This window comes from Muscardinus avellanarius (assembly GCF_963383645.1).
Source record: "Muscardinus avellanarius genome assembly, chromosome: 9".
In the NCBI taxonomy this organism is placed as follows: Eukaryota; Metazoa; Chordata; class Mammalia; order Rodentia; family Gliridae; genus Muscardinus; species Muscardinus avellanarius.
In genome coordinates this window covers 55,583,167-55,871,524 of record NC_137795.1, presented here as the reverse complement: position 1 = coordinate 55,871,524, position 288,358 = coordinate 55,583,167, and the positions used below count along the sequence as shown (strand labels likewise).

General features: G+C 33.8%; 1 protein-coding gene across 1 annotated transcript; it reads left to right on the top strand.

Moving 5' to 3' along the window:
* Window positions 1-50,883: 50,883 nt before the first annotated feature.
* On the top strand, window positions 50,884-262,194 carry SEMA3A (semaphorin 3A; the record flags this gene model as incomplete). The annotated part of the gene is made up of 17 exons (XM_080701418.1): window positions 50,884-51,074; window positions 107,760-107,917; window positions 112,499-112,561; window positions 134,994-135,113; window positions 173,976-174,069; window positions 182,488-182,607; window positions 215,945-216,087; window positions 218,447-218,561; window positions 218,646-218,715; window positions 222,316-222,460; window positions 225,008-225,227; window positions 228,181-228,272; window positions 238,504-238,545; window positions 243,308-243,465; window positions 246,858-246,925; window positions 259,672-259,814; window positions 261,739-262,194. The coding sequence occupies exons 1-17, from the start codon at window positions 50,960-50,962 to the stop codon at window positions 262,192-262,194; spliced, it is 2,322 nt and encodes a 773-aa protein (XP_080557544.1). The 5' UTR covers window positions 50,884-50,959.
* Between the last annotated feature and the right edge of the window lie 26,164 nt (window positions 262,195-288,358).

The window sequence follows — 288,358 nt, the reverse complement described above, 5'->3', positions numbered from 1 at the left end:
TTCTATTCCAATGGGTAAAACAATGACCATTAAATGAGAAATATCCCAACATTTTGCCACCTGATGGATTAATGCAACTGACTCATTACTAGATTTTTGAAAATTCTCTTTATGTAACTGAGGATGTTTTAGTCCTTCTGTTCAACTGGTGTTCTTAGGCTCACATTTCTCTTTCTGTCTTGGAGATCTCATGCAATTTTATTTTATTTTTCTCTCTATCTTTAACTCTTTTTCTAATAGATAATTGTTATGGTTATTTTATAACAATTATCTTCTATCTAAAGCTTTTTTTGTTGTGCATCTATCTCTCCCTCTAAGCACTATTCACCCTTTCTTCCTTTCACAGTTGAAATATTAACATATTTTGTGCAGTATATACATACATGTATTATATATGTCTTATGTAATATAAATATTCATATGTAATTTGCATGTTATAATCTATGACTAAATATGTACTGTATAAACATGTATATACTATAATATATATATATATATATATATATATATATATATATATCTTGCACATTCATCCCTATAAAACTGGTCTCATTAAAGTTGAAAGTAACTAATAACTTAGTCACTTAATCTGAGACACATTATGATTCTTAAACTTTTTATTCTTTTAGACTCTCCAACTACTCTTATACTTTAAAAACCTTTGTAGTAGGTGCTCTGTAAATATTTTCAGTGTGATTTAATGCTATAAAAAGGCATATGGGTCTTTACTAGAACTTGCATTAAGAAAAACATTAGGCTTTGTTGGCAGCATAATTCTTAGTTACTAAAGCATAAATGAAATACTAAAGCTTTTAGAGCCAAGCTGTCTTAGTCCATTTAACTTAAATTTACACTTTTAGTACTTTAATATGAATTGATGATTTTATATAATGCAATTATTTAAGTGGACAAAATGTATTTTATATTATGTCTACCCATATATTTTGATTCTTCACTTTCGTCAGATGTTCTTAATATTTACATATCATCCAGAATTACCATACAAGTGAAACCTGTTTTGGTAATTTATATAGAGAGAGAAATTTGTTTTTATGACCAATAAAGGTTCTTAAAATCTTTAGAAACATATCTCATGTAAACAGTAATTTTTCTGACAGATTTTTAATTTGTGAGACTTCACTTCCAACAATGAATCTTTCATGTGTTACGCCAAAGCCGGGATCACATCTGGGAAAAAAAAATCTTATTCCTCCTATGTTACTTGGTGGTTTTCCTTTATGTGGAGGTTAGTTATCTTCTATTTGAGTATGAATTAACTTTCCATTTTTCAGCATTGACAAGAAATTGTCAATCTTTCCCCGTATGACTGAATTCAAATTATGTGATGCTACACTTCAGCAATACCACTGAAAAGTCAGTTGTGTATCACTTTGACCTCTAGGAGAATTCCATTTTTGAGTTATAGAATTAATTATTTTAATAGCTACATTGTTCTTGTGACTTTATTTATATTAAGGCAATGTGGCATCAAATTTCTTAAGACACTAAGAAAAAAAATGTTTCCAGTCTGAATAAGTATACATTCTCTGCAATTGGTTTATTTTTATTTTGTGGGCTCTGAATTACATTCTTGAATGTATTAATCCTCATTGTCTAATCAGCAGCTCTCAGGACTGGGAAAAGAAGTTATGGGTTTCCTTGTTGTTCTTAAGTTAATCAGAGGAGAGCTCCTAATTCTTGAGAAAGAATCCTATGGATTCAATCCCCCAGGGAGTCCTGCATGCTGCTTTTAGGCCAAACAAACTGCTTTTGCTGTTCAGGGAAGCCCAGCATGTGGTGAGGCAGATGATTCACATAATAATAAGTTTTATGTAAAGAGTACCGGGCAGTCACTAAATGTCAGCATGGTTTCTGAAGGACATCCACTCCTTGGATAGACTTTCAAGCAATAAAGAAATAAAGTTTTCTTGAGTCATCCTCCTGGCTCAGTAGCAGTCTCCTTGTCTTCACATAAGCATAATGTCTTCACTTAAGGATAAATGAGAGCACACTGCTTATGCTGGAGTCAGTTCTTCTGACCATGTGTACTGGCTTCAAGTCCTCCTGTCCACTTGGAAGCAAACTCTTGGCTCCCAGTCACTGTAAGCCAGCCTGTCCTGGTTTGTAATCTGCCATTTCTCAGTCAAGAAGTCCGACCCAGCTGCTCTCCTGATCATTTCAAAAGCATAGCACCTTAGATCAGCCAATGATATTTTCCATTTTAACCAATGCCCCTGAAAATCCAAAGAGCCACAACACTAACAGAATTAAAGGTAGCCAGTAGCATGGAGTACAGAAATCAACAGTGTTACTAAGGCCATAGACACTGAAATTTGACACACATTTTTGTTGTTTAATAGATGGCTAGAAGGTGCCAGTTATATTTGAACCTATTTACACTGTAAAATTCTTAATGAAAAAGAGTAATCTCTACCAATTTTATCAATACTATCTCAGTTCCATTTATTAAAAATTATTACATTCCTCAGGAGATTATTTACATACTCATTATTGGTTCTTTCTTTCATTCTTTCTTTCCTTCCTTCCTTCCTTTCCTTCTTTCTCTTCTTCTTGCGTATCTTCCTTTCTTCTGTTCTTCCTTCATTCTCTTCTGCCAAATTGAAATTGAAAACAAAAGTAAGGTTCAGATATTCCACAATTAATAAGTATTTATTATAATAAATTTTATTGCATATGATTAAATAAAAATAAAATATTCTAACTGGAGGGTTTTTTTATCAGGCATGATTGCTTTTTTAAATAATTTATTGGTAGAGGTAACTTCTTGAACAAAGTTTCTATTACTTAGAAATAGTAAGCTGTCAACTTATATTGAATTGTGAAACAGATTAAAATGGAAATGTAATGTGCCAAGCTTGTTTTAGCAATAAAAAAAATCACATTGGCCTGTAGCCAAAATATTTGCCTCCCAAATGTCATCTTTAGAACAATTTTTTAAACCCACTGTGATTGCCTTTCCCCCTTTCAACTCCCAGCAGGCAAAAGCAGACCTCACATAGTCCCACACAGATGCAGAGAAACTGCTCATTATCAATCAACGAACACAAACAAGTTGAAGACTGCTCAGTTCCCTGTTAAAGGTAAAGAGCCTTAAAGCGCCCAAAGAGTTTATTATTCTGGGACTGAGATCGTCAAAGTCATTTGATTTTGACTTGCACAGTAGCCACAAAGGTTAAATTGAGGTTAAGTTTCCCAAACAAAATGGAAGCAATTAAACAGTTAAATAATGTTGCTATTTTTTTGCTTTTATCTCAGAGACCAAAAAAGTATTGATGTAATCAAAATATATATTTTTTATATTTCTAAGTAACGAAGTAATATATAAGAAATTGCCTTCTATACTTAATTTTATATTACAATATCCTACTTTTCCATAAAAATCCCAAGAGAATAGTTTGGATATCTCCACCAAAAACTGATAACTAGTTTTATTCCTTTGTAACATGATTTTGAAGATTTCTAAGGTCTTTTGAAGTCTATAATATTTACTAATATAGAAAGAAATCAGAATTACTATAATATGATAATAATATTACTTATATTTGATTAAATAAGTTATATTACAAAGAAAACTAGTCTTGCAGTCAAAAGGCCTAAGCATAATCATTTTCCTTTCCTTGAGGTAATGCATAAGCATAACCTACTTTATTTTATACAAATAAATTACCACACATATTATCTCATTTAATTTCTAACACAATTGTGTAAGAAATAGGACAAATTATATATAAAAAATGAAAATCAGCAAAGTATGTGGCTTGACTAAAAGACCATATTTAAGAGTTGGAGACAGACTTAATTCAGTGCTACTTAAAAACACGATATAACACAAGATATTAAATCATCTTTTCAGTGCCGTTAAGTATTTGGTTCTATAATTACAAAGTTAGGTGGATAACATTAATAACATCAAAAGAATAATATTTTGGCACTATAAACAAAATTTAAATACTATTTACCAAATCTGACATATCTAAAAAAAGAGATTAAAAACAAAACCTACCTATATAGTTACTGCTCAGAATTAACTACTATAACAAATTTAGAGTAAGTCTTTATAGTTTACTTTTTTAGATGTATATTCTCATAAAATTTTGACTGATTTGGTTTATTTTCCATAGTTTTCATGACCTATATAATTTGATATTTTACTTTTTTTAAGCATTCAAATTTTACCACCCAAATAATTTCTGATGTGATTAATTATACTTAAAAATCACAACTTATAATAAATGATCATATTTCATTATATAAATTTGAAGTAATTATAAATATATTCTATTATTAAATCTTCATTTTATAATTATTTTGGTTTTCATCACTTGCTACTATGAAAATAGCACTGTGAAAAATATCTTGTATAAATTATATTGACAACTTGGTTAAAACTAATTTTTAGGAGTTAAATCATATGGTTAAATACGCCCACTTATACTTTATGCATACAAATATATATTCACATAAATTAGACTAATATATATGTCAGACATATATATATATATATACATATATATATATATATATATATATATATATATATAATCAGACTGTTTTGTAAAAGGATATATGTTGTTCTTTTATAAGAAGAGGATGTTAAAAGCTAATTTGGCACACTCTAAACGGAGAAAAATAGAGTTTAGAATTTTGCCAATTTACAGGCAAAAATATTTAAATTTGATTGCTTGTCAAGGTTTTGCATAGAAGATAAGTGTATATTTTATTGTTTCTTAAATTTCTTGTTTTGGAAATGTCTCACTATAGGTTTGGAGGTTTCTCACTGTATGTTTAGTCTTAGTTGAATATAGAGTAAAAGTCATTTATATTTGTGGCAAAATAATATTAACACTTTATATTTTATTTGATTTCATTTTTAGTATACAAGTTTCAAATTTATGTTGTCAAGTGCTTTTTTTCATAATCATTTCTTTTTAAATTTTTTTTTATTGGTGCATTGTATTCATACATCATAGTGGGATAAAAAAAAAAAAACTTATATAGACATACATGCACTGTCAATTGCCCTTGAGTTTTGAGGTCCTTGATATTAGTTTCCTAGGCTTGTTATAACAAACTATCACAAGTATGGTGCTTTATTTATTTATTTATTTAATGGCAGTACTGGGGATGGAACCTGAGCCATTCTACCTTCAAGCTATACTCCCAGCCCTGTTTTTTATTCTTTATTTTGAAACAGGGTCTCACTGAGTTGCAAAGTAGTAGTAGCTTTCTAAGTAGTACCTTAGGCTGTCCTTGAACCACGATGCTCCTGTCTCAGTCTCCCATATCCTGTGATTACAAGCATGCACCACCATGCCCAGCCAAGTGTGGTGATTTAAAACAACAACAATAAAATATTCTTTCTCAATTCTGGAAGCCAAAGTTCTGTTCAACTTTAGTGTTACTGGGTCAATATCAATGGCAGAAGCATGCTTGTTTCTGAGACTCTTGGGGAAAATCCACTCTTTGTCTCTTCTTATTTTCTGAAGCTTTCTTCCCCAGCTCATGTAGCTTCCTCCATCTTCAGTGAGTAGTCCAACATCTCACATCTTTCTTGCTCTTTCCATCTTCACAGAAGGCTGCCTTGTGGGAATGTGTCTAATCCCCCTCTTCCTCTCACTTATAAGGACACTTGTAATGACATTTATGGCTCTCTTGGGATAACTCAAGAACTCTCTTCATCTCAAGAACCTTAGTTTAATCATATCTGCAAAAACTAGACCCTTTCGAGAGAGTAACATTTACATGTTCTAGGCAGTACCTACTGTTATCTTAAGGTAATTATTTTTATGCTTCTAAAATTCTTTGTTAAAACTCATTTATAATAAGTAAGATTTATTTCTATATTTTAATATCCTTATAGTTCTCTTTCACCATTTGACTATGCTGTATCTAGACTATTCTTGGTATTTGTTTGTAATAGTATACCAAATATTACTATTTATTTGGGGATACAGGAGATCTACCTCCTATTTGAGAATAAAATAGTTCTTTGAAGTACCTGAGAATCTAAGTGATGTTTCATTGTTATAGTTACACATATTGCTTTTAGTTAAAATACTCAACTGCCAGTATAGTGATACACACTTGTAATCCTAGTACTTGGGAAGCTAAGACATGAAGATCTCAGGTTCAGACAGCCTCAGAAACTAGTGAGACCCTGTTTCAAAATTAAAATAAAATATGTCTGGGAGTGTAATTCAGTGGTACAATGCCTCTGGATTCAATCCCCAGTACGAAAAAATAAATAGGTAAATAAAAAATTAAAATTAAAATTGAAAAATAAAATACTGAGTGTTTTAGTGTACTTTAGACTGATAACAGAAAAAACAATGTAAATTCTTCTACCTACAAAATCATAGAAGTTATTCTACCATACTATGTCAAAAATTAATATTTATTGAAGCAGATAAATTTTCTCACAGCCTCTTTTTTATCAGAATACTCTTTAGCTATATTCACAATGATGAAAATTGCAATTACTATATATATCTGCATGAAAGCCATTATGCATGCATACATACATCTGTACATATATTTGTATATATGTGTATCATTCATAAAAAACATTTCATTTAAAGATAACCTCCAAAGATGAAGGAAGTCTATAATGTGATTTTATCTTTAATACTAATTTCTTTGATTTAGTGCTTCAGATCTCATTATATTCTCTAAGAAAAGGTAAAAAATATTCTAACCCTGACTATTTTATTTTATGATGTGATTTTTAAGCTATAAAAAGCCATTACTATACACAAAATAGAATTGGTACTGCATATTTAGACAAAAAGATAAGCAGATGCTTTCTAAAAATGAATACATTATGTAAGTTTCTCAAAAACTGCTTTATGAGTAATTATGCCTTCAAGTCACAGTTCTAATATTTTTAAAGTGTTATTTATTAGCCATGTCTTCCATTTTTCTTTGATATTTGAATGTAAAATGAGTATGCCGCATGGCTACGTAAGACCGATTACTTCCAAACTGTGTAGTGAATGCAATTGCCTGTAGGCAATGGATCCAATTTATTTGCAAAATATTTAAAAAATTTAAAGAGTGCTTTAGTTTTTTAGATAAACTATCTAAAGTATTATAAATCAAAAATAATTTATGATGAGAGGCTTGTCTTGAAAATTAAACTTTTGACTAAGGAGATACTTAATATGCTGTTAGTTTAAAAAACTCTTGGTATTATCTTAAACAAATATACACAGTTGCACAACCATGGATTCTGGCAGACTACTCAGAAATTTGTTAATCTATCATTTAACTTAAACTTTTAAATTTTATTTTAGTATTACCGGTGCAATATAATTTTTTGGTCTATGTTCTTAACGTTCTTGAATTAGAGATGTGACTTTAAATTATTGTATTTCTCACAGGTAACGTTTAAAGAGAGATTCCTACATAGTTTATACTTGAAATGAAACTCTTCAAAATGTTTTTGAAAACAGAGCTTGTGTACCAAGTCTTTGCATTTATAAAATTCTATAAAATTAGGTTAGTCAATATTATGAGTGAGTTATTACTAATAACTTATTCATAAGCTACTAGTCCCCTCTTCTGACAAACCATGAGATTTGAGGCATATGATTTAAATATATAAATAAAAAATACATGCTGTAGATCTTTACTTTGGGTCTACTGTAGATTATCTACTGTCTTGTACTTCAGTTCATAATGGAATTGGCATCCTTCTTAGTCACCCTCTTCTGCTAGTCCTGAAACTGAACCATCTTCTGCAGTGCCTTCCTCAGTACCATCCAGACTAGCTTGCTATTCCTTCATTTACTTAGTGGGCTGTGATCATGCTGTTTTCTTTTTTGAGTGAATTTTGGGGTCTCCCATTAGTCAGCAGTGATTTCCATTCTCCTACACGTTCTTGTAAAATTTTTAAAGCATTCTTGAATCAGGTTTCTATTAATTGAGTATCGAGGCTGCATGTTAACTACTCTACCGCAGGGACTAAAGACATTGGACCATGATGTATCTCCTTAAATTAAAGCTCAGTGCAGATTCTTTATTGTTGGTGATCTTGGTAAAAAGTCATTTGGCTATATTATGCTTCAGTTCCCTTATTCATGTAATATAGATAATAATAATACCTATCTTGCCAATATTATAAAAGTTTACAAATGTAAATCATTCATAAAAATGAATGGTAGGTTGTAAGCATTAAATTTTATGTATGAAGTAAATTTCCTCTCCTCATCCTTATTCCAGTTGCTTTTCTTCCTTGCCCTCCTTTCTTTGTCTTTCTCTCCCTCCCTTTCTTCTTTCTTTCTCTCTTTCTTTCTCTTTCTTCCTCTCTCTTTCCTTCCTTCCTTTCTTCTTTCTTTCTTTCTTTTTTTCTTTTCTTTTCTTTTCTTTTCTTTTCTTTTCTTTTCTTTTCTTTTCTTTTCTTTTGTACTGAGGATTGAACCCAAAGGCCTTCTACCTCCAAGCTGCATTCCCAACACCACCCCCCACCTTTATTTTTTATTTTTATTTTTGAAACAGGGTCTTACTAAGTTGCTAAGGCTGGCCTGGAATCTTTGGTCTTCCTATCTTAGCTTCCCAAGTACTGAGATTACATGAGTGTGCCACCATGCCTAGATTCTACTTTTCTCAAGTATGAAATTCTTTAAGTTATTTTCCCCCAACATAATGTCACATACATGGCATTAGATCAACAAGTAATAGCTTTGAGTGAGAGAATTAATGGCTTTGTGGAATGGTAAAAGACTTTACCAGTTGTTAGAGTCCATCTCAGATCTTAGACATAAATCCCTAAATTAGGTGTCAGCTTGTCAGTAGCTGTTGCTCAGAAAATCAATTGTACCCATCTACACATTTGTCTTTTCCTTAAATGTGGGCTAAAGTGGGTACTTCTGTTTTTAGCCTAATCAGTTTCTTTATACATTTAGCTGCTAATTATGGTTCAAGTGTTAATTGCTTCAAAAATATGACCTCACTATTGGTTATTGTTTTTGCTGATTTATTTATTCTACTATTACAAGTTTAAGTACCTAAATTCACCTTCCTTGTCTTCGTTTCTAACATTGTAAAATCTGTTTTAAATAGAATATGTATACTATTGCATTAAGCATATTAGTGACTGTCATTTTTTGCTGGTGATTAATAAACTATTCATTTTAAGAAGCTTCTTCAGACAAATCTCCACAGTCATGTGAGTGTGATTCACTTATAGAGCTAACTGAAATACTAAACAGTATCATGGTGTATACAGAGAGAGGGAGAGAGAGAGAGAGAGAGAGAGAGAGAGAGAGAGAGAGAGAGAGAGAGAGAAGGGAAGGAAGATAGGAGTGAGGGAGGAAGGAAGAAAATAAGGAAGAAATGGCATTTCTCTTTTTATAGACTGAGGTAAAACAATCAAGAAAATAGGACAAAATAAATATTTACCTATATTCCAAGTGAGTTACAATTTCCTTCTCTGGATTAAATTAATTTTATGCAGTTTTTTGTGTTTGTTTATTTGTTTGTTTGTTTGTTTGTACTGGGAGTTAAACTCAATGACATTCTACCTCTGAGATAAACTCCCTGGCTTTTTAAAATTTGGAAGAGTTTTGCTAGGTTTCTGAGGGGCTCACTAAATTGCTGAGGCTGGCCTTGAACCCGCTTACTATTCTCCTGTCTTAGCCTCCCAAGTACTAGGTTTATAGGCTTGCATCACCACATCCAGATTCACAAAAGTTTTTAAAAAGCCTGTATTTTAGGATAGTGGGTTTAGTCATTTGTGGATAATAACGTGTTTAGGAGATGATAAATTGTATACGTTTCAAGGAATTGGTGAAGTGACATTTTGGAAGAAGATCCTGAAATGTCAAGCTAGCATCTTAGTAATATACTTTATCTCTTGCAAAGAAAGGCCATCATAGTAAAAACTTTAGCAACTTACTGCTGATGACTGTGGAACTAGAGGAAAAGAGAGTTAGAAAGCTCTAGCTGGAGGTTACTTTGAATGTCTAGGATAGAAGTGATTAATGTCCAAATTAGGTCAGTACAACTGGGAGCCTAAAGGAAATAACACCTCATTGGAGGCTTCGCCTCGCTTGCTCACTGACAACTATGTGATAGGCACATCATCAATACAGATGGTGACGAGCTATGAGGCATGAGGGAGGAAGTTCAAGAAGTCTGGGGTTTTAAATCCAAGCACGGGAGATGATGGTGTGGCACTTAACATTGAAAGCACAGTAGAAGGAAAGTTTGCAGGAGAAACTGTGGAATTTTCATTTGCACCCACAGAGTTTGAAAGAACTTCAGGCTTGTTTGGGGAGTAAACAGAGGCAGTTAGGTGCATACCTTTGATGTTTAGATAACAGTTTGGGAGTTATCCAGGGAGGGTGATATTTGTGTGGGAGAGAAGTAGATTACTGAAGAATGTGTAGACTGAAAAGGAATATACTTCCAGACATTAGAAATGGCTGAACTTTTTATTTTTCTTTTTATGCTAATATATATTCATCCAGATACTTCAGTTAGTATTGAAAAGTATATAGAAAATAAAGAAGAAAACAAAAGTATGCAATATTTCATTATTAGAAATTGCTAACTAAAAACAAATTAGGAAACATTTTCCTGGACTATAAATTAACACGCAGTTATTTATATACAATGCAAAACACATATAAAATACTCTATATACACAAAATTACTATATATACACATATATTATTGAATGTAAGATGTCAGATTATTATTCATTTCACTCAAAAAATAGTAAACATCTTACCATAGTAATCAATATGGATATTCAATTATTACCTTGTATGCTAGCCCACTATACTTACTTAATAAAATTATTATGTACAAGTAAAAGTATATGTATATAAACTAAATAAATTGCTAACATATGAGATTTCTGTTGGAAAGAGTGAATATATTTTAGAGTTGGGTATGGGGGCATACGCCTGTAATCTTAATACTTGGAAGGCTGAGACAGGAGGACTGCAGGTTCAAGACCAACCTCAGCAATTTAGCAAGACTTTCAATAACCTAGCAAGACCCTGTTTCTAAATTCAAAGAAAATAATAATAAAAAGAGCTGGGGTTTAGCTTTGGAGCTGATTTTACTTGAGTTCAATTACTAGTAAAAAAAAGAAAAAAGAAAGAAAGAAAAAGAGGAGAGAGAGAGAGAATAAAATTTATTTATTTTTTATATTTTGTCTTGAATCAGTCTCTTGCTAGGTTGCTGAGCCTGACTTCAGAGCTGGGACCCACCTATCTCAGTCTCCCAAGTACTGGTATTACAAGTGTGCTTCACTGCATCTAAATGAGAATGTACTGATTTTAAATGATTTTCACACCAATTAAAAAAATGCCCTTCCAGAATGTTTTAATCAATTTGAACCCTAGGCAAGTTTAATTAACATTTCTCCATATGCCAAATATCGTCTCAAAGGGCAGCAAAACAACATTACAATATTCCTAGTGGCATTTCTTCAAGTCAGTACTTGGGAAACGTGGACAGAAGGATCAAAGTTTTGAGGACAGCCTCAACAACTTACAGCAATCTGTTTCAAAATATAAAATAAAATTTAAAAAATGCTGGGGATGTAGCTCAGAGGTAGAATGCCCTTGGTTTCAATCTCTAGTATGAACAAAATAAAGTAAAAACATTGGGATAGTAACTGATATTAGTTGCATTCATTTTTAATAGCTATTACATTTTTTACTTGATCTTCAGCAGTGTTCAGCACTTGGGACAAAAAGCTGTTGTAGATCTGAAAGTTGAAAAGGCACTCATGTGCAAAGTTAAGAATAAGAAGCAAGTCAGATTATGAATTAATGACAAAAGTGCTAACTATTGAATCCAAAAGAGAAAAGGATGCAGTGAAGGCGGGGTGGGGTGGGGTGACTAGGAAAGATAAAAGCCATGAGAACAGGATGTACTTGGATAACGAAATACCAGTGTATAATAAGTGGAGGTCTCTGAAACTGACAAGGTCTAGGCCCTATATGGGCAGAGTTAAAAGGATCCTTAACTTGAATGTTAAAAACCAGAGAAGAAAAGGATAATCAAAGAATATTGTGATGAAAGTAGGTTTAAATCAGTGAGGAAAGTAGGTCAGCCCCATGAAGTTGGAGAGATAAAGACAAATAAATTGGAAAGGCTGGTGGTATAACCGAATAGACTGAATAGCTTGAATTGTCAGAGGCTGATGTCAGAGGCTGAATGGTTATGGATAAATTACAGGATAATCTCAGTGTAGCCATGAGGAGAACATGAACTCTCTGCATTCGAAAGTGTGGGTGTGCCAGGGTTTTATGATAAGTAGCATCACCAGCGTAAGGTAGAGTTTCGGTTCAAGAAGAAAAGTAGACATAGCATTCTAGAAAAGTTTAAATCATAAGGTTTTTAAATTTTCTAAAAGATCTAGAATGTAACCAGAAGCAATTCCAATTCAGAAGTGCCCAAAAAATGAAACAAAAAAGGTATGATTGATACTATGACTAAAAAAAATAAAATCAATGTATACACAATGTATATTCTGTTTTTTGTTGTTCTTTTGACTTTTCAATTGAAAATTGGTCATGAGTCACCATATAACAAACAAGGCAGATAGCTATGGTTCTATAATACTTTAAAAGAGTAGGGTTTTTTTAAGTACAGAGCATTAATTGGATTCATATAGTAATCACATTTGTGTGTGTGTGTGTGTGTGTGTGTGTGTGTGTGTGTGTGTATGTTACTGAAGATGGAACCCAGGGGCATTCTACCTCTGAACTACAAACCCAACCCTATTTTTATTCTTTCTTTATTTTTAAAACAAGTTCTCACTAAGTTGCGGACAGACTCACAAAGTAGCTAAGGCTGTAATGTGAAGCTGTGATCCTCCAATCTCAGCCTACCAAGTACTAGGGTTACAAGTGCGCACCACCATGCACAATATTTTAAATTTATTATTAATTCAATATGTTGCATGCACTGGAATAATGACATAATGTTTAGTTTATACCAGGATGGCAGAATTCAGCAGATACTCTGGATATTTAGTAAATATACCATAAATATTACTGCTAGAGTATTTTACCTTTTATTTATAACAGATAATATTAAATTTAAGTAAACCTGAGAGAAAACACAAAGAAAAAATTTACATAGTTCACTATAAGTTGTTTAGGGAATAAAAGCATTATTTGTAATGCTTATTGAAATCTCTTTTAAGAATTTTTAGATACTTTAGTTCACTTTTTTATTATCTTTTAAGCAAAAATTTCATTAAAGTTATATTCATCTTAAAACAATTTTCATATCTTGTTATGTGTAAAAACTGCATGTTTGTGAATTTGCCCGTGAAATTTTATCCCACAGGATATCCTACAATAGTCTATAGGTATTTAATTGTTATTACAACTCTATGAAATAAATATTATTTTTTATGATTTTTGTTTTTTGTGGGGTTTTTGTGAAAAAATGAGGACCAGAGAGGTTAAAAATGTAGTCTAATTACATAATAAGGTTGTGAACTGGGGTTTAAAACATGTTTTGAAGTGTTTCTTTTTCAAGAATATTTATCAGAACATAATTTTTACACAAAATAAATACTCAATAAAATGTTCTTGGCCAATAAATATAGAAACAAAAATAAAAAAGGAAAAGAAAGAAAAAGGAAACAAAAATAAGATCATACTGAAGAAATCTGAGATAACTGAGATATTCCAAGTTTCCCAACATTGTTGCTCAGATTACTTCTTTCAGTGAATAAATAAAATATGGAAAATATGGCAAAGTTACAAAGTTATTGAAATACCTAAAAAAGAACTAGAACAACTCCAAAAACCAATATTGTTAAATTTCTCTTTGGAGAACAATACAATTTTTGTGTTTTATCTTTCCAACTGTGCTTCTAGTTATAGGCAAGTTTAGATATGGTGCCTATTGAACTAAGTATTTTTTATATTTGATGAGCCTCTCATATTAATTTGAAGACTGTTTTTGTCAAATATCAATAAAACTATGCCAACTTTCTTGAATTACTATTTAGTAATTGTGTATCTAAATATTTATTTATTTATTTACAAGCATAATTATGAACATCCTTATTTTCATTCTGCCTAACTCTCTCTTTTCCTACTCTGCTAAGAATCACATTTAAAGGCCAAAAAAACTAATACTAAGCCTCTCTGCACCTCTGTGGGAGGATATTTTCTCCATTTCCCTAGGTCAGAGAGTCACTTCCCAGGTCTGGAGATGGTTCCACTCACCTAGCAGGAGTCTTGGCTTTGCCTACAAGTCCTCTCACAGTTCATTGAAACGTGTTTCTGCTGAGCAAGCACCAGCCAGTGGCCATCCTCTAGGTTCTAACTTATCTCTCAGGATTCCTGCTTTCCAGTCATTTCTAGACTCAAAGAAATGAAGCCAGAAGTCTATAACTGTGCCACATCAGAAGGCTTCCCTGAATATCTTCTGCACAGTGTTAATTGGCTCTTAAACAGTGTAATAGGTCTCTTCTTAAAAATTAAAGGGGGAGGATACAGTCTCATTTTACTTTAGAGTTTTAGGATGTTTTTACCATCTTATTTAGTTTCCATTCTCAGAAAACTTATCTTTAAAGAGCCTCTTTTCTTCCTTCTGATCTTTTCCCATTCAACAGTAATTCCACAGTCTCTGCCTGTTTAACCTCATGGACTCATATTTCTGACCTACATCGTACACTATTATGAGATTGTCATCTCTATCCCTTTCTCATTCACTTCCTGTGAGTGAACATGTGTTTGTTTGCCAGTCACCATGATTCGGGCAGTGTGCTAGGAATTGAGGAATTAAGGCGCATTCCCTGCGGTCAAGAAGGCAACAGGAGAATTTAGAACACATATGGGAACATGAAATATTTTACTACAGTGAGATATTCAGGAAAAAAATAAATGGGTGTACCGCAGTTGGTATAATTCACTATGGTTGTTAGGTTCAATAATGACTTCAGGGGAGTAGTCATCAGGTAAAGTTCTTAAGTGTGATGATTAGAGATTCTCAGTCAGAAACAGTGGCATGGCATTACAGCCCAAATGATTTGATTGTGCATGCATGCATTGTGATACTGTAAGATTTGGCATAAATTTTAAATACTGTCAGAATAATTGGGACAGACTGCTAACTAGGAGATGCTAGATGATAAAGATACTGACAGGAACTGCATGGTTAAAAGCATTTTACAACATCAAAGAAGCCATTGAAAGACTCTGAGTAACAGAACAGTATGAACAGTTTTCATTTTAATTAGGTAACTGTGCAATCAGGGTTACAAGTTTTGGCAGGATGTTGCAAAAATTCAATCAAGGGAAGTTTAAAATGCCAAACCAAGCTGATGGCAGCAGGGATGAGAACAGGACTAAGCCGTCCATGCGTAGACAAGGGGAATCAGAAAAATGGTGATTGGGTCAAAAACAAAAACAACAGCAAACAAACAAAACTAGGAGTTTCATCAGCCAAATTAAATGAAAGAACATCATTGACATTGAGATGTCATAATTATTATGCTCATTGGACAAAAGTACAAATGAAAGAGAGATGCTTTGTGTGGGATGATAATGCCTAACTTTATTCCTGCTAAGCTGAGTTCAATAGAGAATATCTACCTGGATATGACTGCAAAGAGAAAGGAATATGAGTTTGGTTATATCAATTTGGAAAATATGAAAATGAAGTAAAATGTTCTTTTAAAAAATGTTTAGACTTGAATAGAAATAGGAACAAGGAATAGTTCCTTATAAAAGACTCTATAAAGCCAGGCATGCTGGTGCATGCTTGTAATCCCAGTATTTGGGAGGCTGGGACAGGAGGATCGCGGTTCGCAGACAGCCTCAGCTACTTAGTGAGGCCCTTTGCAACTCAGTGAGACCCTGTTTCAAAATAAAAGGAAAAAAATAGTCTGGGGGTGTGGCTCAGAGGTAGAATACCCCTGGGTTCCATCCCCAGTACCACAATAAATAAATAAATAAATAAATAAATAAATAAATAAATAAATAAATACAATAATTAAATAAATACAATAATTAAATAAATACAATAATTAAATAAATACAATAATTAAATAATTAAAATAAAGTAAAAAAATAAAGATTGTATAAAAAGAAAGTGATTTAGCAAGCTTCTAGGGACAATATGAATCCAGAAAGTGGGAGAATTTGGCTAGAGCTTCATGAAGTAAAACAGAGGAGGGGGAATTTCAGAAATACCAATTGGTTAAGAGTGTCCAATGCAAGGGATTTGAAATAAGGTGATACAAAATGAATAAACTTAGGAGATTAATAATGACCAACCTGGAGCATCTTATTGATTGCAAATAACTGAGTATAGTATTAAGTGAGGGTAAGATTGGAGATAGCCCTAGTAAACTCCTTTTATGAGGTCAGGTATAAAGGGAAATGAAAATTGGTTCATAGCAAATAGTGAGGCTTATAAGAGAAAGGAAGTTGTTTCTTTCGTTTTTTCTTTTTCTTTTTTTGAGATAAAAGGTTTAATGTTTTTATTTTTGCCTTAAAAGAAAAAAATTAAGGAAAGGTGAAATAGAAGAGATATACCAGAGATAGACAGAATAAAAGAGTTACTGTAGCTTTATTATATGGTTACCTAAAGTATTAAACATTCCAAATATGGGTATAAAGATGAGTAGACAAGATGGAGAGAAAAACAAAAATCTCAGCCTATAAATAGTCTATTTTTAAAAATAAAAACATAGAATTTTATTTTAAAAACTCAGTTTCTTGGTAGTTCTAATCAATAAATAATAAAGAATATTAGTTTGATTTAGGTTTTGAACCTCCTAAGATCCTCAGTTCTTGGCTCAATATTGGTTAAAATTACTTCTATTTTCCCATTAGATGTTTGTTAAACCCCACAGTTTCCAATCTGCCTATGACTTGGGCCCCCATTTAATCTGGTTCAACACCAGATCTTTCTAGTACATTGTACCCTGGTTTTACCATTCCATTTTATTCTTTTTTTTCCTTTTTCCTTTTTTTTTTTTTTTTTTTCAGCACTGGGGATGGAAGCCAGGGGCATTCTACCTTTGAGTGATAACCCCAGCCCTATTTTTTATTCTTTATTTTGAAACAGTGTCTCACTGAGTTGTAAAGGGCTTCACTAAGTAGCTGAGGCTGGCTTCCAACCTGCGTGATCCTCTTGACTCAGGCTCCCAAATGCTGGGATTACAAGCATGCGCAACCATGCCCGGCTTACCACTTCGTGTTAGAGCACATACATAGAGCCTTGTCTGTTTCTGGCTGTGTCTTGCCCTGTGCACAGATACAGTAGTGGACCCTATCAAAGGATAAAGGCAAGTTTTATATATTAACAAAGGTGTTTTATTTTATGCCTCTAATTATGACCTCCTTTTTCCTATCAATCCTAGGTTGTCCAGTATTTTTGTCATTGCTGATGTTTCAAGATAAGGGAGCAAATAATGCTTGTTGGGTCCAAGTTAAGATCACAAATTTTGCCTACTTTGCAATTTAAAATATTCTGATGAACTTTTTAGCCTCTTGAGAGAAACACTTTGGTAGATTAACCACTGATATTTTCTCTTGTGCTGTTTAATATATATATTATAATATATATGTATATGTATATATGTGTATATAATATATATGTATATAGTATAATATATGTATATATATATATATAGAGAGAGAGAGTATTAGGTCTAAGAAATATTAATATTTTATTAGGCCTATATATATTATAGTATATATGTATATGTGTATATATATAGAGAGAGAATATTAGGCCTAATAAATATTAATATTTTTATTAGGCCTCTAAGAAGCTTGTTCTAATCCAACTAAACAGAGAAAGCTGGTTTTCAGCCAAAACCCATTAAACTGTGATCTGTGAGTTCATTCCAAAGCACTCATTTATCATTCACAAATGAACCTTCTATGGGATAGTTGTTCTCATTTCTATTGTCCCCCATCTGACAATGAATAAACCTCAGCATTAAACAAATAACCAGGGTGAAATTGGTGAGGCATACCTAATGCAAAGTGGGTTTAATGGCATCTCTACAATTATAGGCAATGATAACTGCTGTAAATCTTCATTTCCTAAATGTCATAGTCATTAGGAATAGAATGAAATGTAATTTGTAGTAAATATTTTAAAGAACTTTATGTCAAAATTACCTTACTTTCTCTTAGATTCCAATATTGGTTACTGAGGAGCAGGTATCAGTGTCTAAGGTAGAATATACCCATGGATACATTATGCAGAATGATTTAAAATGCTCAACTCTTGGGTTTTTAATTGGAACATGCCATTAACACCAGGATACTGGATGTCAATCATTGTCCAACTACTGTGTGGCATTTTTTAAGTCCCATTTATTTTAAACGGTAATAACATGTAACAATCTTGGTTACTTTAGTGGGCAACAAGCTACATTAAAATAGTTATAGGCTTTATTTTTTACTACATGAACATATACCCTTGAAAGCTATGCCTTGTAACTTTATCGTAGACAAATTTTTGAAGCTCTTCGACTTTTCTATGGAAGGTTTGCAAGCCTGGGTTCTCCCAACCTCTGTTTTTTGTAAAGCTTTATGGGTTCAGCTTGTACATTTAAAGACACTTTCTTTAAAGACTTTCTTATAGGGGAGTCCATGGCAAATGTGTGATTTCTGACACCTTTTCTGTTCCCAACAGCACCATTCTAAATTTATGTTCCCACTCCTGAATCTTGTTCTCTTGGGATAGAGACAACAGAATGTCTTATTTAATGGCTAAGTTCTGATTCTTCACTGCTTGAATATTGAACATCCTTGAATATTTGGAGATAACGTAACTTTTTCTTTAAACTTAGTGTCTAAGGTGATTTACTATCTTTCAAAATATTCTCACACAATTAAAATCTACTTTATATACAATATGCATATGGAAATTGAAAAAGAAGATACATTTTTATATGGCTTTTAGTGTTGCTCTCAGGGGAAATTTACCACATAGCCGGCTAATAAATAATAATGTTTAAACTTGGCATCCATGACTGTGTAAGTGCTTCTCACAAATTGGCCCATCAATCTTCATGCAACTGCTTGTAAAGCAGACAGCAAGTTATCATTTTCTTTCCACCTTCTCTTATTAACCCACTCCAGCAACTTAGAATTGTTCTGTAAAATTATGTTCATGTCCTACAGAAAGTTTCCTGGAGCTCTTCTCCCCAAGGCAGCACACACACACTGCTAAAGTGTCTTTGTGTCCCCTTTCCATGAGACACTCTGGAGATCTCACACTGGCACACTGGCACTCAAGGCTCTGTTTAGGTGGGAGGTGTGGTTGGTACAGGTAGGTACATTGGATATATTGCATGAGCTCCAAGATATGAAACACAGTCTCTTCAGTTAATAAACAGAACCTGCTTGATTTTTATCAAAGCCAAAAACCCTTTATGCCTTTTCTGTGTTCATTTTTTTTTAATTGTGAAAGGGATATCTTACCACTCATAACAACAAACCTTTAATAGCTCCTTCATTACATTCTTTTGGGTCACTCCAAAGGAATAATCTTGCTCTCTCCAATTAGGTCAAGTGCTTTTGGGATATTTAGTTTCTTTCTATAACTCTGAAGATTATCCTTGTTCCAAAAGAAAATCTGTGGAATCCCAAGATGAAACACAATGTGTGAAATATGAAAGAGGTATTTAACTACTTAATTACATGCTATTTTTGTTGTAAAGAGTTTTGACATCAAACGTAGATCTGTTGGCCATGGTCCATCTCTTTTCAAAATATATGCAATGCTTTTCTAGAATTATATTAAATTTGAAATTCAGCATCATGAAATATACAATAAAGTCATTGTACAATTAGAAGTCAAGCTTCTCTGTGAAGCACCATGCATACTATTTTAGTCCATTTCTTGTTAGGCCTACAAGAAGCTTGTTCTAATTCTCTATCACATGATTCATTTATTCCCGCACATTGTTTCTTTTAAAGAATTAGAGTTCTACTTCTTGTCCTTGATAGAGTATACAGCAAGCTCAACTTGTTCTCATAATAGGGGTTGGATTGCCACCTGATTACATGCAGTTTTGATGGTTGCAAGTTCCAGGGGAAACCAAAGACTCAATTAACTGCTGCTTGCATGGCCACCAGCTTTGGTGAAATGGTCTGTGTACTAAGGGAAGCATTATTCAACTGGGGAGTAACAAATGCATGCAGCATGAAATTACACCCACCTCCCCATAAGTGGTGTGACAACAAATATTGCTTATTTTGTTAGTGGTACTTAAAAGGCTGCTCAAGGTGTCCTAAATATCTATCTCTTAATATGTGGCCCAAGACAGGATGGGAATGGAATGGACTTTGTCTGATGTAATGGATTGTGTACAGTTCATGATGTATATTTTCATGGGAATGTTTTAGCTCTGTGTCAATGCTCATTCATCATGATGCTGTTTGTTTTTTTAAAAAACCTAAATAGAGCAAGAGATTAAGTGACCTTTGGCATATTTACTAGACAATTTCTTATAAATAATTAAATCTAGAAATTTTGTGCAGTTATAAAAATTACCTAAAATGGCCTTCTTAGAAAGGATAAAATAATCACTGTAATATTTTATTTCTAATTTTTTATATTTTTAGAAAGAGAAAACTTTAATCACATGTAGAATACATTTCTTTTGAGTTTAAACCATCAGATTTTTTAAAAGACATGAATTTTGATTTAGGTGACCTACTATATAAATCAGTTTTACAGTAGTCTCTATCTTTTGATATAGATTAGTCACTTTTTAAATTGATGATAAACAGAACATGAAGAATAAAAAAAGATAAAATGAACAATTGAGTAAAGATGAGAAAAATGTATGAGAAAGTGGTAATCCATTTTGCTGATACTTAATATCTAATAATGTATATTTTGGAGAAATTACTCTGTTATTTTATTTTGTGATAATATATTTCCATTAAAACTTTTAAAGCATTGAATTGATCATGCACTTCAGTACATGAATATTTGTCCCTGTTTGGGACAATAATTCATTTCTGTAATTAGCTTTATGTATACCTGCCTATTTATTTCAACTGGAGTATATAATACAAGTCTCATAGCCTTCTATTGGTGAAGCCTGCAACTGGGATCATTTAAGATAAGATTTATATTTTATTCCTAAACATTCATATCATCTTATCTTTCCTAAAGTTCCTAATAACTGAAATTCTCTGGATGGCATGTTAATTTTATTATCTTTATTCCCTATATTGGTTTCATATGTTTAAGCTTTACTTTTCCCACACTTAAAAGGTATTCCTCTTCAGAGCTTGTTACATGGTTTTAAAAATTTCCTTTATAATTGGCTAAATAGAAATACTGTGCATGTTGCAATGAACTTTAAAACATAAGTAAATAAAATTTTAGTAATTTATGTCTGCAGTTATAAGCAATCCCACCAAATGAGCCTTTTTTTCTTCTGAAATATTAAAAGAATTGTTATATTAGAAGCACATTCTTAGTAAGATTTTTTTTTTTTTTTTTTTTTTTTGCGGGTCTGGGAATGAAACCCAGAGGCATTTGACCGAGCTATACCACCTGCCCTATTTTTTATTCTTTATTTTGAAACAGGGTCTCACTAATTTGCGGAGGGCCTCACTAAGTAGCTGAGGCTGTCTGCGAACCGCGATCCTACGGTCTCAGCCTCCCGAATGCTGGGATTACAAGTATGCACCACCAAGTCCGGCTCTTAGTAAGATTTAAGATCTGCAAGTGGGAAAAACGAGCATTAATCAAAAGGCAATAATACAGACCAGTATAACACGTTGGACAAGTGTATGCATGCACACACATACACACTTGTACAGAAACATATTGCACTTACATGCATACATACACATGCATGCACACCCCTCTATATAAAAAGAAGTAGCAAACCAATTTTCATTATTCCTTATTTAAGTTGTGTGTGTGTGTGTGTGTGTGTGTGTGTGTGTGTTGTGACAACAAAATATCTAATGTTGAATATTTTATAAAGAAAAGAGGTTTACTTAACTCACAGTTCAAGACATGACACTGTGCAGGAGTGGTGACCAGTGCATGTTGAGGGAGGGTGCTTAGGTGAGGTTTGAGGCCCTTATAACCACAGGAACTATTGTACTGTGGGATATATTCAGGGGTATATTCATTGATCCCTTCTGAGTCCAGAGCCCACATGACCTAATTACCATGTACTGAACCCCATCTCCTTAAGCTACTGCCAGTGGTCAGTACTGCCACAACAGGGACCAAGATTTGAACACATACACCTTTGGGAAACATACTGAATCCTATTCAAACCAAAGCTCTACTCATGGGCTGGGGATGGAGCTCGGTGGCAGAGCACTTGCCCAGCATGTATGAGACTCTGGGTTCCATCCCCAGCACAGGAATAAAACAAAATAAAACACCATAGTACCACTCTGATGACTTTTCTTTTTATTTTATATCTTCTTTTCAAAATATTAAATATAAATCTTACTGTGACTCTGACATTGTTTCTATTAATAACATTAATTTTATCAAAGACTTTTCTTTCTTGTCATCACTCTCCAACCCTTCCTTCCTTCTTTCCTTCCTTTTTTTTTTTTGTGTGTGTGGTACTAGGGATTAAACCCAAGGGCACTCTACCACTAAGCACTGAACTATCTCACCAGCCTGTCTTATTTTATTATCTGGAGATTGAGTCTCGCTAAGTTGTCAGGCTGGCCTTGAACTTGCACTCCTCCTGCCTCGGCGTCCCAAGTAGCCAGGATCATAGGCGTGCACCAACATACCCAGCCATTCTCCAATATTTGAATGAAGATACAAGTCTCTTCTCAGTCCACACCTGTTTTCCAAGTTGAAATGATGGAGTCTGCTCTACAATATTTGTTTTATGAGGTGTTTAGAAATTATTCTGTTATGATAAGAGGATATATTCAGAAACATTCTTAATTGACTTAATGTGTGTCTCTGGCATAAAAATCATCTGAGCAACTTATTGAAAACACAGATAATTATGCCCCACACATTTGCATCCTGAATCAGAAAATTTGGAGCCATTTCTACATATTTGTATTTTGAACAAGCTTCCCCAGTGATACCAACACAGCCAATTTTGAGAACCATTGCCCTACCCCAGGTGCTGCATATGGCAGGCATATGTGCCTGAAGAATGATTTAATGGCAAATGAAAAAGGCTGACAATCTTCATTTAGGACCAACAAACCTGTCTCTTCTGAAACAAAATATAATGCACTTTGAAAATAACTATTGCTTATAGAAAACTTACACAGTATTCTTTTGGAAAATCTACACTCTGCTCACAGTTAATACTAAGGCTTAGAACAAGACAGGTTGTTTTGTCAGCAACTGTCATTTCCAAGCCCCAAACTCCTCAGTTATGCCAAATTGCCTCAGGCAATATGGGACTTTAAATGTTATTTTTTGTTGTCATTGATTTGTTTTCTTCTCACCTTGTTTGCTCATTTTATTACAACTGATGGATTGGCATGCTTTGTTCTACTCTGTGTCCAGTCTTCCATACCTTTATTTTGATGTATATGAGAAAAGTCTTGATACAGGGCATGAGGATCACTCCTGGAACCACAGTCCTTGGGAGACTGAAATAAAAGGATTGCAGGTTAGAGGCCAGCCTCAGCAACTTAGTGAGGCCCCCAGAAACTTAGCAAGATCCTATTTTAAAAAATCAAATTAAGCTGGGCGTGGTGGCGCACGCTTGTAATCTCCGCTCTTGAGAGGCAGAGACAGGAGGATTGCCCAGGTTCGAAGCCAGCCGTGCTGGCTTGAGACCCTGTTTCCAAATTTAAAAAAAGTATAAAATAGGTCTTGGAGTGTAGCCCAGAGGTAGAAGGGTTTCCAGAAACCCCAAGACCACCAAAACAAAAAAATAAAGAAAGAAAAGAAAAGAAAAGAAAAGAAAAAAGTTTCAAGATGTAGCTTGAATGTGGAATTCCCCAGGGTTCAAAAATGAGAGAGAGAGAGAGAGAGAGAGAGAGAGAGAGAGAGAGAGAGAGAGAATGAATGAATGAATATTGGTAACCTGTCATACTTTTACGCATGTACCATTAGTGACTATGCTCTTATCCTTTATTGATTATGCTCTTATCTATAATTTTAAGAAAACTCTAGAGATAGAATGTGATATTTGTAATTTGAAATTATAGTCAGTGCTGCAGATATAAAACATGAAATCTGTCTCCCTTTATTTCAGTTGTTTGTTTATTATTATATAATACATACAATCAAAGTTGATAAAACACATAAATCTTGCTCTCTCGAGAAATTTCTCAGAGATATAAAAGTGAACTTTGATAGTGACTGGACTGTATTAGTGTACAAGACTATAGAGAATCCTATAACCATGGCAGCTTGTGGTGTTGATAGGCAAAATAAAGCCGAGTTTCCATAGAAAATTACATAGTTGGTTCTAGGACTGCTTTTGTAGATGCGATGATTATCATGTTTAGAGCTTAAGCGTGTGTACACACATACATGCTTATCCGTTCAGATGAGTTTGCCCGCCACGTACCACGGTGAGGACTAGTTTGTGACCTCTTTGGTCAGATACCCAAAAGGACTTCCCATCTTTTTCAGGTTCTACAGAATGGATCTATTTCATTTGGTAGTGAAGTAAGAATATAGGCTTCTTAGAGGAAACAAATTAATAACTATTTTTATTTTTATTTTGTGTTAGTCCATTTATTTTTTGTAGTACTGGTGATAGAACTCATGGGCCTTCTACCTCTGGACTACACCCCCAGATCTATCTTATTTTTTATTTTGAAAAGGATCTTGCTAAATTGCTGAGAGCCTCACTAAGTTGTTAAGATTGGCTTTGACCCTGCAATCTCTTGTCTCAGCCTCTCAAGTACTGGGATTACAAGACTGTACCACCACACCAGCTTTTATTGGTGTTTTTTTTCTCTTTCTTTTTTTTTTTTTTTTTTTTTTTGGTGGTACTGGGGGGTGGAACCCAGAGGCTTTCTACCTCCGGGCTATACTCCCAGACCTATTTTATATTTTATTTGGAAACAAGTTCTCACTAAGTTGCTGAGAGCCTCACTAAGTAGCTGAGGCTGATTTTGAACCCATGTGATCCTCCTGTCTCAGCCTCCTAAGCGCAGGGATTACAAGTGTGCGCCACCACGCCCGGCTAATTGATGTATCTTAATTATACATCATTGTGAGGTTCTGAGTGACAGAAGCATACATGCTTTGCTGTGTTTCAGCAAAGGTCCTTTTGATTTTCATTGGATATATATATATTTATTTATTTATACTGGGGATAGAATTTAGGGGCATTCTACCTCCAAGCTATACCCCAGCCCTATTTTTTATTCTTTATTTTGAAACAGGGTCTCACTGAGTTGCAAAGGGCCTCACTAAATAGCTGAGGTGCCCATGAATCATGATCCTCTTTTCTCAGCCTCCCAACTACTGGGATTATAAGCATGTACCACTATACCCGGTTTCATTGGAGATAATCTTGATCAGATTTTTTTTTTTTTTGTACTGGAGATTGAACCCAGGAATTTCTACCTCTTTGTTACAATCCTTGCCCTCTTTTATTTTTTATTTTGAAGCAGGATCTCACTAAGTTGCCAGGGCTGGCCTTGAGCTTGTGATTCTTAGGTGTCAAGTTCTGAGATTACAGGCATGCACCCCTGCACCTGGCTTCTTAATCAGATATTACTCTTACTGGATCATCAGTCTTCTGTTAGTGATGTGGAGTCATGACTAGAATGCAAAAGGAATAAAATTATGCAGAGTCAGCAGAGTCAGCTTCCTTATGAGGGTCACTTAGGGTGTTGTGTCTTCCACACCAACATGATTTTTGTAAATATTTCTTTTGTAAATAGACCCTAATCAGATTATCCTATTATGATCAAGACTTCCTGTGGAGTCCCTGAGTAAAGCAGATAAGCATGACCTTAATATTACTATTATTTATTTCTTTCTTATTTTTTGCAGTACTAGGGATAGAACCCAGGGGCATTCTACCTCCAAGCTATACCCCTAACCCTACTTTTTATTCTTTATTTTGAAAGAGGTTCTTACTATGTTGCAGAGAGCTTCACTAAATAGCAGAGGCTAGTCTCAAACCTGAGATCCTCCTTTCTCAGCCTCCCAAATATTGGAATTACAAGTGTATACCACCATGCCCAGCTGACCTTAATAGTATTAAAGATAGATGGGCACAGAATAATATGCTAAGGAGACTAAATATAAAATATAATATACTTTCTCTACTTAGAGTACAACTAGTTCCTCTACACTATGAAAAGTCAATGGTATATGTCATAGGAATTAAGCTCATACTAATATAGCATTTATAATATCATATACAGTTGATATCCCCATATATGTCACCAATGGTTTTCTTTTTTAAAATATACTTTTATCGGTGCATTATAATTATCAATCATAGTGAGGTATACTGTGATGGGAATATACACGCACACAACAGGTGGGGTTTTCCCTCTGGATCACACTCTTCGTCCTCCCCTATGTTGTTGGGATTGGTATTGATAATATCATATATGTGCCTAGCATTATCTAAACTGTTACTTCATTATATCTCCATCCCCCTCCTCTAAACTCATTCATCTCTCCAGTAGAGTGTCTATTCCTTTATCTTTTGCTAGCCAAATTCTCTGTAGCTTCCACATAGTTTTCATATGTTTCCACATGAAAACATATGGCTATTCAGTTTCTGAGACTAGCTAATCTTATTTAGCATAATATTCTCTGATTCCATGCATTTTTGGCAAATGTCATAATTTTATTGTCCTTTATGGCTACCTATGCCTTCTTTCATTTTAGGGAGGAGGAGGCCCTTCATTTTCTTTGTTTAATGAGGGCTAGCTGATGAAACAACAACTAATCCAAGTAGTATTACTATTATCATAAAATAAGTAGCAGATTTGAAAGGTTTAATATTCAGTTTGATGTATTAAGCATATCTAGAAATTATCAAATATATAGTCTCAAAATTATCAATTGTCCCAATATTATTATATATCTCATGCACATACTTTTTTATTATGAAGCAAGAAAACCAGTGATTATTTAATAATACTCAGGCTACCAGAATGCAGAATTTACCATTATATAATTTCATGTTAATTTTACCAGGTCTAAAAACTCTAATTCTCTTCAGTTAACTGCCTTGACTGAAGTAGTAGGTACAACAATGTTGTTGGGACACAACTCTTTTATTTTTTTTAAATTTGTTATTTTTTATGGTACTGGGGATGTAACCCAGAAGCATTCTATCTCGAAGATACACCCTCAGCCCTATTTTTTTATTCTTTAATTTGAAACGGAGTCTCACTGAGTTGCAAAGGGCCTCACAAAGTAGTAGCTGAGGCATCCTTGAACCACGATCCCCCTGTCTCAGCCTCCCAAATGCTGGAATTAAAAGCTCCATGCCCAGCTGACACAACTCTTTTAATGACAGAAAATCTTAAATTTTTAATTCAATATTAATGTCAGAAACTCTCTTAAATATAGAATAAAAATATACAATCTCCAGGTCAAGAAATTGCACAAAACTTTTTTCAAATTATGAGGATTTTTACATCTAAAATATTTATAAATAAAATATACATTTTATCTGAAAGTCTATCATCCAAGTGTGACATATATTTGTTTTGTCTAGAGTAAAATTTTTATTAAATTATGCATAAAGTTATACCTGGTTATTTTATTTTAATTTTTTGGTAGTACTGAGGATGGAACCCAGGAGCCTTCTACCTCCAGGCTACACTCCCAGACCTATTTTATCTTTTATTTGGAAACAGGGTCTCACTAAGTTGCCGAGAGCCTCACTAAGTAGCTGAGGCTGCCTTCGAACCTGTAAGATCCTCCTGTCTCAGCCTCCCAAGTGCGGGGATTACAAGTGTGCGCCACCACGCCTGGCATATCTGGTTATTTTTAAATAAAGATAAAAGCCAATATTCTGTTAGGTAAATGTTTTTCTAACCTTTATGTAGGAAAAAATTTTGCCTATTTTATAGCATCATGAACTTATGTATACCTATCTAGTCTTATTTTAATGACAAACTATCCTTATGCTAATTATTAACAAATAAAAGCAGAAATCTGACATACTAGTCTTGGACATTGTACAGGGTTAGAATAGCATTGATGAAGTTTTGTTAGTAATAATAAAAGAAAGCAGAAACTTTAATAAAAAAATATATCGGTACTTCAGATATGAGATGAGGGCAAAATTCATATTAACCTTTTTTAATGTTTTTATAAAATTATCATATTTTCATCATTAAAATATGTTTAAGTTTAAAATAAATTTTTGGAGATTTTTCAGCACATTGTATAAAAATTCCAGTTTTTAGGGGTTTATCGTTATTCAAATATCTTCTCTTGTTTTTTTTTTTTTTTTTTTTTTGTGGTACTGGGGTTCCTGGAAATCCTTCTACCTCCGGGCTACACTCCCAGACCTATTTTATATTTTTGAAACATGGTCTCTTACGCCAGCGCGGCTGGTTTCGAACCTGCGTGATCCTCCTGTCTCCACCTCCCAAGCGCGGGGATTACAAGCGTGCGTCACCATGCACGGCTCTTCTCTTGTTAATCATGAGATTTTCTATGAAATTTTCAAAAAATCTCAGAAAGCACTATACAACTATTTTAAGAATATTTTGAGAGTCTTAATTTTGAACTATTTGTATAACATATGGATGGAAAATATTTCAAAGTTATTTGCATAAAATAATTGTAATTCACTGTTAGAAGTATGCAAATTAGAGGCTCTTTGTACAATTAGGTGTGTTTTATTCATAACTCTATTCGGACTGAAGAATGGGTAGATGTGATATCCCAGAGAAAAGTATTTTTAAACAAAGATATTAAATATTGAATTGACTTCTTCCTTATTTCCTTTTTCCTTCCCTTCTGTTTCCCTCCTTTACATTCCCCCACCCTCTCCCTCATCTTTTAAAAATGTAGCACATTTAAGCAATGCAGCACATGGTAGATTTAGCAAGCCATCTTATAAAATTGGAATGGAAACTGGCTTTCTTATATAGGGTCAAGTGTATTCATTAGCATAAAAATAGGCTTGCAAAGAAATGATAACTTTGTTCTTATTTAATCAGAGAAGACAGCACATCTCAGTATATCATCAATATATATGAGGCTTTATTTTTTATTTCTGATTTCTCCTAATCTGAAAATGTTTTGATATTTTTAATTTATTGGAGAGGAAGAAATTATAGTACAAATGAATTAATTGGATTTTGCGTGAAATACTTATGAATGAAATCTGAATTCCCCCCTGAGTCTATCAAAGAGAGGCATTCCTTTCTGCATTGAACATTGGTTTCAGAAAGATATGGAATACACACTGAAAACACATTACAGCTGTGCCAATCTTTTTGCAATTATTTTGAATAGTTGGCTATTTGCCCCATTTGACAGTTTGTGAACATGATGAATAATTTAGCATTCATGCTGCTGCTGTTTTGGCACAATTAACATGAATCACATATCCGCTGTTATTCAAACTGATTGCAATATGGGGGGAAAGTGAATCAATGTCTTAATGTTCAATTCTTTGTATGCTGTTTTCCCAAACTGGCTTGCTAGGCACTGCCACATCACACACAATGAGGACCACTTTGTGTGCTGACCTAAAGGCCTCAGAGCACACCCCTTTTCATTAAATTCCTGATACCAATTTAGATCGAGTGTCTAATTTTAAATTTTTCTTGGAGAGCTTGTCAACTGGATGTCCATGTATTCCAAGCATGTGCAAAATATTTATGGACCTTTGTGGAAAGCCAAAGACTCCCACATCATTCAGTAGATCATCAGCCATTTGTCATTCTGCCTAGCATGACTCAGGCACGACTGTGGCACGGTTGCTTTCTTGTTCTCAGTGGCTTGACTTGCATTTATTCTCCTGTTGTTCTGTTTTAGTCTAAACAATAAAAGCGATATTAAAACTCATGGAGGAGAAAAGAACCAGGTTGTGAAAAAATGTTTTAAAAATGTATTTTCTGTAGATTTCTTTTTTTCTTTCTCAGGGACACAGATTTATTTAGGCAAGCAAATACACACTTAAAGGAGAATGCAAGCTATTTCAAGAGAGTTGTCTTTGGGGTTATAGTAAGAAATACACATTTAAGGGAAAATGCAAGCCATCTCTAGGAGAGATATCCTACTGTAGATTTTTTGATATCTTAACACAAAGAACTTTTTCCAACTGCTCTTATATCTATAAAAAAACCTCAAAGACAGATTTTTTTTTCACTACCAGATGAGTCACTTTTAAAAGGGCAAAGAGCAATATATATTAATTAATATTTGTTCAATGAGTAAATATTAATGTTTAACTGCTCATTAATAAGTTTTATATGTATGTGTTTTTATGTAATATATACATATTTTGTATATTTATAGTTTGTTTTATATGTATCTGCATATACATATATATTAACATACATGCATATATGTTAAAAAGACACAACAAGCTGGTCTTATTACAAAAGATTGTGTATTTTTTACATGACATGTTAAAATAATATTTCAGATTCAGTCAAATGAGTACATTAATTTTCCAGCTATACTTCTGTATGTGTTATGGAGTCATTCACTCAATAAATTTTAAAAGATACTTCCAATGTATCAGGTACAATCTGAAGTGCTAGAGTTACAGAATAAAAACAGAATAAGTGTAGGAAGTACTTTCCAATAGAGGAAAATAGATTCCATATAAATAAGAAATGTAAGCCGGGCGTGGTGGCGCACACTTGTAATCCCCATGCTTGGGAGGCAGAGACAGAGGATTGCGCAGGTTCGAAGCCAGCCACACTGGCTTAAGAGACCCTTTTTCCAAAGAAAAATATAAAAAATAGGTTTGGGAGTGTAGTCCGGAGGTAGAAGGATTTCCAGGAACCCCAGTACCACCAAAATAATAAATAAATAAATAAATAAATAAATAAATAAATGTAATATATCAGGGTGTGAGAAAAACTGCAAGGAAAAGTAGAGTTAAAGACACGAAGACGTAAATAAGGGTTCTTGTTTAAATTGGGTGGGTAAGGAGAAAGCAAGCTCATTCTGAATGTCACCGTTGAGTAGGGCCACAAAGGAGGACGGCAATGATCGGTGTAGCACTCTGGGGAAAGAGTATGCCTAGCAAAGGGAAAAGAAACTCTTCGTCTTTGATTATTAATGTCTGTGAATGCAGAGCGTAGAATTTTTCTACCAGGAACTCTTCCAAGGTGAGAAGAGGGAATATATTCACCATTCCTTTGTGTGTAGGACATTGGAATAAAATGTTCTCTCGTTATTGGAGTTTTGCAAGTATACGAAACTATCATTTTAATTAATGTATTTGAAAAACGACAGTCTGGTGGCATATTAGTCTCAATTTTACAATTTGATTGAGTCTTTAAAAACATATATGTATGTGTCTGTATATACATAGAGATAATCTTTAATTAATTAATTAATTAATTTGCAGTACTGGGGATAGAATCCATTCTACCTCCTAGCCACTCCCCCAGCCCTATTTTTATTCTTTACTTTGAAACAAGGTCTCACTGAGTTGCAAAGGCCTCACTGAGCAGTAGTTGGGGCTGTCTGCAAACCATGATCCTCCTGTCTCACCCTCCCAAATGCTGGGATTACAAGCATGCCACGATGCCTACCTATAAATTGAAATTTAAACACACACACACACACACACACACACACACACACACACACATACACACACACACACATAACTAAATATGTATGTGTGTATATATGTCTACATTATATATATTATATGATGATAGTGGTATCATTTTATCTGATTATACCAATATAAGTCTAATTGAATTGTAACAATTTAGAAGAGATATTTAAAATTATAATACAAGTGTCCTGGCATGGTGCCACATGCCTGCCATCCCCAATAGTTGGGAGGTTGAGGCAGGAGGATCACAGGTTTGAGAACAGCCTCAGCAACTTATTAAGACTCTCAGCAACCTAGGGAGATCCTGTTTCAAAATAAGACAATAAAAGGCTGAGGATGTAGCATGGAAGTCTAATGCCTCCAGGTTCAAACCCCATTATGTAATCAAACCAAATAACAACAAACAAAAACAACAACAACAAACCCTCTAGTAGGAGCTTTATCAGCAGATATAAAATTACTTAAATTGCTCAAGCCTCAGTTTAATCACTGGCATTATGGGAGAAAACATTCTTGTATTGAAGGGTACTGTTGTGAGGGTTTAAGTTTTTAAGTTACTATATAAAATAGTATCTAGCCCAGTGTCTGGTGTATCATGGGAACTGACAATTGGTACATGTTATTATTGTGTGATAAATTAGAATATTTATTGTTCCTGGGCATGGTGGTGCACATCTGTAACCCCAGTACATTAGATACTGAGACAGGAGGATCACAGGTTTAAATTCAGACTCAGCAACTTAGTGAGGCTCTCAGCGACTTACTGAGACCCTATTTCCAAATAAAAAATAAAATAGGACTGGGGGAGTAACAGGGAGGTAGAATACCTCTGGGTTCAATCCTCAGTGTATAAAAAAATGTTTGTGATAAAACTACAATATAAAACTTAAATGTCACAAAACCCATATTGTGCCTATGTTCATAATAATCATGTTCTCTCCTTTTAAGTAGACCTCTTGGAGTAAAAATAATAATAATAATAATAAAAAGGTAAGTTAGTAGCACTTGGATGTTGGAGTGCAGAGCCCAGTTCTCCTGTTTTCTTCACAGTGTCAGGACAACTTCTCTTTTCAGAAATGAAAGTCGATAGAGCTCTAGGTTTATATCCAGCCAAGAGTTGGCTCTGAGTCCCTTTTTATGGTGCCTCTGTTTCTATACTAACTTCTGGTAACTTGCATATATTTACATATATATTCATTATTTAATACATTCAGGCAGACTCAGTTCAAATCTTTTTCTTCTGGGATTCATTTGATTTATTGGAGGTGATTTTACATCACCGTTCCAGAGCAGTGTGTAAATTTAATGTCTAGTGCATACAAATCAGTTTTATTTCCCAACTTTACAAAATCTTGCTAGGACTCTTTTGTAATCACTTTTATAGTCACTGCAAATTTTATAATCATCTTGAATATTGAAAAAGTAAAATATCTAATATCCAGAGCAAAGCCCCATTATACCTATTATTCTGCCGCTTTCCCCGAATATCTGTCTTATTCCTTTATTTATCATAGATGTGTTTCAACTTTCAAAATAAAACACAAACAAACAAACAAAAAGAAAACTTAGCCAGTCACAGTGGCGCAGGTCTGTAATCTCTGTTAGATGTCTGAAGCAGAAGGATGACAAAGTTTGAAGTCTGCCTGGGCAATTTAGCGAGATCCTGTCTCAGAAAAAAAAAAAAAAAAAAAATGCTGGGGATGGAGCTCAGAGCTCAGTAGTAAAGTGTCCCTGGGTTCAACTCCCAGTACCAAAGGGGGAAAAAAAAATAAAGGTTTACTAAGTGCCTAGTGTGTGTTTACTCCTATGTTAAAAAGGCAAAGAAGGCACAACTTCTCTGTGAAAGGATAGTGGAAGCCAGGCCTGGTGGTACATGCTTGTAATCCCTGCACTTCGGAGGCTGAGACAGGAGGATCACACAGGTCCAAAGCAAGCCTCAGCTACTTAGTGAGGCTTTCAGTAACTTAGTGAGACCCTGTTTCCAAATAAAATATAAAAATAGGTCTGGGAGTATAGCCTGGAAGTAGAAAGCCTCTGTGTTCCACCCCCAGTACCACCAAAAAAAAAAAAAAAAAAGAGGAAGCTGATCTTCAAACCATTAATCAGGATATTATTTTGAAATTTCATTATAATCTCTAAGACAAAGTGTCAGGAATCCAGAAGGGGGCACAGAGCCTGCCTAGAGTTTTGGGGTAGGCCTCAGAAAAAAAAAAAGGAGGGGGGAGTGACATTTGTGCTGAGCCATGAAAGATGGTGGGAGATGGGAAGGAATATATCTAAAAAGAATGTGTTGAGATTTAATTTAAAAAGAAGCAGTTTTGCTACTTAACAAATCAAATCTCTTCTACAATTCCTATGCCTTTACACAAAGTGTAAACTTTCCACTACTTTAGATATAATTTCTATTCCTTTATTTGCACCTGTCACTCTCCATACTGCTCTTCAGCTTTTCTGTTGAGGGAAAAGGAGGCATTAAGGGCAGAGTATGCAAAAAAGTATGTTATTAGAAGGGAAGGTCAGAGAATCTACTTGAATTAGGTTGCAGTTCTAAGTGGTTCTAAATGTATCGAAATGTCCCATTAAAAAAAATCACTGAAATTGGTATTAATTGGTACTGGACTCAGAATTATATTAAAATTACATAAGATATTTCTTATGTTTAAAACTAAACATAAGAAATTAACAGGCAATTCTTTTCAAGCTGCATATAATTCTACTGCATCTCTTTCTCTGTAATTCAGTGCACAGAAACACAAAAAATAACTATTTAAAAATTCAAATAGTAAACTTTATCTTTAAATTTATTCCACACAGAAATTATCCCTTTTTTCCAATAATATATACGTAGATTTGTATACGATGAAAGGAGAGTTTCAAATGTAATGAAAGTATAATAAAATACTGATAAAATACTTTAGTATTTTTATTGTTGCTAAAATTGTTTGTTATATTGTAAGAGAATTGTAAGATTACTTTGGTAACTTCATGTACACACAGACATATACATACAAGAATAAGAATATTATAAAAAAAGAAAAATATAGTCAGTAATTATGAGCTAGAAAATAAAAAAGGTAGTTTCCACACATGAGCATTAAATTCCATTTTAAATTTCCCCTCTGCCAAGGTTAGAAGGAAAATATGTTTTCATTAACTGATAAAATGGAGTATATCAGTTCTTCAATTGCATAAAATCTTTCCTGGCACTAGATTCTGGGAGAAATTTATTATGTGTATCATTATTTGAGATGTTGACTAGTATAATGAATAGTAGTTTTGAAGATGTTATGAGTATTATTCACAAGATCATTTAATACATCAACCTACAATAAAAGCTAAGGGCATAATATTACATTGTGATCAGTGAATCCATTTCTGTAAGGAGCCTTGGAAGCACATAGGGCTGGGGTAGAGAAATAAATCAAGTCATTTGGAAAAATAAAGAATTAATTTCTCCAATGTGGTGATGATAAATGTAAACTGATTTGTGTTGTAAATGGTTTCCTTCTTTAGAGTAAATGTTTCAGCTTTTATTGTGAATTTAAATTTCTAAGATAAAATAAATTTTAATTCCCACTCTGATTTTATATTTGAGAGTAGGAGAGATCTGATGAGCCCGGATCAGCTAATTACCAGTTAATTGTTTATCATTATTTGGTATCCCTCACCCCCTGCAATTAGTATGTTCCCACCATAGACTGTTCTTACATGGAGTACATAAGATTGTCACCTTCCTGCTTCAAAGAGTATATATATTGCTGGGCTTCAAATTCCTGTCCACATTTGACTGACCTTAAATGTTTCTACCTAGATGCCCATGAGGTTGTTGCCCTCTCCGGTTCTGACCTGGTTTGCCTCGTTTTTCTCTTTGGGGTTCTCCTTTTCTGCGTGTTCCTTACTGCAATCTAGAGCTCTGTCCTCAACCTACTTTTTCTCTATATATTAATCTTAACTCCTACATGCATTCCTATTTCTGCCTCTGCCATTTGAGTTTAAATAAATTTACCAAACTGCTTACTTACGTAAACCTAAAATACTACTTGGTAATTTTTTTCAAAATAAACAAGTTCAAAATGGAACTCCTTGATCTCTCCTCAGGCATATCCACTCCTCCTCTTCTCTCGCTGATCTAGGTTAGTGATTGTCCATCTGTGCTCATTGTTCACCTGTGCCATAACCAAGGAAGAAAGTTATAAAATCTTGCTTTTGCAGCCTTTTTATCCAAGCTTTCTCCCAAACTTAAAAATGTTGCTTCTTTTATACTTTCCAAATCTGTCCTTTTCATCTTTCACCACCGTAATTTGGGCCTGGTTATGCCTGTTCTAGACTATTATGAACAAAACCTAGAGGGCTCACCTAGCTCCATATTTGTTTCTAGTAAATACATCCTCAGGCCACAATTGGACTCATTTATCTAAAAGGAAAATCTTCCAAAGACATTTTCCTCTTTAAAATCCTTCCGCGCCATTTCATCGCCTATATTAGAATTACAAGCATGACTATGTAGATCCTTTTTTATTTGACCCCTGCTGATTTCTCCTTTCTTTCTTCTTTTTGCAATTTACACCCTTTTATTGACAAGATTGCTCCCATTTCCTGCACTCACACATGCTCTCATTTTCTGGTTTTGCACTCTGGTGGAAGCCCCGACATGACCTCCTCATCTTTCTTCACCTGCTCTTACTCATCATTTAAGACCCAGGTCAGGCACCTTCTCTCACAGGAAGCCTCCTATAAAACCCCAGTTGGGCTAAATGCCTATCGTCTGTGTTATCTGAGCAATTAGCTTGTTCTATTTGTATTTTCTAATTATTTAGCTCTTTCCCTCACTAGATTTGGACCTTCTTAAGAGCAAGAATCCCATCTTACTCATTTATTTCTTTCCCACAGTAACTAGTTCCATGTTTAGAAATTATTCCAATGTGTGACAATGATATTCCCTGGAATACGTCAAATTATTATCAGTAATATTTGTTTTCCTTTCTACCAACTGCCTATCTTAATGTAATCAAATAAAATTATAAATTGAATGTTACATTATGTATTAACTGCCACAGAAAAAGAAACAGAAGTATGATAGGAATAGTGAACATATACTAGAAACCTTTATTTTAGCCAGATTCTTCTGTATCATACTAGTTGTTAATGTCAGAACCATGCAGTTGACTTCTATCCCAGGTTCCTGCTTCAGAGTCTGGTATAGGAGATATAATGTACATATTTTTATTTAATATTTTATATTGGAGCTATCATAGATATCATTGAATATTTTGAATGTCAGAGTATTTTAAGATAGCTTTACATTTAATTCCTCAACTGAAGTTATAGTTTTACATGGAACAGTATGAGCCTTAATCCTAACCAAAATAATTAAATGTTGGTAACATTTTTTTTTTTTTTTTTGGTTGTACTGGAGTTCCTGGGAACCCTTCTACCTCCAAGCTATACTCCCAGACCTATTTTATATATTTTTTTTCTTTAGAAACAGGGTCTCTTAAGCCAGCAAGGCTGGCTTCGAACCAGCACGATCCTCCTGTCTCCACTTCCCAAGCGCAGGGATTACAAGTGTGCGCCACCACGCTTGGCAAATGTTGATAACATTTTAAGTGAAAATTTTCATACTATGGTTTGGAGATATATGTTTAAATACAGTTTTATTCAATACTAGGAGGAAATGAGGACGAAGCGGATCTGGTCCAAATAATTTATCCATGGAGAAGGATAGTGAGGCCCCAAGAAATTCATTTTCTATTAATACATAACCGATTACTGCCCTAGCTGAAAATAGTACTGAGGATGGACTTATCACATCACACTGTTCTGTATTTGTTACTTAATAATGTAATCCATCCGTTTGGGTTAAGCCTAAACAACACAGACACACACACACACACACACACACACACACACACACACACACAAAATATATACCTATACACACCGAGATGTATATCCCACAAAATGAAGTAGTTAAATAGTAGAATTTCTATTTTTGCTTTTTTGTCGTTGTCATTTTTATTTGGACCACTGAGAAGTGTAGAAGACTCATCTCAAAAATCAGTAGAATCACTAAGAAAATGTTGCAGAATTTTCTTCTCTGCTTTGTAACTTCATTCCAGATTACATCTAGGAATATGTAACAAAATGGAGGTAAGAAACATGTTTTTTTCTTCTAGTATATCTAAAATAAAATACTCAAAATCAAAAGAAAAAGTTAAGTGCAAAAATTAGTGACAAACTAATTTTTGAGACAAAATTGAATAAAGATATAAGTAGCCCACTAGTTGTAAAATTATGTATTTGCAAGATGTTTATATTTTTAGAATGTTAAATAGAAAATATCTGTTTCATGTAATAAGACTCAGGTGATAGTGTTTTCCTTTACATGCATTTATAATGCAGTAATCAGAAACCTGCAGTTCCCTATATCCAAGAGTCTGATTTCTGAAAATAGCCTTTATCACTTTTCCAAGTCTGAAATCTGAAAGTAATTCTTCAGAATAAGGAAATGGGTCAAAGCCAAGTGTTCCACTGGTGTTTAAGATGCCAAAAATCACATGTGAATTTGTATCACTCAAGAGAAGAGAAATATTTACGGCACAGTATTGGAACTACCTCAGCTTAACTAGATACTTCAGAGATGCAAGAATAATTATCTTTGCCTACGTTTTAAAATGTATAGTTAAATGGTATGAAGAAGACTGTTTCTGAATAGTTCTGAAAGGCTAGTCTTACTTGGTCTCTCCAATTCAGTGCAAAGCTGTGATAGCGGGGAATGTATACAATTGTCTTTAAATTCTTACAGTTTTAACACCATAATTATCTTTGTCTACATTTGTACCTGACACAAAATTTCAATAATTCCTTTTTAAATTTTATTTACTGTGTACCTATGTAAATATGAAATATATACATGTATTTTTCTATAACTAATGTATTATGTGGGCATATATACACACATAAATAGGTATCATGTAGACATGAAAATTTATCTACATACATATATAACACATAAGGCTGAAATCTTTATTATCATCAGAGAAAATGCATTCACATAACTAACTGCATTCTCCTTGCTGTCATGCTGTTTTAAGGTCCTCATTATATCTATGGCCTTGTCACTCTTAGTGTTCTTTTATTGTAAAGCAATTGGAAGAAAACTGCCTGCCCCTATACCAACAGCCCCTCTGCACCCCTGGGAAACAGGAGACACATTTTTCCCACACCTACTTACATAGAAGAGGACGTAACTCTTAAATTTTATAACACCTGATTTTTAGCTTAATCTTTTGAGAACCGGACAGAATGAAAGGTACTTATGTCAAACCTATACATAATGAAATTCTATTATTTAAGAATAATTCATTACTCTATCATGAAATAATTTTCTATAAATCCCAAAATGGAATAGTTTCTTTATTTAAACATATTTTTAAACATAGCCTTTTTAAAACTTTTTTTAAATAAGTAAATATACATTGATTAGTTTATCTAATTCTCTGACTTACTTTTCAAATTAAACCTAGCGGTTTCAGGAATACATAGCAAACTTCAAACTGGGTTTTGACAGAATGGGTAGAATTCCTCTGGAAATCTTCAGAATTTCTTTCAACTTTTGTTTTTGCTGTTCATCTGAATCTAAGTTTTCACAGCCAGCTTAGTCTCTTGCTGACAAGCCCATCCCAGGGCTCTGTTTCCGGGTACCATGACAATGGTCAGGAAGTCATTCACTTAAGTTTATTGAGGACTATTGTGTGAATGGCATTGTACTAGGAACCTCACAGGAAACAGTCCATATGCACCTCAGCATGGAAGAAGTCCTATAATTAAAGTGGTACTGCAAGACAAATATATTCATGAAATGCCCTTGACTAACACAATCAATACATATACACATACCCAAAACACAATGAAGACTTAACTCACAGTGCATAATGAGCACTGAGATTCCTGAACTTAGGGTAAATGATTTTGCAAGACTTGGTGAAATGGAATAAAAAGAGGAGGTTACAAAATGACAGCGAGAAGGAGCTAAGGGAGGTGGTATTTACTATACTATTATATTTGCTAGTTTACTATATCATCAAAAAGCATATCATCCATTTTCTTACTGTAACCAGTTACTCAACTTTATCATTGAAAGAAAAGGATCTGTAGAATGTATTTCAAACCTACTCAATGAAAACACAGAAAATAGAGAAATAACAACAATTAGGAAAAAAAACTTGAGATTCAATGAAAGTTCATTTTAGTTTTTAAGTTTCTAGCATAAAATGAGCTTTAAAAAATCCACCAAAATGTGGGGTGTGGTGCTGCAAGCCTGTAATCCCAATACTTGGGAAGCTGAGACAGAAGGCTTGCAAGTTCCAGGCCAGCATTTACTAACTTAGTGAAACCCTGTTTCAAAATAAAAAAAATAAAGTAGGGAGGGGTGTGTGTGTAGCTCTAAGATAGAGTGCTCTGGATTCAAAAAATATTAAATAAAAATAACAAAGTAAAAGTTTGGCATATTTTTCTTTCCTTGCCAATACTTTTCCAGTATACATTTATTATGGCAATATTAACAGTAAAGTATATCTGAATGGGAAAAATGCAGCAGTGTCAATCATGCAATTTCTATAAAAGTTTTCTGGAATTGCATGAGGCAGAAGAAACATGATCTGGCTTCTGGGGTGGCAAACAGCCCGCCACTGTTAGATAGCTAAAGTGCCACATCCTGCGTCTTGTTAACTGTAACTCAATCATCTCTGCTTCAGGAGAGGGTTCTTTATTTTCATCCTGGCACTCTGGTCTTAAAGCAGACTAAAGCTTATATTTGTTTAAAGCTACAACATGATTACTCTTATAAAATAATTAGTGACATTTGAACCACTCTCTGATAGACTCAATTTAGGGGGAGACTAAGTGGCTTTCCACATTTATTGAATTCACATTCGAAAATGCTGTCGAATGCATTTGAACACAGAGTTTTTAAGGAAGTACAACAGGATAAACTTTAAAATTTCTGTAAAGGGTTATAAAACCTGATTCCTTCTTTAAAATCTACTTAATCCCACTACTTAAGCCCAATACATTTAGAAAGTTTACTATGGATTGTTTTTTTGTATCAAAAAGATAATTCTAATTAGACTGTTGAAATCAGAGCTTTACATTTAACTTTGTATTTTACATGATTTTTCGTAAGTTAAAAGTATTATAATTCACGTTAAGAATCTAAGTGGTCATCCATTTGTTGTGTGAAAAGCTGATGGCTGTACAATATTAATCATTGTCAAAGTTTTGTCACTGTATTTAAACAGTGATGCTAAAAGTAAAAAGAAATGTTCCTGCTGAAACTATTATGGTATAAATTCCACAAGGATGGCAAATTAACTAATTTACCAGCCAATCAAGATTCCCTAGTGTTCTGAAAGCAGCATGAGACAAAACTTGTTGAACAGTTAAAATACTAAAGAGTGCCATTGACCTATGAGATGTAATGACTTGAAATATAAATAGTAGCAGGAGATATTCCCATAATAACTATACAGGTGTTTCACCTGTTGACCTTAACTTCTCTGTTTCCTAAAGTTAAGTATGACACTTATCTGGGAAAATAATTTGCTCTGAAACATAAATACTCACTAACTCATGATGTTTGCAACTTAGGTTATTAAAAGCCACTCACATGTTGAGGATTTAGTACTAGTAATTGGGTCTTCGAATAATTTAAGGCTTCACTTACTATAAAAGATACCATTCTTTTTATACTGTGCAAGCTGTGAAAGGTGGAGGATCTCAAATTCACATCTGGCCAAGTGAGTCACCAGCAATTTGTTAAGCGGTGAAATGCTGTGCCCCTTCAATTTGCAGCTGCTGCAGTTGCAACACTATTTAGCCAAGGCTGCCTCATGCTTGTTAGTCAAAGTCCTGGTTTCCGTGCTGACTGCTGCTCTCCCTACTACTAGCATCGTAACTTAGCTACTCTTGTAGTTTGTGCTTAAACCGAATGCACTTCATGTATAAATTGAGGGTTTCTAACCTGTAATAACTTTCCAATCCATGAAAGTCACAGCAAACTAGATTCCTTTTTATTCTTTTTAAATTCAATATGTGTGGTACCTACAATGGTTATTCTGAAAAAAATGCCTCCTCGTTCTCCAGAAGAGCCACTGCTTTCTCTCTCCAACACCTGCACGATACTCTCACCCCCATGTTCAGTTCTGATGCCCAGAGATCTGACCACACAGTGTGATGGCAGGGTACAATTCAATAGCCTGTGGTGGTGGTAACTGCCTAGTGACACTGGTTCTCTGGGTGTCCTTGTACTTTGCAATGACAAATAGGATGTTCAGGTTGACAGTCAAGATGGAAGAGAGTGATGATCATTTGCATTTCTAGACAGAAACTTATACTCTATTGCTACACATGGTGATCCTAAAATTTAAATTCAGGTGTTCTGATTAACATGTGTATTAGCAACATGCTGTGACACTTTTACAATCTAGTAAATATGTAAGAGGTATCTTTCATTTCAAAGGAAATACAGAATTGTATGAAAGCATTAAAAACAACAAAATAATGAAATTTTCTATGCTTGGATAGACCAACTATATTTTGGTTTATAATGTGGCAATTTTAGCAGCATTCTAAAGGAATAAATTAGAACTGTCTCCAATGGTCTATATTCCAATACATGCCTAATATAAGGGCATTAAAAGCTAAAGTGATTTTATCAGTACAGAAAGAATGACTATAAAATTTTATGCTAAAATTGAGAGATTTTTGGGGTACCCTATTTTCTGTATCTAGAGTATTCATATCCTGACTCTTTAATTAATTAGTTAATCCATTAATTAATAGGTGAAGCTTTGCTCTGTGCAAAATGCTACATTGAACACTGAAAATAAATAATGAGAAAAATAGTTTTGATATCTTTGAAATTACAGTTTATAAGGTAAGCTTATTATGATATAGAGTAAAAGGTATTCTAATGGATATGTACAAATAGCACCATAGAAGCACAGGGAAAAGGAGGCTATTAGAATACTTACAAAGTATAATGAAAAAACATGCAAATCATTGTATAAATACATATATTCCAAGTCCTAATGCAAAATCCTGATCTAGGCATACTGGCCAAAAGAATACAATAGCCCATAATCATGAGTAATCCAGCAAAACATGCAGACAGTCTGTCATCAAGTAGAGTCTTCCACAAAAATAGGGAAGATATTACTAGAAAGAATGAAAACAGATACAAAAGTTGATGAAAAGAATATTTTCTGTAGAGCAGCATAAAAATCAAACACACTAGTCAAAATAGATACATAAAAAATAGCAATGACCCATATGACTCGTAGTTTAAGATTAAACTGGCATTGGGGCATTCATTTTTGAGAATAATATCACTATTCTCAAACAACTTGTAATTTATTTTACAAGTCAAATGACTGGTGTCTAAGAAAAATTTCAAGATGTGATTGAATGAATGGGTAAATATAAAAGAAACAATGAAATCAACATGACAAGCAAACTGTTTTCAGTAGTTATTGGATTTCAGAGTAAGAAGGGGTATATTTAAAATTGTCTTTCTGAAACCAAATTAGCTGTGCTGGATTGTCCACTGTGGCAAGTACTTACAAACATCAACAGCCCAGAAAATAGACCACCACATCTAACTCAATTCATGCAGGTTTAGCTTTCTTATTTCTCTTAAGTTTTTGTCATTTTGGCTCAACAGAACTGAAATAAATCTACAGTGATTATTTCATATGTCAGAGTGAGACTACAACATTCTCTGACTTTTTATTAATTTATTTTAATTAACAACATTGTATATGTTTATTGTATTCAATGTAATATTTTGAAGTATATATACATTGTGGAATGACAAAATCTACCCAAATAATTTGAGCATTAGTTCACATAGCATTTTTGTTGCGAGCCTACTTTTTACACCCACTCTCAGCATTATATATATATATATATATATATATATATATATATATTTAACATTACATATATAATATTCACCATGGTGAATCTATCAAAAGTTGTTTCTACAAATAAAATAAAAATGTACCTCACATTAAAAATTATAAGTACAAAAATAATGTTTTTCTTATGTTGATTAATGTTATATCAATTTATTGATAAAGCATTATCTGACATAATAAAATTAAAAGTCATGTCTGAGTACAGGCAGAAACAGAACATTATTTTTTCTCAAAAAGAGGATTACAAAATTCAATTAGACATTGGGAGTTTTCAAAGTACTTTAAGTCACCAAAGTCATGAATCAACTTAAAGAAAAAACAATGGAATAATCATATTGTCATTTAAGTCCTCAACTCAAACCTTTTTAACTTTGATCTGTAATTTAAGAAGATGCAAAGCTAGGCATATTGGATGCTATTTCTCTTCTCTTTGATACATCAGGGAAAAGAAAATGAATTTCTGTTGATTGATTTTGCAAAGAGATTAATTCTATGGCTATGCTCTAAGGAAAAATGCTTAATTGAATTTTCTTCACAAATCATTATTAGTAATAAAATATTGTTAACCAGTAAACACAGCACTTCCTAATCACCCCCATAAGATGACAGCTGCCTCTGTAGCCAGGGTAGTGAAATGAAACCTGAAATATAATTCTACCCTTACACCACAGAAAAAGAGAATGAGGAGGGGCATTGACTAGATCAAATGATGTTTTACACTTGAGGCAATATGGAAGAGAGAAGGCGAATTGAAGTCTTTTTCTTTTAAACTCTTGACATTTGGAGAAATCTGTACCCTGGAAAAACAAACTGCACAGTAGTTTTTGAATCATTGGTGCCCCCTAAACAGTTGACTTAGCCATTCTAATAAATCCTTATAAGGAGCTCTAATTTTAGGTTTCAGAATTTCTACTCGCTATTGTTATAAGTTTCAAACTCTCTAAAAACACTTAAGACAAAAATCAGGGGCTCTTCTTAGAATATAGAGCTTGTGATAAACTTACATGTGAGGTGCTACCCCCACCCCCCAGCGGATAACAAAGGGAAACACTATGCCTCTGCCTTTGCTTGAGTCAGATAAAGTCAAGTCATCCTTTACATAGTGCTGCTAGTTTCTTCACTTTGCTCATTTAATACAGATCGGCTTATTTATTTATCTGATGAGAAGGTGTATGATATGCCTTTACTGAAACAACGAATGGCTCCATATCCTGAAATGCTCACCAGCCAACCTGCTCATTCATTTGTATTCCACAGAAGCCTCATTTTTTCCCCCTCACTGCCTGGCCTGCACTGATCAGTATTAACAATGGGATTTTTGTCTCACTTGAAAACTTTCTTGTTCCATTTGAGCTGAGGTGGAGACGGTCACTTTAAAACAACACCACCAGGTATTTTCAGTGTTTTGTTGCTTTTAATATAGCAATATTCAGGAACACTGCGTCCATTTATCAGATAATTGAATAAAGATGTCGTCGTCATGACAAGCTCATTAAACAGAAATGGCAGGGAGAAAATGACATTTTTTAAACTTTTTTGAAGTGTTGATATACATGATCGATTTAAGAAGACAACATATAAAAAAGACCATAGATGTGATAAATTGTGTTCCTATTAATGGATCTTAGATACTGTTGGCAAGTTGGATAATAAACACAACTTATGTATTCCTTCTCTAATTGTCTTTTTCTATTCCCCACTCAGAACACTAACCTAATAATATGCACATCCTAGTTTTACTAGCCAAACTGTCATGGAAATGAAAGATTTTTGCTGAAAATATTCCCAATAATTTCTGAGAACCTTAATTTTCTAGGTCTTTTTAAAAATGTATAGCCACATATAATGTGATTATTTGCCCTGCTTCTTATCTCTTTCCACATTGATTTAATATTTATCACTTCAATTTATTGAAAAAAAAGTCTTTTATCTTCTGAGGTTCTATTTAACTTAAATTATCATGAACATTGACTTTGCAGGGAAAACACAAAATTGTCCTTTCCAAAGTGCTACAATTCTGTCCAGAGGAGGGATGGGCTTGCTTTACTGAAATTTCTATTCATGAGGTTGGAGAGGGAATGGGTCTAATGGTTCTCTAGAGACTAGATTCTCTTTGCATTTTACAATTCCTCTCTCAACTCAAGCTTTCACATGTTGCTTACACTAAAAGCATTTGTAAGGGTAAGATTATAAAAAGCATAACTTGATTTCTGATACATTGCTTTTAACCTACCACCTCCAGTTCCCATCCATGACTCTAGTAGTTCTTAAATAACTATCATTTTTGGCTAGAACCAATAACACATCAAATATTTAGTTTTACCAATTAATAGGATGTCTTCTGATCTTCTAAAGAATTTTTTCACCCACACACTTCTCTCTGAGAAAAAAAAAAAGAAGTTTCAAATTCCCTGCACCAGAAAAACCCTCATTAAAAATGAATTTCCACATGAGAATCAAAGCAACGGCAAATGTTTGACTATGGCATTTGCTATAATTCCATGGATCATAGGCCTTTCTAAAATATTAGTGAAGCAATCCTTAAGGACAAACAGCAGGAAATAACATTATTTAGATAGAAACCGATATTTTTTCAAGACTCAATCTAAAATCACCATGAGAAGAGTACTGAAATTTGTTTTTACTACTGTCTTCCCTCTTTGTGTTGTTTCTTAGGAGAACTGATTAACCAACTCATTTTGAAATTCCTAACTCAATAATTTCCTTTGAAGAGGTCAGGTACTTATGTTGGCTGCACATACTTTTGGGGAGTTTCTTTAATCACAATAAAATGCGGGTGGAGAAAGAGGTAAGATTGTTTAATCAAGTGTAACATACCTTCCAGTATTCTACTCATTAAATCTTTTAAATATGCCTAAAACATACTTCCTCCTTGTAGTCGTGTGTGTGTGTGTGTGTGTGTGTGTGTGTGTGTGTGTGTGTGTGAGTGTGTGTTTGGTTTGGTTTGGTTTTGTGGTAGTGGGAATTGAACCCATGGACGTTCCACCTCCAAACTTTTTTTTCTTTTATTTTGAAGCAGAGTCTTGCTAAGTTGCCAAGGATGGCCTCAAATGTGTGATCCTCCTGCCTCAGCCTCCAAATACCACCATGCCTGGCTTTCTTTATATTCTTTTATGTTCAAATATAACCAGTATCTTCACTGACTGTTCACAAAAAGATTTGGGTATTTTTAACCTAGAATACTCAGAATATCATATCTCAAATTAGAACAGAATTTTTGCTCTTAAATTACAGTACTTATTGCCTTCCCAAATTCTTTCAGAATAACAAAATATAACACAGGCCCCCTTTTTTTGTGGTACTGGGGATGGAACCCAGGGGCCTTATACCTTTGGGCTACACTCTTAGATCCATTTTATATTTTATTTGGAAATAGGATCTCACTAAGTTGCTAAGAGCCTCACTAAGTAGCCGAAGCTGGCTTCAAACCCACATGATCCATTTGTCTCAGCCTCCCAAATACTGGGATTACAGGCTTGCACCACCACACTCTGCAACACAGGGCTTTTAAAAATATAAGCATTGGCTTCATCCAATATATGAAAAGATCAAAACCACATTTCCAATGGAGAAATACTTTACTATCTATCTTCTATAACTATTCAGGTCTTTCTTGAAAAATATAAAAAAGAAAAAGAAACAAGCTTTAACTAACCTGTTGTTGAAAGTGCCGTTTCTCTGAAAACTCAAGCACAGCACCCAGAAAATTGCCACTCTTAGTAATCCATCTCAATATGGAGTCGGGTGACATTAAAAACTACTGATTTATTTGACAGAAGCATATACAACAGCATGATCGTCATATTAAGCACCTGCTCAAGTTTGACACTGTGGCAGAAGTTAATCACATTTAAAAACTTGAAATGTTAGAAGACATTAGGAACTCAGTTGCAAACAGACTTAATTATGGTGAATGATGTGCATTGTGCACTTTGAAAATAGAATGCTTTTAGGAAGAAGAAAGAATATTTTATTTTTAACCTTAAAATTCAGTTTAAAAAGTAAATATATTTCTGACTTTTAAAAGGTAATAAATGATACAGTAAAATCAATGGATATGGTGCCAAATACAGGAAGAGTTGTCACACATTTTCAAAATAAGTAGTAACACTTGGGGTAAAAATAAATCCATATATCACACATACACCCAGATTCTAGTAGGTTTTGTTAAACATCCACCCAGGTCTACCCCTACCTTATTTGTATGTCAGTTGAAAAAAAAGATTTCAACTTAATTATTTCTCAGGTGTTGAGAGTATATATTTAAAAAAAGAACAAAACAAAACAAAACAAAAAAATTGGTTATTCTTATCAAAGTCAAATGAGAAAGCAGTAGAAATATAAGTTTCCAAGTGATCTTCTAATTATTTGTCATATATGTAGCTTCTTATTTTCTTTACTTTTTTAATAAGCATAGTTAAAATTCTGATGTGTGGCTGGGCTTTGCTACTATTTTATAAATTAGTTCAAGACAGTCATATCTAACTGAATAGTTTACTACTTTTACTTTATAAAATGAAAACAAATCTATAAAAATCTAAATGTATATATCATTCTATTTGACTTTCAAGCATCTAGAACCCATCATATATAAACAAATATATCAAAAAAATTTTTAAATGTGTGTTTGTAAATATATGGGGAGTGTTTAGGCTATCAAATTCCAGGCACCGACATTAAAGTATTTGTTTTACAAAATGAAATAACTCTGTTCTGATTTTGTGCTTCAAAGTCTGGGCTAAATGTCTTTCTTCCCCCTCATGAAGTCAATACTAACTCTGTTATCTAAAATTTACTTACAACCTTTTACTTTTCCTGGAACACATCTCAATGTTTTAAGATTACCCATTATACAGGTGAAATGGAAACACTTCTAAATTTGATTATCCTGTTTAGTTTAGGAGAAAAAAATAATTCACTCTATGTGACAAGAATTATAGTAAAAAACTACCTAAAGATATTTAAAGTATATATTAATAAAAATTTGTAACTGTTTAAAGTAATAGCATGTGATATTTCAATAGAATTCATTAGTTCAATCCTCTAGATAATCTCAAAGCAACATGAATGCCTTTATAGAATGAATGTCTATGGAGAGTAATCCAGGGAAGACAGACAAGCCTCTTGTCACTTGCAGCCTTAATCCAGTGCCCAGAGCGTGAAAAGTGCTAAGGATAACAAGTGTGAGAATCAGTAAAATCAACATTATTTTTGGATCTTATTTTCTTAACAATAGTAGCTGATCAATAGGCTTGGGGGAACTGACAAGTACAATAAGATGTGTTTGACGAATCAATCTTGTGAATAGAGGGAGAATCCCGCCTCCCCCTTTTTCCTCCTCCCCCTTTAAGAGTCCTCCTCCTCCTCCACCTACATTCACACAAACATTTTGAAAGAGAGAGAGAGAGAGAGAGAGAGAGAGAGAGAGAGAAAGAGAGAGAGAGAGAGAGAGAGAGAGAGAAGCAGTTACTGCTCTTTTTCTATTGGTCTGAAGTCATTCGGTAATGAAAGCTATAGTGACAATGCTTAGATCACTTTTATAAGAATTCTAAACTACTTTCTGTTAGTGTTCTTGTTTTTAATTGTGAGACTCACCCTCTCCTTCTGGCCAAGAAATTTCCCTACTATTGAAGTTCTGTAATGTAAGTGTTGGGGGCTGGGTAGTGGTAAGAAGGGTAGGGCAGAGAAAGTTGGCAGTATAGAAAGAAAAGTTCTCCCTTCTTAACTTTTGTGCAAACCTCCTTTCCCAAGTCCTGACAGGATATCAGCTTGGGGGGAAGACAAAAAGAAAGAAAAGGGGGTGGGGGGATGTAGACACCACACAGACAGCATGTTTTTTTGTGAAGAACTAATAGTGTTTGTATGACTCCCTGAATACATATGCATGTGTTCCACAGAAAATTTAGTAACCCTTCACCAGCTCACGAAGAGACAGAGGGATTCTTTTTACGCTGGTCCTTGACACCCAGCAGGGACTTTTGTGAACTTTGTCATCCTCCTCTGCCCTTTAATCCAAAACCAGGAAAGTGGCTTTAATTAATGAGATGTGATGCATTAAAAACGTAAGCCAGAGCATTCCAGAAGCTGGAAAGCCATACATGTTTTAAAATGTTGAGTATCCTTTTGAGAATCCCCTGTTGTAATTTATAATTCTCAGTGGACCTATATTTGTCTTGAACGGATTGTTGAAATGGGGCTTTGCTAGGAATTTCTCTACTGAAATTGCAGTGGGGCAGAGGAAGGGGGCGGTGGAGCCTAAGGGGTTTGTTGGGAGGAGGGAATGATCTCTAACGAGGCTTTAAAACCTTCAGTGGTTAAAGTTATATTGATGAGAAGGTTACGAACACACACACACACACACACACACACACACACACACACGCACGCACTACATAAGTTCAGCAGGATTGTATAATGAGCATGAATTGTAAATTATGTAGGTAGCAGAATTCAGATTTTTTTAATCAAAATTGCACCCCAAAAATGGCTATAAAACAACGCTTGCCTTGGAAAGTAAATTTATAGCTACATGCCTTTCACAGGCACGCTGGAGGGTTCTGCTCCGGGCTCTAATCTCTAGGAGATGTTTTTTGCATGTGTTGTGTGACAGGAGGGCAGGGGAGTGGGTTGAGCTCTCCGTTCTCCCATTGTGAGCCTGTCTAGTGAGTGTTGGGAAAACCTGTCCGTGGGATCTTGTGTCATCCCTCCCTACATGTGTAGAGGAAAAGTCCGCGCTGCTCAGGATCTCTCTCTCTCTCTCTCTCTCTCTCTCTCTCTCTCTCTCTCTCTCTCTCTCTCTCTCTCTCTCTCTCTCTCTCCTCTCTCTCTCTCTCTCTGTTTCCCTTTCATTCTGCTTCCCCGGAGCCGAATGAAGCAGCAGGATTAGAGTCCGCCACCGGCTATCAGAGGAGCTTAGATAAAAGGAACTGCTTCTTAAGCACCACTGCTGCAGCCCTTGTTAATTTTTTTTCTCTCTCTCTTTCTCTCTCTCTTTGCACACAACAGTTGTGCCTCATTATCCGGTGCCTGGCTCGATTTTTTTTTTTTTTTTTTTTGAGGGTTTGAAGTTTCTGTGCTTCAGTGACTGCTACAGAAGAAGAGGTGTTAGTGTTGCCATGAGGTCTTGATTGTCTGCATTTATGAATGAAACTGACCTAAATCACCTGTTACCTCCAGTTTCCAGATTGTTTGAACTTCTCTGGCCGCACAATACAGGAAGGCAGGCTGAAGCAGCACAGGGACCTACATCGTCTACAGCATGGGCTGGTTCACTGGGATTGTCTATCTTTTCTGGGGAGTATTACTTCCAGCAAGAGCAGCAAACTATCAAAATGGGAAAAGCAACGTGCCAAGGCTGAAATTATCCTACAAAGGTAAATCTTTATTTTTTTTCTTTTATTTGGCTAGCTTTGTAATCCCCCCCCCCTTATTCCTTGGACTCCCTCCCAACCTAGACCATCAAACCTTTAGTTTAACCTGAGGAACCTTTGTGATTATATGTATTTTTCTGAAATTATCTAAACACTTTTTTTTTATTAAAAAGCATGTCTTCTGTTTGATATGTGACAATTTAAATGCAAACAAAGAACATTTAATTACATTTGCAGAAAAGAGCTGCATGCCTGATACATGCTGACTGTATATTTTATGATCAGATCTTAGGTTCTGTTAATTTTGTTGACTTTCCTCCTATCAAAATATTTTTAAACCATACTAATGCAAAACGGGTCACTTTATAGAGGTACATGTCTGCCTCACCTATAATAAGTGTTATGATGAATTATTTTTTCTTAGTTTTAGACATTAAATGGTTAATCATCATCATGAATATTCAGTTTGCTCAAATCTGACAATCAGATGCTTAACATAAGCAGTAGATCATGGTTTGCCAAGAGAATATAAACTGGAAAGAACAGACTAGTTTTTCCACAGTGTGTTATGATTGTACAAAAGACTGTGTATTTGACTAATTGGTGTAAAGCTAGCCTTTCAAATATGTTATTTAATTCCATATGTACTTCAGTGAGAATTGAAGAGCTATTACTCTCTAGTTACATAGCTAGTTATATGAACTTTTTAAAAGTATACATTTGAGAAAGAAAAAAATCAACATGGCACTTTGTTACAGTTTCATAATATGTGCTTATTTTTAAATGAGAATTTTAAAGAAAATATTCATTATACATTTGTTGGGACAGCTTTTATGGATTGATGTATAGAGAAATGCTGAAAATGATTCCAGAATAATGCATGTAACTTTTAGTGGCAGAAACTATTTATACAACTCAGGTATTATGAACTCAAGTATTTTTACTCACTATGGTGTTGATTTCTTATGATTCTCATATTTCTACAATTGGAGGTGGGGCAGTGAGAAGCTTCAATTATACTGCATTTCTAGTCTACAAGGTAAAAGAAAACTATTGAATATCTGTAGAGATGTCTGCCTACTGTACAGTATTCTTATGCCAGAAAATATTTTCTCTAATTTTCACATGATGAGAAGATCTCTACTAATTACATCTACACTAGTAAATGAGGATCACAAGTAGGAAAGAGCGATGCAATTTTCATACTGGGTACAAAATTAAACACCTATTAAATGTGTTTATTTTTATTTAGTTCCATTTGGATAAAACACATTGATAGAAAATATTTTTATATTATATTTCTTGGGTGTCCAATTATGAATACATTTTAAGCATCAACAAATATCACAATTTTATTTATTATCAAGTTTAAACATTATAGAATCCTAATATATTTAATTAAATTTTCATAATGTTCCTATTTAATAACTATCTTTATTTTATGTCTTTATATTTTCATGGTATATAATATTATGGCATTTATGTTTTTATCAGTCTTTGTTTTCTGTTCTCACTCTTTGAGTAATAATTAGTAGTAATTATTAAGGCAAGGTCCACTTTATCCAAGTTTATACTCCTTATAAGTAAGTTCTACATGGGGCATTATTTCTTAAAGACGTGAATGACTATGTGCTATGATTTTAGATTGGCAAAATTGAAATAGTAGAATACATTTTAAAAGTCTACTAGATTTAGATATACTTGTCCAAGTGCTAAATATTGTAAAATACAATAAAATAGAAAATCATACTTTCTTATTTCTTATGGTTGTCCCATGCAAATAGATTATCTATAAAGAGGAAGGCCCTGTCCTGTCTCTACATTATCTGCATTACATTCAAGTTATATAGATCACATTTAATTAAACTACTTTATGATTGTTATGCTCTGAACTTATCTGACGAAAAGGATGGTATACAATGAGGGGATATATATATATAATATATATATCCCCTCATTGTATATATATATATGTGTGTGTGTGTGTGTGTGTGTGTGTGTGTGTGTGTGTCTGTATGTGTATGTGTATGTGTATATGTATCTATGTCTTAATAAGCCTTTTTTTTAGCAAAGGCATCCCTCATAATTATTCTGCTTTTCTTTAAATCAAAAACGGCTCCACAGATATGTAACAATACAATGGATATACCAAGAGCCTGACAACTTGGTAAAATAAACTGTGAAATGGACAAGCACAAGAAGGATAAAATGAATGGCCAGAGAAATTTTTCTACTATAATACTATTGGTCTGTCATTACCTTTTTCTCTCTACCTGCATACATCTTTTGCCAAAGCAAATGACTGGTAGACAATTGTCAGTACTTAGTTTCTAAACTATAATAAGAGATTTATTTTTTAAAGCTACCTTTTCCCCCTCCTTAATTAGATGTCAAACACAGTTAGAGCATCAACTGCATTGCCCTTAAAAATATTCCAGCATGACTCATGAAGAGTTAAATCCCTGCCAACCTCAATTTCCCATGGTCACTTGTTTTCAGAGATCCACCATTAACTCTCTCATTGCTCAGGTTGTAAAGATGAAGTTGCAGGCAATCCCTGCACTCACTTTCTACATGTCATCCTGCCGGGTAGAGGATGAAAGAGATATGACATGCAAAATGCGAGAGAAAAGGGAGGAAAAACAAGAAAGCAGCTTTTGTAGTGGATTCGCATACATATCTAGTAAGATACCTCTTTACTTTCTAGGAAAAAATGACTTGAATAGATGTGCTTAGGACCATCTGGAGAAGTGATAATATTAGAAAAATGGGGTATGCTGGCTTTGCCTCTGAACCAATCTGATTTAGAATCCTTGTGGGGGAAGAAAATGTGAGAACTCTGTAAATCTCAGCAGTCATTTAGAAATTATCCTCAAGAAACATTCACTCAGAGTTACTTTTGCCTTTCTTAAATGTATGCAACATGCTTCCTTTTAAAATTGGTGTTTAACTGCTTATTTTCTCTACAAAACTAGTCAAATTCTACTTCTTTCATGAAATGCTAGAAAATCACATAATCTCTCATTTGGGATATGTGATAGTCTTCAGTAAAACCTATGTGAATCACAAGAATAAATAGGTTTGAGGCTTTAAACAAATGACAACTATTCCATCATTAGATATAATGTTTTTACTACAGGACATTGTATGCTTTAGTTTGGGTGGGAATCAAAGACACATGCAAGTCTAAATGTGATGGTGATCCTGTGATTCCAAAGGTTAAATCGATTATTTTAACCTTACCAGTATAAGGAGGATTTAATAAATAGCACTGGAGTAAAGGGTAGATATATTAAAGTACTTTTCATAATTGCTGGAGTTTTTTCCACTCAAGAATTATTACATAATTATTATAAGAATGAGATTCTTAGTTAAATCCAAATTCTCGTATACAGTTTTTAATGTTATATAAATATTTATGTGATTAAAATTATGAAGTAAAATTTCCCAATGTTTTTTCTCTACCTTTTGCTCAATAAATTGTGACTGCTTCAATAATTAATTAACATGAATAATGATTTGCTAAACCTGATTTCTGTCTGTATTTTTTTATTCTTACTACAGCAGAGCCTATTTATTTTTACTATGTATGTGGACATATACACATATATGTACAGACATAAATGTGTATATCTGCATGTAAATGTACACATTTTATTATATATGAAACACATATCTTAATTTTTATATTTCTGGTTGAAAAAAGTAATTTTACCAACCTGCCAGAGGATACTTATAGTAAAGTTCTTTAAAAATAACATTATGATTGGGTTAAAATGGCATTCATATTTTCAATTATAAATGCATAATATATATATAAATATGTAATATAGTAGGTATGACCGCTTTAAGTCCTATAAACAGTTTGGATGGATAACTTCATTATTCACATAATAGTATAGGATGAAATGTGTCTTCCACTAAAAACATCCTCACAGCTAAAATGAATTGTTTCTAGGAAAGGTGGGGCAGGACACACACAAGCACACTCTGTCTGTCTCTGTCTCATCCTTACACATACACACACACACACACACACAGGTACCCACTCACATATGCAGAGAGCAACAAAGTTATTAATTCTTTGCAATTCTTTTTCTCAAGCTGTCACTGTATATTTGGCACTAGGTCTTTGACTTGCTGATTTTTATTTAACATCACCTTTTCAAATCTTTTAAAGTTAAAATTTAACTCTGAAATCTTGAACTTAAAGAAACTGAATACTAGAGCTTTTGGGTCACCTATTCAACAACTATGTCCTGGCAAAATAATGAAAAATGAAAATAAATTAAAAGTCACACATCTTGTGATTGTTGGTCAGATCAAATAATGGCTAGTGAAAAGTCTCTAACTTGTGGCTTCTCTGTTTTAAGTTGCCAACCAGATTGGCCTTTGAAATAATAATTTATACAGTGTGAACTTTAGCATGTACAAAAATAACTGAGACCAAAAAAATAAGCCTCTAACCCATTAACTTTTAATAATGATATATATCCATTACTAATTTAAATCTTCAAATGGAATAGAATATTCCCAACTCTGATTTTTATTTTTTTCTCTTCATATTAATGAAAACTCAACTACTATACATTATATGAGGTTCCTAGATTTTTAGCCCAAAAAATAGATGTATAGATTGTGATATCTAATTTCCCTGTTTCATGATTTTAATTAGTACACCTAAATTAAACAATGTATTTAACAAGTGCATTGTAAATTGGCATACATTATTTTTAAGCTACATAAGAGTTAGTGTAATTGAGGGCTCTTTTAGGAATAAATTTAATTAGAATTAATTATTGTGATTATATATGTCCCTATTAACAAAAACAAAAGTTAAACTATTGATTATAGAGAGTAGTATCCTTAGTGTGAATCCATAATTGCGTTATGGATTAAATTTTACATCACATTTTCAGATGTTTGCTTTAAGAAGCTTATGTTTTAGCTGGGTGTGACAGTGCACTCCTATAATCCCAGTCTTTTGGAGGCTCAGGATCCAAAGGAGGACAGGAGGATCACAGGTTAGAAGTCAGCACAAAGTAATTTAGCAAGACCCTGTTTCAAAATAAAAACTGACTGCGGGTGTAGCTCTCTCTTTCTCTCTCTCTCTCACACACACACACACACACACACACACACACACACACACACTTATTTTAAAGTTATTATAAACATTAAGGTGTCTATTAGAAATTTTGTGGTTTAACTTTTTACCCCAGATTTATCACTTAAACTTCAAGCATGTATCTAGGTGCTATCCTAATTCCAAAGGTCAAAATGCCACAACTTCATACCACTTGAAGAATTTTAAAACCTTAAGTTAGGACCTTCCTAAATAGAATTTATACTTGGATTTTTTTAAAGTCTCCCTAAGTGATCAGTATTAAAATAAATTAGCTAACCACTTTTATTTACACAGTCCTGATCCTATATTCTTGGTAGTTAAACATTAATCTAATAAATCATTGCTCCTATCAAAATTATGGAAAAAGTGTACAATAAACCTATTGCTGCAAAATTGTACATACAATACCCAGAAGTCATGAAAATATAGAAATAAGGTTAATGAATAGTTCAAACTTATTTTATAAAGACAAATGTTTGTAAACATGAACTAGGACAAGTTTGAGCCTTGGATGGCTTTTCCCCCTTCCTGAGTTCTAAGGTACTATTTAAAGAAATTAAGATTTGCAGTTCTATGCTTCCACTAATAGGTGGCACTAGCAATTTGTGACAGCTCTTTTCATTTGTTCAGAAATGGGCAGGCTGCTAGGGTAAATGCACACAGCATGATGTGTGGAGGCCCAGCTTGAAAATACTGGTATAAGACTCATGAGATGTAACACCCATAAAACCAAATCATTCATTAAAATGGAATTTGCTACAGGTTTCAATGTGTCCCTTGCATGTATTTATTGGTATATCTCAACCCTGAAGAAGTACATGGTTATAAGTAAGAAACAAATAAGTTTCATTTAAATGAGCCTATATGTGAAATTTATCTATAAATTATAAGATAAACTAATGGGTGAAATATTGGTGCCAAACAACTAGAATGGTGAAAGTCAATTTTTGTGTGTATACAATTTATCCTATGTAATAATATATAAATATATATTTAAATATATTTATATTTAAATAAATATATATATTTATTTATTTTCTGAAAGTATGCTTATAGCAGGGAGTTAGTCTGCCTGTGGCATATTATTGCACCATTTATAACTAGACAGTACCTAGCTGAGAAGAAATTGTTTAGAAAATTACATTGGGTATTTTTTAAAAAAACAATGTCTCCTTTAACTTTAGCTTGTTTAAAATTATTATCATAACTAAACATATGGAAGAATCAATAAATTCTATCTGACTCAAATAAGTCTGAATGTCTCCAGCTACTATCTCCTTCTATTGCCAAGACATAAACATCAGTATAAATAGAGAATTTGCACACTATTTCCAAACAGTAACAAAGCTGGACTCTGTCAAACCCAGGATAAGAAAATATACAATTTATATTTGAACTAGGGAATGAAGATAAGCAAAATTAAAATTCTGTTGATAAATATAAAGAAGGATTCGGTCTTAGTAATTAGTATTTTCTACAAGCTAAGGGTAAAACTTAGAAGAACCACAAATTTCGGATGTCTTGTTATCTTTTGAATGAGTCATGAAACCTACATCTCTAGGTCTCTCTTCCTTGGGAAGATGTGGTGTGGGAAAACAATGTTGGCCAACACTTATAGTAACTTAATGTGTTGCTGAAATCATAACTATGCCTTTAGATAAAGTAACATCACCCACTTAAGCCTTCATCAGTAAACTAAATAATGCATTTCTATTATATATACCAAATGACTTCTTTAAGCCCATGAAACTACTTAACATGATTCATCTTTGTGTTGCCAGATTGTGAGGTTTGTGAGGCCTTATGTGCATTATTTTTATTTATTTTTTAAACATGCTTTTTTGTATATGTATTATTTTTCATCTTCAGATTTCCAATGGTCAGCACAGTCACTCGTTGTTGGATGAATTTTGTTCTTTGATAAATCGTTTCTCTTTAATAAAAATATACCTAATAAAAAACATAATTCATTTACAAACACAGAAAAGAATGCAACCTTAAAATAAATCAATTCAATATAAGCGAGTTGTACATTCTAATTCTGTAGAGAAATAATGGTGGTTCTAACTGCTAGCTGCTGGGATACAGGGATTTATAGGTGCACGAAGGATATGAGATTAGAGATATTGTCCCAAAGCAACATCTCCCTTTGAACTAATCCTATTTCAGAACTGAATCAGGAAGTGTCTAGGTCATGCTTGTTCATCTACAAAGCTCAGAAATGGAAAATATGCATCGATCCATATGTATAGGAAGACTCTAGGAGCACTGAGGAATTAATTCCATTCTTTTGGACAGATAGGTTGATTTCCCTTATTCCTTTGCCATGTTGTACTATATGGCCAGGGGGAAAAAAGTGAGAGTATTTTGAAAATAAATAATTGCTAAAGATAAGGAAAAAATGGTTCATCTTTGCACCTTGCTATTTTACATTTGTGCAAAGCAGATTAGTCCTACCAAATTAAGTTGAAAGTATAAGTGAACAGTTAGTTGTAGCTGGCTGTTTCTCATTGTCCACACTTGGGGGAGAATCCTGGCTTTGCTCCCTGGCAGCTTGCTAGGATGCAGCATTTCAGATATCCCTGGCTTCTTCTCTTATACCCATCAAGGGTAGCAGTTTCTCACTGCCCTGCTGCCTCACCTACAAGCTCACCTCTTTTCTTCCTTGTCTGTTTTCATGCTCCACAGTCACTTAGCATCACCCACGCCCACTCTTGGCTCTCCCATCCTGAGCCTTTGCTTCCTAAGGAGAGTAAATATGATAGGACTTCGTCAAAGGAATCTTTGATGAAGTGTGCATATACCAAATACAGGCTGAATCTTTTAAGATTCTTATCTCAAATAACTGAGTTAGTAGAAAGGATAACAGGCTAATTTTCCTTAGGGCACTTAATAGGCCCATTTATTGACACTTGCATTATAAGTGAATTTGCAAAGTTATATAGAAAATGTTTAAAAATATATGTTATTCTGGTGACAAGGTGAAAAATCAGGAAAAAACGGTAGGGCAGCTATCAATTTCACTGTTATGTACAAATTATGACTATTGAGTGGTATTAAAATGTAATAAAGGTCTAATCCCAACCCATAAGTGATACATTCAGGCAAAGTTAAAATTAAATTGTTTACACCTGAAGATCAATCTAAGTTGTACTTATCATGGATCTTCATGTGTCAGAACTTTGGGTTTTTAACCTTCAAATTTGAAATATCAGGAGAATAAACTATGTGCTTTAAGAATTAGTAGAAAATAGGCTATAGTTTTATTATCTCTGTAGACTTTATTGAGAACATTACTATGCATAAGATTACACATTAAGTCATATAAGCCATCTGTCACATCCCTTCATAGAGGAATAGATTTGGGGATAAATAAAATGAATATGCAAGGACTTCTGAGGAAGATGGTGTCACATCTACCAAAAGATTTTAGTGAGCCTTGGGAAAGGTACAGGCTAGCTGGGCTTGAAATGATAAGAACACGTTAGAAGATATTATACAAAAGTGCTGATCAGCACTACCAAAAACTGTTTCTTTGTGAATTAATTTTTATTTCCAAGAAGAAAAACTAGTACATTTTCTAGAATTTGTATAACTTAAGACAGAAGCAGACTTCAAAATTAGACTAGGAAATTCATACTTAATATGTGCTTGTCTAGGTTCACCTGAAATTGAAGAGGGGCAAGTGGTGCAGACATGTGTGGATATTTCCGCAGTGGTCACAGAATCATTCAGGTTTATCTGTCTCTTCTTTGAATATCTACAAAGTCATGAGTGAGCTAGGCTTCTTCCTAACCAAAGGGAAAAAAGAAAGCTGTTTGGTTATTTAATGTAGAAAACACTGCTACTACAGTTCCTTGAAGTGATGAATTATGCTGATTTATAATGCTGGTTTCTTCTTTAGTAATTCTTATTTGCTCTACCTTATTTTGTTATCTTGTTTACTCAACACAAGTTACAAAAAGAGCAGTTCCTATTAGATGAACATGTTTGCTTTTAATATGAAAATACTTGATCTGTGATGAAAATCAGGAATTAAATGCCCCTTTAGCTGTGTGTTCCTGTTGTATGCCACATATCTTTAAATATAAAATCATATATTGCATATATTTTAATCTACTTAGTACTTTGTTATCATTCAGTATGTTTCTCTGGATAACTAACAAAAAAAGTAGATTCAGAGCAAGCAGGCTTGTAAAATCTGGAAATTCTTCCTAATATATTAGACAAAATTGTAGGTTTTTGAAAAAAAAAGTTGCTTCTGAAATTCCATGTGTGTGTGCAGAATTTGATTTAAATGAAAAAACCCATATATGATTGGTTTGTATTTAATATATATTAATATTATATATAACATATTGCATATATATTATATATATTATATATATAATTTCTATGCATAATATTCATATACAAGAAAAGTCACAAGACATTATCTTCTAAATCATGTTATATTTAATTTGGATTTGTGAAATTTGAGATGACAATCATCATAGTAAAAGGTTAGAGCAAAGGTCTTGGAACAGGCCTCTCCTTTGGTTGATGTTGGGTCTCCAGCAGTTTAGGATGGACTATCACCTCTGTCTTTTATGTTAATCTTCTCAGGGCACCTTTTAGTGCATAGTATTCCTATCTACGTGTATTCTCCTCTCTTTCTTAGACATGACCACTCCAGAATATTGCCAAGATCATCTTTCGAGGCCCTTCCTGAGTCTCTCATCTTGAATTCAGGCTGTAGTACTAGTTGCCTTGCCTCCACATGTGTGCACCCAGGTTTTTACTCTCAGGCCTTATAGCTCCTGGGTGCAAGGAATGATCAGGAAACAAACTCTCCAATACAACCGGAAGGAAGGAAGGAAGGAAGGAAGGAAGGAAGGAAGGGAAGGAGGGAGAGAGGGAAGAAGTGAGGAAGGAAAGAAGAGAAGGAGGGAGGGAGGGAAGGAGAGAGGGAGGGAGGGAAGAAAAAGGAAGGGAGGAAGGGATGAGTTCTGCCTCCTCTTTCTGACTCTTTGGCAGTGCTAATCTTCTCTATTTTTTTCACTTATTTAACTAACTCTTATTCATTTAAATATATTATTTTAAAGACAAAGTTCTATTTATTCTGATCTAAGAGAATGAGAAAAAATTTAGGCCCCCAATATTTAAAAAAAAGCCTTTAATAAAAAATAAAGCCTTTAAAAAAGGTTAGGGACTTTTCATTTTTGGCAGATTAATCTATAACAATTAATCTATAACAACAATAACAACAATGACAATTTTTTTAATAGTGCATTGTAGTCATACATCTTAATGGGGCACAAGATGGCAGAGGCGTACATGCACACATCCCTAGTTCTTCTCCAATTCCCATCCCATCTCCTCCCCCTTTCCTCCTTCTCATATTTGGCTTAGTCATTGACTTTGATGTTTATGAATGTACATTAGGGAATCTCTCTATTTTCCCCTCCCGTACCCCTCAGTTAGGTCACTTTATTTGCTCATCTAATGTTTCTCCTTCATCTTGAGTTCCTCCTATGACCCTTTTTCTTAATGAGGTAACTTTACCACTTTTAAGTTTTCATTAATTTGTGCACTTATTCCTGGCTTGACTGGTCCATCCATATTTAACCAGTCTCAGTACCTTATAGATTTTATTTCTTGATTCTACCCCTTGTACAAACTCCTAAAGCAATCTATTAGGGCAATTAACTGACAGAGTTAAATTAGTCAAGGGCACTATTGAAGATTCTGTAGGTGCTCACATATGAGAGAGCAAATGACTGAATAAGGATAATGATAATGGAAATGAGAAAAAATTTCAAGATGAGATATGTTGAAAATATAGACAAATTAGTTGGGGAAAATGATTATGTATATGCAAGAACTTGAAGAATTAGAAAATTTTAAATTTCTGCAACCAAGAGTGTGATAGGATTGATAGTAACTGAAAAGGGAGGCAATCTTTACTTCAACACTCCAGTCATGTCCAACTAAGTACTTTCCTTTGCAGCATTTCTTTTGCGGGTGCATTTCCAGGAAATAGCACACTTCCCACCCTCTTGGTGGTTTACTGATACTATCATCTCTAATAAATATTTACTTGTCTCCTCTGGGTAGGCTTTTGAAGAGGCAGAGGATGGAAAATATGGTCCAGCAATTGTCCTGAAAATTTTTAGGATCTGGGAGAGGAAAAGACACAGATCATCAAGCTTTTAACATCACATCTGTTCTGTATCCATTTTATATTCCTAGTCAAGTACAGAGTCTTGTGCATGATGGGTTCCCATTAAATACTTCTTGAATGGAATGGTTTAAGAAATCAGTGAAGATGCAGCAGACAATCACTCCAGGTTAGAAGACTAAGAAGCAAAGCTGAGACCATACACACAATGGATTTGAGTACACAGCCCAGCCCTGTTCAATGTATAGGTGTATAAAATAGACTCGTAAAATATTTAAAGAAATACTGCTTTTTTAAGATGAAGAAAGTTTAGGTATGTGTAACTGGTAGACAGTTCTCAAATAGGAATTATGGTATTTAAACTTGAGCAAATATAATGAAACGTTTTAAAGTTAATAAGCAAGTGACCTGTGCACAGCAATGCTCTAGGAAACTAGAAACCTGGGTGTTGCTTCAGGTTTTGAGTTATATGAGTTACTGAGTCATTTTCTGAAATGCTGAAGCAAGATTCTGGGAGAAATGTCTACCAATCAGACTGGGGCTCAAACAATGACCAATTTTTCTCCTGGAATACAAAAAATTTCTATGTGGGCATGTAACTTATTCATTACATAAAGCGATATATTATCATGAATCTAGAAAAATGCAAGTCATACTTTAAAAAGTGAATATTTCTCACTTAAATGTAAAGATTTAAAATCCAATTATCAGTTGTCATTTAGGGTATGGCTCTCTACCTTAAATACTCTATCTGTAACATGAATTCCTTCAAAGATACTTTTAAGGTAGAACGTTTATTTAGAACTTTGATTGGTAATTCTAAACACACTTATTAAGGTGTCACCATTTTGGCAAAGCAAAACACCACAGATGACTTTTTTTTTCTTTCCTGTTTACTGAGGGGACCATCATTCTTTTGATGGAAATTTTTGGTAGATTTTTCTTTTCCTCATGGGCTCATATGCAGCAATTCATGCCTTTGCACTCAGTTCGAACCAGATATAATTGAAAGCTATGCTCAAACAAAGCAACTACTCCTAACATTCCAATTCCCTATTAGGCTTTCATATACTGGCCCAGAGCCATGGAGTTTCTTACTTTTGCTGCATGAACTTCATGTTCAATAGATTCTCTGACTTTTATTTCCCAAGGTAACTATTCAACATAGAATTAAGTTTTTCTTTACACACACCACCACAGAGATATCTTCTCTGTGTCCTTCAGCCTCCTCACTCAGACAAGTACTTGAAAAGCATTTCAACATAACAAAATGAGACCCAATGATTAAAAATAGTTTCATTCTGGCACCCTTGAAATCCTTAGCAAGTGAGGCTCAATATTTGATTTGTTCATTCTTATTCAATAATACCTAGAATAATAGTTATCTTATTGGCTTTTCTCTTTAGTTATCAAACTGTAGAAAACTAATCTATGATAATTTTGTTCACAACTATATAAACATTAGAACATATATTTTCAAAGACTCTTGAGTCTATTTAAAGTAGATTTCGTATAAGGAAATAGAATTAGTGATGTGATAGTAATTTGTTCCTCTGAGACAGAGGAATACGAGCTGTCCACACGGTATACACACAGTGGCTCACATTTATAGACGTGGATGTTCCACGATTCATATTTTTCTGTAGCATTTTATATGATGTAGTTTTCTTTATACATGAAGATAATGGTGGAATGTTTCTAGTGTTCTACATTTATTCTCTTTTTATATTTCTAAGAGAATAAAAATTTAGATTATCAGAAGGTTAACGATGTTAACACCACTAGGCGTGGTGGCGCACACTTATAATCCCAGCATTCAGGAGGCTGCGACCGGAGGATCCTGGTTCGCAGACAGCCTCAGCTACTTAGGGAGGCCCTCTGTTATTTAGTGTGACCCAGTTTCAAAATAAAGAATAAAAAGTAGGGCAGGGGGTGTAGCTGGAAGGTCGAATGCTCCTGGGTTCCATCCCCACACCCACTCAAAGATTAACATCTTTGATTAGCACATATTTGACTAAAATATATATGATTTGATTGATCATATTTAGCACTATTGGATGGTAAGTTTTACTGTTTTTACAATATTCAAGTATCCACTATTTGGACTATTGAAAATTACTAGAGTTTTCAGATTTAGCTATTGAAAACAAAATTTCATAGGGACAAGGTCAATCTTAGCATTGTGATGAAGGCCTTAAATTGGCTCGAACACTCACTTGGTATTAGATACTTCAGTGGTATCATCTTGTTCAGCCTTGGGCTCCTCTTCTCAATGTGAAAAGACTAACTACTTTCAGAAATTTGTTATAGGAGGAATAACAGTTTATGTATAAGGTACCAAATTAGTGCTTGATACATAGAAAATAGTTAATACTTTTAAATTCATTAAGAAAATTAATAGTAGCATAGGTTATAGATTGTAGTGTTTTGCTCACATGGAACAGATTTACATATATGTATTTTCAGCTACTACTGCTTTGTAAATTAGATTAATAGTGATAATACAAAAATACAAGGGTTATATTTGTGATGGGCTTCTTTTGAGGATCTAGCATAGCTGTGTAAGAGTTTTAAAGTATGAAGTTTGTCCACATCAACTACTCACTGAAGATTCATATCTTTGTAAAAAAAAATAGTGATTCAAGGAAGCAATTGATGAAAAAAAAATAGCTGAAAATTTTTGAAAAAATAGGCTTTCAGTTTCTTGTCTGCATTTAGGTGAGGTTAAATGTCTTGACTGTAGACCTATTCCTTGACACACTTTTAAGTGTAATTTTGGTGGAATCAGTGCACATAAAGCTAATCATGGTGATGAAAGAAGACTTGATTTTAGGTTATCTGGTTGCAAATACTTATTGAGCCAGGTGTAACAAGGAAGCACCTGTTTTTGAAGAAAAGGGTTGGCTGCGTCTCACAGGCTCTAAGTTCCAATTTATGTTTCCAACATGAACTGAAGTTAGTCACTTAATATTTAGTAGAAATGACCAGGAAATGACTAGTTTTATTTGCTTCTGTGCTTACAACATATCCTCTCAAATGGTGTAATGGTTGCCTAGAATATTAGTTTGTTATGACTTGGTCCATGAAGACACAACATCCTTCATGAAAACTTAAGGAGCATTGAATTCACACAGGAATTAACACAATATTCCTTTTAATATGTCTCTGAGTCTGAAGGAAACTCTGTAGATACAAAGTCTGAGTCTTTCTGACCAGTTCTATGAACCACCTGTGATCACAAATAACCCATTTGCAGGAAAGAGGATATTCAGTCACTCAAAAAAAATAAACTTGCAGTCTGAAGCTAGTAAATAGAATGAAGACCATGTAGAGAGTAACTTAAAGGGGCTTTTGTTTAACAGAAGACACTTGGAAGCCAGACTGGGAAATCTAGGTGTCATTAGAAAAGGAGTTAATACCAACAACAGTTAGCTTTTAAAGGATTTTTCTGGAAGACAGAAATCTTAAAAAAAAAACATTTTATGCACCAGCATGAATAAATTTCTGAGATACATTAAACAAAGATGAATTTTATTTCATTGTGGCTTTAGCTGTATTACAATGCTCATAAACTATTTTACCTCATGCCAGACATGTGGAAGCAATCAGCGTATGTAAATGATATGTGAAGGTGAGGTACAATTTTAGCTTAAAAACGTAGACTGTCTGTGGTCATAAATTATAACCACATCACAAAGAGCAACTTTCCTTTTAGTAGTAACTTAAATGTAAAAATAATCAGCGATAAATTCGTAAAACTACTAGTGTTTTCTTAGTAGGGCCAATAAATGTAAAATATAGTGCTATTTTGTGCTCTTACATTATTTTTAGGACACAATATTCAAAGGAAAATTTTTTTCTTTAAGTTACTGTAAAAATGTAAGTAGCTGAGGTTAGACATAATTGCATCAGCCTATCTCTGAAAACCTACTTTCACCAAGGGTAGTATTTTAGAATAACTGCATTTCTCTTTTATTAAAATAAATTATTCCCTCCTTTTTTCTTTAACATGACATTAGTTTGGTGTTTTGCCTGTATTACCATATGTGTGTGTGTGTGTGTGTGTGTGTGTGTTTGTGTGTGTTTTAAAATTTATTTTTCATAACATTTCATAAATTTTAGATATGTACCTTGAATCAAATCTCCTTGTAAAGGAAATAGATATAATAAAAGCAAATATTTTTCTTTCTTTAAATTCATAACAATGATGCCGGGCGTGGTGGTGCACACTTGTAATCCCCGCGCTTGGGAGGCGAAGACAGGAGGATCGCACAGATTCTAAGCCAGCCGCGCTGGCTTAAGAGACCCTCTTTCCAAAAATAAAAAGTATAAAATAGGTCTGGGAGTGTAGCCCAGAGGTAGAAGGGCTTCCAGGAACCCCAGTACCACCAATAAATAAATAAATAAATAAATTAATTAATTAATTAATAACAATGAAACTTTTGGTCTTAATATGATGAGGCTGTGCCTCTTTTATTTTTTTTACTTGCTGGTCTATGTAAAACCGGATATTAAAATAACACAGATTCAAAGTAGTGTTCCTAGACTGGCACAAGTACTACTTCAACAGACATACACATTTGAGGAAGAAAACAGCAAAATAAAGAAGTCAAAAGTGTATATTTAAACATTATCTTGCCTTATTTTCAATGAAGATAAGGAACAAGTCATATTTTGTTAGGTTAAACTCAGGTTCATTGCACTTATAATTTGCTAAATAAGCACATGCACATGTAACAAAACCTCACTCATTCTAACATCAAGAAGTAAAATTTTATAATTATTTAAATAAAATTTAACAGTATATAAATAAAATAAATAGCCTTCAAACTTTGGAAGTGCTGTGTTGCCTGTAGGTTACTCTCACTATCAAGTATGTTATGATGTGAGACTATGACACACCAATAAAATTATATAAAAACACACACATCATGGTAAACATGCAAAGAGTAATGGATTCCAACAAAGGATCTCGAGAATTCAGAAAAATGAGACATCACAGGAAGGAAAGGGATCAAGAAATTCCATATATGAGAAGATGCATTTAAGGTGAGAATCAATATAACTTATTTTTCTCCTTAAATGACAGGATTTTTATTTTATATTTACAGAAATCCCTCTTTTATGTAAATGTTTATATCACCCTATACATAAATGAAAAGAAAATTATAAGCAAAATGAATCAACTAATGAATTTTTGAATTTTCTTCATTTCTATGCCAATTTTTTTATAATTTAAGTTTTTATTTTTATGTGGAAAAATTACAAATGGCATACATTCAGACTATGCTTGGTACCCTCTCCCCTACTTCCTCTTCTCCTCTCCCAACAATGAGTATCCAGGTTAACCATGCTATATTTATATTTTTACACAAATTTGGATGTAGCTCCTTCATTAATCAACCTCAGCCTTCTCTTATCCTTCCATTCTAAATTTTGTGAGGTTTCTCCTCCATTGTCTGAGTCCCTCTGGTATCCCCATTACTGCCTAGTTTGAGCATATACTGTTGGTGGGAGTGCAAACTAGTTCAGCCACTATGGAGCTCAGTGTGGAGATTCCTTAGAAAACTGGGAATAGATCCAGCATATGATCTGGCTATACCTGTCCTGGGTATTTGTTGAAAATGGATGAGATCAGAGAACTACAGTAACATATGCATACCCATGTTTATAGCAGTACAATTCGTAATAGCCAAAATATGGAACCAACCTAGGTCTCCATCAACAGATGAATGGATTGCAAAATTAAGGGAAATACACACAATGGAATTCTACTCAGCTATAAAGAAGAACAAAATCGTGTCATTCGCAAGAAGATGGAAAGACCTGGAGAACATTATGTTAAGTGAAGCCAGCCAAGCACAGAAAGAGAAGGGACTTATGTTTTCCCTATGCCAATTCTTATAAATGATATTTAAAATAATATTTCTTGATATCATCATATTTCCACACAATATGGCCCCCTGTGCCATCAATATTCCTTGCAGCATTTCATAAAAACACTTCACTTCACTGTTATCTCTTGGATTTTTTTTTTTTTTACTAAAGTCTGGCACCTTTATGCAAATATCAATGTTCTCCTTTTCTTGATTACAACAAAAAACAAGGACACATGGTTCTTCCTCCATGGCTCTTAAAAGTTTTGCTGAGTGATACACTTCAACTCACTGGTTCTGTCGCCAGAAAATAATAAGTTCTGTGATGCTAAACCAGTGACTTCTCTATGGCAAATAGGCAAGGAATCTTTCTGGTAGGCCTGGCGAGGAAAGTGAGGGAGGGAAGCAATCTGGGTGGAGGGAGGAAAATAAATAAAAAGCAGGAGACAAAGTGTCATTGGCGTCTTATGAAGTGTTTAGTATTTTACTTTGCCTAGACATGCTTAAGAACATTTTTGTGAGATTAGTTAGCCCATAAACAACCATGGGCAAGTAACTTGACTTCTACAGATATATATAATACATGACACAAAAGAGATACTAATGACAGTCCCTTCTCTCTTTCACCTTTATCCTCTCATGGGAATGGTTAAGTAATTCAGAAAAATGTCATAATAGAAGCCAGCATGGTAGCACATTCCTGTAATCCCAATACTTGGGAGGCTGAGACAGGATGATTACAGTTTCAAGGCCAGTGTTAGTAACTTAGTGAGACTATTTCAAAATTAACAACAACAAAAAAAAAACTTTTGAGTACTGACAAAGCCAAGATGTACACAAAAGGAGTGACTTGAAAAAGCAAAATGACTAGATATTCCTGTAGTTACCACTAACAGTCAAGTTGTTTGATATGATGAATCCAGAAATTGATCGACACTTGAAGGAATGGAAATAAATCAAGTCAGAAGAGTGGGATTCAGGAAAAAAAATAGATGCTGTCAGGTTGACTGGGAAAAATAAAACTTTACTAAAAAATCAGTTAATTAACATTTTATTTTTCATCCATCTCAGGAAAACTATGTTACAAAATGATTTAAACTTTGTAAAGAATATGTAATAACAATAATAACTCAATAGTGTATTTTCTGAATGTACTTTATAAAAAGTGAAAAAAATATATAATGCATAGAACAATATTTTACTATAAAATTATTATAATTGAATGATAATCTATTTTCATAATCACATAGCATTTTATTATTAAAGTTATTCTTAACAATGTGTGGACTTTTTTTAGTCCAGGACAAGAACTGGAGGAGAGTTTACCTTATATGAAAATAGCATGCAGATGCTGGAGCTAAAGGATTAGGATGGGTAATTTTATATCATAATAAATTAGTAGAATAAAATGCATGGCCAACCAAGGGGAACCAAACACAGAACACTCATGTTCACATTGTTTTGTTATCATGTATGTTCTGAATCAAATGAATCAAAATCTGCTCATGAGCCTGCAGTGGTGGTCCTCCTTTCATTCCACCCTCTGGTGTCACAGTTCTAGAGGCATTCCTCTGGATTGTGGGCCTATTCTTTCAGTTACTTTCACTTAAGTGACTCATGCAGAAGAATAAGCTTTATTTGAATGAACATGCTTCATCCTGCCCTTCATGGTTTCTGAAGCAGCATTTTCTTGAATTTTTCCCAGGGTGTTCCTAATAATAGAAGATGATTCTAAAAATATCCCCAAGAAACTCAAAGGCACCACTAAAGTAGTCCAATTTGAAGGCCCAAGGCTACACATTATTAGGCAAAAATTAAAGAAGACTTAGATGGCTCAATTTTTTTTCCAATTTCTAGATTCAGTTATTTTCACTCCTAAAATTGAAAGTTGCATACACTAAACTTAATGTATGCTACTAGGACAAATGACTCCAGACTAAATTCTCTGAACCATTTACTTTAATCAAAGTCCTTCCTCCCAGTTCACAAACTAACATTGTCAGAGTGGCTTGTGAAATGTGAAATATGAGTGAACTTTGTGTGCCAGCACTCCTCCTCAGATCTGAAAGTTGTTGAATGCTTAAAGAAACATTTAACCCTCTTACTCATTGTTCTTAAAATATATTTTTATATGCTTTTATTGGTTTATTATTGGTTTATTATAGGAGCACATCATAATGTAGTTCAGAGTGATGGGAACAGACGTTGTATACAGCACCAGTACTTGTTAAAACATATTTTAAGTTGTTTACTTGGTCTGCAAGTACTGATTTTTCTATTATTATTTTGGGTATTTGAATGCCACTGTTCCAGACTCTTATAGACATTAATCTGGCACTGGAATGATTTCTCATGCCACCTTTCTTACTTGAATATGATCATATATCCTAGAAGATAATAAATGATCTTTTTTTTTCTTTTTGATAGGTATACGTCAAACTTATGGTATGTTTTCCATTACATACAGGAAGAGAGGGCCATTTGTGGTAGAAATCCCAATAGAAAACATATTTACACCCCTCTGATCTTTATTTCAGTCAGGATAAAAATTTTTTGACTTGGCTGGTCCTTTTCTTTAAAGTTTCTACTATTCAGACTAATTTGGGACCTTTATTTAAATTGCTTTGGCAATTTACAACATACCACAGTATAATCTTTGATGGGCATTTTGTACCAAGATTTGTATTTACTGAAATATAAGAATTGTAACTTAAATTATAAAATACAGGAACAAAAATATTATATTCTTTCAAAAGAGAATAAGTAAAGAGCAAAAATTTTTAGAAAAGACAAATGCTAGAAGTTTTATGTAGAATTGCATATTTGAGCTATAGTATATTTCCCATTTCCTATGCCAAATAAAGTGATAGGAGTGCTGTGAAAATTTAATGCTTGTTAGTGTTGGTGAATCAGCGTGACCATAAATAAAAACTGCTATAAAACTTCAGAGCATTCTTTTGTGGGGCAGGCAAGGTTCAAATAGAGTTTGTGCCTATGCCTACTTCCAGACAGGTTCCACATACTAAGCTTTTAATGGTACACATTCACCTGATGCAATGCTTATCAGATTATTCTATTAAAAATAATGGATGCAATGGCAGAGAGAAGAAAAAAGGTTGCTATAGGCTTCCAACCAAAACATTTGTCAGCTATCATTTAGATAACCAAAACCATTTATCCGTTTGCTTCAAACTCTGCTTTAAGACATCCAGATGGCTCTCAAAGAAGGGAATGAAATGTGCTCAACAAGAAAATTCCAGATTTACCCTGAGTGCTAAGTGACATAGTCACTTTAGCCCGAGTGACACAGTCTGCCAATTACTAACCTTTCCTAGTAATAAGGCTTCCTGCTCCCAAAGCAATGGAAACCTGGCACTCATGATGCCCAATTGGACCAGAAAATACAGTGAGGTACCAGCTTGAAACCAATCTTCTTATTTCTTTCTTTACTGAGGATGATTAGCATTTCCTACTCATGACACATACTGATGCTTAAAATAAAGCTCTAAAACTGTTGTCTTTAACAATGATTCTTTTTTTTTTTTATTGTAGTGCTAGGGATCAAACCCAGAGCCTTATGCATGCTAGGCAAACACCCTACCACTGAACCCCATGCAGGAACTATGAACTACGTTATGAGGTAACACTATAATACACCAGTAAAAGTAAATATAAATAAAAATTAAACTAGAAGTTGATATTATAACTTCTGTTTTTGTTAAATAGTGAAGAAATAAAAATAAGATCAATAATCACCATTTAAAAAGTATTTATTTCTGGCTAGAAACAGTGTTGAGATTTTTATGAAAACTATACCAGGTAATTGTTATACCAGCTACGGACCATGGACATTATTTTCCATGATGTTACAGATGAGGAAACAAAAGCCCATCTTTGAACTACTACTAGGAATAAAGCTAGAATTTCTAATTTTATTGAACACCAAACCCTTACTTTTAATCACTGTTCTGATGGAAGGTTTGATTCCAGATGACCAGATGCTCAGTAGAGCTTTATTCAGAGGCTGCAACTATGCAATTACATACAATCAATACACTACAAAGAAGTAATTGGGTGATGTGTACATATATGCCTCCACCATCTTGCACCCATTAAGATATATGGCTACAATGCACCAATAAAAATTTTTAAAATTTACCAAATTATGGGATCTTAAAAAATAATAAATTATTGCTATTAGTTTTGAAATGCTAAGTATTTCTTAGAATATTGTTTCCAAGAATTTACCCAGAGCTTGTTTTTCTTTTTCTAACTTAAACCATATACCATACTTGAAAATCTTTTGAAAAAATTAAATCTTCTCTAAGTACTACTTTACAAATGTAATCCTTAGGTAAAGAATACATTTCAATATGAATTATTAGTGTTATATGAGAAAACAAATTCTAATATGTATCTTAATTTATTTTACTTAGAAGATGGTATAGATTTCAAAACTGTGTTTTTTGAAGTGAATTATAATGTATAGTTTTCCAGTAATGCATAGCTAATCAGATGTCATTACAGGACTAAGTTTATTCAAACAGCAAAGGCAATATACAAAAGTATTTTTTATGAAAGAAAATACTTCTAGCCTCTATTTCTATTTATGCTTACATTATTTCAACATATGCACCATCGTTATATACTTTAAGAAAATGTTATATAAAATTCAAGTGAACTTCTATTTTATGGCTGGTTAAAGCTAAAATAATACAAAACCTCCATTTCCACATAATTTATTCTCTAAACATAGATTTCTTTCTAACATCCAAAACCTACCCCAGCATTTCTGGCAACTTGGACTGGATTCATGTACATATTTCTTAGCTTGGCAAACTTTTTGACAAATTAATGAAATCAGAGACTAGGGTCAATAGAGACATTCTATTTCAGCTCTTTTATTGGAGGAATTAATTCTCAGTATAAATGAAATGGATATTCTCCATGAAATGGTAAGAACTTCATCAATCTTTCAAGAAGAAAGACAAAAACTGTTTAGATAATGTTGCTGCTCTTGTGGGTTATGTGTAGAGGTAAGATTAATTTTGGTTAACTATGAAAACTACAGGCTATATTTTTGTTTTTAATTTGGCTCTTTCACTTCAAATTATATTCTAGTGTGGCCAACATGAGCTATTGGAATACTTAATTATAAACATGAAAGCACTTGCTTTGACTATCATAAACCTAGAAACTTAGCAAAAATGAGTAAAGGAACCAATTATGCTTGATCTTGTTATTTCTGGACCTCAGGATTTGTTTTTTGCTAGTAAATTTCAGAAACACCTGACTTTTTATACTTTAGATTTCTCTTTCTGGTTGTACCAACTTGAATTCATATCAACTTTGGTTCATTAGGCCCTTTTCTCCAACTTTTCTTTCTTGCTTCTTCTCTTGGCCTCTACTACATGGTGTCAGGCACCATCATCTGCGCAGCTAAGAGGCCTTGAGTTATGCTGGGCTTCTTCATTATGTTGAAATGCATTTGATTACACCTTTCCAATGGGTGAAACAGCAACTTTTGTATGAGCTTTTAAGGGTAATTCAGAGAACTTCATGAAAGATACTTTTTATTTCTTTTAGTTATTGGGAATGATACTTTAAAAATGATATGACAAAAATAGGTCAAACAGAGAGAAACTCAGAATTACCCTAGTAATTAAAATATTATTAAGAGCCATGCCTTTGTTTCAAAGAAATAATTTCTTCTCTCTATACACTCACTGAAAATATAGCCATAAATTGTAGAGAAAAAAAATTATCTTTCCTCTTATAGGTGGAGACATAAGATAATTCAGAATTCACATTTATTATAATCATCAATATTTTTCCAAAACTCTTCCAGGTACATATGTCAGAAACAGACTTTCTCAAGTGAAGAAATTGGTGTTTCTTTCAATACCTGCCCAACCAACATAAAACAATAGATTAAATCAGAGGCTGGTGAATAAGTCTGTGAATTAAAATAGGGAGGTTCAGCTTCTCTAATTGTTGTCAGGGAAAAGGTATTAATGTATAGATATATAAAACCTCAACTATTTCTAAATATTCTAAATCTCTCTAAGTTGAACACTCAAATTGCCAATGAGGAAGTACAAGTCTCTCTCCAACCTACCAGAGAAATATGTTATGTATTTACTTAAGCCAACTGCAAAGAGCAATCTTTCCCCCTCATATGATGTCATATTTTAATAGTGGTTCATCATAACTTAAATCTGAATACTATGTTCATTTTTGTTGAAAACATTCTGTTGCTTCAGAAATAAGCAGTGTGTTGCTTTTGTACTTTAATTGAAATAACTATTCAGGGGATTGGAGCACCGTTCTTTATAATTCAGTGTGATAGTGTATTCCATCACCGACAGCTCAATTTCTTTCTTTCGCCATCTGTTCTTTCTTTCTTTTCTCTCTGCCAAAAATCGATAGAATTCAATGAGCAAAATTGAGCTGTTCCATAACCCAACCATATTGGGATTATTTTGTTCACAATACATTGACCTAGTTCTTACACTGGTCCAGTTTAATTAGGTAAGCCCTCTGTTTATAAAAATGCACATTTACTAAACTGTAAACATTAAATGAGTGTTATAAAAGCAGCCAAAATGTTATTGTTTCAACAGTCAAGATTTTAAAATGGCAACACTTGGCAGACATAAAGCCACACACTGTCTGTTTCCAGCTTGGAAATCCCTTTATGCAGCTAGAGCATTTCACGAGGATCAATTGTGCACAGTCAAGGAGATCCAATAATTAAAAATTTAAATGCATGGAAAGTCTGAAAACATTTTCAGTGATTTTAATATAGAGATAAGAATCTATAAAAACAAGTTAATTGCATTATTGAATATACCCTGGAATAACTTTCAGTTACTCTTTTCCATTTGAAAATTTGATATAAAGCTTTTCCCACATATATGAAATTCAGAAAATATAAGAAAATATGCGCAATGGTCCTTTCTGTATAATCCACATAGTCACAGTATTTACTAATTTGCATCATTTTTTAGCATAAAAACCATCAAGAGAAAAGATTCTCAAATTCCATTTCTAAAGTCACCATAATGTGGAATTAAGCATCTTGAGAAATTGAATAGCTGCAATGTATACACATTTTAATTTTGTGTGTCTCATGTATCATAAGAGTCACTCTCATTTGTTAGAAGAAGTAGAAAGACCTTTCTGAATATAAAGATAGGCCGGACGGAAAACAATGCATACATAAAAATGCTTTATCATTGCAGGGAGTGAGTCACTGTAACTGAGAGCCCAGCCATGTGCACCTTGCAGGAGGCTCATCATAATGGTGCTGGCAAGGCTGTTTTTACCTGAAGTCTCATTCATCTTTGCAATATCAACATCGAGAAGGCAGTGTGCTCATGACACTTACATTTGTCATTTCCTTTCTTTTCATTTTCCTTTGCTTGCTCCCATTTACTGAAGGCATTTTGTTTTTGAGTTAAAGGTAGAGGAAAAAAACCCCAGAAATTTAGGCTTTAATATTTGTTAAATATGAAGCTATTTAATGGGCAGAGTGGCATTTTCCTTATTGAAAACAATTTTCAATTTATATGAAGTAATCATTACCAGCTATGGTCATTTGCAATAAGTAGAATCTTGATTTTTAAATTGATCTCATATTTTTTTGTGTGCATAAGTTAATGCAATAAATCTTCCTAATTGTATCACTTAACCTTAATTTTAAAGAAAATTTTATTGTTTTGGTGATTGATTAATAGTCTATTAGTAGTCTATTCACAATGACTTAGCACAGAGATATTTTTTTAAAAATCTGCTAAAGAAATTTTTTAAACATCATGAATCTTAGTTTCAAAATTTAATAAATAGAAGTTATAGAACAATTTTATTAAGTATAGTTAAGTTATTATAACTAATTAAATATCCTTTACTATCACTTCTTTTTTTATCAAGTAAACAAAGCATAAAATTAAGAATATTTAAAAGGATATGTAAATGATGATCATCTTCAGTATTCATTTTGTGTGTGTGTGTGTGTGTGTGTGTGTGTGTGTGTGGTGTTGAGGATTAAATACAGGATTATTCCTCTGGGTTACACCTCACCTTATATTATAATTTATTTTGTAAAAGGGTCTCATTAAGTTGTGGAGGGGCTCACTAAGTTGCTGAGTCTGCAAACCTGAAATTCTCCGTCTCAGCCTCACAAGTACTGGGATTAAAAGCATGTACCAGCACACCCAGCTCCATATTCAGTTTTTACAGTAGTACCATTAGATGTCCTATAAGCCAACTTACTAACTTTATTAATCACAAAATTGTAACCTATGCATTTGTTTTCACATTTGCAGACTAGTAGCAGAGACAGGGCTAGAGCCTTGAGCTTGCATGCAGATCAAATTTTTGAAATATTCTATCACCGTTATTTTCATGGGTAACATAAATAATGGGGCAGCATTTTTCTAATTTTTAGCATTGAAAAGTATTATTATTTAATAGTAATATAAATATTATTTAAAATTCATCATAGACATGATATTTTGTTACAATAATTAGTATATTGGGGGATGATCATAGAGTTATAAACAATGATCATGAATTAGAATCACATGATAAGATTGCTAAATAATTAAGCAATGACACATGACCTTTAACTCAGGATCAGTTATATTGCCTTGAATTTTAAGTTTGTCAGATAACATTAATGTATGGCGGTATATAGTTCAATATAAATTTGTATCCTCAAAAAAATAAAATTACATATTAGGGATAAATAAAAAAGGAAATTAAGCCACTACCAATGATGAAGATAATCTTAAAATAATCAGGTTAGCCAGGTGTGGTGGCACACACATGTAATCCCAGCATTGGGAGGCTGAGACAGCAGGATCTCAGTTCACGGACAGCCTCAGGTACTTAGTTACTCAGCTACTGATTTACCTATTTACCTTCACAACTCAGTGAAACCCTGTTTTTTTTTTTTGTGGTACTGGGGTTCCTGGAAGCCCTTCTACCTCCAGGCTATACTCCCAGACCTATTTTTTATACATTTTTATTCGGAAACAGGGTCTCCTAAGCCAGCGCGCGAGGCTGGCTTCGAACCTGCGCGATCCTCCTGTCTCTGCCTCCCAAGCGTGGGGATTACAAGCATGCACAACCACGCCCGACCAACCCTGTTTCAAAAAATAAATAAAGAAAGAAAGAACAAAAATAGGGCTCAGAGGTAAAATGCCCCTGGGTTCCATCCCTGGTACTGAAAAAAAAAATCATGTTATAATATTAACACAATGACCCAAAATTTCAAATGTTTTCTAAACTGGTAGGTATTATGTTAGATATCCCAGAGTATTTCCATCGTATGCTGAAATAAAATTCAATTCTATTAATCATCTAATTTACTTCTGAAATAGTATAAATTGTTTAAGATAAAGTTAATAATTTCTATAAGTAGATAGTCATTCATTTCCCTCTAGGTTAAGAACAATACTTTTTTTTTTTTTTTTCCGAGTCTGGGGATGGACACCCCCTGCCCTATTTTTTATTCTTTATTTTGAAATAAGGTCTCACTAAGTTGCGAAGGGCCTCACTAAGTAGGTGAAGCTGTCCCTGAACTGCGATCCTCCCGTCTCAGCCTCCTGAATGCTGGGATTATAAGCATGCGCCACCATACCCGGCTACATTATTCTTACTCCTAGCATACCTTTATTTCTACTGAGAGTTAAGTTTGTATAAATTTTCTTACCTTTTTGTAGTACCTATATGTAGGTTTTGTAACACCTATATATAATATTGTTGTGTTTATATAAGCACACAACATTACAGAAACTTAATTGTATTGTGTAAAAATACCTGTGCACATTGACCTTTTGGAAAATGCCAAATATTAAAGCATTAACAATTAAAAAAATAGAAAATAAACTACACTTTCAGTACATAGGCTGCAAACAGAACACACATACACAAATGTTTGTAAATGTGTTATAAACTAAATAACAAGAGACAGGTTATATCCATTGGTTTAGTTTGATTTTTGCAAAAACAAACATGAATGTAGGATATAGCCCAGGAGACATTATTTTGCATTGCTTCAACATTATTGTGTGTGTGTGTGTGTGTGTGTGTGTGCGCGCGTGTGTGTGTGTGTGTGTGTGTGTGTGTTACTGAAGATTGAAACCAGGGGCATTCTACACATCTGAGCTAGATCCCCAGCCCTATTTTTTATTTTATATTTTGAAACAGGGTCTCATTAAGTTTCAAAGGGCCTCACTAAGTAGTTGTGGCTGACCATGAACCTGTGACCCTCCTGTCTCAGCCTCCCAAGTACTGGGACAACATCATTTTTTCATTGTCCTTTGTCAGAAACAATAATTTTTAATTATTTCACGATTTTTGCCCCACTTACATATGAATTATCTTTGGCCTAATATGATGGTGTCTTTATTTATTCTTAAGTAATACCTCACGTATTGAGTGAGATATAGTTGTATACTCTATGGAAAATAGTATAGTCAAACAAAATGGCTAAACTCTCACTAATTTTTTGCAGCTGTTAATCTTTGGTTTAGTCTGAAACACACATCTATATTTGATTCATTTTCAGAACTAAAACATTGATGTACTCACTACAATGCATTTCAGAATTAATCCACTTCAATCAATACTCTCAATATCTATGGCTCTTGTTTGTTACTTCTATTGGTGTTTGAGAAGGGACATTATAGTAACTTTTACCCTCTTGGAGTGACATGGAACCTGAACTACAGAACATGAGTTTTCAGACAGCATCTGTACCAAATGATGGTTGTTTCTCTCAGTCTTACTCTGTGAACACCACTCACACATTATTTTGTACTCTACCCTACCTCATTATTTCAGCTTTTTAAGAATTTTACTGTCATGAGTTTTTACATCTTTCTTTCTATGTGTCTGGGTGTTTGCCTTCCTTGACTGTGTGCCTTAGTACTTAAAGTTCCTCTGAGTCAACTTAATCTTTTCAGTTAGGATTCAATTATAAATGTTCCTACTGAAAAGTGTTACTGTGCTAGGCCACGTCATGGACATATAGATACAGAGTTTGGCTCAGCCCAAGATTTCTAATCCATTAAATTGTGGTTGCATGATAGAAACCATGGCAGTGAACTACTGTTTCTCATATTCAGAAGGAAGCTATGGTTTTGGTATGAACTGAGACTTTTATTGACTTCAGTCCATATTCAGCTGTCACTTGAACATGCCAACCACATGTCCCATAGGCAGCTTGAGGACCTCTTGTAACATTTGGGGGATTCAAACATAATCAGAGCCCTTCATTTTGCTTTTTGTGTTAAATAAAAAAGAGTTTTAATTTTGTTTATATACCTATAGTCTTATTTTTAAAAGTATTATATCACAAGTCTTTATTTGTACCAATAGAAAAAAATCTATGCATTTAAAACATGCTTTTCTTGTTTTTATTGCCTCTTAGGGTTTTGCATATTTATTTTAATCATTTGTAATGATCTATTGGTGTAGGAGCACTACAAATTTGAAATTTTTCTAGCTGATGCATAAAAATATAATTGTGCAAATTAATGGAGTAGCATGTGATGTTTCAATATGTGTATACATAGCATTTCTGATTACTGGTTACCTTTAATTTATATAATTTAGGCATATAGAAAATATTTATACAATTAATTATATTAATTTAATTATATTTTTAAAATATAAATAATATGTGAAATGAGGAATATTGATTTTTCTAATGTCATATTTTATGAAAAAATATTTAAAATATTTTCATCTTTGATATCAAAATGTTCACATTATAAGCTGAACTTTGAGTTATCATCATTCATCTTTTTACTTTTGTTATACTTGAAAATTATAGGCCATTCTGCAAATAATCATATATCATAAAGGTAGATTTTTATTTGGCCTCTTGATATATGTTTGTTCTCAGCATCCATATAGTGTTGCCTCTTTAAAAGTTCCTAAAAAGTGTGCATACATAACATCTATGAGTGCAAACACAAGCACAAAGACATAAATATCACATAATTATGCATTTATACTTCTAAGCATAATCTATAGAAACTAAGATAATACTATACAAAATATATGAGTACTGGTAAGAATGTGGATTTTGGAATCATCAACTTGCATAAATTTTGACAGATTCTTTTAACCACTAATAACTTCTTTTTGCTAACTTACAAATTACATTTTGGTGGTCCTCATCTTGCAGAGTACTCAGAACCTTAAAGAACTTACAGAAAATACGTTAGTTAAAAACTTGCATATCTTTGAATTGGTATCCAATTCCTAATGCCAGATCCCAGCCTCTATGTAATAGCTCTCTTCCTAAGTATTACAGAAATCCCCAAAGGCCATCTCATGAATTTTCAGTATTTAATGCAGGAACTAAACTATCAGCCAGGTATTGCAATAGATTAGCTGTGTGTCTCCACTTTCCCTGCCCCTTGCTGCAGTGGGTGGCTACAGTCACAGGTCTGCTAAGCCATCAGGTGCTGATTCCTTTCCTGGAACTTCCCAGTGAGGTGTGACCTTTAAGACCTTGATATGCCTATACTCATTGGCAGTTAGTTAGTGGGTAACTTAAAATCGTGATCCCCTGTTAGTCCCATATAGGAAGTAAGACTCCTTTCTGTCTTTTGAAAAGTATTTTGCGAGAAACACATCTCTCAATTTTTTTCTTCAATCATCCATTTGCTGAAAGAAAGAAAAAAATAATGCTAATCCAAAATGTATGGGCCAAAGAGCATATTATATGACAACCTTCTGTAGTAAGAATCATCACTTAATTATTATTCCTGAGGTTATTTTATGAAATGTCTCACTTTTCTTCTCCTCTTCCTAGGCCCTAAAGCAAATCAAAGGTTCCCAGACTTTTTAATTTTTTTTAATTTTATTTTAATGGTGTATTGTAGTCATATGTCTTAATGGGATAAAAGACTTGTGGAGATACATACACACATCACCCAATTAGCTTTTACCCAATCCCTACTCCATTCCCTCCCAATCTCTCCTACCCATGCTTGGTTTAGTGATTGACTTTGATATGTTTGTTTAAGGACATCATGTGCTTTAGAGTTTTCCTTTTCCCCCCTTCCATCCTCTCAATTAGGTCACCTTATTTGTTCCTCTATAGGATCTTCTTCATCATCTAGAGTTCTTCCTGTTACCCATTTCTCCCTAGCTTTCACATATTAGGGAAAGCGTCTGATTTCTTATTTTTTGTGACTGACTAATCTCATTTAGCATGTCCTCCAGTTCCATCCATTTCCCTGTAAATAATGTAATTGTGTTTTTCTTTATGGCTGAGTAAAATTTCATTGTGTACATATCTCATAGTTTTGTAATCCATTCATCTGTTGATGGACATCTTGGCTGTTTCCATAGTTTGGCAATGGTGAGTTGTGCAGCTATGAACATAGATATGCATGCATTAGTTTGGTAGTTTGGTTTCCACTCTTTTGAGTAGATACCCAGCAGTGGCATTTCTGGATCAAATGGTAAGTTCATTCCCATTCTTCTGAGGATTATCCATACTGTTTTCCAAATGCCTGAAATGTAGCAAAGTCCAGATACCAAGTTTGGCTCCAGCTGGGCCCCCCTGCTTCTCCCTGTTCCTTCATACCTACAACTTTAAAATCCCAACATAGTATACATATAGCATCAACTCTTCAAGCCATTGACAGTTTCTATAGTGATTCTTTATTATTAGGGGAAATAGAAAAATTGCATTTTAGAATAAATTATAACCATATAAGAACATTTGCACAGTAACATAGAAGTAAATTATTTAAAATATATTTATAGCATTCAATAGGTTATTATGTGAAGCTGCATATTCTTGTTCAGTAACATTATTATCAAATGTAAATATTTTATTCCTAGTAAATCCAATAAGACCCTGTGATAAATACTGTATATTGAAGCCAACTGAACTCTCAGGACTGGGAATTGGGGTCAGGATTAAAATGACTACTGAACCAAGCAGTTTTCTGATGTGTTGCTCTTGTTTTTACTGATAAGCTTATATCATTGTGCTAGAAAAAGGAAACTTTAATGTCATTAAATGAATTCAGACATTACTTCTAGACTATTTAAAAATATATATTTGCATTTCCTTTCTTGACAGTTGGCTTATCAATATTTTATTTTTTTTCTTTACCATTTTAAATATCCATTTGTAGATGAACAAATAAGGTTACCTAAGGGGATGGGAGGGAGGAAAGAAGGAAATTCTATAATGTGTATGAGGTACATTAACAAACATATCAAAGTCAATCACTAAGCCAAGCATGAGAGGAAGATTGGGGAAAGGAATGGGGCAGGAATTGGGTAAGGGCTAATTGGGTGATGTGTGCATGTATGCCTCTACCATCTTGTACTCCATTAAGATGTATGAGTACAATGCACCAATAAATTTTTAAAATAAATAAATAAATAAATATCTAATTGTTTTGATCTTTAGTGAAGTCTATGTGCAAAAGTATTTTTCTGTTTTTTATCTGCTCTGTAGCAGTTCCAAAATTAGACCACAGAGATCTATCAGCAATTCTCTTAATAAATCAGAGTATTTCCTTAATCTCCAAAGCAGGTAAATATACACATTGAGCAATAAAATCACGACACACATCATTTCAAGTCAAATATTTCATTGGCTTTCCAACTACTTTTATAATTTGGTAAGGTAAAAACATTCTCACTTAGGTTTTGCTAATATCGAGGAGCCAGGGCTTGTGATGCTTGATGATTGTACTTTGGATGATTTGTGTTATAGATGGTGTTGGCAGTCTTAAGATTATGTCTTCACATTTTAATTTTATGACTAAACTTTCAAAGCATTCCCTGCTCTTGCTCATGCAACAGAACAAGCTTTTGTTTTAACTCTGGTAACATTCTTTTGGTACATGTGGGAAGAGCAGTTATGACAAGAGGCATGTGGGAACTCTGAATTCAGATAGCCTTGAATCCTGACATCTGAAGGCTTGATCTCATTTTCTTTATATCTTTGAACACCAGTTTTTCGATCAGTAAAATTGGAATAATGCTATTTGCCTTGTGGAGTTTTTGTAAGGATAAAAAGGTTAGAAAAGAGTAACTAGCAAAGGGTAGAACTGCATAAATATGATTTTTTAAAATTTATCCTGTGAAATGGTCTATAGTTAAATAGGCACCAATATTTGGTGCAATCTTGTCGATGAGAATAAACGGGCAAATCACTATAGTTCCTGTGTGTGTGTGTGTGTGTGTGTGTGTGTGTGTGTTTTACCAAAGATTAAATCAAAAGGCATTCTACTTTGAGCTACACACCTAGCCCTTTTGATTTATTTTATTTATTTTTTGTTTTGAAACAGAATCACACTAGGTTGCTGAGAGCCTCTTTATATTCCTGAGACTGACTTTGAACCTGAAATCCTCCTGACTTAGCCTCCCAAATACTGGAATTACAGGCTCCATTACACCATATCCAACTACTATAGTTCTTAAGAGTACATATTTACTCAAAATTTACAGTATCCTGGATTTAACTAAACCTCATACTTATCCCCTAAAGCTTAACAAATCATAAACTGCTTCCAAAAGAAAATCTAATCACTAATCAATCCTATTTTCAACTTCTGATCCTTACTGCTATATTTATTCTTTTGGGGATATGTAAATTGATGTTTTCCATGGTGGAACTCCTACACAATGATTTTAGTCTCCCCCCAACCATGTCCCCACATTCTAACAGCAAAATGTCCAAAATCTTACAATATTAAGGCCATTAGAGCACAACTGTTCATACCCAGCCAGCATATAAGTCATTATCTAAAGCTAATGGCAAAATTGGGTCTTTCTAGTCCTCAAATTATTAGGAACATTAATGCTTAGGTTGCATCAAGAGCTAAAAGATCCTAACCATATTTTTGACAGTTTATTCTGTGATTGAATTATAGTATCATTAAGTAGCACACTTTTCCAACTGCAAATTGCCTTAATGTTGGAATGCTTTTCTCTAACTGGTGTGAAGAGGTGGTGTTCTAATTTTATTTCCTCCACAATTACTATGTCAGCTACCTTGGAAATAAGGCAAGAGTAGACTGACAGAGCTTTATGCAGGAGTTTTTCATCTAAAGTCTTTTACTATTTAACAGAATTTATGTGTAATATTTCCTGGGAGAAATACATTCGTAAATATCAGTGCTTACAAAAGCACCACCATACTGCTTTTAAATTACCTTAAAATAAAAATGACACTGAAAAAGAATTTCAAAACATTACTATTCTTACACTATGTAGCAGTCTGAGATGGACTGAATACTCTAGGTGTATAAGCAATCCTTTAGTATCGCCACAACTGTATCAAACTAAAATATTAACTAGAATTTTGTGAATATTGTATATTTAACACCTTTGTAAACATTTTGAAGCGACTGTTCACTGTGTATGTCAGCTGATTATTCTAATGGGGTGCTATAAAGAGGTGAAGATGGGCAAAATACAAACCCTTGCTTTGAAAAAAATTAACAGTACTGTTAATTAACAGTACTGTTAATAACAGGACTTATTATGTCCACCAAGTTATCCAAGGCATTTCTTTCTAACTGCGTACTTTTATAGAGGTCAACATTAAAATTTAGTACCAAAGGTTAACTTTGAGCCACTATATAAATTTGGGAATCACTTATTTACAGATATTTAATGTGCAGTTTTTTCTTGGTTATCATCTTATAGAATTATTTATACTTTATAGAAAATATAATGTAAACAATATAGGAAAAAAGTAAAGCTTATGGCACCACAACTATGCAAAATGTTCAGTGAAAGAAGTTAGCAATGAAATTATGGTTTAGTCAATCAATTTTGGACAATAAACAAAATTATATGTATTTATACATATACAAATATATATATATATATTTCTAATCTGCAATAATTTTTATGAGGAAAATGGACACCGTGAGAAAATCTAGTCATGAGACCCATTTTAGATTGTAACATCAGAGAAGATGTTATTAAAATGACATTAATTTAGCAAGAAGTTCAACCTAGCCAAGTAGAAAGGAGAAAGAGAGGCTTTCTGACCAAAGTTGCAAAACCAGCTATAAACCCGAGACAGAAAGAACCCTATCTCTTAAGTGTGGTGAGGGAGGGAGGAATTAATAAGATGCTGTCCATATCATAGCGAGGACCTGAGGACCACTGATATGTTGAAATTTTCATCCAAAGTTTATATGCGAAATCATTTAGAAATTTTGGACAGGGAAGTTTCATACTCTGACTCATGTTTTAAGAGGATACCCTGAGTCTTGTGTATGGAATGCCTTGGATGAAGGAATCAAATCAGAAAACCTGTTTAGAATTCTGTTGCATTAGTCTTAGGTATGATCAAAAAATATCTTGAACTAAGATGATAGTGGTGGCAATTTAGAGATGTGTGTAGGTTTGAGATGTAGGGGTAGAATTAGCTATGCTTTCCACATTTAGATAATTGCAAGAACTGCACACTTTTCTATCAACTTCCTTAATAGTTAAATCTCAACAGTATCTTGGAATATTAAAATTGCTTGAACTAGCTATATGTTCTAAATTTTCAGAAAAGGCTGCTGATGCTATTTTCATGCACATATAAGATGAACCCAAAAGGAGAAATGCAGTTCCCACCTTTTTTTTGTAGCAGATTTGCTCTCCAGATTTCCCTCAAATTTAAAAGATATTAGTCAGTGCATGGTCATCAAAAACATCAACAAGACCTTGCATGTGAATTCTCAAATTAATATTCAACAAGGCTCTGAATAAAAACTGTTTCAGATCTTTCCTGATTTTACTTACCTTTTAACAATGAAGAATGCTATTTTCAAAAGATGTTATTTTATAGTATGAGAAATGTTTATACCTAGTAGTTAAGTATGCATTTTTGCATAAATATATACATTATAAAGTATTATTGTAAGAATTGTGGAGATACAGAGTAATTGAATGAAGAAAAAAATAGGAAAGCTTTAATATTTGAGAAATTTTAATTATCAGCACTGTTTTTCTACTATCGTTAAAAAATGTACATTGTTTCCCTTACAAATATTTCAGGTAATATCGCAACTGCATAGAGCATTTAGTCACTTGATCAAAGTAAACTACGGTTCATGATTAAAATGTTGATTCCTAATTTTGCAGGAATTAAAAAAGACAAAAGATTCTATCCATGTACTTTAAATCAGTGATGGCAGGAACTATTAGACATTTCAAGTCTGGCCATAATACTGTGGGTAAAAAAAGTGAATTACAAGTAAAAAAATTCATAACAATGTATTGTTAAGCCAGTTTTGTGATAATGTTATACAGTTCCTTTAACAAAAGAAACAGAAATGTTCTTGAAAGGATTAGCATTTTATGGGTCAAGTTGGAGGAATAGACCTTCCATTCAAATAAACATATATAGGAAAAAAATCCACCTCTACAACACACAGCTGCTAAAACACATAATCTTCCCACATACATTTCATGTCTTTTTGACATGTGTATCTTCAATGTACACAGACTTAGGTACATACAAACTTTCCCACAGAAGCATGCTACGTGCATAAAATAGGAGTGAGCATTTTACAAATAATGTCTTCATACAGCATCCAGTCAATAACCACTAAGTGATAAGACTGTTTTCTGACCTACTTGATTATGCAACTATAATCTTTTATTTTTCTAATGAATCAGTTTAAAGGGTTTTTTCCAGGTCACAATTTGCAAAGATGTCATCATAGCTTACAGAGTGCTTTTCATTAAGTCTCACATCTTCAGCAATTCATGATTACCTGCCATGGGTAAGATGTTGAAAGACTAATTTTCTGAGGCTTAACTGTGGAGGTTTCAAACATGACTGGGTCCAAATAACCAAATAGTTGTCATGGCAGAAAAAAAAAAAAAAAAAAAAAAAAAGAGCCATACTCTGGTCATACCTATACCCCATAAAGTACAAGTCCCTTCCTTTTCTTTCTGTCTTCCCTCCTTCTCCTTTCCTTTTTCCCTCCTCCTCCTCTTCCTCTTCCCCTCCTTTCCCCCTTCTTTCTTCTTTTCTAGATTCGTCATGGAAAAACAAATAACCTTTTCTTTCAGATGGTGCTATGTCAAAAATAACAAATGTAAGCCGCACATGGTGGCACATGCTTATAATCCCAGTACTTGGGAGGCTTAAGAGGATCTCAGGTTCACAGCCAGCCTCAGCTATTTAATGAAGCCCTCTGCAACTTACTGAGCGCCTGTTTCAAAATAAAGAACAAAAAATAGGTCTGGGGGTGTAGCTAGGAGGTAGAATGACCCTGGGTTCAATCCCTAGTAACACACACACACACACACACACACACACACACACACACAAATAAATAAATAAAGGCTTGTTATAATTTGCAAAATTTCAAATTAAAAACATCTAAAGATTTTAAAAATTTGGAATCATTAGAATATCTTCATAAAAAATATCATTAAAGTTTTCAGACCCATTTTGTTATATTTCATGGAATACACTGAGTATTGGGATTAGCTCTTCTATAAAGGTGATATAAAATTCACTTGGGAAGTCATGAGGTCCTGGGCTTTTGTGTAGTGGTAGGCTCTTTATGGCTGCTCCAGTCTCTTTGATTGCTATCGGTCGGTTGGAATTTTCTTTATCTTCTTGGTTCAATTTAGGAAGGTTGTTTGTGTTTAGAAAATTGTCAATTTCTTCTAAGTTTCTCATTTTGTTGGAGTATAGTTTTTCAAAGTAGTTTCTGATAATTTGTTGGATTTCCATGTAGTTGGTGGTACTATCTTCTTTTTCATCTCTTATTTTAGTAATTTGGATTGATTTTCTTTTTTGCTAAGTTGGATAGTGGTTTATTTATCTTGTTGGTTTTTTTTTTTGAGAAACCAGCTTTTGGTTTTGTTTATTTTCTGTAATTTTTATTTTCTACCTCATCAATTTCTGCTCTAATTCTAATAAAAGATAAAAGTATTCAGACATTATATCATTCTTTTTTTCTAAACTTGCCTGAGAAATATTTAGGGCAGGTATTTTACATGTGGTCTAATAAAGGGAAAGAAAGATGAAAGATCTTGACAGTAGCAACGTCATAAATCAGTGATAGAGTTCTATACAGTGTTTAGCAAAAACTGAGCTTTCTGAATCTTTGTTATCCTTGCAGATAAAATAGGTATATTTGAAAGTAAAATCATATTATGTTGATTTAAATATCAGAAAAAAATTATATAACTTTAATAAAATCTCAGCAGATACGACTAGCAAATAGAATTTTAAAAATAGTAAAGTATTTTACTAAGCTATGTGTGTTGCCATGCACCTGTATTCTCAATGCTTGTGAGGCTGAGACAGGAGGATTGCAAATGTGAGGTCATCCTCAGCAACTTAGGGAGACCCTGTTTCAAAATTAAAAAGAAGCCGGGCATAGTGGCACATGCTTATAATCTCAGCGCTTGAGAGGCTGAGATAGAAGGATCACACAGGTTCGAAGCCAGCCTCAGATACTGAGTGAGGCTCTCAGCAACTTAGTGAAACCCTGTTTCCAAATAAAGTATTAAAAAAATAATAGGTCTGGGAGTAGAGCCCGAATGTAGAAAAGCCCCTGGGTTCCACTCCTAGTACCTTAAATAAATAAATAAATAAATAAGACAATAGGGCTGAGGTTATGGTTCAGAGGTAGAATGCCCCTGATTTCAGTCCTCAGTACTATATAAAAAAAAAGTATTTTGCTGGAAAACTTGGCATAGAAATATATCTAAAATATTTTAACTTTTAACTTGACCTTTTTTTCTTGTCTTCCCTCAAAAGATTCAAATAAGGTAATGAGTCTAAATAGGAAGCACATAGTTTATTCCAAGAAAACTGCATTGGTAACCCCTTAAGAAAATATTTGGTATAAGTTGATGCAATTTAGAATCTAACCAAGAAAAATCCCCCAAGAGGAAAAGATGGCCTATTTAAGGTCAAATGTTTTTGTCAAGATGTTTGGGAAGAATGGCGCACACCTGGGCTTCTTTGGGAAGAAACGAGCTCATCAACTTCTTGAACTGTGAAAGCCGTGGACTAGTAAGGTATAGAGTTCAATGAAAGCTAAAATTTATCCCAATTCTCCCAGAAAGAATGGAGTAAATAAAACATAGCTATAAAAGTCTAATGGGAGTTGAACACATTTGAATCTAATTAAAAGAGACACTATTTTATGTAGTTCTGGATAGGCTGATCCAACCATATGAAAAATCCTGCATAATGAAAATCTTGCATGAGAAAGAGTGTTGATAGATAGGTCTTGAGTTGGAAGTATGAGGTCACTGGTTTATATCCTGAGGAGAAAACCTGGCCTTTTTCCATGAAAAACAGCTGCTTTTGTAAAATCTAATGTCTTGCACACAAATGGAATTAAACTAGCTACTGCATTTTAAGGATTCCACAACCCACAGAGAGAGCTGGACAATTGGTCTCAAGCATTTTAGACGCATTGCTTCAGCATGAAAACATAATTTTCCTTGAAATAAATCAATAACAGAAAGACTGCACCAACATATATTGATATAGGTACTTTTTAAAAATACTTTCTTAAAACTGACAGCAAACATAGTTTGTGTTTTATTTTTAGTTTTAGTTATATGATTAAAATTCTAAAAATCTACCCAAAATTTAAATTCAGATAATGAGAATTAACCAGTTTAGCTAAATTAGAGATTAACTATTTATCTCATTTATTTCCTCACTTTTGTATTTATCATTTTTCTTTAATTTGGAAATTTATACTTTTAAAACAGCAGGCCAAAATATATTAAGAAATATACTGAATATTATTACATTTATTATGGCATTATTACATTTTTTATGGTAGTATTATAATATTGTTATCCTCTAAAAATAGGTTAATGACAGACGAGTTCAAAGAAGAAAACTGGTATGAATTATTTTTTTAAGGGGGGATGTTGCGGATTGAGCCCAGGGGCATTCTACCTCTGAGCTACAGCCAGCCTGAAATTTTATTCTTTATTTTGAATCAGAGTCTCACTAATTGCAGACGGCTCACTAAATAGCTGAGGCTGGCTGCCAACCTGAATCCTCCTGTCTCAGTCTTCCAAGTACTGGGACTACAAGTGTGCACCACCATGCCAGGCTTATAAATAATTATCTAGCCAATGTTCATGATTTTTAAATAATTCACTTAGAGTATTTTTCCAAAATATTTACCAATCCAATATTTACTCATTAATTTCAATATATTTTAATAATTAAGTTTAGATATTAATATGATATTATCTGTCTAAAAATTCCTTTAAGATAAAAGTTCTGTTACAAGAAATAAAAAAAATGGGTTCTGAGTCATGTGTAGCTGGGAAACACTATGTTCAATATAATTTCTTTACAGCTGGACCTTCCAAAGTCATTAACATGTTAATTTGAAGCATATATCGTGAAATATCTATTATTCTCTTAAATTTTATTTCCTACTCTATTCTCTAGAACATCAAAAAACTACTATTTTCTAGAACATACTTTCATTAAACAAAGAAATAGGGTCAACTCTTCTTAAAAACAAATGTATATATGTGGTGTGTGTGTGTACGTGTGTGTGTGTGAAATATTATATGTTACATAGAAAATATTTTCTAACTTTTGTTTGGGATATTTCAGAGTTTATATCAACATGTTTTGCCTATTTTGTTTTCTGTTTAATAACAATAAAGTATGGTAAAAGGTAGAGAGGAAACAAAAGGCTGTATAATCAGTATTCACTAAGGTGACATGTTTAACCTCAAATACATCTATGTCAAAGGTTAAGTTCATGGTGAAGTTGTTTAAATGGAAATGACAACAAAACTTAGGGAGAAATGGCCCCTCAAATAGTTTAAAGCCAAGTATAAGAATCCATTTAAATAAAGAGAACATTTCTTTTGATAATATTTTCTATTTCTTCCTTGGGAAGAAAATATGCATTTAGGTAGTATTATAATACTATTGTGGCCATCGTGATTATAAGAAAGAATTCTAAGGTCAATGATAACTCTACAAGAGGGCATATTAAATCAATGTGTGTTATTTTCTCTCAAGACTACAAGTCAACCACTGATTAGTTCAAATACTCCCTCTTTCTTGGATGTCTACAGAGATGATAAGTGACTATGTATGTGGACCATGTGCCTTCCCTGACAGATCCACCTTGTCTTCATCTCTGTTGATAATTGGTACTTTGGCAATGAGAGCATTTTCAACTACCTGAATCAAGACTTTCATAGCAATATCACTTACTAGTTCTTGACAGCTAATGAAGTGGCAAAGCAAGGCCGATAAACTCCAGAGCTTAGCGAAACGACTGGACGCAATGTTTCTTAGGATTCTGATTTACTAAATGAGTTGGACATCATTATGCTCATCAAACAAACTCAGCTCTGAACTTTTAAACAAATTTCTTAATTTTTTTTTAAAAATAAAAGTAATTTCTTTGCCTTGAATACCTGGAATTGATAAAATGAAAAAATTGTAATTGGGAAAGACTAGATTTTTTTTTCTAGTTTTTCAGTTCTACTAAAAGTCAATGTTCTTACAACATTAAGACTTTTATCAGTAATAAAATTATCTGAATAAGAAACAAATGCCTGTTTTAAATAATTTTCTTACAGAAAAATATAATAAAATAAAATTTTTAAATCTTGGAAGTCTTATAAAAATATATTGCCACTTAGGGATACAGCATATACACTAACTCAGCTTTTAAAGCCAGTTTTGTGAGGCAGAAGAACATACGTTATTATTTTCATAACAATTTATTAATTTGAGGGGAAAGTTAAAAATAATGCCTACCAGGTGTTCTCAAAGAAATGGTTTCAATTTTAAATATACAAAATTATTTTTAATAATTTAATCTAAGAATTATTAAGAACTATATTATAAAGAAGTGATTGATAGATATTATTAGTTTAACTCTTTACTTGCAAATTAATAAGTACCAGAAAAATGAAAGAATTCAGACATCATAGGCCATAAATAATATTACATGACTCTTAAATTTTTGCGGTGAACCACTATGAGGGTATAGTAGAACTCAGAAGGACTAATACGTATCCTTCCTTCATCTGTGAGGGAAAATTTCTCTACTTTCAGACTAAAGGGAGTGTTTCATTTTGAGTGCTGTGGCCAGCAGGGATTTAAAGGATATCATCTTTTATTCTAAACAATGTTTACTATTTGTAATTATAACACTGTTATTACTTTTTTTTTTGTAAAAGGCACAAATCAAATTTTTTATGAAGTATAGAAGGATGTTTAATAAGAAATTAGATTGTTATTTTCCCCCTCCTCCAATCTTGAAGATGTAAATCTGGCTCTAAACTAGGGCTTTGACCTTGTGGGAATAGATGTCTGTGTGTCCTGCAATGGTCTAGTGAATCTTTGCCATCTATTGTCCTGTCTGGGCCAGAAGTGTGCTTGATTTAATAGGCCCAGGGAGAGCAGGGATTTTCAGCAAACTAGCTGGATTTTTAGCTTTATTTGAGAGAATCATGAGTTTTCCGTAGGGGTCTTAAGCCAACCCACGCTCGCATTATATTTAACCTCAATCTCAGAACATTTTTATTTATTTATTTATTTTTGGTCCTGAGGATGGAACCCAGGGGCATTCTACCTTCGAGATATAACCCCAGGCCTATTTTTTATTCTTTATTTTGAAACAGGGTCTCACTGAGTTGCAGAGGGCCTCACTAAGTAGTAGCTGAGGCTGTCCACAAACTGCGATCCTCCTGTCTCGGCCTCCTGAATGCTGAGATTACAAGTGTGTGCCACCATGCTTGGCTCCCAGAATATTTTTAAACATGACCCAATTTTAAAATTTTATTTAAAGCAGAAAGCATTTCAAAATAAAACAGAAAACTTAAATATGTCTCATTTGCAACATAAAATAACAGTGCTTATTTTTTCTTGAGCCATCAAAATAAATATGGCTAATCCCATCAGATAATTTTTTCCAAAAAGTTATTTAGGGAGAGCTGGAGGTAAAAAAAAAATTAACATTACCCAAATTATCTAATTATTCTTCGTTTTTTAAATTTTTGGAAAATACATAAAACCAATGAATTGTTACACGCTGCTTTTAAAAGGGCATCTGATGTCAGTTGCTTAGTAAATTGGGAATTATATCCCCTCAAAAATTAAGACACTATTACAAAAGAGAAATTTATAACATTCTATTTTAATTAAAACTTTGTCAGCAAGATTACAATGTACCAAACAATATAGTATAGTTTCTCAAGGAGATTCTTAGAATTCATTGGTTTTCAGCACACTCATCTTCCTTCTTTGTCTGTCCTTCTGCAAAGAACTCATCCTTACAAACTGTATCTGTTCTAGGTAAAAGATCAGGACATAGCTAGGAATTTCATATGAATATTCTCTCCAACTCTTTGCCTCCAAAAAAGAAGAAAGGATGTAATTCAAAACACTAACCTTATGGTTTGGTTATTTGACTGACCCTTGAATATGGCCTATGTGATCTCCTGGGCTTTGGTGTGACTATAGAATTAAGTAGAAGCTGATATCAAATCCAAAAGTGGATTTCTGAATACTAAATGAGTATCTTTTCAGTATGTCTGCATCTAAATAGATCAGTTTTATCAGTGAATAAAATAAAACTTTCCTAACATAAATTTGTGCTGGGATAGAAGTGATAGAAATATACTGGATGGGGTATTCAGTTTTTGTCTTCAATAAAAGGTCATCTTGCTCAGCGTTCAACCAATTCAAATAAATTAAGTAGTTCTTAAACAAATTCTTACAGTGAACATATGCACCAGATAATGGGTGACTGAGTGGTTTAACACAATTTAATTCTCCATATGTGAATTATTTTCCACAGATTTACTACTGGAAAATATGATGTTAGTAAATGTTAGAAAACATACTTTCTTATAATCATGTGAAATAAAATCATTTGAGAAATATCATGGAACATGCTTTGTTACATATAAATAATTAGCCAAGTTTATCTGAAAAATTGAACTTTCCACTGTAGGAAAGAGATGAGTCTCCTCGTTCTGACTTTTCAAATGAAATACTATGCTCACCACTCATTGTTATTTAATAAATAGTTGATGTTGGACTGACTGAAAAAAAGAGACCTGCCTGTAAAGGAGTCTCATAAATAATTATGACATAGAATCAAAAGCAAAATTTTGATCTCTGGATTACTAGCTCATAACTCCAAACACTAAAAACAAAAAAAAAGTGAATTTTAAATGTAAATTCTAAGTTTGTACTGACATCACCACACACAGAAATGAGTGTTCAATCCCAATGTGTATTTGAATTAACTGTATTTATCCATGTTAAGATATTTAGTTGCCTTATATAATAGTTACATTTAATTTGTCCTTATTTTTCCAAAGAGAAATAAAACTTAAATTTGTGTTTTATGTACTTTGTAAATTGTATGCACCTTTTTTTTTTTTTGCCAAATCCTATTTGGCAAAATAAGGATCAGGCAGCAAAAACTAAGGGAAAAAATTAGAGCTACAATTTTCCACAAATTTACTTAGAGCCTTGACCTTAGAGCCAGATGTGTACTTAAGTCTGGCATTTGCGACTATTAATGGTAGAGTTACTCAATCTCTTTTATAAATGTTAGTACTCAGACTTTTAGTCAAAAGAGGTAAAGAGTCTTCTATATCTCAAATTTAAAGATTAATTATCAAGGTAACCCTTTTTTCTATACACAGTTTGAATCACTAACCTTTTTATCTGAGGTATGTACCCTACCTAATACTCATACAGCAGACTGCCATGCAATTGATTCACTGCCCTGTGTTTTTAATTTTTTAATATATTTTGGTGCATTATAGTTTCACATCATAATGTAGATTATATTGACAATGGCATATATATACACAGTACTTGGCGCCCCTCCCCAACCTCCTCATTTTTTTTCCTTCCTTCTCGATACCAAGTGTCCAGGTTAACAATGTTATATTCACATATATAGCCATAGTCCCAAGTAATACTCCCATTAATTAACCTCAGCCTTCTTCCCCCTTACCTTTCTTCCCTGGCTCCGATGAAGTTTCTCTTTCATTATGTGGAGTTCCTCTGGTATCCCAAATACTCCCTAGTCTGAGCATAATAGAGAAAACATAACACTTCTCTTTTTGTGCTTGTCTAATCTTACTTAACATAATGTTCTCCAGGTTTTTCCATCTTCTTACAAATGGCATAATTTTGTTTTGCTTTATTGCTGAGTAGAATTCCATTGTGTGTATTTCCCATAAATTTGCAATCCATTCATCTGTTGATGGAGACCTAGGTTGGTTCCATATTTTGGCTATTACAAATTGTGCTCCTATGAACATGGGTATGCATATATTACTGTAATTCTCTGATTTCAACCCCTTTGTAAAGATACCCAAGAGTGGTATAGCCAGATCATATGGTGGATCTCTTCCCAGTTTTCTAAGGAATCTCCTCCACACTGATCTCCATAGCAGCTGAAGTTAGTTTGCCATCTCACCAACAATATAGAAGAGTTTCTATTTCCCCACATCCTCACCAGCATTTGTTGTTATTTGATTTCTTCATGCTTGCCACTCTGATTGGGGTTATATGGAGTCTCAGTGTCGTTTTGATTTAGATCTCCCTGATTGCTAATGGTATTGAACATTTTTTCATGTATCTGTTGGCCATTTGTATCTATTCTTTTGTGAAATGTCTGTTCAGTTTAGTTGCCCATTTCTTGATCAGGTTATTTGTTTTGCTAGTGTAGAGTCTTTTAAGCTTATATTCTGGATATCAGCCTTCTATCAGGGGAATAGCTGGTAAAGATCTTCTCTCATTCTGTAGACTTTCTCTTTAGATTCTTCATGATTTCCTGTAATGAGAAAAAACTTTTTAGTGTGATGCCATCCCAGCTATTAATTCTTGTTTCAACTACTATGTTTTAATTAAAGCATGTTGAGACATCAGAGAAAAAGACAATACCTGCTCATTCTCAACATTGACTTTCATGTGACATTGGCTTCTAACTGCACCCTGAAGCACAAGATTGGGAAAATAAACTAGAATCAGGAGAGGACAGGCCAGATTTACAGAAGAATTAATTGGCCATTTGAATTGTGGAATCGTATAGGAACTGAAAAAAAAAAAAAAACCACAAAACAAACAACAACAACAAAAAAGCAAGCAAAGATTAAGTAAGGCAACTTCTGTCAGATGGTGCAAAGATATATTTGGTGGGTGTATGTGTTGTGTTTTGTTTTAATGAAAGCATTATATTTTTAAAATATGCTTTGGTTAATTTATATGTGATGACTTAAAGAATGTATTAACGTTGAAAGAAGTTACAGATAGAGAACCGGTTAAGCTGCTATTGCAATAATTTTTGTGTCCAATGTAGCTGGCAAACAGAAAAAAAAAATTCTGTTCAAGTGATTATTATATGTAAAATAACCATAACAATGTTTAGCTCATGAGATTTAAAATATGAGCCATATTATTATAATTATATAACTAATTAATTAATAATTTAGGGTGCTGGTATAATTTTATGAGTCATTTGAAACTAATTGTATAACAAATTGGAAAAGCTAGAATGTAGCCCAGAATATAATATAGATTACCTCATTTGCTATTTTATGTTTATTTTTACATTTACTTCTCTGAATTTTTTGTTGTATTTTTAAGAAATAAAATATTTTCAAGTAATATTTACAAAACCACACATTCCTATGTGCCAGGAACTAGGTACATTCCAGAAATAGTTTAGAGCTAAACCTACACAAATAACTGAAATCACCATATTTTTACTCTAGTGAACAATGTACGTATATATACGGCACTGTGTTTTACAAAGAAAGCCTAATATAATGTCTCTTAGAAGGTCTGAGAAGGTCCGAGAATTCACAGTAGAGGCTTGTCCTGAATACTAAAAAGTGAATCTACTCACCTAGGCAGGTGAGAGTGGAAATTGTAAGTGCATTTGGGGGACAAAGAGAATTCTAAATTGTGGGACTTTCAATGAAATGCCATGGAGGTCATTGAAAATAATTGTATGTGTGTGCATTTGTGTATTTGTGTACTATATACATGGGTAAACACACCACACCACACCACACCAACATGTATATGTACTCTATTGGTAAGTGAGAAAAAGAGTGTGGAAAACATTAAAGAGCACATACCACATGGATAGTGACATCTCTACACAGGATTTAAGGCCTTGAGTTTGGGGTAAAATAATGTTATTTTGAACAAGTTTGAGGTCCATCTGATTCCTTCTCTTCTGTATGTGGCTCAGTTTTTCTACATTAATTCCAAATATATTCTTTAAGTATTAAATTTTATAATTATTACTTCTTTCAGATTAGATTTTCCTGTAGACAATAATCTTTCAATCTGTAGAATCAAGTGTGTTTTCAAGGTTCTTGTCTCTTTCAAATATAATTTGATTTTATTATTATGTAGTTTGAATTTTACCAGCCATAGTTAATTCTGTTTCCTACATCAAGTATTTTTCTTTCCTACTCTGTTCATTCGCCTTTTGGTAGCTATTTACCTCTTTCTGACAATCACAAAGTGAGATTGAGGACTTCGATGCTTGTGATTGTAGTTTTGACTTGAAAGAACACTCCAAACATTTTCTTTTGGGAACATCCTCTGCTTCCTTTTTCCATATTTTTATGATTGGTATGTTTCCTGTGATGCCCCATTAGAGATATTTTGTCAAACAGTCAGGGGTTCACGCTTGCCATCAGTCTACTTTACCTATATCTTATCCTTGAGTAGAAAAAAATAATGCATACACAATAAATATTCTGTCAGTGTGTGTGAGATGAGAACAGGCCCTAACATCCACGTGTTTGTCATGATAATGACAGTGATGTCCTTGTATTTTAGCTCCACCCCCACTTTTTGTGGGTGTTTTCCAATAATATTATAACCATATAAACTTCCAGAGTTTGTTTCCAAATTAAAGCATTTGTAAATGAAACATTTATGATTTGTTTTCTCTGTGTTTACTAATTCCATTATACCCAGAATGTATGGCGACATGTATGATATCTCAGCATCTTGTTTCAAAATGTTTCAAGCTCCACTTTATTTGATAGACTTTAATAATTTGATTTTCCATTAGTATTTTCCCTCTCTTCATTTAACGTGTATATTTTCCTCTCTGGTTACTTTTTTTCTATTTTTTTTTCTTTTTGCATGAGATTCAAGGGAAAAAGATATAATAAAAACACTCTCTGTCATCTTTCAGTGGTAGAAAGTACATTTCTGTTGTAGAATTATTAGTTGGAGGCATTGTATCACATCACTTGTTGGAATAAACCTGGAGAGTTATTAGAAGATAGTCACAATAATTCAGGAGAGGTATCATAGGGGTTAAACTAAGACAGAGGCAATGAATACATAAGCAAAAAAAGACAAGGAGAAAATTACTGTGTTAAGCAAGACTGGTGTGATAGATTGGGTCTGTGAATGATGAAGAGACTTTGGTTTGCATGAGTCTTTGGATGAGTGATACTTGTAAACCAACTTAAAACATACAGAAAGTTGATGATGTCAGGAATGGGAATAGAAAAGGGAATGAGCCCTAAGTCATGCAGACTCTGAGATGTTTGTGTAACATATAAATATAGGTTTCTAGTGGGCCTTTGTTTGGCCTTAGAGGGAAATGTGTCTTAGAAGACATACATTTGAGAAATGTCAAAATACTGCTAGTGGTGAAAGCCACAATTATAGATAAGATTGTCCACAGAGTTATTACTGTGGCTCAGATAAGTAGAAGAGCAAATAACATGATATAAATATTTGAGAGGCTACTAATTAAATTATGGGATAATAAAAGGTAACCAAACTTTTCAACAATCAGAACTTAACATTCTCCAAAATATCCCAGGATAATATGGAGAAAAGCGGGCAGAGCCTGACCTCTGGTTTCAGGTAGAAATGGATATCTTGGCTTTCTATCGTATATTATCTGTTAGATAGCGTATTCCAATAGTCTATCTGAATCAATTTTCTTATGAAAACAAATGTAGGAATGACAATTCCCACTTCACAGTGTTGTTAGGCACAAGTGTATATTCTTATATATCATTCAACAGTTTCTGCATATAAGAGACACAATGTTTTTCTCTTTAATTTTTCATTTTTTCTGTCATAAGATCTTTATTACTGTCCTCTGCATTGAATGCTCTGCCATATCTCTACTCTTGGTGAAAGTCCTATATTCCCATGTTATGTAAGGCCAGCTTTAATTGCCATGCTCCTTCTCTGGAGATGATCAATTTCTTCTTATGACATTAATATTTGCCTTCTATTTGTTTCTACAACTCTTGTTATCCTTTTCATTGTTGTTGTTGATTTAGTTTTGGATTCTCCAAGGAAATTTTTCTTTCCTCTCGTCAATGTTCTATTGCTTTTCGTGCTCCACATACTTCTTAGCTAATGTGGATATATTTTACATATTAAGGGATGAGTGTGTATTTGTTGAATTTATAGGTGAATGATCATTAACGATAAAAGTCTGAGTCATCCAATTAGGTTTCTAACAACTTACTTTCCAGAATATTTACTCATTATAAAAAAAAGAAAATAGATTTATATCATAGATATTCTTGCTCTTGATGTTTTATAAGCACACCTAAAGGAAAACACATTGTTCCCTCTGACAACACGTTTCAGGATATTTGTCTTCTGTGTGGGGTCTGAATGTATAGTCACTGTGCCTGTACTGAGAATGGACCTTTACTTGGCCAAAGCTCAAGTATAGGCATTGCATAACTTTATCAGAGAGTCTAAGCAAAAAAAGATGGCTATTAACATAAATTACAAGTAAAAAGCATCTGGTAGAGGAGATTCACATCATAAATTTAATGGAATGAGTCATTAGAGATCAGATCACCAGAAAATATAAAGAGAAAAGTTATAGGCAGAGGTGGTAGGACTGCATTTTATAGACTGACTGCTGTAGCCACTGGCACATGATGGGGAGGGTAGTTAAGTCAGAAGTTAGCTTCTGAACACAATGAGTTATCTTCATGCATATTTTGAAGGCATAATACTTTGGAAATTTGGAGTTAGGTTATTCTAAATATATTCAAGCAATACTTAAACTTTTTAAACTGAGAGCATATACTCAGCATCACCAAATAAATAAAATATAGACAGCTACTAATGTCGATTCTATGTATGCAATGATGAGACTGGCCAAAAATGATAAGAATAGAGTTCATCATTCATATAGCATATATGAAAGCAGTACTTGCCAAACATTGGTTTGGGGAAAGGGACTATCAGTGTGGTGAAATTCTAAAACCTGGAACTTGGTGATATCAGAAAAGTAAAAAGAAAATAATATGACTTTTTCTATTATGTAATTAACTCATCCATAAAAATATTATTTTTTTTACTTTTTCTGTTAATTTCATTAGTAAAATAAAATGCCTCCTTGTTTTTGCATAAACTCATAATGAAAGCAATATGCTTGTTTTTTCTTTTTGTTTTGTTCTTATAATGGAAGAAACAGTTGTGAACTTCGCCTCTATTTTAATTCTAGAATGTTTTTTTTTTGTTTGAACAATTAAAAACTCTCTAGGAAGCAATAAAATGTAGGATCAAAATTTATTCAACCTTACTAAATATTCCAATATTTACAAATATCTAGATGTAGTTATCCTTTCATCAAAATGTTTTGGCATCTTCTAGACCCTGCCTTTGACTATTTTAAATGAACTGTTTGACTGTTCTATGAACTGTTCTATGTTCAAGTTATGGCCAAAGGGCATAAGCCTAAAGCCACCAATGAATATAGGCAATTTATTTGAGTTTAGCAACTGGTGGGGTCCTATTATTTTTCATGCTATAAAAGTTGGGAGAGGAAGAGAGAGAGAAAAAGAGAGTCAATAGAAATCAGAAATATCAAGAACAGAATGGCCATTGTTTGGATTTGAAGGTCAAGTATACAGAAGTTCTCCATCCTACTTATAAAAAGTCTACTTCTGGGCAGTCTTGCATAATGAAAACCAGTATTCATTGAACTGTCATTTTGAGAATCTGCCCCGGTCATTGTAATGTAATCATCTGTGTAAATTTCTGTTTATCCTAAAGATAATCAGAACACCACAGGAACTATACAATTTTATTATATAGAGGTGAATTTGTGGTGAATGTATGGTTTTGATGTAAATTTTCTCATCTTTTTCATGTAGAAAAATAAATATATATGAAGATTAGTTTATAAGGTAATTTTTAATATTTTAAATAATGTGTTGATAGTGCTTGCAAGTAATGACAATCTTTTTTTCCATTATCTTGTTTTTTTCTGGTCTTCATTATTTTCTTCAAATGTAACTATAATACAGAGGGGAAAGCAAATTTGCAAACTTACAAATAAGAAAATTAAATTAGAATCGAGTCATTATAAAAGTTTATGGCCTTTCTCCCATGATTATTTGGTAGAATATTCTTTTTGCACATATATGTGGGGGGGGGGGGTTGAACCCAGGGGAATTCTACCTCCAAGCTACATCTCAGCCTTATTTTATTTTTATTTGGAAACAGGAACTCAGTTGCTGAGAGGCTCCCTAAATTGCTCACACTGGCATCAAGCCTCTGATCCTCTTGTCTCAGCCTCCTAAGTACTAGGATCACAGGTGTGTGCCACTATGTCTGGCATAGTAACATTCTGATTACAGAACAAAACAATTATAATTTCTGTTTTTGCTATGTATTATTATGTTAAATACAAATTGACCAAATTCAAAGAGTTTTTAAATTTCATGACATTCAACTCTTTGAAACTTTATCACAAAACAGTGCAACCTATTTATAATTTAGGACACTGCTGCTTGAAATTATGTGAATTTTTTTCCTGACAAACCTCTATATTTTTTAAGTAATTTTATTGGTGCATTGTAACTATACGTCATGGTGAGATCCAACGTAATACAAATATGCATGCATATATCACCTGGTGTATTTCCCTCTGTATCTGCCTCCCTCATCCTGTATATTTAGTGAGATTTGTAGTGATACCTTTATATATGTATAAAACTTTATTGAATCTGTTTTCTTCACCCTTTCCCTCCCTGTCTCTCATACCCAATCCCCTTCCATACTTCCATTAGTCTGTTTGTCTGTCTGTCTGTCTGTCTCTCTCTCTCTCTCCACTTATCTGAAGTGTCCGTTTCTTTTCTTTTTTTTTCTATCTTCTGTAATTGAGAGAAAGTATACAACCCTTGACTTTCTGAGCTTGGCTAATCTTTAGTTTCATTCATTTTTCTATAAATTACTTAATTTTGCTCTTCTTTATGGATGAATAAAGCTCCGTACTTGTGCACATATTTCATTGTTCGTTCTTCTATTGGTGGACACCAGAGTTGGCTCCATAATTTGTTGTGAATTATGCTGCTATCAATATGAGTATGTATGTATCAACATAGTATTCTGACATTAATTCTTTGGGAGTGATTTCAAGATTTGGCATGTAGAGCTGGCATTCAAAAAGACTACAAACCATTTATACCTTTTGCTTATTGCCTACCTTGTCTTATATCATCCCATGCCCATAGTAGTGGTAAGAATATTGAGAACTGTGCACCTAAACTTAGAATATCTTCCATTTTTTCATTAAACAAAATATAAAGATATTAAATCATTTGGTGAATCTAGACTAGTCTTATATAAGACCATATAATTTATTATATAGTGCTTATTCTAAAAAAGCACCTCTGATTATACTGCATTTATATCTCTCTACAGTTGACACAGCAGGACACAGTTAACATCTTAAACAGAGAAAAACTAAATTATATCCAGAGAATCAATACCTTTACAAAAGCTTTGGTTTCCTCAGATTTACCAGAGTCAAAATGATTCCATAGGAATGTGTGTTGTTCTTTAAAATAACATTTGTTGTTGTTTGACTGAAATGAGCATAGGCAAAATGTGAGAAGGTAGAGGAATGTTAAACAACATCTCACATTACTGAATATTTATTTGAATTCCAACACCAGTATATGTCATTGTAAGGTTTAGATAACAGAAACTGAAAAGAAACACCTAAAATCCTGAAGAAGATTCCAACTTAAAGTTATTTAACATCAACTGCAGCTGAATGCATCTACAACTAAGAACAATTGAAATTACAAGTTTAAATCAGGAAAACAGACTTGAAGAAATTGAGAACTAAATTAAAAGATACCTGTCCAATTATATCCCAGGTGCTTTTTTGTCTTAGAAAATGGTAAGATAAGCTGAGCCATTGCAAGTTTACATTGCACTCTGCCACGAGGGTCTCAAAAATACTCTTCCCTGAGTTGTAAAAGTTTATCTAAAGTCCATGTAATTGGAATGAAACGAATGTGAAAGAAATTATGAGAAAAAAATAAGTACATTTAAAGACAGCAAAAAACAACCACTAAACAGGCAAGGATTGTCTTTTTTTAATAAAACAGTTCAGCAGCAAGATTTATAAGCATGGAGTTTGTTTCCAGAGTGTTTTCATATATGACATAAAAAGCTTTATATTACCTGTACATAGGAACCAATAATTTCCCCCAGTTACTTACAAAATTCAGCCTGTAACCTATTTTTTAACTGTACAGATATTCTTATTATTTGAAATAATATAGAAAGTCATTCTTTTCATTATTTAGAATTGAGGACATATAAAATAACAAATAAAATGGTAAGCAGTTTGAGAACTAAGAATATCATGTTCAGCAGTGTATTACATTTTTATTTTTAATATATTTTTTAAAAAACATACTTTTTGTGTGTCATACTGGTTATTGAATCCAGGGACATTCTTCTACCTCTGAGATATGCCAAGCCGTGTTTTATTTTTATCATGAAACTAAGTAGCTGAGGCTGACCACAAACCTGTGTTCTTTCTGCCTCATCCTCCCAAGTACTGATTATAAATATACACCACCACACTCAGCTAAATATCATACTTTTATTTTTACTTGTCTCTTTGCCTTGGAGAATTACCAATTTTAACATGTTAGCAACCCTTGTGAAGTAGGTTAAAAAGTATCGTTTCCATTTTATCCCATTGAACATTAATTTTCTGTCTGGATGAGAAGATCAAACATAATATCCTCTACTATCTAAACAGGTAATCTTTGAGTCTTTGCCATGCAAACTATTATTGCATTATCTAATTTCACCTTCATAATATTTCTTTTCTTAAAATTTTATTGGTGCGCTGTAGTTCACACATCTTAATGGTATAGGCATGCATGTACACATCACTCATTTAGCCCTTCCCCGATTCATGCCCCATTCTTTGTCCCCTTCCTGCTTCTCATGTTGGCTTAGTGATTGACTTTCATATGTTTGTTAATGTATATCAGTGTATATTAGAAAATTTCCCTCTTCCCACTCTCATCCCCCTTAGTTAGGTCACCTTATTTGCTCATCTATAGTTTCTTTTCCTCATCTAGAGTTCTGCCTATGACTCTTTTTCTAATTAGCTTCCACATATTAGAGAGAGCATCTGAGTTTTTCCTTTTTGTAACTGACTAATCAGTTAGCATAATGTTCTCCAGTTCCATCCATTTCCCTGTATATTATGTAATTTTGTTCTTTATGGATGAATAAAATTCCTTTGTGTACATATCCCATAGTTTTGTAATTCATTCATCTGTAGATGGGCATCTTTGCTGGTTTCATAGTTTGGCAATGGTGAATTTTGCAGCTATGAACATAGATATACATGTATTAGTTTGGTAGTTTGATTTCCTTTCTTTTGGGTAGATACCCAGAAGTGGTATTGCTGGATCACATGGCAAATTCATTCTCATTCTTCTGAGAATCTTACACACTGTTTTCCACAGTGGTTGCACTGATTTGCAAACCCACCAACAATGTATTAGAGTTCCCACTTCCCCACATCCTTGCCAGCATTTGTTGTTGTTTGTGTTTTGAATGATTACCATTCTAGTGGAGTTAGGCGAAATCTTAGTGTATTTTTGATTTGCAACTCTCTGATTGCTAATAATGTCAAACTTTTAAAAATAAATATATTGGCCATTTGAATTTATTCCTTTGTGAATAGTCTATTAAGTTCATTTGCTCATTTTCTGATTGGGTTATTTTTTTTTTAGCTGTGAGTCTTTTTAGTTCCCTGTATAGTATACATATTATTCTTCTATTGGAGGAAAAGTTGGTAAAATTTTTTGCCTATTCACTCAGCTTTCTGCTGAGGTTCTTGATGGTTTTCTTTGTTGTACAGACTTTTGAAGATATATTATCTTCAAAATGCTCTTTTCCTGCTTTAGATTTGGAAGAAATTGTGAAGGGCACCCATTTGATAAAGAGATCTTAAATGGCTAGTCAATGCCTTAACATATCCAAAGATGTAGCCCCTGCCTCTGGTGGCAATGCCTTTCCATCCACAAAGTACCTAACATTTTAGTCATATATTGACTCTATAAGCACTGATTATCTGCAATCATTAGAATATTGGTGAAAAGAATGCTATTTAAATATAGATGTCATATAATATATTTTCTACTGTCTCTCTGGGAACTAATACCTCATTTATTTCAGCCATGATTCACTTTGAATGTCCCTTCTTTTCTTCCTTCCTTCCCTTTTTTCTTCCTTTCTTTTCTTCTTATTTCATTTTTCTTCTTCCCTTCTTTCCTTGGTTCCTTCATTTATTAGGAGAAGAGAAGGACAGGGTGTGAGACCAGTCAAGAATAATACTGAAGAAACCTTATGAAGAATCAAAAGTATAAAAAAAACAAAATAAAATAAAGCATGTACCTTTAAAAAATTTGTTTAGAAATTTTGTAATCTTGTCAGTAAGATAAGTAAACATATAGGTAGATATAAATTCAGTTTCATGTTTGCTAGCCTGGTAATATGAAAATAAAACATATTAATTATAGATGATGAGCTATTAATTATATTTTTCTTGAACCTGAGCAAATGTTAATGCTGGTAGATAAGTCATTTATATGAATGATTGCAGCAACTGATAGCTTGTGAAGTTATGAGAGTCTTTGAGTACACAGCAGTAGCAAGGAGTTCTATGAAAGTTTCTGAAGGGTGCATTTGAGTGAGCTTTTCAGAGTTATTTTTCAAGATGCCATATAATTGTAGAAGTCAGGAATGATGGCATTAAAGGCCAAAAAGTGGACCAATAGAGAGTATATTTCTTGCATGATAGAGAACATGAAGAGGAGAACAGGGATAGGGTCTGAGGTTGAATGTTACAGACCTGACATTTAATACTTAGAAATATATCTTCTATTGAAATCATATCTTTGATAATAAGATGTGTAAGGCAGTAGAAGAGCAAAATAATCCATCATGTGAATAGTGCATGTTTCCTGAGAGAAGGCTAAAGACAGGGGAAAAGCTTTTATTGCTGCTAAACAAATACTTATTTCCTAAAAGCCATTTTTTTCCCCAGAAAAGCCTCAACTCTTTACCTCCAAAATACTTCAGAGGTTTTATGTGGTGCAGCTCCTGATTTTAATGGTCAAAAAGATACATTAAAATATCTCAATTAATACAGCTTTCAAATAATGTAGGAGGTTGGTTTGTGTTTCCTCTCCATTCCCTCTGCCTTGGTCTCCCTACTTACCCTTCTATCTAATGGCTTTAAACAAAACCACTTAAACAGGTTTTTTTTTTTTGTAAAATTAAAGGGATTTATATGTAATATTGACCTTTCTAATCCATTACTACTTTTTTAAAATAAAATTTTATTGGTGCATTGTAGTTATACACTTTAATGGGATAAAAATACTTGTGGATATATAAATGTACACATCCCCCAATTTAGCCCTTACCCAATCCCCATCCCATTCCCTCCCTCTCCCTTCTTTCCATGCTTGGTTTAGTGATTGACTTTGAATGATTGTTTAAGTACATCATGTACTTTAAAGAGTTTCCCTCTAACCCCCTCCCATCCCCTCATTAGGTCACCTTAATTGCTCCTCTATAGGATCTCCTTCTTCATCTAGAGTTCCTCTTGTTACCCATTTCTCCCTAGCTTCTGCATATTAGGGAAAGCATCTGATTTCTTAATTTTTTGTAATATTTCCCTGTAAAAGCCAAAATTTTGCTCTCCTTTATGGCTGGGTAAAGTTCCATTGTGTATATATCCCATAAATTTGTAATCCACTTATCTATTGAAGGACATCTTGGCTGGATCCATAGTATGGCAATGATAAATTGTGCAGCTATGACCATAGATACTCATACATTAGTTTGATAGTTTGGTTTTCATTCCATTAGTACTTTTTAAAGAGATACCATTAGAGCAGATTGTGTGGATAAGTTATTTTTCTCTCTTTTTTCTTTAAATATGTGCTGTCTTGAGAGTGAAATTAGCAGAGTCATAAGTAAAGTTCCCATTTTCATGAAATGTATAACTCCAGTTCCTATATATTTCTCAGTTTCATGAAGAATAATACTGACTGATAAGGACAGCAGGCAAGAGTGGAATTACCATATACTAGACGCCTCTGCTCACCTACGACCTCACATTAACACCCAATGTCTCCCCTTTGTTTCCTTGCAGAAATGTTGGAATCCAACAATGTAATCACTTTCAATGGCTTGGCCAATAGCTCCAGTTATCATACCTTCCTTTTGGATGAGGAACGGAGTAGGCTGTATGTTGGAGCAAAGGATCACATATTTTCATTCAACTTGGTTAATATCAAGGATTTTCAAAAGGTATCTTCACTTTAATATATACACTGTAGTTTGTTCAAAAGATCTTGTTATATAGGATTCTCTAGTTATTTAACAACATAAAAACTTAGAGAAAAAAATGTTTTAAATGAATATCTCATCTTTTCAGATGCTAATAAAATAAACGGCAACTGCAAACCAATCGCTGCAGTAAGCCATAAACATCAGGAAGGAAAACATAGGTCATTATAGGAAACGCTAAAATCCAGGAGTGGTGGCTGCACAAAGCTGTAATCCTAGCACTTGGGAGGCTAAGAGGAGGATTACAGGTTCAAGTTTAGCCTCAGCAACTTAGTGAGGCCCTCATTAAACTAGTAAAACCCTGTTTACAAAATAAAAATAAAATAGGTCTGGGGTACAATTTTCTTGGGTTTAATTCTTCAGTACCAAAAAAAATGGGAGAAAAAAATAACAACTTTAGCTTATTATTCCAAAATTATATACTTTCCCTGCATTTAAAATACCCGAACTATTTAAATATAGCATAACCTACTTGTTATGCACTTGTTAAATATGTTAATAAACACAAAAACCTCTACACTTTCAAGAAATATAAGGTTCATCAATTACCTACAAACAATCTGATGTTCACCCATGTTTTTAGGTGAAATCTTATTGGAATGCAAGTACTATCATTAATTTGTATATTTTCTTTGTGTGTTTTCATGTTACATTAGCAGGTTGAGTAGTTGTGACATAGATAATCTGGCCCACAGTCTAAAAGATTTGCTATCTGGCCTTTTAAACAAAAAATTTGCCAATCCTGATCTGGAAGATCAGTTTTCAAGGCATCAGGTGTTTGCAAATATGGTTACTTAGGCATTACAAGTTTTAATTTTTTTTATTGAGATGCTTTTGGTTTATTCTCATCTTTAAGTATACAGTTTGGAAAAATAAACCTGGATTGACAAATTAGTAGAAATTATGCCTCTGAATTTTCACTCCATATCCTAAATTAAACATTTATTCACAGTGAATTTTTCCAGTCTTAATTTCCTGGGGAATAAAGGTCCTTGAAGAATTATAGTATAACATGCCTTTTGAAATACATATATGTCCAAAAGAACTCATTCTTTACACAATGAATGCAAAATATAAGATGACTAAGAAAAATTCAATATTTTAATTTTAGGAATTTATAACAGTTGAAATTTTCAGTACCATTTTTATAATTTTAAATATATATATATATATATATATATATATATATAGAGAGAGAGAGACAGACAGACAGACAGACAGACAGACAGACAGACAGAGACTTAAAGACAGAGAGAGAGAGAGAGAGAGAGATGGAGGAGTTGATTGACATACATACATAGATATGAGCATAGATCACCTCAAATTATATGTTTAATATATTTAACAGTTTTTGGATAAATATTCTGAATTTGGTTAATATATTACATTTCATCTACAATACAAAATAACCAAAGTATCAGTATAAAAACCTAAAATATACCTGAAACAATCCTGGAGCCATATGTATACCTAGAATGGGTATACAAACATCAGAGTATATATATTGTTTTGTTTTGTTTTGTTTGTGGTACTGGGATGGAACTAAAGGGCATTCTACCTCCAAGCTACACCCCCAGCCCTATTTTTTTATTCTTTATTTTTGAAACAGTCTCACTGAGTTACAAAGGTCCTCACTAAGTAGCTGAAGCTTTCTGCGAACCTAGATCCCCCTGTCTCTGACTCTCAAATGCTGGTATTATAAGCGTGCACCACCAACAAATGGCTTTTATATTGTATATCATATATATTATAGTATCTTCTACCAACTTGATTTTTAATAAATCTGTTTACATTTTGTATGTTCTAATGCTCTTTTAAGTCTATATATAAAAATATTGTTCAGCAACATTTTTTAAACATCTACTCATGATAAACTCTGTAAGAGAGAGCAGGTTGTGTCATGAATAATTCTTGATGACTTTACAAGGTAAAAATAAAATAAAATAAAATAAAAATAAAAATAAAGATAAAATGAGTGAATGTAAAGGTAAATACTAGGCCAATTTCTCTTATAGGCAAAATCTTATTCTCAGCTTTGGAAGAAGAACAGAAAAAAATTACTTGCTTACTAAGTAGACACACTTTTTTCAATGTATACATATTTATTAGAAAAAATAAGAAGGCCAGGGATGTAGCTCAGTAGTATAACTTTTGCCTTAGCATGCAAGAATATGAATAAGAAGAGTTGCTATAAGTTAAAGCATGAAATAATTTTAAAAATTAAATAAAAAACAGATCATGAAACACTTTGAATAGAAGGGTAAGAAACATAGTTTTAATTAACTGAAAAATTTTTGAGCAAGAAAAGAATACAGGATAGATAAAAATTCTTTTTACTAATATTTTAGATAAGGGTGAAACACCAAATAAAGTCCAGATTTTCTCAAACTTAAAACTTAGTAGATTGAAAACTAGGAAGAAACCCTTTGCCTTTTAAGATAAAGAGATATATTTACAAATATCAATATTTTTATGTTTAATGATTTGTGCTTTTGGCATAATTTTAGCTTGGAACCTAGATATGACTGTGAAAATAAAACTTTACTACTCTTTTATAATTGTACTGTAGAGAAATTTACATTTTACCTCTTTCAAGTAAACTTTAGAATAGATCAACTGAACTGGGTGAGGTGACTCATACCAGTAATCCCAGTACTTGTGAGGCTGAGACAGGATAAAAGCAGGTTCAAGGCCAGTGCAGTAATTTAGCAAGGTCCTGTTTTAAAATAAAATATAAAGCAGGCTGGGATGTATCTCAGGGCTAGAGTGCTCTGAGTTCAATCCCCAGTACACACACACACACACACACACACACACACACACACACACACACGTCCCTTTTTATTTTGCAGAGCCAGTATGAAAATTAGAAATGCGAGATGAGACTGTTCAGCAAACTTTTACTCTAAAATTTCAAGAGTCAGGGTAATGCTCACTGTAAGCATTAGCAATTTAGTATTATTGAATGCTTTCATTATGGTACTACCTTGTAAAAGCTTGTGGAACAAGTTAGATGACTTTTTTTTTTTTTAACTGGGGATGGAATCCAGGAACATTCCACTTCTGAGCTACATCCCCAGCCCTAGTTTTTATTCTTTATTTTTGAAATAGTGTCTTACTGAGTTGCAGAGGACCTCGCTAAGTAGCTGATGCAATCCACAAACCACAATCCTCCTGTCTCAGCCTCCCGAATGCTGGGATTAAAAGCATGCACCACCACGCCCAGCTTAGATGACAGTTTTAATTTAGACCTGCAAATATATGTGAAAAAAGCACATTAAAAAAAAAAAACCAAAAGAATACACAAATTAAGAGTACATGCAAACCCAGTAAATTTTAGGCCTTTATATTTGTGGCATAAACTTGAAGCACATTTAGCAAGTGATTTTCTGCAATTTCTATATGTCCTAAAATCTTTATTTATATATCCCTTGTATTTTGGTTTTAAGTTCCTTAAATTGAATAGTACAACCTTTGCCCATATATATTGAATTATACAGAAGTTCACAAATGAATGGTAATCAGTCATTTTGAGGCTAAAACCTTTCCAGCAGACATGTATGATTAACTGCCACTGTCTCTGGGTTCTTCCTTTACATATAACATTTTTTTTTTCTTAAAACTAACTACTATTGCTTGAAGAGAAAGGCGAATAGTGAAAGAATAAGTTGTTCTTCACAGTGCAGATAGGACTCAGTGGAATTTCTCACATGATTAAAAATTTTTGTATAAAATTTAGATGAGAGTATTTGTATTATTACCATGGAGGGAAATGCATCCATCTGCCCAAGCCACCAGTGACATCTTGGCTCATTTACCAATGTCACCATGCTCACGGCATATGTAACCCTTTGGAAAAATGAAGACCAAATACTAGGGATGAAAACACGATTGTTTCTCAACCAGTCCAAATTTAGCCCACAGTGGGAAAGCGATTTCTTTTAGAGCTATTTTTCTTCATTTCTACCATTGTCTTCCAAAAATATGCAGTGTTAATTTTAACCATTTTTCATTTCCAAGAAAGAAAACAAAAATAGAGAGGGAAAGTTTTTGTAAGCTTAGACTTCTTGCCCTTCCATTTCTCATTCTAGCGAATCCCAAGATTTAGATCAGAGAAATAGATACCCGCCACCCCAGTGTTAAAATTTCAAAATCACTATTTCATGATTAATGTTACTTTAGAAGAAGACACACCATGTTCTCTGAAAATTTTCATCTCTTCTCTACTCTCACATCTTCCAAAGATGCTTTCCATCTCCTAATTTGTAAATCAACTCTTTTCATCCTACAATGTTCCTATATATTGACATTGATTTCTCTCATAAGCAACTTTCATATACAGTTAAAGATAATGGGTAGATGGAAAATCTACCGTGCCAATTAATTGATGTCCCTAAAAACTCTACCTGAAAAGTTTCTATCATATAACTTTTTATGTAACTTTTTAATCTTAGTTACCCCAACCGAATCTAAAAGACTATGCAATGTTGGACCTATCAGAGAACTTTATTGACACAAAATCTTTTTTTTCTTCATTCTTAGATTGTGTGGCCAGTATCTTTTACCAGAAGAGATGAATGCAAGTGGGCTGGAAAAGATATTCTGGTAAGCATCAATTTACTAAATTATTTTAGTAATTTCTTAGGTAATTTAATACTTTGTTATTTATTTTATTCAGTATTCTATTAAACATCATTCTTTTTGTGCATTTAATCACTCCAGGAATAAAATAATACTGTTCAATCTTGAGAGCATAGAAAGTTTTGCGTAAAAAACGAACAATTTTCTTAAAGTAAATTTATGGTCTTTTTGGTGATTTATATATGCAAAGCATAATTTAAAAGATACTTTTTGTAGCAGACATACTTATATTAAACAACCTAATACCTCTTTGCAAGATCATTTGTATGTTTCTCTTTCATTACTCTTGCATGGTATGTTTTTATTTCTATGTCAACATGAACAAATTACTCCTTTTGCCTCCTTTTCTTTTATTTCTTTCCTTTTTTCTTCCTCCCTCTAACTCCTTAAAGAAATATTGACTGACAAGTGACTATATGACTGGAATTGTCCTGGGTACTATAGAGTAACAGATGAAAGGTATGCTGCCCCTCTGATGACATTACCATTGTAATCAGATACAGGTCATTTTTTCCTGAGGTAAACTTTGTTAGTTAATTTAAGAGGGCAACTGGTTTGAGGTATAGCCAAGTGCCTCCATGAAACATACATAAAAGTAGTAATAGCCATTTAAATATAAACATTAAAATTAATTACAGAATTATTAAAAGACAATTTTTGTTTTGTCATGTTTTAGAATGACTAAAACAGAAAAGAGCTTATTTTTTTCTTTTAAAATATTTTCATGTAGAAGAAACTTATCCTATGTTTTCTTAAGACATACATCAACCTGTTTATATATATAGATAGATAGATATGTAGATATTTTCAAGGGACAGCTTGATCAATTTGCAGCAGCTGCCTGAAATAATGTTTACATTTAGAAGTATCTGAGAATAGAATCTGGGCTCATGAAAAAAGAATACCTCAATGTAGTATTGGCTTTAGGTAGGGAAAGGTAGATTAAAGATTACAAAGCATAGGTAAATTCCATCCTTGACTTACTTACATATGGAAAATCATATTTAAAATTTGTATAGATATAGATAATATGTTAAGAAATATTTATGGCACTAGTTAAAGATGACAAAGCAGATTTTTTTTTTCAGAAGGACTACTACAGTGGGGTTTTGTAGAATAGAAGTAAAATTGGGCTCTAATCTGAATACAAGGAAACGAGATAGTCAGCCAACGAGCAGGGTGGGGTCAGTGGATGGAAAGTCAGGAGGTGAAACATCCAGGGTGAGAGCAATTCCAGCTGACCTGATCAGACAGGATTATTTCTGAAAGCAGACCAGCTGATTTGATACCATGGGTAGGGATTAAAGAATTTGATGAATTATCAAGGGTGGGAATTTTTTTTTCTAAACTGAAGAGCATGATTCTTGCTGAAATTGAATTAAGCAGAGATATAGAAATGCTTGAAAAGATCATTTAATGGATCCTGATTAGAGTGAGGTCAAGAGAGAGATCACTTTTAATCACATTATTCTATTATAGTATAATAAATAAGTTTTTGATTAAGAGAAAATAAAAATAAAAGTATTCTTCTATTTAATTTTATATAATTTCAAACTGATATGCATGTTGAGGTTTATGGCGAAAATAAGCAAAAAGAATGATTTAGATGTCTAGAGATTTTAAGCATTTTATGCTGATACTATTACTGACATTAAGTGTACTGATTAAAAAGACTTTAATATTCTTTGAGCCTTAGTATCCCATTCATTAGATGAAAAATAAGTATTATACAATTATGAGAAACAAATATAGTAGGTGTTGTGAAAATTTTGGAAAAAGCAGAAAACAATTCACAAGTGTAAGGCCAAAGAGTATAGCTACATAAATAATGAGTTTACTAACACTAAAAAGTCACATTTACTATTAACAAGTTATGCTGGTATTTTCAGTATAATAACTAAAGATTAATAGAAATGGCTATCTTAACTATATATATAGACATATATATGTCTATATATATAGACATATATATGTCTATATATATGTCTATATATATGCTACCTTTGCTTTTTTGGTTATGATATAATTTTAATATAGTTTTATTGGTGCGTTTTAGTCCACATCATAATACAGTTCATAGTAACATATATGCACGCAGCACCTGGTGAGCTTACCCCTAGATACCACCCCACTCATTCCCTTTCCTCATATATGATATGGAGGTTAGTATTGTTAATTTCACATAGGTGGAAGCTAGGGAGTAATCAGGATACAAAGCAGTTTTTAGATAATAGAGGAGAAATCCCAGTGGAGTGATGGTCCAGGAAAGGGTGATTGGATGGGATAATTAATGAAGTGGTTACTTTTAAGAATGCAGATTTCTCTATTTTTATTAAGATTTATAAAGGCAAAGAGATATTTGTAATTATTGAGCAGCTCTCTGGCACCAAGCCATATATTTTGGGTATTATGAAAGAAATTACAAATTTATGTGTATCATTCAAAATTTTTTCATTTAAAATGTTGTCATATTTTGAGTATTATGAAAGAAGTTAAAATTTTCTGTGTCACTGATGATGCTTTTACTGTTAATTGGAATATTTGGTTTTACACTTGCCCATTAACATACAAGTAATAAATATTAAAGAGTTCAACCTCTATTGTATCCTTCCAGGGCTCAGCAAGAGTGGTAGATTAATAATAACCAGCACTTAGAATTCTTGTACAGTTCAAAGACATAAGCAAAGTTATTATATTATAAATCTGTATTAGGCCTATAATCTCAGTTCTTGGGGAGCTGAGACAGGAGGATCACAGATACATGACTGGTCTTAGCAATTTAGTGAGGCTCTTTACAACTTAGGAAGACATTGCTTCAAAAAATTTTTACAATAATTGAATGGAGGTGTAGCTTAGAGGTAGAATGTCCTGAGATCAACCCCCAGTACAACAAAATATAATCAGAACAATAACAATAATCATACTATTCATGACAAAATATTATTCTTTAATGCTATTATTGGTTAAGAGTTATATGGATGATTTCTAAGTAAAAACATAGTTTTGCCTTCTGTCATAATCTTGACAATAGCACCGTTGCACTCCTCTGAATTTGATATGATCTGAAAATTTAAGATTATAACCATATTTGTATGACAAATAATCTGGATTTCATAATAAGCACCATAGCCAAGTACAGAGAATAGTTGGTGTCATGATTGAATTAGTTATGTGCTTGCAAAAATAGTAAATAGTTTTTAGCTTTTGTTATTTTTTGTGTGTGATTCTACAATTACTCACCTTGATGTATTTCTCATCTTCCACAGAACTATTTTTTCTCTCTTCCTCTGTCTTTCTCTGTCTCTCTCATCAACATTGAAAACTGAGGCATTTTGTTGTTAGTCCAGATGCAGTTACTTCAGCAGCTGCAACAAACTCATGATCTCATAGTGCTCTGTGGGTAACATAACTGTGATTTCAGAGTTATGCTCTCTAAGGAGAAGGGCAACTTTATTGTATTTTCAAGGCTTATTGAAAGCGCTTATGGATTTTATGGAACGAAATTAAAAGGAACTAAGACATATGGAGTTTGGTAAATCTATTACAGTGAATGAATGGCACCTGATTATGTTAAAGTGTCTTGTAATAACATTTTTTGAAAAAGTATAGATCATGTACCATATGCTATGGTAGAGATAGGTTCATAGACAGATGCATTTGTAAGACATTAATTTAATCTTTTAAAAAATCAATTTATGCTACATTAAAAAATAGTTGTTTTGAGGTATTCCTGTTCATGTTTATGGTACAGGTGATTGAACCCAGGGGCACACCAACACTGAGCTATGTCCCAAGCCTATATATATATATATATATATATATATTTTTTTTTTTTTAATATGAGACAGAGTCTCACTAAGTTGCTGTCCTAGCCAGCATTCTTAATGCTAAAATCCAAAATACCTGACCACATAACCTAGATAAAGGAAGATTTATTTGCTTCTTTTTTTTTTTTTTTTTGAGATTCCAGGGTTCAGTTCATTGGAGGTCTCCAGATCTCAGGGCATGGAGTTAGGAAGCAGAGAGAGGGAGAGAGCACAGGGGCTCTGCTCTTACCAGAAACAGAGCAGGCAAGCAAGAGGATTCAAAGACTCAACCACAATCCTATAGGTCACACCCCCACAGATTTACCTCCAGGCACACCCCAGCAGCCTAGGCTACCACCCTACTGATGAGATTACAACCCTCATGACTCAATCACATCAATAACTTGCAACACCAATAAAGGAGCTCATCAGGGGACAGTCTATATCTAACTCCAACAGCTTCTCAGGCTGGCCTCAATTTGAGATCCTCCTGCCTTAGCCTCTAGAGTATCTGGGATTACAGGCATGCACCACCACACTTGGCTTATATATTTCATTTAAAAATTATTTTTCCCTCTAGTTCTAACTAAATTTGAAGTATATCATGCCATTTAAGAACACATTTTGTTTCCTTAATATTGCTTTAAACTGCCATATTATTGAGTATGTATTTTATGAATGTAGAACAAATTTTATTCAGATTAACTTTACTTAACAGACAACCTTATTTAAGTACTATCTTAATTTGCATATTGACTTCACTTAGAATTGGATGCATTTAGTGGTTATTTTTGGACTTTAACTTACAGACCCATTTTTTCTATTTATGTATGATTTTAGAAATAATGATTAGGTCACTTCCTGGAATTTGTAACATTTCTTCATTAATAAACATATGAAAATAAATAGCATCATTATTTTAGCAATAGCACCATTATTTATAGCAATGGTTTATATAAAAGTTTTGAAAGAAAGATTAAGGGGAGGTTTGGTTTTGTTTAGTTTTCATTCAGCACCTGATTTGCAGTGACACATGGATGGTTTGATGGAATTTTGTACTCTATCTTGAGTAAATGGTAGTCAGTTTGGATTTATGGATAGTAATTCCTTTTAAAGAGCTATTGAGATACTGAAAACCACAAGAATGAGGATTGAGTATGTTTTGCAGCCATCCAGACTCCAAGATAAAATAGTAATCAAAATAAGAACTGACCCGAACATTTATAGGACAGTTAACTAGCAACCTCCTTGCCTGTTGACTTTGCTTATAAAATATGGGTTCACCTCTTCCCTGCTGATTTTTTTTTAAAAACTCCCCTGGAAGTAAAGTATCTTTAAATAAATCATCTTGGGGAAAGTGCTGTTTTCATAGCTTTCAATTCAGATGCAAAGATACAACTGGAAAAGTAGGATTTAGATACCAGCTAAAATTCTATGTGCCTTGACTGAGGATCCTTCTTAAGTCTGGTTAAGTTAATACTTAATTCCTATGGCTAGGATGGTAGAGTCATCAGGAAGCCAGGACAGCCATGTGGGTTGAACCTACATAGTTTCTCTGTCACTGAGTAAACTGTCCTGCTGGAAAGTAATTCCCCACTCCATTGACCACTCTACAACTGGGTAAATTTGATCTATCCTCACTCTGCTCAGTTTTGCATCAAACATAATATATATTACATTTGAAGCTGGAATTGAAGGAACTATTTCACAAAGAATTCATATGAAATGTGGTTAAGAGGGAATTTGTTGCCTGAGACACAGATTTATGCTACACACACACACTCACACACACTAACCAGAATGTATGCATTTATTTTTATTATTATGGTAATAATTATAAATTATATACATATGTATATGTACTAACACATGAAAACACACAGACATGCATGTGCTAATAATCACATTTCTGACATTTATCAAATTCATTTTTTAATTTTTTCTTAGAAGTGAATATACAGGGTATGAAATATATCATTCTATTAATATTTCTTGGTATGATAGGTTCTGAACTTTAATGTTGCAATAGCATTTCTACTATTGGAGGAATGAAGTACTCAAACTTTGCTTTATTTAGAGTTATTTGAAACACCATGTTAATATATGATACTATTGGAAAGAAACCCTGAATAATGGGATAAATACAACCCAAATATTTGCATTCTGAGTGCTATTCCCTACTTTACTCTAATTTTTTATATTTTCTTAGGGCACAAAATCCACTTTGTTATTCACAATAACATTTCTACTGATGATTAACTTCCCTGACCCTGTTTTACAAATGAAAACTGAATTCAATCTAAGCTGGTAAAATAATCTGTTTTGAATCAATAGCTCTCTGAATCTTCTTTGTTTATCCCACTGAACCATCTCTCTTTGCACTAAGTTTCAATAAAACCAAATGGCAACCGTATGACTGCTAGAAATATTTTGAACATCATTGGAAATCAAAATTTCAACCATCTGAGGGGAACAAAACAAGTAGATTCTCATAACATTCCAATTTCTGGATGCATTTCAAAGTGTAGTGACAGGCACCTGAACCTTAGGCCTGTTTTGAAATTCTGAGGGATTTTTTTTAGCAGTTATTCATTTATAATGCTATGACATATTATAACGTGTCTATCAAGTTTATCACAGCTCAAATTGCAGGACCTCAGCAACACTAATTTTTGCCAAGTACTGCAAATGAGGATTTGAAACTGCACATGCATCTTAAGTTGCGGTGCACTCCAAACAACACATGCCAACCCTTGAATTTCGATTGCTTTTCCAAGTTGACATCCACTTTTCAGTTTTTAAATTTTTATATTAGGCACTTTAAGAAATGATAACATTTATTAAGTGGACAGGTAGAATGACTTTCACATTTGGAAGTCAAAAAATAAAAAGATTTCACTAAATATCAAGATCCTTATACAGAGTTGTCTCATTCTTCTTCACATCGTATGAAAAATGGCAGTGATTGTCTTTCTTGCAGACAACCTGTCTTTTATTTTCTTTGCTGTTGTTTTTCTGTTACTGGAGATTGAAATCAGAGTCATTCTTCCTCCAAGCTACAGCCACAACACAATTTTTTTTTACTTACTTAGAAATAAAATCTCATTGGGTTGCTGAGAGCCTCACTGAATTTTCGAGGCTGGCTTGGAACATGCAGTCCTCCTGTCTCAGCCTCCCATGAACTGGGATGACAAGTGTGCACCACCACATCTGGCTTGCGGGTTATTTTTTTTAAGGCTCTAAAAACAGCCTTGGGAAGTGAAGACAGTGTCTTCCTCTAGGGAAATGTACAGGTTTGCTTGCTATTCAGAATAGTGAACATAATGTCTCCCTCAATATCCCAAAGCCAGTATGACATGCCCACTTAAAAATTCAGATGAAATTCAGTTTCACTCAACCTTAGTTCATTTTCTATAATGTAACTCATTGCATGTACAGGTGGAACCTGGCCCTTTCCTAGGTGCCCAATAGAAATTGCACAAAAAAATGCTGATATCCTATTCATGGTGATAAACTACTGCTAATTCTGTGAGCAATGAAATTCTTTATCTCTTCCTCAGAAGCCTTTGACCCGTATTCATGAAATCAAGGCAGGCTAGCTCATTATCTTACAAAATAACAGAAGATCATTTTTAGCTCTTGCCAATACTGATTTTAATTTTTGTGGACATTCTGTTTATGATCTCACAAATAAAAATTATGGTTGGCTTCTTTGTTTATTTTTAAATATTATTTAATGATAAAATTTAATGGTAGCTAATTCAGTTATACCGATAACTGATTTTTAAATTTCTTTTATAGGTGAATTATAGTCATACATCTTAATGGAGTACAAGATGATGGAAGCATATATGCATACATTACCCAGTTAACTTTTACTCAATTCCCACCCCATTCTCTCCCCCTTCCTCCTTCTCATGTTTGGCTTAATGATTGACTTTGATATGTTTGTTAATGTACATAATGAACATTAGAGAATTTCCCTCTTCACCCTTTCCATCCCCTCAGTTAGGTTGCCTTATTTGTTCATCTTTAGCATCTCCTTCTTTGTCTAGAGTTCTTGCTGTGACCCATTTCTCCCTAGCTTTTGCATATTAGGGAAAACATTAAATTTCTTCTTTTTTGTGACTGACTAATCTCACTTAGCATAGTGTTCTCCAGTTCCATCCATTTCCCTTTAAATGACATAATTGTGTTTTTCTTTATGTCTGAGTAAAATTCCATTATGTACATATCCCATAGTTTTGAAATCTAGTCAGCTGTTGATGGACATCTTGGCTGGTCCCATAGTTTGACGATTGTGAATTGTGCAGCTAAGAACAGAGATACACATGCATTAGTTTGGTAGTTTGATTTCCATTCTTTTGGGCAGATAGTGGTATTGCTGGATCATATGGTAAGTTCATTCGCATTCTTCTGAAGAACCTCCATACAGTTTTCCAATGTAGTTCCACTAATTTGCATTCTAACCAACAATATTTTAGAGTTCCCACTTCTTCACAACCTCACCAGCATTTGTTGTTGTTAAATGTTTTGAATGATTGTCATTATAGTCAGAATTAGATTAAATCTTTGGGTAGTTTTGTTTTGCATTTCTCTGATTGCTAATGCTATTGAGCATATTTTCATGCATTTACTGGACATTTAAATTTTTTCTTTTGTGAAATGTCTATTTAGTTCACTTGCCCATTTTTCAATGGGGTTGCTTTCTTAGTGCTGAGTTTCTTGAGTTCTCTGTATATTCTAGATATTAATCCTCTATCAAAAGAGCAGGTGGCAAAAATCTCCCATTTTGTTGGCTTATGGTTAAGGTTCTTAATGCTTTCCTTTGTTGTACAGTAGCTCTTCAGTTTAATGCAATCCCACATATTGATCTGCCTTTTAATTCCTTGTGTCTTTTGGGGTCTTGTTGAGAAAGTTTATTACCTGTGCCTATATGTTTCAGTGTTGGACCTAAGCATTCTTCAAGGAGCCTCAAGGTCTCTGTTTTAATTTCCAAGTCTTTGATCCATTTTGAATTGATTTTTGTGCAGGATGAGAAAGTAGGGTTTATTTCCATTTTTCTGTATATAGTTAACCAGTTTTGCCAACACCATTTGTTGAACAGGCTATCTTTTTTCCAATGTATGTTTTTTGGACCCTTTGTCAAAAATCAATTGGCTATAAGTGTGCAGATTTGTTTTTGAATTTTCTATTCTGCTCCATTGGTCTATATATCTGTATTTGTCCCAGTACCATGCTGTGTTTTTTTTTTAATTTCTGTGGCTTTATAGCACAGTTTAAAATCAGGTATTGTGATTCTTCCTGCTTAGTTTTTGTTGCTAAGAACTACTTTGGCTATTCTGTTTTTTTGTTGTTCCAAATGAATTGGTTAAGTTTATTCCAAATTATTTTATTTTTGTGTGTGTATGATATTTTGAGTGAAAGTATTTTCTAGATTTCTTTCTCAGTAGATTCATGATTGGTACACAGAAATGCTTTTGATTTGTTAAGATTGATTTTGTATCCAGACATCATGCTGTATTTGTTGATCCACTCTGTAAGCCTTTTACTTGAGTGTGTTGTGTCTTGAAAGCATAATATCATGTCATCTGCAAGTAGTGAAAGTTTGAGTTGTTCTTTTCCTATTTGTACTCCTTTGATTTCCTTTTCTTGCCTTATTGCTCTGGCTAGAGTCTCAAGTATTATATTGAAAAGAAGCGGTGATAATGGACATCCTTGTCTTGAGCCTGTTTTTAGGGAAAATTCTTACAGTTTTTCCCCATTTAATAGGATGTTGTCTGTGAGCCTATTGTAGATTGCTTTTATGATGTTGAGGTATATTCCTTCTATTCTGATTCTCTGCAGTGCTTTTAGCATAAATTGATGTTGGATTTTGTCACATGCTGTTTCATTGTCTATTGAAACAATCATGTGATTTTTGTCTTTGGTTCTGTTTATGTGATGAATTACATAGATTGATTTTAATATGTTGAACCAACATTGCATCTCTGATATTAACCTTTCTTGATCATGGTGTATGATTATCCTGATGTGGTTTTGAATGTATGTTTCTAGTATTTTGTTTAACAGTTTTGCATCCAAGTTCATTAATGATAGTTTCCTTGAACTGTCTTTATTTTGTTTGGGTATTAATGCAATGTTCGCTTCATAGAATGTATTTTGGAAAGTCTTGTTTCTTTCTATTTCATGAAATAGATTGAGGAGTTTGGGGATTAATTCTTCTATAAAGATTTTTATAAAATTCATTTGCGAAACCATCAGGTCCTGGCTTTTTTTAAATAGTAGGCTCTTTATTGCTATTTTGATCTCTTTGATTGCTATTGGTTGGTTTAAATTTTCTATAGTTTCTTGACTCAGTTTAGGCAGGTTGTCTTTATCTAGAAAGTTGTCAATTTCTTCTAGATTTTCCATTTTGTTGGAGTATAGTTCTGCAAAGTAGTTTCTGATAATCCTCTGGATTTCTATACTGTCAGTGATATCTCCTTTTACATCTCTTATCTTTGTAATTTGGTTTGCTTCTTTTTTGTTTGTTTGTTAAGTTGGATAGTGGCTATCTATCTTGTTAATTTTTGTTTATTTTATGTATTAATGCTGCTCTACAAATAAATAAATATTTAGCAGATTGGGCCTCTGCAGTCTCTCTCTGTATGGACACTGAGTGCCACCAGTACCTTTTCTGCTGCAAGCTTGGTTCTCTGAGTCTTTCTCAGCTTATGCCAATGGCTGGTATCAATGGGGCTGGATCTAGTGTTAAGCACAGGGTACCCTCCATACTTTCTACATATGTGGAATCTTGATCTCTTCCTGCCTCTGTAGGTGGTGGATGCCTCTTTGACCAAACTCAATTCAAGAGTCTCTTTCCTGCACAGCTAGGACTGGGTTGTTGTAATTTTTTCCTGTTTACCAGAATAAGGTGGTCTGTGGTGATCCCGAAGATCCTACTAATTGGATCTAGTGTTCAGCATAGGTGTCCCCTCACACTTTCCACTGATGCAGATCCTGAGTCTGTCTGAGCCTCTGCTATGTCCAACAGCAGACTACTCCCACTTTCTCTGGGTTGAACCACCAAGTCTCAGACCCAGAGAGTTTACTGCGGCTGTGTGAGTCCCTAGGGTGCTACACTGTGTATTCTCCCATGGGGACCGCAGCTTCACTTTTGGTGTTGTTGAACACTGCTCTGGATCTCTAGAGGGCATGTTAAGCTCAGGCACCACTGCTGCTAGTTGTAGCTGGTGTTTGCACAGAAGGAAATGATGTCTTACAATTCTGATGATCTTCAGTCACTTACTTCAAGTCCTTGGTTGTTTTCCTGTTTGTCTCTGGAGTCGGGTCCAGTGAGGCAAGATGGTGCTGCTGTGGTACCCATGACTGCAAGGCAGGTGGGTTTCTTTTCTGGTGTTCTTGAGCACTGCTCTGGATCTCTGGAGGGCATGGTGAGCTAGGCCACCTCTGCTGGAAGTTGTATCTGATGTTTGCATAGGAGGAATTGATGGCTTACAGTTCTGATGATCTGCTGCTGTTTACTTCAGGTCTTGGTTGATTCCTGCTTGTCTCTGAAGTTGGGTGCTATGAGGCAAGATGGCACCACTGTGGCACCCACAGCAATGAGGCAGGCATGTTTCTTTTCTGTTCTCTGATCACTTTTTTTCTTCCACCTTTGACTTATCATGTTATTTTTAAAGTTATGATGTTTTTTGGCTTTTGTAGAATGCTGTTTTTAAGGCAGTGGAGATGGGTGTTGGTAGGACTGTATATGCTGCTTCTCTCAGTCATAATCTTCCCAGAAGTCTCCAAGAAAACTGATTTTTCGTAAAAGCCAGCAGATCCTTGCTTTATTAACTGTCACAGAAACCAGTAAAAATTTTTACAGACCTGTGACACTGTACATGTATTTCTGCTTAGGGATAAATATCAGGTAAGATTAATTCAATAGTAACAAATTAAATTTAGCATTCAGAGGTAATAATAGCCATAGCTAACACTTGAAGCTCATGACATATCTAATATTGATTTAAATGCATTTTTATTATCTCATTTAGGTAGGTGACAAATATTTGGTTATAAGCACATACTTTTTTAAAAAAATAATTATATGTACCAGTTATGTGTGTTAGGTAGAAGATACAGGGCAAATGAAACTTTGTTATTATAGATACTCTAGAAACTAGGTTTTATTCATATTTTGAATTAATATGCTTTTACTAGTAAGCATATAGAATAATTATGATATCATAATTGCCATGGACCAACTCTCATATATATATAAGACATATACATATGTCTTATATATATGAGCACATATATATATATATATGCTTCTATACTAAATTATATACTCATATAATTAGCATGTACCTATATATGTACATATATAAATATTTATATTTATATATAAATATTTATATATAAATACACACACATATATACTTCTTGGAACTACATATGCAATATATAAGTATACTATCTTATCTATCTATATATATATAAGTATATATGGTATATAAGTATATATGATATATATTATATACTTTTTGGAATTATTTTGTTCTTGGAATGATTTTATGTTTAAGATTAAAATGTAAAAGTACTTAAATATTTTACTTGAAAAGTAAGACTATCATTTGAAATAAAAATGTTCTCTAAAATTTGAAGTAGCTTTGAGGATTTTAATTTTTTTCTCTATTTATTAGAAATTTCACTTTTACTTTTTTTTTTTGGTGGTATTGGGGTTCCTGGAAGCCCTTCTACCTCCGGGCTACACTCCAAGACCTATTTTATACATTTTTTATTTTTGGAAACAGGGTCTCTTAAGTCAGCATGGCTGGCTTCGAATGTGCGTGATCCTCCTGTCTCCGCCTCCCAAGCGCAGGGATTACAAGCATGCGCCACCACGCCCGGGTCACTTTGACTTTTAAATGGTTGAAATAAAGGTCAAATATTTGGTACTGATTAACAGAATTATTACTTAGACTTGGTGGATACCGTATTTCACCCATGCATCAGTGTACATACTTTTAGAGTGCAGTAAGCATTTTATCTGTTAAGTTCATTAACAAGATTTGGACAGTTCCCTGGGAAAAGGATTTTGGCCAATGTCTTCCAGCTTCAGAGTTAGCAAGTTGTTCCAAGTCCCACTGACATATAGATTCTAATAGCTATATCACTAGTACTCTACTTCTTCATATACTTAATAATCTTAAATTGATTTCTAATTTCTGAAAGCACACTAACATCATTATATTATAGATTTAACCTGAAATCTGGGAATCTTTTCCTTAGAGATGATATGCTCTGTCTTAAGACAAAAATATGCTAAAATTGACTTTTGCCATTTTTCTTTAAGTTACTTCAGAAGAGTAGTTATTTAAAAAGTGCTTTCATGTCCAAAAACCATCACAGGAATTTCTTGTTTTATCATTTAATTTTAGTGTATTGTTACATGTTTGAAGTAGTAAGAAAAATAGGTTGCACAGTTTAAGATATCTCTAAGAATTGATTATTTCCAGAGACTTAGTATATTAATTTTATTTGGGCTTTTGTGTTGTTAAAAGCAGAAAATTCTTGAAGTTTCTCATTATTACTTTAAATCAGGTGCTTAATATACTCAATACACATTTATTATACTCTATGGTATATGAGGTATTAAGTTTAGATCACATCTCCATACATATGTATGTAGGTTTTATTTATTTATTTATTTATTTATTTATTTATTTATTTAGGTGGTACTGGGGTTCCTGGAAGCCCTTCTACCTTAGGGCTACACTCCCAGACCTACTTTATATATTTTTTTTTATTTGGAAACAGGGTCTCTTAAGCCAGCCCGGCTGGCTTCAGACCTGCGTGATCCTCCTGTCTCTGCCTCTCAAGCGCGAGGATTACAAGCATGCGCCACTACTCCCGGCTTTGTATGTGGGTTTTAAATAGGTAAAAATCCATATTTCTTCTACATTGTATATAACAATGAACTAATCTACAGTAGTAAGATATTAGTCATAAGTTAGAGTTTGATCAGATGCCAGAACTTTGCATGATTGGTATGGAAAACGGGTTCAATTATGAGGATTAGACTTTATGCAGTGTTGTGAAGTGGTGAGGAAATCCACAGAAGGCTATTTCATCTGACATGGCTTGTGGGCCTGAAGTTCCTGTAGATCCTCTAGAGTTGATTTTAGGGAAGAAAAGGTAGGCATGAAGTGAGAAGGGCAAGATCAAACTAAAAAGAAGGTCCATCTTTCACTACCTCCAACCTCCTTTGAATCAGCTTGGGTGATCTAAAGAAGAAATCAGTGTCTTTTGCCTTTAAGCTCCTCATGCATGAGGGACAGGTCCTCTAGGCTGAAGAATGCGATCTTAGGAAATCTGGAGGACCTACAGGCCCAGTTGCTGGCTCATGCCAATAAAGCAACCAGCAATCAGAGCCCTAAGTGATATGATTGTAGCTTAATGTATGCCTCTTGAATCACAGGCACACTTCTTATGTGACCAACCTTAATCAACCTACAGAAAAAAAGAAATTCTATGAAATATGATTTTATCTTTTTTATAGTGATAGTACAATTCCTCCATAACTATTGAGAAATAATTTCTCTACTGGCTGTTTGACTGGGATAAATGAATAATAGCATCTACTACTTTGGTAACAGGAGTGATTATAATTTATGGTCCTCCCTTGTTGGAGGTCTGGAGTTTCATAAAAATTCAAATGAGCAAAACATAATTTCTCTTTGTAACAAAGCAACACAGGCTAATATTTATAACAAGTTTTATTAAATCCACCTCTGTTCAGATCCAACTATGGGTTTAAATTCTCTGAACTATGTCTTTAGAAGGAACGAACAATTTATGATTGAATTCCTGACATAATATGTGGAATGACATAATATGTGAAGTGGTATGAGTCAAGCAATCATAACCTGTAGAGATGACTGATTATTTTAAGAAAGGATAGTTACTTAATTATTAGTGTCATAGAACACACTTAATATTTTACAAGGGTGTATTATTACTACCATTTTTGGTTGAGGACACAGATTCTCAGAGAGCCTGAGAAACTTTATTTATTTATTTTTCTTTTTGGTACTGAGGATTGAATTCAGAAGTAGTCTACCTCTAATCTACACTGAAACCCTTTTTAATTTTATTTATTTAATTTTAAAACAAGTTCTTTCTAAGTTTCTAGTGATCTTGCTAAGTTACTCTGGCTGGTCTCAAACCTGCAAATCTTTTTTGGCTTCCCAAGTACTAGGATTATAGGTATGCACTACCAAGCCGCTTCCAGAAACTTTCTGATAGTAACACAGCAGATGAAAAATGACCACACTTGACTGACTTAAGGTATCAGATTAATACAAGTAACTATCTCTATGCTATTTCTAGCTTATACTTGTAAGTTCATTTCCTTTGACTATACGTTTTTCTTAAGTTACTGATTATATATTTAAAATATAAATACTTTAGAGTGAGAAACATCTTCATTAGATATTCACAAGTATAATTAAATTAATTTTTAAAATTTTTCATTACATTCAGAAATTATACCTGCAAGTTAGTATATGTATGTATATATGTTATATGCACTTATACATATATACACATACATATATGTACTTGTACATGTAGTATATATAAGAATATTTTATGCACATATATACATGTACATATGCACACATATATTTGGGAAATTATTATATAAACACCTTAAGAACTATAAAAATTATGACAGAACAAATTAATTAATTTTCTCTTTAATATCTAGTTTCATACAAAGCAGAAAACTACAACTTAGCTAACTGGCAACAAAATTATGTCATTGCATATGTTCTGTTTGACCAAAATAATAATTCAAGCAATAATAAACACGAATGCTCTTGACAAAGCAGCTTCAGTAACCAACAAAAGAACTTTCTTTGGTGTTTGCATTAGTTTTCTAGGATTTTCATTACAAACTACCAGACTACGTGATTTAAACAATAAAAATCTACTGTCTCATGGTTATGGAGGCTAGAAGTAATTGGTCGAATAATCCTCTATGGCTCCTCTCCTTGGCTTCAAGCTCATCAAGCTCTGGGAGCTTTTTCACCTGGTCTTTCCTCTGTGCTCTCATGCTGGTGGTCTCCCTATATGTTCAAATTCCCTCCTCTAATAAGAACACCAGGTAGACTACATTAGGGTTCATCCTAAAGGCCTGATTTTAACTTAGTCACATTTTTAAAGCTCCATCTTCAAATACAGTCACATTCCAAGGTTCTAGGACTTAGAGCTTCAGCGTATGAATATTGATAAGGAATTCAGTACATTAACAGTGTCTTATATTATGCTTTAATCATTCCTTAACCATGTAGACATTAGACTTCAAGACTTTTTATATTGTTAAAAGTATTTCTTTCTTAATGTTTTAGTATCTAAGGTCTTTATAATACAAATTAACTTTGGTCTCTTAAAACAGAAAGAAAAGCAGAACTTAGGAGGCTGAAAAAGGAAGATCACAGGTTCACAGCCAACCTCAGTTACTTAGTGAGACCTTCTACAAGTTAGTGAGACCCTGTTTCAAATAAAGGACAAGAAATAGGGCTGGGGATATAGCTAAGTTGTAGACTGTCCCCAGGTTCTATCCCGGTACTACACACACATGCACACACACACACACACACACACACACACACACACACAAAAGAAAGCCTGTGGAATAGCCTGTAGAAACTTATATTTTTGTTAATCTAATACATCACTATCTATTTTACAAGCACTAAACCTGGTTAGAGTCTTTATTTTTTATAAGATAGGTGAAGAGAATGTTTTGTATTATTAATTATATAATGTGCATTAGTACTTTGGACCTTAAAGACACTAACCAAAACAAACATTTGATTATTGATATTAAGCAATGCAAATGGCAGAAGAGAGGTATATATGAATGTAAACCTGTCTGCAATCTCTTCATGTGGTGACTCTTCCCATTTGATATGTCAGTGACTTAATAAATTTAAGGCATGAGCACATGAGTAAAACTGAAAACTAGAAGAACATCACTTTTGAAATTAGAGTAGGCGTTATTAAAGCAATAATTTTTTCTGGTTTCATAGGAAATATATTTAGGTAAATTTTATACAGTATTTTATAGTTGTTTGCATCTTTGGAACATAAGATAAAGGAAACTTATGCTAGGCATTTTAATGTACCATAATCAAATGGTAATGAATGGTACATATACAAAGATTAATTAGATTAATGATGCAGCATAAATCATAAGCCTAAACACTACTCTGGTCCACAAGGGATTTTAGTTTAGAGCTCCTTTAAATATTAGAAAAGAATAGTATTGGTAAGCTTTTGCTAATAACATGGTTATAGTGCCAATATATATAATTCTTCTGACTAAAATTTAAGGTTTCAAGTCATTTGAAAGAAAAATGTTTATAGAATCGAAGCAACGTCTTTAGCACTTCAAAATAAATATTCAATTTAGAAGGGAAAATAGTCAAAATGAGCATTTAAGTTAAATGACTTGGGAACCTTGTACAGAGAGTTTTTATTTGCTCATCACATCATTCAAACCACTTGTAAATTTATTTTTAATTATCATAGGCTTAATGGTGATAGAATTAAATCAATATAAATACTTAACTCCCTAGCTACAAAATAATACTATTTTGTCTTAGTTGAATCAACATTTTTTTCTGAATCTCTGAAATGAACAAAAGAAGCACTAAGATAGCAAAGTCAACTGGTTTTATTTTTTATTTTTAAAACTTTTATACTTTTTTGGCACATTATAGTTTCACATCATAATGTACTTCAAAGTGATAGTGATGTACATGCACACAGCACTTGGTGGGCTTCCCCCTACCTTCTTCCCCAGGCCTCCTCAGGCCCTTTTCTATCTAAGATACTGATATTGGCATTGGTGCTCTTACATATGTACTTAATGTCAGTGGAAGTGATTCCTCATTGAGTCTCCCTCTTCCATGTTACCTTGCCCTGGACCACCTTTGTGGCTCCACTGGAGTTTCTCCTTCATTATCTGAAGTTCCTAAAAATCAGAATATTATAGTATTATATGCATATCAATGTTCATAGCAGCACAATTCAACTTGTATGTCATCAACCTTCTAATTAGCAGAAATGTTTCCAAAATGGACAAGACAGCCTGTTCACTACTTAAAAAGGTATATAATAAAAAGTTCCAAGTCACAAATACAACATTAAACGGGTAACATGATAATTAGAACTTATTTATATGTTGTTTTATTAGATATGTGTCTTTGAAGAAAGATTTCTAATGCCCTTTAGTGAAGGCTGAAGGTATTAGGAAGACATAATTATGGATGACTGGATCACAGCTGTAACAGTACAATGTAAAAAGAAATAAAAGACAAAACACCATTGTCAGAATAAGTATGGAACAACTTAAGTAGAGGGACGGATAAAGTGAATGACAGGAACAATCTCATGGATTACTGTTTTGGCATGAAGATTCAAATATTTGGCTAGCTTGCCAAATAAATTGACCAAAGAAAAAGAAAGTCAACAGATTAACTTCAGGAATTAAGCTTATTAATGGATTTTCATGCAGAAATAGATCTACCCATCATGATAGAATGAAAAGGTTTCCTTTGCTTTCCCAGCTGCTAGATTTTACATTAAAATATTTCTGCATGAACTACTGATGAGGCAGAGGCTCTTTCTTTTTTCTTTTTAAATGAATTCTCACTGACCTGAAATAATACTATTCTATACCCATTCATTTTGGGCTCATGTTATTTGAATCAGAGCAAGTTTAATTATGAACTGAATATATTTGAAAAGAGGCTGTTCGTGTTCATGTTCTATACTCTTTTCCCCTCCCCCTTCCCTATTTAGAGTAAAATTTCCCTGTTCCATCCATAACTTAAGAACACGCAATGAGATAATTGGAATTGAAGGTAAATTATATTCTTTTGTAGAAAGCATAATTATCGGAAGTTAGTTAAAAACACCTCAATTCTGTTTTAATTTTCATGCATGGAGCAGTTGTTTTGACAGATGGATGGACTTTATTTTTATAACCGTCCAGGAAAAGTCTGCGTAACACAGTCTAATCAGTGCTACATATCTGTAATGTTTGTTTTTGAATCGCTGTGCATTTGGCTCCCATATCTTTTTCCGAGAATAGATATATTTTTATTTATTTCATCAGGCTAATATTTTTATGCATAATTCCTCTATCCAGTTGATATGAAAATACTAGAAATCCTTTAAAAATGAGAGTAAATTGTTTGTCACTAAGGATACATCATTGATCTTGGAGTGAGACCTTGGACGTTACTAGTTTATAAGTGCCCTTGCTTTTCTACCTCTAAACAAATAATTTATAAGGCCATTGATCTGGAGTCAATTTCAGAAAAATAAGAGGTCAATATGCTTGCCTGACCCTTGAGAAGCCAACTTGTTGCAAACTCATCCCGTGTATATCAACTTATATTCCAAACAGGATCAAGGCTTGATAAATGAATTCATTTAGAAGTGATTGCACTGTCTTTATTACGTTGTAAATCCGCCAGTGCTGAGCAAAGCAGTGCAGTCCTTGAATGCCAAAAAGTACATTACATTCTGAGTTTTCAGAAACGTCATGGTTCAAGAGAAGGTCAGAAACACTCTTCTTCTGTCTCCCTAGAGCAGAAATGTGTGAAGTGTGTTTCCTTTTTCTGCCACGCTTCCTTCTTTTTTAGAGGAATGTCCAAACTGCTTCCAAATAAAATGAATATCCTGTTTTGGAACACTCAAAAACCTTGGCAGCAGTGGGCTGGAGAATGAAGGCAAATGAATGACAGGATTGATACTCTTTTATATAGTCTTTCTGTGAAGCACAAATCCTTCCTAACATGTCTCTTTCAAGTTTTTGGTTCTTCTCCATCCAGTTCCTTTCATTTGCTTTTCCCCTCCTTTGTTGGTTCTTCTCTGGGCTATTTTTAACCAATTTTGAAAGTATTTCCTTCCATTTCTTTGTTTCCTTTCAAACATCTTTTTACCCCCTACGCCCAAGAAATTTCTCCCATTCTATTTGCATCAACCTTCACTTTCAAAATAATATTGAGGTAGCCCCTGGGCATGGCGTCAATACAAATTGCTGCCAAGAGGGAGAGTTCAGTGGGGAAATGAAGGAAATCATTCCAGGCCTCAGGCCAACAGGGTGGGTCTCACTGCTTTGTAACATAGATAGACTCTGTTGTTATCAGCATTCTCAGTAGAGCATTTTGCCAGGTTTCACAGCTATAGTCCTGTGATTGATTTCGTTCCAGCAGCTCTGTAAAAGAATAGTTGTCATACACTAGTGATTTTTTTTTTAACAGTTAAGAGAGAACAAATTGAAATTTTGATATTCAGTGTGGTCCAATTCCACAGCTCTCAAAAACTGAGAGAGCTTTTCTTGCCATTAATTATAACCTGCTAATTTCCTGGTAAGGATAGACTTGGTCACTGATAAATTGTTAATTAGCTATCTAAACTATAAGAAATAAAGAACCCACAAATTCTGTGAGATTTAAGTTCATAACAGTTACAGAGGTGGCATGAGCCTTCCTTTGTAGTTACCAGTATTTGTACTCATATGTCCCCCTTTTTAATTATAGAGAATTAAGATCGATTCGTAAATATGTACGACAACTTTAGGTGTTACTAAAGGATCTACAGTATTTGGGTTTGTGTGTAAAATTGCATGCATCTCTTCATAGTCCTGGCAATTGAATTGAAGTTCTATTCATTTCTGAAAGGAACAAGACATCCATCTGGGTCTGGCACTATTATTTGTGACAATATCCATTTACTTACCAATGAATACACAGTCAGCATTGTGGTTTCTACATATGGTGCTAGAACTTGTTATTTATCATCTTGATAACTATAATATGGGGCTCACAATGAGGGATTATTATATTATATCAAAGAAGAATATGTGGCCACCTACATATTTCAAAGTAACATTTTTCTGAAGATGGCTTCTCTACAAACAACTGAATATTTTAGAGCACAAATACATCCTTTGGGCTGGACTCATGAATGCCTCATTTGTAAATGAGTTTATCAGATGTTTCCCTTCCACAAGCCCTTTCCTCTGCCCAAGCATTCATGCCCTGGCCTCTGAGGGAGGAGAAGAAACTGCTACAGAATGAAGAGTTTATTTCCAAGAATACTGGATGTTAAGTTTTATCTGCATCACAGTTTTACTTGGGACTTAACTTGTTCAAAGTAAATCAAGGAGATACATATACCCTTAAGCTAGGGAACTTACCCTCATGTAGAACATCTTGCAAAATTCAGCTGATTTCAGAGTTTAATTGTATAGGTCATAATAATATTACTAGACAAAGGAAAGATTCAGGATCTACTTAAAATGACAGTGAAAAAAATTACATGTTTATTTTAACTAGTCTTCTCCCCTTAAAAAAAACCCACACTCATCATATGTTAAGAAAGCACAGAGAGTCATAACTTATAACTTGTAACTTTGGTATTTCACTTAAAATAGATAATTTATTTTTACAGACAGTATATTCAAAAGCATCATCAATTTAAAAATTAGTAATAGACAGTGATTCCTTGAATGTATATGATCAATCACTGTGCTCAAATTTGCCTGTCTGCTCCTTATTTTATGGAGCCAATGGAATTAAGACTCAGATCATCAGCTACAAATACAGAACACAAGTGTCACAGAACACAAGTGTCCTCAAATGATGACACCTCAGTTGTAAACTGCAACTGGCTACAGAAGCCCAAATCCATTCCTCCAAGCCTGTTTGTGAAAAATCACAAGTTGTAGACAACGACCCAGGGAGCAAAGCACACTTGAAGTGCCAGGAACATCCCAGTCCTCTACTGTGTGGGTCCGCCTTGCTTATGCAATGGTTTATTTTCGATCTTTACTTGCATCGGTAGTTACATATTTAATTCTTAATTTCAAATATCTGTAAACAGACACCAAAAAACTAAGTCTATGATCAACAACAGAACAATTTTCATTGTTTCCATGTGAATACTCATTTGGAAAATTTCAAAATATGTTTCTAATAAAATTGAAATTTCTCATTTAATAAAGAATACTGTTTTATCTTTCAGTTTTGCTTTATTTTTCTAAAATTAAACTCAAGGCTAATTTTTGAAAGAAAAAAAATTATCATCATTTTATTTAGATAATTTGTGATTTAATTTGAAAGTCACCTGTGACTATTGATTATCTAAAAAATTATCTCCTTTTTATAAATAAATTAAAAACAGTTTTAATGAAATAGATAAGGAAAGGAATGCTTGTCCATTTAAAGAAAAACATCCTATTTTTAATAGTTTTATTGGTGCATTGTAATTGTACAGCTAGGGAGGTTCGAAATGCTACAAATATACATGCCCACAGTACTTGGTGTTTTTCCCTTCAGATTCCAGTTTATTTTTAATGCATGTAATAATATAAGCAAAACAACAGAGTAATAAATAAGCCCTAAAAGAATTGTGACAAGGATGCAGAAGAAATCTGCTCCAGCATGCCTGGCACCCTAGAGGATATGTCAGTCCTGCTGACTGCCACAACTCACTGTGTTTCCTTTGTCTTACAGAAAGAATGTGCTAATTTCATCAAGGTCCTTAAGGCTTATAATCAGACTCACTTGTATGCCTGTGGAACGGGGGCCTTTCATCCAATTTGCACCTACATTGAAATTGGACATCATCCTGAGGTAAAGCTGGCTTTTCTAACTGCTGTTTGTCCATGACCCCTTCCTATTGAAATGTTTTCTTACTCATTTCTCCAGGTTATTTAGCTTCTGGTTCACTCTTCAGTGGAAACTACTCCATATTCAGATGCTATTATTAATTTTAATCTGTGAATACAAAAAGAATGAGTGTGTCACTCAACAATAGCTATGGAACAGGAGGAAGGAAGGAAACAAGCACTAGTTTTCACCCTGGGACTACAGAGTCCGAACCGTTTTGCATGTGGGGCAGATGTCAGCAGGCTGAATGTTCTATTACCCTTTTCTCCTTCGTTTGTATATTGCCAGATTCCCCCTCCATTTCCATCCTCAATCAGAAATGTCTACCATCTAGTTGTTTTCCCCTGCCGATTAAGAAAGGATGTCATTCATGTGCACAATGATATGACCTCATGTTTGACCCAAATTATTCACATTTGGTGTCCTCACCCAGCAAAGCTTTGCTTTTATATTTCTGGCTAACATTTAGGTATGGATAAAAATGTTTCTTTAATTTGCTGCTCCTAAAACAGGTTTTAGTGAGGAAATTATAGTTAGGTAAACATAAGTAAAAATTGCATTTTTGAAAGCAATTTGGTGAACTGAGGTTATCAATTATAAAATTTTTAATAATTTGTGGCACTAAATCCGAATAGAAACAAGAGTGTTCATGTGGTGAGGAAATTATACATGACAGATTTTTCTTCCCAGTTGGAATTCAGAATACTCAACAAATAAAGGATTTGTTCACAGAATATTTACTGAATCCAAAACATAAGATCCAATTTACATGTTAGGTATTTCATTGTTGCTTGAACTCTGAACTTAGTTTTTAAATTTTTCTAAAGACATTAAAAAAATAAGTGATGCAAAAGATTAAAAATCAATTTTGCTTTCCTTTCTATAAGATGCACCTTATAGACTGTGTGTTTTTCAGGCTACATCCAAGCTTTTTCCTAATGAGCTTGCAAAGATCAATACACTTTTCCAAGTATTCACCAGTTTAGGCACTTGCCTGTCATCAGCCTGTTCCTCCACTGCACCCTCCTCTATCTCTTCCTTGCAAGCACATTCACTGTTCTTGCTCACATAGCCAAGAGTTTTAACTAAAATGTCATTTTCAAAGAAAAGGCCTTTGGAGGGCACTTGTTTTGAGTTGTGTTGATGTGATTAGAATCAAGTTCATGTACACAGCTTAAAATACTTTATACTTAATTTGTTTACATCTTTTGATTAAAATGCTTTGTATACTACTTTCTAAGATGTTTCCTAGAGTAACCAGCCAGCTGTCTTAAATCGTGGGCCCAGAGTGATTGTCCCACTTTTCTGTATTCTGCAGATAGCTCCACAGAACTCCCTCTGCATTATATCACACTTTCATTTTACACCTGTCAGGAGTCATTCTGTATATAACGGGCAATGGAGTCAGGAATTCTGAGCTCCTAACAGATTAGCAGAAAAGATTCAATGCTGATGTCCTATCATGCTTCAGAATTTGCTCTACAGTTTCCTAGCAGCAGAGCCCAAGGAAAAAAAAATTACTTAAACCTCTCTAAAACTCTGCCCCATAATATACAAAACACACGTAACAAAACCTTTTTGATCCCTGGTATCCATGCATTATAAATGAGAGGTTGACTTATTACCTTCAATCATTTTCCAACCCTCCTAGCAGAGCATGACTCATTGATGTGTTTTGCTATAGAAACTCAAGGGTTCTAATCCCATCATTGTTTGAAGCATGTCCTTTGGCCTCAGACTGCAGGGCTTTTGTCCAACCTGAATTCAGTACTAAGTGCCTGATCTGAAGCAAGATGTTTCTTTTCACCACATCTATGTTTCTAATCTAGACAGTTGTCATGAATAATGGATGATGCAGTTGTGAGGGTTAAATATTGTTTAATAGGTAGTAGGTGCTAAAAAGAGGCAATGAATATTAGAAAATATAAATCTGCATCTTAGGCTGAAATCTATTGCTGTTTTTCTTGCTAGTAACTGTCACCTTACCTTTTAAATGTCTCTCACTTCAGCTGAGCTTGTAAATTATGGCGCTGGGCTCTCTTCATTGCTTGGCAATTCTGCACCAATCTTAATTTCTCCTTCTTTAAAATTAGAATCTTATACAACCTTGATGGTCATTTATAATAAAATGCTATATGTGCTCCTTGTATTTTTATTATTTTCTCATAATTTATTTTTTCTTTCTGAAGTTACTATTTAATAGAGTTAGCAGTGTATTTCCTCTTCAGCTCATCAACTGTTCATTGCTGCCTTATGGGCGGTAGCAGGGGAATTAAGAGGTGCAGGCCCTTTGCCCTAGATCTCCTCTGCTAAAAGAATACATGAACAAAGCTTACCATACGAGTGCCTTTGAAGCAGGAGACTGGAGTTCAAGTGTTTTCCTGATACTGTGAAATGCAAAGCCTTTGAGAAAGGGCTTCCTTCAGAAGCTCAGTGACTTTGATTTGCATGAAAACTATAAATTGGGAAATACTGTTCCAGACTGTTTAGGAGGTCAGAAGGAAGATGATTATGCAATTACCTGGGGAATTTGGAGCAGTCTAGACAGGCAATCTAGGAAATTCTGGAAAAGATATTATCAAGATAGCTTGTCTAGACTACATCAAATTTAATTTTCACTGCTTAAGCTGCCTTTTGAGACAATCTGCTTTAAATTGATCTACACTAGTATTTAAAATACTACCCTTGGCTTTACACAATTATGCCATTTTTGAAGTTGAAAAAAGAGACAATGTATACTTCATATGTTAGGAAGGAATGACAGTAATAGAAGGCTTGGAAAAGTAAGAAATAAAAATGATGATGAGGACAGAGGCTAGGATTGTCGGATGAGAGCTAAGAAACTCTCGGGAAACTTGAATATCCCAGCTTTTATTTACAAGGGGAACTTTTTTAAAATAAAAGATATGTCTTTCTCTTAAATTATAGTCAAGAAATTACTTGTATGTGCTGATACCTGCCCCACACTCTATAAAATAATAAAATATGATTATCTTTTAAAACGTTTTGCCTAGTCTTTACATGTTATAAATTATTTTATCTTGGAAAAAAAGACATTTTTCTTTTTCTCATCAATATTTTAACATTCAATTTTTTCTTTGCATGTTAAAATAACTTCAAAATGACTTAGTGTCTGACACTGAGTTCCCAAGACTATTGAAGCCCCTTTGTTAGAAAATAATACTATGGACTTAACATTACAAATGGCAAAATGCCACATAATTGCAAACATCATTTTGAATCAAATCGAGACTCCATTTACTATTTAATAGCTTTGCTCTTGTAGGAGAAAATTAACACTTGTTCTTAAGTAACAATAAAGCAATTTAAAAAATACCTCCAAGTTTAACCTTCTTGTGAAAATAGGTCTCATATTCTACTAGCATTTTAATAATAATATATATTTTCTTAAATCATGTGTTCCAAAATCTAATCTTGTTGTCTAGTGAATGCCTTTTGACCACACACGTATGTCATTGATTGCTGTATTAAACAGATTTTCTGTTTCCTGTAGTAGATTTGGGAATTGGGAGACATATTAATTAACTCCAGTTCTGTAAGATACGTGTCAATCAATTTTTGGGTATCTGCCAATAGCACTTGACATTGCAGACAACTGTCAATGAGGTCACATACTTGGTACACATGTGTGTGTTTATCATAAAATGTATGCAGAGTTCACGGAAGGAATGATTCAGAACTAGAGCACAGATGAGTTTTGAGTTGAAGCTCTCAGCTTCTATGCCATTCAAATGAAAATTATAAGTCATACTTAAGAGACAGGCTATTCCCAAATGGCTTATAGTGTATGGTATTTCCCCTTCAAATTTACATCTGTTAATAAAAAAAGCATGAGTTTAGGAAGAGTATAGCTTTTCGAAGAAGTCTCTGGGTGTTTTCTCAAATTCCAAATGGGCCTCTTCTATGTACTGGCAGGAAATCTAAAGAACAATGGGCCCAGATGAGAACTGGAAAGTATTAACTCTATAAATACTCTCATACTGTCATGATCTCAATTTATGATAGAACCAAAGGGACATTAAGAAATGCAATGAGGTTTAGTGGCTATGTCTAAGGCCATTGCTACAATAACAACCAATATATTTTTATATTATATATAAGAGAAAATAGTTTGTCTGATTTTTCCTTTCCACCAAGGATAAGAACAAATTCTTAAGGATATCTTATCAAGGATAAGAGCAAATTTTGTGTACCACTGTGAATCAAATGCTCTGGGAACAATCCTCAAAACCAAAATGCTATGTAAGTAGTATATTGTGCTTTGTCAAGTAGCTGATACAACTAAACTAACTCCTTTTAGCTGAATTCCTTCCTCAATTTATTATATGACTTAGTTCAGTGAAGCACAAATTTATTTCCTAGAAGAGAGATTAACATTGAGAAATTTAGATATGTTAGTAAAATAATGAGGAATTGATTAGGGGTATGTGGCAACTTTTAATCTTTCTTAGATCACACATCAATTTATGTATTTAGTTTGTAGTAAGCTAATGCAAGTGAGAAAAGCCAAGACTTATTGGGCAATTTCTTCCCAACTGCTCATTATCTCCAACAGAGGCAAGGTATTCACCACTTGCACTACTGAACTGATACCAATGAGGTGAGGGTTAAGTTCTTTGTGGTGTCTAGGTTTTTCTTTCCTAATCTTTTACATTCTTAAATCATGTTGGAAGATGACTATGCATAATAAATAATGCTGCCATTTATATTTCAAATTGAATTTTATAAGGAAATCCTGTTTGTATTTCAGAAGACATTTCATGGTTCATAAATTCTGAGAGAATTTAGTTCATCAATGATTTTTCATGGACTATCAGAATTCTAAACTCTAAATATAATTAATAGGGATATTTTTCAAAATTAATAGAACTAATGGTGAAGATAAGGACAAAGATCACCTACAAAGTATTAGAAGCAAAGCTAGATTTAAAAAAATAAATAGGTAAAGTTAAAATAAGAAAAATGGAAAAAATGGATATTTAAAAACTTCAAATCAGCATCCTTCATATTCTTATTAAAAGTTTCAAATCAGGTTGTATTTTGAATAATTTTCACGTAAACAGATAGTTATGAGTTTAACCGTTTTTCACCCTTTATCACTTATTTGGTTCAATTTTAATATTTACTTATTGCCCGAAAGAGTGTTTGGTCAAAATGAATGTTTTCCTAAGTCCATACTGATGCCATGATGCCATTCTCAGTCATTTGTTCAGTTGCCTCATAATCATTAAAAACCTTGAGTCTTTGTTGCCTTCATTTACTTGAGGCTTCTGATCATATAAGTGCCAAGAATACTTCTTTAATTTTTTGGACTAACGAGAAACAAAAGACTGACTCAGTATGCAAATGAGACCCAAGTAAAGGCCAAAGTAAGGTCAGCGTGGACCTCATGAAGGAAGAGTTTAGCTGTGTTTGAAATAGAGGGAAAAAAATGGGGAGAGAATCTAATCATCCCAGAGCACAGGGTAGGATAGAACTTCCAGTCCCAGGAATTAGCTTCTGGGCACTAAGACCGTGCAAAAAGGTGTTTCCTCTTCAGGATGTACAGAAGTGGCATTGCCAATTTTAAAATGTACTGCTAATTTCAATTATATTTGTTTTCTAACTTTGTTAGTAGTTAATTTTAAACATGAAGAACATATGCTTGGCTTTATGGTTCTACAAATTTAGTTACAGTTAGAAAATATATCAAGTTAGAGTTTGCATAGGATTTTAAGATGGTATGGTTTTCTTCCTTTTGGTCATACAGGAGGACCCCTACCTTGCCCTAGTTTAAAAGCCTCTGTTCCATGAGTCCTCATGGCTCTCAGCTGCTTTGTAGCACATGTGCTCTGCCCTTTCTCTAACTGGGAATGTTGCATCCGCTTACAAGATGGTGATCACTGTCTTCCCAAGCTTGAGCCAGCTAATTTGAGGTTTTGTTTGCTTGTTTGTTTGTGTTGCTACTGGGGGTGGAACCCACAGACATTCGACCGCTGAGCTACATTTCCAGCTCTATTTTAGTTTTAATTTTTCAGTGGAGACTATGTTGTTGAGAAACCTCACTAAGTTGTCAAGAGTGGCCTCAGCCTCCCAAGTACTGGTATTAAAACCTGAGGTTTGATAAAAAGAATAGACTTTCTTTTTCATGAGAAAAACATTACCCTGATTTGTAAAAGTGGGTTAAAAATTCTTTTAGGGAGATCAATAGAGAAGCTTACTCATATATTTGTACACAGGCACTCTTACCTTAGTATCTTTAAATAATCACATAGCACAAAGTCACGCAGTTTGTTAGTGAGAGAGTATGGACTAAACATCCTTGTTTAAAGGGTCTTCACTTAATGTTGTTTCCTCAATACTGTACAACAGGTTTTTCTAGAATACTTATGTCCAATACCAGAACAATGCAAGCCACCTATGTAACTTTTGTTTTCTAGTAGCCACATTAGAAAAAGTAAAATAAGCAGATGAAATTAATTTCAGTAATGTTTTATTTACCTAAACATATTGAAAATATCATTTCAGTATGTTCTTAGTAATATTTACATTGCTTTATATTGCATGTGGAAACCAGAGTGTATATTTTACACTCATTTTAATTGGAACTAGTATAATTTGAAGTGCTCAACAGCCTCATGTGGCTTGATGGCTATTGTGTAGCAAAGTCTAGTCTAAGTAGGTAAAGCAAGGAGACTATGCAAAATGGCTGCACTCATCATGTTCACATTAGCATTTGTGGAAGAAATTGTAACATTTGCTTGTGATTATGTCATTTAAGTTATTTAACATGTACCTCAGATTAAAACATCAACTGTCACAAAAATTTAATGAGCTCTAGCAGTTATAAATAATAGAAGCATAGCACAACATATTGCATAGTTGAACTTAAAAGGATGGCCAGAGAAAACCACTGTTCTACCATTGCATAGTGATGTTAAAAATGCTAGTAATTTTTCAGAGCACTTTTGGTAAAAGTTCTAAGATGCCTACTTCCAGTTGCCATTCACTAACACACAAATGTGTACAGAAGGAGAAAAAGGAAGAATTCACTATTTGTATAGAAAATGGAAAAGATGAATATGATGTTGTCACTTTGTGGTATCAGTTATTGTACCCCTGCTGGTTTTTCATGAGATCTCATGAAAACCTCTACACTTCTCATATAGGAAGAACCTAACCTTGTGGATCAAATAATCATGTCATGAAAGCAAACATATGAAATTGTAATAAGCTAGAAAGATATATCATTATCTAAGTTGCTAAGGTGTGTTTGACTGCACTGACTGTAAATGAAATAGGAATTTTGAGATAAGAAAGAGATCATGGGGTACATAGAACAGATTAGTCATCTGTGTCCTTTAGAGGAGGTGAGGATAAATCTCACAGTGAGACACTTTGGACAGGATAAGTGCTGGAGAAGTAGAACCAGCAGAGCCTGGGGAGAAATATCAGCATGAGGTGATGCCGATAGTGAAGAAGAAGGCATAATGAATAAACCAGAGCTGTGGGAAAAGATGTCTTATTTCATAAACATATTTGAGAGAATACTTGGAAATAATTGAGGCTTGACATTTGTATTTAGGTTTCTTTAGAATTGATGTAATAATTATGCTCAAGTGCTATAATCAATGTCCAAGTGACCTGGGAAGCAGGCTGTGATCAGTGATTCAGTAACAATAAAATTGACTTTAATAAAAGCCTAGGAGGCATTTTTTCTAAGTGAGATCTTATTTTTTAATAAGATATGTTGTGGTCTCACATCATAATAAAGTTCAAAGTGGTAGAGACATATGTGGAGATCCTAATATTAATGGTAAGGTAAACAAACACAAATGTCTGTCAACAAAGAGCTCACATACACAGAAGAGGCTAACTTCAACATAGATAAAATCATTAGTAATAGTAACAATTACAGCTCCAACAATTAATAGATACTATTTATTATTATTATTATTATTATTGTTATTATTATTAGTGTGTGTGTTTGTGTGTGTGTGTGTGTGTGTGTGTGTGTGTGTATGTACTGGTGATCAAAGCTAGGGATATTCTCTGTCTGAGCTACACCCTTAGCCCTTTTTATTTTGAAACATGGTTTTTTTAGGTTGCTGATTTTGCTAAATTTCTGAAGCTGGCCTTGAACGTGCAATCCTCCTGTATCTATACCACTGGGCCTGGCTAATAGTTATTGACCAATTCAATATGTCCTGTTGTATTTGCTTTGACTGTATTATGTCAACGTATTGTCACACAATCTGACAAAGTTGGTACTCTTTGTGTCTTCATTTTAATAATAATGAAAGAAAAACTTCAGTTTCCAGTTATTTTGAAATTAACCTGAGACAGGCATTCTATTAAATAGCTTAGGTTTGAGTCCAGAACGTGCACCTTTAAAAAAAATAGCATCAGTACGCAGTAGGAGATAAAATAATAAAATGATTAATTATCATTTAGGAGATTAAGTCAGGGATTTAAAAAAAATTATATTTAAAATAATTAGCCAGGCATGGTAGTGCACGCTTGTAATCCCTGCACTTGGGAGGTGGAGACAGGAGGATCATGCTGGTTCGAAGCCAACCATGCTGGCTTAAGAGACCCTGTTTCTAAGTAAAAATATAAAAATAGGTCTGGGAGTGTAGCCTGGAGGTAGAAGGGCCTCCAGGAACCCCAGTACCACCAATAAATATAATAATAATAATAATAATAATAATAATAATAATAATATAATAATAATAGTTATTATTATTATTGGATACCTAGTTTGAACAGGGCAATGAGAGTAAATAAAGAAGCACTTGATGAAGGGTGAAGAGGCCCTTCATTAAAATGGGTTTGAACAGCAGATGAGGTAGTGATAGATGTGGAAGATAGTTAAGGCTGTGGGAGTAATGAATAGAGAAAAGACCACAGTCCAATGGGCAAATGCATAAAGTAAAATGCTTTTCATAAAAGGAGTCTGGATGTTTGAGAATAAGTCATTTCCAGAGTCAAGAGCTCTGAAAGTTTCTAGCAATAGACAGCTAATCATTGTCATGATTAGTTTTGAAACATCTCTGGTATAAATGGGGAAAGAAAAGGAAAAATCATAGACGTGCAGCCGAGCATTTGGAGTCTATGGCAAAAGTTCCGTAGTGACATGCTGGACTCAGACTGAGTGAAAGATACTGAGAAAAACAACAAAATTCTCAAAGATGCGACAAGAAATAAAATAGCATTCAGATTTCATAAACTATTAAATGAAACAAACCAAGGTGACAACATTGTTTAAAACTTTTCATGTAAAAAAATGAGTTTCCCATTCTTTTGTGATAGATCAACGTGTTTTGTAAGATATTGTGTTTCATACCCTTTCAATTTACACATGTACATTTATGTTGTGCATAAAACATTAAGCTATTATATGCAAAGTTATGATAATTTCTTACCCGCAGCAGCATAGCACAAAGAATGATTTCTCCATACTTGTAAATCCAGAGAAAGTTGTTTTGTGTAAGTTATATGATAAAGTAATCCAAAATAATTTTTTTAAAAGAAAATCCCCCCCAAACCTAATAAAAATAATATAATATATAGAACTTACTAATAGTGATTTTACTATTTTACTGTGAAATCAACTGAGCATTGTTCTTTTTTTTTTTTTTTTTTTGGTGGTCCTGGGGTTCCTGGAAGACCTTCTACCTCTGGGCTACACTCCCAGATTTTATATATATATATATATATATATTTTTTTTTTTTTTTTTTTTTGTAAACAGGGTCTCTTAAGTCAGCAAGGTTGGCTTCAAACCTGCTCAATCCTCCTGTCTCAGCCTCCCAAGCACAGGAATTACAAGCGTGCGCCACCATGCCTGGCTCTGTTCTCTACTTTTAATAGATTGCTCTATTTTATCTTCTATAATTATGTGATTTTTTGTGAAAAGGCTGTTCATAACTTATCCCTGGTTATTTTGGCCAATTTCTTTTCTGCTGTAACTACTTCTCATGATTCTTGTAATTCTATCTGTTAGTGGCCATGATAATTTGCGTATACGATGGCTTTTTCAACATTAGGCCATTTGATTATCACAACTGTGTGATGTAAACATTATATTCATTTTTTATTTGAGGAGACTAAAGCCTAGAAAGGTTCAAGAAGTTACCTATCATCACACAGTTAGCAAATCTGTTTTCATATCCATCATAACATATGGCCTTTCTAATGGCATCAATATTATACACCCATGGGATTATGCTGTACCATGTGTTTATTAATATTCACGTCTAAACAATCTCAAAACATTGAATCGCAAGTTAGATGCAGCACAACTTGCATTATCAAAGACCTCCTTGAAAGTAGCATTAAACTCTTTGTGCTGAAAATGTGACAGTACTTGTCAACTTGGTAAAATTCCATGGCAGTGAAAACTTCACAGAGTCCTTTAAAAGATATGGTAATAATATAACCAGGGAATGTTGTTTCAATAAAGCAAGTGCTAGGATACCTCACAGAAACAGTTACATCTGTTACTACTCATTTCCTTTATACATAATCTGGGGATTGAGCAAAGATAAGCAAAACCCACCTCCTCTCACTTCCAACCAGACACTAAGGAAAACGGTAATGTTCTCTATAAAGAGAGTCATAATCGCTTATTTACTTTTTTACCAAAGAGGAGAAAAATTAGACTCTGTAGCACTAGTAAAAGTACATTGTAAAACAGAGTTCTTAAAATACTTTTTAAAATTAATGATATACAACACTTAAAGTACATTTAACAATAAAGCATTTACTTTTACCTCATAGCTTCATCAACATACTATTTTGAAGACACTCACACAAAGAAAAGCCTCACACAGCATATATTTGAAAAATTAGCATAGATTGACAAATTCTAAATTGTTTCTAAAACAGAATATGCAAAATTATATATGAGATCCATATTACTAGATAGCAATATCCTTAGTGTAAATGGACCTTGTCTAGCTATTCCTACCAGTAGCAATGTTCAAATATTACTGTTTGAAAATAATAGCCACATTTTGTTAAAATTTAATTTTTTGATTTTGTGGTACTAGAGATTGAACTCAGTGGTGTTATACCTCTGAGATATACCCTTAACCCTATTTTCTTTTTAAATAAGACTTTACTAAGTTTCTGTATGCTGGCTGGCCTTGAACCTACAATGCTCCTGTCTCAGCCTCCCAAGTACTGGGATTACAGGTATGCATCATAGCACCTAGCAAAATTTCAATATTTAATTTATTAATCTTAAATCCCTGCTAGGAAATATACATTTTAGAAATACTTAGTGACAAGTGCTTTTTACTCATTGTCTTAAAAATTAACATAATTCTCAGCCGGGCATGGTGGCGCGCTTGTAATCCAGCATTCGGGAGGCTGAAACTGGAGGATTGTGGTTCTCGGACAGCCTCAGCTACTTAGTGACCCTCCACAAGTTAGTGAGACCCTGTTTCAAAATAAAGAATAAAAATAGGGCAGGAGGGTGTGGCTCAGAGGTCAAATGCCCCTAGGTTCCATCCACAGACCCGCAAAAAAAAAAAATTAAAATAATGCTCAACTATTTTTGTCTTTGCACATTTTGCTATTAAACTTTAGTAATTTAAAGTCTTTTCCAGTATAAGACATAAACATTTTGTTACTATTACATGAGTATAGCTTTGAGACGTATACATTTACAAGACAGGAAATAATATCATTTCAAATTGTCAGAAATCAAGCCATATAGAATGACTACTTTACATTTTTATTTTATTTTTATTTTCCAGTCTGCCATTCTAATTCAATTGTGCATCTTTGTTCAGTGGAAGTAATCTCAGGAATTGCTGAGTGGCTAAAAAGGGAGTCTAATGGGATCTAAAATCAATTCACAGGTCTGCCATTGATTCATTGTGTGACTTTTGCTACCACCGAAATGACATTAAATTGGTCTCCTTAACATTTTCATACCTCAGTATTTGTCTCTTGATTTTAAAAAAGCTTTCTCTGATATGCACGATGTATATACACTTAAGAAAATAGGTTACTGATTAAGAAGTACAAGACGATCTTCTCTTCCAACCAGTTACCCCACTTGAGATGACTGTAAAGCTTTATACAAAGGCTGGAAGTCTGTTTCTTTCTAGCGTTTCAGAAGAGGTTTTGTATACGTGCCAAGGTTCAAGCTCCTTTTAAGTGCTTTTATCCTGGTAATTTTTTCTTCTTTTGATTTATATTTTGTTGGCATTTAGTAGCTGTCTTACCTCATATTTAAATTGCTTAACCTAGAAAGGATGGATGTCTAGTGTTACTTGCCCTCTGTTGGCTTAAATCTTGGGGACAAATGTAAAATCTGAAGCAAGGAATACCCATTCTTGTAGAATGGCATGCTGGAGAGCAGTCCTAGGCACCACTTGTCAGCACATCACATTTTCGCTAACAGTAACATGGAAACATTTTTAGAAATTTCAAGCTAAAATTCAGCACTATCTTAGATATATGTAAAATTGCTTTGAAAGAAAAACATAATAACTTAATCTGACAGAAGAATGGGAAAAGATTATATGAACGATAAGAAAAATATTGCCATTGTGTGGGGGGAGGAGTACTGAGGATTTAATCTAGGGCATTTTATCTCTGAACTACACTCCCAGTCCCCTTTTTAAATTTTGAAACAGGGTCTCACTAAATTGCTGATGGTCTTGCTGAGTTGGGAGCCTCATCCTCCTGTCTCAGCCTTCCAGGTACTTGGGATTATAGACATGCACTACTGTACCTGAGCAAAATGTTGCCACTTTTAACATACAAACATCCAGAAACTAGAAGTGATCTGAAATAGCTTGTTTATATACCAGAGGCAATCTACTTTCCAGCCTCTTGATTATATCAATCAACCTCAGGTGAAACTGAAGGGAAAATAAAGTGAAATGATGCTTTTGCCAGGTAAATTACTAGAAATTTTACCCCATTCACTTGTCTACCTTCTATTTACCAGTCTTACTATTATTATTATTATTATCATTATCATTATTTCGGTACTGGGGATGGAACCCAAGTGCATTCTATCTACAACCTACACTCCCAGACCTATTTTTAATACTTTATTTTTTAACAGGGTCTCCCTGAGTTGCAGAGTAGCTGAGGCTGTTCTCGAAACTCAATCCTCCTGTCTTAGCCTCCTAAATGCTGGGGTTACAAGCATGTGCCACCACACTCGGCTCTGAAATTTTTAATAATCACTTAAAAAAATGAAAGGTACTATTGACTATATTAAGAAAAAAAATATATATATATATTGGTAGTCCTGGGGGTGGAACCCAGGTGCTTTCTACCTACGGGTTATACTCCCACACCTATTTTATATTTTATTTGGAAACAGAGTCTCACTAAGTTGCTGAGAGCCTCACTAAGTAGCTGAGGCTGGCTTCAACCTTGTATGATCCTCCTATCTCTGTCTCCTAAGCACGGAGATTACGAGCGTGCGCCACCATGCCTGGCTAAGAAAAATATTTTAATCAGAACATTTTAATATAAAAATAAGTTAGAAAATTTTATGTAATTCTAGGCCCAGTGATATCTTATACTTTAAATTACAAAAAACAATTATATGATGGAAAAGGTTCAAATAAGGTTTGTTCATATATGAAACTATATCAATGTTAATATTATCTGTGGGAAGGAGGAGGAAGCAGGGTGTGTGCCAGAGGAAAATATACACTGAGTGCTATGTGCGTGTATGTTTCTATCCCTCTGAATCTCACTATAATGTATAACTACAGTACACAAATTTTAAAAACATATTTTAAAATAATTATCTAATTTCTATAAGTATCTCTTAAAATGTATCCCTAATTTTTCATACAATTCAAAGATTTAAAAAATAATTCTCCAATAAATTTTTCCAAAAAACAATTGTATTTCCAGTGATAAACTGGAAAATGTTTGCTTAAAATATGTTTAGAAGTGCTGGGGCCTCCGAGGCCAAGATCAGAGCCAGCCGAAGGGTTAGGGTGGTGCGGGGGCCAGCGAGGCCAGGATCGGGGCCTCCCATGAGGCAAGGCTGGTGCTGGAGCCAGCGAGGTTGGGATCAGAGTCCTCCGGGTGGCCAGGCCTCTACTGGGGCCATCAAGAGAGGGATTGGAACTTGCAATGCGCCATGCACAGAGAAATATCACAGAAAGTAAAAACCAGATGCTTCGCTTAACTAGCAAAATCTAGGAGGAAAGGGGTAACAGGAGGAGGTCGATTTGCAGCAAGGGCCCTATCAAGAAGCAATTAAGGTGGCCAATCAGAGGGGATGGGATGGGGAGGATGAAACCTCTTTAAAACTCAGGAGGTACGTAAAAAATGTATCAAAGTTATTCACCAATCAAACATGGGATGGAAAGAGGAGGAGGGAATGGGATGGGGATTGGATGAGGACAAATTGGATGATGTGTGCTTGTATATCCTCTCAAATCTTGTATTCCAATGTATGATTACAATGCACCAATAATAAAAAAAGAAATAATCCAAAAAATATGCTTAGAAAACACTACAGTAATAGTTACTATATAGTTCCTCTAATTCCTAGTCTTCAATTTAGAATATAAAAAATTTAGACTCAGATTGGTTAAACAGAATTCTCAAATCCTTTGCTACTCAATGGTAGAGCCGAATGCAAGTTCCATTCTGTAACAGCCAACTCAGAGCATTTTCTAGAATAAAGGGTAAAGCATTGCTTTACCTCCCAGCAAAATTCATATAATGTAATGAAAGCTAGAGTTTTCTCTATGCTGAAGCTGTTTATAAGAATATTTTCTCAAAATTAAAATAATTTTTGTTAGTAGTATTAGCTGTCTTTTACCTTTATTATTCTAGGTATTTGATTACAAACCATATCATATTATTGCAGGATATTTTTATGATTATTTGATAAAAATACTTATTAAAAATTAGTCAACTGCCTGTACAAAATGAATACAATTTGAATATTGTTGCAATACTTTAAATTTAATTTTATTCTCATAAAAGTAGCTGCATTTAAGTTGATTTCTATTAGTTGAAGCAGTCAACACATATCAAATATTATCAAAGAAAATAATTGGAAACATTAGAGAAGCAACCTGAACACAAGAATCATGCAAAATTTCACCCACACAGCTCTGTGTACAATGGACAGGAATGACTAAATACTTTGATCTCCCCTGGGTAACATGAAAGAGTAATAGGAAAAAAGCAACATCTGTTATAAAATAGTTTTAATGAACAGGGTGGAGACTAGTTGAGTGTTGACATAGAGCATGAGAAAATGAAAAAAAAGAAAAAGATAAAATACAGAAACAAAAGTATTTGTAGTCACAGGTATCAAAGTCTAAAGAGAAAATTTGACTTAGGAAAATGATGTTAAAATAAATGTAGTTTGATATATATTTATAGTACCTAAAATCCCATAGTAATTGGAATAAATTTATAAAATGTAATATGTATCTATGTATACAATTTATAAATGTGCAGATTTATATAAGTTGTTTGCATCTATCATGGGTGACAATATCTTAGACAAAATTATGAAGCTGCAATACAAAGTATATCACTTATTTTAGACTAACTAGACATTTATTTGTAAGTGTAGATCTTAGAAATTTTCTGTTATCTTAAAATAAATGTATATTGTGAAAAAATGATAAAAATGAATCAGTTATATATACAGATAAATTTGCCTGGGTGTTGTCCACCTCTCAACTATTACAAGTATTAAAGCAAAATTATTTATTCCATGGGTACCTTATAAATATGAAGTAGCTGTAAGTTTGTGAGTGTTTTTGTCCTAAAGCTCTTTATTGCTGTTGATGGTGGTTTTATATGTAGAAACAGTGTGAGGTTTTGATGCTGAAGTGTAGACTCCCCTGATATGTCACCTCGTACTTTCTAAGATTCAGAATGTACGAGCCACGGCTCTCGGTGCTGGGTCTGGAGTGTGACGGGTGCACATAGGGGATTATTTCTGGGGCACAAAGCCACTGTTAAGCATCACTATTCTGAAAATAAAGTGGAAAAACTAATGACATTATAGTATTTACTCTAAATTGGCTAAACTTTACTTAAAATGCTAATAAGATAAAAGGATGCTACTGAATACATATGTAATTTAAGTTACAGAAAATGAGTTATGTTTAAGGCCAGAGAAAATGTAATGTAGGCAAAAACTGGCAAGAATCCTTGATGTAGTGAGAAAATACATATTAAAAAAAAGACGTTTCCTTCTAAGATGATGCCTGCATGTCATAGACTAAGTGGACTCTTCTGCTGTGCACCAGACCAGAGGTTTAAAGGTCACCCTGACATATGTTTTCACTTGGTGAAATGACAATCTTAAGTTTCATCTCGCTCCATCCACTCCCTTCCACACCCCTTCCACGTGCCTGGTCCAGTCAGGTTTCCACAAGAAAGCCTTAACAATCTTCTCACAGAGCAAAGAGTAGCCTGCCACTTCCGTTTAAATTCATCCCTTTGCCTCCTTTTAATCCTTAACCTTTAAGGAAGTCTGCCTTGTGGTCTTGGTCCCACCTCCCTCTGCATCCTTGTGTGGACCAGTCTCCCTACCCATTCCGGATACCTCAAGCTCTCTCTTTCTTCCTTCAGTTCCTACATCCTCAGTCTCTCATCTTGTAAGTCTTTGCATTTGTTGTATCTGTTACCTGGGCAGATCTTTCCTTACATATTTGCTTTAGTAAATACACCTCATTTGTTTGATCTCAACTCTTGCGTTACCTTCTCAGAGCAAGTTTCCCTGAAGTCTTTTGTACTATGGATAATACTACTCTTATATGTACTCTATCAGCAACGCAAATAAAGAGGCAAACACTATATGCACAAATTCTGATACATACTGTAATTAGAATATTTCTACAATAAGATTTATATTAGCAGGAAGTCTTTAAATGACATAAACTGAACTGTTAAGGATCACATCTCATCTCTCAAAGGTGAATTTTCTTGAGTTTTTCCTATGCAAAAAGCTACAGGGTGAAAATTACAATGAGGACATGAAATAAAAGCTTTTGGGCACTTTGAATTCTTAGATAAACGCTTAAATAGTCTTTTTCAAAAATATATATTGCATAAATCTCCATATTTCAATACAAGTCATTTTTTCCCCTTTCTTTCTTTTTCTAATATTGGGAATTGAACCCAGGAGCATTCGACCTCCAAGCTATACCCCCAGCTCTATTTTATTATTTTTATTTTAATACTAGTTCCCACTAAGTTGTTGAGGGACTTGTTAAATTTCTGAGGCTGGCCTAAAATCTGTGATCCTGTCTTAGCCTCCCAAGTAGTGGGATTATAGGTGGGATTATAGGTGTAGCCTTCAGTACAAGTCATTTTCTATATTTGACATATCCTACCACTTTTTTTGTTGTTGTTGGTAGTACTGGGATGGAACCCAGGGGCTTTCTACCTCTGGGATATACTCCAAGACCTATTTTATATATTTTTTGGAAATAGAGTCTCACTAAGTTTCTGAGAGCCTCACTAAATAGCTGAGGCTGGCTCCAAACCTGTGTGATCCTCCTGCCTCAGCCTCCCAAGTACTGAAGTTACAAGTGAGAGCCACTATTCCTGGTTTATTCTACCACTTTTAAATCAGGAACATACTATACAGATTAACAAATAATTATCCAAAAATTTCAGTACATTTTATTTATTTTTGGTTAATATAATTGTGTTATCTCTCATATTTATATCACCCAAATATGGAACAGAATTAATTTATATTTTTCACAGTAGCATTTATACAGGTATGCAATGGAAATGTATGTTGCTGTGAGATTTCTTATGTACCAAGTTAAGAAAGAAATAATTAGAGAATCTACATTATTAAAGAAAGGAAGGAGAGGAAAAGGAGGGGAAAGGAGCAAGGGAAAGATTCCTTTCAATCCATTCTGGTAAAATCGATCTGGCTAACAGTGGACCTTTTCAAGGAATTATAATATTTGTTAATTTTTACTTAGGACTCTTTATTCAAACAGAATAAGGATTCTTTGTTCATAGACTTTAACGTTCTGAATTAGCTCAGAGATTTTTGGAGTCTTCTCACTCATTGACCACATTGAAGAAAATACAGCATGTTTATCTTAAAGCATCATTTATTTTTGAACAGTGACACACAGAAGAGATAAACATAAAAACGAATGTGATGTTCTGCAGCATGGTTGAAGTACTGGGCAGTGGGAGTTTAAGGTGAGAGGGCAGAGGAGGCAAGGGAAGGCCAGGAGGAGATATGTACACACTGCATTCAAAAGATAATCACCAAAGGTGGCATTGCAAGAAAACTAAGCTCCACTGTTTGAGTTTCAAATTAAAGCTCTCTGAGGATAAAGGCAAATTTTATTTTGGTAAAAGAACTTCCTTTCATCTTCCCCCTCAGGATTTCAATTGGCATAGGATGACACAACCTGCTTAACAATTAGATATTTCAATTTGAGAGGAAGCAATTGTCCCTTGACTCTTTTAAATGCCTTTTATTTTTAATCTATGTACAAACAGCATGTATTGGGCCAGTGTAAAACATTAATTCACTAATATTTTCAGATAGATGATCATGAGCTGAATTGAATTTAGAACTTAGTGGTATACAGTTATGTAAAACGGAACTGCATATCTATTAGAAAAAATAAGGTATTTAATCGTATAAATTTTTTTGTGTATAACTTATTGCTTTAGCTTCTAAATAAAGTCCCACTAAATTCCATAGTGCTTAGAAGTTTAGAAAAAAATAATGTTGTTTTCAAAATGACTTTGGTTAAGCTCTTCACTCACCAGTTATTAATAAATCATTACATTTCTGGATATTCATACTGAGAAAAGTAAGAAGTCAGTGCCTAAAAAGTAAATCGGTTTTTTCTCAACCTAATTGAGTTTTTGGAATCCACTTTGGATTAACCACAGCATTAGACTGAGATTTAATTATATCATTTTACCTCAAAGGGATATTGTAATCAAATGCGGATAATCCTGTAAAGCACTGAATGGATCCTGAACTAACACTAAGTTTTTCTCATTCTCATTCTACCCCTCCTTCTCCCAACCTAGCCAGGCAGTCCCATTGTTGAGGTGTGTGCTATTTCAGTTTGGAGCTTTTCTTTACAGGGTAGATATGAAGTGTAAAATAGGTTGTGTGAAAACATATTTGATTAATCCACACAATTTTCTGGCTAAGACATTGATAATATATGTGCATTTAAGTAAATAAATATAATCACCAATATCAGCATAGCTATTATGATTCATATGATTCCAAAGTATCAGTTTTAAAGAACATTGTTAGCAGAGCATGGTGACATACACCCTTAACCCAGTACTTGGGAGGCTGAGGCAGGAGAATCCTAGTTTAAGGCCAGCCACAGCAACTTAATGAGACTCTAGTTAAATACAAATATATTTTTTTAAATGCTGGTGTTGGCCAGGTGTGGTGGCTCATGCTTGAAATCCCCACGCTTGGGAGGCGGAGACAGGAAGATTGCACAGGTTCGAAGCCAGCCTCGCTGGCTTAAAAGACCCTGTTTCCAAATCAAAAAATACATAAAAAAATAGGTGTCTGGGAGTGTAGCCCAGAGGTAGAAGGGTTTCGAGGAACTCCAGTACCACCAAAATAATAATAATAATAATAATAATAATAATAATAATAATATGCTGGTCTTGATTTTTGGAGGTAAAATGCCCCTGAGTTCCATCCCTATTATAAAAAAAGGGAATATTCTTGTTTTTAAGAGAAAAAATCACTTAGTAAAAGCATTCATTCATTTTATTCCACTTAAACTTCTATTTGTTCAGTTCTATGTCATGTCATTTCAGTCAAATAGTTGAAGGCTACAGACTGTTAAATATTATCTTCAAACCTAAAATTGCACTAAACACAAATGTTTTAACCTTTTTTAATTTATGAGATAATATTTGCAATGTGGCATTTGTCAAAATACGAATAATTGATAGATTTTGTAGACTTGTACCCCTGAGGTTAAAATGGCTTACTCTTATGGAAGCTATTGCATTTCATGAGGACTTGATTCATTTTAAAATGGCAAAATTTGTACCACTTATATTAATAGCAATGTGTAAAATGTATATGAGAGCGTGTCTTCTCCTGCAAGTGGAATACCAAATGGAACACTGACAACTGAAGTGAGAGTTTGAGATTTCTATTCCCTTCTGAAGGGAATTTTTTATACTGTTCCTTTGAAAATATGTTGCAAAGTGGTGCTTGGGAAGAGTGTGTAAGTGTATATAGTTTTTCACTAAATGGCATACATTTTTCTTAACAGCTTTAAATTGACTCATGATTGGGTCTTAGGAGGATTATTACTTCAATGCCTTTTCATTCTTATTAGAAGCTGCAAGAAGCTAAGAAAATAACATTACCTTTTGGAAAAATACAAAAGTTTTTCCAATGCTTTGAATTTCTGAAAAAAAAATAAAATAATGTTAGCATGAAAAACGATTCAAAGCAACAATGTGTCGTCTGGCAGAGGGATAATGTCATGTACTAACCATGCTGCAAGTGCAATAGCATCAGCTGGATCAAATTGCTCCCACTTTACTTTTGAATTCTCAAACTAATATATCACAGTGGTTTTCATGTTATTAGGGAGGAGGGTGAGTAAATTGAAATTAAAATTAAGATTGTGAATAATATTTTTAAATATATCATCTTTTAAAGTCAAATGTTTATTAGTTATTCCATCATATTTAAATACATGTCAAAAAGGTATTCACAATCAACTGGCACACATACGCAAATATTTTCATTTGTTCCACATTAGGAGAGTGTAAATAAAATTGAGCAGTGTGAGGGAAGAATCCTTAGAAACAGTTAAAGACATAAAACTGGCATGCATCTTCAGTAAACATTTTTCAGCAAATGCTTTTTCACGATCAATTTGTGATGTTACGAACATTATGACTTTGTAGGCAATAGATTAACATGCCTTTTTCCTTTGTAATTGCACATGTATTTTTATACAGTGTGTAACACAGCTACGCAAAAGGTCACAGAAGCCCCATGTTTTACCTACTAGCATTGAACATTCCAAAGAAGAGCTAGAGATGAATAGTGTCATTCCAGAAAATGGGGGAAAAGAGCACTGCAAGGCAGAGACACAGGAGTAAAACAAAATGTAAAATCATACATGGAGGCCAACCAGAGTAAAAAAAATATAAAACTGAACTAGAGATTTTCAGAGAACAGAAATTCATGGGAATGGTGTTCCGAAAAGGATTCGAGAGAACAAGTAGTGCCAGCATTACCAATAAAACAACCAAGTGTTACTTAGGGAGTTTCTCCTGAATACAGCTTCTACTGACCCTTAGCCCACATCTCTACTGTGATGTCTTTTGGGGGGCTCTTTTCCTAACTTTCTCATTCCCAGCCCCCAACTAGATTAAACCACTACTGTATATTTTTATATGACATTGTCACTTAATAAATATTAAAATTATATAAATGTGACAGAAGTATTTGTTTAATATCAGCCTTTCCTAGTATACTGTAAGTGGCAGAGAACTGATACTGTATCATTCTGATTAGGCTCCATAACTTCAGGCCCTGGCAGGTAGAATCACAAAACACCTGTAGAAATTAATAGATGCATGTTCAGACACTATGCCAACTAAGGCTTCTTATTTAATTCCCTACAACATTCTAAAGAGGCAGAAGAGGTGTGAGGCATTTTATAGACGAGAAACTTGAAAATGGAGAAGTTAAATAATCAACACAAAAAATCACAACTAAGAGAGTGGTGATTTGAACTGAAGTTTTTATAACTAACCTCTTAGTACAGAAATTTGTTAAGCCACTAAGAACAAATTTGAATAATAGATGAAAAGCATTTGGATAAATGGACAGAACAAGGTAAATAGTTTTCATTAAAAGAAAAATAAAGACATAAAATAAATAGCAAATATACTAGCTTTTTTGTACACTGAGTAAATTTTTCAAAATAACCAGTTTGTTTTGCTAACTATAAATAAAAACGAAAGAAGTAGAAGAGTTATTATTCAACCAAATTATGAGGAATTTCAAAAGAAGATTTTGTATATAAAAAAGAGAAACCTGGTATGGCAGTACATGTCTATAATGTTAGCTATCCACTAGAGGAGAATTGAAAGTTTGAGGCCAGCCTGGGCAAGTTAGACTCTGTCTCAAAATAAAAAATTAAAAGTGCTAGGGACATAGCTCAGTGGTAGAGCTCTTGGTTACCATATACAAGTCCCTAAGTTTATTCCCCACGAGACGGAGGGGGGGGGGAGAAAGAGAGAGAGAGAGAGAGAGAGAGAGAGAGAGAGAGAGAGAGAGAGAGAGGAGAGAGAGAGGCTGCTACTGAGATTGAGTAGGAAATTAGCATGATGAAAGCAAGTTTTAATGAAAGCAAGGCTTAAAAACTAATACAATTGGAGTATATGACCAAGTGACTGGGTAAAAGTGGATAAAAGATCAAAGAAATTGGCTTGGGATCCAAGCACAAATCTAGTCTATGTAATCACAGCCAACGCTGAAATGGTAAAGGTAAACTGAAAAAAAAGAAGAAAAACTCTTTTGTAGGAAGATAAAAGGTATAAAAAGGTATGTTCTAGGCTTTGAATGTGGGTACCAAATAATGATTGATAACACTTGGAGCATCATCTTGGCAACAGCTTCCCAGTATTAGAGGGAAGAAAGCGCATGGCTTGCTTTCTACTCTGTGGAGGTGAAGACAGGAAGGGACACCCAGGCAAAATGTCATTTAGGCAACCTTTGGGCTAAAAGAAAAAAAAGAAAAAGAAGTGTTAATGAGGGGGTTATAGCTTTTAACTTCTGAGAAATAGTTACAACATATGAAAAGAAATAAAGTAGAAGAAAGAAAAACACTAAACATTAGAAAAGCACTTTTATTGAAGCTGGGACAGGGCTAATGAAGAAAAAAGGAAATATTAAAGGAAATGAAAAAATAGAGATGGGGTAGAACAAATACAGAATAAAATCAAAGCAGAACACAATACCTTGCAATGGCCCTCAGACTATCTGTATTTGATGAAAATACCAATTACCAACAATCACAACAAAAAAGCCTTAAGAGAACTCCAAGGGAGCTGGAAGAAGAACTCTATTGGTATTTTCTTATGCTACCCTTTAAACTGAAGAGAAGAAATGAAATTCAAAATAAAATAAAAAAGGCAAATACAAAACAAACTTATATGTGCAATTTGGCCATGAAAGGAATCAAATTCAAAGGCCAGCAAGAAAAACAAACTGTGAAAAGTGCTATATTTATCTTTATGGGTCTGAAATATCTGTCCCAATTAATCCTTCTGAAACACCAGGACTTATCTTCGTTTCTCAGGTCTATCATTTGTTACAGAGGCCCCTGGTTATCATTTTGAGCCTATGAAGAAACAAGTTAAGACAACTTGTGGTAGAGCAAGATTAGAAATAATAGTTCCTTGTTCCCAGAATATATTCTCAGTACACAAACCACATCTATTTTGCCATGCATTTTTAAAATCATATGTTTCATGTAGCAGCAATTTGAACAGCAAAGACCACTGTCTTCCATTATAATACTTTGTCCATGCATATAATTATTGTAACTTTCAGATCTCTTAATTACTAGTTGTCCCTCCTGGAGCAGAAGTAGTCACCTTAACTGTAAAGTGAAGAAAATAATATCTGCCTCATAGATCATTTGTGAGGATTATAAATACGATAAGAAAAACATCAGTAATAAAGTTGTACCAAAGAGATTGTGTATTATTCTCTCATAGGGGACAACACCCTTAGGGAGGTTAAAGGCGGGGCCACACGGCTACAAAGCAGCAGGTCCTGGTCTCCAACAGAAGTGTGTTCATTCCAGAGACTGCAATCATGTTCAGCACAGAGCCCAGTATCTCCCTCTATTCTCGGTTTGCTCTGCTGGGATTTAATGTCAGTACTGGGGAGCTCGCTGGTAAAGGTCATCAGCAGTAGTAGAGACTGTGGTAGCCACTTCAACAGCGGCAGGCTTGATGCCTTTGATGTGCATGCTTTGCTTCTGCAAAATTATCACACAGAGCACCCACAGAGAGTTTATAATAGCAACAGGGGTAGGGAAAGCAGAAAAAAAAAAAAAAAAGAAAAACATCATTACTCTGGCCCCATCCCTAAGCCTGCATGGTTGCGTATCTTTGGAATCTAAAATAATAGAAGTCTGGCAACAATGGCAAAAACAAAATCTAAATGAAAGTAAAGTAGTCAGGGTTGACCTGTTATATATTAATGGTTCAGGTTTATAATCCTCTTTCAAAAAGTGGCTATGTCTAAGCTTCTAACAATAAGTCTTTTCTTTCTGAGGACACATCTTTTCCATTTTGCCTCATTCGTTTTTAAAATGTCAAGGGAAAACAAAACATTAGAAAGAGTGACAGTTTCATTTACTATGAAAGGTTAAGGAAGATATAAACATATTAGAGAAAAATGAGTGGTGTTCATGATGAAATTATTTTACAAAGGTTCAACGGGCTTATGTTGTGTTATCTAATTGTTCTCCATTAAATGTTCATGGGCGTTTTTACTTGCAAATAAAATGTGAAGTTTCACAATTCGCACATATGCTCCAATCTGTAAGTTTAGTATGCAATGCAGGTTTTCTTCTGCTTCTTCCTCATCATATTTTCTCCACCCCTGGTCTAGCAAGCAGTTTTTCATTTCCGCTTGTGTTCACTCACTGCCCTCATCTCAGCCCACCAGTTACTTTTTTCCTCCCAGAGCAGTGTCTAAGATTTTATGGTCATTTTCAAAGCTCCATGTAATATGATATCCTCCTACATCTATGTTCTCATTTCCTATGACACCCCCTCTCATCCTCCCTTCACTCCTCCTAAACTTCAATGCAACCCATTGATGCAGTTAGCCCCCCCCCCCAAATAAAAACTCATTCCAAATGTAGCATCCTCCCTCACAAATACGGGCACATCCTTGTCCTTTATTATTAACATCCCTGAAAAACCCACAAGTGGGTACAATATCCATTACATGGGTGTCATCATACTGTAATTTTTTCCCCCTAATACCCATTAGCTTTGACAATATATAATGATGGAGATAGCAGATTACACATAAAATTTCAAAATGTTAGATAGTATTTAAGAGTGATCCTTTTCTAACCATACCTAAAAAGGACAAAACTAATATATCTATTGTTGTGAACACATTCGCTACCCCATTTGGCTCAAGGTCAGAAGTTTTGACTCAAGTATTAGGATGTCTGAGGCAAGTGAGTGTTGTTAAAACATTTTATTTGACAATAGTAAAACTGTGTAAATTGTCCATTTCTTCTAGACATGTACTAATCTTGGAGTATGAAATTTTAAAAAAAGGAGCTAGCTGCTGGGCATGGTGGTACACACTTGTAATCCCTGCGCTTGGGAGGTTCAGGCAGGAGGATTGCGAATGCTCGAAGCCAGCCTTGCTGGCTTGAGACCCTGTTTCCAAATAAAAAAATATAAAATAGGTCTGGGAGTGTAGCCTGGAGGTAGAAGGGTTTCCAGGAACCCCAGTGCCACCAAAAAAATACATAAATAAAAATAGCTGTTTTTTTTTTTTTTTCGGTACTGGGGATGGAACCTAGGGGCATTCTATTTCCAAGCTACACCTCCAAGCCTTTTTTTTTTTTTTCTTTTTATTCTTTATTTTGAAACAGAGTCTCACTGAGTTGCAAAGGGCCTCACTAAGTAGTAGCTGAGGCTGGCCATGAACCATGATTCTCTTGTCTCAGCCTTCTGAATGCTGGAATTACAAGAGTGCACCACCACTCCCAGTCAGGATAGCTTTTTAAAATATCCAATCTAGAAGTATAAATTTAAATGATGGGAGATTAAGCTCATTTTTTTTTTTATGTTGGAAAACTACAAAATAAGCAATCACTAAAAGAAAGTACTTTTCCTCTTTTAGGAGGACTTTTTATAATACCAAATGATGGTAATATTTATATGGCTAGCCATTTAATAACTGAATGGATTTTGCTCCCAAATATTTTCTACTCCAAATTAACTATGAGGCATTCAAAACAAGATAGGCTAAGGGAATTATTTTATAACTTATGTCTAGAAAACTGAAATATATACATTGTGTTTTGATTTCACCTAATTGTTTTTATATTTTTCCCCAATTTTCTGGTCTTTTTTATGTTTTCAAATGTTTCTATATGAAAATTTATAAAGCAATATGTGCAAAATTATAATTTTTAATTGGATATAATTTTGCTAAGGAACAATTGTGATTTCTAGATTAATTTTATAATTTACCTCAAATAAGGTATAAACATTTTTATCTAAAAACTATATTAGTTATTCAAATATATATTATTTCAAAGATGGGTGAAAATAATAACCAGAAAGCCATTAAATGTTTTAATGATCACTTTTAAGCCATTATTGTGAAAATAAATACCACAAATATGTGAATAATTTTAGAGATTTGAAAGAGATAAGAAAATCGAGAATTGTTGCAAAATTATAAGTGATTCCATAACATTCAAACAAACTCAAAAACCAAAAGACACTAAGGCATAAGACCAGCTAAAATTTCATTAAAATAGTTATTGCTTGGAAGATCAACACCGTATGATCACTGAGGTTCAGCCAGCATAAATCTGGACTTGAAGCAGGTCAGCAAAAATAAACATAAGAGTACATGTATGACTTTATCAAAGTGAATCCTACTTTAATGTTTAATTATATAAAATAAACATAAGTTAATTACTACTGACACTTGGGATACAGCTTTTATTTTATATCGAATAATATTTTTATATAATTCACTATGGATTTACATTAAATATAACAGTAACATACAAATGTTAGCATGGAAAACACCAGGATTATTAATGAAAAAATTCTAAAACTGAGGTTTGGAGTAGTAAATATCTCTGAACCTCAGCATTTTAAAGTATTTTGATGGATTATGTGTAATAATAAAATTAGTACATCTTAATGACCTAGAAGTTATGGTTTTTACTTGAGTCAGTTGTTGCTTTTTATTTATAGTTTTATACAATTTTATTAGATATTTTAAAGAAATATTTCAAATTAGTTTTTGGTTTGCTAATAGTAAATATAACTGCATTTAGATATAAACACATATTTATAGTTACATGTATACAAAAATTCCTAAGGCACCATAGTGTAATTTCCTTCGAAGTAAATTTGAAGTTAGAAAATATTATTATAAACTGATGTTTTGTGTGTGTGTGTGTGTGTGTGTGTGTGTGTGTGTGTGGTACTTGGGGTGGAACTCAGGGGCTTTTCAACCTCCGGGCTATACACCCAGATCTATTTTATACTTTTTTTGGTAACAGGGTCTCACTAAATTGCCGAGAGCCTCACTCAGTAGCTGAGGCTGGCTTCAAACCTGTACGATCCTACTGTCTCAGCCTCCCAAGTGCTGGGATTACAAGCGTGCACCACCATGCCCAGCTAAACCGATATTTTTTATGATAATTTTAAATATCAATTCTCAATTTTGAGCTTGACTTAAATTTGGATAATCTAATTTTTAAAGATATTCTATATCTTTATGAAGAGAAATGTCTTTGTGTTCAAATTCTAATATAAAATTTGAAGATGAAACTTTTTATTCTATGATGACACTAGTATGAAGAGCCTAAGCATTCAGTATTATATCTTACATGATCCCAAGAAAATCAGACATGATGCGAATATGTACCGTTTTAGATGTAAACAATGGCTCTGAGATCCTGACATCTGTAATATTTTAATTTTTCACAAAATCAAACTTTAGGGTTTTTTTTCCATATGCAGATTTGGGAAAGCTTGACTTTCTTTTGAGCTTGAATTAATAACAACCATTTATAGAAATTTCTCGGGCACAAAAGGTAATAGCTTCATTAACTTTGCCTTTATTTTTTCTGCGTTTAAGGTGCTCACAGAACTAAATTTTTACAAGTTTATCCAAGCCTAACTTTTCTTTTAAATTAAGGCTTTTTATTTGTATAAGGTAATAAATAGAAAATGCTTTGGAAAATATATATTTATTTTTCATATTAGTCTTTGCTTTACTTAATAATAAAAGTTTTCGTAATGATGACAGTTATATTAGAACTTATCTAAATTTGGTAGGATTTACAGAACTACAATATATGCAATGTGCTTTTTGTTATTTTCCCCACTTTTTTCTTATGGTCTGCTAATAACAGCAAACTGAATCCTGCTCATTCTTGTGCTGGAGTTTTGTAGCCAGAACATGGCTTAAACACTTCAAACTTTGGAACATGAAAAATATAATATTTTATTTTAAGATAATGTATATCTTGCTTTTCTGTGTGCAGGCACATAGCAGTACAAAGGATTACTAAGACCATAATTAAAAAAATATTGAAGGAAGAATAAATAAGGCAAAATAAGACAGAAGGCATCCAACAGTTAGAATCTATTTTTAAATCCTTGTTTACTATCACCATAGGGCAAGGTCTGCTTAGTCTTGTAAACGACGGAGTTATAAAAAAGAAACGAAAAGGAAAACAGGCAGTAATTAAAGCAGGAAACCTTTAGTCAATCTGATAATTAAATTCAGTGTTTGTGAGCCAGGTGCAATGACATGTGCCTTTAATCTCAATACTTGGGAGGCAAAAACAGGAGGATGGAAAGTTTGAGGCCAGCCTCAGCAATTTAGCAACACCCTGTTTCAAAATAAAAAAATAAGACAGTCTAGGGGTGTAGCTTAAAGATGGAACACTGCTCGAGTACCAAAAATCTCTAGTAACAAAAATAAAATAAAATACATTTCATGTTTCTGCTTTTTTAACTTTTAAGATATGCATTATAGTTTCTGTATCCATATTTAAGTAACTGTAAATTAAGTAGCTTTGTTAAGAAATATTCTAAAATATATAAAATATTAAGTAGTACATATATGCATATGTAATATATACTATATATAAAACAATATAAGAATTAACTACAGACATAAGACATATTTAACATAAACATCTGTGTTAATATTGGCATAATAAGCAATTGTATATATATAATATATAATATATATATTTTATAATTTCCATCTTATTGGCATTAACTCTCTTTGGCATTTTAATGAGTACTGAAATACTCACCTTGATGTGCCTCTTTTATTCCTTTCTTTAGGATATATTTCCAGAAGTAAAATAATCAAGTTAAAGTATATGAATATTTTAGGAATATTTTAAATTTTCAAACTACACTCTGAAATTTATACTTTAACAAAGAATTGATGACATCCAATTCCTATAATAACCTTACCAAAATAATAATTACTCTTGAAGTTTTTGCTAATTTGCTAAAAGAAAAATCAATGACATCATATCGTTAAGATAACACTTGAATGACAAGTCATTGATGAAATCAAGTTTGTTACAAATAAAACATTAATCCTTTTAGCTTCACCACTTTCCAGATGGCATCTGTAGAAACAATCTTGAAATGTAAAGAAACCGTAAGAGTAGATTCCAATTCTTCTTCCAGTACATATGCTCCTTTCTGTTGATATATTTACATTTTATTTCAGTTGATAAAATTCCCCATTGGTGTCTAAACATAAATGTGACAAACACAATTATAAAAAGAGGTAGTAAAAAGTAATAGCTGTACTTTCGTCATCTAAAATAAAACCATAGATGCTCATAGAATTCTAAGTTCACATATAAAAAGTAAATATAAATAATTGAATATAAAAGATGCAAAATGCACATGTGTAAGATAAGTGAGTTCTTCCCCTCTTTGACTTTTGAGAGCCACCCATTTGCCACCTGAATGAGCTTACTTTCCCAAGTCTCATTGCAGCTAAACCTTGTGGAGTAAATTGCTCATGTTCTGGAATTTCTCACACTAGCCAAGATAGAAGTTTTCCTTTCATTGCGGTATACCTTGGGAGTTAACAGGCCTTCAGAGTTGAATAATGATACCACGACAGGCATGTGATATCTGCATAAACTCAAATTAAGCTCCTATTAAAAACATAATCTGCATTAAGTATGAACACATATGCTTTCAGTTTTCCTTGGTTTAAATGGTTAATTTTAATGATGACAAAAAGCAGATGAATTATGGCCCTGATGTTTGTGTGAGGAACTCAGATAAATGTAAGTCCCTTAAATTTTAGAGGGCAAATCTTATCTAATTCAGCTCTAAGGACTGTGTGCATGTACTAGGAGAGGAATGAAGGAAGTAATGTGAACTTTTCACAAACTTGGAAACAAAGTGACTTCATGCAGTATGTTAATTCCTTCTGCTTGCTTTTACTACCTTAACAATATAATATGGGGTCTGTATTAAATATACTGCTAACTGTCATGGTCAGTTCAGTAAGATTAATTTAGGACTCAACATACACATCAACTTTAAGAACTACAAAGTTATACTAAGAAATATACATAAAGGCATTTTACATATAATAAATATTTATCAAGTAACAGTTGAACAAAGCAAGTGAAAAACATCAGGTTTTTATAATCCCTATATTTATTACTAATTCTAGACACAGGTTGTCTGGTTTGCTACATACTAACTGTGTGGCCTTCAGCAAGTCACTTTTCCTCTGTCATTGTAATTTCAACCACAAAAAGAGGGATAATGATACATATTTCAACGGTTATTGTGAGGATAAAAAAGAAAATACTTAGAACAGTATGATTGGTTAAAAGTTTCTTATCTGATCTTAGTTATTGTAGAAAATGAGTTCTCATCTTTTATCATAGCAAAGTCATACCACTAGTAGTGGGTATATTCTAAATAAAATAAAATTATAATTAACTCAATTCTATATGGCATAACTATACTTCATATTAATATACATTATATATACCTCATTTATCCTTTGAGGCAATTTTTGGGATATTTATATTTCATAGATAAAAATGATGGCACCTCAAAGAGATTTTTAAATCTGGTTCTAGGACCTATATATTCAATAATTAGCATAATGGAGCACAGAATATAGATTATAAGCAATAATAGTTTTTACTACACCTATATTAAAATCAAATAATAAGAAAATTCCAGGTCATAGAAAAGCCATGGAATATCTGGAGGCCAGTTTTAGAGGTAAGATTTCTGCTATGCCAGAACAATAGTTGAACAGGCACAATAGAAACTGAAGTCAGTGAGACCAGGGGCAAATCAATTCTATTTAGGTTCTACCTATAGATGAATTTCTGAGAATGCTGTCTATCTCAATAGGACATATAGCACTTGTTACTATTTTAGATTTTAGTAGAAATTGTCCAGAAACAAACGTTATAGTCAGTAAAAATGTCTGAATAAATGTAACTAGAGATTCATCATATACCCCAAAATATTAAAACGATTATATTTTTATATATATCTTAAATATTTTATTGTTTAATAGGCAGAATGCATGTTTGTAAAAACTATTATATTCTTGGCTTTGTAGCTGTAGTTGCTGAGGAAATTTTACTTTCCAAGGTGTGTATTTAAAAAAATAGTGGTGATTATTAAGTATGTATAATAGTTATAATCATTGATTCAAAATGTTTCAGCTTCAAAACCTATATTGAGACTTAAAAGTAAATAATTAATTGTACATATAATACAACTCAAAATTATCAATATGAAGAGAAGTTACTTTTAATATACTCAACCCTAGAAATCATAAAATATTTATATTTTCTATGAATTTATTTTCCCCAAGGGTTTATTTATTTTCAATAGTCATTTTGTAGCATTATTGCTTGCTTTATTGTTCAGGAAACTGAAATTTTAATATGATATGGATATAAGACAGTTAAGTCTAAGGCAAGGCTAATATATTATAATCGGGGTAGAGAATTATATCTGCTTTATTCACATAGCATTACTTTTTAAATTTCCCAGCACTTGGTGACAGAGACCAGGAGTGTATTTCATTTGTATCTTCCTACAATGTATATTGTTAAATAACTATTTCTGACAGACTAATTTTTATGAAGCTTATTATTCGTAATTGCTCTTATATTCTTTTGAAGAGCCAAGGACTCTTAATAGCTCTCAATTTTGAAATAACTATGGAAAATCAGGAGATTTCATAAAGGCCAGGAAACCAAGTTTGAACGACCTGATTAGCTCAAGGATGGGGCTGAAGTTCAATAGCTGAATTTATAAAAGTAAGTGAATTCCAAATAATAGCAGAGCATGAAAAGGAAAAATGGATATTAAAAATTCTATATAATTGCTGCATTTATGTGCAAAAAGCAGGACAAAGAACAACAGAACGAGCAAATGTAGAAATGCGGAGTCAGACAATGGTAGAATCACACCACAGGACAAATGGAAGGACCTTGGAATGGCTTATCATGATAACAAAAAGACCATAAACCCCTAAGATTGCTTATAAAATCTATCGATATCTCTATGTCTATTTTCTTCAGGGAAGACTGCATACCTCCTCAAGTTACCACATACACAAAAAACTCCTCTAAACTTCCACCATGTGGCAGAGGACCTGACCATTCCCTCTCCAGACTGGCAATAGTTAGCCCTGTTCCTGTCACAAGTCTCCTACGTCACCACGTCTCCCCACGGCCCACTGGCTCTCAGCTTCCTCAGAATAAGAATACTGTACCTCTTTGATGTTATTGTTCTCCAGCTAAAATGATTACTGACACTTTTCTCAGTACAAAACACCTCACTCACAACGCCACGGAGAACTTCCGTAGTCGGGCCACCATATCGAGTTCTCTGTTTTACCTCTTAATATATGTATGGATGCTTCATTGTCTAAACTTCGTCTCATTACTCAAATATGAATGGGATTTATTTTCTTTTCGGGTTTTGTTCATGCTGTTTCCTCTAGATAGGATAATCTGGCTCCCTGTTTTCCTCAGTCCTCTCTATTGACTCCCCTGAACCCCTGAACCTATCAAGGCACACACCCACGCCTGCACACATTTATCTCCCACCAAAGTACATCTTTCCAGGACTAAATCAAATAAAGCCTTTCTCCATCTTCTGCAATGGAAAGATCTCTCTCCACATTTGGAGCTTCTATGGCTTTCAGTTTCTATTATACCAGGGTACAACTTACATAGTATATTTGATAATTTTATATAGTGATTAAAATATATTGGAAAACAGATCTGTTATCAAATAGGGTTTTTGTGAAATAATGTCCATGGAGCCTTAAAACACCGTTCCATTGTATAAGTGTTCAATGTCAAATGAAATTTGCCACCAAATACTTTTGAACTTTGTCATAGTATATGAAATGCATTGTTTTTGTAAAGTTTGGCTGTATATCTAGTATACTCCTTGAATTTCACAAGGTGATCTTTTACTTTGATATTTCAAATATAGTGACAGTTCAATATTATAACTGAATCAATTACAATTTATACTAGTGTTTCAAAAATATATAAAATTAGAAATTTCTCTTAGAAAATCAGCATGAAAACACCACTAAATTATGTATTACCAAAAACAGAAAATTACATTTGGCAAATACAGCTTCTTCCATCTGTTTTACTATCATTAAATATCACCCAGCATAACTCTTGCCTTAAAAAAAATAAGAGTAACTTAAGCTGGGTGTGGTGGCGCACGCTTGTAATCCCAGCACTAGGGAGGCTGAGACAGGAGGATCACACAGGTTCGAAGCCAGCCTCAGCTACTTAGTGAGGCTCTCAGGAATTAGTGAGACTCTGTCTCCAAATAAAATATAAAATAGGTCTGGGAGTATAGCCCAGAGGTAGAAAGCCCCTGGGTTCCACCCACAGTACCACCAAAAAATAAAAAATAAAAAATAAAATAAGAGTAACTTAGCTAATGCCTTCAGTTGATCTCTTCTTATAAATATCATGGAGTTTTTTTTCGCATTATGATTGTAATCTAATGTCCAATTTTCTGTCCTTAGAGATCCTCTGATTGTCAATGCTCTGTGGTGCTAAGGAAAAATATTCAGAATTTAGAACCTTGCTGTTTAAAAGAAGTTCTGTGTTATTTGAAATACCCTCTATTTGCTGCTCTATAGCACTGTATCCACAAACCACGTGTCTACTGACCATTTGGAATGTGACTAATGCAAGTGAAAAATTGATTTTTTCCTTTTTTTCACCCATTCCCTATGGATTTTTTTCCTTTTTAACGAATTTGAACTAACTAAAGAGAAGTGACTTGTTGCTACGCAGTATTGCATAGTACAAGTCTTGGGTCACCCTTTTAGGAAAAGTAAATTCTGGGTGAATTTGATCCACAAAAGGATCTGCCTTGGTCAAAGTGCAGTGTGCACAATATTTCCTGTGGGATCTTATTACATTCTTTCTGCACTGAAGCCAGTAGTTTTGCCCTATCTACTCATTGCCTCTGTACTATCGCTAGTTGAAATATACACAAAAGAAAACTAATAAATTCTATCTGTAGGAATCTGAAGATTTCTAGGGAGTGACTTTTCAATTTAATCTTAGAGGAAAGAAAGTTCATCTGGGGTTGAAGGCTGAGGGTGGGTGAGGGGAGGAGAAGGGGAGCCTGGGTTGGCCAAGGAATACTTGACAATTTAGAATAACTGGCATGCAAGATGTCTTTTTTGAGAAGCATGAGGAAGGAAAGAGAAGTTTAGAAAAATACAAAAATATGCATTCTTTAAATATTTTCCCAAGTAACATTTTTACATAATTTATGTAAGCTTCCACAAAAATGCTTATTCTATCACATGTATGTAGGGTGTTATTTTCTCTCTACTTTTAAAAAACATCATTTATGTTGTAATCATTAAATAATATAGCTAAAATTATAACATAGTTGCCAAAATTTATTACTTGGACAGGATTGAGAGTTAGGAAATTTATTGCCATGATGTCACCAATGGCTTATAATTTATAATACTTTGGATTAGACATTAGCACAGTTATTATTTCCTCTAATGCCTTACCTCACCACAGTCTAATAACATTCAGGAAATCCAAAAGACAAAGGGGAAAGAGTAGTCTTGAAAGCTAAAAATAGTGGTTGAAAACTGATGCAATCATGTAATAAAATATGGCACAATAACTTACATGATATGCTCACAGTATCTGCTAAAACAATTAGAGTCCACACAGCTAGAGTTTTGCTCATGTATAACTAAACATGAAAATCGTTCCAGCCCAATACAAACTGTACGGTTTAATTGCATACATGAGTCTTAGGATTTTCAGTCTTATCATATGTCTATGTGATTTATTTAACATTCCTCTAAAAACAAAATCAATGGGTAACAATCAGGTTTCAAAAGGCCCTCCAGCTAGAGCCAAAGAATGAACTATGCGATATATCACATATGATAACATTGGACACTCAAATACAACTAATACATGTTATTTCACAGCAAGTCAATATCTTCACACATCTCATAGGTCTTACTCAGAAGAAAACAGAACAGCAATATCGATGCCTCTTCATTTCAATGGCATTAAACCTATCAGACATGTTAAATAAGACTCTCTTTTTCTAATAAAAAGTATGTATTCTTTTTAATAATGAAATCTGTATAAATTTTCAATAAACTATTTTAGTTGGTTAGTAGTTATATTCATTTTGAAAAGAAAATAATGAGTTAAGAAAATCCAGAGCCAGGCGTGCTGGCACACACTTGTAATCCCAGCATTTAGGAGGCTGAGAAAGGAGGATCACAGTTTGTGCACAGCCTCAGCTACTTAGTGAGGCACTTTGCAACTCAGTGAGACACTGTTTCAAAATAAAGAATAAAAAATAGGGCTGGGGCTATAGGTTGGAGGTATAATGCTCCTGGGTTCCATCCCAGTACCACAAAAAGAAAAAAAAAGAAAACAAAGTAGAAAATTCATCCTTTTTTCTAATTAAATTTTTTTTAAAGGAAGATTTTTCAACTAGACTATTGTCCAGCTAGAGGACAGAACAATTCTCAAAGTGTTTTGAGAGGTCAAAGCTTTTGCATATATTTAAGCAACTGCCTTAATTTTTGCTAAAGAAAAAGTAGGCAGACCTTTGGACTGTGCTATGGGAGTATGGGATCAGTACAAAGCAGGATGATTTTGCTTTAGCAACTATAAACAGTGGAAAAGGGAAAAGAATTTTTGAAGGTCTACTAAGTCTATTTTATATGCATCATTTAAACACATCTTCACATTGACTATTTGATTTTCTTTTCCTATTACAGATGAGAAAACTGAATTTAGAGTGATTGAGACTTTTTTATAGCCCAAGATCATAAAAGGCAGAACCAGAGATAGCACCCAATTCTATCCAATTTCAACATCCTTGGGCCCCATTAATACATGTAATGGGTATGAGTTTTATACTACAAATATTTGTATATAAAATACATGTCATTTTACTTCCCTCTCCAGTAATCAAATTACATTTATTCCAAGCCCCCATCTCACTGCGCTGAAGAGGAAATTCAATTTGTTTTGGTTCTCTGTAGAATCATATAAGAATAAAGGAGATTTACATGGTAGACACTCAGAAATTTGGGTAAGAGTTACATTTCCAGGAGAGATATTGTGTGTCAGTAAAAAGAGACGATTAACTTAGTATTTATTTATGGAGCTGAACTGAAAGGAGGAAAGGTTTGACTGGAGAACATTGCCTGACACCGTGACGAAGGATAGTTTTTCATCTTTCCTTGAACCAACCCTGACATGCTTAACCTCTCTTCCTATGAAGTCTAATCCTTCACCTTGTAAATCAAGTATTACATGAGATTGGAAATCTTTCTGTTCTACCTTGGCATTGTCTGATTAACTTGGACATATGATCCTAGACGTTAAATGTCTCATACTTTGAGAGAATAGCTCCTCTTTCTTTGCTAATTTGTAAAATGTCTCACAAGAATCAAAGAATTTTTAATCAAAATACAGACATTTGAACATTTCTACAAATTCCTTCTATGTTTTATTAGCATGTTAATTTCTACATTATAATTTTAATATTCAAGTACACATTATAAATTTTATTTATGAGCAAGACTGGGATTTGCTGGTTTATTTGACTATCTTTAATATTTCTTTCACATTACCTCATAAAATTTGACAATAAGGTAACAACTCGTGTTAAATTTTTATATTATTTTTCTATAGGGGTAATATAAGTAGTCGTGATGAAATAAAATAATTTATATTTTATTTTGATGTGTGCAAATGATTTATATAAATTTTATAATTCATGTGAAAACCTGTGAGGGCCAAATATCTTTATCCACATTGACTCTTTGGGACCAGTGTTCAGAGATATGAAATAGTGAGCAAGGATGCAAGTCTGATCATTTGTTCTGCTGGGCTGAGCCCCTGGCTCACTACCCTTTCCATGGCAAATTAGCATAGTTCTTAGAAAGCCTACGAATTATTGCAGGGTATAAATTTTAGAACTAAGTTGAAGGGCCATCATTGCTGGGGGGACAGCTAACTTCTAAATACAGGATCAATGCAAGGAAAGAATATTGGCAATTTTTTGCTCACAGTAATAAAGCCAGAGAACACCTTTGGTTTCCTTCCTTTTTCACTTTCCTCCCTAATTCAAATGACTTTTAAGAATCCTAATTTGAAACTCTGCCATTAGATCCATCAGAAATATTAAACATTGAATAAAATGATCCGTACTGACCATAAAATGAGCCCCATTTGCTATTCTAAGGAGACAGAAAATACTTTTATGTGAATAGTAGAGTCATTGCCAAAAAAGCTATTTTATTTCAGTTTATGGACAAGTTAATGTGCTACTGGAAAAAGCATACATATTCTGACCTAATTAATTCCCAGGGCTCCTGGGTTTGAAAAGAGCTCGCAGAAATGTTTCCAAATTTACTCCACCATCACATATAGGTTGCAGTAGCGAGACACATTCTGACAACAGGGTCTCTGGCAGGGATTAGTTACCTTCCTATCACAGTTTGGGTTGTCATGCTTTTCTGCACACATTATGCCCCGAGCTATAGAGCATATTTTTAAGTTAGTCAAAAATTTCATCCCTGTCTCTGGGTTTTGGACCCCAACAGAGCAGAATTCCCTGTGATGAAAACGTGCTTGTTGTTCTAAGGGCACGACCTCCAGGCTCACTTTACCTAACAGTGTGATATGCCTCTCTAAATAGGCAGATAAGGAGAGTTTCAGGTATCTCACCTGCTGCTTCTGTAGGTTAAAAATATATTAAAAGCATGCAAACACCAAAGTTGGGCAAAGGAGAGTGGAGAAATAATTTATGTAGCTATTTAGCACATTTAAATGTAAACTACATTAAAAAAAAGATAGCACATTTTATTCTAGACATCTATGTAGTATGTTGGTCTTTCTCTTCTCCATCAAGGAAGAAATTTAAACATTATTTTAATTTGATATTCTTACTTCATCAGGTCTTTCTCCCCTCCAAACACTTCAATTGACATCATGTATATATGTGATATTAATAATTTCAACATCAATGTCATGTCTGGGATAGCAGAATAAGCGGAGTGAGATTTGAGGGGAGGGGGCTCACCAAGTGCTGTATGTATGTATTCCTCTGTCACTCTGAACTTTGATGCAATAACCACTAAGTAGAAAATTCTTATTTCAACAACTATTAGGATAGATCTTGGCACACCTCTATTGAAAAAAATCTTTCCTTTCCTGTCATAAGACATCCTATATTTTAGAGTTCATTTACACATATTACTTGTGACATGCTAACTGCTACTAAAAATCATCAAGCTAAGTAGGTTTTTGGCTAGTAATATTGGTTTCAATCTATTTAACTTATTTTGTCACCTCTAAAGTTTCCACAAATAAAAACATCCTTATTGTGGGACATGAGTCTTTGATTAATGGACATGTTGAAATACTTGATTTTATAAATAAATGGAACTCTTCTCTTGTTTTAACCTACAGGACAACATTTTTAAACTGGAAGACTCACATTTTGAAAATGGCCGTGGGAAGAGCCCATATGATCCTAAACTGCTGACAGCCTCTCTTTTAATAGGTATGTGCATACAGATTCAAGGGTCAATTCAATAGTAAATCTCCCATTAGTAATAACCAACCTGCACATTCAGTTCTTATATATCAAGATTTTTCATTACTACTAATAAATAACTTCAGGAGAAAGATGCCAGTTGTGATATATTCAAATATTTTGAAAATGAAGAAAACACTAAATGTTTTTTTGGCTACTGCACTATTATCAAGTCTGATTCTTTTTCATGGAAATGGCTTAATAATATCTTTAAAAATAGCCTGTACATTCCCATTAGAACTTTAGTTTTTAGTTTCCTAAGAAAATGTTTTTGATTTTTATCTCATGAAAAGAGGTGTTTTAAAAAAGAATTTTGAAAATTAAGAAATTCTGACTTTCACTGTATCTTAATAATTAGTCCAAGATTTGTCACTGTCTCAACTTTTGGACAACTTTATCAGCAGAATTAGTCCACTGCAATGGGCCCGTTGGCAGAGCCCCATTTGCATCCGCAGTGCCCTAAGTTGAATCACTCTGTGATTCTTTTAGCTGGGACACAGTATGGAAGACACTGTATGTCCACTTTTGTGGCTTTAGTGCTTTTTCAAAAGAAATCTAGCACAGCATTTTATGTGATTTCTTGATCTTTCATCTGTTTTCAAGTATTCTTTTTCCTCATTTTCTTTAGCATTGCAGATGAGGGAGGTGCTCAGTTATATTGCAAAAGAATATAAGTAGGAAGATAGAAATAGGTAGAAGAAAACTTTAGTCTGTGCCGAAAGAGAAAGAATTTTCTGCATATTTTTAATCTATATCCAGGCCAAGGTTAAATACATATACAAATAGAAAATGATCAATCATGATATGTTGTCCTCTTGCCTTTTTTTCTTTCTCTCTTCCTTTCTTTTCTAATTTGCTTTTTATTATTTTTAAATTTTGAGCCTGCCAATGCATAAATTATAAAAATATTCTGGACCATGATTCTATTACTGAATATGTTTTATGCATAATCATGTAGAAATTAAGCACCCTTTTTCTATAAAATATAGAAAATAATTATTTAATAACATCAAAAATTATAATGAAAAATTTCAAATGTAAAATTTCACATTGAATTTTGAACAATCAATTTAAATTTCTAAAATGAGTGAATAATTATCTGACATATACTAAATTCATAAAATGTTAAATTATTTTTCTTTTACAAATAAGTTTTTCTACTCAAGAAAATGAAGCAGTTGTTATAGGAACTATTGCATGAAGATGTTTTTCTACTATTGTTGATTCTTTATCACTCATTTCTGTTCCATTGAGAATAAAACCATTTCAACATAAATTATCTCTATTGCTTTTCAGATCTAGATAATTTTATTCCATTTGATACATTATGCATCATTTTAACAAAAACTTAAAAACTGAAATAATGTAGTACACTTTGGCACACTTATAGTTTCCCTATTCACAGGTGGCCTAGTGATTGCATGTAGATGCCTTCCTCAAAAGCACAGGCTAAAATTGAAAGTTGTCTTAAATGAAGGAATCCTACCTTGTCCTAACTTGTAACTTATACTTATTTAAATCACATACTAAAAAAAAAGATAGATCTTCCTCAAAAAGCAGTATGTAAAATTGTTAATCAAGCAGCTTTAGTTTAGGGTATGTTTCTCAGTAGGGATTTGCTTGATTATTTACTTTAATATTCCATTGAGAAAGGATGATGACAGGCAAGTATTACATCATTCATATGGTATGCAACCACACAAAATTCACAAAGAATATGAAACGCCACAGTTTTAGTTTTACGTTAGAATTTCTTTAAAAAAGCTATGTAGGCTTATGAATAAGGGAAATTGAGTGAGTCAAGGAAACAATGTATGGCTAGGAAATAACAGATATTTCAGAAAAACAACCTCAGCATGCAATTCCAGACCAGACATAACCAACGTGGCAAATAATTAGGTAACTTTCAGAGCTATGAACTTTCAGAGCTTATTGGCAAAGCCAAAAAAAAAATATTTTAATCAGCTAGACAGCAAGATACAAAACATACCAAACCCTTGTAGATCTGGTAAAATTCCCCTAAATGCTCACAAAACCATTTTAATGCAAGAGCTATAGCTCCCTTTATCAAGTTTCTTTCCTTCTCTCTATCTTATAAATTTTTCTCATAGAACATTTAATTCAGCTTCTTAAGGTTTTCTGTTTTGGCAATTTCTTGCACCACATTAAAAAATGCTCACTACTTTAATGGATATTTTTAATATAAATATTTTCTACAGCATTTCCCAAACTCTTTTACATACGGGATAACAGCTGTCTTCTAAATACACAGATTGTACTTTGTATATCCAAAAAAATGGCCATTAGGACATTCTATCTTCCCACATAATTTGGATACAGTCCCCTCATTCCAGTACATAAGATAGAAACTTTAAGGTAATTTAAAAGTTGCCTCTTTCCCCAATGATGTGAAATAAAACTCTCCTTTTGGCCAAAACCATCTATAAACTGGCCAGATGGATCTTGGTAGAAGACTTTTTTAAAATCACTAATCCCAGTTGTGAAGCAGTTTCAACTTGTAGTATGCATTAAAATCAGTTGACAGCTAAAAATTCAGTTTACATAAACTATCAAGGTTTAGTATAACATCTTTCCAAAATGCTATGGGTTTTTAAACTGATAACCATAGAAAACCTTGTTTCGCCTCTGAGTGATGCATAGCTACTGAGTTAAGTCCTCGAATCCTATAATGTACCCTAACTTTTAAAATTCAGCTTATTTAAGTTAATTTTGCCAATCTTCTCTAATAATGATCACATTGTCAATATGCAGTTGCTCCAGAATATTTCTGATTTCTTCCACCTGTAAGTATTTTTAGGACTTTGTTTAAAATTTCTTTATTAAAGATAGCAGTTGCTCTATTGCTTGGAATAAATGCCAGGTGTGAACATATCACAAGAATAAAACCCAGTATTTTCCACACTAATTAAGTACCATCTCAGATTTTCATGATGTGAAAGGAGTGGTGAACTTGAGAGTAATTTTATTTCCTCATTGAAATCTTTTCCAGGCAATGTAGCACTAATAATTTAGAAATATTCCATCCCTAAGAGATATTATTGAGATCTATTTCAAAGGTCTGGGACTTTAAGCCAAGGTTTATATCTTTAAGCTGGAATTCTGCCTTGCCTCGGGAAAGAACATAATTTAACATTAGAAAATGCTTGCACTGGGTATTAGAACAAGCATGGTACTCCCTAAATTAATTAAATGTACTTGAAAAAAAGCATTTGAATGTCTCTGAACCTTAATATCCCTGTGTATATAATGGTGTGCAATGCTAATTCCAGTAGCTTGTTGTGGGAATTAAGTAAGAAAATGCAATCCCATTCTACTATTTTAAGACTTTCCATACTTTTGGAAGACATGTAAAGTAGAAACAAACAAACCAACAAATCTAGTAACAGTGATTGCTTGGGGAGACAAGGAAAGATTTGGTGATTTATAAGTTGTGTGCTTTTATTTTGTACCACGTGTACATTTAATTGCTCAAAAATGTTAGTTTCATTCTTAAGATATTTACCATTTTATGTATTTTTGAGTTAAAGAATTTTACTTTATTTTTTCTATTATTAATTTTTACATATGTATTTATTCATTTTATACTATTATTGGTCCAGTATAATCATACATCATAGTGAGATTCAGTGATAAAAAGGTACATGGACATCTCACTTGGTATATTTCCCTTCTATCCTACCCCACTCCTCCTTCCTCCCTTTCCATACATGTTAGTGACATTGGCAGTGAAAGCTTGTATGAAAGAACATAAGTAACACAATTTCATCCATAGTGTGTGTTTAGGGGGGGGGGAGAAGGAGGAGGAGGAGGAAGAGGAGGAGGAGGAGGAGGAGGAGGAGGAGGAGGAGGAGGAGGAGGAGGAGGAGGAGGAGGAATATAAATTGTTTCCCTTCTGTTTCTAATCAGTCTGCTCCTCTGTGGGTGGAATTTTCTAAGGTGTTAACAACATAATGGTTTGGTCTTTAGGTTTGTTTGATTTTTGTTCACATCTATGTCACACTTTCACCTGAGCTAGTAAGGCTGCAATTTCATCAGGAAATGTTTTTCTTTCCATCTTCTATTTCTCCTCACCACACCCTTCTGAGGAATTGCAATCTGATATATTAACTGACCCAAGCTGTATATTCTACTTCATTTTGAGCTATGAACAGAAATCTTGAATACATATAAACTTTTGTTTTTAATACATGATTCTCATGTAACTCAGCCATACAAATCCAGTTCAAAAAACCTTTTGTTCTTCTCAGTAAAGAATGTTTTCCTTTAAAGACAGTCTAAAAAGCTTACAGTTAGGGAAGAATGCTGGCATACTCAAATAGCCATTTTTTGCTCTTGACAATTTCTAAATGGTTAGTTACATCTGTCAAAGCTAATTTATCTTAATCCAATATATTATTGTTGTGACATTGAATTGCCCATGTGGTAATTTTTTTGTAGAGAACCTTAAAGATTTTGTTGAACAGATGGACAGAATATCCACAACTATGTGTATATATATACATATATATATATATGTATATATATACATATATATGTATATACACAATCATATAGCATAGACATATATATAAAGTTGTGGATATTATATGTAATATATATAGAACAATCCTTTGAGTATATTATTCTACCATCAATTTAATAAAATTGGACAGATGTCATATTATCTTTCATTAGTGCCTTAGTATATAAGGAAAGCTCAAAAGTATATATTGTAACCATAATATCATTTAAATCATTGGTGAATATCATTCACTATATACATTACTTCAAATTTTCAGGACATATTTAGGGTCATAAAATTGTCAAATTAACACTACACTCAAGAATCAGCATAAATCTGATACCTTTATAAATGTCCTAGAAACTATAAAAGAAGGTTAGCCACTGGGGTTTTATTATTAGACATGAGTATTGTCCATAGATAAACCAAACTGAAGTCTAGTAAAGTTTTCATGGTCATGTAACTTTAGATCATTTCAGATAGCCACGGAGTATGACAATCTTAGTACATAGTAGATATGTTCATGTATACTATTTGGCTTATACTCTGGGTTGGTATTAAAAGAAACAAGCAAGAATAGGATATGTTACCACCTAAATTTTTGGACAAAGACAACGAAGGCATTGTACTCTGAGTAAATCATTTCTGATAAGAATCCCTATAGAAATCTCAACAAGAAATCTGATCTAAGGCAGGCTCAGTACAAAGAAACAGTTACTGACATTGAGCAGAGACAATAAGAAAATGTGCCCTTCACAACCACCTAATCATCTGGTTCCCTCCAGCTCAAGAAAATCACTCTGACTTTTGCCAAAAATAATATTTGGGTAGGAGGTGATTTCCCATGGCTAGAGGCAACTGGTGCCTAAACTGCAAGATTTCTTGGTTTATGAGACAATTTTCAATTTAATTCTCTTTTTAGTGATAATTGGACTTAATAGCTCTTCTACCAAATATCTCTTTCTGCTTTGTCTGAATGACCTTCCTATCTGTTGTGAGAAGAGAAATCAAACCAGTCTCACTGCCCTTACCTTCATTTGTATTGATTTTTGCCACCCCACTATGAAATCAAGTACAATAAAAGTTATAATATAACTAAGCAAATGAATAAGAAAAGCCAAGACCTTTCTATATTCAACTAACAGTTTTGTTGTTGCTGCTAGATCCACTCTCTCCTGACTCATTATCTAAGAATAGAATTTATTTATAATAACCATAACCATGAATTTATTTATTTACCCTGAAGAATAAAAGTGACAAAATTTTAATGATATTCATTCCCCTGCCATGTTTGGTTTTGCCCTTATTTAGCGTAGTGTATGGTCATTAAATTAATGCTCCTATTATATTGCTCAGTCTTCACTTGTCTTGATTTTCATCACTTATTGTGGTTCATAGGCAATGAGGTTTGAATAATACTTTCAAGATTTGATTTTTCAATATAAAGAAGACACACTGCATCCTTGCACAGGTGTTTCAAGATGAAAATGTTTAAAATTGGCACAACCATTTTAGGCAGTTTTCACAACACATTTTTAACTAACATCCTCTTATTCACACAGAGGTAGAAAAACCATTCACCTGATGTTCAAAATTACATTGCATCTATTTATCAATTCCTTATAAGAAGACAAAATGCTAACTTTTAATAAAGATGTTACAGTGATTAATACAGATTTAAAGTGATATGATAGACATTTGAATGTCTTAAAGGGCCCTTGACACTTAGAGGCAGCATATTCATAGAATTTTTGTATTTTTGAATACTTTTTTTTACCTTGCATTCTGGTTAAATATTATTCCATGTTATATTAGTGAGGACTATGCAGATTTGCAGTTAACATTTAATTAAATGAAGAGGACACAAGGTGCTTTTTAATCCGAGATATTCCATTGTGACAATTTATGTGAGGTATGAATACTATTCATTTAGCTGATAATCTGTACTTAATATATTATCTAAACAATATTTTGTTTACCTTGAGACATAGCAATACAAAGTAAATGATTTTTAAAATTATTATCTAAGATATGATAATTTTTCTATGATGCAGGTTTAGAGTAATAACTTTTTGTTCAGTGATTTTTCTGTGTACTTATTTCTACCATTGGGTCGAGTCTGCGAAGTCCATGGGAACACATCAGACAATCTCGAGTTCTAAGGAAGTGGTTCTTTGGGGTGACCCACTGAGAATATCAGTTTTACATTGCAGAGTCTTTTCAGTATTCTAATAAACCCACCTTAATTTAGATCCTACTAGAAAAATTTAAGTAAAGAATTTGTCATTAAAATAAGTTATAAGCAAGATTTTACAATAATATCTAATACTACTAAATAAGGATAATAAAGCTATTTTAGCTTTACACATGAAATTTTTGATAAGTATAAAATACATTTTGCATTTCATATTTGAGTAAAAATTGAGGATATAAAAAGAAATAAATAAGGAAACATTAATAAGATTTTCTCAAAGGCATTTATGCCTGAAGAATTACAAATAGTTTTCCATTGATCTAATATGAAGCTACCTGGGAAATGATAGAATTCAATAAATGTATAAGTTATAATTTATTTGTGCCTGCTTTCTTTTCTGAATATTTTCCAAGTCATGATTGACTTGGAAATTAAATTAAAATTAAATAAAATTAAAATAAAACATTAAAAATAATGTTTTGCTATAGTTATTGTGATCATTTGAAGAAAGGTTTGATCATTTTTTATTTGTTTCACAAATATAGTAACTCACTATAAATAAGCAGGCAATTGTGTGCTAAAGAAATAATATGAGGCATTCTCTGTTTCAAAGACAAAACCTAGAATTTTTACAAACTTTACTTTATTTAAAAGTTATATGGTTTAGTATAGAAGGCTTGTAATTAAACAGGCCTGGGTCTGAACTTTCACCTTGACTTGCCTGGACATTAGCTGAGCAATCTTGGGTTTCTTGAACTGGAAAATAGGGATAACATTATTTACGTCATGGGGATGTTGACAGAACAAAATTAGATAATTTGAAAGTGTCAAGCCAGCACCTGAGTGCCCCACAAGTGCAGAGTGGTATTAAGTAAATAAAACTTCCCTTTCTCCTTCCTCTCTGCTTTTTCCTTCTGGTTATGTTCTCTCCGTTATTAAATTCTGACTAAAAGTTAATTCCGTTTAACTAGGAAAAAGTTAAGAATCCCTGGAATCTTGAACAACAGTGATTCTGATCTAGGTTTGTCAAATTCCCTCTTCTTCAAATGCACTTCTGTGATATCTCAGGACAATATAATATCTTGCACCAAGTTAGAACCCTTATAAGTGTAGCTATCTTAAAAGAGAAAAACCAAGAAAAAATTGTCAAGAAAACTGTTGATTCTTTCAATATTATAGTAAAATATCATTAATTTAGATCCTACTGGAAAACAGTACATAAAAGATATAATTGCCATTAATGTAAGCTATCAACAAGATTTTGTAATATCTAAAGCTACTAAATAAGCTTAATAAGGCCATATTTGTTTTATACATGTCAAAAATTTGACAAGTAGAGTTTGTATTTTGCCTTTGGTAAGCCTTTCACCAGCCATAGTGGGAAATAATAAAGTTTTACATTTTAGCAATGTTCAGGGAATCCGGTTTTACTCAAGTTTCCTAAGTTAGCAAGAAGTGAATAAATACTTAATGAGTGAATGATTATTTGATGAAATAGTTCCTTTGATAAAGACATAAGATGAGATATAAGACACTTTGCATAATGATGGAGACAGCATTTCTGTCTTCAGTGTGATCCTAGCATGAAACCTGTATTATCTTTGTTTTGTATTGCTTGCATTAATTGAGTTAAATAATACGTGTGTGGTTTTATTTTGCCACAACACAGATGGAGAACTGTACTCTGGAACTGCGGCTGACTTCATGGGGCGAGACTTTGCTATCTTCAGAACTCTTGGGCACCACCACCCAATCAGGACAGAGCAGCATGATTCCAGATGGCTCAATGGTAGGTGGTACAAGCAGGATCTCAGGCACAGAACATATGTCACTTTTTTTAAGTCATCAGAGAACTTTCCCCTTATAATATATACTATATGACTTGAGATTAATAGGTTGGTAAGCTGATGGTAGTGACTTCATAAGTGTGGGTGTGAGAAAGTTGGACAAAAAGAGAGATTAAAAATTCAGGAAGTACTTGTTCTGTGCCAAATTTGAAGTTTCTCAGAAGTGAACTATGGAAAGAAAGAGCTAAGGAAGGGAGGCAATGGAAAATGATAAGATGATTTACCAATCCTGTCTTACAGGAACACTATATCTCACAGCATAGTATTTTTCTCTAGACATTTCTCGTTACTGCTTTCAGACCATCATATAAGCTATTGAATGTAAAAAAATAATCAGTGCTAATAACATTATACTGATACAGTTTTCAAAAATTCAAAAGCCTTTTATGTCATCATTTCACTGATTGACATTTAATCTCACATACACTCACACACATACACACAACACTCTCCCATTTTAAAAGTGAGAATCTGAAAGTCAACATATTACCTCAGTAGTATAAGATTTGTAACAAGAACCCATTTTTCTGAACTAAGTAATATTTTCATTCATACTTTAGCTAAATAATTCATGTATATCATTCACTCTTGAGTTTTATTTATTTGATTAGTCACTTGTATATTACCAAAGACCTTTATACTAGTCCCTGTAATACTACTATGATTATATAAAAATTAATCAACAATTGTTATGCCTGCCTTCACTCCTATAAAGCAAAGCCATGAGCTCTCCTTATTATCTCATTATGGGATTTTTCTTGGTTCCACATTCTTCAAGAATGAGAATAAAGCTTAGGGCTTGCAGGTCACCTATGTTCTCAGTAGGATACTTGAGTATCACTCTTAAAATTCTGCTACACTTGCATTTCCTACCTTTACTTCTGAGAAGCCAAATATTCTTTTTACCACTTCTGTCCACCATTTTTCAACTATAGAGAAATGATAAGTCTGCCTTTGCACCTCAGGGCAACTTTAGGGGTCCATGAATTGTGTGTGAAAATTTTTGTTCTAATCTATCCCATGCTTCAGAGTGATCATTTGAAAAACAAATCAGATCTCAAATTACCTCAATCCACATCTCTCCTTCAATGATAGCATTTCTGATTCTGCTATCATTTTGCATGTATTAAAAACAAAAATATGAATCTTATCCTACTCAGTTGACCCATCTGCCTTTGCTCTTAAATGCATTGATATTCTTTAATAAATTATATAATTTACATCTCTTTTACTTTATTTTCCTCTGTTCTGCCACTAATTTTCCCCCTTGACTTGAAATCTTGCTCTGCTATTTTATGGAAATCCATTGTTTTAATAGCAGCAGGCCACAATGTCCCTATGTGTGAAGTATTTCTTTCCTAGTTATGTCCACCACCTTTAACTACCTTTAGCCTATTTTTTTTTTTTTTTTTTTGTGGTACAGGGGTTCCTGGAAGCCCTTCTATCTCTGGGCTACACTCCCAGACCTATTTTTATATTTTTACTTGGAAACAGGGTCTCTTAAACCATTGAGGCTGGCTTCGAAACTGTGTGATCCTCCTGTCTCCACCTCCCAAGCACGGGAATTACCAGTGTGTGCCACCACGCCCGAGTTTTAACCTGATTTTTATCTATCTCCATGAGCCTCTACCTCCAAAGGTCACTGTTCACTTTTCTCTAGCTCTTTTATCAATCTCCATTCGGCAACCTCTCCTGCAATATTTGCCACTGTAACCTAGTCCATTCTCAAAACAAACACTAATCTCTTTGTTTTCTCATTTCCTTTAAATATGACTTCATTTCCATATTGCTTTAAATACATAAATACCTAAGATTATGCATGATTGAGTATAAACACTGCAACTGAAGGGCATTGGACACATAGTCAAATCCCATCTCCCACAGAGGAAGCAGAGTGGTACCAGGTGACCATCTGAGAAACTCAGTGCCTCACCAAGGAAAAGAAAAAATGATGAGTATAAAACAAGGGTGCGTGTATAACTCCAAAACCTTAAGGGTATGTGTAAAACTTCAAAAGTCCTAAGGACAATTTGGAGCATATACCATCAATTATTAAATCCAAGATATATATGGAGGCAAAATTAGTAGAAAAATATCTTGTAACATTTCTCTTTTGTCCATTCTCAAATGGAAATACTTGTATGAAAGGGAAATCCTTTTTTTAAAATTCAACATGAAGGTGACTTTGATCTACTAAGGACTCTAAGGGGCATACAGACTTTCACTGTCCATGAGAAACAATATCTCATTAGAAGATAAAATAACATACAGGACAGGATAGTATCCATTTCGTTTTTGTGGCCTTGATGGAAAAAAGTCATCAAGTTAAAGCTGCACGCCAAGATGCTGACAGCTGAGTCTGAAGAATGTACACTGTGGGAAAACATAGTCATTGTCCACAGCTCTGTGCTTCATCTCTGAAAACTGTAGTTCATGTGAGAATTCAGTTATCAGTCTCTCAGCACTAAACGTGAGAACTGATTCCTCCAAATTAACACAAAGGTTGCATTTGACAGGGTGCAGAAAGGGGGCTGCTGCAAGACAGAGGATGCAGACGTGTTTGAGATAGAACCAAGGGCCTGTGAATATAGAGCCTGGAGAAAACAAATACCATTTCAGAATCAAATTGGAAACATCATGTTTACACACTCATGCATATAATAAACGAGTTGTAAAGCCTCCACATAGACTATGCAATCATCTGTTTTACCAAAAAGAATGCATTGCTTTATAAGATATTTTTTTGCCAGAAGTCTTCAGGGCTATTAAATTAATTTTGGCTTATGCTTTGCTTTTCTCAAGTCCATTAAACTCTTTAAAAGCATTTGTACATTTATTTTCGATGATTCCTAATTTTTGTTTCTGCTGAAGAAAAACCGAAAAGCAAAATGGTTATCTAGAATTGGATCTTGAATTAGTTTAATTTTTGATGGTGAAATTTCACTACTTTCATAATTGCTATTCTTTACATTTGTATAATAGAGCCAATAAAGTCAGAAAGCCAATTTTAATAGGAATGAATAGGAATAAATAACATTTTAGATAAAGAATCTTAAAAATATAGAATCGACTGTTTTCAAAAAAATTATACAGCTTTTTTAAAAAAATCCTTATCATTTACACTAAAACTTACTATAAAGTTAAAAGTAGTTAGAACAACTTTTATTTCAGCAAATGAACTGGTATGTGTTCAACACGATGCACCAAAATGTACTGTTTTTTCTTTATGCTACCTAAATTCTCTCGATATGATATGGCTTTAAACTTCAATTACAAGTGCAGCTTACTAATAATCTGAAAAGATGGTAAAATTCTTCTGTGTATATTCATAGTAAGAAAATAAATAATTTTACACTGCTATTTTAGCAACATTTTTCTAACATTGAAGCTACAAGTACTACTACATAACACTGTCCTCATTAGCTATTCATCAAAGCAGACAAGGGGATACCCCACTTTTATTTTACTCTTTAATGAAGACTATTTTCTTTAATATTGTTGATCTTGGACAAATATTAGGATGTCATATATATGACTTGAAGGAAAAACCATACCCTTTAAAGAGATAAAGGTTCATCGTGACTTTGGCCTTTACATGTAACAGAAAGATTAATACTATCTACCTACCTCCTATAGTTATTGTGAAAAAAATGATCACATATCAACATATAAAAAGTACCGAGCAAGTGCTTGGCATGTAGTAAGCACTTAATAAATGTTAATTATCTCTGTATCCTTTTTCCAACTTCCATTGGGTGGAGCATGTTTGAGAGGCTTTGTCAGCCTCATTCTGTGAGTGATTATATTTGAGTCAGGGTGAAAGGGCAGCCAGAGTCAGGATTAATATGTGAAACCACATGGATCCTTGAGAGAGCCAAGGCCCGGTGAATGCAAACAGACCTAATTACAATGCCCGGAGTGTGAGACCTTCCCATTCATTTCAGGAAGACCTGTTTTCTTTTAGTGAAATTTCCTAAAAGGATCGTGCCTGTGGATAGACCAATCCACTTGTTTTTTGTGTTTTTTTTTTTTTTTTTCCTGTAATTGAAATGGTATGCAAGCCATCATCCCACTTCCTCTGGCTTGTAACAGTCATACCATGACAGTTCTGCCCTCATTGGAATCAGCATAACTTCCTCTGTGGTCATGTACCAGGATATTTCATGTTCTCTTAAGATTCAAATTTCTCCACAAGATGCCTTTGTAGAAAAATAGAACCGAGAAATATGATGGCAAATAAACTATGAGTGCACAAATTAATGTTACACGGTACCAGATACTGATCTCAAGTCACTCATACAACTCTTTTAGTAAACCATTTTATTTCAACCATCTTAGAGACACCTATTAATTTTAATAAGAAAAATGACTGACCTAGTTTTACATAATGTCAGACTTCATAATGATGACATTTCTCTAGCATAGGCAAATTAGAAATATGTTTGTGACCAGCAAAGAAAAAGCTTTCTATAAGCCTTACTTTTTAGCTCTTTGAGCATATGAGTGTTATAGAAGCTGAGTGATCATTCGGTTAAAACAACAAAGGTCCTTTTAGTCTTTGAAGTCTATAAATGATGTAACAGGATGCAGTGGGGTTTTTTTTAACTTTTTAATTGCATCTTCGCTATGTTCCTTCTGTATTCATCAGTTGGCCATTCTGCAGGATCAGTATATTGAGTCACACACAAAAAGTCAACAATATTTGTGGTCATTTTTCCTAAAAGTATGCTAAAAACTTGGGTAGGTAACGCTTTAAAATAAATATTCATATGTATACCTAAATACACGTCACTTTTTGTCTAGGAAACATTATCACGTGATCAAGTTTGCCGGAAATTATATCACACAAATGAGAAAAAGTGATTAGAGCTTTGGAGTAAAATTAACTCGTTAATGGCAGTATGCATGAAAGTTGATTTTTCTCTTTTCAATACTACAAAAATGTTGGGTTTTGTTATTTTAATATATTTGAATGATGGACTGAAACGTATATTTCTCTAGTGCGACGTATTAGTTACAAATTTCAAATCACTTGTTTAAGATTTGGTTCAATGGTGAGAGTAGCATATAACAAAAATATTTTATCTATTTAAGGTAGGCCCACAACTTTCTCAATTAAAATTGGTCAAAACATATAAAGGTGAGAGACTGGCTTGGAGAATTCTTTAAAGTAAAGCCAGCTCCTTCTCCCTCTTGTTTTGAGCATTTTTCCCTCCTGTCTCACCACGGTTCGATGAATACAGAGCCTGTCTGTACCAATTTCCTCTTCCAGAGTCACTACATTCAGAGCGCGGGCCTCAGTGGGGGATTTACTGCTGACTGGGTAATCTGGATTCCTGTTCGCACTGACATCCAGCAAGAGCATTACCCAGAGCGGTGGATGCCGTGACAATGCGTGTAACCATGGTGTGACCGGCCTCCCCGTCACGGCTCTCAAAAGCTTCCCTCTGTGAAAACAGAAGCCTGTTTGCAAATTAATTAGTTTCTGGCCACAGCCCGATTGTTGACCCAGAGTTTGTAGAGTAGAAAAACAATCCGATTAGTGTGCTCAGGGTAAAAGACCACTGGGCACTTGCGTGTGGCTTGCTTGGCGATTGAAGCTATGAATGGAGTGAAACAAATTCTATTCTGAGGAGCCCAGGCAGAGGTTAAGTATGATGAGCCTGGAGATCCCCAACAGCAGGGGCTGGGAATTAAAGGATTTCAGTCAGATAACACTGAATGATGGGAGGCAATGCCATTGAATTCTAATGACATGGATAGTTTTGACCAAAAAAAAAAAAAAAAAAAAAAAGCCACTTGTTACATTCTAATGTAATCACTCTGAGCCTCAGGAATAGGTTTACAATATTATTACACATTCAATGTAGGCTCCGAAGGTGATAATGATAATACCTAAAGGGAAAAAAAAATCTGTTTTTCCATGTGAATAAAAGATTTGTGTATTTTCTCCAATACTATGTGGTAAGTATAAGCTTCAGATATTGGCTCATGAGAATGTATGTCTTTACTATTATATATAATCTAAGGTTCACAATTATGCCTAAAAACTATGCCTTAAAACTTAAGACAAAACTTATGGATGTAGTATTTTATGATTAAAATTTAATTTAAAAGCTATTGATTATTTTGTAAGGTTACCTAGTGCTTTAAGCCATATATACTTTTCTTTTTTAATGACTGGTAGATGTCTTCCTAAATATAGCACTGGTAGCCATCACAATATTTGCCATTCAAAATCATTTATGCCCCTCAATTTAAATATAAACTAAATCCTGACTTCACTGCCTGTCAAGACCTTTATTTTCTGATTCTAAGTGACCTCTTCAATATTAAACAACACTACGATCAGATCAAATAGAGTCAGTGGTCCTCAAATTTGAAATCTTTAATATTTAACCTTACTATTTTCCCAGTGGGTTTTAAGTACTTCCACCTTTGACCCCTCAAGAGCACAGAGATTTAGGTTTGTCTTTATCGCAGGGCCTAACACCCAGCTTCATGCTTAAGGATGTATGGAATAAGAAACCCTTCAGTTAGTCTGCTACATAGGCCCAGGAGTTAAACTGCCTCTGTGTCTATCTCAGGGCCCCCACGTAATTCTTGTAACTTTGGGAGCAATTTACTTTACTTGCGTTCTTCACAAAACACATAGTCACATTTTGTGAAAAAAAAAAAAAAGTTAATGCTAGTAGCTCTTATTGATTTTCTAGGGATGAATGAGGCAGTTTATGTAACTAGGACAGTGTTTTATAATACAGAAGACAGCAGACACACGCGTTGGTGTGGCTGCTAGTCACTTGTATACCGCCTTTATTGACACAGCACCCATAACACACTGTTGGTAAATGACTACAATCTGCTCTCAAGCATTTCTTATTTTGTTTTGTTCAGTTGATAACTACTGTCCTTATATTAGAGGATGTAAAATCCATAGCTTTAGCATTAAAATAAGAGATGAGATATTGCTTATCATATTGTGTTTAACAAAATTGGCAGATAAAAAAGTGGAATAATGGCAAATAACCAACACTAAAATTCAAGAAGCTGTGTTTCTATAAATGTTAATTTACGGAATAGTTCTAGTGAGTATATTGATGGCCACTTAAGGAAACCATTAAGTTAATACTCAAAGTTTTTCCAATATAATGGTTAAGAAGACATTGAAGGAGTTCATGACTCTAGGAAAACCACCTCGAAATGACTATTGGCTCAACAACAATTTTAAACTACATCCACTAATTTGAATACTATTACATTTAGTGTTATGTATTTGAAAGTTTAAATAATTAAATACAGTTATTTGAATTTTTTACATCCTCACATGAATAATGATTAACAGAAATCTTATAAGACCTATTCATTCTCCCCAAATCTTGGAAATAGAAAACTACAAGCCATAAAATTAAATCTCTAAGAGGTTACTTCTGTTATGGAAATGAAGACTAAATCAGTGTCCACTGAACTCTAGGTTTGTTTTGTTTCTAGCATATTTATTTTTATGATTTCCTTTTTTTTTTTTTTTTTGCAGTACTAGGGATGGAACCCAGGGGCATTGTACCTCTGAGCTATACCCCCAGTCCTACATTTTTAGTCCTTTTAATTTTGAAATAGGGACTCACTGAGTTGCAAAAGGCTTCACTAAGTATCTGAGGCTGTTGGCGAACCATGATCCTCCGGTCTCTGCCTCCCAAATGCTGGCATTATAAGCACATGCAACCATGCCCAGCTGGTGTTTTCTACTTTTAAAATGTATATTTCTGCTATTTGCAAATATACTGGAAGGAAATATTTATCAAGTTGTATATGGATGGATGGACAATAAAGGATCATACATTTTAAAAACAAAGATTTTCCAGAGTGTAAGAATTCTAATGTACAATGGTTTACAAAGTGAAGAATCATGTTATTTATACATAGTTTAAATCACTAGAAAGTGAGCATGTGCCAACCCTTGTCACAAAATTAGACCTGTGGAATAATTAGCAGTTTGCTCTCCTTGGGCTTTATTCAGAATGCAGAATTTCAGGGACTATCTCAAGTCTGTACTTCATTCTGACCCTACTTCAAAATTTGAGAAGGAATAAACTAAACTACCTAAATGTTTTATTTTTATTAAAAGAAGAAGCATAGAGATACAATGGCCTTTAGACCATTGTTTCTAAATAGACTATCTTGTATCTCAATTTTAGGACACCCAAGAATGTGTGTTTGTGTGTGCATGTGTATGTGAGAGAGAGAGAGAGAGAGAGAGAGAGAGAGAGAGAGAGAGAGAGAGAGAGAGAGAGAGAGAGGGATCATTATTTAGATTTAGATTGTACAAACTGATTTAATTCAAATTTTGCAATTCTAATATTGGTATTTTAAATGACTACCTTTTGTTCATTTAAAATGAAGATATAAACATAAGTATAATGTATTCTTTGAACAAAGAATTTGTGTTTTCAAGCACTAATTACTACTAACGTCCCACTTTATATCACTTGAATCAATGAAGTGAATATCAGATAGGCTGCAAGCACCTTTATGACAGCCTACAGAATCTTCCATAATACATGTCCTGTTAAACATTAATGAATTTTTAATTGCTATAGAGGTCTGGTGACTTCTAGGTTTAAAAAGAAGTTACAAGAAGTTAAAATATTGTTTTCAGAAAAATTAATAATGTTTCAGACCGTGTGTGTGTGTGTGTGTGTGTGTGTGTGTGTGTGTGTGTGTGTGTATTACTGGGGAGTGATCCCAAACCCAGGGGTGTTCACTGCTGAGCTGCACTCTCAGCTTTATTTTATTTTTATTTTGAAATAAGGTTTCACTAAGTCTCTGAAGGGTCTCCCTAAGTTGTGGAAAGTGACCTTGAACCTGCAATTCTTCTGTCTCATCCTTCCAAGGACAGAATTAACTATCTTATACTGTAAATACATTTGGGCTAGTATTTTAAGTAATACAATGGTTGACTAAATGGCAGCATAGTATTTCAAATATGTATATTACTTCCCTTTAACATTTTTTTGTTCAAAGTTCTTAGTAAAGAAAAAGTAAACAGGGTGTGGTGGCGCACACTTGTAATACCAGTACTTTGGAGGCTGAGACAGGAGGATCACAGGTTCACCACCAGCCTCAACTACTTAGTGAGGCCCTCTACAACTTAGTGAGACCCTGTTTCAAAATAATAAGTAAAATAGGATTGGGGGTGTAGCTCAGAGATAAAATGCCTCTGGGTTCAATCCCCACTACCACAAAAATTAATTACTTAAATAAGAAAAAAGTAGTTAGATCTTTAGCAAAAGAACACAAATATAAAGCTACAATTTACATATTTGATGTTACAACTTTATTTTTATTTATTTATTTATTTATTTATTTATTTATTTATTTATTTATTTGGTGGTACTGGGGTTCCTGGAAGCCCTTTTACCTCCAGGCTACACTCCCAGACCTATTTTTTAATATATTTTAATTTGGAAACAGGGTCTGTTAAGCCAGAGCAAGCGGCTGGCTTCGAACCTTTGCGATCCTCTTGTCTCCGCCTCCCAAGCACGGGGATTACAAGCGTGCGCCACCACGCCCGGCTGATGTTACAACTTTAATTTTTATATTTTTTATATTGTTGCCTTAAATTTCAGATATTAGGTATATGTTGTGATTTTTCTCCAACATAAAAATAATTTTAAATTTTATAAATATAACTAACAAATTTCTTAGTATTGGTTTTATATAGACATGACTTGAAAAAAAAAGTTATCAATAATTAAACCTTTTGCATTATACTGGGCATTAACCCGGGGTATTCTACTCCAAGGATACATCCTGAGCCCCCTAGCTTCTTTTATATTTTGTTTTTCTTGAGACATGTCTAAGTTACTACATACTTGATGAGAAACCTGTGATCTTTCTGTCTTAGCCTTATAGTAATAAATCACTTTGAATAATAAGAATGGGGAAGTACAAAAATCCCAGTATGTAATGTGAAATTTGAAGTATTGTTCCTTCAAGGGATAATACGATCTTACAGACAAAGCAGGGCATGCAATAAGAATTGTTTTCCATAAAATCAAATTACTTTCAAAATTATGCTAGAAATTGTCTCCTTTTCTGCCTTGAATTTCCTTCCCATATAATTAGACATCTTCAAGAATCAAAACTATTATTGTCTCTTAAGAACAAAAGCCATAGAAACTGCTAATTATATCGCAGTTAAGCTTGTTTTTCTACTTTGAAGAGATCCATCCTGAATTTCCGGTAGTTTTGAGAACATTTTCTGACCAGAAAATGAGAGAAGTGCTGAAGTGTCTCTGGTGTTGTAATCAGGATAATTAAATTCTATCTATAATAATAGTCATGTTATTAAAAAGTTGCCAAGGTCTATGCCCAATAAAAATTGACCTAAATCCTTCCTGGTCCCTAAATCATTTTTATTTTAGGAATCAGGCCACATTCTTACAGCTATCGCCCTTTTTACTAGAGCCCAAGGGCCTAATCAGGAGGAACTGAGAGGACAAACTCCCCTGCCAATGTCATACTTCAGTGAGCTGTGGGATTAATATACCCAAAAAGTGGTTGGGCATCAAAGACGAACTTTCTCGGCTTCCCATAAATTGACTTTATATTTTCACAGAATGAAATATTTGTCATGTATTCAAAAAATTAGGGGCAATGGATTTTTATAATCAGATGAAAATATGTTTTTTTTTTCAAATAAAATTGCCTACCGGAATTCACAAATACCAGTTTTGCCCTCTGTAGAATCTGAAATGCATCTTAAACTTATCTAATTCTTACTTAAACATTACCGATGGATGAGATATGGCTCTAGATTGGAGAAGGAGTTGGAAGGAAGTCCTGGTATGTTTTTCTTCCTTCTCAGAGAGATTTAAATCATGCCTGTACAATATCTCTTTGGTGTGTGTTGATTTTTTTTTTTTTTTTTAGTTCTTGATTAAGCACTGAAACTTTAAAAAAATAAATCACTTGCACTTAAATGCACTTGTTTCATCTCATTTAATAAAGCAGAGTAAGCACACTGTCTAAAAATTTGATGAACTTTCTGGCACAGGGAAGAAAAACGTGCTCTAATTTGAAATGAGGTGGGTTAGGAAATACCATGTTTCTTGAAACTCTACCAATTTTTCTCTTTTAGAAGAAAGTTTTAGTGTGAAGTCATTGATTAAGTAAAAATTATATAAATTACTTGTTATCCAAGAGCATTGGCTTTTCTAAGTAAAAGAACTATTTCTTTTGGATTTAGGCAACAAAAATATGTTGACTTGGCTTCTTTTCATCCAAATTAAAGTTATTCTTAATTGTATTGTCTAAAAAATATTTTAGCTGGGCGTGGTGATGCACGCTTATAACCTCAGCATTTGGGAGGCTGATACAGAAGGCTCACAGTTGGCTGACAGCCGCAGCTACTTAAGCTTTTTGCAACTCACTGAAACTCTGGTTCAAAATAAAGAATAAAAAAATAGGGCTGGGGTTGTAGCTTAGAGGTAGAATGCTCCTAGGTTTCATCCCCAGTACTGAAAAAATATATATTTTAATTTGTGAACATAGGTTCCATTTTTTTTTGTTGTTTGTTTTATTTTGTATTAGATTTTGTTTTCCTTTTTGGGGGGTAGGGTAATGGGAATTGAACCCAGGGCCATTTTCCTTCTGAACTATATTCTCAGTCCAATTTTATTTATTTATTTATTTTTTATTTTGAAACAGGGTTATCAATAGGTTGATGAGAGTCTTCCTATGTTGCTGGAGCTGTCCTCAAACATGTGATTCTCCTGTCTCACCCTTGCAAGTACTGGGATTACAGGCAGATGCTGAATTTGTTTTATTCAACTATCTTTTAATTGTCCTTCAGCTTGACATCACCTGTATGGATGAAATATAAAAATATGATCACCTCTTCCTCCAAACATTTTCACTTTTATAGCAATTCTTCTGGAAACAAATTGTCATAAGACTGTGATGTCTTTACATGAAATCAAAATCAGCATCCAAAAAGAATGCCCATGTAGATGCGGAGGGACTTTTGTGAAAAAATAAATATTCTTCCTGGAGGTTATTTACTGCATGAAATTCTATCTGATTTTCTTGAGTGACAAAACTATCTAATCACTGACTTCTTTAAGGAGCGTATCTCAAAAGCATAATACTATAAGCAATGAATAGACATTTGATGATGATGGATAAATGTATTGAAGGTATGAATTTATATACAGAAGATCTAACACAAGGGGGCATCTATAAGTATGGCAGCCTTCTGCAATTCAAATAGAATAAGTAACCAAAAAGTATAGAAATGTCTACAAACATAGATGAGGTGACTAAATTACACCTAAGAACCTCAGAATATTTTAAATCTACATTTAACATTATAAGACATAGAACTCTAAGTCATTATTCATAATATACTTGTAAATTGTATTAGAATGCCAAGAATTCTTAAAACCTATTTTGTGCTGGGTATGGTGGTGTGCACATGTAATCCCAGCTACTGGGAAGCTGAGTCAGGAGGACCATAAGTCTAAAGCTAGCCTAAGAAATTTAGGGAGACCCTGTCTGTCTCAGAACAAAAATAAAAAGTGCTGGGGATGTAACTGAGGGGTAGAGTACTTCAGGGTTCAATCCACTGCCCCAGTAATAAAATAAAATCCAGTTGTGCTCAGTACTGTGTTCCTATAATTTGAATCATGCATCATGATAAAAAATGAGTTTCCAAAATTATTTTGTGAACAAATCAGTCAGCAAAAGAGAAAGACAAATTGAAAACATTATAGACTTTATTTGAAAACACATAAATTTTATCATTAATTTTCCAAAGGCAATTCTACCATCTATAGGCAATTTCATTTTGAAAATATTCTTATTTGAGGGTGCGGGGTATAGCTTAGTGGTAAATGGCATGCTTATCATGCGCAAAACTCTAGGTTCAATACTCAGTTCCAAACTATAAGGAAAAAAAATTAAAAGGGTTCAATTTGAATAAAAGATTTTAAAGATAGTGTTTAAGTAAAATGAAATTCTTGCTATCTAGACATAGAAAACTACACAGGGAGAATTTACTGATACTTGAAGTCTAGGCTTAGATAAATGGTTTGTATTATTGATTTGTTGCAGCTTATGACTGGGCATATAGATAGTAAAAGATAGTAAGAAAGTAAATTATTTCATTTATACCCATTATAATAATTATATTTACCTATTTTATTTTTCTAATTTTACCTTAGTTTATATGTGCTTAAGTTTATCTTTGCTGAAAGCTAAAAAGAAAATATATGTTACTTTTTGTCTCAGTAGACATAGAACTATTTTTGACATTTTGATATGAAAAACTTTAAATAATAGAAAATTGAAATAGTTTTATAGCAATACATTTTCCTCTACCTAGACTGTTTAAATTGGCAATTTATCATAATGTACCATACATCTATTGGACTACGTACTCATCTCTCCATTCATCAATCATCTGTTTTTAAGTAAAGTCAAGGTAGTTTGAGACATCAGTATATCATTTTCATAGTGATTAATAATGATGTTTTCAATGTTTCTATGTATCTTTTCCCATGATAAAATTTACATACACTAAGGTGCCCAAATCTTAAGTATACTATTAAATGAACTTTAACAAAAGGTATGCCTCAGTAAAAGACAAAAAAATCATGATGCGGAACACTCAAAAACTCTCCTGGTGTTCTTCCTCAAAGATTGTTTTTTGTTTTTTATTTTGCAATATAGTTCTTTTTTGCATCCTAAAAACTCAAGTAAATGGAAGTTTACAATATGGTATACTCTTGTCATAAGCTTTTGAAATTCATTTTCATCATTACATGTATAAGTAATTCTTTTTTATTGTTGAATATTTTTCAGTTGTATGGATACATTGCAGTGTGCTTGCTGTTCTTCTATTGATAGTAACTAGGTTTAATAAGCTTGTTGTAAACATTCTTGCTCAAGTACTGTTGCAGGCATAGGCTTTCATTAACCTTGATTAAATATCCAAAACCGGAATGGCTAGATCATAGGTAGGTATATGTTTGATTTTATAAAACACTGCCAGGCAATATTATATTTTCACCAAAAAAATGTATAAAGGAGGATTTTGAGCCCTAGATTGGCATAAAAGATTTTCATGTTGCTAAAGTAATTTCGGACATCAACGTGAAAAAATGTAGGAAGGTAAGCATTAAGATAAAAAAAAGTCCAAAGCTGTTGAAAGGGTAGACATGGTGACAAAAACCTCTAGTCCCCGTACTTGGGGGGCTGGGATAGAAGGATTGCAGGCTTTAAACCAAGCCCAGAAATTCAGCAAGACTCTCAACAACCTAGTGAGACTCTTTTTCAAAACAAAACATGAAAAGGACTGGGAAAATTGAAGGAACTAATGAAATATTAAGGATAAAGAAATGAAAGATGTTTGAAAGTGAGATAGAAACTGATGATCAATAAGGTGTCAATGATGAAAAAGAAGTCAAGACTAACCCCAGCCTCTGAATTCCAGTACATATGGTGGCACTGAGGAAGAGGAGTTATCCAGGAGAATTAGGTGTGGAGAAGGTGAAAATAGTAATGCATTACTATATTATAGACACAGTCAAAACTCAGTCACAAATTTTGATTAGTCATAAGACAATATCCTGGAATTTATGGGTTAGAATTAAATTAACCAAAAAAATCTATGGAAAAGAGGATGAAACAATGATCCTTTCATTGCACCATATACTCATTCTCTCTCTCTCTCTCTCTCTCTCTCTCTCTCTCTCTCTCTCTCTCTCTCTCTCTCTCTCTCTCTCTCTCTACTCTTTATTTTGAAATAGGGTCTCACTGAGTTGCAGAAGGCCTCACTAAGTAGCTGAGGCTATCTGGGAACCACAATCCTTCCACCTCAGCCTCCCAAATGCTGGGATTGCAAGCATGGGCCACCACACCCAGCTGCACCATATATTTTCAAATGATTATTTACCTTCTAAACATTTTAAGATTCTTTTATTTAATACCAACATTATTTTTATTACCTCATAGAGGTTACACACACCCATATAATCTTTCCTATACTTAATATTGTTAAAAAGCAATAATTTCAGTACTGCAAGAATAATGATTGATGAATCTATTCACCCTACAAATTAATCTGTTTACAAGGGAATATAAGGAAACACCCATAAATATTGCAGCACACCTAGTTTTGCCTAACAGGGCTATTCAAATCCCACCATGGAGAGTAAACCCTCCTTTTGATTCTTTTAATCCCTGTGTCTTTCTCTAAATTAGCATACAGAACAGTGCTGTTTTTGCTTTCTGAGTTATTTTGATATTCTCTCACTATGCCTACCTAAAGTAGAAAGGGAACTTTTGGTTTGCTTTTGTTATTGTTGTTTTAGTTTTGTTTTAGTGCCAGGGATTGAACCCAGGGGAATTCTACCTTTAAACTACACCCCCACCACCATTTTAAAAAAATTACATATAAATATGCATAGCATGTTTTTAAAAGATTTTTTTTGTTGGTGGTAGTGCATTTATAGTTAGTCATACATCTTAATGAGGTACAAGATGGCAGAGACATACATGCACACATCACTCATTTAGCCCTTCCCCAATTCCAACCCCATTCCCTCTCCCCTTTTCTCTTTCTCATGTTTGATTTAGTGATTGACTTTGATATGTTTGTGAGTGTGCATCATATACATTAGTGAATTTCCACCTTCCCCCACATATTGATCCACCTTTTAGTTTCTTGTGCCTGCGGGGTCTTGCTGAGAAAGATTTTATGTGTGCTTATGTGTTGCAGTGTTGTACCTATGCCCTCTGCAAAGAGCTGCAGGGTCTCTGGTCTAATTTCAAGCCTCTCATCCATCTTGAATTGACTCTTGTGCAAAATGAGAGAGTGGAGTTGATTTCCACTTTTCTGCATATGGCAAACCAATTTTGCCAAAAACATTTGATGACAAGGCTTTGTTTTTTCTAGTGTATGTTTGGGGCCCGTTTGTCAAAAAACAATTGGCTTTAAGTATGTGAATTTGCTTCTGAGTCCTCAGTGTGTGTGTGTGTGTGTGTGTGTGTGTGTGTGTGTGTGTGGTGCTGGAGATTGAATCCACAGGCTTTCTACTTTTGGGCTATACTCCCAGACCTATTTTGTATTGTATTTGGAAACAGGGTCTCACTAAGTTGCTGAAAGCCTCACTTAGTAGCTGAGTCTGGCTTCGAACCTGTGTGATCCTCCTGTCTCAGCCTCCCAAGTACTGGGATTACAAGCATGCACCACCACGCCTGGCTTGAGTCTTTGATTTTGCTCCACTGGTCTGTGTATCTGTTTCTGTGACAGTTTTATTACTATGGCCCAGGGATGCAAGGATGTCACAACTTACAAAAAATATAACCATGTAAATCATCACATAAACAGAACCAAAGACAAAAATTACATGATCATTTCAATAGATGCTGTAAAAGCATTTGACAAAATCCAACACTCATTTATACTAAAAGCACCACAATGAATCAAAATAAAAGAAACATACCTCAACATCATAAAGGCAATATAAAATAGGCCCACAACCAACATCATATTAGATGGGTAAAAACTATTAGAACTTCCCCTAGAAATAGGAACCAGACAAGGACGTCCATTATCACCACTTCTTTTCAGTATTTACTTGAGACTTTAGCCAGAACAATAAGGTAAGAGAAGGAAATCAAAGAGTATGAATAGGTAAAGAAGAACTAAAGCTATTGCTATTTGCAGATGACATGATGCTATACTTAGAACACCCAAAAAACGCAACCAAAAGGCTTTTAGAACTAATCAACAAATTCAGGAAAGTTTCTGGATACAAAATAAATCTTAAAAAAATCAGAAGCTTTTCTATATGCCAGCCATAAATCCACTGAAAAAGAAATACAGAAAACACTTCCACTCAGGATATCTCACAAAAAGATAAAATACTTAGTAATAAATTTAACCAAGGAGGTAAAAGACCTCCACAAAGAAAATTATAATACACTGAAAAAAGAAATGTTCTTAGATAGGCAGAATAAATATCATCAAAATGGTCATTCTTCCAAAAGTGATCTACAGATTCAATACATACTTATTAAGTTGCCAAGGTAATTCCTCATAGACATAGAAAAACCAGTCCTTAAATTTATTTGGACCAAAACCAAAAACCAGAATAGCCAAAGTAGTTCTCAGCAACAGAAATCATGCAGGAGGAATCACAATACCCCACCACCATTGTAAATTTTAAAATTTGAAACAGGACCTCAATAAATTGTTCAGGACCTCACCGAGTTGCTAAGGCTGGCCTTGAACTTGCAATCCTCATCTCTTAGTCTCCCAAGTCCTGGGATTACTGACATGGGCCATCACGCCTAGCTTCCTTGGTTTGCTTAGGTTTAACCTCCTTCTGTCTTCAAAAAGAATATTTGTTTTTGTTGACTCCAATGATACTCTTCTAAAATTATTTCTGATGAGAAACGTATGGTTTAATAATGAAAAAAGTAACCGTAAGATAATGAGAATAATTTATATTTTCATAATAGCATCTTATTCTACATCCATCGTATTAATACTATGATTTCATTTGATCATTATGATATCTCCATATACTCTCGTGTGTGTGTGTGTGTGTGTGTGTGTGTGTGTGTGTGTGTGTGTTTCTGAGTGTGTGGTACTAGGGATGGAATCCAGGAGCATTCTACCTCCAAACTACACCTCCAGTCCTATTTTATTTCTTTATGTTGAATTAGGGTCTCACTAAGTTGTAAATGGCCTCACTAAGTTTCTGAGGCTGCTCATGAACCTTCGATCCTTCCGTTTCAGCCTTAAGATCCTGTAATCTCAAGTACTGAGATTACAAACTTGTGTCATCATGCCTAGCTCTTATCTTCATTTTTTAAAAGAGACCTTCAAAAGAGATGATAAATAACTTTTTCACAGTTAACACAGATAGTAAGTGGTAGAGCAAGCCTGGATTCTGCAACAATTTCTTTACGGCCATATAGTTATACTGCTATAATCTTAGCAGTTTATAAACTAGTAAGTCAATTATGTAATAGTGTCCCACTGAATCCAGATTACCACGAATTTTAAAATAAAAGAACTAGAGAAAATTCAAGGATGGATGATAAACCTTTTCTTTAAGAATCAGGAAAGGAACACAGATGTGAATCATTTCAAAGCATATTTTTAGGCAAATGGGCAAGTATGACTAATCAAATCAAAAGAATATTATGGAAATGAAGACAAATTTCCACCTGAAGAATTTAAGAATAAAAGTATTTTGGCAAGGTATGTGAAAAAGGTCTTGAAAAATGGTCATGATTCATGATAGAGGGATTTGCATAAATAATTTAAGAAGGAAAATTTTAGGAATCTGGAGTGATAAGATGGGAGGGCACAGGTGAAAATTGAATGGGAGGTGAACCTGGGATTAATATGGAAGCTGAGTCTGAATTTATTTGTTTAGCCATTGGAAAACCACATCAACAAATTAAATGTGTATTTAGAAATATATACTGTAACCCAGGCAGGGTGGAAAATTCATGTAATCCCAGTTCTTGGGATGCTGAGACAGAAGCATCTCAGGCTCCAGGCCAGTTTCAGCAGCACAGGATGATCCTCAGCAACTAAGGGTATTTCTGTTTTAATATATAAGAATGAAAAAGGCTAAGAGTAGGGTATAGCTGAGAAGAATATGAGGGGACTAGAATGGCCCTGTGATCAAATCCCAGTACAAAATAAAATAAAATAAATAAAATAAAATGAAGGAGGAGGAGGAGGAAGAAGAGAAGGAGGAGGGGGGGAGAGAGATAGAAGAGAAAAGAAAGAAAAGAAATATCCACTGTCACCATTATAAAGTGTTGATTGGGAAGAAGCATAATCTGAAACAGGTGGTATTTGAAAAGGACAGACCAATACTTTAGGAGAAAGGAAAGCTTTAAATAGGACCAAATAAATAAATAAGGGAAAATGCACCCAAAAATATATCAGAGAAGAATTGGTAGGTAATACCAAGTAAATAGATATGGGAGATGAAACTGAAAACAGGAAGGAGAAGTGTTTCCTCATCGACAGCAAGGTGGAGAAGAGGCTACGATGATTAATTTGATTTGAACTAGAGAGGTCCCACACAGAACAGTGATATTTGTGACAACTCCATGTGTTTAGGCTTCTGAGTCCAATATTTCAAAGGCTTTTAGTTCCTTTTAATAATTTGCCTTCAGTTGAGAAATGACATTTGTTTTGAATCTGACCATTTAGTTCAAATAGCCTTATTTTGTTTTGGTAGAAAATAAGAAGCTTTTCCACTAATTTTTTTAATTATTTAAATTCCAGTTCTACATTTACTGGTCATATGACACTGGGCAAATGAATTAAAATATTTAAATTCTTTATTTCCTTATCTGTAAAGTACCTAACTCATATGATTAGTATTACATAAGAGTTTCTGACACATACATAACACTAAGAGCATCAAGAACTAATTTCACTTACTTCCCAGTTTTACTAATTTTATTTATGTTAAAAAATAAATCTATTGCCCAGCATGGTAGCGCATGCTTGTAATCTGAGCTTTTGGGAGGCAGAGACTGGAGGATCCCGGTTTGTGGACAGCCTCAGCTACTTGGAGAGGCCCTCCACAACTTAATGAGACCCTGTTTCAAAAATAGAAAGACTAAAAAGTAGGGCTGGGGGTGTAGCTCTGAGGTACAATGCCCCTGGGTTCCATTCCCAGTAACACACACACACACACACAAAAAAAAAAAAAAAAAACTATTAACATGGTAAACCAAATACGCAAATATTGTATAAGCATGGTCAACTTTGAGACATATTTCAAAATGCACCAGTGAAAATATTTGTTGTAGCTTATGTAGTAGGAGAAACTCATGCCCTGGCTCTGCCAGTTATTACTTTATACTTTGAGTACTTTTTTGCCTCTTAATCTCAGGACGTGTTTCAGATGAATGTATATTAGAAAAAAATATATAAAGCACAAGGAATCTGCACAGTATACAGTGCCTATGAGTTTCATTTACCTCTTGTGCTTATCTTCTATTCTCATCAGCCCTTCTCTCCCTCCTGATGTACCTCCTCTTGAACTTTCTTGGGGTTAAACTATCCCAAGGGCTGTTCACAATTTCCCAGCCAGCTAAGCATCAGAAGCTTTTCCAGGCCTGTTCCCTGGCAGCCAGAGGTTTTTCTATTCCACAGCCAAAGATGATATATCTGCTCTGCTTGGGCTGTTAGCTAAGAATGTGCGATGACCTGATACTACATTCCTTTCATTCTCAATGTGCTGGAAGTTCTCATGCATGGTCTATTGATTCTGTGGGGCTTTTGTTTTTTGTTATGTTGTGGCAAAGCCTAAAGGGAAGAAACCAGTCACAATGGCTGCCATTCTGTCTTGCTGGCCCTCATCTTGTGCTAGTTTTTACCTGTTATCAATTTCCCAGATAGTTACTTTCTAAGTATTTTGAAGCATGAGGCCATGATATTGAGAATATTAATAGCATCAGTTGCATAATTTACAATTAGCCATTGTTCTTCTCAGCTGCTTTTGATCAGTCTGCAGCTTCCTTATCAGCAGGTATCTGATTCAACTTGCTTTCACTAGCAATAAAAGTTTATGTCACTATTATCTTTTAAATGCACATACTTTATAGAATGTTTCACAAAGTTTTATGAATAATTTTATAAAATAATAACAGCTAGCAATTTTGAAAGCCTATGATATGCTGGAGATACAGACAGATGTATAGCAGCATTACTGCTAATGAATTCTCCCAACACTCCAGAGATATATACTTTCTGATAGATAGGAAAACTGAGGCTTGTTGATATTATTGACTGCATTACATTATAAACCTAATGAATGTGAGAAGTGTGGTTTCCACCCATTTTTCTGACTCCTGTCATAGAATAGTTTTCATATTTGTTCAGTGAAGAAAGAGCTGTTCTCTTTTTGTGTTGGTTTTAAGGGATTTTCCTACAGGACCTGTTATGTCAGTGGGATCTCCTTGGAAGTGCCCATTTCTATTTCGTATACTATCTACCTTGTGCAGCCTTTGTTTACCTTTCAAAGATGACATTACCATTGATTCAGAGAAAGAGAGGTTTGCGTGTTTTTCTCACAGTAGAATTAAGTTCCTCCTGTTCTGCTCTGGACCTCTAACATGCTTTACAAGAGAATGTTGTATGCTGTGAACCTACTAGGATTTGTAGCAGTTGTACAAGAGACAGTATAATCATTAATTCCATCTCTTTTATAAGTGAACTGTGCATAATTTACATCCTAAAAAAGACACCAATCCTAAATTTTAAATTTATAATTATTCTAAAAGTCTTAATTAATCATTCTAATTCAATTCCCTTTCAGAAAAGTGTTTCTACCTTTGTCCTTTAGGGGCTGATTGGTGCAAAGTACAGGTCCAGCCAAATACTGGTCCAATGTTGTTGTATTAGAGATTCAGATTGATTCTAATGCTGAGAGCAGCAAAATGTGTTCATTATTTAAATAAGCTTAAGCTGCCACATGAATCATAAAGGCAGCTGCATGTCCTGTGCCAAGGTGTCACTTTCATTAAGTGTGAGATTGCACCTGAAGGACACTTTAATTTGCAGCTGCTAAAAATATTTCAACAGAGTGGTACTGTTACAAGTGGCAGGTGGTGCCGAACGTGAATTTTGCAAGAAATGCCATCTGTGGGATGAGTTGTGGAAGAATGTCAAGGGGGTGGGAAAGGAGATAAAGGGGAAAAGAAAATGAGTGGTATATTTACTCAGCGTTTATTGCTATTATCATGACTATAGATTCCATGCTTCGCTTGATAGAATTAGGCCAAGATTATTAAATGTGATTATTTGTTTAGCTTCTACCATGTGCTCAGGGCATTGCAGAAGTACTAGTTTTTACAAAGACAAAGTCTCTTCCCCAAAGGCAAACCATTTATGTTATCCAGATGAGAGAATCCTTTCGATTTTATTTACCTTTCACAATGTTTACACTGCAGTTTTATGCTAGTGAGATTAATGTACTTTGATCTTGCTTAAATGGATCTAGCTATTTTCTTTTGATGTTCAGCTTTTAATACACATACACATCAACTTCCTGCTTCAAATTGCAAGAAATCTTTCCAGATCGTGCGAGCTCACAGATTTGGTTAAACCAATGTCACCTGGGATTTTGCAGAATTCACAAGGAACATTTCAATGTGGAGAGGTGTCTAGGGTATTGCAACTGTTTTCATTATTAAAGATGTGTTTATTTGTGTCTATTAGTTTCATTGAACTCGGCCTGTGTTGAAATCCAGATATAATGATGTATATCTGGAGACTGGAAATAGTCATTTTCTATTATAGTGGTTTAGAGGACACATTAAAAAAAAAAAAAACTAGTGAGTTTGAGTTTGTCTTTTCAGCTTGCTATTTGATGTAAGTAACTGGGCATGGAGTAGCTTTCTTTGTGAATATCATGAACTATTTGTTGTTGTTGGTGGTGGTGTTGTTCCTAAGGAAAAATAACAAAAAGCATCAACTGAATGAATTTTGGTACAATTTGGCTATTGAGAGTTTTTTTTTTTTTATTACAGAGCAAATTATTGGATCTGTCTGTGCTTTCTTGGGACAATGGTAATCTCTGACCTCTACATATGCATTGTTTTTAGCTACATAAAATAGACATGTTTTCTGTTATTTTAATTGTATTGCTGAAATCTAATTTGAAGAATTGCAAAGAGAAAGTTAATTTACTACATTAATTATGTAATGCAAAAGACTAAGATGAAAGGGAAGAAAAACTTCTAGCTTTAAAGAACTTCATAAACTTTTAGGAACACATTTTCCAAACTTTATATTGTGTTACAACTTTTAGAAGCAGTTTCAATGGAAAAAAGGAACATCTAAGCATGCCTTTCCTAAAAATCTAGATTCTTTTGCATCTTGACTCATCCAATATATTTTATAAAATGTGATTCCCCCTGTTAAAAACAACTATGTATTTCTACCCTGGAGATTAATTCATTAATTTGCACACTCATTCATTTCATTTGGAACTATATATTGTTTCTGAAATTATACTTTGCATGGAAAAACTAGTGAGATCAGCTAAGAAGAAGACAGGCGGAGGAAAACAAGTGATTAAAATGGAGTTTAATAGATTCTAGTTGTGGTTTATGTACCAGGTGCCAGGGAATAGTTTATGTGTTAAAAGGCGATAGACAGAACAGTATGGTAGGGAGAAGGTGAAGCTGGAGGCAGGGAAAACAGATTGAATGTGTCTGCCAGGAGAGAAGAGATAAGGGCATACATTTGGGTTGTTGCATTGGAAAAGATGCAAAAGAAAGGAGAAAACATTGGTATAAATAGAAGTTGGAGGTGAGAGAGGAAGAAACAAGACAAATATCTACCATAAAAAAGTATGGAGATGAAGATAATATAAAAAGAATTATACATTATAAAAAGTGTAGAAGCAAACTTTTCATATTATGTGAGCAGTATGTATATGAGATAGTAGATGAGGTGTGTTCTAGAGTGGGAAGCAGTTTCAATGAAATATTAAAAAAGGTAACCTTTAATCAGTCGGATAGAAGATGTACCAAGGTTAGTTTGTGAAGGTACACATTGTCCTCGATTTTCAATATTAGGCACTCTATAAATCATATAACTGAGCCAGGTGTGGTGGAGCACACTTGTAATCCCAGGATTCGGGAGGACGAGACCGGAGGACTGTGGTTTGTGGACAGCCTCAGCTACTTAGTGAGGCCCTCTGCTACTCAGTGTGACTTAGTTTCAAAATAAAGAATAAAAAAGAGGGCCAGGGCTGTAGCTCGGAGGTAGAATGCCCCTGGGTTCCATCCCCAGACCCGCAAAAAAATTAAAAAATAGAAAAATAAATCATGTAATTGATAAGGCTGCCCATATCCCTTGTGTGCTTGAAAACTTGATTCCAAAATTGTGACCCAGCTTGAGTATATCTCCTGATTAATAAGGCATGTACTTTCAGCCCTATTACTGGCTAAGAGTAACATCTATCTTCTTGTTGTCTTTGCTAGCCACAACTTAATTTATGCTAATTTGTCATATTTATTTATTTGTCATATTTATGGCACCAGAAATTTGTTCTAGAAAATATACTCACACTTATTTCTATAGCACCTACATACATGCCTTACAGAAAATAGATAATACATATTGAAGAGTAGTTAGGTCATCCCAAAAATAGTTCTGTAGAGCGATAACATGAATTATTATGGCAAACGTAAATATTTCAAACAGGAAAAGGAAGTGAAAACAATAACAGAAAAAACTGACAAATTTAGAGTGTAAAAATGAGTCCTGCCAGAGATGGAAAAAAATAAGATGAAATAACAATTTATATATGGGCCTTGATGATAGCTTTAGCCAAAAGAAAAAAAGTAGCAGCAGAAGCAGGTCTGGAAGGCATGATTATGAGTATCTTACTAGGCCTGGTGAATTAAAGTTACTGTTAAATATCTAGGTAGAAACTTTTAGCTAGAATTTTGAAACTCAGTCAGACATGGGAAGAAAAGGAAGGCTGATATAGTTTTATGATACTAGGGTATGCAAGTGAATTAAAATCTCACAGAGAATTAAAAACATAATAAAATTTATAAATTATCGAACATTTTAAAAAGTAAGGAAAACTAGGAGATGACTATTTATAGAAATGGGAGGAAATAACTAGTGTCCAAAGAGAAATTTGAAAAGTGTATATATTTAGTAAAAAGGAAAAGAAAGTCATAAATGAAAAGTGAAAGTTAGATGGTTGAGAATTCTAGTTCAGGATCATGAAAGAAACACACACATGCATACACACACACACACACACACACACACTGAAAACTTTTGAAGACCTGAATACCTTATTGTGCCAATAACTGAAAAAAAATCTAAAGTAAGAAAGTAGCAGATTTTAGAATTTGGCAGTTCCTGTTGCTTTTATTAATTTTCATAAGTTTTTAATATTTTTAATCTTTAAGATACTGGGGATTTAACCCAGGGGCTCTCTATCACTACTCTACCACTCTAATACATCTAGAACTTTTTAATTTTTTAAACAATTTTTAGATAGGATTTAGCTAAACCTTCTAGGCTGGCCTGGAACTTTTGATCCTCCTGCCTCAGCTTCTTTTTTTTTTTTTAACAGTATTTATTTTTCACTAATTTATTAAACTACCCAAAGTTTCACATTCACTCTCCTTTTAATGCTCAGATCATTTCCCATTGTACAGAGTGTTCAACTCTGTTTGAAACTGGCCCACATGCTATATAGCAGGCTAAAAGGCTGTGAGGCCAGCTTCAGTAGTACTGTTGGGGTGAGTCCTTAGCTCCGGACCTCGGGATCTGCAGGGTCCTTGGCTAACGTGACCGAAAAGAATTTCAGCACGTGCCAGTCAGAGACATGGACAGAGGTTTATTTGGGAAAGGGAAGGAAATACACATTCAAGAGAGAATTTGGGCCACCTCGATATGAGGAAGACATTTTGGGGAGTTCAGGGTTCTCTTCTTATAGGGAACTTTCGTGAGGGGTGGGCTAGTGAAGGTATGTGGGGATGAACTCAGTCTGGTAGTCCTAAGGCAGTTTGTGGAGGGCAGGTGGTCTGGCCAGCCTTAGAGTCTTCAGGCTGATAGGGTTCCCCATTAGCTGATTGATGGATAAGCTGGAATATCCTAAATTATAGGTTTCTCAGAAATATTGTAGTTAACACATCAGTACTTTTCTCCCTCTTATGATCACCAAGACCAATGTTCAGATCGGATGGGATGCCTCAACTTCTTAATTCCCTGGGATTATAGTCACACACCTCCATGCACAGAAATTCCTGTTGCTTTTTTTTGTAAGAAAAAATCCAGCAGTCTAGATGTAAAGAACTGAAGATCAGGTGGCAAATGAAGCCAACTTTAAGGTTCTCTGCTTTAATGGATATTAGAAATTACACAGTATCAATGGAATTTATTTTTCATTTTTCAAAAGAAAGACATTAAAAATATTTACACCAAAGAAGAGGACATTAAATAAGGAAAGATAAACGTACAAAATGTACCTTTTTCCTTTTCTTTCTACAATCCCCACTTGCAAGTTTCTTTCTAGTTTTCCCAGGGCAATAGTACCTATTATCTCTATTTCACTGTCTTTCCTGACCTTATCTTATTCACGATCTATGGGGAAACTGCACAAGACTCTCGCTCAACTGGGCTCAGCATCGTCCCCACTCTCTTATTTCCCTTCCTGCCACATTCCCCATCTCAGTAATTGGCTCTTCTCCAACCAGTTGTTCAAATCAGAGACATCTTGCCAGGAATGGTGGCGCACGCTTGTAATCCCTGCGCTTGGGAGGCGGAGACAGGAGGATCACGCAGGTTCGAAGCCAGCAGTGCTGGCTTAAGAGACCCTGTTTCCAAATAAGAAAATATAAAATAGGTCTGGGAGTGTAGCCCGGAGGTAGAAGGGCTTCCAGGAACCCCAGTACTACCAAAAAAAAAAAAAAAATCAGATGCATCTCTATTTTCCATGATTTTTCTCACCACTGCATACATTCAGCATCCTACCTGTGAACAAAATTCATCATTCTACTTTCAAATGGTCCCTGCGTGTGTCCCTTTCTCTGTCCTCCCTGTCCCTCACACACCCAGGTCATCATGGTTTCTCACTTAAGCTTCAGTAGCAACTCCCAGACTGGTCTTCCTGCCATCACCCTTAGCTCACTATTATATTGATAGTGATATTCATACAATATATGTATTCATATCAAACATAGACTGTTTTATTTACCTCTGCAGCAGCCAAAATTACTCCATAAATATGAAGCTGATACAGTCACTATTGGGTTTTAAATACTTTAGTGTTTTCCTCCATATCCATCAGGACAAATATATTCCTGAAAATAAATGTCTTCATATTCTGAAAGATTAACTTGCTATCATAATTCCTGACCACCTCCCTCCCCATCAACTTCTCTGTGGATTAATCTCTCATGTTTTAGAATCAGATCCTGCATGAGAGACTTGGGGTGATTGGGGTGAAGGCGATTTAAAAATGACTATGCTTGATATTTTTAACTACTTCCCACCACAGACTGCACATGTAGGATGATAATTACTCTCATAAAAATTGGAGAGGTAAGTAAAGTACTCAAGAGCCTTCTCCCATGCCCCAACATCAAGTTAAGAGAGCATGACCATCTATTCATGTACTTTAGTATGCATTTCTTTGGCTAGATTGTAACTTTCTGAGAACAAGGAATATGTATATTCTTCATTTTGTTTTCTATACTGTGTATTGCACATATTTGTGATCTAGTAAAACCTACTTGGACTTAGTTAATTGAAATTCTTTGTTATTCGACTGTGTGTGTGTATGTGTGTGTGTGTGTGTGTGTGTGTGTGTGTGTGTGTGTGTGAATAACTGCACCAATATGGGTGGTAAAATTAGACCAACATCTCTCTTCATTGCTCCAGTGTTAAAGCAGAATGGATGATTGTTGACTTCGCATCTACAGCTACATTATAACAAGATTTCCAAGCTTATCATATGATTAAGCTTTTCTGTATTTTCATCATGATACTAATACATTTGTTAACATTTTGTGAGGTTGTTTTATGTGCCTTATTTGTAAATTATTTATTTTTATGAACTATTTATAACAGATGAGTAGAACTCAATTTGAAATAACTCACTTTGAAATAAAGTCAATTTTATAATTAGGCATCTGAGTTCTGAGAAAAGAAAATGTCTTGCCAAAGATCACAAAAATTGTGACTGAACTGAGTGCTTACAAGTTTGTGCTATGTCTATACACACACACTTGCACATTTTTGGGGACCTAATGTAGTGATCCTTTGGTTTATGTCAAGAATCACTAGTATGTCACATGAATTGTTCTCCTTGCCATTTGTCATGAAACAAATGTTTGTGTGTGTGTGTGTGTGTGTGTGTGTGTGTGTGTGTTTGTATAAACATATGAACAAGTAGAAATTTATGAAAAAAATCAGGTATTAATTTATATATCTTTAACACTTCTGGTATAGATTCTACTTTAAAATTATTAAGCTCTATATCAGTTTATTAGTGCACTGAATTTTATTTTTTTAATTATTATTATTATTTTAAATTTTATTTTATTGGTGCACTGTATTCATACATCATAGTGGGATACAAACTTTTGTAGACATACATGCACACATCGCCCAGTCAGCCCCTACCCGATCCCCACCCCATTCTCTCCCCATCCCTCCCTCCCATGCTTGGCTTAGTGGTTGACATCTAGTATTATAGCAATTTATCCAAAATTAAAAATGATAATCTCACATAACAGTTTTATTTGTCTGATACCAAGCTTTTGATGTCTTAAAGATAACATTTCAATATTTCTTTTTGCTTTCTTTCTTACCAGAGAATATTTTTTTCTTTTTTTTTAGGTGAAACTATCATATATTTATTTTTCAGAAAAAAAAATCTATCCTGATATGGAATATGGACTCTAGTTACCCAAAACAATCTCGAAGCAAAAACAAAGCTAGAAGATGTATATTTTCTGATTTCATACCATATAAAGCTACAATAATTGAAACAGTGTAGTACTGTTCTAAAGGCAGATATATAGACCATTGGAGTTAAATGCAAGCCTAGAGCTAACTTCTTCCCTATATTGTCAAGTTATTTTTGACAAGGTTTCCACGAAGATTTGGTGGTGGAAATAATAATCTTTTAACTAAATATTGTTGAAAAATAATAATTACATGGAAAAGAATAAAATTGGACCCTTACCTAATCCCACATACAAGTATTAACTCAAACTAGATAAAAGACCTAAATATAAATCTTAAGACTATAAACTTTTAGGAGAAAATCTGGGTCATAAAACCTCACAACATTGAAATTGGCAGTGATTTCTTGGATATGATTTCAATGGCACAGGCAACAGAAGAATATACAAACTCCCTAAAAAATAAAAGAAAATATTGTATATCCAAAGACAATGTAAACAGAGTTAAAAGTTACTAATAGAATTGGATAAAATATTTCCAAATCCTATATCTGAAGGTATATTAATATTCCAACTAGAAATCCTAAAAATTAACAACAATAAAGGCAAACAATACAATTTAGAGATAGGTAAAAGACTAACATAAATAATGAATCTCCACAGATAACCAATCTTAGTTGTCTGTTGGATGGAAACTCTTGTTTCTCTGGTTCTGGTGAGTGTTACCTATTTCTTCTTTGTAGTTAATCTCTTTGAGTATTTTCTCTAGCGCTGGTTTTGAAGACATAAATTCCTTCAGTTTCTGTTTGTCATGGAAGCTTCTTATTTCTCCATCTAATTTGATAGAAAGTTTTGCTGGATAGGAAATTTTTGGCTGGAAGTTGTTTTCGTTCAGAGTTTGGAATATGTTACTCCAAGCCCTTCTGGCTCTCATGACTTGGTTTGGGAAGTCTGGAGTGATTCTAATTGGTTTGCCTCTGAATGTCACTTGGCCCTTTGTTTTTGTTGCCTTTAAGATTCTCTGCTTGGCTTCCACATTGGTCATTTTGACAATTATATGGCGTGGGGATCCTCTTCTCGGATCCTGTCTAAAGGGAGTTCTATAAGTTTCCTGGATCTGTGTATCAACCTCTTGCTCTATATTTGGAAAATTTTCTGCTATTACTTCCTTGAAGAGATTGTTGATCCCTTTGGTATCACTTTCTTTTCCCTCCTCTATTCCAATTATTCTTAGGTTAGCTCTCTTAAGATGGGCCCATATTTCTTCAATGTCAGATTCCTGCTGTTGGATATCTTTTTCTAGATTAGAAACTATGCATTCATTTTTGGATTGCTCATCTTCTAAGAGCGAGATTCTGATCTCCATGTGGTCTAATCGGTTGTTTGTGCTTTGAATTGAGGCCTTTACTTCATTAATTGCATCCTTTATCTCTTTTTGGCTCTCTCTGAGTTCTTTTCGAAGCACCTTTATTATTTCTACAGTTATTTTCCTGATTTGATCTTCTAGAAATCTCTGATTTTCTGTTTTATCAGGTTCTGATGTTGTGGGGTTGTGCACATTCATTACTTCAGTGTTATTCCTCTTTCCCATGATTTCGGAGGTTTGTGCCTTCTCTGGGATCTTCCCTTGGGTCACTATGGCTTCACTTAAGGTGCTCTGGATCTCGAGTCTGTATTATCTCAGACCCTACTACTCCTTTACTGGGTTGTATCACAGAGTCTCCGACCCAGGGAGTCGATAGAGGCTGCTTTAAACTATGGGGGGTGCCAGGTTGCACGCTCTCCTATGGTGTGATATCTCTGCCACCACCACTCCCTCACTGGGTCAAGTCCCAGGAGGCACAATACTGGGATTTCTCCTCTGTGGCCCGCAATTTGACTCACTGTTCTTGAGTACGTAGATGTAGCTGTACTGGACTCGGTGGATTCACTGCTGCTGCCGCCGCCGGTGGCAATATGGCGCCTCTGCCACGCCCTCGGCCATGAGGCTGGCGTATTTTTTGTTCTCTGGTTTTGATTTCCACTCTGAATCCCTGCAGCGTGTGCTGAGCTCAGCCACTGGGAGCTTTAAATGCTGTCTGCGCCGAAAGATCCCGCCTGGCTGTTCCGCATCGGCTCACCTCGGCTTGCTGTAGCCGTCCGCTGAGTTCGCCGCTGCCGCCGGCAGTATGGCGCTGCTGCCGCGTCCTCGGGCGCGTGTGTCTCCTCTGTGGCCCTGAGCTCTGTTCTCAGTCCGCTTTCTCTCTGGAGCCTGGTGGTTTTTTTTTTTTTTTCTGGTGATGGTGTTTTCTGGCTATGAAAGGCGCTCTTTTTGTGGTAATGGAGATTGGTTGTTAGCGGGACTCTTAAGCCCCGCTTTTCTCGGTCGCCATCTTCCCGGAAGTCCCCTGAATTTTAAATATGACTAGAATATAGTTTGTTTTATGTTACTTACAGAGCTTGTACAATTTTTTAATAGGGAAGGTTAGCCTAGTGAAATATTCAAAGTGCATTGTCCCAGAGCAAATGTGAAAAGGAGGTTACAAGCATAAAACACATGATAATGATGATTATTTACAGGTGTGAAGATTGGAATTAAATAACTTGGATTGTCTAAAGATAAAGCTAGACTTAGGGTTCTTATCTCTTTTTTGAGCTCTTAAAATGCTGACCCTCAGGCTGAGACAGGAGGATCACATAGGTTCAAAGTCAGCCTCAGCTACTTAGTGAGGCTCTCAGCAACTTAGTGAGACCTGTTTCCAAATAAAATATAAAATAGGTCTGGTAGGATAGCCTGGAGTTAGAAAAGCCCCTGAGTCCCAACCCCAGTACCACCAAAAAAAAAAAAAAAATGCTGACCCACAAGTGTTTATTTCATTGTTACCTTGATAATGTAATACACTGTGGAATAAAGGTAGATTATTGTAAGAATTTAAATTTTGCAATGTCCTAAGTACTTCCAGTGAGACAACTCAGCTTTTTAGCCCATGATATGGTAAAACCTTGAAGCTATTACATAGTTTATATAGTTATCTAAGCCAGTCATATCAACCCAACTATTTACAAAATTTACTTTAAAGTGGGTCTCTGAAAATTGCTGATACACGTTCTGTATAATAAAAATAGACTTGATTTTTGTTGAAGTTTGTTTCTGATATTGTTCTCTCTCTCTCTCTCTTTCTCTCTCTCTCTCTCTCTCTCTCTCTCTCTCTCTCTCTCCCTCTCTCCCTCTCTCCCTCTCTCCCTCTCTCTTTCTCTCTCTTACCATCTTGCTCAGGTATTTGTTTATTTCACACTGTGTTTTAAGTTCCAGAGTCACAGAATCAAGCAAATGATGCCAAGTCCTTGAACTCATGGAATTTATATTCCATAGAAATGGGGAGGTGACAGACAAATGAAAATTAGATAGGTGAAGGGAGAAAGACAGAGAGGATAGGTCATACAATGTATTGAATTTTGTTAGGAAGAAAAATCATGCAGGGAAGCGAGAACAAAAATGCCATTGCTTTAGATAGGACAGTCAACATAGGTCACTATAATAATAAACCATTTGAACAAAGACCTGAATCAAAGTAGAAATCCAGCCTTGACATAGAAGAGCAGAGAGCTACGCACGGGAGGTGGGGCAACTCTGGGGCCAGTCTGAAGGAGCCTACTATGTTTGAGAACCAGGAAAAGATCTGTTATTGCTGTCTAGAAGTAGTTAGGAAAGGAAGAACAGGTGGGAAAAAATATGACAGATAAACAAACACAATCATAACTTCTGATTAGTGGGAGGCGTTTGGATTTAAATATATGGGGGTTGGAGAGATAATGGAGGGCTTGGAGAGGAAAGTGATGTATCAGAGTGACAACCATTCTAGCCGTTCCGTGGAAAAGGAAGTGGGGGTTGTAAAGTACAAACAGAAAGTAGCTAGTAATCAATTTTAATGATTGGGCTGGCAATGATGGTCTAGAAGGGGATGGTCAGAAATATTTATAAGTAGGGACATGATGCTAGATATAATACTGGGTATGAAGGCAAGAGAAGACTCAGGTTGACACCAGAATTTGGGGCCTGATAATCTAATCCAACAGTGTTGCAATTTACCAATATGGGATCAACAAGAGAGAAGAATTTTCCTTCTTTTATAGAGCTCACATTTTCCTTCTCACCCAGGCTTTACTTGGAATGGGAATATACTACTTAGTAGTTTACTTTAAGTTACTTTAAGTTTCCTTTAAACAACTTTAAGTTATTTTGTGTCTGAAATGAAGAATAACAATGGTAATATAGACAAGTAATACTTAATGATACTTAAAAAGTACATAGTCATTAATATCCAGTAATATGTTTGTCTTATGTGTTTATACCTATTATTTTTGCACCTATTTCTAACCTTCTGAACAAAACGAATTACATTTTCTAGAGATATGATGTGATTTTTTTTTTTTTTTTTTTGGTGCTGAGGGTTAAACTCAAGAGTATTCTAACTCTAAGCTACATCTCCACCCCTATTTTAATTTGTTTTAAAACATGTCCTCACTAAGTTGTGGAGGACCTTACTAAGTTATTGAGGTTGGCCGCAAACCTATGATCCTTCTAAGTACTGGGATTACAAGCAGGTGCCACCATGCCTAGCTTATGCAATTTAATATAATTAAGAATGCATAAAGAACAGTTTACATGAACTTAACAGTGAGCTAAAAATATTCATTTCTTGAAATATATCAAAATAGATATTAAGAAAAACTGAAAATGGACTGTAATTAATGGTATTGTTTATAAACTATAAATTAACATATGTGTTATAATTTGTCTCTCAGATCCAAGGTTCATTAGTGCTCACCTCATCCCAGAGAGTGACAACCCTGAAGATGACAAAGTATATTTTTTCTTCCGCGAAAATGCAATAGATGGAGAACATTCTGGAAAAGCCACTCATGCTAGAATAGGTCAGATATGCAAGGTGAGGTAAAGAGAAAAAAATGGGTATGATATTGTACAATCACATCTCATTGTTTTATTCTCCACCTATGTGCAAATATAATGAAAAATATTATTCAATCTTGTGTGTAATCCCAACAAAAACTTAAATGGAAAAAATGACTGGGAATATATTACAGTTGCTTTTGAGTAACTCTTCATAGTCCAACATGCAAATAGAGGAGGTGAAGTAACTGGCCTATTTCACAGTTACATTAAATGATCTTGCATTAAAACTCTCAACAGGTAAAAATGGTTTTATGGATATAGAAGTAGACTATCATACAGGAGAATATACCTTTTGATATTTATATATTTAACAACATGTTCTACAACTGGTCATCTTAATGGCTATTTGATGTTAGAATATAGGTAAAACACGTAAGAGAAATATAAAAACCTGTACTAAAATTGATTATAGCATCCGATGTACATGTGCAAACACAGACACACAAACACATACTTTTGAAGCTCTGAGCTTTATCATGCTATGGTTTTTCATTTATTGTGTGGAATAATGTTTGGTTTAATAATACATTATAATGTTAGCTATATAGAATAAAAATTGCTCAATAAATACTTATGGTTAATTAGTATCATCAATGAAAATATATAATGACAGTCCTATTTTTCACTACAATATAAAAGATAACACATATTAAAATGTGAATAAAATAAATTGCTAGTACATAATAAAACATCTTTCAACTAAAAAAACATAAAACTAAATACAATAAGGCTTACAATTGAGATATTTTATTTTAAGAAAATGCCATGAAATTTTAAAAACCATGTGTTTTGTGACCTTTTTCTTACCTCAGTCATGATGTAATTATTTATCCATAGTATATTCAATTACTAGAAAATTAAGTTTTTAACTATTTGGAAACATAATACAATGTGTGAATAGAGGAGACTCTTCTCTACAAAATGTACATCATCTTTTAAAGTATTTCTTTAAAAAACCTTATAAATAAAATACAACTCAGTGTTCTGTTTCAAAGGAACCCACATGTTTCTTTAATAAATGCACAAAACATATTAAAAGACTAGTAAATATATGACATCATAATAGAGTTTATTGCTACATTTAAGTTAAGACTCAATTTTGTTGGTGGAGATGCTTTCAAATTTTTTTTTTCTGGAATGAATTTCATTTACTAAGATTTGTGCAAATATTTCCTCAGCATGCTATCTGCAAAATATAAGTTGTTTCAACCATTTAAACTTTTAAGTTATTCAATGCTACCGTGCTTAATTGGAGAATGTATTTTTAGTATAAATCATAAGGCTTGCATTTATTGCTCATTCAGTAAATACTCACCGAATGTCACTCTACACTGAGCACTTACTGTGAAAGAGCCTGCTCAGGGGGTTAAGACTTTAAGAAACTCACAGGAAGTTAGGAGGCTTATACTAAAAACAAACACAAGGGTAATAACTGCTCATGCATGGCAAAGTGGTAACAATGGAAAAAGTGAAAGACTTCTTTAAATTTAGTCTTGGAAAAAAATTGTGTATAGTTGTCATGTAAGAGATAAGGCTTTGAAACATGTGTACAGAATCCTTATGGTAAGAGTATTTAAAATCTATATTCTTCATAATTTTGAATAATTTATTACATTTTTATTAACAATTTGTCACCGTGTTATACAATAGATATCTTGAATTTATTTCTCTTATCTAACTGAAATGGTATCATCATCTTTGACATCTCCCTAAGTCTGACTTCTTCTCTAGCCACTGGTAACCACCAGTATACTCTCTGCTTCTGAGTCCAGCATCTTTGGATTCCATATTTAAGTGAGATCATGTGATATTTGTCTTATTATACCTGGTTTATTTAAGTTAATGTAATGACCTCAAGGATCTTAAATGTTTTTGCAAATAACAGAGTTTCCTTCTTTGTAAAGGCCAAATAGTATTCCACTGTTGATATAAATCACACACACACACACACACACACACACACACAGGTATATGTATAAACATATGTATATCTGTATGTTTGTATATATATACACATATGTGTGTGTGTCCATTCATCCACTGATGCACATAGAGTGATATTTTACTGTTAAGAGAAATTTATTGTGATTAGTATCTTGAGTCAATGATTTGATCAACAATATAATAAAAAAATGATAGTTACATGTATCTGATCATTTAAAGTGATGTAAAACTTTTGAAAATGAAGAAGACTTCCATGGTTGCAAATAAAAATCTTATTTTCAAAAATGGAAAATTTAGGAATTATATTTTCTTTCTCAAGATATGAAAAATGATATTCAAAATTATTTTTTGCATGCACAGCATCAAAACCTGTTTTTCTCTGCTCCTAGAATGACTTCGGAGGACACAGAAGTCTCGTGAATAAATGGACGACATTCCTCAAAGCTCGCCTGATTTGCTCAGTGCCAGGGCCAAATGGCATTGACACTCATTTTGATGAGTTGCGTAAGTGGCTGGTGTTTTTGTATAGAAAAATTTTGTACAATCTTTTCCACAACCATAAAAACTGCAACTTTCTTTTATTTTCAGAGGATGTATTCCTAATGAACTCTAAAGATCCTAAAAATCCGATTGTATATGGAGTGTTTACAACATCCAGGTAAATAACTCTCATTACCATTTTATCAAACAAAATCTATGTCTTGTTGCATTCCAGTTTTCCATAATTAGTGAAAAAATTTTGAAAGAACCATGATGCTTTAGTCTTTGAGCTACTGTACATTTTGGGGTGGCTTAAATCATTTGTGACCAAAGAAGTTGCTTTTTTAAAAAATAAATGTTAACAAAGAATCTATCACTGTAAATGGAGTGTTGAAACAGCTTAAAATGTTCTGTATTATTCTATATATGGCTTTGACGTTAAACATTTGAATGAAATATGGAATATTATAAAAAATGGTGTATCTATGTTTTGGCAACAGTCTAGTAATATGAACTAAAAGTGAAGAAACCTAATTTAAAACATATGTATATAAAACAATTCTGTCTCCATCTTGATCTCTTTCACCAATTGCTAAATGAATAAGATTTTTTAAAAAAGAATCCAGACATTCTTTGTTACCAGCAATTACACTGAGATGAGAGATGTCTCCTTAACCATATGGGTGACATGAGAATCTGAGGAGAAAGTACATCTAGAACTATCAAAGCAGCCTGTGGTCCTTCACGTAATTCTCCATTCCACATAAGAGAATCTTTGCTGTGTCTTCCTATACATACCATTGAAATTAAACTGGGAATTTACAGCTTTAGGAAAAGTCAAACTGTTATAAATGAAACTACTAAGTTGCTTATTGGTATTTTAAAAAAGCATTAATATAAATCATGTTGTTTAAGTTATCTATATTTTAATGTTTTTTAAATGAGTAAATATATCCTCATTTTTTAAAAGAAATCGCCTCCCTCTCTCTCTCTCTCTCTCTCTCTCTCTCTCTCTCTCTCTCTCTCTCTCTCTCTCTCCATTCTACTTAGCTTTTTATTGGCCACCTTGTAATCCAAATCTTAAAAATAACCATATACCATAAAATAAGATCCCATGAAATCATACAACAAAACCTGAACTCTGATTGTTTTACATAAAATATAAAATTCAGATTGATTTTTCTCCTCTCTCCTCTACCACTTCCCACTCCACTCAGGCTCTCAGTTCCCTCCCTCTGTCTTGCTTTCTCTTCCTTCAGCTTTCTCTGCTTCCTGTTACTCATCCTTCCTAAGGCTCCTGCTGTCAATTTAGCAACAATTATCTCCCCGCCATTTTATTCAGCCTAAAGTGCACACTGTCTGTGGTTGTGGAAAGAAACACATACATATTAATTTGCATGAATACAAATAGAGATATGCATTGGGGTTGGGTAAAATATTTTTAAAAAATAATGGAAAGTCAAAAGTAAACACAAAAGTTCTATAAGTGATTGTAACAGCATGAAGAGAAAGAGTAGATGTGACATACAAGAGTGGTTTATTCTGTAAATACTAAAGATATTCACAGTGGACATGTATTTAAATTAAAAATGAACACATAGAGATGGAGACACCTAAATTACTAAATCTACATACAAGTTTCCATTCCTAAATACTTCTCTCTTATACTATAAAAACAAGGCCACTAAAGTGAAGATTAAAAGAGGATAAAAGTTACCAGAATTTAATCTATTTCTTCTACTTCCTCATGCTTATCACAGTAATTCTCAAACTTGACAATGCTCTAGAATTACCTGCCAAGCATGTGTAAAAGCAGGTTTCTCTTTTTCATGATAACTTAAGGAAATACATTTAAATTAAGAAAAACAAAAATAACAATACAATCAAGGTTGCCAGTCCCTATTCTTAAGGGTTGTGACTCAACAGTAATGAAATGTAGCCTAAGATGTTGAATTTCTAACAGATGATGTTCTTGCCGTGGGTCTAGGGACCACCTTCTGTTTGCCAGTAGCTTAGTGAGTACAATAATTTGACTTTTTTCATTGAGAAGGATGCTTGTGAGTCTAGTAGCTGTGAATTGCATTCATCAAATCTTTCAAAGCTGATTTCATGAATAGGTAAGCAAAATACATTGAGAGTGGAAGAAGGAGATAAAGCAAATGTCACATTAACCAAATGTGACCGTCACATGTATTAATTTGCTATTTATTCTATCATGAAAATATTAAATTCTACAATTTTTTAAGGTTTACCCTAAGAGAAGTACTATGTGGTAATGAATAGGGCAGAAAGACAACCAGGCTGAGTCCCTTCCCTCGGGAAGCTTGTAGCCCACCAGGCGTAGTTTCCAATAATAAATTCTTAGGAACACATGGTTTTCATTGGTCTGATTTATATGTAATTTTATTTGGGTGAGAGATCAGCTAAAAGATAAACATTTTATACTGCACGAGTGTATAAGTGTCCAATATTTTGTACAAATATGTACCTCAAGTCATATGAGCAAAATAAAATTGGAACTTGTAGCAGCTCAATAAGACTTCAGTTTGCTTTCATCACCTGATCTCGGTTTAGCAAAATGATAGGGATAATTGCTATAATTTTCTACTTTAACTGTGGTAAAATAGCTATCAACTTAAAACTAGTTTCTGTGTTGGAAAGAGATTATTTTAAGTGTCTTCGCAAAAACCAAACTCTGCTCCTAGATCTCATATCTCTGGTGATTTGAAAGATAAAAATGATATAAGGTGAGCAGCAGGCTGTGGCATATGCCTGTAATTTAAGCTACGGGGGAGGCTGAGAAGGAGGATTACAAATTCAAGGCCAGCCTGGGCAACTTTGGAAGGCTGTCTCAAAATAAAACAACAACAACAACAACAACAACAAAATAAGGACCCAAACATAGTTCTGAGGTAGAATGATAGTGAGTTCAATCTTCAGTTCAGGAAAAAGAAAAAAATATATATATATATAATTATATATACATATATTTATGTATGTATACTATGTGTAAACTGTTACATATATATTACATATAGAAAATACACACATAAACACAACATTTATAATATATATGTATATATATATATATATGTAATGCGAGAAAGCATTTGCCCTTAACTATTACTATTTTCTACAAGTTTCAACTTATGAGTCTTCAACGTGTGTGTGTGTATGTGTGTGTGTGTGTGTGTGTGTGTGTGTGTGTGTGTGTGTGTGTATTCTACCTGAAATCTAGACCCCTAGCCCTATTTTTTTATTTTAAAATGGGATCTTGCTTAGGGCCTTGCTAAATTGCTGTGGAGCCTCTTCAGCAGTCTTCCTGGGTCATCCTCCCACATAGGATTACAGGCGTGCACCTCCATGCTAAACAGAGTTCTTAAACCTACTCTTTATTTAAGGTGTTTTTAGTTTCAGTACAATTCTTGAGTCTTAGACAAAGTTTATATATTTATTTCATCTGATACTTAAATACCAACTTAGAGATGCTCTCTATATTTTTCAATCGAATTTTAATAGGTCACATTTGATATGAATACATATATTCTATGAATACTAACGATGGTTTCATTATGTTTTGTAGTTGAGAAATCATAATTAGTTCTCTTGGGCTTTGTAGAAATACAGGCATGTGAAGTAAATAATCCCTAATATTTACTATTGCCAAAATTTTATTCAATTTTGATCGTTAATATGTGACATTTAATAACTCAGTGTCAATAGTTTTCTTGCCATTGTATAAAGATGAACGTCAGATCTCATTCTCTCTCCCTTTTAGTAACATCTTCAAGGGCTCCGCCGTGTGCATGTACAGCATGAGTGATGTAAGAAGGGTATTCCTCGGTCCGTACGCTCACAGGGATGGCCCCAACTATCAGTGGGTGCCCTATCAAGGAAGAGTTCCCTATCCGCGGCCAGGAACTGTAAGTGGCTTAGATGTGTAATGTGTGAATTGAATGTGTTTCTGCCAGAGGTACAACATAAATGTAGATACAAACAAATATTAAGCATAGATATAATTTACAATCAAGACCCCAGAATTACAAATGAAAGCAAGACTAGAATTTCCCATAGAGTTCCACATTTTTATTTATTTATTTATTTATTTTGGAGGTACTAGGGATGGAAACCAGGGGCATTGTTCCTCTGAACTATGTCTCCAGCCCTATTTTTTAGTCTTTTTAGTTTTGAAACAGGGTCTCACTGAGTTGTGAAGGGCCTCACTAAGTGGCTGAGGCTGTTCGCGAACCGTGATCCTCATGTCTCTGCCTCCAGAATGCTGGGATTACAAGTGTGCACCACCATGCCCAGCTGAGTTCCACTTTGCTTTTGTTTTTTTTTTTTTGTTTGTTTGTTTGTTTGTTTGTTTGTTTGTCTTTTTTGCACATCTGGGAATGGAACCCAGAAACATTTGACGTCCGAGCTATACCTCCTCCCCCCCTATTTTTTATTCTTTATTTTGAAACAGGATCTCACTAAGTCGTGGAGAGCCTCACTAAGTAGCTGAGGCTGTTGGCGAACCGCGATCCTCCTGTCTCAGCCTCCCGAAGGCTGGGATTACAAGCGTGCGCCACCACATCCAACTGAATTGCACATTTAAAAGCATGCTCATAGCCAGGCACACGTCTATAATCTCAGCACTTGTAAGGCTGAGATAGGAGGATCACAGGTTTGAGGCTAGCCACAGCAATCTGGTTTTATATAGATATTGCATATTTCTGTAACATTAAATAATTTTATAAATAACTTTAAAACAAGAAGTAAATTATTTTGTTATTTTAGTATTTCCTCATAAATTCCGTACGTTTTTCTTGAATCCGGAATCTTCCTCTTTTAGCCTCCACAGTACTGGTAATCTACATGTATACCACCAGACCTGACACAAATTCAGTTTTTGATCTAAATGTGTCTCCAATATATTTGGAATTGATAATAACAATGAGAAAACTTTGAAAATTACTATATTACAGAATTCATTCTAAGGGAGATTATACATATATTTAGCTTTCGATGTAGAAAAAGATCTCCCAACCAAATATTGTTCCCATCTCACAGATGAGAACTCTGAGGCAAAGAGGTGGTGGTAAGTAATGGCGCCAGCTTTCAGTCTAGGCAGCTTAGTTCTCACCCACTCTTCACAGACAGTTATAACAATATGAATTAAATCGGCAAGCCACGTACTCCAAGTGCTAGCGATCTAGACGTTAGAAATGGCACCTCGCTTTTAATAAAATTTGCTTCTATGAGTTTATTCATCCCAAAGGGTTCTGGCTGGAAATATACCATCCCATCAGAACTATCTGAAAAAAAATTAAATGACCCTCAAACAATATGTCAGTACCAGAACATTTCTTCATTTTTAAGCAACAGCCTATAAACTGGGTTGCATTAAATACAGAATAAAAGGACAATAAGGCAATAGATAAGATAAATTTTAGGGGAAAATAAAATAATTTTCCTACTTCAATTTTTAATCACACATTTCTACATTTTTACTAAATTTCCTACTTCAATTTGTAATCACATTTTTACATTTTTACAAACTGTCCTTACACGGTAGTAAAGAAACACACAAATAATTTTAAATATCATGAGAATGTTTTGTTGTTTTTTTCCAGAGTTTTATATAGATATTGCATATTTCTGTAACATTAATTATTTTATAAATAACTTTAAAACAAGAGGTAAATTATTTTCTTGTTATTTTTTGTATTTCCTTACAGTTATATGTAAACATATATATGCATATAGGTTATCTTGTTTCAAAAGAGATTTATTCCTCATGAATTATGCATGATTTCTTCAAGGTAATAGCAAAGACAATTGATTTCTCATTCTAAACTTCTTGTAAGATCAGAATCATGTCTTAATTATATTTCATCTCTTAAGATTTTGCATTAAATGGCAGAAATTACTTATGCATAAGACAAAAGGCATGAGATTGGAGTAGTCTATGAATACATGTACTACATAATTAAATGCAATGAATAGAGATACAGAAAAATCTCCACTTTCTCATTTCTATTTTATTGCCTCATGTGGAGTGTTTCTATACAGAGGTGGCATTGTGCCAGCACACAGCAATGCATACTGTCTGATTTTTAGAGCCAGTATCTCTTCAATGAGGTCACCGTGTCCTGAAGGGCCAGCTTCTGTCTCATGTAGACTGCTAAACACTTTTTATAACACCTCTTTATTTTTATAATTACTCTATTTACTAAAGTCATGAATGTTAGCTTCTCAAGATTGTGTTACAAAGGAAGCCACAAAGATGCTACAGTAAAAAAAAAATTTAAAATATGGAAGAGAATAATTCTTAATTTCTCTAATCTCATGATTAATTGTACCGGTTTATCATATTTCACTCACTATGTCAGCTATATATAAACCATTAAGGCCATATATCATCATATAATTTATAATTCTATTCATTAGATTTTAATCAATAGGTATTCTCTTTATCTTAATAGTGTCCCAGTAAAACATTTGGTGGGTTTGACTCTACAAAGGACCTTCCAGATGACGTTATAACCTTTGCAAGAAGTCATCCAGCCATGTACAATCCAGTGTTTCCTATTAATAATCGTCCAATAATGATCAAGACAGATGTAAATTATCAGTTTACACAAATTGTTGTAGACAGAGTGGATGCAGAAGACGGCCAGTACGATGTCATGTTTATCGGAACAGGTAAAGTTTTTCAAATCCAGCTATGTGTTTTCTTTTAGAATACGGCGTTTAACTAAATATAATTAGAACTGAGCCAGGTTTTATGATAACTGTCAAGATATAGTTCACCTCCAGCAAATGACTAAAAACTTGAATAGCCTACTATTAAAAATGTGCTATTTTTTAGACACGTAGAAACATATCATATAAAAGAAATTTCATTTACAATGAAAAATTGATAAATATAATTAGGTACAGCTTTTGATTAGAAAAACATTCAATGTTCATAAATGAATCACAACACCTTTTTGCCCAGTGGTGTTTTAGAACAGATATATTACTCAAACCATGCTCATAGTTTCAAAGACATTAAATAATGATTCCATAATATATTAATGAAAATTAGGTGAACTTTAAAATTGCTGTACAGTGAAAAGCTTCTAGCAAGTAAATGTTAGTATCAAATTTTGTTCATTGGTTCTGCAATATAAGAAGGAAAGGGGGAAAAGGAAAACTTTGTCAGAAATTGGCCCAACAAATCATAACTTTCTGTAAAATTTTGATAATATTTTTTTACTAATTTCATTATAAGAGAAAATTTTTCACATGTATTTTAGAGTTAATCCCATTGTTATTATGACATGCTATTTTATTTTCTTCTACTCTTTTTACTAGTTGTTCCATTTTGAGTTACATATCTGAAACTTGCTACTTAAGGTCAGATTCCAAGGTAATAAATTCCTAGTCTCCATTAACATTGTTAACTGACATAAATCAATGGGAAACAGAGTGAGCACTCCACTGAAACCTTGTATAGTAACATTTATTTACCCTTGGTGAGAAACAGGGAAAAAAATCACGTTAATTGCAGGAGAATTGCAACTGGGCAGCAAGTGTTTTAAAGGCTTAAAGTTTTATAACAAAATTGTGAAATACCTGTGTTACCAGGTGGAACAGTGTCATGTTCTTTTACTGGCAAGAAATCTCCTCTATCCAATAAAAGTATTTTAATGATACTGAAGCTTCCAATAAATTATAAGCACAAATTTTAGGTTGTAAATATCTTTAGAACATGAAATAACTGGATTTCCCTTGAGTAAATATTAGTTTAGTGTTTAATGTCAAATTATAAACTAGTCTTTCTGCAGAGTAATTTAGTTGTTCAATAATATCACACTTGTCTTTTTCTTCACCTATGGCTTGAAATTGTTGAGAGTCCCTCACTCACTGTCAAAGCAATGATGCTTCTGGGTATTTGACCAAAGAAACCCAACTGTGAGCTTTTAATTCCTCTTGGACACAAACAGTCTGTAAAGGCCCCAATTTCATGAGAATGTTGAATGTCTGCTGTTGCGGATGGCTATAGGTCAGTACAGACCAGGGTCATCTGTCAGCAGAGTAAATTGATTACAGTAATTTTATCTTTTAACTAAGTTGCACATCATAGTCTATTGATTCTAGTTGAGTAATCTGATTCAATTTGTGTGAAATTGTTTGAAATACTACTCAGAAAAACTTGATCTCGAACACAGATAAAGATCTGTTTGGGTACTGTAGACCTGATCAGAAGCAGTGAGTAGATTAACCTAATTTCCCTTTAATCTTCTGTGTTATGAGTAGTCTAAGGTCCTGTAAACATAGAAGGATCCTCTTAAAAGAGAGCTTTTTTTTGTTGCAACTTTACAAAGGATAAATTAACAGATTTTCTTGATCATATTTAGCACATCAATAATATGAATGCACTGAATTATTTTTCTGGAGTAATTTATTCTTTATTGGTAAGGTTTTCTTCATAAACAGTCTTTTAAACTTGATGAAAATGAACAAATTAAAGATAAAAGCAACTGATCAAGTTAAGATAGAACTGGAATGTTTAAGAGTCAAATATTTAATTTAAAAAGACCCTGTTCTTCATTCTACCAAAAATAAGAACATACCTATAATATTGGAAAATTAGTAACATCTTACCTTAACCCAGTTTCCAGGAAAAGTGACAGCTCTTGTCATTAAAATAATTTTGATAATAAAGATTAGATAAAAGTACAGTATGAAGTCTCTGAAAAATATATTTAATTTAACCAAATGATTTATGTTTTTGAATATTGAACTTCTTTAATGATGTAAAATAGGTCAACCAATATTTTTTATTTGAAAACTACCATAATAAGTCATCCTAAGTATTTTTTGTGTGTGTGGTACTGGGGTTCCTGGAAGCCCTTCTACCTCTGGGCTACACTCCCAGCCCTATTTTTATATTTTTATTTGGAAACAGGGTCTCTTAAGACAGTGCGGCTGGCTTCAAACCAGGGCGATCCTCCTGTCTCCACCTCCCAAGCGTGGGGATTACAAGCGTGCGCCAACCACACCCGGCCTAAGTATTTGTTTTGAGAAATTATATTATTATCATTCATCACTTAATGATCATTGAGGCCTCAAAGGATTTGGGGGGACAGAAAGAGCAACCTGGGTTCAGAGGATCTGACTACCTGGTTTCTTGACAACCTTCCTTGTTTTTTGAAATATACAGTTACTCTTCATAGTAGTGCCCTTATCTTGTCATAGAAGTCAAAAAACCTATATTGTCAAATTGGTATTATTTTAAGTTATTTTATGAGTCACCTGACAATGTGATTTTTTAAAAAAAATATATTAAAATAATTAACCCGGCCTAGGCAATTTCTCTAGTGATTATTATATTTTATTTAAAATTAAGCAGTTTCAGGATAAACTCTTCTTCAAAGACTATGTTCAAAAACTCAATTTTTATATCCAAAGGCATCTTTACAAATTGTAGTGTATCTAACTACATGAAATACATTTGAATGTGTAATTTACTAATATTTCAAAACAATGAACTAGAAGACCGAAGTCACAATGTTCCCTTTTTTTGGTAAAATCTTGAATCTCCCCACTAGCACTAAACTCTGAGCAAAATGATTTAAGTCATGGTTTTCTCCTTTCTTTTCTCTCAAAGATGTTGGGACTGTTCTTAAAGTAGTCTCAATTCCTAAGGAGACTTGGCATGATCTAGAAGAAGTTCTGCTAGAAGAAATGACAGTTTTTCGGGTGAGTGCTGCTTAATTTCAAGTGTCAACAGGTTTAGTTGTACATCTTTTCCCGCAGGACAGCTGCACACTGAACTTGGTGTGGACAAGTAGTCTCACATACCCTTCTAATTAGCTTGTCAATTAGAAAGCCAGACACTAGTCAAAATAAACCTTGAAACTTTCAATGCTAGTTAAATCGAAAGAAGTAAAGAAATATATTCTTGGCTCTTATTTTGTTTTCTCAGTGATAACATGCATGATTTACACACACACACACATATATATATAAATATATATGTATATATATATATGTGTATATATATATATATATATATGTATAACCTCAATGAACAAACTCCTCTCCTGTCTTCAGATCTCTTCTTTCATACTTTATGCTATAAGGGGAGTGATAGGTGACTTCCTTGGGTGAATTAAGGAACATATGTTCAGAATGACAACATAATGAAGATATTTTAATCATTTTAAGCTTATTCATGAATTATTTTATCATGTTTTCTTAAGGAAAATATTTGTTAGGATATTTGAGGCTTTTCTATCACTACTAGCAAATTTGTTATATACACCTAATCTGTACACCTAAGAAACATATAGATATCCATCCCTTTGTCCTGAGTTACGAGTGTCCAGGTAAATTCTTAAAGGGCTAGAGAAGTTCGGTTTGAGGCAGCAGGACAATTGCTGAAGGGAAAGAGGAACACTGAGGTAGCAGGAAGGATACATATCTGTTATTCCTTCCTTCTGGGAAGTTGACCAATAGGAATAGTTTGAATTATGCACACTTTGATGCACATTTTTTACGAGAAATGACAGCAAAATAGATTACAATATAATATCTTATTTTAGTTTTTTATAAAGGAATAGAATAAATGTACATTGAGTCATTCACAACTGCAAAATAAACTCAAATTGGAAGAAAATGGTGGACAGAACAACAAGAAAATGAGTGGTCTCATTTAGTCTCCAGGTGGCTTTGAGGTAGTTTATCTATAAAATGAATGGGCTAGATTAAAATTTCCTGTTGATTTAAAATTTAATGGAAAGCAAAGCCTTCCCAATTCAGTAGTAATATAAAGAGAAAAGGAAGTAAAATACAAGATCCTAATATATGTGCATTTTATATATGTACTCAATTAAAATTATACTTAGCTTTGCTATGTATGCCTCATAAATTGTGATACCTATTTTAGGAATAAAAAACTTTATGCTTCTTGATCATATTTTCATGACAATTCTACTTGAAACACTTAATCCCTTTGAGCTTCTCCATCAGAGAAAAAGAGTAATTGCTATTAGAATGAGAATAATACCTACAGAACCAGGAGATTAGAGAAACTAGAAACACTCTGTTCAAAGCACCAGGGCAAGTGGCAGGCACATATTGTTTATATGTTATGGTTTTCATTTATTAAAACTGAAAATGAGCCATATTTGCTGTAGGCTTTTGATTTAAGGCTTGATAATCAGAAAATCATCATGACTCTGACTTTTATTTTAATTATTTTGCCCTTTTTAATTTTTTATTGGTACACTGTACTCATATATATTAATGGGGCCTAAGATGGTAGAGGCATGCATGCATACATCACTCATTTAGCCCTTCCCCAATTCCCATCTCATTCCCTCTTCCTTCCCTCCTTCTCATGATTGACTCTGATATGTTTGTAAATGTACATCATGTACATTAAGGAATTTCCCTCTTCCCTTCTCCCATTTCCCTCAGTTAGGTTGCCTTATTTGCTCATCTGTAGTTTCTCCTTATTCATCTAGAGTTCCTCCTATGACCCATTTTCTTCCTAGCTTCCATATATTAGGGAGAATATCCAATTTCTTTCTTTTTGTGACTGACTAATCTCACTTAGCATAATGTTCTCCAGTTCCATCCACTTCACTGTAATTGACATAAGTTTGTTCTTCTTTATGGCTGAGTAAAATTCCATTTTGTACCTATCCCATAGTTTTGTAATCCTTTCATCTGCTGATGGACACTTTGGCTGGTTCCATAGTTTGGCAATGGTAAATTGCGCAGCTTGAACAACTCACCATGGAATAATTTAGTAGTTTGGTGTCCATTCTTTTGGGTAGATACCCAGAAGTGGTATTAGTGGATCATGTGGTAAGTTCGTTCCCATTCTTCTGAGGATTTTCCGTACTGTTTTCCAAAGTGGTAGCACTAATTTGTAGTCCTACCAAGGTATTAGAGTTTCTACTTCTCCACATCCTCACCAGCATCTGTTGTTGTTTGTGTTTTGAATAATTGCCATTCTAGTTGGGGTTAGGTGAAAACTCAGGGTAGTTTGAATTTGCATCTCTCTAATTGCTAAATGATGTTGAGCATTTTTTCATACATTTATTGGCCATTTGAATTTCTTCTTTTGTGAAGTATCTATTTAGTTCACGTGCCCATTTTTTATTAGGGTATTTGTTTTCTTAGTCCTGAGTTTCTTGCTTTTTCTGTATATTCTAGATATTAATCTTCTATTAGAGGAAGAGTTGGCAAAAAAAAAATTCTCCCATTCTATAAACCCTTTGTTGACATTCTTGATGGTTTCATATGCTTTATAGAAGCTCTTCAGTTTAATGCAATCCCATCTATTGATCTGCCTTTTAGTTTCCTATGCCTTTGGGGTCTTGTTGAGAAAGTTTCTACCTTTGTCTGTGTGTTGCAGTGTTGGATCTATGCTCTCTTCAAGGAGATGCAAGTGTTGACTAATCCTTATCATTCACCATATCTCATAAATCACCTCAATGAACAAGCATATTGATACATTACCCCAAATTTTTTTAAAATATTTATCCAAATGATAGAGTTCTTTGTGATATATCAAACAAATTAAAAGCATTGAAGTGTGGATTTATCATCTGCTTTTTTGCACCCTTTATTATTTATCCAGAGCCTAAAACATATTTTCAATCTCCATTTTTCAATTAATGAATTTAGTAGCATTGATGAAAAAATGCAATATGAGAAATTAAATATTTGAAGGGCCTTTCTCAGAGAGACCACACATAAAGTGAGCCACCATAGTATGAGGAAAATAAGCTAGAAACAGAAGCAAATACTAAGTTCTGGTGATACAGAAATAAACAATATTAGCATGGCCCTAAACTCATGTAACTTATGGGCATTTGTGTGTTTTATATGATTCTTAGTTTCAAGGACTGACTTTATATTTGTTGGTACAATTACATTTTATTTTGTAGAAATGTCTCAAGAATGTCACAACATTTAAAAACTAATGTTATTTTTCTTTTCTATTATTTAATTTTAGTTGATTGCATTAATCAAAACATGCATAGTTTTGCAGTAATACTGTATTCTAACTACTTTAAATTTGTCATATCTTTAGGATTTTATGTTTTAATTTCTCATCTTACTTATAATCTTTGATATATTAATAAAATTTTCAGTTTAAAAGTACTTAATGCCAGGTGTGGTGGCACACTGTTTTAATCCTAATAGTTGGGTGGCTAAGACGGGAGGATTGCAGGTTCTCAGCCAGACTCAGCTACTTACTGAGGTCCTCCAAAACTTGGTGAGACCCTTTTTCAAAATGAAGAATAAAAAATAGGACTGGGAATGTAACTTTGAGGTAGAATTCCCCTTGGTTTAAGCCCCAGTACCTCAAAAGAAATTTTAATTTTAAGCTAACCTGTCAAAACTACTTTTAATAGAGTTATGAGATGTTGGAAGCTAAGAATCTTGCAAACACATGTATTTAATATTGATTTTACTTTGTTATTATTGTGTTTTCCAGCAAATCACATAATAATGTTATACCTATTGATATAATTGTTGAATGGCATTTATGTTGTATTTAAGATGGAAACAATTGTTCAGCAGTCTACAATTTTGTAAAAGGTCGTTTGCAACTAGGAAACATCTCCTTCCTAGTTAGAATACCATGAAAACCGTTTTAGTTTTCTTCTATATTCTCTGCTATACATATTGTCATTATTATTTCTTTGGCACTCAAGTAGACAAAACATATTTGGGCAGAGTTTAGAGAAATATTTACTTTTGACATTCTATTCTATCAGGCAAAGTTCATATATTGTGGTCTAGCAATTGGAATATTTCACTGTCAAACTTTGTTTAATTTTGCAGTGAAGAGAAAAAAACCCACAACACATTAAAGCAATAGGCATATACAGTGAAACAAGCAGAAAAATATTATTTTCTGTGTTTCTATGTGAACCTTATGTCATTCTATTTAAACTGAAATACAGTAAAAGAAGGTCAACTTGAGCATAATGATAGTTTGACAAGTTAGACAAGGTGCAGATTCAAGGTCATGTTCATAACTGATACTGTGATTTAACACACACACACACACACACACACACACACACACACACATACACACTTAATGTTAACCAACCAGTTGATTGTTACCGTGTAAGCATCTCTGTGAGGCCATGTTCATCATGTGTTCTTGCTGGTCTGAATAACCAAATCTCATATAAATTCTTGGATTGAAACCAGTACCATACCCATTGCAATCTTGAGATTCATTTTAGGAAAATACCCCAGCTAATCACAGAACATTCCAGTGGTTTCAGTTACATCAAGATACTTATATTCTGCATAAAATAAAATCCCAATCAGAGTGTAGAAAGAAAAATATCTCTGAGTAATAAAATTTTCATTTCAGAGCAAAATTTTAATAGATAATAAGAGATGAAATAAAACTGGCATTGGCACAGGTCTCAAGAAATAACTGATTTGTCATTGAATATTCAAAATGGCATTAAATACTGATATTGCCTAATTCTCTGATTTTCAGTCATAAACCTGAATTCAGATGATATTTACTATGATTCTGTGCAAGCTAGTTGAAATCAATTGAGCCTCGTATTCTTCTCATAATGAAGTGTGTGATTATGAACACTTCTTTTCGAGTGTTTTTATTGAATTAATCTTACTAGTAAGAAGTAGCGATTGTTAACTCATTAAACAAATGAAAATCTGGTTTAAAGGGCTTGAAAATTTCATTTCTGCATCTTATTTTTAAAACAAATGAAAAGCCACAAAGGCCAGATGAATACTGAATTTTATATTAACTAGTCAGAGTGGAATTTTCTTTCCAGTGTGGTCCATGAGGGTTTTACTTTTGGAGACAGTACAGTGTTACATCAAGTTGCAAGGCATTTAGGATAATGGGCTTTATTTATAGTCCTATTGACTGCAAAGGGTTGTAAGGCGGTTACATCAATAACACATGCATTTTAAGCCCAATTTATGCAATATTCCATGAACAGCTGAGCAAACAAATGAAAGAGTTTAATTTTCATTCAAATGTAAAACATAATTGATGCTTTCCAAAACCTAGTCTATTAACTCATTCTAAAGGAGCATCCACGTGCTTAGCAGCGTCTGAGCTGTGTTAGAATCTCCTGGGATCAGCAGGTTGAAAAGCTTTGCAAGTGCAAAAGTTTAGTAAGGACTAGATTAAGATATCTGGAAAAAATATGGTAAATTGGAGGCATAGAAAATCTTGAAAAGATGCTAAGTTTTTAATTTCATTTTTATTTGAACACCAATTAAATTTGCAATTGAAACCAGTTTCATGAAAAAATGCTTATGAAGCTACATCTGTTTTCAATGGAAATCATATTTGCCACCAGCTATTTCTCAGAAAAAAAAATAGCTTATTTAAGTGGATGTCATCTTAATATATTGTCTATTAAAATTCAACCACAGGCAATGTGTAACACATATTATTCCAAAATGTTATTAATTTCCTGGTCTAAATAATAAATAAGGTTTTGTTAATTAAGAGATTCTAAGATCTGAAGAATGTTGGAATCATAATATGACATGATAGAGTCTGGTGGGCATTAGGGTTTGTTTCATGATTCACAATTTACTTATAAAATACTTAATTTTGCATACCTTATAAATAGTTTCAATGAACATGAAATATATGCATATTAATCAATTTTACTTTTTAGAAGAACTTAGTTGTGGTTAACTTTCACTCCAATTACATTAGCTGTTCACATTTCTCTGCCTAAGAAGTGGTTCTCTTGCACACTGACTATAATTTTTTTCTAAAATTCTACATGAAGTTAGCTGCTTGTATAACCACAGAACCATTTCTCATGTGAAATGGAATAGAAGAATTTTCTATGAAAATGTTTTCTAACTCTCCCAAATTCTCTGTTTTGGTTCATTTATCCCAATATTGTACAAACCTAAATACGAACTCCACATTCACATTCTCAGTTCTTTATATCCTTTATTTTGAAAGAAGATTCCAGTAGGTTGCTGAGAGTTTTGCTAACTCTGCTGAGACTGATCTTGAACCTGCAATCCTCCTGTCTCAGCCTCCCAAGTCCAAACTGCCAAGTCCATGGGTACTACCATGTCCAGCCTTGCTTAGCTTTTTAAAAAAAAAATGAATAATTGTGATGAATTGTTTCCTTTGTTTTTGTAACTGGATGTTGGTACATGCTAAAGATAATATTTCTGCATAGATAAAATTGTTAGATGTTTCTTTCATCTTAGATGTCTTGATGATTGATAATTTCTCTAGAAAATTATTGCATTTAATAGTTAATATCAGCCAGGCGTGGTGGCGCATGCTTGTAATCCCCGCTTGGGAGGCGGAGACAGGAAGATCGTGCAGGTTCGAAGCCAGCTGCGCTGGCTTAAAAGACCCTTTTTCCAAAAATAAAAAACTATAAAATAGGTCTGAGAGTGTAGCCCAGAGGTAGAAGGGCTTGCAGGAACCCCAGTACCACCAAAAAATAAAAGTAAATAAATAAAATAGTTAATATCATTAATTCAAGCTATAGAATGGAAAACAATTGGAAACCGCTATGTTATTCTATTAAATTAAGCCATTTGCCTCATTCACGTCTCAAGCAGGTTGTCTGAAATTTATCAATAAAATTTTGCTCTTGAGAAATTTTGTTCTGCTCAACCATCAAATTTAAAGTAAAGATTAACCATTCTGTAGCGCAGAGTGGGTAACTGGCATCACAACAGTGAATAAGAATGGAGCATGCCAGGGACCTGGAAGGAGGGGCAAGGGACAAACATGTTAGGAATGGCTGCAAGTCAAGATGACTACTGTGCTCAAGGCTAAGCAGAGATCGTAATGAATTTCAAGGCATAAAGAAATTACTAAAAGAAGCAGTGGAGGAAAAATTGTCAATAATGCCATATAAAATAAATAATTCCAATAATAAAAATTTGGCCCAAAAGTGTCTATTTAGCAATACAGGGTTCGCTGGTGATTACTGCTTCTGAGACTACACCCTCTCTAGGGGAAGGCTTAGATTCACAAGGCTGATAGACACACAGCGTTTGATGAGAGATGAACAAGTAAAAACAGAAGGATAGATGATTTACATCAATTTTAAAAGATATTTTAGCCAAGCTAAAAGGATCAAGGGAAGACTTTTTTATAGGATGGCTACTTTTATCTTATACACCAAAAAGGAAGGGAAAAAAAAAAGAAAAAACAGAAGAAATATAGTGAAGTAAGTTAAAGAAATAGGGAAGGGGAAAATCGGTAGAGAATCATTTTATGTGTTCATTTATTGAATAAATATTTGGTGGTGGTACTGGGGTTCCTGGAAGTCCTTCTACCTCCGGGCTACACTCCCAGACCTATTTTGTACTTTTTTATTTTTGGAAACAGGGTCTTTTAAGCCAGCGGGGCTGGCTCCGAACCAGCGCGATCCTCCTGTCTCCGCCTCCCAAGCGCGGGTATTACAAGCGTGTGCCACCACACCTGGCCTATTGAATAAATATTTAATGAGAATTTATAACCATTATGTGCAGGTGCTAGGGTATGACAGTGAACTAAATGGGCCAAATTCTCATTTTTAACTGGGGGGAGCAATGATAAGTCATGCACAGTGCCTCTCCTGGCCTTCCTCACATCCTGTTAGTCTTGCCTCTAATTTCTACTGAAATCTTGTCACTCTCTACCCTAGAATTCTCTGACAGGGTACCAAAATGTAAGTAGAACTCTACCTAAAGACAATTTAAGTCCCTGGAAGCCTTCAATGAGTAATGGAATGAAAAATTACCATTCTTGATACAGATATCAGTGGATAATATGAGAGCCATACTATGCTCTATTATTAATCATCTACTATTATCAGATTTTTCTCTGAATGTTAATTTTTATAGCATACAATTTATTAACCTTTCCATCTCTCTATCATCCATTTCTCATTCTTCACCTTATTCCCGACTCTGCGTTGTGATGGTATCTTGGTCAAAATTTGCACTGCTGGGTCTCAATAAATCTAACCACACTCAACTTAGAGGAAGGAAGATTTATTTGCCCACATCTTTTTTTGAGATTCCAGGGCTCAGTCCATGTGAAGCCAAGTCTGAAGAATTCAGGGCATAGTGATGGGACGCAGAGAAAGGAAGAAAGCAGAGCTTCTCTCACATCATGGAGATTGGAGGCAACAGAGCACAGCAGAGAATTGAAGACACATACACGGTCCTCAAGACCACACTCCCAGGGACCCACATCCTCCATCGACACCCAGCAGCCTCAGTTGCCACTCAGTAAACCCATTAGATGGATGCATCTACTGATGATATTACAAAGTTCACAACTTAATTATATCAACTCCGAACATTAACATATGAGCCCTTCAGGGGACATTCTCTATCTAACCATAGCATGTGAGGAGGAAATATGAGTTTTCTCACCACATCCCAAAAGCAGAGTTTGAGGCACAATCAAAGGTAGGGAATCCATAATTGAGAAGAAGATGGGGCAGGGCAGGGGAAATAAACACTAAAGAAAAAGCAAGTAAAAGCTATGTGTGGGGCAGGGGGAAGATAGGTTTAAAGTCACCAAGTACATTAAGGAAGTGCCATTACATGTATCAACTATCTTTACAAGAACCCTATGAGCTAGAAACCATCATACTCACTATACTCATTTTTCAGAGGAGAAAACTGAATTACGAAGAATTTACATACCATGCCTAATACCAGACTTCTAGCCAGGTGTAACAGTTCAAGTCCATGCAGTTGGCCTCGGAGTCCAACTCTACATTTTCTTCTGGGATCAGCTGCAGCTCCCTCATACAGCGAAGCCTTTTAAGATCATACTTCCTACCTAAGGCTCTTTCTCATTCGTCTCCCTGGAACCCAGAAGCTGTCTTCTCCTTACATTTTGTTTATCTTTGATAAAAGATATGATGGAAGATGTGTTCAGTAAGGGTGAATCTAAAAGGATAAAAGCTAATCTGTTCAAATGTGCAGGCTTTCGGTGATCTATATGCCTCAAAGAACGGGATTTATTTATGCAGCTCTATAGACATTCATAATAAGCTCTAGTTCAAACATTCAAAGAAGTGCACTGGTGATTGTTAGTTTCATAGTTATCACTTATGCTACTCTGTGTTGACCTGTTGATGGACATAGAAAGAATTATATTCTCTGGCAAAGATCCGATGCATAGGCTTTTGCACATTAAATAGTCATTTTTAGAATAATAAATTAATCTCATCCCCACTGAGCCCTTGTGGTTCTGGACAGCTGGAAACTGGCCTACTATTATCCACTCTCACGGGTGGTGTGAGGAGCCGACCTGGCACCCTCAGCTAAGCCACAGTGTTCTCCAGTCCAATGTAAAACTGTTCACAGAACACCAACATCATAAATGGTCACTCTGAGATGATGAATTAAGATAAAAGCAAGACCATTCTGTAATCATATCTGAACACAGACAAAAACATGAACATTGTCCAAACCACAAAAATGACCAAATATCCCTCTATCCTACTGAGCATGAGGTGATTATTCATTCTAAATCAATCAGAGAGTTAGCTATGTTCTGTTCTTTCTTCCTTTTAAATGATTTATAAAGATAGTCAAGCATAAAATCATCTACACTTTTGAAACTGTTTAATGTAGAGGAAGGCCCTACTTTTCAAAATCTTTGCCAATCTCTTAACATGAACTTCTAAGAGAAGTCTTTTCCAGCACCCTCTCACTAAGCTGTCCCCTTTTCTTTCTTACTACAATGAGTAATCAATCCAACTTGCTTACCTACATTGAGGATGGACTTATCTGCTACACACATTGGACAATTATTCCGTTTCTTTCATGTGTTTTATTTCCCAGGTATATTGCTTCTTATGAGCACTGACATTATCTTTCTGAAATCATATTGGTGTCTTGTGTTTATTAGTTCTGACAGATTTTTCTAATTTACCAAACACTACATTTTTTTTTCTGTCTTTAGGAACCAACTACTATTTCAGCAATGGAGCTCTCCACAAAGCAGGTACTGACATTACATATTATAATCAATATTTTGTTTTAATTTTGTGATTCAGATGGATAGATCTCTATGTTATCCATAAAATTTTATATATTTGTTAACAATTTTACAAGAAAAGAATCTAAGATGAAAGAAATATCATCCCCACAAGAAGCTAGTAGTAGTTTTTGTTTTCCTTAATTTTCCAATCCATATGCATTAAAAACATACTCACTGGACCATTATTTCCTACAAATTTTAATTTGCAGCTAATATTTTTATCATTTTAATTTTCTTAATAATGAATATTTTCTCAATAATCATTTTCATCTTTATGAATATACACATACTTTAAAACTAGCAGTAGCCAGGTGTGGTGGCACACGCTTGTAATCCCCGTGCTTGGGAGGCAGAGACAGGAGGATCGCGCTGCTTAGGAGCCAGCCTCGCTGGCTTAAGAGACCCTGTTTCTGAGCCAGGCGTGGTGGCGCACACTTGTAATCCCCGCGCTTGGGAGGCGGAGACAGGAGGATGGCGCTTGTTCGGAGCCAGCCTCGCTGGCTTAAGAGACCCTGTTTCCAAATAAAAAAAATGTAAAATAGGTCTGGGAGTGTAGCCCAGAGGTAGAAGGGTTTCCAGGAACCCCAGTACCACCAAAAAAAAAAAAAAAAAAAAAAGAAAAAAAGAAAACTAGCAGTAGTTATTTCAAAATAAATATAAGCTTATAAGTTTTATTTGTATATAAAGGCAAAATATATTTCATAGGCTAATAAAATTAATCATTGGTTATAAATATTGGGTCTTATCTTAAAAGTTAAATTTACCTTTTCAGTATCATGTGTGCTAAAATTACAAATATGATTTTAAAATTTGCTAAACAACAGAAAAATAGTCATTATTAGCTGATGTTCTAAAACTATATAAATTCAAACACTAAGGTCAGCATGTTAACAGTTGTTCCTTTTATATCAAATATATGCTTTCAAAAGACACTTAAGAAAAGCAAATCACTCCTAAATACTTCTAAATAACATGTGTACTGCAAGTGTAGTTTTAGCTTCTAATAAATAATATTTTTTCAATAAGGTTACCTTGAATTGAACTCAATATATTAATGGTAACTTATAAAATAGTTTGTATATGTAGTTGAAATTAATTATTAAATAAAGAAGCAGAAAAGGCCAAGGTGAGGTAGGAAGCCCCTTGCTGTGACAAAAACTTATATACAAAATAGTAAGGTATAAGAATCACTTAGTTAATCTTATTTCTATACTATTTGCATGTCTTGTCCCTGGCCATGTTTTACAGCTTGAACAAAACACTGAATTCCTTAGTCAATGAAATTCAATGTGTATCATTCCCATTTAGATGTATCAAAATAGATTGATAATCTCTAAGATATTTGGAACTCAAATTGCAGATATTATTGACCTGCTACTGTTATCTTATACTTCTTAAATATGTGTTCACCTGTTCTAGTAATCTAAAAATTGCCACATGTTGGCAAGGAAATCCGGGGATTTCCAGGATGGAAGTGAGACTGGGATACTCTTTCCTGTAATGATTTTTAAAAAATTGTTTTTATTCTCTGCGAAGCCTCATGGCCAGACCCAAGTGCAATACCTCTACATGTAGTTTAATAAGACATTTCTTTTTGTTTTAGAAGTTTTTACAGTAAGGCAGTAGCTTCAGGAAGAAGAACAAGTAGTGTTATAACACATTTTCTGGATAAATGGGCTCATATCCTGCTCATGGCTCACAACTTGTTAAGGAGTCGCACGCGCGCGCACACACACACACACACACACACACACACACCCTGTGGTGATGTTTAATTGGGCATAAAAAGCTCATAGGCTGCCTTGCTAGTAACATGATCATGCTCAGTGATGCCTGCAGGCCTCCCCTGTATTCCACTTGGATAGCACAATTATTTTTGCACATCATTAACAATCCTGCTGAATTATGATGAAATAAAAATGACATTGGGTTGCATTTAACTTTTGGCATTTTATCACACTTTAGATTTTTCTTACAATAATTCCAAATGTCATATTTTTAGTATTTTATTATTCCCCTGCATTATTTCTGTTTTCCTCCTAAAAAGATATGATATATTTAGAGAAATATTTTTCTGCTCAAATATCATAAATATAACTACTTATAACTATTTATTTTGTTTATGTTTATTAAAAGCTACTACCCAAACACAAAGATCATTTGGTTATATGTCTAATTTTGTCAGTAGCTTCATGCTTTTATTAGTCATTGTATGTATACATCATAATGAGGTTCAAAGTGATACAAACATACAGACACACAGGTCTTGGTGTATTTGTTTTCTTGACCCATCCCATTTCCCCTCCCTTCTTCTCCAGACATGTTAGCAAGTTTGGCAGCAATATTTCCACATATGGATATAACATTATTTGAATTGTTTCCATCTTCAGTAGCTTTTAAAAATAGTTATGATCATAATATGATTGACTTTTCCATATTCACTACTGCCAAACAAATATTTTTGTTTTACTTTTATCACCTTGAAATAATTTCTACTCAATAGAATGTAAATTCACTATAGAAAAACATAAGAAATAAAAAATAGGAGGGGAAAAATTTACCTTTTCTTCCCAGGGATTTTGCCATCGTTTCTTAATGTGTTCTGGCTAATAGCCCCACTTATTATAATTCTAAAGTTGAATAAAAGAATGAAGTTGGTTTAAAAATATTTATTAGTATGTTATTTACTAGTATGTAATAAATACTATAATTTTTATTCAGTTTAATGAAATAGCACATTTATCAAAATAAATGCTTCTACCATGGTTTGATTTGTGTGGTAGCTCTTTGCCATATTGACAAAATACATGGGAGAAAAGCTTGAACATGGAAAGGTTTGTTTCAGCCCACAGTTGTAGAGGTTCCAGTCCATAGTTGCTCTGACCCATTGCTGTGGGTTTGGGATGAGGCTGAACATTATGGCAGAGAGGGCCTGGGGGACCAGAACGGTTCACCAAGAGGAAAGGGCCATGGATAGGATGTACCCTTCTATGGCAAAGCTACAGTGACCCATTCCTCCAGCTGGGCCCTACCTCTTTCAGCTTCTACCCCCTCCCCATGATGCCATCAAATTATGAATCCATCCATGGATTAATCCAGAGATGTTAGTAAGACCCTCATGACCCAGTCACCTCCGTGAAGGTTCCACTTCTAAGCACTGCAGCCGTGGGAACCAAACCTTCAACATTTGAGCCATTTGGGGCATTTTGTATCCAAACTACAACAATTTGTGTTGTATTACATTTTCCCTCTAATCTTTCTTTCTTCTATTAAGATATAAATATGTTGACTAGCTTTAAGCACTAAACTATTTTTCAAATAAATACTCCTTATAACTTGATAATTTTTTTACATTCATAATAGGTACTTAAGTGTGAATTCAACTTATCTATTTGTTTATATACTTACTTCATGAAGGAAAATCTTTGGAAATGATATTTTAAATATATTCATTTTTAAATATCAAATACTGTGTAATGGTAAAAGAGCATGCCATTCCTTTGACTATGGCTTTTCTAAAACTTGTTTTTTTTATCTCCATACTTAAAAAATTAAGATATAAGATATACTCAAAGTCTTACCTACATATTATTCTATGTTTAAGTATTAACTTTTATTTAAGATTTGCTATAATTAATCAATCCTCTAGGTCAAGAAAAATAACTGTTACCAATTACGGTACATGTTTGATAAATCACAAATAAATATTGCTTTTACTTCATTTTTGTGTTAATGTAAATTTGCCCCTGTATATTCACTCAACTTTGATTCAAGTTATTTTTAAAGCGGTAAAGAAATCCTAAAATCATAGCTTTCTAGAACTTTTTTCTTAATCTCTTACATTCTGCCTCATTCAGTAACTCCAGTTTTATTGAGGATGATAGTATTGTGAAATATTTTACCTGGATCTCCACTTTATAGATCTGTGCAACATTCTCGTTTTCTAAATAAGAAAATTAATGCTTAGAAAAAGTATATGAATGTCCCAAGATCACACAGGGGGCTAGACAGTGTTCAGGTTCCTCAATTAAGTCCCTACTCAGTGGTTTTTCTACCAGACCTCTGCATCACAATTCATTTGCTTCCCCTCTGATGATCTTTCAAATTCGAAGACATTTAGTAGTGCTGTTAAAAATGATTTTCCTGGAGATAGTTCAAGACAGTTCTTGGTGTTGTTCAAAAATTCTTTGAAATGTGAGCACCAAAACATCTCCCTTCCCCTTCTCATAGGAGAGCCTGATACCTCACAGGCAAGGTAACAGGACACTCAGGAGTCAGAAGCAAATGTGTCTCCCTCAAGCCACTCTGGAACAGAACGATCATAAAGATATTTTTATACAAATGATAAAATTTTGGTTTTTGAAATTTCATAAGAATGATGTTTTTGTAATAAAATTATAAACAGTAGAAAAAAAAGGAAAACTTGTTACGTATAAAATCTTAAGATTTGAATGGTCTACGACTATCTCTGCTGGGTCTGTAAATATCTTTAGTTTCTCTTTATAATTATTTTTTTAAAAAAAACCTGTTTCAGCCAAATACTGAGAATTTGCTTTTGCTCCATTTTATACTGTTATCTGTCAGGCTTTGGAAGAAACTATCAAAAAATGCTTTTAATCCATGAATATAATTTATTATTGATAAGTATAAAACACTCTTTATAAGAAGAACGAGCTCTGAGTATCATCCAGACAGTGCTTGCAGTAACGGTAAACTCTTTCTACAGCAACAGCTCTACGTTGGCTCCACGGTTGGCGTTGCCCAGCTGCCCCTGCACCGATGTGATATTTACGGGAAAGCCTGTGCAGAGTGCTGCCTCGCCCGAGACCCATACTGTGCCTGGGATGGCTCAGCCTGTTCTCGCTATTTTCCAACTGCAAAGAGGTAGGGAATTAAAAAGAAATGAAATTTGCTAGCAATCTTATTTCATTCCATGTTTGGAACAGTTTTCTTCAACTTAGCATGTCATCTTTTTTTCTGATGAATAGAGGTTTAGAATAAAAGTGGGAATTACTTATTTCCGTTTTCTTTTCTTAATATAGTCAAAACAATCAGAAAAATGGATAGTAGGAAAGGTGGGTACTGAATGCAGTGAAACAGATAGCCGGTTTTGTTGTTGTTGTTGTTGTTGTTTTGTTTTGTTTTGTTTTGTTTTTGTAAACAACTGAGAAAAGTTTAAGACAGCATAGTGACATCTCCAGAATTTTACATTTAAAAATTATAGTTTTTCAATTTTATTTTACACAGAAGAGATTTATGATTAAAGCTGCAAAAAAACTCATGTACAGAATTCTAGACTAGACTTTATGTCTCTACAAAAAATATTTTATTTTTTATCAAGCAACATTCTATCCTGCTTTAAAATTGTAATGTCACAATATACGTTCTTGGATGAATAGGAAATTCTCAGAGAAAAGAATTTATTTACCTTTGGGGTCTTAGGAAGTACACAAGTACTCAACTATAAAAATTCAAGAATATTTTTCTAGTTTTAAAAATATCACATTTTTGTACATGACACATAATATTAACAAGCATCTTAAAATATATCTTTATTTAGCCTAATAAAATATAAATGCCACTGTAATTTTACTCTATGGTCTTGTGTTTACAGTTGTCACTATAAATTTACAATGTGGTCTTGTGTTTACAGAGTTTGAACTTGAAATAAAAAGTAATAAAATATCTATCTATATGTAGTACACATATACTTTAAGTATGTTTTTAAAATACTTAAAAATATTCTAAGGGGCATGCTCAAGTTTGTTGCTAAGTTATATCTAGGAAATGATCTACAACAAGACATTTAGATAAAACACAATTACAAGTTATTGTGTACTAGATTAAATACATTAGGACCACTTATTTGATCCTTAAATATGTTATTTTCAATAAATACAGCTATAATACAGAGAATTCTTAGATCCAAAAAGTTTTAAACAAATTGGGCTATTTGTGCTTTAAACAACCAAAGCACTTTCTTCATTTGACAAAATAGTCATCATCTCAACATATCTTCTATTATCCACCAAAGCCTTTTTCTATTGGTAATCACCTGTGTTTACAAAATAAATAGCAACAAGTGAAAGCAACATATAGTGTCTTATTTAATACAGCTCCAAATATTAAGGATACATCAACCTATTGAAACACAAAAAAGAAACCAGTGATACCAAGCCCTTGTCTTTTAGAAATAATATGTATTTTTTGTCTATTTTATCATAGCAAATATTTTCAGAGGCTACAAAGGGTAGCTTTTTCATAGCTAATGAGATATGTTATATAACATTCGGATCATTTGGAATGTTTGGAAAAAATATCAGGGGGAAAAAAGGACCCTATGTCTACTTAAATATTTTCAATCACATTTTAGATAACAGTTATTGATAAATCATCCACAACCTGTGTGTCATATAGTATAGAATATGGTATCACATTAACATTGTTAATGTGACCATGCAAGAAACACAATTTTCTTAAGCCCTCAATGATAAGAAATGAAATGAAAATATTATTTATTAATTTCATGTACCCATTGATTTTATTGGAATCTTAAAATTAAAAAAAAACTTTTGAGGAAGGATAACGTTTACTGATAAAAGAAACAATGAAAAATGAATTATTTAATAAATAGCAACATGTAGTCTCTAGAGTAATAAAATGACTATTTAAAATTAAAATTTTTTCTTTTTTAAAAGCATTTAGCTCTGTGGGAATTTTTATGCTACTTGAAAAATGTAGGATGTATGTTCGGACTAAAAATGACTATTACTTTTTTTTCAGGTGAAAGTGAATGAGATTGTTTAATTTAGTAATAATTGATTTGAATTTTAAGCTTTTTTGACAAGGAAAAAGATTTAAAAAAATTATAACCACATCTATAACAAAATAACATCTGCAAATTATACATTTGAAAGTATGTATTGTATATTTACAATTCAAGATTGAAGGAATTTTCATTAACATTTTGTTATACCTTACAGATTTTATTTAATCCAATTTTATGTGCCTGATAATACATGTCTTTGAAAAGGATATTTGGAGGCCTTACAACTTATATTCTTTGCACTGGAATGTTTCAAAAGCTTAAATGAAAGTGAAAATGTCTTCCCAAATGCTTTGTGGTTCATGTTTCACAAGTTCTCTTGTTGGTTCAATGTTGAAATGTGCAACATCTGCTTGATAGTCTCAGTGATTCTGCAAATAGAAATCTATAAATACTTTAGACTTCTAAATTTATGGTACAGTAACAAATTCCATATTCCCAATTCTCAATGGCCTTTGTGAAAGCTCTTTCCAGGGATGATAACTAATTTTGCAGCAAGACAATACCCATTAAAATAGCTGCAGAAAACAGTCAAGCATGCCCAGTCTTTCCCAGTCTCCTTATACATAACTATTCTCTATATTTATCCTCCTCCATAGACTACACATCTTTTCCCGCCACAATGGCTAGAGCATCTCTCAGCCAAGTATACAGAGAGGCAACCAGACTATATGGAATGTAATATGTGATTTCAGCCACAGAATGTGGAAAAAAGTAATTTTTCATCTCTAAAAACAAATTTGGCATTTCTTTTAGAGATAAATTTGTCATCTTCCTCTGGATAAAAAGAGGTCTTGCCCTTAAGTTCAACTTTTATTGTTGCTTTTCTCTTTTTATTTGCTTCACATATAATTGGAATCATAACCTTAGGATAATTAAGAAACTTTCTAAAAATATTAATATAACACCAAACATAAATTTCAAAGCTAAATTAAAAATAATCTCTAATCTTAATATTTTAACATTTAAAAATATTTATTTAAGTTGTTATCCATCAGCATTAAAAAATATAATATTTATATTAATTTTAATTCTCTAGCTTACTTCCACATTAATGATCAGAAAAAAAGTTTAATTCTATTTATTGAAAAAAGAGATTGCTCTTCCAAATTTTGTTCTTTTTCCCTGGGAAGCCAAACATAGATTTTTCAGATGTTAGATAGTTATTTAGTAGCATTTGATAGTGAAAAGCCATAAATTCTGTTACTGATAGTCCAAAGACTCTTAAGACATTGTTAGTACCTTTGTATACTTTTTGCCCAATTTGATAATAATAGAAACTGCTCTTTACAGGTATACTGAATTATTTTTTAAAGGTTTTATTTGTATATAAATTTGTTTACTTCTATAAGTTCCTGAATTTCTTGCTATAGATTTTGATTCTTCTTCATTTTTATGACAAATTTTTAAAAGGGAAAAATAAATACAAATGTAAATGTAATTGTTTTAGGCGCACAAGACGACAAGATATAAGAAACGGAGACCCACTGACTCACTGTTCAGACTTACAACACCATGGTAAGTCATACTTTTCAATTTCAAGCCACAATCACAAGGAATAATACATACCCACAGACATTCATGCAATGCAAATATTTTTAGCCAAATTCTTTAAGAATGCAGCAGTGGGGAAAGAAAATCTAGTAGAAAGAAAATATTGCAGAAGCAAACGCATTGAAACATATTTTATCATCACAGGCATGACAAATCTAAAATTTTAGATCTTTATGAGATTTAAATCTCAACTTTCAAATATTAATAAAAAGAAGCTGGGTTTAAGTACACACGTGTTTGTAGAGTAGCAACCTGAGAAGAGTAGGAAACAAAATATGATAAAGACCATGATGCACCAGTAAAAGTATTAACATATTAATACTTATGTATATAATCAAGAAGCTAGGCATCTTGGCACATCCACATAATCTCAGGGCTTCAGAGGCTGAGACAGGAGGATCATAGATTTGAAACCAGCCTCAGCAATATAACTAGACTCTCAGCAACCTCGTGGGACCCTGTTTCAAAATAGAAAAAGGGTTGAGGATATAGCTTTGAGGTAAAATGCACCTTGGTTCAATCCCAAAAAACACACATATACACACACAGATGAAAATATAGTCTTAAAAGAAGCCATGGAAAATATTTATTTGTATGCTGCTGTGGATACAGATCCAGTATATTATTATTTGGTATACTGGTCACATAGAAGATATTTGCATCATTGTCTATGTGATCAGTATACCAAATAATAATGTACTGTATGTTCCCTTGATCTGGGTATTTTCGAGCAAACTAATTTTAAGTTTCCTAAAAGATTTCAAGACTTATTTCTATGTAATGTTAGAATTGCTTATGAAGCAATCTTCATTAAAAATACCTTAAAATTATGGTAGTTCACTCCCCCCACTTCAGACAATTAATAATGAAGTCATGCTTCCCTCTACTGGGGAAACTTATCAGTGACATTGCCAATGAGGAATACATAATTAAAAATAGCTACCATGTAGATGTGAACAGTGTATCTGAGCATAATAAACCATTTTGGTGCCTTGCCTTTTAGATTAATCCTAAAAGAAGTTCTAATATTTTCAGCAAGTAGCGTTGATTTGACTTAACTAATGGAACATAAAATATTCATATTTTATGAGCATTGAAAAAACACTGCCACACAAAGAGCTCCCAGTATGCCTTCCAAATTCTAGTTACTGTCCTAAAATTCATAATCTTATGTGTGCTGGTACCTGATTCATGAATATACTCAGGTTGGTTTGAGAGAAGCAGTATCAGGAGATGATAGCTATGAATGGAGCCAATATTTGGAACCACTTTGCTTACAAACTTTTCTTGCCAAGGACTTTTCTCTCTGTCATTGTCCTCATTGTAAATAAGAGAACACTAAATTGAGGTGAACATTTTCATTGTTTCTGCATGTATATGATGCCATTATTGACACTCCTTAAAGTTTTCAAATGTCATATTTCAATTGGACAATATAATATTCAGTAATCAACTAATAAGCTACTTCATGCAAAAATATTGAATATTAGCACCATTCCAATGATGGATTATGAAATATTAATTTGTTATATTAAAAATTTATTTACTTAGAATTTTAAAAAACAATGATAATTGGCTGTATAAGAAACAAGATACAACTGATTTCCAGTTTGACTTTAATCTCTATATTAATATAACATTTGTTATTATACTAATGGTTATATATCTAGAACTACAACAGAGAAAAGCATTATGACTACATAGAAATTAAACATTTTTGAAAGAACAAATGTTTTTGAAAGAATAAATTAGCTAAAGACTTCGAGCTATAATATGCATACTTATTTTATTCTCAGTAGATTTAAACTAAATAGCATCTATTATTTACTGTGAAAAATGATTAGTTCATGAATTCATTGTTATCACCAACATATTCAGAAAGAATATCTTTTAAGAAACATTATAATGAGGCACTTAATTACCTAATATGTATTGATTATATGCCATCATGTATAGAGCATTCTGCTGTTTTGAAAATCGTTAGAGATTATATATATACAGATTATTTCTGATATGTGCATTTGTTTAGCAATCCAGTCCCTTTAAAGACCCAAGTATTTCAAGATAATACTTATACTGGGTATAGGTGTGTCATATATATACATATATATATATATATATATATATATATAATTTATCAAAATGATTTTGTTTTTAATAAGTGAAACTTTAGTAAGTATTGATTCTTGAGTTGGCTTTGGAGAGAGTTTCAGAATTTAAATATATATTATAATAGCCAGGTGTGGTGGCACACACTTGTAATTCCAGTACTTGTGAGGCTGAGACAGGAGGATCACAGGATCCCAACCAGCCTCAGCTACTTAGTGAGACCCTTCACAATTTAGTGAGACTTAGTTTCAAAATTCAGTATAAAATAGGGCTGGGGGTGCAGTTCAGAGGTAGTATGTCCTTGGGGTCCATCCCCAGTACCAAAATATGTGTATGTATATAATGGAGTAGAGTGGGCAAAACCTGTGGAGACTGGGAATGCAGAATTGCTTAGATATAGAAAGGAAGTAAAATGCGAAAGATGTTTTCTTCTAATTCTTAAATCAGAATACACTGTGTGGAGAAAAAAGAATTGCTATAGTTTAACATTACAAGATTTTTTTTCTTTTTTTTTTTTTGGAGGGGGGGGAGGATAAACAATTCAACTTGGATGATTGTGATATATAGGAAGAAAGGGCAAGATGCCCATGAAGTTCTGCAGCAATAAAACATTCCCTTTCTGAAGGCCTCTTTATTCCTTGTCTGCTTGTGTTGCTAATTGACCAAACATAAAACATATACACCATAGATTACTGTAAATATCAAATGTTTGGAAACTAAGCCAGGCATTCCCAGTTGGCCAGTCGAAGTCTTACCATTAAGATCCAGTGAATTATCTTGGAATGGTTGATGTCAATTTTTGAAAGTAAGATGGGCAAAATTCCAGAGCCAAGCCCTGTTAAATCATGTATGTTGTCTTGCTAATGTCACTTCTCACATTCAATAAAATATATGTGGTCATATGGAAACATATAAAGATATAAGATGTTTTCACAGAAAGCTGCTAAGCAACATGAAGCCAAATTATATACTTCAGTGTGATCATTTCCAGCTGTAATGATAAACATATTCTGTAACACTCTATATTTTACATATCCTGAGGTTTTAATAGAGAGACTATAGATATATAAAGTAAACCAGAATTAAGACAAAAGAAATTTCACTTTAGATGAAACCTTTAACACTTACTTGGCACTCTTTTCCCTCTCATGCAAAACAGCAGTAGTGGTGAATTGGTCCTGGTGAAACAGAAAATTCACCTCCACTTTCCCTTAATCCCAACACATTGTCCCCATCACTGGTGGCCACTCAACTAGAATGAGTGGCCAAACCCTTAAAATACACTCTTGCTGGCAGATCACACCTCATACAGGATGCTGAAGGGAAATCGCAGGTTGTTTCCAATCTCTTCCCATTCCTAAAATAATTGCTGTGCAGACTTGGAGCTTGTCCAACTTTGCATTCAAGAAAATGACTGCCCTCATCAATTTACCTCTAAACTATCTCCCTTTCCTCCTTCTTTACAAACCAAAAGGAGCCAAGCTATGATTTATGTGCCCAGAAAGGAAAAAAAAGCTACATCATAAGTACCAATATTTTTTGTAAGATCATAACATCACTGTATATTTCTGTATCTTTAAAATATTTTATGTCCTATCTTCTAGTTTAATGGCAGCATTGAATTTCACATCCTAATCATTCTCTTGGCTGTTCTGCATACACGCATCTCCTTTTTAGCATCTTAAGGTAAAATGTCCACAAAATCCAATCTTCTAAATTATTTGCACAGCTAGCCCATCTCAATTTATGTCTTGGTTGGCATCAAAACCATCCCCAAATTTTATAAAATATCTTTGGCAGTGCCATCTTTATGGTCTCCAGAGCTATAAATTTAGAACTTTGCATCAGTGATTTAGCCTCTTCCAACTCTGAACCTGAGCATTGTTGTCCCAAAGAGGAGCCTTAAGATTTGATGGACGAGGTGATGTCAGCCTTAAAAATCCCTAACTTTAATAAATTACCAAATTTCATCAAGTTTAAGATGATACTGAATGTAAAATGCAGCACTATTCATATACTGTTAAGAAAGAAAAACAGCCCCAAATGGGCCATTTAATAGAGGATTCATCCAGTACTGAAATGAGACACAAAATGATTTAGTATTAGTTCAGATGAGAACTAACTCCAGTGCAGAGGAACATAGCAAGAAAAATTGTTTTAATCATAATCATAGCTTGTGGGAAAAGGAGGAAAAACACTCCTTGAACAACAAGATGGTACCTAGGAAAATTTAGTTTCTGAATATACACTAGCAGGATACACCCAAATCTCAGGTAACGGTTTTGTTTTAAATATGTGTCAGGTTGCCGGGCATGGTGGTGCACGCTTGTAATCTCAGGACTTGGAAGGCTGAGGCAGGAGGATCACAGGTTCGAAGCCAGCCTCAGCACTTAGTGAGGCTCTCAGCAATTTAGTGAGACCCTGTTTCCGAATAAAATATAAAATAGGTCTGGGAGTATATCACGGAGGTAGAAAGCCTCTGAATTCCACCCCCAGTACCACCAAATAAACAAACAAACAAACAAATAAATACATAAATGTCAGGTTATTAGGTTCCTCCAAGTCTGAGAGATCTAAGAAAAAATTCTTTCTGAATTAAAGCAACTTCAACTCAACTCGAGCAATTGCAGGACAAGGTCTGTTATCAGAGATGCCAAAAAATATAAAGGAGTATGCATGTCAGACTCAAATCATTGCAGTGTTATCTTCTGTGATTTTTACAAACCCTTTGAAACTCTTTGCACTGGTGAAGATCAACAGTTGTCTTCCAATATTACCTCAAGCAAACAATTTCAGTTGTACACATTAAATGTATGTAAGGCAAAGAACACAAAACACAAATAAGAAGGTGTTTGAAATATTGTCTCATATCTTTGCTCATTAAAGTCTTCAAATATGTCATCAGAGACAATCTTTTTATATACCTATAATATTATAAACAGGGTTTTTTTTAACTTGCTTCATTTTTCTTTAATTCCAAAAGTCATTAGAATCACATCATTAAAATACAAGATGGTATTTTTATTATCATATAAGGAAGATTTCAGCTTCAGAAAGTCGGCATTTTCTATCTCCCATCGTATCTCTTGGGAAAGTTATGTGAAATATTAAACTCCATGTCTCTTGACTTTTTTAAAGTAAATGATCCTATGGTAATTTTGGTCTGGCATATAGATCATTTGTGCTTTCTTTAGTAATGTATTTGCTATAAAATCGTGAAAATAAAACACACCAGATGTTTCATATAGACTAAACAAATATTATAATAGGCCTCTTCATATTGTTATTATGACTGGGGTTCTGCCTGCTCTCTACTAAGAAGCATTGTAGTCTCTGACATCACGAAGTATCAAGTACAGTGTTCAATGTAACTATCCAAATGTCTTCATACTTTACCTCATGATGCATCCATTTTCTTACCATATTTTTAAATGATAGTGTTTAAAAATAAAATTCAAGGGGCTCTTTCCAATAAAACAAGTTAACTATGAAAAATAGTTAAAATTTCCTGTCCCTGTCTGTTTATTCATCTACCTAGCTATATTCAGGCTAGTATATTATTTTAAAAACAAATCACAACAATTCATAGATTCATAGAAGATTGGAAAATATTTGAAATTTAAAATGTGAAATGCTATATGCTGGTTGATAATTATTTCCTCCAACCATAAAAAGAGCTTATTTAGTGCATAAAACAATGTAGTTTAAAAGTCAGATTGATTGTGGCAGGTCAATAAATTATAAGTTTAATTTTTTTATAAGACTTTAAAAATGAAGTGTTTTATTACTTGAAAAGTTCCATCCTCCAGACAGGAGGATTGTGCAGGTTCAAAGCCAGCCGCGTTGACTTAAGAGACCCTGTTTCCAAATAAAAAGTATAAAATAGGTCTGGGAGTGTAGCCCGGAGGTAGATGGGCTTCCAGGAACCCCAGTACCACCAAAAAAATAAGTTCCATCCTCCAACTTCATAAATATTGACTATATTTCTAGTAGGTGGATTGAAACACACAGGCTCGTAATTTAATACACAAATCTGCATACATATATTGATGCTTACACACCTATGAACACACACCCAGCCACCATTTACAGATGATGATTATGGTTGGCATAATCATCATACTAAGAAGTGAAATAACTAGTATGAAGCAGTATCATGATAAATAAAAGTATGATCCCTGTCTTATACTTAATATATATTTTAGTGTTGTTAAACTGCACTAAAATATGAGGTTGTTAAATCAGTTGTTAACCAGGATAATATAAAGGAACTAAATATATATTGATGTTAAAGATGATTGGAATTTCTCATTTTTTAAATTAAGTATTTTTATCTATCCAATATATATTAATTTATGAAATGCCTTTTATGCTACTGCTGCTTAAAGAGATGTCTTTTATCCACTAAATGTTAAACTCTTAAAAAGACTCTTGTCTTTTTGTTGATAAAGCACTTGTATTTCTGGAGAAAATCATCCAGAATCCAGAAAGGGAAACCTAAGTAATGACCTTTACGCTGAAGTAGCACAATTTTACAATATTCTATTTGGTAAATTTTTTTCCTCAATAATACCACACTAGGTATTATTGAGAAAAATAGTAGAAGTACAGTATAATAAAAACAACTGGAATTTGATATTCTAATGTAGTCTAATAACTGCACTTTTAAATATCCTAAACAAGTATTTAAATAATTTGCATCAATTTGCCACACTCCTATTTTAGGTTTTGCTTAACATATTTAAGTATATGAGCAATATTTATTATTTATGGAATTCAAATTTTAATAAAGGAGAACATCAAAATTAATGTCAGAAATCAAAGAGCAAATTGATATATAGATTGCCACTTCATCCATCTCTGTCTCCTCCAAATGACACTGAATTTTCTAAGACTGTTACATTATTCAGATTTCAATCTTAGGAGACATTTATGGGGTTAAAATGAGAGTGAAATAAATGGAAAGCTGAAATGTGATGCCTTCTGTTTCTGCTATATTGGAAGAGAATCAAATGCTAAATAAGGCCTTTAGCAATATGATATTTCTGGCCAAATGATGGATATCATGACTTTTTTGTTGTTACAAAAGGAAGCAATTTATTTAACTTTTTTCTTTCCTCCCATTCTTTCTGGTTTATTAGCCTCATTTCATTTCCATAAATTATCCCACTAAAAGAGGAAATGATTAATTGAAGATTGCTTCCTTAAAAACATTATTTCTTGTCATTAGCAGCTGCAACATATTGTAACATTGTGTTATCCAAACACACAATGGTGCTTTTAAAATAATTTTAATGTTTCATTGCTTTCAATTATTTTGCTCTACTATTCAGATCATTGAACCCACGAGAATTTATTATGCCAATTTAAAAACTATACCCTCTTGTCTATGGGTAATTTTCATGACAAAAGTTTGTATTCAAAACAGTTGCCTTCTAAGTGTGAAATGTATTTAAAAATGCTTTTGAGTGAGATTGCTTTCTTTGTAGAAATCTATGTAATTACCCATGATCCTACAGAGGTGTAGGTTTCCCTGGAGATGTGAGAATATATTCATATGAGTTCTGAAATTTCAGTCTCTTCTTATTATTCCCTATTTGGAATTTTTGGTTTTGGAGTATACGTGATTCGTTATCATCTGCTCCCACCATATCTTAAATAGATTTTTATAAAATTTATCAAAAATAAAATTTGAAACCTTTATATGCACCAGCAATTCAGTGAACTATTCTTTCACAGTAAGGATTATAACTCTTATGCACTTTTGGATTGATTGAATTTATTTATTCTATGTAATCATCATAATTCTTTGTCTTGAAGATGTCAAAGTTACATGAGATTTTAGCTTTTAAATTTAGCGTTGTTGCTGGGCATGGTGGCGCACGCTTATAATCTCTGTGCTTGGAAGGTGGAGACAGGAGGATCCCACAGGTTCGAAGCCATCCTCGCTGGCTTAAGAGACCCTGGTTCCAAATAAAAATATAAAAATATAGGTCTGGGCGTGTAGAGGTAGAAGGGATTCCAGAAACACCAGTACAAAAAAAAAAAAAAAAAAAAAAATTCAGTGTAGTTGCCTGGATTTGCCTTTCAACAAATATCCACTAGGGTTTTTTGACTGTTTCTGTCAGGATTATGGAACATACAGTATAGGGGGAATGTAATCAGTTTAGCAATAGTTATAGCAAATAAGACTACATGAGTTCTATATAGATAATTAAAAAGATACTTTTAGGAACTATTGAGGAAGAAAATATTTCATTTCAAGGGTGTGTGGAAACACAATTGATGTTGGAAAGACATTCATAATTTGTCTTAATATGGGTTCTCAGAAAAGGGTTTTAAGTTTTGAATTGTTAATTTAAACTATCAGCTAAAATGACAGCAATATCACTTAATATATGCAGCATTATTATTGTGTCCAGACATTGTTCTAATATTTTATGTGGATATATTTTAGGAATAACAAAAACATATTAAAATTATGAAAATATGCATTGTCTATAATTGCTAAATAACCTAATATTTTTAAGACAAACTCCAATTTTGTGATTAAAAATAAAAGAAAAAACCAAACAAATGATAAAGAGAACAACACTGCTGTACAGGAGAAGCAGGTATACTGACAGAGAACAAAAACATTCATGAGGAAGTATTTACCTAGTTATAAAGATATAACCTGAATTTGTGCAGTCTTATTTTCAGCCAAGTTAGAAGGAAAATATCACAAAATTTACTTTGTTTGTAAAAAAAATCACTTGTTCAACAAAATCTTAATCATTCTCAAAAAGTAGACCAGAAAAAGTTCCCAAAGGTGAACACAGAGACAATATTACATGTGTCAGTAATAGTGTGACATAAATACAGTAACACAATGGAGTAGTGCTTATGTGCTCCTTCCACATAGGCCAGGGGACCTCCCCAAACAGAACTTAATGAATTCAATTATCCATTAGCACAATGTGCCCCATGACAACTGCTCTCAGATCAACCAGCTTAGTCCAGAGAGAGATGATTTTATGTCCTTTAGGAAATATTCAATCAACATTATTTTCTCAGTTGAGGTTTGTTATATTAGGCGATTTTAAATTAAATGTCTTCTCTGAGAAGTACTTAGTGTATAGCTATATTATGCTGCCATTTATATGTAGAGTTGTTTGCCTTAATAAACACTCAAATAGATAGTGTGACATCCCAAGAAAAAGTTGGAAGACAAGAATTAAAATAGTGTTCTCGTTTATAAATGTTTTTCTGGAGAAAGAAAAAGAGAGAAGAAATGAAGAGTGAAAAATGAAAGAGAGAAAAAATCATTCTTGGATCTTTAATTTTTTTCTATGTAGTACAAAATTTATATATAAGTTGTTGGAGTAGAAAATTTAGGAAAGGGAATGGAAAATTTTGAATGACTTATAATCATTATCTTAAAGTACTTATTATGTATCTGTATCTATTTATAAGGTATCAAATGAGAGGAAATTAAGAGATTATAATTTATTAGTGATTACCTCTGAGTGGTTGCTGGTAGAAATATTCTACTCTGGAGAAATTGACAGAAATCACTGTATGCAATGGAAATTCACTTTTTGTAATTTTGGGGAGATAACAGTAGAATTTACCAAAACAATAAAATAGAAAAATCTAACCAAAGAAATGCAATAGAACCTCTGTGTACTGACTATGATTGATAGTTATTGTGACAGGACATTCATCTTCCTCAAAACTAGCTAGAAGATGTTTCTCTTGTCATTTGGAGGAAAGGGAGAAAGAATGAGACCTTAAGGTTTTGGCAAGAGTGGCTATCAAAGCAAACTAACTAAAGGCACCAAGCCAATGAACCAAGTTAACTAGTTGTGGTATCTCATTCAGATGAGAAAGAACCTGAACACTGTGATGTTTCTTAAAGGTCATAAAATATTTCTGTATTAAAATAAAAACAACTGGGTATAAATTCTTTGTTATATCCTCTTCTATCAGCTTCAACTATAGAGACACAGTACATAAGATGGAACACAATGTTTTAATGAAATATTTATTTTTAACATGATTTATTCTTTTTTTCTGGTCTGTTGGGAATGGTTTGCTGCCACCAGAAGAGGTCTTGAAGAAAAAATCACAACTGGACAGGATTCCTAGGGCTATAGAAAGATTAGCAAACTGGAATGTTTAGGATTAAAAAAAAAAAACACAACTCAAACAGTGTTTTTTAAGATAATGTATGCAATTATAGTGAAGCACTTTTCTGCTGTGGAAGTCACATTGCTCTTCTTAGCTATGTGTCAACTAATGTATCAAGGAATTTAAACACAGTTCTGAAGTCTGGCCTGGTGGCACATACTTGTAATCCCAGCATTCGGAGGAAGCTGAGACCAGAGGATCACAATTTGCGGGCAGCCTCAGCTATTTGGTGAGGCCCTCGGTAACTTAGTGAACCCTGTTTCAAAATAATAAAAGAATAAAAAATAGGGCAGGGGGTGTAGCTTGGAGATCAATTGCCCTGGGTTCCATTCCCAGATCCGCAAAACAAACAAAGAAACAAACAAATAAACAAAAAAGTTCTGTATTGGAGGTCAATAATTTACTTATACCCTAGAATTTTATACATTTTGATGATAACTTAAACAGGTCAGGCAAGAGTCATATCAGCTACTCTCACAAATTTCTACATGAGAATACTAGGTGCAGGGGACATGGCTGCAGAGCTTGCTGACCATGACTTATAATTTGCTGTTTATCCCTAAATCAAGTAGATTGTTATCATCATGGTGCCAAGTATGTTATGTTTCATTCATATATAATGAATAAAAAGTATCTTTCTAAGAGTAAAAGGATTTCTCAGTCAAACAAATTTATACTGCAGAAAAAATTAACAGACATTATGCATTCAATGTAAGGAGCGTACCTTTTGTGAATAGATGTTCAGATCATTCATGGTAGTTCCTGAACCACACTGGATTTCCTGGCCCCTGTTGGACATAGCACCTCAATTCACCTCTATTCAGGGAACAGATGTCTTGTAAACTACCATGGTAACACGTACCATGTTTGTTGAACTCAAGATGCATTCATAGTTTCAGACGGACAGTATTCTGCTATATTCATTGTAGAGCATCACACACATAGCTAATATAAAAAAAAAGTGTGACATGGAGTCAGTCAAATATTGTTGTTTCTTTATATTTCAATCTTTTCTTATTCTTTTCTATTTCCAGGGGATTGATCTTTCAATTAGAAGGGGCAGACACTTCCCACTATGGGAAGAATTTGCTTCATATCCAGGGCAGTTGAAAAACAGGCACAGAGATTGACTTCCCTAGAGATAACAAATGGAGGCCAAAGGTCCATTGCAGCAGGGTGAGGGTAGGAGCTGAGGGCCACAGGCATGCATGGGCCATGGGCATGCATGCACAGGGCCTAGAGAGAAGCAGGGTACTGGAGAGCTAGAAACCTAGTGAGAGGAAATCATATCAGTTACGACAGACAAAAGTACTCCGTTGATTATGACAAGAGTAAAACTGTCAAAATGATGCCAGAAAATGGCAGGGGAGGGGGGTGTGTTTTTTCAATTAAAAACTTAGCTGGGTTTGAAGTAGAGTGCAAAAATTTTTCATCTGTCTTCACTGTCAGCTTTCTGTGCATGTGAAAATATATTTATTATTTTCTAAATGAATTTAATGAGTTCCAGATTGTACAGGATGTCATAATGGAAACAGGATTACACAAGATAACATGGAGTTTTGTTCTCTAAATGAGTTTTACCTAGATTCTCTGTGTTGTACTTTTGATCTGAGCTATGTTTCGGTTACCACATTGAAAGAGGTTACACAAAGGGTAAAATAATAGAAACTTAATCAGGAAGCAGGTTTTCATATTGCTGCATTTTATTATATACTCTTGCCATATTCTAAAGCCTAATTCTTAAAAATAATAAAAGATGTGTCGCTTTAAAATGAGGACAATTGAAACCACATTGCGTTATAATTATGCATCTTTCTTCTTAGCCATCTCAAACATTTCACACCAATTGATTTTCAGGACATACTTGTGGATTATTTAAGGGTTATTGGTGGGGAAAATAAACTTCCTGAACTCTACCTTCTGTAAAATGCTAGATAAATATTGGTTGGTGAATTTTATTTTACAGATGAGAAACAAGCACAAAGAGGAAAAATAATATCTCAGAAACAGATCTTTCTTTCAAAAAGCATAGTCCAAAAAATTTTCGGCTAGAGGACAGTATAATACAAACTGGCTCCATTAGAGCATAGTTTTGCAACAAAATAACCTCTTCTAGAGGATTATTCATGGCATACAAAAATATGTAATTTTACTACCACATGACTGAATTTGTTAAGATAATATTATTTGCTGGTAGAAAATTCTCTAAATATTTGTTTTATGCAACCCAAAATGAAATGATTACTCTATTTAGGTAGGTGTTTGGGTTCTAAAACCTTACATCCTTGACATTTCTGCCATCTTGAATCAAGTTGAAAACAGCTTCCCACTTGGCAACAGTTTGTCTCCTGAATTTCAAAATAAAAATCTTGGAAAGTTTAAATTATTTCCCTAACTTTTTCTCATTTCATTTTCTTGTCATTGTCTAGATAATCACCATGGTCACAGCCTTGAAGAAAGAATTATCTATGGAGTAGAAAACAGTAGCACGTTCCTGGAATGCAGTCCAAAGTCACAGCGAGCACTGGTCTACTGGCAATTCCAAAGGAGAAATGAGGAGCGAAAAGAAGAGGTACAGGAGTGTGTGTGTGTGTGTGTGTGTGTGTGTGTGTGTGTGTGTGTGTTACTGAGGTTTGAACCCAATGCATTCTAAGGCCAAGCTACAATGCCAGCCCTTTTAAATTTTTGCTTTAAAACAGGGTCTTGCAAGGTTGCTGAGAGTTTCTCTAAATTCCTGCAGCTGGTCTTGAACTGGCACTCCTCTTGTTTCAGCCTCCCAAGTACTGTAACTAAAGGCCTGCACCACCACAATCAGCTACAGGAATACAATTGGCTGCGTTGTTTTTATCTAACATGTATTATTAAGTGAACCCAGCATTGATGACTTAAAAAAGAAAGTACTAGGAACTCTTTTCTTAATTGATTAATTGCTCATTAATTACACAAATATTCACTTTAGGTTGATTATACCACAGGCTTTATGCTAGAAGTTGAAGAAACAACTGTGCCACCATAAGCATTTCTAGCTCAGAAACAGTTTAGGATATATGTTAAAAAGTTTCCATATTTCTTATTGTGGCAATCTATGAAATAATTATAATTTATATTTGCTCATCAAAATCAAATATTCCTACTTATTTTAATGCTTGATCAACTAATTATGCCATCCAAACATGTTTTCCTTTCTTTATAACTTCCTCTTTAAATGGGAAGAAATTGGGAGAAGGGAATAATATATTTATGATGAAGGATATGAGGTTCCTGTACCAACTCTTACATAAATAACCATGTAGCATCAGGCAACTTCTCCTTTATAGATACAGTTTTTCTCTATAAAAGCAAAGAATTGCATGTCAAAAATCTTAGAGAATACTCTGAGCCCTTAAAGCTATCTACAAGGGGAATCAGATTAGTTCATTTGTAAGGTTATTGTGTGCAAATAATTTTACAAAAATAATATGAATATATAAAGGTGAGATACTCCCACTTTTTTTTTTTTACATTTTATGCAAACTTGAACTGTAGAAAGACATTGTGCAAACGCCAATTGATTTTTACACATTTTGAGGTTAGGCTTTCCAAGTTCTATATTGTAAGTTGTGTTCAAAATAAAAGCTGTATAATTAAAAATTTTCTAGTAGTCACATTAATTAAAAGTAAAACTGCACAAAATGGTGAGGTTAGATTATTCATCACAACATATCATCCTATTTATGTCATATCCAAGATCTAATAAATCAAATAATTACTGAATTTGAATCTCATATTTATTTCTTCTACTTTGCCCAACTGCTGACTTTTATTTTTCTTTTCTCGTAAATTTATTCTAAGCTGCGCGTGGTGGCGCATCCTTGTAATCCCCATGTTTGGTAGGCTGAGACAGAAGGATCACATGGGTTTGAAGCCAGCCTCAGCTGGCTCAAGAGACCCTGTTTACAAATAAAATATAAAATAGGTCTAGGAGTGTAGCCCGGAGGTAGAAGGCCCTTGGGTTCCATCCCCAGTACTACTACTACTACTAATACTACTACTAATAATAATAAATAATTAATAATAAGTTTATTCTAATCATCTATCATGTCCTAGCACCATAGTTCCAATTTCAGTACTTAATGTTAAGTTTGTGTCATTTTATATACTTCCCATTTTATAAAGGGAAAAGCATATTAGTTATTTCCTCCAGTTTTTAAAATATTTTAAATTGTTATAATACAAAATTCTACCAAAACACAGGTACGAAGATATTTTCCAGTGTACTTTAAAAACAGTTGACAGATACCATAACTCCTAAAATCCTTTGATTCTCTTCATAAATTAAAATTTTGTTAACTACTGAAATATGCCCGAACAAATAATCTAAACATTTACAGGCACTAATTTTTAAATCATATATGTATGATTATGTATATGATACACACACACACACACACACACACACACACACACACACATATATATATATATTTTTTTCTGTTGTACCTTTTTCTTTGTGGTAGATCAGAGTGGATGATCATATCATCAGGACAGAACAAGGACTTCTCCTGCGTAGTCTACAGCGGAAGGATTCTGGAAATTACCTATGCCATGCTGTGGAACACGGATTCATGCAAACTCTTCTTAAAGTAACCCTGGAAGTCATTGACACAGAACATTTGGAAGAACTTCTTCATAAAGATGATGATGGAGATGGCTCTAAGACCAAAGAAATGTCCCACTCCATGACACCTAGCCAAAAGGTGTGGTACAGAGACTTCATGCAGCTTATCAACCACCCTAACCTGAACACAATGGATGAATTCTGTGAACAAGTTTGGAAAAGGGACCGAAAACAACGTCGGCAGAGGCCAGGGCATACTCAAGGGAACAGCAACAAATGGAAGCACTTACAGGAAAGCAAGAAAGGTAGAAACAGGAGGACCCACGAATTTGAGCGGGCACCCAGAAGTGTCTGAGCTACTTTACCTCTAGAAACCTCAAACAAGTAAAAACTTGCCTAGACAATAACTGGAAAAAATGCAATATACATGAACTTTTTCATGGCATTATGTGGATGTTTACAATGGTGGGAAATTCAACTGAGTTCCACCAATTATAAATTAAGTCCATGAGAAACTTCTCTAATAGGCTTTCTTCATAATATCAACACCTAATAGAGATCACAGGTGAGCACAGACGTTCACTCTAGAAGACTTTGTGTTTCCTATGAGATTTCACTGTACAGTTTTGCTCTCTTCTTTGCCTGAGAATAAAAATGTCATTTGCCATATTGCCATCCAAAGGAGAAAAACAGCATCAGCAAAGCCATTTTATTGAACTAAAAGATTAAAATAAACTGCATGGATTTACTAAGCTGATGAATATTCCAAAATATTGTTGGATTCAAGGATACTTGTTGTCTACCAGCACTCCTGTCTGTGTGTACTGGAGGAGTAAAATAAAGAAAATGATACTGAATGAAATGGTCTGTGGAAATATAGAAATCATAAACCATCCATCATCCAGAAGAAAAATGGAATACACTGATCTACTACTGATGTCTTCTTTCAGCTTTGATCTAAAGATGTATTTTATTAAAACTATAATTTAAATGTACCATGACAGATATGCGGTAAAAATTAGCTGTTTTTAAGCTAGAGTAGGTTTTTATCTTATAATTATCATGCTATATAGTTTGTTTTTAAAATTCCAGTTGTGTGCTGCTTTTTTAACATTTTGTTTAGTTCTGTAGGAGGATAGCAGATATTGCTCTAGAAACATATATGTATCACACTCCATTAATTCCCCAAAACAGGACATAAATTATGCCTGATTTCTGTAAGGAAATCAAACAAATGGAAGCTGTTGACAACTCCCCTTCTTTAAGTATTATCTAAGTTAATTCCAACTTGCATAATGTTCTAATAAAAACAGAGAATTTAACCAGCAAAAAGGGAAGAAACAAATTGATTTGTCGAATGCATTTTATTGTATCAAAAGAGTCAGTGAAGAGAAAATGAACTGTGTATCCTGTGAAAATAATAAGCATTGCCTTAAGAGAGTGTTCAAAGAAAATGTCCCTTAACTCTGTTTTAATTCTGGCAGAATATTTTAAACCTAATGATCTCTGAAAAGTGAAAGAGAAAGAGGTCAATAATAATCAAAACAAAATCTAAAGGTAAATTTTCCAATGTTTTACATCTGAATAAGCTGCCTCTTACTTCACCTTAATACAATTATCTGTATAAGAACCTATGATTCTTTTAACATCATTGAGAGGTATTAAAGCTATTTTCTGGGATAAAATCTACACTTTAATTATGTAAAACTTTTTGTTTTCTGTAGCAACTTACCAAATAAGGTAAAATATTTTAATTAATAATTTGTTTTTGCTTTTATAATATGATTAATTGATACCCATTGACTTTAGGATGTCTAAGACTTTAAGCACTATAATACAGTTCTTTAACACTGTACCTCACCCCTTTAGAGAAATCTCTTCCTAGGCCCTTCATCATGCACAAAAACACATAGAAAATATCTTATTCCTAATTAATGGAATGACATTGAAGTTTTAGCTCCAGTTGTATTGGGATTCTAATTAAGTCAGCATTAATTTCTCACCTCAGACTGCAGTGAATTGTTATTCCCTATCAGCTGAAGTATTTCACAGATGGAAGCTCATGTTTCAGTTATAATGATCATTTGAATAAACAATTTGTTGACACTTGTTTCAAATAAAAACCTAAGAGTAATCTACATCCAATTTTAGGCCCCACTGAAGAATGTGGTGTTGATTTCAGGAGAGCATCCTCAAGTGGAAGCTCGATTGTTAAATTATTTGAAGAGCACACTCTAACACAGAAATGAGTGTTTGAAATATAAATCAAAGTACAAATAGTGCTCCAAAAATAGGTAGTTTTTAAAAAAGATTTTGTATAATATCTTAACTGTACTAAAATTCAAGGTAGCATTTCATTCTGACTTTGCAGCTGAAACATTTATTTGCAATAACAGACGTATCTTATTTCTCTGTAGTGTTTAAAAATAAAAGATTGTAAGGGATGGTAACTTTATGGAGACCTTCTAAAATCTGAATGCATTTTGTTTAGCATTATGAAATATCAATTGAAAAGAGTCTAGACTCCAATTACAAGTATTGAAAACAAGCAAATTTACTGGCATGCCTTTATTAACTATGAGGTCTAAGATTTTTGAAGAAAACTATACATAAAAATTGCAGATATTTACCTCTTATTGCAGTCATAATTTTCTACCAATGTGTATTGAGAAGGGGTAGTTTGCACGTAAAATAATTAATGTCCCATTTAATAATTCACCTTAAATAGATTTTGGAGTATGCATGTGGCATCAGAGATGAAACTTGGTTAAGAGACTCATGTAACCGTAAACAAATTATAGCAGCAATCTTCAAGTATGAGAAAGATGCATCACATCAGAGAAATCATGGCCCCGTTGAAATAAAGTGTAAAATGTAAATGCATGTAAATGCACATTTATTGCTTCTTTTTATGTCTTTTTAGTGATTCTCTATGTTATGTGTTTAATATTTTTGCTACCTACAAACTAGGCAAAAGAGATGTAAATAATTTTGAGAAAAGGAAGAACAGTGTAAAATACCACTTTCTATAGGTACTCCATTTCAATGTAGAACATCATCCTAAAATACAAGCTTTTCCCACACAGGTGACAAGATGGTTTATGTACTATTTAAGGGCAGAAGGTGTGTGCCCATTCAATAAGCATGCTTTTTGCCAGATAGTAAATATGTTCCATATCTGTATTTATCATTGCATTTCAGATGGGAACTAGAAAACTGGAGAGAAAATGTAATGAAACTGCTGCTGTAAATTATTCCTTTTAGCATGTATTCAGTTGCTAAATACACATTTCTTCAAAATATTTGAATTCAGATGTCTTTACTGTTCCCTGTAACATATGGTGTTAAGGAACATAAGCTTAGAAAATTTTGAAAACCAGAGTCAGGTTTCCACATAATTAGCTAACAAATTTCTCCATTGTCATCTGTAAACTGGGTTCTTTTTTTCTGGTGATGATGTGAACTGTTATGCCCTTTAAATTAAATATTGTTCATTTTGATGTCATATCTAAAAAGGAAGTATGGGTCTGAAATTTTATAATGTGCCATTATCATAATCAGTCTGATTTCATTTGGGATCTATCAAGATGCCAGATGACTGTTCTCTATATCACCTACCCAGAGGGTAATAAGAAAGTATTTTATTAACATGGAATCATTAGTATACCATTTTGAAATCGTTGTCTTCTGAAATAATTTTAAATGCAATTTCAATTGAATGGAATTCTATCAGGTTTCATGGCTTCAAAGACACACTAATAAGTAGAATTCAACATTACCTTTTTTGTAATAACATGTTAGATATAAACTGGCCTAATGCCAGATATCCATGCTTTTGATTTTAGTTTTGTCTGTAATAAGTATTTAAAGTCAATGTTAATGTTTGCAAATTACATGTTTCCATACAAAGGAAAACATTTTTTAAAAGTCTGCAATATCCTATACGTTTGTTTGATTGGTAGCAATTTTCTTATACTACTTAATTAAAGAGAGATACATTTTGAAGTTAATAGATTAAGAGGACTCAGAAATGAAAGAGAGAATGAAGCCACAAAAATGGGGCTTCCTCTGGTAAGATAATTTTCACAATCAACCTAACCAAAGAAACCATCTTAATTATTCATTTCAAATGTTCAGGAAGAGGCACAGATACCAAGTAGAATCAAGTCAGACCAAAAATAAATAAAAAATAAAAATAAAGAAGGAAAAGAAAAAAAAGATTCTGAATATAAAGAAATTAATTGAACTTCTCAGAAACCTACTTGTGAAGCGATTCCCTGATCTATCTTGACTATTGTTTATGTGCTGGGTACCCTTAGGTAATGAAGATGCTGAGGGAAATATGGCGCCCTGACCTCACAGAGCTCACAAAAAAATAAGGGAGGCAAATAACAACATGAATTACTATCATCATATCTGGCAAGTCTTTTCTGATAGGCCTATTTCTAGATCAGGATAACCACCTTCTCTGCATTGTATCTGTGCCTTGGATATGCTTTTTATTGTCCTTTTTATCACAGTGGTGTGATCTGTTTACATCCCGGGTTCCCTTTCTAGACTATGAACTCCTTGAGGGCAGAGTTTGTATCTAATTCATTTCATGTTGCAGAGTACAGAGAAGAAATTCAGTGAATCATTTTTTTTAAAAAATCACATTTTGAAGTGTTAAGTGCCAAACTGCAGTTCACAATGAACATACTGGGAGTTCAAAAAGGAGGCAAGATCATGGGACACTTTAGAGAAAAGGGAACATTTAAGCTGTGAATTGAAACATCAGGCAGATTTACCTAGATGGAGAAAGAAAGAGGACAGTCTGGATAGAGGAAATAAGGAGAATGAAGACGAAGTGTTTCTTTTTGGAAACAAGTATTCCAAATAAATAGAGCACAAGGTTCATAAAGAAATGTACAGTGCGTCACTTCTGAGTCAAAATGGTGTATTTGTTTTTTTCCTGGATTTTGATTTCTTGCCCTCTATTTATAGCCAACATCCCAAGCACATGGAACCATATCATATACCATACATGCTACCTCCTCCTCTCTCATCTCCTAGTCTTCCCTCTCAATGTTGACCTTGTTTATCTTTACTTAGCTGAAGCCTTAATACTGAGCTATGTTCCTTCAGCCAATTTCCAAGTAGTGTGTGTGTGTGTGTGTGTGTGTGTGTGTGTGTGTGTGTTTGTGTGTGTGTGTGTGTGTTTATTACTGGGGACTGAACATAGGGGTATTCTTCTACCTCTGAGGTACACCCCCAGCTCTATTATTTTGTAGTTTTTGTTTTGAAACAGATCTCCCTAAGTTGCAGAGGGCCTCACTAATTTGCTCAGGTTAGCTGCAAACCTGTGAACCTCCTGTATCAGCCTCCCAAGTACTGGGATTACAAGGGTGTGTTACCATGCAAGGATCCAACTAGTTTTCATACCAGAATCTTTTCGCTATTTCAACCTACTGTGCTTCAACTGGAGTTTCAAATTCCAGAGATGAATGTCTAGGAGATGCTACCTTCATTGGCTGACCCCCATGTGCTTTAACTCAGTTCAGATGAATGCTTTTGTTATATTGCACCTACCTATGGGGTTACCTCACAAATCATTTATTAGAGCATATTGCTCTGCCTTGGGTTCCAACATCACCTTGCTAATTATCAATGTGATTTTCCCCAAAGTAGTATTAAACACAAAGATTGCATTTATTCAAGGGATAACCTAGATGAAGTGATTCTTGACTAACAATTCTGCAAGTGAGATTAGCACACACAGTTGACAGGCAGTCTTCAATATTTTTTTAAGCTAGAAAAAAGAAAAAGTAAAAAAGATATAAGACCTAGCTTCATCTTGATTCTGTCAACTCCACACCACCATCACATTAAACTGTCAAGTTTTTTTCTCATCTAACAAAAGAACGTATTTTATTTCTTTTAATCTAAACAATATACTTGTAGATACAATGTTTGTTTATATAGTACCTAAGCAAAAGTTCTTGCAAATATGTTCAAGTCATCATAACTTGGGTAATTTTAAAGTCTCAATTTCCACCTTCTCTTTGTAACTCTCACTGGAGCATTAGACCTCAAGTAAATACATTTTTAAATCCATGTCATTTGTGTAACCCAGTTCATAATGCTTTGTTTGTTTTGTTGATAGCTAAATCCAGTGAGATTTAAGCTTTTATAGACAAAGTTTGTGTCTAAAATCAAACATCTTTTCCACTTTAGGTTTTTTTTTATAATTCACATAAATTTTTAGGGGTTTTGCATCCTTGCATTTCAAAAAATGAATGACAGTTTTGTTAGGGCTCAGGTACTCTCATTTTATTCACACAGTGTTTTTAAATTGCTGGTAAATGTGAATAAATAGTTTAAGTCTAGGTCTCTATATACATTTCAACAAATTCTGCTTGAGTTTAGAGAACTGACTAATCCTGGTGTATCTATGTATCACATTTGTATCGATAACATCCACCAACTTCATTCTTTATTTTCTTTTTTACATTATTTTTTACTCTAACAGCATGTTGGTTGAAATTGTTTATGTTCTATTTGGTTTGGAAAGAAAGTTAACTTAATAAATATTATATAGCATCAGAAAAACTCCAGTACTTAAATGGAGAAGTATACTGTCAATAAATATATTAAATTCCCACAAATAGTAACAATATTCAGTCAAAAGCATAGGCACATACTTATCATAGGGTTATTATATTTTGATCAAAACATTTGTCTATTTGTTAACTTTAGAAATATGTCAGTATTAAGGTTTCACCCTTAACTTCTTACTCTTCCAGAATTTATAAAACAAATGACAAATACTCTAGATTCCAAAAATCCCTTATCTTTCAAAAAGTAGCATATCTTCTTCCCCTCAGTGAAGACTAGAACATAATTTGCCCTGATACTGGTCTCTTTCTAAGCTCATTCTTGTCATTAGACACTTTATTAAAATTATGTCATATTAGGTAGCTCTTATTTATTTGGGAAATAACTATTCATGCTAAAGAAAACACCTATAGATTTTTTTTACAAAAATTATCTGATTGAGAGTACATAGCTTAAAGCAAAAACTACAACATATTGCATTATATTATAATTTAATATTATAACATTAAATAAAGTCGACATAATCAGAAGCAAAGAGGTATTACTACATTCTGTGCTGAACTTACTACCTAGTGATAGTAATCTATTTTTATATCTTTATTATGTTCAAGATGTTTCATGATATGCTTTGAGGTTCTCATCCAAAGTAGGAAAGTTTTTGTTTTTGTTTTTTTTATGGTACTGGTAATTAAACCCAGGGTCTCCCACATATTGGACTGAAGCTATACCACTGAGCTTCATTCACAGGCCCAGGCCATTTTTATTACCTCAATTTTATATGAGAAAAATCAATATATGGCTTAGCTTAGATTTAAGATTAAGTTTAAAATCCAAGTTATAACCTTGTCATTTGATCTGATTATAACAGAAACTTTTATTACTATATCACCTAGTAGAAAATACACTTTTTAAGTTTTAATAAATTGCCACTGCAATACAAATTAGTTAAGATCACCTAAAAACAATGTGCATCCAAGGAAATAATTTACTGACTTGGGTACTTTCTAACATAATATGGAAGCTAAATAGGCCAATAAAAAAGTGGTCAAGTATTCAGTTATAAAAACACTTCAATCAGTATCTATAATTTATTTTCTCTAACAAGCAAAATCAAAGAAAAATATGGTTTCTTTATGCTTCTTTTTTAAACAGTTTAAATGTTAGCCAAAAAAAGAAAAATGTTTGTTTAGACTGCTACAAAATAAAAAAATTTGATTCGGTGACCAAAACAAAAATAAAAATCTTTGTAATAATATATGCATATATAGAATCCTCTTTATAAATTAAAATTATTGTGTTAAGTCCATTTTAATAATAAATTGAACACCACTTTTATAAGAAATGGATCCATGCATAAAAGTTTAATATATCAAGGAGAGCAGTCTATAGAAAAACATTAATTGTTCTTGCAACCTTAAGACTGTGTACCTGGCTAGAACTGCTTCAAAAATATGTTTTATTGAATTGTTCCTTCCTAAGATGTAGCAGTTATTGATAACTAATGTCAGTATGTGCTAGAAGAATATTCCATGTGTTTTCTCATTCTTCAACAGCAGAAATTATAAACTTCCCATGTTTTTATACTCAACCTCAACATATGTAACTTCTGAAATAATTTTACTTAATGTATGATTTAATTTAAAAATTAAAATAAGCTGAACATGATGGCATACGCTTGTAGTCCCAGTACTTGGGAGGCTGAGACAGGAGGATACAGTTTCTTGGACGACCTCAACTACTTAGTGAGGCTCTCCACAACTTAGTAAGACCCTGTTTCAAAATATAGAATAAAAAATTGGGCTTGGGGTGTAACTCAGAGGTAGAATGCCGGTGGGTTCAATCTCTAGCATCATAAAATAATTTAATTCCTTTAATTTACTAATTAAAACAAAGTTTGAGATGTTCTAAATTGTATTGAAATATTTTGTTGAAAATATGTTCTTCTGTCTGCTGCCTTTGTGTGTGTGTGTGTGTGTGTGTGTGTGTGTGTGTGTGAGAGAGAGAGAGAGAGAGAGAGAGAGAGAGACAGAGAGAGACAGAGAGACAGAGAAGAGAGAGACAGAGGCTGTGTGTGTGTGTGTGTGTGTGTGTGTGTGTGTGTGTGTGTGAAGTTCCTTAGTCCCATTTTTTATGAGAAGCACTTTCTCAGTGTATTATTAGTCAGGAGTCATAACTGACTTTAGAATGGTACTCCAAGTTCTGGTCAACTCCCAGTCAAAAATAATACCTCAGAAAAGCAACTTATTCTTACTGTTTATTATAGTATATGAACTATTTCTAAGATACTTCCAAACCCAAAATGTAGTGTTGAATGTGGGTTAGGATTGTCAGTTCCATGTGGATGTCTCCTTCTTTTCCTATTGCATCATCGTGTCATTCAGCATCCTATACAGTATTCAACTGTGTAATAAGTCAATAAAGTGCCCTTTGAAACTGCTCCAACGTAGTAATATCCTGAAAATATTTCTATACTGTTAAAAGCCTATGTTCTCTAAAGGAATTGCCTCAAGTAAAGAAAGTGTCCTGATTGACCCCTCTTGACATTTTGGGAAATTCTTATTGAAATCATACTTTAAAAGAAATGAGAAAAAAAGAAACGTATGGTTTGTTTTTTAAATCAGAGTCTTTCTCTTAGTATTCCTTTCTTATACTTTCTAAAATTGTATACTAATTTGAATAATTCCCTTTCATCCTTTGCCGTTTAGACGACATATTTTCTTTCAGCAAACTTGTAAAATTCAGAATCCTGACCGATGTTTTATATAACTTCTTGGTTTTGCAGTTAATTAACCTATTTATTCAATCTATACTCAGTTATCATCCAGAATGGTAATAATTTAAACTCATTTTTATTTTTAGCTCTTCTACAATGAAGATATTAAACACTAAGAAGCATTGTGATATATATAATAATATCAAACCATTAATTTAAGTCATGTACAGTTAAATGTAAATAAAATGACACCATGTCTTCATTACTCTGCCTAAAACTGTGACCATTTCTGTTCTTTGAAAAGTCCATAATCTCCCTTCTTAATTATATTTTATTTTTTCTTCTTTAGGGTAATCAATTAATAACCTGAATTTTCTACTCATAAATTATTTACCTTCCAATTCTTTATTCTTTTTTTTAATCAAACCTTTTCTTTCTCATTCATCCTGAGTACAACACTATTATAGGGATGGAGCAAGATAGACAATAGTCAGTGTGGCTGGGACTTTTTATCAGGAACATTTTATTGGTTTACAGAAATAATAGGAATGAAAGACATCAGCCATAGCAGATACAGAGAGGGTAAAGCTTCATTGCAAGGAAGTTGGTATCCAGGCCTCAAAACCACTAATGTTACACGCATTCAGCATCTCTCCAACGTTTCCTTGATGATGTTCTTGGACATTTTTTTTTTTTTTACTTCTGTGGACCCGGTTTCCATCTATAAGAAAACTTAGTTCCTCCTCTCTAAGAGAAACGTTAAAGCAGCACTTATTCATAGAGTTGAGGTGATAAGGAAGATTGACCTAACACTTACTGATAACACTGATCTAGACTCATTTTCTTCACTTCAGTCCTGATAATTAAAAAAGAGATGTTCCTCCTTTTTTCCAAAGAAATCCTCTTGATTGTATCTACTACAGTCTCCAGACATTTAGCTTTTCTTGGTCGCTTATACCTATAATTCCACCTTCTCTCATTCTAAAGTAACAATTCTAACAATAACTGGATTTTCTTTAGTCATGTCATTCACTTGAGCAATTTTCTACTTCTTAACTTTTTCTATTTAATTAACTAATTAATTAATTTTAATTTTTTATTGTTGCATTGTAGTCATACTTTTTTTTTTTTATGGTGGTACTGGGGTTCCTGGAAACCTTTCTACCTCCGGGCTACACTCCCAGACCTACTTTTTATACTTTTTTTATTTGGAAACAGGGTCTCTTAAGCCAGTGCGCTGGCTTCGAACCTGCACGATTTTCCTGTCTCCGCCTCCCAAGCACTGGGATTACAAGCATGCACCACCATGCCTGGCTGTAGTCATACATCTTAATGGGATACAAAATGGTGGAGACATACATGCATACATCACCCAATTAGCCCTTACCCAATTCCCGCCCCATTCTCTCCCCCTCCCTCCTTCTCATACTTGGCTTAGTGATTGACTTTGATATGTTTGTTAAAGTACATGTACTTAGAAAATTTCCCTCTTCCCTCTTCCCATCCCCTCAAGTCACCTTTTTATTTATTTATTTATTTATTTTATTTATTGGTGGTACTGGGGTTCCTGGAATCCCAAGCTATACTCCCAGACCTAGTTTTTATACTTTTTTATTTGGAAACAGGGTCTCTTAAGCCAGTGCGGCTGGCTTCGAACCTGCGTGATCACCCTCCTGTCTCCATCTCCTAAGCACGGGGATTACAAGTGTGCACCACCACGCCCGGCTCTATTTAATTTTTAAAAAGAAATCCTGAAAGGTTTCTAATTAAAAATAAAAAGTTAAGCCAGGTGTGGTGGCACACACTTGTAATCTCCGTACTTGGGAGGCTGAGAAAGGAGGATCACAGGTTCTCATGGCCAGCCTTAGCTACTTAGTGAGGTTCTCTGCAACTTAGTGAGAACTTGTTTCAAATAAAGAATAAAAATATAGGGCTGGGAATGTAGCTTGGGGGTAGAATACCCTTGGGTTCAATCCCCAGTACCACAAAAAATAATTTATGTGTTTGGTTTGTACCCTCTCAAATAAAACCCCATTAAAGTAAGAAAGTAGAACTTCTACCTTAATTTACAAGTATGCCATCTTTTAATTCTTGATATTTGTGCTACTACCTGCCATCAGTACTGCCAAGAATTTACTCTGAATAGTAAATTTATCGATTTTTCTGTACTAAGAAATCAGTTGTGTATTTTATTTTATTTTTTTTTATTTTTTTATTTTATTTTTTGGTGGTACTGGGGTTTCTGGAAGCCATTCTACCTTCGGGCTATACTCCCAGACCTATTTTATATATTTTTTAATTTGGAAACGGTCTCTTAAACCAGTGAGGCTGGCTCCAAACCTGTGCATTCCTCCTGTCTCCGCCTCCCAAGCACGGGGATTACAAGCATGAGCCACCATGCTCCGCTCAGTTGTGTATTTTAACATGAGATTTTAAATGTTAGTTTTTGGTTTTTTTTTTTTTTTCCTGTGTGTGTGTGTGTGTGTGTGTGTGTGTGTGTGTGTGTGTAGTACCGGGGATGGAACCTAGGGGCTTTCTATCTCCAGGCTACATCGGCAGACCTATTTTTTATATTTTATTTGGAAACAGGGTCTCAATAAATTGGAGAAAGTCTCACTAAGTAGTTGAGGCTGGCTTCAAACCTATGCAGTCCTCTTGTCTCAACATCCCAAGAACTGGGATTACAAGCATGCGCCACCATGGCCGGCTCATAATGTTAGTATTTTTAAGCATGAAATTGGAGATATTTCTCTAACATTATCTTATATGATATCTTGCAGAAGTCAAAATGATTATTTTTATAGGTTCAACCAAAACTACACTGTATTAAGTAAACTTTAATCTAAGAAAAAGCATGGAGTATAATCTAAGCAATTGAAAGTGCTGCTGATAAAGAACTTTCAAAAGTAGAATCAGACTTGAAAAATATATAATATAGAAGAAATTATATATCTTGCAATAAGATATAATTCACAGGAAGAAAATGCAAGAGCAGGCATCTAGTCATAGTCTTGAAAGAACCCATGAAAAAACACCATCATAACTCACACCTAGAAAGATAATAATTTATGCAAAATCATCCCCTTTAAAAAGTAAAGATGAAAAGAGACATGACACTTCTAAAGCCTGCCAGGCTAAGGATAAACACAAGAAATAAACCATATGTGTTGTGGGAGGCAAATCCACAAAGAAGCTGTTAGGCAAAAATAAGACCAAGCTATGACATGATCCAGATGTTCACTAATATGGATGTCTCAGCAAAATATGAAGGACTTCAATGTCTGGTAGGAAAGGATAAAACCTCTCAAAGTGTGAACACTGATCGGCTTCAATTATTTGGTAACTCTTTTTAAATAATTGCTTTCTGTTTGAAGTATTGTCGTCTTTCAGCTTTAACTGTCTTGGAAATTGATAAAAAGCAGCATAAAGAGATGAAACAACAATGCACACTTTGAAGTACAGTCATTCTGTTCATGAGAACTTTAAGAGATCATCTGGGCTAGTCCCCAAGAAAGACTATCATGCATATTAGACAATTTGAAAGGACTGAAAAGAGAAGAACTGTACACAATTATTTTATAACTTGTCCATAACTAAAATGATCATTAAGTTGAAAACTCAATAAGCAGAATACATATTCATAGTAGAAAGCACTACAAATTCTCATGGAAATTTTGAATTAAGCTTTCGTATATAGAGATGTGACCTCTCATTATCCAGGTCTAAGCTCTGTACTTCTCAATGTTTCTTATTAGTCCTATGCTTAAGTGCCTCGCACAAAATAAAATACAATATACTCTGCACACTCATTTTTTATTTATTAGCCACATGATGGCATACAGTATTTAATACAACATTAAAGGATTGAATTGAAAAAAATTTTCAAAATTAAGAAATTTTAAGAGCTTAAGGAGCAGAAAAACACCAAATGCAATGGTGGGGAGAAACAGATGAAGACCTGGGATAAGAAAGTACATGGATCTTCAAAGGAAATAAAAGCATAATAAAAGCTAATAAAAAGTATATGCTTTTATTAGCAGCACAAATGTTTGGCTTCTTTATTCCTCTTTTTAATCTCCTGGAAATCTCAATCTTATGTGGTATTGATCTCTATTTTGTCTACCTTAGTCAAATATCCACTAAGTCCAGCCTACTCAGTACATGTGGCCAAAGTGTGAGCTGTGGACACAGGCATCACCTGAGAGTTTATGAGAAGTACACAGACATAAACTACCCTAAATATACTGAATCGAATCCAGACCGGTATTTTAGCTCATTTCCCAGATGACTTGAGTTCACAGTAATGTTTGAGCAGCAGTATTCTAAATGACTTGTTCATACAGGTTTGGATCGAATTCTCTTTAAGGGGCACAAATTTGGATTGTTCTTATTTGTATATGGTGGTTGATTGCTAAACACCCCACATGGCCTTCCTTCTGTCTGAGACCTGAGAAGGCTAGCCGGCCTCCAAGGTTTAGAGTGGAGATCAGATAGTCAGACACTAAGAGGTTAGGTCCCTGGAATATCGAGTTAATTACTTGGTCTATTAATGAAAGAAGCTATCATATGGTGTCTTTCCAAAGGGGTTGAATTCAGAGAAATACAGCAACATATGCATACCTATGTTCATAGCAGCACAATTTGTAATAGCCAAAATATGGAACCAACCCAGATCACCATCAACAGATGAATGGATAGCAAAACTGTGGGAAATACACACAATGGAATTCTATTCAGCCATAAAGAAGAACAAAATTATATCATTTGCAAGAAGATGGAAAGCCCTGGAGAGCATCATGTTAAGTGAGATCAGCCAAGCACAGAAGGAGAAGATACACATGTTTCCTCTAATATGCCCAAACTAGAAAACACAAAGGATACCAGTAGGACCCCAGATATTAGAGGGGAAATACTAGCTAAGTTTTAATGGAAAGATAGGAGAGGAGAAAGGCCGATCTTGATTAATGAGGGTCTACACCTGAACATGTGTAAAATTATGAATAAGACATGGTTAACCTGGACAACCATTGGTGGGGGGGGGGAGAAAACGGGGGTGGGGGGGAGAGGGCACCAAATATAGTGTAAATGTATACTATTTATGTTCAATAAAAAATTGTTTAAAAAAAAGAAAGAAGCTATTAAATACTTTTGAGAATTATTGTGACAGAAATAGATAGAAATTTGAGTTTAATAATATTTAGGTAGTAATAATGCAGGAAAAATCAGGAATAGAATTTAACTTAGAGGATATTTCTGTCATTCAGCCTTTGAAAGTGAGGATTTTTTGTTTAAATAAATAAAAATATGGAAAATGTTTTTACAGAAATAGTTTTTTTTAGCTTATAAATAGGAGAGGTAGTGCAAAACAATGGAAGAATAGACTTTATAGCTAATACTGCCTTCTCATTTTTTTTATATTTACTGGAATAATGAAAGTAAAAATTTCCCTAGATTATTTCAGTATTAGGTTTCCTGTAGTTTGGCAATAGTTGAGATTTGCTGTTTGAATTTCATAACAATTTTTCCAAATATTTTATACTATTTTTATTCTGTGGAAAAATAGAATAATTAAAATGCTTTCCATACATAGAAATACTGAGATTATTAACAGAAAAAAACATTTCAATTCCAATATGCAACATTAATTAAAGGCTATTTTCTTAGAATAATTTGATGCCATTAAGACACAATAATGTACATACAACACTTCAAATTGCAACCAACATTTAACAATGCATGCATGTGTATATGTCATGTATTTCTAAGATTTATTTCTCAATTCATACTGGGTGGTCTACTACTGCTTTTTATACTATAACCAGCTGATCCCAAGTTCAGGGTTATTGAAAAGCATCATAAATAAAATCCATGTGTGCACTGTTTAAGTACCAGACTATATTTACAAGGATTTCAGCAACTTTGCCAGTTCACTGCCAGCAAAAAAAAAAAAAAAAACATGTCTACCATTAGTGTTACAATCACAAATGTTTTCACAATGCTGAATTCACCCCAATAATCCTTCCTGGAAAATTTAAGGATGACTGTGAAAGAATGAAATTATTTATTTATGTTGCACTCACTGTAGCATGTCTATTTAAAGTGGCCTGAATACTTCTTGTTGGACTCTCAGTTGTCAGAGATTCATATATTGTCATCAAACAGAATATCTAACAGGGAAAAAGGGTCCATACACCACTGTTTGTATAAAAATAGTCTATCGACTCACAGCAGCTTGACGTGCCTATTAAAATTCATTTCAAAAAAAGAACAAAACAACATTTAGAACCAAAATACTGGATGTTTTATGTCAATGAGATTTCAGGAAGCAGGGGCTTTAAATTCAAACTCGAGGGAGTTTCCAGCTATGGAGTTTGAAAAATGCAGTTTTATCTTAAGCCCTCTGTAAATCATTCTAAAATACTGCTGATCAGGTAATGTGTAACACAGACTCCTAAATTGTTGCTGGGGATACCGGGGGGGGGGGTATAAATTGGGAGCGATGGGGATGGGAATGTTGAGCAAATTGAGGTACAAGGATGTCTTCAAGGCAGATACAACACACTGAGCAATTGTTACAGGACAAGTTGGAGTGACTAACAAAGTGGTGCTAGTTTATTCTCTTGACATCATGAAATAGAAGCATTACTTGTTCTATAGGAGATTCAGATATTTAATATGGCTTAATGAATTATATACCTATATTTTTTAACATTAAAAGTTATATGCTTTGGATATAAGTATATAACACCAACAGCTATGTCATTAGACATACAAGCTATTCTGCAGAATTTTAATATCCAAATCTCCACCGACAGCGCACTATTCACTCTCTCTGGTATGCATTAGTAAATGTGCTGTCCCGAGGCACATTTGTGCGATTTCCTTGAGGTCCAAAGAGCCAAAACTCTGTTTACTTGGCCAGGTGCAGCGGAGTATCTACATCTCCTTTGTTTTGAAACCCTCTGCTGATCTCTTTAGAGTAGTTTCATATGACTTCTAAATGTCAGGTAAAATAGGAAAGGCCTGAATTAGTCAGATATGCTGAAAATTGTTCAGCATGGCAGAACTGCACTTTCCATGAGAATCTTCTCAACTTTAGGGCTAAAGAGAGAGTCATAGAGAACTCAGCAAGGGCACAGGAACCAACTTCTAGAAAGGAGGAAGTCCCCACAATTCAAAGCTCACATGCTACACTTGGTTGAGAGGTCAGAGGAACAACCAGAAAGTAGAGGTTGGGAGAGCAGTAGAGGAGAAGACAAAAGGGTAACTCACTCTTCTTACCTTTGGTAATTGGATTTTTTTTTTTCAGGTCTGGGTATGGAACCCAGGGGCATTAGACCTCCGAGCTACACCCCCTAACCTATTTTTTATTCTTTATTTTGAAACTGGGTCTCACTGAGTTGCAGAGGGCCTCACTAAGTAGCTGAGGCTGTCTGCGAACCGCAATCTTCCGGTCTCAGCCTACCGAATGCTAGGATTACAAGCGTGCACCACCATGCCCGGCTTGGAATTTTTAAAACAGTGTTACTTTGAAAAATAATTTTAAGAGTTTGGGTTAATCTGGAAAAGAACAGTGATTAGGAAGTTGATTTGAGAGTAGATGTTTAGCCTGAAATAGATTCTCAAATTTCATTTGACTAGTGTATTAAAAAGCTATGGTGCATGTGCATGTATATGCCTGTGTGTGTGTGTGTGTGTGTGTGTGTGTGTGTGTGTGTGTGTGTGTGTGTGTTTTACCTAATTCAAATATGTTCATCTCTAATAGTCCTTTTTCTGTTTATACATCTTTTAAAGCAGGCAATTATAACATTCTGAATTTCAAAGCTCAAATCACGTTTTGGGAGTCAACAGCCTTTATGTCTCATCTTTGCCCTGCATACACCATTACCTTACAGAAAGTTTTGTAACTCCTTTCAGTAGGAATGTACACTTTAGTGGAAAGAAGGCCCAAACTTTATTTTTCCCACCTCGTTCAAGGGGAATTTATTTAAAGAAATAAAATGCCATATGGAACCTCAAGGTTGTAGGTTCCTTCTAAAAGCCTTGAGGTTCACATTCTATTGTCCCTCTGCAGCCCACCACCACATGCTGCTACAATTCCAAATCCAACCCAGATCCAGATGTCTGCTGCTGCATATCACAATTAAGTCTTAGGTGATCCTGGCTCTACTATCTGAACTACTTAGTGCCCACCTCTGTGGATACTCTTATCTCAGCCGCAGACACCTGCTCCAGGAACCTGCCACTCGTCGTTGCCATCCTAATCTCTCTCCCGCTCCAGCCTTGCTACTCTGGGCAGATTCTAGTGTCTAGTTTGTTCTAATATAAAAGCTATATGACAGTAGCAATCAGTATACACACAGTTAGTTTATTTTTTTTTCCTTTTAAGAGTCTTTATTTAACACCCAACACAAAGACTTTATTCTGGGGAGTATGTTTTCTTTTATATGTGGAATAGTAGAGAGAAAATAAGAAACAAAACAGACTAAATAGATGAGGAGAGAGACCAGTAGGACAGTGCAGACCATTTGGGGAAGGGAAATGGAAAGGCAAAAATGGAGACTTGTTAAAGAAAACAGTTTAAATAATGCTATGTCCTTATATGAAGGTATCACTTCCAATCTCACTCATATGTATGGGGTAGCGGGTGGGGTGGGATCTGGAGGGCAGTCCACTGAGTGCTGTGTGCATGTATGTGGATAGCGCCTTCGACTTCCCTATGATGTATAATTACAATGCACCAGTGTAACTATAAACATGTTTGTAAAATTAGAGACCTTTTTCTGTCTCAAGTGAGACAACCTAAGACAATTATCCTAATTCTCTTCCCAGAGTGCATTTTGAAAGATTCTGAAAGTAGACCTCCAAGTCTTTCTGCAAATTCTTTCAAAGTCATAGATTCTAGAGGAAAGAAGGCAGACCAAGCAAGCCCTTGAGATGCTATAAATACCACAGGGCTGTTCCAAACAGATTTAAAATGTGTCTCGTTAATATCCCAGATTGTTTACATTAATATATAGTGAATAACTGTTGTAATTAAATGAGGGAATTTCAGAAATGACAAGATGAAACTCTAAGAGTAAAATATTTGGGACACAAGAAGACTCTTCCCCAATATTTACCCAGGTTACTACTTCTTCTGCCTGTCAGCAAAATTTGCCATATTTTTACTTTCTCCTGTTGTGAAGCTATTCATCTCTGCCCATAATCGTGGATACTCAGACATTTGTACTATGATTATCCAAGTCCATTTTTTAAAAAAATACCATCATATTCCCTATAATATATCCATACCATCACTGTAAACTGGCTATGTTAATTGTGATCTCTATTACTCAGAACCAGATGCAAATGAAAAATAATAATCCGTTGTATACTTAGCATATGTAAAAGTTAATGAAATAATGCATTACAGAATAGTTGTCAGTGAGAACAGGAACACCAGAGAGATTGATATTTTTCATTTAACCACTTAATGAAAATTATCAAGTTCTTACTACACACTAGACACAAGAAATATAAACCTGACTTCTAGAAAGTTACAATCTATTAGCTGAGACAAAATAATTGATACTGAATAATATAATAGAAATTGATGAGTATCTTAAGAGAAGAAGAGGCTCACATGCTATCGAAATTCAGGGCTCATGTAGTTTAAAAGAAGCCTCAGCAATAACTCAGGAGCAGATCCCTCTGTCAGGTAGATCCAGCCTTCATAGGCTTGTTATACAGGGAAGTGGGCACTTCTCAGAAGGCTTTGACCTAGGATTCATGTCTCCCTATACAGTGCTTTTCATACTTATATCACTGTCTCTAATGTCACAGCAGGCTAAAATAAATATTTGTCTATGGCATTGACATGTTAATACAAATTCATGCATGGAAGATATGTTTGTGCAATTTTTTTTATATTTTAAGAGCAAATATTGTGGCCTAGTAATATTTTGCTTTTCAATTTGCTTACTAGCTTTTATAACTTCATACCTATTCATCATTTCCTAAAAATTCCACGTAAAAATAAAAATAATAAAAAATTAATTGTATAGAGAAAGCTTCTAGTTCAAGTTACTCATTTCGTTCATATAATTTGATGCTATGCACAATCATATTTAGCTAACTACTGTACATTCTGATATATGCCTCAGAAAGACGTCAATCTTGAGAATGAGTTTGCTTTGGGAAAAACATTAATGGGCTGTCTACAGTTTAAGTAAGAACATCTTAGGATACAAGTATCTAGAGATTTTGTGAAGGTTATTTTTACACCATAAAATGTCTAACTGAATTATTTTGGCAATTTTTGTTTTTTGACATTTTATTCTTCAATTCAAATACATCTTAGGATATCATTATCTTAAAGATGTTATATGAGTCCTGATTAGTAGAGACAGTTCGCAAAGTTTCCATGATTTTAGCCAATCTGTACCTGTCATCTTTTCTGGAGAATTACTTCTGTGTAATTTCCTCCAACAAAGTAAAAGTGAATTTGACATATTTTGGGAAAATGTGAAAGAATTTTTAATTAATTTAATCTTCTTGACAAAGCTTAATTGCTGGGATTAGATAATAAGAATACAAATATTGATGCTATTATTTCTTCTTTTTAGATTGGGCTCACAGTCCTGGGCAAGGAACTGTTTCTGTAGGTGATATTTCCTCCTAGACCTCTGGCCCATACATCATCACTCCAAAAGGACACCTTTTGGTTATTCATTTATTCATCAATTCATTAATAAACATTTTAGAAAATGGTTTTGGCGCACTGCTATCTGTGACAAGAATTAATCTAAATACTGGAGGATTTGTGCTGAAAACTCAAATTGCCTACATTGAATTCTCTTGCATTTTAATGCATAAAACAGACAATGAAACACTAAACAATAAGGTAATTTGTTTGTTTTCCCCAATGTTTTCTTTAGCACCAAAGTGCTTTGTACATTGTAAGTGCTTAATAACTATTTGTTGAAGGAAAGATTTATCCCTTATGTTATTTACTCACAAGCAGCTTATTGTCTTTGATGAATGTGGATGAAAATAGTTATCTCCAGTGCCTCTGTAAGGACTTAAAATATAATGTATCTAATGTGTAAATCACAGTGTCTCACATGTAGTAAAAGATGGAATGTGTGAGTTCACTTCTGCACAGAATTACGCACCGCATATCGCAAGTGTTCTGGAAACTGAAAGCCAGGAGCTAGTGATGTTCTGCTTGGTTAGATACTACTAATGGGGCAGCCACACTTGAATGCATCATGAAAGATGAAATGAACGAGTGTTATTCTTTCTTCACTTTTGAAGATAGTATCTGACAATTCACAATTTAAATCAAAAGATATCAAAGAGTAGGAGATTTGAGCTAAGGATCTGAATCAATCTGACAAGTGATAGTGATAGCTTTGTAAAAATGGGTAATAGGTCAGGATGGGTGTGAAGGCTAAAAGAGTTAGCCAAGCAGTTCTGCAGCTGTGGCTGAAAATTAGCCTTCTCCATGTGGCTTCAATATATAAACTGAAGCGGTGAAAATACTCAAAATGGCTGATATAGGAAATGGGAGGATAAAATGGGTTACAGTTACTAAAGTTGTCTATTACACTTTATTTCATAGTTTTACTATTTGTTCTGTAAACTCCCCTCTTATCGTTCTTACTAACAAAAATTTGATTATATTACCCAGCTTAATTGATTAATTCGATAAATATTTGGAATACTCTAATGTTCCAGAAAAAAAAGATGCGTGGATGCTTTAAACTGACATTTCATACTGAAATGCTTTATTATTATGAGACAAACACCTCTGTATGTTATCATAATATAAATTCTGAGTTAACTAACACTTAAAACCCTTTCATTTAAATTAATTCCTGTTGTCCAGCCATGTAAACATTCAACTGAAAATTGTATACCATGAGCATAGCATGAAGTAGAAACCACTTAATGAAGAACTGGTCCCACTCAGTTTGCATCTCAACATCTGTCCTTCTTCAAATGAAAAACCTCCAGGATAAAAAAATAAATCGCACATTGTAAATCTAGGATAGTTTCCATCAGTGTCAGTTGGCAGAACTTAACAAATGCTATTTGAGGTTGTAATTACATGAATAGAGTCAAAGTGTTTGACATGTGTATATTCCATACATGAATTTAGTGCAATTGCTAGATTCACCTAATTTTATTAAAAGGTAAGTGTGTGCCATAAATCACAAAATTATAAGTTTTCACTGCTGGAAAACCAAAATGATCTAGTGAAGGAATATTCTTGCAAACTGAATAATCAAGCCTTCATCCCAAAGTATTTTTTTTTTTAGCCTCTAAAACCTTATTTGTTAGAAACAATATCAGAAAGTAGACTTTACATTTTCAAAACCTGGTTGGGTAAAGGAAGAGTAAAACCTGGTTGGGTAGAGGAAAGACAGCAATATAAAGTCAAATGAATAAAAGGGAAAGAATAATGTGGAGAAATATAGACAATCTACTTATTCAGGAACATTTTCTTAACAACTCTTTTGGGTTACTCTCTCTTAACTCTAAAATATCAGAGGAGTTAAATATTATATTTTTTATTTAGCTGGATTTTCTCAAATACTTTACTATTTGAGAAAACTGATATTGTATGCATTCTCCAAATCACTGTAGTTCAAAACATTATATTATCATGTATGTATGTATACATATATATTTATTCTTCTACTTTAAATGAAAAGGTTATTAATTATAGTTAAATTTTATTATAGCAACTAATGTGTTAAAATTCAGAAGTAACATTGAGAAGAATAAAACCAATAAAAAAGAAAGATTCTGCCAGGCATGGTGGCACACGCTTGTAATCCCCGCGCTTGGGAGGCTGAGACAGGAGGACCGCACGGGTTCAAAGCCAGCCTCAACTACTTAGTGAGGCTCTCAGCAACTTAGTGAGACCCTGTTTCCAAATAAAGTATAAAATAGGTCTGGGCGTATAGCCCGGAGGTAGAAAACCTCTGGGTTCCACCCCCAGTACCACGAAAATATAAAAATAAAGAAGAATAAAGTAGAGTGGGCTTTGCACTTATTGCTAACTTAATTCTACAAGTTATTTATGATGCACCAATAAAAAAAATTAAAAAAAAAACAAGTTACTTATGTACAAATAAGAAAGCTATCCACTATCTGAAATACTTGTTCAGAAGCTAACTCTGCAAATCAACTAGTTATGTAATACTTTAACTTATAATTTCTCAGTCATCCTTCAATTTTATTTGATTAATTTAATGGGTTGTATTACCTTGACCATATTTCCTACACAGTAAGTGCTAAAATGAAATAATAAAAACACCCAGAGGAATATTGAAACATTTAGGCAAAAAAAATTACAGAAAGTAATCTCAATAGTCTTTTGTTGTTTATCAACTAAATTTTTAGAAAGATATGCAAATGTCATAAAACACATCCATTATGTTATACAAAATAATTTACATATTTTTCATTATCATCTAATGTAATATCCCAAATTAATCAATGTATTTAAGAATACTACAATTCAATGTCTTTAATTTTTTTCTCCAAACAAATAGAAACATGGGAAAACTCAAATAAGTTTCCCCAATAAGGTTCAGCTAAGGAAAAAAAAAACACTTAATATTATTAAGTTGGGATTGTTTACTGGAGCTACTCTGGGCTAAGTGTATATGAAGAATAGCAGTAAGAAGATGATGTCTAAAGTCAAATATAGTGACTCCAGGCAGAAGAAGCTCACACTAACTCCAAGGAACAAATGCACTTTCCACATAACTTAGCCTTCAATCAAACAATGACAACCGGTAGGTCAGACTGACACTGAGCTGAGACAGAATGACACATATTAAGAAAATACTCCACACAGTTCGAAGACAGAGACAATATTGAATGCTATAGATAACAGAAAGGCAAAAGAAGACTTTGTGTGATCAGATAACCAGGACCTCGAGAAGTTGAGTGATTCAAACCATGAGGCCTTAACCAAAGCACCACCGTCTTTCCAAAAAGAAATTCTTTCAACTTGGGTGAAGAAAACAAAAGAAGTTGACCATGAACATAAACAAAAAATGGAATTAACTGCAAATATTAAATCCCGATCTCTCAAATGCATAAGCCAGATTATCATTTTATCTCTTTTTTCTTCAGAAAAACTTTATATATGCCTCTATCCTGGCACTTGTGTAGGTTTTATATATAATTATAAACTACACACATATATATCAGGTTTTTTCTACATTTTAATCTGACTGGCACCATAACCAAAGGGTGAGTCTTTCAGGAGAAAAAGAAGCATATCTTACTTATTTAAATCTTCAGCTGCTAGCTTAGTTCTAGACACTTAGTAACAGCACACAATAGATTTTTAACTGATTGATTGGTAGTTAAACTACTACTAGAAGTATGTCAAACTTTTATTCACAAGGCTATCAACATCAGTAGTGTCACTGTTGGTATGAATGACAAATGTGTGTGTGTGTGTGTGTGTGTGTGCATGTGTAGTAACATGCATATAATTTGAAATGCCATAGCACTAGACAAAAATATTGAGCACAGTGAGCATACTGAGCTCATGCTACAGTTTTCTTCCTTGCATGAAACTCCACACTGCTAAGGAAGCATGTGCATGTTTTTAAAAAAATCACATACAAGTAGAGCCATGCTCAGAAATAGGAAGGAAATTTTCAGATCAAAATTGAATTATTCCTGAGAGACAGAGAGGAGACACGCAGATCAACAGAAGCCTGTCACCCGAGCAAACTTCTGAAAGGGTATGATTTTTAAACTTTATAGGAGCAAAGCCACAGAGATTTTATGACAGATGCCTGGAAGGGGAGGGAGCTGGTCCAACCATAGCAGGATTATTTGGGAGACCACAAAAGGAACAGTCTGTCTGTTAGAAGCATATTTCCTGTTCATCTACGACCTCACCACACATCCCTCTCTCCCCATACAACCTGTAGCATTAGTGTGTCACCAAGCAGACGTCCAATGGAAGGAGACAAAAGACAATGCTCTAGACATCTGGTAATGTGTGAGGCAAATGGGGAAAAAGACCCAGAAGAAAAGAGCCCAGTAGATTTCTCTCTCTCTCTCTCTCTTTCTCTCTCTCTCTCTCTCTCTCTCTCTCTCTCTCTCTCTCTCTCTGGCATTACCCTATTAGAATCACTGAAAACGTAGTCATAAAGACAGCAGCTGTAGTGTATGTTTGATGCCAAACTTCATAAGCTAAGTAGCCAAGCACCTAAAAGAAAAGCAGTACTACAAATAAGGGCATTTCAGAAGATCCACAGGATACCTCAAAGATACCAGTACTATGGAAGAGAAAACAATAAGTGATCAACATTAATCAGAGAAGAGACATCTGAGAAAGAATAGTGATTATCAACCTTTGAATGGATTGCTTGAAAAAATTTATAATATGTGTTTATGTTTGTGTTAATTTGATTCTGTTTTAAGTAGGCTATCAACAAGGATACAACAGATATGTGTTAAATCAGCATGATGTGCATATTGAACGCATCCGATTTTTTTTTTTTTTGGTGGTACTGGGGTTCCTGGAAACCCTTCTACCTCCGGGCTACACTCCCAGACCTATTTTATACTTTTTATTTGGAAACAGGGTCTCCTAAGCCAGAGAGGCTGGCTTCAAACCTGCGCGATCCTCCTGTCTCTGCCTCCCAAGCACGGGGATTACAAGCGTGCGCCACCATGCCCGGCTGCACCCAAGTTTTATTTGTTAAATATCTTAAAAGCAAATAACCTTTTGGGACCTCAATCCTATCTTAGATATTTAGATGTAATTGATGCAGGATGCTACCTGGGGATCAGAATTTTTTAAAGCTCCTGAAATGATATTAATGTGCAGCCAAGGACAAAATCCTATGTGATAGGGTATCGATAACAGCAAGTTAAAACAATATACACCCTCAAAGAGTTGAAGGAGCGATTGAATCTATGATGCCCAGTATGAGAGTCAAAGAGCCTTCTAGGATTTGTGATATTATCTTCGTTCTTTGTTGGTTTACTCCTGTCATCACTGCCTCTTATTAGAGAAAAGGGGGTTTTAATAAAGAGAGAATCTGGTGAGTTTAGGGTATTTCCAAGGGATATCCTAGAGTAATCAAAGGCCACACAAAGTTAAATTATTCTCCTGTATTTGACAAAGCCCAAAGTTAGAAACTTGATCTATGAGATTTTCAGAGCTGATGTACTCAGAAAAGTGAAATCCAGCCTACAAAATAGAATATAAAAAGTAAGAGAGCAATTTATTATTTAGAATAAGAAGTAATACCTTAAAAGATACAGAAAAACATATAGGAAGGCTTTTATTGAGAATGGAATCAGAACAAAAGAAATTAGTCCTATGACTAAAATGCTTGACAGCCTCAGACTGGAATTATTTGAAGCATCAATTCTTCATTCACTTACTAAAAGTAAAAGAGATCCATTGAATATCTATGTTATGTCTGTATAGCACATGAGCATGTAGACTATGCTTCCTATGTCAGGGAGCTCACATGCTAGTGGTGGGTACACTGAGGAAGACAATGAACAAATCAACTCAAAAATTAGGAAAAATATCAAATACTGATGGTTGAATAGTGTCCCTCTAACAACCATTTCTACTGATAATCTCAGAATTGGAAAAAGAGATTTTGTAGAGGCTGGGTCAGATTTGGGTGGCCCCTAACTCATAAGAAGAGAGAGAGAGTCGTGCGTGGTGGCACACACGCTTGTAATCCCAACATTCAGGAGGCTGAGAGCGGAGGATCGCGGTTCGCGGACAGCCTCAGCTACTTAGTGAGGCCCTCTGCAACTCAGTGAGACCTGGCTTCAAAATAAAGAATAAAAAATAGGGCAGGGGCTGTAGCTCAGAGGTAGAATGCCCCTGGGTTACATCCCCAGACCCGCCAAAAAAAAAAAAAAAAAGAAGAGAGATAGACACACAGAGAGAAGGAGGATATGGAAACAGTGAGAGGCAGAGACTGAATTTATCTTCCCAAGACAAGGAATGCCAGGAGCCACCAGAAGCTGGAAGAGGCAAAAAAGGGCTCTCCTGAGAGCGCTGGATGTGAACATTGTCCTCTTAGCAACTAACTGACAGACTTTGTCCCTCTAGGACTCTGAGAGAATAATTTCTATTGTCTTAAGGCACTTAGTTTATGATAATTTGTTATGGCTGCCCTTGGAACACAACACAGATTTGTAGCAAAGAATTAAG